This window comes from Chiloscyllium plagiosum, unplaced genomic scaffold (genome assembly GCF_037043375.1).
Source record: "Chiloscyllium plagiosum isolate Xiang-an unplaced genomic scaffold, Cpla_swu_hap1 HiC_scaffold_6, whole genome shotgun sequence".
In the NCBI taxonomy this organism is placed as follows: Eukaryota; Metazoa; Chordata; class Chondrichthyes; order Orectolobiformes; family Hemiscylliidae; genus Chiloscyllium; species Chiloscyllium plagiosum.
In genome coordinates this window covers 109,730,217-109,997,951 of record NW_028270144.1, presented here as the reverse complement: position 1 = coordinate 109,997,951, position 267,735 = coordinate 109,730,217, and the positions used below count along the sequence as shown (strand labels likewise).

Below are 267,735 nucleotides of genomic sequence, written 5' to 3'. Positions count from 1 at the left end.
AGAACGGAATTACTTCCCAGCTCACTCACTATTGCATTGACTTATCCACCCTCGCGTCCCGCATTTGACCCTAGAATGTCAGGGTTCACGTGTTAGGGTGGGGAGGGGGGTGAATGTGTTATTTATTAATGTCTCTGCATCTAGACGGGTCTGTGAGTGTCGGTTTTCATGGACTAAGATTGACCGTCTGCATTCCAGTATGAATCAGAAAAAGTGGGGCAGATAATGGTCCTTTTTAAACTAGAGAGGGGACTAAACATACAACACGCTGCAGCCTTAGAGTGTATCAGACATGAAGCATCAACACTGTTTCTCTCTTCACAGACTTCATACAAAGAGCTGAATAGCACGGAAAGAGACCCTTCGGTCCAACTCATCCATGCAGACCAGATATCCTAAATTAATCTAGTTCCATTTGCCAGCATTTGACTCATAGCCCTCTAAACCCTTCCTATTCATGTACCCATCTAGATACCTTTTAATGTTGTAATTGTACCAGGCTCCACCACTTTCTCTGGCAGTTCATTCCATACACACACCACTATCCAAGTGAACAAGTTGCCCCTTCGGTCCCTTTTATATCTTTCACCTCTCACTTTAAACCTATGCCCTCTAGTTTTGGAATCCCCCACCCCTGGTAGAAGACTTTGTCTATTTACCATATCCATGCACCTCATGATTTTAAGGACCTTTATAAAGTCACCCCCTCAGCCTCTACGCTCCAGGGAAAATAGACCCAGCCTATTCAGCCTCTCCCTAGAGCTCAAACCCTCCAACCCTGGCAACATCCTTGTAAACCTTTTCTGAACCCTTTCAAGTTTCGCAACATCCTTCCCAAAGCAGGGAGGCCACAATTGAACGCAGTATTCCAAAAGTGGCCTAACCAATGTCCTGTACAGCCACAACATGAACTCCCAACTCTTATACTCAATGGACTGACCAATAAAGGCAAGCATACCAAACACCTTCACTATCTTATCTGCCTGGGACTCCATTTTCAAGGAACTGTGAACCTGTACTCCAAGGTGTCTGTTCAGCAACAGTCCCCAGGATCTTACCCTAACCAGGCCCTGATTTGCCTTTCCAAAATGCAGCAGACTGCTGAGTTTTTCCAACACTTTCTGTTTTCTTTTATTTTAGATCTCCAGCATCTGCTTTTGTTTACATTTTTTCCTGGGATGGAGGGAACTGGAATTATCTTCATTGACCCTCGCTTTTGCTTTTGGTTATTTTAAATATTCTACTGATAAGTCAACTGGGGATGAAAGAAGATAGCATTTTGCTCACAGCCACCCCAGTGATCAGCTCCAAGAGAAGGTGAGGAGTGTTGAGAGATCAGGTGCACAGTTGGTTACATGCTGCCTCGGAGCTTGGAGCTTTCAAGCATCAACTTGTGACTGCACTAGGGTTCCTGGCACCCAAGAATGTGAAATGCTACCTGTATCCTGAGCTGGATGAGTGTTCATTGTTAATGGGAAATCTCTGGCAAGTCATTGAGCACAGTGTCCTTGTTAATTTTCCATCCGCCTTGAGGTGAAATCAGAAATATAAGTTCCCTTGCATCTACATTTGTTGGCCAGCCATCGTCCTTGGGTGAATGCAGGCTTTAAGCAGGAAAGAATGTTTTCAGTAGATTCTCCACAGTGGGCCCCAGTATGTCATTCAGACTGGCTGTCTCCTGTGTGCCACACTGTTGGGATACCTGTCTTCAGAATAAACAGTAAAACTGCCTGTTCAGGCCACACTGTCTGGAAGAGGGCTGGAAGAAGGGTTTTCAGGTTCAAGAAAACAAGGGCAATTTGAGGTGGGAAACAAATGCTAGTTTAGTCGCATGAGCAATTTTTAAAAAAAAACACTGGCTCATTTGAGGAATGGGTTGTGAGCAAATTATTTGTCAAGCTGACTTAAATAACATTTTATAATTAACACGCTTTGGGACAAACTAATGTATTTTCCTGTAAAAAATTCAGTTGTCAGGTTTGTGTTTAGAAATTGTTTTTAATAATGCATTGTAATTTTTGATTGACAGATTATAAGATGCATAGAATCCCATCAATGAGAATGCAGGCCATTTAGCCCATTGAGTCTACATCAACCCCCCTGAAGAGCATCCCATCCTATCCCCATAACCCTGCGTATTCTACAACTAATTCATCGAGCCTGCTCATCCCTGGACACAATTGGAAATTTAGCATGGCCAATCCACCTAACCTGCACATCTCTGGACAGTGGGAGGAAACCGGAGCACCCAGAGGAAACCCACACAGACATGGGGAGAATGTGCAAATTCCACAAAGCAGTCACCCAAGGCTGGAATCAAACATGGGTCCATGGCACTGTGAAGCAGCAGTGCTAACCACTGAGCCATCTTCTCACCCCTACTCCAGGTTACAGGCAGAGTCTAATCAAGCAGGAATAGAGTATAATCAGGCACAGAGACAGGACTGTTGGGAAATCAGCGGCAGTTATTTAACAATGTTAATTTCACATTATTGGCTGCCTGCACTTCTAAAGCCACAAATTATCCATCAGCATATGAAGGCTAATGGCTTGAAATTATATTATGTCATATTTACACAAATTTTCTTTCCACTTTTTATGTAATTTTAATGTGGATGAATTAATATGTTCATTAAACTAGCAATATAATTTTATGGGAACATGTTAATGAAATATATCAATCATTTTAACCCATAAACATTATAATTTCAGCAAAGCAAGGGACATTGCAGGATAACAATACACAAATAATCAAAACATAACTGAGCTAATAAGTAAGCTTCATAATAATTAATAGAAATAAATATCTCAATCAAAACAGGAAATTATATTATTTCTTTTTTTACTTTAAAGCAATTTGTTTTCTGCTAATTCTAGGACATTTTAAAGCCATTAAAAGTATGAAATGGCAGGCTGCATCATATTAGTTATCTGAACCAACAAGTACTGTCAACATTGAAACTAAAACTATAACACTTCTGTTTACCCTGTTTTCCATGGTTACTCAGTCCATTATGATCTGAACTGATGATAGTTCTGATGACTGTGATCCCAAAATAATATTTAGCTGATAGATCATATATTTATTTTATGTGGTTGTCATTCACAGAAATATAGGCTTACACAAGGTCAAATATTTCTTTTAACAATCAAATAGATGTTTATTACTCAAAAGGGAAATAATAAAATGAAACCATCCAAGCTTTCTAAATATAGAAGATAGTTTGATGGATCTTGAAACACACAGCAAAACAAAGTCTTATTTATTCCCAATTCCAGAACTGGTCAAACGTAGAAGACAGAGGGTGGTGGTGGAGGGATGCTTTTCAGACTGGAGGCCTGTGACCAGTGTTGTGTCACAAGGATCGATGCTCGATCCACCAGTTTTCATCGTTTTTATAAATGACTTGGATGTGAACATAGGAGGTATAGTTAGCAAGTTTGCAGATGACACCAAAATTGGAGGTGTAATGGATAGTGAAGAAGGTTACCTCAAAGTACAACAGGATCTTGATCAGATGGACCAATGGGCTGAGGGATGGCAGATAGAGTTTAAGTTAGATAAGTGTGAAATGTTGCATTTTGGAAAATCAGGGCAGGACTTACACATTTAATAGTAAGGTCCTGGGAAGTCTTGCTGACAAAAGAGACCTTGGAATGTAGGTTCATAATTCCTTGACAGTGGAGTCACAGGTAGATAGGATAGTGAAGAAGGTGTTTGGTATGCTTTCCTTTATTGGTCAGAGTATTGAGTACAGGAGTTGGGAGGTCATGTTGAGGCTGTACAGGACAGTGGTTAGGCCACTGCTGTAATATTGCGTGCAATTCTAGTCTCCTTCCTGTCGGAAGGATGCTGTGAAACCTGAAAGGGTTCTGAAAAGATTTGCAAGGTTGTTGCCAGGGTTGGAGGATTTAAGCTACAGGAAGAGGCTGAATAGGCTGGGGCTGTTTTCTCTGGAGTGTCGGAGACTGAGGGGTGACCTTACAGATGTTTATAAAATAATGAGGAGCATGGATAGGATAAATAGAGGAGGTCTTATCCCTGGGCTGGTGGAGTCCAGAACTAGAGGGCATAGATTTAGGATGAGAAAGATTGAAAAGGGACCTAAGGGGCAACATTTTCACACAGTGGGTGGTGCATGTTTGGAATGAGCTGCCAGAGGAAGTGGCAGAGGCTGGTACGATTACAGCATTTAAAAGGCATCTGGATGGGTATAAGAATAGGAAGGGTTTAGAGTGATCTGAGACAAAAGTTGGCAAATGGGACTAGATTAGGTTACAGTATCTGGTCGGCATGGATGAGTTGGACTAAAGGGTCTGTTTCCTGTACATGTCTATGACTCTATGACTTTACAGCATTTCGATCCTGTGAAATTTTCCTTCTATATTAATTTTTTTTTATTTGACTGAAATGCTTCTCCCCAGTTCTATCCTGTGAAAAGTAAAATCCTCTTACGTGAATACTTATGAAACTGGGGACATCCATTTTTGCAATGGATGTCTTTATGCAACAGACCAATTATAATTGCAATGGTTGCATTTTATTGATTTCCTAGTTACTTGATTGATTTATTGCCACGTGTTCCGAAGTACAGTGAAAAGCTTTGTTTACAAGCAGCACAGGCAGATCATTGTAAGCAAGGATGTACAGATCAGAGGTTGTTAAAAAGATTTAGACAGAGGCATACAGGCTATGTTGCACAGGCATGCACTAGACAAGATCAACATTAGCAAGGTCAGCATTATTTGAGGCGAGAGAGTTCATTCATCAGTCTAACAATGGTCGAGAAGAAGCTGTTCCTGAACTTGCTGGTGCATGTGTTCAAGCTTCTGTATCTTCCGCCTGACAGAAGAGGTGTAGGAGAGCATTACCAGGGTGCAATGGGTCTTTGATAATGTTGGCAGCCTTTACACAACAGCGAACTGTGTAAATAGAATCCTTGGATGGAAGGTTGGCTTCCATGAAGGTGTGGCTGTGCGCACCACTTTCTGTAATTTCTTACAGTCATGGGCAGAGCAGTTACTGTATCAGGTTGTTATGCACCCGGACAGTACGCTTTCAATAGATCTGTAGAACTTGATGAGAGTCCTTATGGACATACCAAATTTCCTGAGCCACTGGAGGAAGAAGAGGCATTGCTGTGCCTTCTTGACTGTCACATCTACATGGGAAGTCCAGGTCAGGGTGTCGATTATCATCACTCTGAGGAACCTAATGCTCTCCACCCTCTCAATCTCAATTCCATTGATGTGTTTGGGGGCCTGATTGACCACCAACTCCTTGTATTTCACTTGATTCATAAGAACTAACAGGAGTAAGCAATCAGCCCTCTCTGCCATTTAATACAAAAGTGGCTGATCTCATCTTGGTCTGAACTCCACTTTCCTGCCTGCACCTCATAACCCTTCAGCCCATTACTAATTAAAAATCTTGCTATCTCCTCCTTAAATTTGCACAATATCCCAGCAACCATTATACTCTGGAGTAGTGAATTGCACAGATTGCACAGAATTTGACAGAAGTAAGTTCTCCTCATCTCTATTTAAATCTGCTACCCCTTACTCTAAAGCTATGACATCTCGTTCTAGATTGCCCCATGTGAGAAAACATCCTTTCTACTTTGTCAATTCCCTTAGCATCTTACATGCCTCAATAGATTGCCTCTCATTCTACTAAATTCCAAACAGCATAGACCTAAACTGCTCAATCTCTTTTCATAAGACAAAGCCCTTATCACAGGAATCAATCCAGTGAACCTCCTCCAATACAACTACATCTCTTCTTAAATAAGGGGACTGAAGTTGTACTCAATACACAAGTGTGGTCGCACTAAGTCAGAGTCATACAGCACAGAAACAGACCCTTCAGTCCAATTCATCCACACCAACCAGGCATCTTAATCTGACCTAGTCCCACTTGCCAGCAGTTAGTCTGTATCACTCTGAACCCTTCCTACTCATATACCAATCCAGGTGCCCTTGTATAGTTGTAACAAAACTCCCCAACTTTTACATTCTTTTCCTTTAGTAATAAATGCTAAAATTCAATTTGCCTTCCTTTTTACCTGCTATCGCTGCATGCTAGTTTCTTGTGATTAATGCACAAGGATTCCCAGATCCCCCTGCACCAAAGCACTCGGAAATATCTCTCCATTGAGATAATATTTTGACATTCGTATCCTGAAATAAAAGACAAGACTGAATCATTTGCAATCACATTCAGCCAATGCTATGGGCCCTGACAATATAGCAGCAGTAATGCTGATGACATGTGTTTCATAATTGGCCGTAGCCCTAATCAAGTCCAAGTCCAGTACAGCTACAACATTGCATCTCTCCAGAAATATGGAAGATTATTCAGCTTTGTCCAATGAAACAGGACATCCAACACTGGGGTGGGGAGGGAATTGGTTAATTACGAGTTTGGGTGGATCTGAGCCCAAATATATTCTCAGGGAATAAATGCTGCTACTCTCATGTGCTCTAACGATACCTTCTACATTATAAGGGCCTCTTTTAAGAAATCTGTTTTTAATGTTATTCTTTATTGAACCTCAGGGATTACAGTAAATAATTAAATTTGATCTGTTGCACTGAGATGAATGGTGTACTGACAGGATATCTTGTTGAATGTTTTGATTTTAGAATAGCTACAGTTGTAGCCCACCTATCAGCTAGATGGGTCAAAAAATACAGATTATTGCAAGGTTTGTGAAGATTTGTAGCTCAGGTTGAGGTTTAAGGTGTAGGTTTGCTCGCTGGAACCTCATCCAGGACAAACATATAAATAGAAAGCAGGAGACAACAGCTTCGCTTCACATGGAGGTCGCCCCTGATGATGTTACATAGCCTGGTAATGAAACATCTGGATATCAAACCTACAGCTCAGCAAGCAAACCTACACCCTAAAGTACAGATTATGTTTGATCGTTTGTCCTAAAGAATTCCGAGAGCTTTGAAATAAACTGAGAGATCTTAGTCATGTCTTTAATTTTCATGCACTTTTAAAGAACCAAGCCTTCTATGTTCTGTTGTGTTTTACAGTACATTAGGCACAGTTTTACTTTTAGGTGAAGAAAACCTCAAATTGTCTACAAAAGGCAGATTTACAACATGGCATGTTCACGTCACATTGTAAAGTAAAAAAATACTGGTATATGCAGTGGTCAACTTATAAATACTCATACTTACGAGTGAGATCCCACAGAGGGGTGTATTAATATTAACAACCTTGCATGCAAACATTTCCTAATATGCATGAACGGCTATCTTGTGTTGACCTATGTTGTGTTCTGACTTGAACACATATTGACCTACGAACGTATTCAAGAAATGATCTTGAGAGTGCCTGTAGAGCACAGCATCTCAAAATAAATTCTCATCCAATGTTTCAAAAGATTTCATGATTGTATCCTCAAGAGAACAAATCCTCAAATACTTCAAGAGAAGTATTGCTGATTTCAGACTAAGGGAATGTCTAATTATGGGTGGTGTTGCTGCAAACAATCATATGAACATACAAAATATTAGCAGAGGCAGGTCAGTTAGCCATTCAAACCTGTTTTACCATTCGATAAGATAATGGCTGATCTGTTGTGCTTGAAATTCCACAGTCTGATCGATACTTGATCGCCTTTGATTCCTATATCCAAATGAATCTACCAACGTTTGCCTTAAAACGCTTAGTGCAATTTGTAGTAGAGCGTTCTAAAGTTCTGCAGTAAAAAAAACCTAACGAACTGTCGATGCTGCAAATTTCTGGAAAAACTCAGCATTTGTAAAAAGAAAACAGAGTTAATGTTTGGAAATTCAAATATTCTCATCTCTGTCTTTTCTTTTTAAACATCTGTAGAAGTTCTTGGTTTCTGTTTCTACATTTCTGGTCAGCTTCCTCTCATTCTCTAACTTCTGACTGCAGACTTAACCTTTTAGTCATTATCGGCCATTTTTAATATTCTGCCCAATCAGCCGGCCTGTCAATCATCTTTCCACAGTTATATGTTTTTTCTTTTAGTATGATTCTTCCCTTAACTTTTTTAGTTCACCATGGATGGTGGTTCCTCACTCTAGAAATTTTCTTTATAGTTGTGTGGGTAGACAGTACAGGAGTCTTCCACAGCCATTCCCTCTCAAACAAGTATAATCTTTTGGACACTGCTGTGGATGATGCCCTCTCAGGGAAAAGCCAGATCAGTGGCACCATGACTCTCACTGTTGTACGGAAGGGAGAGTCAAAGTGTGAGCAAGTGGTAGTGATAGGGGACTCTATAGTCAGGGGAACAAATAGGCATTCCTATGACTGCAAGCAAGACTCCAGGATGGTGTGTTGCCTCCCTGGTACCAGGCTCAGGAAGTCTCGGAGTGGGCACAGGATATTCTGAAGGGGAAGGGGAAGCCAGGGGTTGTGGTCTATATTGGTACAAATGGTATAGGCAGAAAGAGAGAGGAAGTCCTGCAAAGGGAGTTACAATAGTAATTAGTCCAATGAGAGAAGGGGACATCCTCGACACGTTACTGGGGAATGAGCCTAGCCCAGGAGATCAAATCTTCAATGGGGAGCATTTTGGGAACAGTGACCATAATCTTGTAAGATTTAAATTACTTATGGATAAAGATAATGCCAGTCCTCAAGTGACTGTACAAAACTGGGAGGAGGCTAACTGCCACAATATTAGGCAGGAGGGAGGGAATGTAGACTGGGTGCAGCTGTTTGAGGGTAAATCCACATCTGGTATGTGGGAATCTTTCAAAGGCTCATTGATTAGAGTTCAGGACCAGCATGTTCCTGTGAAAATGAAGATGGCAAGATTTGGGAACCTTGGATGGCAAGAGAAATTGAGAGCTTAATCAAAAAGAAGAAGGAGGTATACGTAAGGTTTAGGAAACTGAAGACAGACAGAACCCTCAAGGAGGACAAAAGATGTCAGGAAAGAACTCAAACAAGGAAGTAGGAGGGCAAAAGCAAGCCATGAAATGTCTTTGGCACACAGGATTAAGTAGACTCTCAAGTCGTTTAATACATGTATAGGGAGTAAGAGGGTAGCTAGGGAAGGGACGGATCCACTCAAGGACAAATGTGTGATTTTATGCATGAAGTCAGAGGAAGTGGGTGAGGTCCTTAATGAATATTTTGTATTCACAAAAGAGAAGAACATGGTGCATGGTGAGTCTTGGGAGGGGTATGTTGCTATTCTAGGGCATGTCAATATAAAAAATGAGGAGGTGTTGGGTGTTTTGAAAAGCATTAAGGTAGATAAGTCCCTAGGACCTGATGGGATCTATCCCAGTATACAGAGGGAGGCAGGTGAGGAAATCGCTTTGTATGAAAGCTTTGTAACTTCTTTAGTCACAAGAGAGGTCCCAGATGATTGGACGATAGACAACATTGTTTCTTTGTTTAAGAAGGGCAACAGGGATAACTTGGGAAACTATAGGCCAGTGATCCTTATGTCAATGGTGGGGAAATTACAGGAGAAGATTCGTAGGAATAGGATTCTTTGGGATAGACATAATATGCAGAGGTTGGGGAAAAGCATGAAATTGGCGCAAAGTAATAGAACCAATGCAAGCAGGATGGTCGAATGGCCTCCTTCGGTGCCATTTCAATTCTGTGATTGTGTGAACATGATGCTGACGTGTTTGTTTTCTCTGAATAGGAAGTTGCAGACCCTACGTTGTCCAGACACTTGCGTTTCTGTTCTGCTGCATTTGACATACTTTTCTCACCTCCTGTCTTCATTTTTTGTTTTCTCATGCTTTTCCTGGAATGTGTCTCTCCCAAGGCTCTCATTCTCTTCACGATCTGAGCTAGATTCATCTTTGTCAGTCTCTTTAGCTGCTCGGAGATCTTTCATATTCTTAGTAGTATTCTCCTCAGAAGTGTGCAGTTATTCAAAAATAAAAGTAGAAATTGCCATCAACACTTGACAGGTCAGGCAGTATCAACTGAGAATGAAGCCTCATTGGTCTCGTTAGTACAGATTTCTAGCATTTGCAATGGTTTGCAGTTTGTAAATCAAACCATTCACCTCTTTTCCTGTGAATGTAGTACTTATTTTCCTTAATTAAATCTCACAAAAAAAATGTTAGCTTATCGTGTGATGTTCAGTTCTGAGGAAGGAAACAGATCCAAACTATTAATTGTAAACCAGCCTTTCTTGTTACAGATACTCGCTGATGGGGGTATTGTTTGATTTTTCTTTATTATTAACAGTTCATGCTACCACAACTCAAATGTAGGGTGGGGAGGGAGGTATCGACCACCAGTCCCAGACGCTGACCAGCAGAAATAAAAGTGTTCAGTTGGCTGTTGAGGCTGGCCACAGGGAGTTGACCATCAATTTGCATGGGTCTCTCATGAAATGTAATGAAGTTAAGTCAGCACAGCAGCTCAATGGCTAGCACTGCTGCCTCACAGATCTAGGAACCTGGGTTCAACTTCACCCTTGGAGAAAGTGAGGACTGCAGATGCTGGAGATCAGTGCTGAAAAATGTGTTGCTGGAAAAGCCTGCCTCTTCGTCGGATATGTGGAACAGTCCACCTTCCACAGCTACACTGACACCACCCCCCACCTTTTCCTCCACTACATCGATGATTGTATCGGCGCTACCTCATGCTCCCATGAGGAGGTTGAACAGTTCATCCACTTTACTAACACCTTCCACCCTGACCTCAAATTTACCTGGACCGTCTCAGACTCCTCCCTCCCCTTCCTGGACCTCTCCATTTCTATCTCGGGCGACCGACTTAACACGGACATTTACTATAAACCGACCAACTCCCACAGTTACCTAGATTACACCTCCTCCCATCCTGCCCCCTGTAAAAACACCATCCCATATTCCCAATTCCTTCGCCTCCGCCGCATCTGCTCCCAGGAGGACCAGTTCCAATACCGAACAACCCAGATGGCCTCCTTCTTCAAAGACCGCAATTTCCCCCCAGATGTAATTGACGATGCCCTCCACCGCATCTCCACCACTTCCCGCTTCTCTGCCGTTGAGCCCCGCCCCTCCAATCGCCACCAGGACAGAACTCCACTGGTCCTCACCTACCACCCCACCAACCTCCAGATACATCGTATCATCCTTCATCATTTCCGTCACCTCCAAACAAACCCCACCACCAAGGATATATTTCTCTCCCCTCCCCTATCAGCGTTCCGGAAAGACCACTCCCTCCGCGACTACCTCGTCAGGTCCACACCCCCCACCAACCCAACTTCCAATCCCGGCACCTTCCCTTGCAACCGCAAGAAATGCAAAACTTGCGCCCACACCTCCCCCCCTCACTTCCCTCCAAGGCCCAAAGGGATCCTTCCATATCCATCACAAATTCACCTGCACCTCCACACACATCATGTACTGCATCCGCTGCACCCGATTTGGCCTCCTCTACATTGGGAAGACAGGCCGCCTACTTGTGGAACGTTTCAGAGAACACCTCTGGGACACCCAGACCAACCAATCCAACCGTCCCGTGGTGGAACACTTTAACTCCCCCTCCCACTCCGCCAAGGACATGCAGGTCTTTGGCCTCCTCCATCGCCAGACCATGGCAACACGACGCCTGGAGGAAGAGTGCCTCATCTTCCGCCTAGGAACCCTCCAACCACAAGGGATGAATGCAGATTTCTCCAGATTCCTCATTTCCCCTCCCTCCCACCTTATCTCAGTCCCAACCCTCTGACTCAGCACCGCCTTCTTGACCTGCAATCTTCTACCCATCCTCTCCGCCCCCCACCCCATCTCCGGCCTATCACCCTCACCTTAACCTCCTTCCACTATCGCATTCCCAACGCCCCTCCCCAAGTCCCTCCTCCCTACCTTTTATCTTAGCCTGCTTGGCACACCTTCCTCATTCCTGAAGAAGGGCTTATACCTAAAACGTTGATTTTCCTGCTCCTTGGATGCTGCCTGACCTGCTGCGCTTTTCCAGCAGCACATTTTTCAGTTCTTCAACTTCACCCTTGGGTGACTGTGTGGGGTCTGCACATTCTCCTTGTGTCTGCGTGGGTTTCCTCTGGGTGCTCTGGTTTCTCCCACAGTCCAAAGATATACAGGTTAGGTGGAATGGCCATGGGAAATACAGGGATAGTGTGGATGGGATGTTCTTTGGAGGGTCAGTGTGGACTCAATGGGCTGAATGGCCTGTTTCCACATTGTAGGGATTCTATGGTGTCCAAAGGCACTTCACAGGAGCATTATTAAACAACATTTGGCACCACATTACATAAGGAGTAATTTTAGACCCAGCAGAGGGTGGAGACCCTTACATGGGAATTAATTACCTCCACTGACTGAAAGGCTGGCAAGCCTGCCCGATGTTTCTCTCTGCCACTGGTAAAATTGCAATGGGCGTGAAGATGTGGTGGTGGGCGCACTGTGGCTGCTCAATTCAATAGCCCACTAGCCTTCAAACCCATTGACAAAGGAGCAGTAAACCCAGCCTTCAGTATCAGATTTTTTTTCAACATAAATTATCCCTTCAGGGGCATGTGTTCAGGGTGCTTGTTATTAGATTTGTAAGGAAACACAGAGGATATCTCAGGGGTTTCAATTAGAAGAGTGAGGAAATATTGAATGCAGTGTAGGAACCATTAAATATCAGCTAAATTGTAACTCATATGTAAAATAAGCTTTCCATAGTAGGCCAATGAATTATTTGTAATATTAATTGTTTCAGAAAGAACAAGATTGCTTTCAATTAATACTTTACATCCTGTCTACTTTAATTTTGTAAGGTTAAGTGACATTTTAGAGAAATAATACAATCTAAAAATAAACACTGTTGACATGAAGAACAATAATTTGCATTTATATTGTACCTTTTAATGCAGTGAAATGTCCAAAGGCACTTCACAGGAGCATTATTAAACAACATTTGGCACCATATCACGTAAGAAGTAATTAAGGACAGATATCCAAAAGGTCATTCAGTCTCTTAATGGAAGAGAGGCAGAGAGGTTTAAGAAGGCAATTTCGGCATGGCAAGAAAGACACATCAACACTAGCATCCTTGACCAGGCTAACATGCCCAGCATCAAGGCACTGACCACCCCCCAATCAGCCTTGATGGGTTGGGCATGTTGCCTGCATGACCGACACAGGACTCCGCAAGCAGATGCTCTCCTCCCAGCTTCGAAACAGCTGGTGAGCCTCAGGTGGACAGCGGAAGTACTTCACGGATACCTTCATGGGGTCACTAGTGGAGTGCAGCATTTCCACAGGCACCTGGGAATCACTGGCCCAAGACCATCCAAAGTGGAGGGGGAGCATCCGGAAAAATATCAAGCTCCTCAAGACTTGTCATTGGGAGAAAGCAGAATCCAAGCAGAAACTACATAAGGACCATGCTGCTACACCAATGCCCCACCCAGCCCTACCCATGACCATTTTCTGTCCCAAGGACTCATCCTGAGAGTGGAAGAGAGTCATCCTCTTCTGCGCCAAATCAAGAAATTGTGGTCAAATGACATTAAACCAGATTGTGGAAGAAAGTGAACTGAGTAAAGTTGTAAGTTATACAGTTGTGATATTCTGGGCAAGAATTATTTCGAGGAAGAATGATTTTTGATTTAACAGAGGAACTGCAAGTAGGATGGTATATTTTAGTTCAGAGGATCGAAAGAAAAAAGTTCAGAGATGGGATGATTTAAAAGCACCAATGAAAAAGGAGAAGAGCAGGAAGGAGAGACAATTCAGAGAGTTGAGCTGAAGAAGGAAACAATCACACAAAACAAAAAATAATAACATACTCAGTTTTCAACACTATTGTACTCTTGAAGAGTTAAATCATTTCATTTTAATCTGATTGTATTAATCCATCAACATATAGAGTGCCTATTGATGCTGGGTAAAAAAGACTCTTCTGATCCATTTTCTGAATATTTCTCTAGCCCATCTTCAGAATATTGCTCATGTTCCCAGGGATTTTCTAGTAGGTCTTCACAGCTAATTGAGCCTGGTCCTCTGAGAGCCAGAGACAGTTATGACATTCCATGATCCAACAGCTGGAAGGCAGAAATCATTATGATTAGTTGGTCAGCTACAACAATATGATATAATAACTACTGACTCACTAACCAACTCATTGACAAAATGAGGTGTGTAAAACTAGGTTATGAATGGGGATATGATCTGGTTGTAATTAACATGGTCTTAAGTGCACGCATTGTAATAATACCTTTGAAGTATGTAGATCCATTTTATGAAAATTCCGTCATTCAAACTAGAAATGAATTTCCCAAGGTTTGTTATAGATAGAGATGGAAGATTCAGGTTTCCCAGGAGCAGCCCCAGCATATTGAAGAGATTTTCTGTTGGGCTGCAGTCAGATCTTCAAGATCTATATATTTGATGCTGGTTCTGCAATAAGGTGTCTTAACCTTTACACCACGTAGATAAATATATAGGAGAATGCATTTCTCAGACCCTGCAGGCTTGGTCATAATCCCAAGTGTGTCTCTCATTCCAGTAGATGTCACAAATGATGTACACTATTCATTAGCAGAATAGGTCCTAGCCACTGTCCGACACTCTGCACCCCTTCCCCTCACTCCCAAGTCATTCATTCTACCATTTCAGATCATTATCATTAACCTTTATCACTTTTCTTAACTCTTTAAGGAGAGGTGATGGCCTAGTAATATTTTTGCTAGACTATTCATCCAGAGATACAATAATGTTCTGGGGTCCTGGGTTTGATTCAGGTGGTAAAATTTGAATGCAATAAAAAGAAAGATCTGGAATTAAGAGTCTAATTATGACAATGAATCCATTGTCAATTGTTGGAAAACCCCATCTGGTTCACTAATGTCTTTAGAGAAGGAAAATGCCATCCTTACTCGGTCTGGCCTACATGTGACTCCAGACCCATAGCAATGTGGTTGGGTCCTAACTGGCAGTGGACAATAAATGCAGGCCTAGCCAGTGATTGATTTGTTGTTGTCACATCCACCGAGATACAATGAAGTGTTGTTTTGCATGATTTATTGTTGTCAAGTGTACCAAGATACAGGGAGGAGTGTTGTTTTGCATGCAATGCAGGCAGACTGTACCACACAAAGTGCATCGTGGTAGCAGAATAGAGTGCAGAATACAGTGTTACAGCAGCAGAGAAGGTGCAAAGAGAGAGATCAGAGTTAACATTTGAGAGGTCCAAACAAAAGTCTGATAACAGAGGGGAAGAAGTTGTTCTTGAATCTATTTGTATATGTATTTAAATTTTTATATATTTTCTCCAATGGAAGCGGATGAAAGACAGAATAACCAGGGTGGGAGGGGATCTGATTATGTTGGTTGCTTCTCTGAGGCATCGGGGAGTATAGAAGGAGTCTATAGTTGGAAGGCTGGTTTGCAAGACGGACTGGGCTGTGTTCACGACTCTTGGCAGTCTTGGGAAGACTGGTTCCCATACCACGTTGTGATGCATTCAGATAGAATGCTTAAAATTAACTACTAACATTTTTCTCTGACCCAAACCCCCATCCCCATCACCATCCAGCCCCAAAATTTCATTTTGACTCTATTTCAGTCTGATGTGAGAAGGGTGGGATGTTGGGTGGTTCACAAAAGGCTAGTAGGAAGGCAGAATGTGGAACAGGTTGGGGGCATAATTTGACACACATGCTGGGGCACACCTGGCACCAATGAAGGGTGGATTCCAGAGGAAAGCATACCGTACCTTGAAAGATGACGAAGCTGCTAAACTGCGGAAGGTCACCTTGGCAGAGCCTGAAGAAGGTGAACCCCCTGTGAACCACTCAGCAGGAGTATGATCAGAGTAGGACACTTCAGTGTAACTTGAGTTGTAGATTGAGGTAGAAGCACAGCCGATAGAGGTGAACGAATACATAAAGCATGTCTACCATGTTTGGAGGTGTAGAAGTCCTTGAAACGTGTTTGAAACAACTTGGAATGGAAGACCTCAATGGTCATCAAATAACTCTAAAAACTCAACTCAATTATATGGTAATCCATGGCACAAAGGGACTCTATAGTAGATTTATTTACTGGTGTGCTTGAAGATGAAGCAAGTTTCATACTTGCTTGTTGAAGAACTATCATTACAGTAATCTGATCAGCAGGATGAATTGTAGAATTCAGTGGTGTCTCCTTGTAAAACTATAAGGGTGTTTGAGATATGTAGAATGAGACATAGCTGTTATGTGAAGGGCATCAGCTGTGAACACCTCTTATTAATTACAGTAATTAGCTTTGTTGTTTCATGTATTCGCATGAGTACAGTAAAATGTTTTCAAGTTGCCACTTACAGCACCATCTTAGGTACAAGTTACCTAGATACAGATTCTTAAGTACAAATTCTAATAGGAAAAATAGAAAAGTAAAGAAATAAAAAGTCCATAAGTAAATTAGAAAAATAGAAAAATAAGAGTTCAGGATAACAGTCTTTCCAACTCAGACTGTGCTGGGCTTCTCTTTGAGGCCAGGAATCCAAGACCACATTGAGGCCAAGAGTTTGAGCCGATGCTGTGGCCGGAAGTTTGAGTCAATCCTGAGGCCAGGAGTTCGAGTCCACGCTGAACCCAGGAGTTCGAGTCCATGCTGAGACGAGGAGTTTGAGTCCATGCTGAGACCGGAAGTTTGAGTCAATTCTGAGACCAGGAGTTCGAGTTCACGCTAAGACCAGGAGTTCGAGTCCACGCTAAGACAAGGAGTTCGAGTCCACGCTAAGACCAGGAGTTTGAGTCTATGCTGAGACCAGGAGTTTGAGTCCATGCTGAGGCCGGAGGTTTGAGTCCATTCTGAGGCCAGGGGTTTGAGTCCACGCAAAGACCAGGAGTTTGAGTCTATGCTGAGACCAGGAGTTTGAGTCTATGTTGAGACCAGGAGTTTGAGTCCATGCTGAGGCCGGAATTTTGAGTCCATGCTGAGGCCAGGAGTTTGAGTCCATTCTGAGGCCAGGAGTTCGAGTCCATGCTAAGACCAGGAGTTTGAATCTATGCTGAGACCAGGAGCTTGAGTCCATGCTGAGGCCGGAAGTTTGAGTCCATTCTGAGGCCAGGAGTTTGAGTACATTCTAAGACCAGGAGTTCGAGTCCACGCTAAGACCAGGAGTTTGAGTCTATGCTGAGACCAGGAATTTGAGTCCATGCTGAGGCCGGAAGTTTGAGTCCATTCTGAGGCCAGGAGTTCGAGTCCACTCAAAGACCAGGAGTTCGAGTCGAAGCTAAGACCAGGAGTTTGAGTACATTCTGAGACCAGGAATTTGAGTCCATTCTGAGACCAGGAGTTTGAGTCCATGCTGAGACCAGGAGTTCGAGTCCACGCTAAGACGAGGAGTTTGAGTCTATGCTGAGACCAGGAGTTTGAGTCCATGCTGAGGCCGGAGGTTTGAGTCCATGCTGAGGCCGGAGGTTTGAGTCCATGCTGAGGCCGGACGTTTGAGTCCATTCTGAGGCCAGGAGTTTGAGTCCACGCTAAGACCAGGAGTTTGAGTCCACGCTAAGACCAGGAGTTTGAGTCCATGCTGAGACCAGGAGTTCGAGTCCACGCTAAGACCAGGATTTTGAGTACATTCTGAGACCAGGAGTTTGAGTCTATGCTAAGACCAGGAGTTTGAGTCTATGCTGAGACCAGGAGTTTGAGTCCGTTCTGAGAACAGGAGTTCGAGTCCACGCTAAGACCAGGAGTTTGAGTCCACGCTAAGACCAGGAGTTTGAGTCTATGCTGAGACCAGGAGTTTGAGTCCATGCTGAGACCAGGAGTTTGAGTCCATGCTGAGACCAGGAGTTTGAGTCCATGCTGAGACCAGGAGTTTGAATCTATGCTGAGACCAGGAGTTTGAGTCTGTGCTGAGACCAGGAGTTTGAGTCTGTGCTGAGACCAGGAGTTTGAGTCTGTGCTGAGACCAGGAGTTTGAGTCCACGCTGAGACCAGGAGTTCGAGTCCATTGTGAGACCAGGAGTTCGAGTCCACGCTAAGACCAGGAGTTTGAGTCCACGCTAAGACCAGGAGTTTGAGTACATTCTGAGACCAGGAGTTTGCGTCCATTCTGAGACCAGGAGTCTGAGTCTATGCTGAGACCAGGAGTTTGAGTCCATACTGAGGCCGGACGTTTGAGTCCATTCTGAGGCCAGGAGTTCGAGTCCACGCTAAGACCAGGAGTTTGAGTCTATGCTGAGACCAGGAGTTTGAGTCCATGCTGAGACCAGGAGTTTGAGTCCATGCTGAGACCAGGAGTTTGAGTCTATGCTGAGACCAGGAGTTTGAGTCCATGCTGAGGTCGGACGTTTGAGTCCATTCTGAGGCCAGGAGTTCAAGTCCACGCTAAGACCAGGAGTTCAAGTCTATGCTGAGACCAGGAGTTTGAGTCCACGCTGATACCAGGAGTTCGAGTCCATGCTGAGACCAGGAGTTTGAGTCCACGCGTAGACCAGGCGTTCGAGTCCATTCTGAGACCAGGAGTTTGAGTCCACGTGTAGACCAGGAGGTCGAGTCCATTCTGAGACCAGGAGTTTGAGTCCACGCATAGACCAGGAGTTTGAGTCCATGCTGAGACCAGGAGTTCGAGTCCACGCTAAGACCAGGAGTATGAGTCTATGCAGAGGCCGGGAGTTCGAGTCCATTCTGAGACCAGGAGTTTGAGTCCACGGGTAGACCAGGAGTTCGAGTCCACTCTAAGACCAGGAGTTCGAGTCCACGCTAAGACCAGGAGTTTGAGTACATTCTGAGACCAGGAGTTTGAGTCTATGCTGAGACCAGGAGTTCGAGTCCACTCTAAGACGAGGAGTTTGAGTCTATGCTGAGACCAGGGGTTTGAGTCTATGCTGAGACCAGGAGTTTGAGTCCATGCTGAGGCCGGAGGTTTGAGTCCATGCTGAGGCCGGAAGTTTGAGTCCATTCTGAGGCCAGGAGTTTGAGTCCACGCTAAGACCAGGAGTTTGAGTCCACGCTAAGACCAGGTGTTCGAGTCCATTCTGAGACCAGGAGTTTGAGTCCACGCTAAGACCAGGAGTTCGAGTCCATTCTGAGACCAGGAGTTTGAGTCCACGCTAAGACCAGGAGTTTGAGTCCATGCTGAGACCAGGAGTTCGAGTCCACGCTAAGACCAGGATTTTGAGTACATTCTGAGACCAGGAGTTTGAGTCTATGCTAAGACCAGTAGTTTGAGTCTATGCTGAGACCAGGAGTTTGAGTCCGTTCTGAGAACAGGAGTTTGAGTCCATGCTGAGACCAGGAGTTTGAGTCCATGCTGAGGCCGGAAGTTTGAGTCCATTCTGAGGCCAGGAGTTTGAGTCCACGCTAAGACCAGGAGTTCGAGTCCACGCTAAGACCAGGAGTTTGAGTCTATGCTGAGACCAGGAGTTTGAGTCCACGCTAAGACCAGGAGTTTGAGTCCATGCTGAGACCAGGAGTTTGAGTCCATGCTGAGACCAGGAGTTTGAATCTATGCTAAGACCAGGAGTTTGAGTCTGTGCTGAGGCCGGACGTTTGAGTCCATTCTGAGGCCAGGAGTTCGAGTCCACGCTAAGACCAGGAGTTTGAGTCTATGCTGAGACCAGGAGTTTGAGACAATTCTGAGACCAGGAGTTTGAGTCCACGCTAAGACTAGGAGTTCGAGTCCATGCTGAGACCCGGAGTTTGAGTCCACGCTAAGACCAGGAGTTTGAGTATATGCTGAGACCAGGAGTTTGAGTCCACGCTAAGACCAGGAGTTCGAGTCTATGCTGAGACCAGGAGTTTGAGACCATTCTGAGGCCAGGAGTTCGAGTCCACGCTAAGACCAGGAGTTCGAGTCTATGCTGAGACCAGGAGTTTGAGACCATTCTGAGGCCAGGAGTTCGAGTCCACGTGTAGACCAGGAGTTCGAGTCCATTCTGAGACCAGGAGTTTGAGTCCACGCTAAGACTAGGAGTTCGAGTCCATGCTGAGACCCGGAGTTTGAGTCCACGCTAAGACCAGGAGTTTGAGTATATGCTGAGACCAGGAGTTCGAGTCCACGCTAAGACCAGGAGTTCGAGTCTATGCTGAGACCAGGAGTTTGAGACCATTCTGAGGCCAGGAGTTCGAGTCCACGTGTAGACCAGGAGTTCGAGTCCATTCTGAGACCAGGAGTTTGAGTCCACGCTAAGACTAGGAGTTCGAGTCCATGCTGAGACCAGGAGTTTGAGTCCACGCTAAGACCAGGAGTTTGAGTATATGCTGAGACCAGGCGTTTGAGTCCACGCTAAGACCAGGAGTTCGAGTCTATGCTGAGACCAGGAGTTTGAGTACATTCTGAGAACAGGAGTTTGAGTCTATGCTGAGACCAGGAGTTTGAGTCCAGGCTGAGGCCGGAAGTTTGAGTCCATTCTGAGGCCAGGAGTTCGAGTCCACGCTAAGACCAGGATTTCGAGTCCAGGCTGAGGCCGGAAGTTTGAATCTATGCTGAGGCCAGGAGTTCGAGTCCATTCTGAGGCCGGAAGTTTGAGTCCATGCTGAGACCAGGAGTTTGAGTCTATGCTGAGACCAGGAGTTTGAGTCCATGCTGAGGCCGGAGGTTTGAGTCCATGCTGAGGCCGGAGGTTTGAGTCCATGCTGAGGCCGGACGTTTGAGTCCATTCTGAGGCCAGGAGTTTGAGTCCACGCTAAGACCAGGAGTTTGAGTCCACGCAAAGACCAGGAGTTTGAGTCCATGCTGAGACCAGGAGTTCGAGTCCACGCTAAGACCAGGATTTTGAGTACATTCTGAGACCAGGAGTTTGAGTCTATGCTAAGACCAGGAGTTTGAGTCTATGCTGAGACCAGGAGTTTGAGTCCGTTCTGAGAACAGGAGTTCGAGTCCACGCTAAGACCAGGAGTTTGAGTCCACGCTAAGACCAGGAGTTTGAGTCTATGCTGAGACCAGGAGTTTGAGTCCATGCTGAGACCAGGAGTTTGAGTCCATGCTGAGACCAGGAGTTTGAGTCCATGCTGAGACCAGGAGTTTGAATCTATGCTGAGACCAGGAGTTTGAGTCTGTGCTGAGACCAGGAGTTTGAGTCTGTGCTGAGACCAGGAGTTTGAGTCTGTGCTGAGACCAGGAGTTTGAGTCCACGCTGAGACCAGGAGTTCGAGTCCATTGTGAGACCAGGAGTTCGAGTCCACGCTAAGACCAGGAATTTGAGTCCACGCTAAGACCAGGAGTTTGAGTACATTCTGAGACCAGGAGTTTGAGTCCATTCTGAGACCAGGAGTCTGAGTCTATGCTGAGACCAGGAGTTTGAGTCCATACTGAGGCCGGACGTTTGAGTCCATTCTGAGGCCAGGAGTTCGAGTCCACGCTAAGACCAGGAGTTCGAGTCTATGCTGAGACCAGGAGTTTGAGTCCATGCTGAGACCAGGAGTTTGAGTCCATGCTGAGACCAGGAGTTTGAGTCTATGCTGAGACCAGGAGTTTGAGTCCATGCTGAGGTCGGACGTTTGAGTCCATTCTGAGGCCAGGAGTTCGAGTCCACGCTAAGACCAGGAGTTCAAGTCTATGCTGAGACCAGGAGTTTGAGTCCACGCTGATACCAGGCGTTCGAGTCCATGCTGAGACCAGGAGTTTGAGTCCACGCGTAGACCAGGCGTTCGAGTCCATTCTGAGACCAGGAGTTTGAGTCCACGTGTAGACCAGGAGGTCGAGTCCATTCTGAGACCAGGAGTTTGAGTCCACGCATAGACCAGGAGTTTGAGTCCATGCTGAGACCAGGAGTTCGAGTCCACGCTAAGACCAGGATTTTGAGTACATTCTGAGACCAGGAGTTTGAGTCTATGCTAAGACCAGGAGTTTGAGTCTATGCTGAGACCAGGAGTTTGGGTCCATTCTGAGACCAGGAGTTTGAGTCCCTGCTGAGACCAGGAGTTTGAGTCCATGCTGAGGCCGGAAGTTTGAGTCCATTCTGAGGCCGGAGGTTTGAGTCCATGCTGAGGCCGGAAGTTTGAGTCCATTCTGAGGCCAGGAATTTGAGTCCACGCTAAGACCAGGAGTTTGAGTCCACGCTAAGACCAGGAGTTCGAGTCCATTCTGAGACCAGGAATTTGAGTCCACGCTAAGACCAGGAGTTTGAGTCCATGCTGAGACCAGGAGTTCGAGTCCATTCTGAGACCAGGAGTTTGAGTCCACGCTAAGACCAGGAGTTTGAGTCCATGCTGAGACCAGGAGTTCGAGTCCACGCTAAGACCAGGATTTTGAGTACATTCTGAGACCAGGAGTTTGAGTCTATGCTAAGACCAGTAGTTTGAGTCTATGCTGAGACCAGGAGTTTGAGTCCACGCTAAGACCAGGAGTTTGAGTCCATGCTGAGACCAGGAGTTTGAGTCCATGCTGAGACCAGGAGTTTGAATCTATGCTAAGACCAGGAGTTTGAGTCTGTGCTGAGGCCGGACGTTTGAGTCCATTCTGAGGCCAGGAGTTCGAGTCCACGCTAAGACCAGGAGTTTGAGTCTATGCTGAGACCAGGAGTTTGAGACCATTCTGAGACCAGGAGTTTGAGTCCACGCTAAGACTAGGAGTTCGAGTCCATGCTGAGACCCGGAGTTTGAGTCCACGCTAAGACCAGGAGTTCGAGTATATGCTGAGACCAGGAGTTTGAGTCCACGCTAAGACCAGGAGTTCGAGTCTATGCTGAGACCAGGAGTTTGAGACCATTCTGAGGCCAGGAGTTCGAGTCCACGCTAAGACCAGGAGTTCGAGTCTATGCTGAGACCAGGAGTTTGAGACCATTCTGAGGCCAGGAGTTCGAGTCCACGTGTAGACCAGGAGTTCGAGTCCATTCTGAGACCAGGAGTTTGAGTCCACGCTAAGACTAGGAGTTCGAGTCCATGCTGAGACCCGGAGTTTGAGTCCACGCTAAGACCAGGAGTTTGAGTATATGCTGAGACCAGGAGTTCGAGTCCACGCTAAGACCAGGAGTTCGAGTCTATGCTGAGACCAGGAGTTTGAGACCATTCTGAGGCCAGGAGTTCGAGTCCACGTGTAGACCAGGAGTTCGAGTCCATTCTGAGACCAGGAGTTTGAGTCCACGCTAAGACTAGGAGTTCGAGTCCATGCTGAGACCAGGAGTTTGAGTCCACGCTAAGACCAGGAGTTTGAGTATATGCTGAGACCAGGCGTTTGAGTCCACGCTAAGACCAGGAGTTCGAGTCTATGCTGAGACCAGGAGTTTGAGTACATTCTGAGAACAGGAGTTTGAGTCTATGCTGAGACCAGGAGTTTGAGTCCAGGCTGAGGCCGGAAGTTTGAGTCCATTCTGAGGCCAGGAGTTCGAGTCCACGCTAAGACCAGGATTTCGAGTCCAGGCTGAGGCCGGAAGTTTGAATCTATGCTGAGGCCAGGAGTTCGAGTCCATTCTGAGGCCGGAAGTTTGAGTCCATGCTGAGACCAGGAGTTTGAGTCTATGCTGAGACCAGGAGTTTGAGTCCATGCTGAGGCTGGAAGTTTGAGTCTATGCTGAGACCAGGAGTTTGAGTCCATGCTGAGACCAGGAGTTTGAGTCCATGCTGAGGCCAGAAGTTTGAGTCCATTCTGAGGCCAGGAGTTCGAGTCCACGCTAAGACCAGGAGTTCGAGTCCATGTAAGACCAGGAGTTCGAGTCCACGCTAAGACCAGGATTTTGAGTACATTCTGAGACCAGGAGTTTGAGTCTATGCTGAGACCAGGAGTTTGAGTCCATGCTGAGGCCGGAATTTTGAGTCCATTCTGAGGCCAAGAGGTTGAGTCCATGCTGAGGGCGGAAGTTTGAGTCCATTGTGAGGCCAGAAGTTTGAGTCCACGCTAAGACCAGGAGTTTGAGTACATTCTGAGAACAGGAGTTTGAGTCCACGCTAAGACCAGGAGTTTGAGTCTATGTTGAGACCAGGAGTTTGAGTCCACGCGTAGACCAGGAGTTTGGGTTTATGCTGAGACCAGGAGTTCGAGTCCATGCTGAGGCCGGAAGTTTGAGTCCAGTCTGAGGCCCGGAGTTCGAGTCCACGCTAAGACCAGGAGTTCGAGTCCAGGCTGAGGCCGGAAGTTTGAGTCCATTCTGAGGCCAGGAGTTCGAGTCCACGCTAAGACCAGGATTTCGAGTCCAGGCTGAGGCCGGAATTTTGAGTCCATTCTGAGGCCAAGAGGTTGAGTCCATGCTGAGGGCGGAAGTTTGAGTCCATTGTGAGGCCAGAAGTTTGAGTCCACGCTAAGACCAGGAGTTTGAGTACATTCTGAGAACAGGAGTTTGAGTCCACGCTAAGACCAGGAGTTTGAGTCTATGTTGAGACCAGGAGTTTGAGTCCACGCGTAGACCAGGAGTTTGGGTTTATGCTGAGACCAGGAGTTCGAGTCCATGCTGAGGCCGGAAGTTTGAGTCCAGTCTGAGGCCCGGAGTTCGAGTCCACGCTAAGACCAGGAGTTCGAGTCCAGGCTGAGGCCGGAAGTTTGAGTCCATTCTGAGGCCAGGAGTTCGAGTCCACGCTAAGACCAGGATTTCGAGTCCAGGCTGAGGCCGGAAGTTTGAATCTATGCTGAGGCCAGGAGTTCGAGTCCATTCTGAGGCCGGAAGTTTGAGTCCATGCTGAGACCAGGAGTTTGAGTCTATGCTGAGACCAGGAGTTTGAGTCCATGCTGAGGCTGGAAGTTTGAGTCTATGCTGAGACCAGGAGTTCGAGTCCATTCTGAGGCCAGGAGTTCAAGTCCATGCTGAGGCCGGAAGTTTGAGTCCATTCTGAGGCCAGGAGTTTGAGTCCACGCTGAGACCAGGAGTTTGAGTCCATTCTGAGGCCAGGAGTTCGAGTCCACGCGAAGACCAGGAGTTTGAGTCTATGCTGAGACCAGGAGTTTGAGTCCATGCTGAGGCCGGAAGTTTGAGTCCATTCTGAGGCCAGGAGTTCGAGTCCACGCTAAGACCAGGAGTTCGAGTCCACGTAAGACCAGGAGTTCGAGTCCACGCTAAGACCAGGATTTTGAGTACATTCTGAGACCAGGAGTTTGAGTCTATGCTGAGACCAGGAGTTTGAGTCCACGCTAAGACCAGGAGTTTGAGTCCATGCTGAGGCCGGAATTTTGAGTCCATGCTGAGGCCAGGAGTTTGAGTCCATTCTGAGGCCAGGAGTTCGAGTCCATGCTAAGACCAGGAGTTTGAATCTATGCTGAGACCAGGAGCTTGAGTCCATTCTGAGACCAGGAGTTTGAGTCCACGCTAAGACTAGGAGTTCGAGTCCATGCTGAGACCCGGAGTTTGAGTCCACGCTAAGACCAGGAGTTTGAGTATATGCTGAGACCAGGAGTTTGAGTCCACGCTAAGACCAGGAGTTCGAGTCTATGCTGAGACCAGGAGTTTGAGACCATTCTGAGGCCAGGAGTTCGAGTCCACGCTAAGACCAGGAGTTCGAGTCTATGCTGAGACCAGGTGTTTGAGACCATTCTGAGGCCAGGAGTTCGAGTCCACGTGTAGACCAGGAGTTCGAGTCCATTCTGAGACCAGGAGTTTGAGTCCACGCTAAGACTCGGAGTTCGAGTCCATGTTCTGACCCGGAGTTTGAGTCCACGCTAAGACCAGGAGTTTGAGTATATGCTGAGACCAGGAGTTCGAGTCCACGCTAAGACCAGGAGTTCGAGTCTATGCTGAGACCAGGAGTTTGAGACCATTCTGAGGCCAGGAGTTCGAGTCCACGTGTAGACCAGGAGTTCGAGTCCATTCTGAGACCAGGAGTTTGAGTCCACGCTAAGACTAGCAGTTCGAGTCCATGCTGAGACCAGGAGTTTGAGTCCACGCTAAGACCAGGAGTTTGAGTATATGCTGAGACCAGGCGTTTGAGTCCACGCTAAGACCAGGAGTTTGAGTCCACGCTAAGACCAGGAGTTTGAGTCCACGCTAAGACCAGGAGTTTGAGTCCACGCTAAGACCAGGAGTTTGAGTACATTCTGAGACCAGGAGTCTGAGTCCACGCTAAGACCAGGAGTTCGAGTCTATGCTGAGACCAGGAGTTTGAGTACATTCTGAGAATAGGAGTTTGAGTCTATGCTGAGACCAGGAGTTTGAGTCCAGGCTGAGGCCGGAAGTTTGAGTCCATTCTGAGGCCAGGAGTTCGAGTCCACGCTAAGACCAGGATTTCGAGTCCAGGCTGAGGCCGGAAGTTTGAATCTATGCTGAGGCCAGGAGTTCGAGTCCATTCTGAGGCCGGAAGTTTGAGTCCATGCTGAGACCAGGAGTTTGAGTCTATGCTGAGACCAGGAGTTTGAGTCCATGCTGAGGCTGGAAGTTTGAGTCTATGCTGAGACCAGGAGTTTGAGTCCATGCTGAGACCAGGAGTTTGAGTCCATGCTGAGGCCAGAAGTTTGAGTCCATTCTGAGGCCAGGAGTTCGAGTCCACGCTAAGACCAGGAGTTCGAGTCCATGTTCGACCAGGAGTTCGAGTCCACGCTAAGACCAGGATTTTGAGTACATTCTGAGACCAGGAGTTTGAGTCTATGCTGAGACCAGGAGTGTGAGTCCATGCTGAGGCCGGAATTTTGAGTCCATTCTGAGGCCAAGAGGTTGAGTCCATGCTGAGGGCGGAAGTTTGAGTCCATTGTGAGGCCAGAAGTTTGAGTCCACGCTAAGACCAGGAGTTTGAGTACATTCTGAGAACAGGAGTTTGAGTCCACGCTAAGACCAGGAGTTTGAGTCTATGTTGAGACCAGGAGTTTGAGTCCACGCGTAGACCAGGAGTTTGGGTTTATGCTGAGACCAGGAGTTCGAGTCCATGCTGAGGCTGGAAGTTTGAGTCTATGCTGAGACCAGGAGTTCGAGTCCATTCTGAGGCCAGGAGTTCAAGTCCATGCTGAGGCCGGAAGTTTGAGTCCATTCTGAGGCCAGGAGTTTGAGTCCACGCTGAGACCAGGAGTTTGAGTCCATTCTGAGGCCAGGAGTTCGAGTCCACGCGAAGACCAGGAGTTTGAGTCTATGCTGAGACCAGGAGTTTGAGTCCATGCTGAGGCCGGAAGTTTGAGTCCATTCTGAGGCCAGGAGTTCGAGTCCACGCTAAGACCAGGAGTTCGAGTCCACGTAAGACCAGGAGTTCGAGTCCACGCTAAGACCAGGATTTTGAGTACATTCTGAGACCAGGAGTTTGAGTCTATGCTGAGGCCAGGAGTTCGAGTCCATTCTGAGGCCGGAAGTTTGAGTCCATGCTGAGACCAGGAGTTTGAGTCTATGCTGAGACCAGGAGTTTGAGTCCATGCTGAGGCTGGAAGTTTGAGTCTATGCTGAGACCAGGAGTTCGAGTCCATTCTGAGGCCAGGAGTTCAAGTCCATGCTGAGGCCGGAAGTTTGAGTCCATTCTGAGGCCAGGAGTTTGAGTCCACGCTGAGACCAGGAGTTTGAGTCCATTCTGAGGCCAGGAGTTCGAGTCCACGCGAAGACCAGGAGTTTGAGTCTATGCTGAGACCAGGAGTTTGAGTCCATGCTGAGGCCGGAAGTTTGAGTCCATTCTGAGGCCAGGAGTTCGAGTCCACGCTAAGACCAGGAGTTCGAGTCCACGTAAGACCAGGAGTTCGAGTCCACGCTAAGACCAGGATTTTGAGTACATTCTGAGACCAGGAGTTTGAGTATATGCTGAGACCAGGAGTTTGAGTCCACGCTAAGACCAGGAGTTCGAGTCTATGCTGAGACCAGGAGTTTGAGACCATTCTGAGGCCAGGAGTTCGAGTCCACGCTAAGACCAGGAGTTCGAGTCTATGCTGAGACCAGGTGTTTGAGACCATTCTGAGGCCAGGAGTTCGAGTCCACGTGTAGACCAGGAGTTCGAGTCCATTCTGAGACCAGGAGTTTGAGTCCACGCTAAGACTCGGAGTTCGAGTCCATGCTGAGACCCGGAGTTTGAGTCCACGCTAAGACCAGGAGTTTGAGTATATGCTGAGACCAGGAGTTCGAGTCCACGCTAAGACCAGGAGTTCGAGTCTATGCTGAGACCAGGAGTTTGAGACCATTCTCAGGCCAGGAGTTCGAGTCCACGCTAAGACCAGGAGTTCGAGTCCATGTTCGACCAGGAGTTCGAGTCCACGCTAAGACCAGGATTTTGAGTACATTCTGAGACCAGGAGTTTGAGTCTATGCTGAGACCAGGAGTGTGAGTCCATGCTGAGGCCGGAATTTTGAGTCCATTCTGAGGCCAAGAGGTTGAGTCCATGCTGAGGGCGGAAGTTTGAGTCCATTGTGAGGCCAGAAGTTTGAGTCCACGCTAAGACCAGGAGTTTGAGTACATTCTGAGAACAGGAGTTTGAGTCCACGCTAAGACCAGGAGTTTGAGTCTATGTTGAGACCAGGAGTTTGAGTCCACGCGTAGACCAGGAGTTTGGGTTTATGCTGAGACCAGGAGTTCGAGTCCATGCTGAGGCCGGAGGTTTGAGTCCAGTCTGAGGCCCGGAGTTCGAGTCCACGCTAAGACCAGGAGTTCGAGTCCAGGCTGAGGCCGGAAGTTTGAGTCCATTCTGAGGCCAGGAGTTCGAGTCCACGCTAAGACCAGGATTTCGAGTCCAGGCTGAGGCCGGAAGTTTGAATCTATGCTGAGGCCAGGAGTTCGAGTCCATTCTGAGGCCGGAAGTTTGAGTCCATGCTGAGACCAGGAGTTTGAGTCTATGCTGAGACCAGGAGTTTGAGTCCATGCTGAGGCTGGAAGTTTGAGTCTATGCTGAGACCAGGAGTTCGAGTCCATTCTGAGGCCAGGAGTTCAAGTCCATGCTGAGGCTGGAAGTTTGAGTCCATTCTGAGGCCAGGAGTTTGAGTCCATGCTGAGACCAGGAGTTTGAGTCTATGCTGAGACCAGGAGTTTGAGTCCATGCTGAGGCCGGAAGTTTGAGTCCATTCTGAGGCCAGGAGTTCGAGTCCACGCTAAGACCAGGAGTTCGAGTCCACGTAAGACCAGGAGTTCGAGTCCACGCTAAGACCAGGATTTTGAGTACATTCTGAGACCAGGAGTTTGAGTCTATGCTGAGACCAGGAGTTTGAGTCCATGCTGAGGCCGGAAGTTTGAGTCCATTCTGAGGCCAGGAGTTGGAGTACATTCTAAGACCAGGGGTTCGAGTCCACGCTAAGACCAGGAGTTTGAGTCTATGCTGAGACCAGGAATTTGAGTCCATGCTGAGGCCGGAAGTTTGAGTCCATTCTGAGGCCAGGAGTTCGAGTCCACTCTAAGACCAGGAGTTCGAGTCCACGCTAAGACCAGGAGTTTGAGTACATTCTGAGACCAGGAATTTGAGTCCATTCTGAGACCAGGAGTTTGAGTCCATGCTGAGACCAGGAGTTCGAGTCCACGCTAAGACGAGGAGTTTGAGTCTATGCTGAGACCAGGAGTTTGAGTCCATGCTGAGGCCGGAGGTTTGAGTCCATGCTGAGGCCGGAGGTTTGAGTCCATGCTGAGGCCGGACGTTTGAGTCCATTCTGAGGCCAGGAGTTTGAGTCCACACTAAGACCAGGAGTTTGAGTCCACGCTAAGACCAGGAGTTTGAGTCCATGCTGAGACCAGGAGTTCGAGTCCACGCTAAGACCAGGATTTTGAGTACATTCTGAGACCAGGAGTTTGAGTCTATGCTAAGACCAGGAGTTTGAGTCTATGCTGAGACCAGGAGTTTGAGTCCGTTCTGAGAACAGGAGTTCGAGTCCACGCTAAGACCAGGAGTTTGAGTCCACGCTAAGACCAGGAGTTTGAGTCTATGCTGAGACCAGGAGTTTGAGTCCATGCTGAGACCAGGAGTTTGAGTCCATGCTGAGACCAGGAGTTTGAGTCCATGCTGAGACCAGGAGTTTGAATCTATGCTGAGACCAGGAGTTTGAGTCTGTGCTGAGACCAGGAGTTTGAGTCTGTGCTGAGACCAGGAGTTTGAGTCTGTGCTGAGACCAGGAGTTTGAGTCCACGCTGAGACCAGGAGTTCGAGTCCATTGTGAGACCAGGAGTTCGAGTCCACGCTAAGACCAGGAGTTTGAGTCCACGCTAAGACCAGGAGTTTGAGTACATTCTGAGACCAGGAGTTTGAGTCCATTCTGAGACCAGGAGTCTGAGTCTATGCTGAGACCAGGAGTTTGAGTCCATACTGAGGCCGGACGTTTGAGTCCATTCTGAGGCCAGGAGTTCGAGTCCACGCTAAGACCAGGAGTTCGAGTCTATGCTGAGACCAGGAGTTTGAGTCCATGCTGAGACCAGGAGTTTGAGTCCATGCTGAGACCAGGAGTTTGAGTCTATGCTGAGACCAGGAGTTTGAGTCCATGCTGAGGCCGGACGTTTGAGTCCATTCTGAGGCCAGGAGTTCGAGTCCACGCTAAGACCAGGAGTTCAAGTCTATGCTGAGACCAGGAGTTTGAGTCCACGCTGATACTAGGAGTTCGAGTCATGCTGAGACCAGGAGTTTGAGTCCACGCGTAGACCAGGCGTTCGAGTCCATTCTGAGACCAGGAGTTTGAGTCCACGTGTAGACCAGGAGGTCGAGTCCATTCTGAGACCAGGAGTTTGAGTCCATGCATAGACCAGGAGTTTGAGTCCATGCTAAGACCAGGAGTTCGAGTCCACGCTAAGACCAGGATTTTGAGTACATTCTGAGACCAGGAGTTTGAGTCTATGCTAAGACCAGGAGTTTGAGTCTATGCTGAGACCAGGAGTTTGGGTCCATTCTGAGACCAGGAGTTTGAGTCCCTGCTGAGACCAGGAGTTTGAGTCCATGCTGAGGCCGGAAGTTTGAGTCCATTCTGAGGCCAGGAGTTCGAGTCCACGCTAAGACCAGGAGTATGAGTCTATGCAGAGGCCGGGAGTTCGAGTCCATTCTGAGACCAGGAGTTTGAGTCCACGCGTAGACCAGGAGTTCGAGTCCACTCTAAGACCAGGAGTTCGAGTCCACGCTAAGACCAGGAGTTTGAGTACATTCTGAGACCAGGAGTTTGAGTCTATGTTGAGACCAGGAGTTCGAGTCCACGCTAAGACGAGGAGTTTGAGTCTATGCTGAGACCAGGGGTTTGAGTCTATGCTGAGACCAGGAGTTTGAGTCCATGCTGAGGCCGGAGGTTTGAGTCCATGCTGAGGCCGGATGTTTGAGTCCATTCTGAGGCCAGGAGTTTGAGTCCACGCTAAGACCAGGAGTTTGAGTCCACGCTAAGACCAGGAGTTCGAGTCCATTCTGAGACCAGGAGTTTGAGTCCACGCTAAGACCAGGAGTTCGAGTCCATTCTGAGACCAGGAGTTTGAGTCCACGCTAAGACCAGGATTTTGAGTCCATGCTGAGACCAGGAGTTCGAGTCCACGCTAAGACCAGGATTTTGAGTACATTCTGAGACCAGGAGTTTGAGTCTATGCTAAGACCAGTAGTTTGAGTCTATGCTGAGACCAGGAGTTTGAGTCCGTTCTGAGAACAGGAGTTTGAGTCTATGCTGAGACCAGGAGTTTGAGTCCATGCTGAGGCCGGAAGTTTGAGTCCATTCTGAGGCCAGGAGTTTGAGTCCACGCTAAGACCAGGAGTTCGAGTCCACGCTAAGACCAGGAGTTTGAGTCTATGCTGAGACCAGGAGTTTGAGTCCACGCTAAGACCAGGAGTTTGAGTCCATGCTGAGACCAGGAGTTTGAGTCCATGCTGAGACCAGGAGTTTGAGTCCATGCTGAGACCAGGAGTTTGAATCTATGCTGAGACCAGGAGTTTGAGTCTGTGCTGAGACCAGGAGTTTGAGTCTGTGCTGAGACCAGGAGTTTGAGTCCACGCTGAGACCAGGAGTTTGAGTCCACGCTGAGACCAGGAGTTCGAGTCCATTGTGAGACCAGGAGTTCGAGTCCACGCTAAGACCAGGAGTTTGAGTCCACGCTAAGACCAGGAGTTTGAGTATATGCTGAGACCAGGAGTTTGAGTCCACGCTAAGACCAGGAGTTCGAGTCTATGCTGAGACCAGGAGTTTGAGACCATTCTGAGGCCAGGAGTTCGAGTCCACGCTAAGACCAGGAGTTCGAGTCCATGCCGAGACCCGGAGTTTGAGTCCACGCTAAGACCAGGAGTTTGAGTATATGCTGAGACCAGGAGTTCGAGTCCACGCTAAGACCAGGAGTTCGAGTCTATGCTGAGACCAGGGGTTTGAGACCATTCTGAGGCCAGGAGTTCGAGTCCACGTGTAGACCAGGAGTTCGAGTCCATTCTGAGACCAGGGGTTTGAGTCCACGCTAAGACTAGGAGTTCGAGTCCACGCTAAGACCAGGAGTTTGAGTATATGCTGAGACCAGGCGTTTGAGTCCACGCTAAGACCAGGAGTTTGAGTCCATGCTGAGACCAGGAGTTTGAGTCCACGCTAAGACCAGGAGTCTGAGTCCACGCTAAGACCAGGAGTTCGAGTCTATGCTGAGACCAGGAGTTTGAGTACATTCTGAGAACAGGAGTTTGAGTCTATGCTGAGACCAGGAGTTTGAGTCCAGGCTGAGGCCGGAAGTTTGAATCTATGCTGAGGCCAGGAGTTCGAGTCCATTCTGAGGCCGGAAGTTTGAGTCCATGCTGAGACCAGGAGTTTGAGTCTATGCTTAGACCAGGAGTTTGAGTCCATGCTGAGGCTGGAAGTTTGAGTCTATGCTGAGACCAGGAGTTTGAGTCCATGCTGAGACCAGGAGTTTGAGTCCATGCTGAGGCCAGAAGTTTGAGTCCATTCTGAGGCCAGGAGTTCGAGTCCACGCTAAGACCAGGAGTTCGAGTCCATGTAAGACCAGGAGTTCGAGTCCACGCTAAGACCAGGATTTTGAGTACATTCTGAGACCAGGAGTTTGAGTCTATGCTGAGACAAGGAGTTTGAGTCCATGCTGAGGCCGGAATTTTGAGTCCATTCTGAGGCCAGGAGGTTGAGTCCATGCTGAGGGCGGAAGTTTGAGTCCATTGTGAGGCCAGAAGTTTGAGACCACGCTAAGACCAGGAGTTTGAGTACATTCTGAGAACAGGAGTTTGAGTCCACGCTAAGACCAGGAGTTTGAGTCCACGCTAAGACCAGGAGTTTGAGTCCATGCTGAGACCAGGAGTTCGAGTCCACGCTAAGACCAGGATTTTGAGTACATTCTGAGACCAGGAGTTTGAGTCTATGCTAAGACCAGGAGTTTGAGTCTATGCTGAGACCAGGAGTTTGAGTCCGTTCTGAGAACAGGAGTTCGAGTCCACGCTAAGACCAGGAGTTTGAGTCCACGCTAAGACCAGGAGTTTGAGTCTATGCTGAGACCAGGAGTTTGAGTCCATGCTGAGACCAGGAGTTTGAGTCCATGCTGAGACCAGGAGTTTGAGTCCATGCTGAGACCAGGAGTTTGAATCTATGCTGAGAGCAGGAGTTTGAGTCTGTGCTGAGACCAGGAGTTTGAGTCTGTGCTGAGACCAGGAGTTTGAGTCTGTGCTGAGACCAGGAGTTTGAGTCCACGCTGAGACCAGGAGTTCGAGTCCATTGTGAGACCAGGAGTTCGAGTCCACGCTAAGACCAGGAATTTGAGTCCACGCTAAGACCAGGAGCTTGAGTACATTCTGAGACCAGGAGTTTGAGTCCATTCTGAGACCAGGAGTCTGAGTCTATGCTGAGACCAGGAGTTTGAGTCCATACTGAGGCCGGACGTTTGAGTCCATTCTGAGGCCAGGAGTTCGAGTCCACGCTAAGACCAGGAGTTTGAGTCTATGCTGAGACCAGGAGTTTGAGTCCATGCTGAGACCAGGAGTTTGAGTCCATGCTGAGACCAGGAGTTTGAGTCTATGCTGAGACCAGGAGTTTGAGTCCATGCTGAGGTCGGACGTTTGAGTCCATTCTGAGGCCAGGAGTTCGAGTCCACGCTAAGACCAGGAGTTCAAGTCTATGCTGAGACCAGGAGTTTGAGTCCACGCTGATACCAGGCGTTCGAGTCCATGCTGAGACCAGGAGTTTGAGTCCACGCGTAGACCAGGCGTTCGAGTCCATTCTGAGACCAGGAGTTTGAGTCCACGTGTAGACCAGGAGGTCGAGTCCATTCTGAGACCAGGAGTTTGAGTCCACGCATAGACCAGGAGTTTGAGTCCATGCTGAGACCAGGAGTTCGAGTCCACGCTAAGACCAGGATTTTGAGTACATTCTGAGACCAGGAGTTTGAGTCTATGCTAAGACCAGGAGTTTGAGTCTATGCTGAGACCAGGAGTTTGGGTCCATTCTGAGACCAGGAGTTTGAGTCCCTGCTGAGACCAGGAGTTTGAGTCCATGCTGAGGCCGGAAGTTTGAGTCCATTCTGAGGCCAGGAGTTCGAGTCCACGCTAAGACCAGGAGTATGAGTCTATGCAGAGGCCGGGAGTTCGAGTCCATTCTGAGACCAGGAGTTTGAGTCCACGCGTAGACCAGGAGTTCGAGTCCACTCTAAGACCAGGGGTTCGAGTCCACGCTAAGACCAGGAGTTTGAGTACATTCTGAGACCAGGAGTTTGAGTCTATGCTGAGACCAGGAGTTCGAGTCCACGCGAAGACGAGGAGTTTGAGTCTATGCTGAGACCAGGGGTTTGAGTCTATGCTGAGACCAGGAGTTTGAGTCCATGCTGAGGCCGGAGGTTTGAGTCCATGCTGAGGCCGGAAGTTTGAGTCCATTCTGAGGCCAGGAATTTGAGTCCACGCTAAGACCAGGAGTTTGAGTCCACGCTAAGACCAGGAGTTCGAGTCCATTCTGAGACCAGGAGTTTGAGTCCACGCTAAGACCAGGAGTTCGAGTCCATTCTGAGACCAGGAGTTTGAGTCCACGCTAAGACCAGGAGTTTGAGTCCATGCTGAGACCAGGAGTTCGAGTCCACGCTAAGACCAGGATTTTGAGTACATTCTGAGACCAGGAGTTTGAGTCTATGCTAAGACCAGTAGTTTGAGTCTATGCTGAGACCAGGAGTTTGAGTCCACGCTAAGACCAGGAGTTTGAGTCCATGCTGAGACCAGGAGTTTGAGTCCATGCTGAGACCAGGAGTTTGAATCTATGCTAAGACCAGGAGTTTGAGTCTGTGCTGAGGCCGGACGTTTGAGTCCATTCTGAGGCCAGGAGTTCGAGTCCACGCTAAGACCAGGAGTTTGAGTCTATGCTGAGACCAGGAGTTTGAGACCATTCTGAGACCAGGAGTTTGAGTCCACGCTAAGACTAGGAGTTCGAGTCCATGCTGAGACCCGGAGTTTGAGTCCACGCTAAGACCAGGAGTTCGAGTATATGCTGAGACCAGGAGTTTGAGTCCACGCTAAGACCAGGAGTTCGAGTCTATGCTGAGACCAGGAGTTTGAGACCATTCTGAGGCCAGGAGTTCGAGTCCACGCTAAGACCAGGAGTTCGAGTCTATGCTGAGACCAGGAGTTTGAGACCATTCTGAGGCCAGGAGTTCGAGTCCACGTGTAGACCAGGAGTTCGAGTCCATTCTGAGACCAGGAGTTTGAGTCCACGCTAAGACTAGGAGTTCGAGTCCATGCTGAGACCCGGAGTTTGAGTCCACGCTAAGACCAGGAGTTTGAGTATATGCTGAGACCAGGAGTTCGAGTCCACGCTAAGACCAGGAGTTCGAGTCTATGCTGAGACCAGGAGTTTGAGACCATTCTGAGGCCAGGAGTTCGAGTCCACGTGTAGACCAGGAGTTCGAGTCCATTCTGAGACCAGGAGTTTGAGTCCACGCTAAGACTAGGAGTTCGAGTCCATGCTGAGACCAGGAGTTTGAGTCCACGCTAAGACCAGGAGTTTGAGTATATGCTGAGACCAGGAGTCTGAGTCCACGCTAAGACCAGGAGTTCGAGTCTATGCTGAGACCAGGAGTTTGAGTACATTCTGAGAACAGGAGTTTGAGTCTATGCTGAGACCAGGAGTTTGAGTCCAGGCTGAGGCCGGAAGTTTGAGTCCATTCTGAGGCCAGGAGTTCGAGTCCACGCTAAGACCAGGATTTCGAGTCCAGGCTGAGGCCGGAAGTTTGAATCTATGCTGAGGCCAGGAGTTCGAGTCCATTCTGAGGCCGGAAGTTTGAGTCCATGCTGAGACCAGGAGTTTGAGTCTATGCTGAGACCAGGAGTTTGAGTCCATGCTGAGGCTGGAAGTTTGAGTCTATGCTGAGACCAGGAGTTTGAGTCCATGCTGAGACCAGGAGTTTGAGTCCATGCTGAGGCCAGGAGTTCGAGTCCACGCTAAGACCAGGATTTTGAGTACATTCTGAGACCAGGAGTTTGAGTCTATGCTGAGACCAGGAGTTTGAGTCCATGCTGAGGCCGGAATTTTGAGTCCATTCTGAGGCCAAGAGGTTGAGTCCATGCTGAGGGCGGAAGTTTGAGTCCATTGTGAGGCCAGAAGTTTGAGTCCACGCTAAGACCAGGAGTTTGAGTACATTCTGAGAACAGGAGTTTGAGTCCACGCTAAGACCAGGAGTTTGAGTCTATGTTGAGACCAGGAGTTTGAGTCCACGCGTAGACCAGGAGTTTGGGTTTATGCTGAGACCAGGAGTTCGAGTCCATGCTGAGGCCGGAAGTTTGAGTCCAGTCTGAGGCCCGGAGTTCGAGTCCACGCTAAGACCAGGAGTTCGAGTCCAGGCTGAGGCCGGAAGTTTGAGTCCATTCTGAGGCCAGGAGTTCGAGTCCACGCTAAGACCAGGATTTCGAGTCCAGGCTGAGGCCGGAAGTTTGAATCTATGCTGAGGCCAGGAGTTCGAGTCCATTCTGAGGCCGGAAGTTTGAGTCCATGCTGAGACCAGGAGTTTGAGTCTATGCTGAGACCAGGAGTTTGAGTCCATGCTGAGGCTGGAAGTTTGAGTCTATGCTGAGACCAGGAGTTCGAGTCCATTCTGAGGCCAGGAGTTCAAGTCCATGCTGAGGCCGGAAGTTTGAGTCCATTCTGAGGCCAGGAGTTTGAGTCCACGCTGAGACCAGGAGTTTGAGTCCATTCTGAGGCCAGGAGTTCGAGTCCACGCGAAGACCAGGAGTTTGAGTCTATGCTGAGACCAGGAGTTTGAGTCCATGCTGAGGCCGGAAGTTTGAGTCCATTCTGAGGCCAGGAGTTCGAGTCCACGCTAAGACCAGGAGTTCGAGTCCACGTAAGACCAGGAGTTCGAGTCCACGCTAAGACCAGGATTTTGAGTACATTCTGAGACCAGGAGTTTGAGTCTATGCTGAGACCAGGAGTTTGAGTCCACGCTAAGACCAGGAGTTTGAGTCCATGCTGAGGCCGGAATTTTGAGTCCATGCTGAGGCCAGGAGTTTGAGTCCATTCTGAGGCCAGGAGTTCGAGTCCATGCTAAGACCAGGAGTTTGAATCTATGCTGAGACCAGGAGCTTGAGTCCATTCTGAGACCAGGAGTTTGAGTCCACGCTAAGACTAGGAGTTCGAGTCCATGCTGAGACCCGGAGTTTGAGTCCACGCTAAGACCAGGAGTTTGAGTATATGCTGAGACCAGGAGTTTGAGTCCACGCTAAGACCAGGAGTTCGAGTCTATGCTGAGACCAGGAGTTTGAGACCATTCTGAGGCCAGGAGTTCGAGTCCACGCTAAGACCAGGAGTTCGAGTCTATGCTGAGACCAGGAGTTTGAGACCATTCTGAGGCCAGGAGTTCGAGTCCACGTGTAGACCAGGAGTTCGAGTCCATTCTGAGACCAGGAGTTTGAGTCCACGCTAAGACTTGGAGTTCGAGTCCATGCTGAGACCCGGAGTTTGAGTCCACGCTAAGACCAGGAGTTTGAGTATATGCTGAGACCAGGAGTTCGAGTCCACGCTAAGACCAGGAGTTCGAGTCTATGCTGAGACCAGGAGTTTGAGACCATTCTGAGGCCAGGAGTTCGAGTCCACGTGTAGACCAGGAGTTCGAGTCCATTCTGAGACCAGGAGTTTGAGTCCACGCTAAGACTAGCAGTTCGAGTCCATGCTGAGACCAGGAGTTTGAGTCCACGCTAAGACCAGGAGTTTGAGTATATGCTGAGACCAGGCGTTTGAGTCCACGCTAAGACCAGGAGTTTGAGTCCATGCTGAGACCAGGAGTTTGAGTCCACGCTAAGACCAGGAGTTTGAGTCCACGCTAAGACCAGGAGTTTGAGTACATTCTGAGACCAGGAGTCTGAGTCCACGCTAAGACCAGGAGTTCGAGTCTATGCTGAGACCAGGAGTTTGAGTACATTCTGAGAATAGGAGTTTGAGTCTATGCTGAGACCAGGAGTTTGAGTCCAGGCTGAGGCCGGAAGTTTGAGTCCATTCTGAGGCCAGGAGTTCGAGTCCACGCTAAGACCAGGATTTCGAGTCCAGGCTGAGGCCGGAAGTTTGAATCTATGCTGAGGCCAGGAGTTCGAGTCCATTCTGAGGCCGGAAGTTTGAGTCCATGCTGAGACCAGGAGTTTGAGTCTATGCTGAGACCAGGAGTTTGAGTCCATGCTGAGGCTGGAAGTTTGAGTCTATGCTGAGACCAGGAGTTTGAGTCCATGCTGAGACCAGGAGTTTGAGTCCATGCTGAGGCCAGAAGTTTGAGTCCATTCTGAGGCCAGGAGTTCGAGTCCACGCTAAGACCAGGAGTTCGAGTCCATGTAAGACCAGGAGTTCGAGTCCACGCTAAGACCAGGATTTTGAGTACATTCTGAGACCAGGAGTTTGAGTCTATGCTGAGACCAGGAGTGTGAGTCCATGCTGAGGCCGGAATTTTGAGTCCATTCTGAGGCCAAGAGGTTGAGTCCATGCTGAGGGCGGAAGTTTGAGTCCATTGTGAGGCCAGAAGTTTGAGTCCACGCTAAGACCAGGAGTTTGAGTACATTCTGAGAACAGGAGTTTGAGTCCACGCTAAGACCAGGAGTTTGAGTCTATGTTGAGACCAGGAGTTTGAGTCCACGCGTAGACCAGGAGTTTGGGTTTATGCTGAGACCAGGAGTTCGAGTCCATGCTGAGGCCGGAGGTTTGAGTCCAGTCTGAGGCCCGGAGTTCGAGTCCACGCTAAGACCAGGAGTTCGAGTCCAGGCTGAGGCCGGAAGTTTGAGTCCATTCTGAGGCCAGGAGTTCGAGTCCACGCTAAGACCAGGATTTCGAGTCCAGGCTGAGGCCGGAAGTTTGAATCTATGCTGAGGCCAGGAGTTCGAGTCCATTCTGAGGCCGGAAGTTTGAGTCCATGCTGAGACCAGGAGTTTGAGTCTATGCTGAGACCAGGAGTTTGAGTCCATGCTGAGGCTGGAAGTTTGAGTCTATGCTGAGACCAGGAGTTCGAGTCCATTCTGAGGCCAGGAGTTCAAGTCCATGCTGAGGCTGGAAGTTTGAGTCCATTCTGAGGCCAGGAGTTTGAGTCCATGCTGAGACCAGGAGTTTGAGTCCATTCTGAGGCCAGGAGTTCGAGTCCACGCGAAGACCAGGAGTTTGAGTCTATGCTGAGACCAGGAGTTTGAGTCCATGCTGAGGCCGGAAGTTTGAGTCCATTCTGAGGCCAGGAGTTCGAGTCCACGCTAAGACCAGGAGTTCGAGTCCACGTAAGACCAGGAGTTCGAGTCCACGCTAAGACCAGGATTTTGAGTACATTCTGAGACCAGGAGTTTGAGTCTATGCTGAGACCAGGAGTTTGAGTCCACGCTAAGACCAGGAGTTTGAGTCCATGCTGAGGCCGGAATTTTGAGTCCATGCTGAGGCCAGGAGTTTGAGTCCATTCTGAGGCCAGGAGTTCGAGTCCATGCTAAGACCAGGAGTTTGAATCTATGCTGAGACCAGGAGCTTGAGTCCATGCTGAGGCCGGAAGTTTGAGTCCATTCTGGGGCCAGGAGTTGGAGTACATTCTAAGACCAGGGGTTCGAGTCCACGCTAAGACCAGGAGTTTGAGTCTATGCTGAGACCAGGAATTTGAGTCCATGCTGAGGCCGGAAGTTTGAGTCCATTCTGAGGCCAGGAGTTCGAGTCCACTCTAAGACCAGGAGTTCGAGTCCACGCTAAGACCAGGAGTTTGAGTACATTCTGAGACCAGGAATTTGAGTCCATTCTGAGACCAGGAGTTTGAGTCCATGCTGAGACCAGGAGTTCGAGTCCACGCTAAGACGAGGAGTTTGAGTCTATGCTGAGACCAGGAGTTTGAGTCCATGCTGAGGCCGGAGGTTTGAGTCCATGCTGAGGCCGGAGGTTTGAGTCCATGCTGAGGCCGGACGTTTGAGTCCATTCTGAGGCCAGGAGTTTGAGTCCACACTAAGACCAGGAGTTTGAGTCCACGCTAAGACCAGGAGTTTGAGTCCATGCTGAGACCAGGAGTTCGAGTCCACGCTAAGACCAGGATTTTGAGTACATTCTGAGACCAGGAGTTTGAGTCTATGCTAAGACCAGGAGTTTGAGTCTATGCTGAGACCAGGAGTTTGAGTCCGTTCTGAGAACAGGAGTTCGAGTCCACGCTAAGACCAGGAGTTTGAGTCCACGCTAAGACCAGGAGTTTGAGTCTATGCTGAGACCAGGAGTTTGAGTCCATGCTGAGACCAGGAGTTTGAGTCCATGCTGAGACCAGGAGTTTGAGTCCATGCTGAGACCAGGAGTTTGAATCTATGCTGAGACCAGGAGTTTGAGTCTGTGCTGAGACCAGGAGTTTGAGTCTGTGCTGAGACCAGGAGTTTGAGTCTGTGCTGAGACCAGGAGTTTGAGTCCACGCTGAGACCAGGAGTTTGAGTCCACGCTGAGACCAGGAGTTCGAGTCCATTGTGAGACCAGGAGTTCGAGTCCACGCTAAGACCAGGAGTTTGAGTCCACGCTAAGACCAGGAGTTTGAGTACATTCTGAGACCAGGAGTTTGAGTCCATTCTGAGACCAGGAGTCTGAGTCTATGCTGAGACCAGGAGTTTGAGTCCATACTGAGGCCGGACGTTTGAGTCCATTCTGAGGCCAGGAGTTCGAGTCCACGCTAAGACCAGGAGTTCGAGTCTATGCTGAGACCAGGAGTTTGAGTCCATGCTGAGACCAGGAGTTTGAGTCCATGCTGAGACCAGGAGTTTGAGTCTATGCTGAGACCAGGAGTTTGAGTCCATGCTGAGGCCGGACGTTTGAGTCCATTCTGAGGCCAGGAGTTCGAGTCCACGCTAAGACCAGGAGTTCAAGTCTATGCTGAGACCAGGAGTTTGAGTCCACGCTGATACTAGGAGTTCGAGTCATGCTGAGACCAGGAGTTTGAGTCCACGCGTAGACCAGGCGTTCGAGTCCATTCTGAGACCAGGAGTTTGAGTCCACGTGTAGACCAGGAGGTCGAGTCCATTCTGAGACCAGGAGTTTGAGTCCACGCATAGACCAGGAGTTTGAGTCCATGCTAAGACCAGGAGTTCGAGTCCACGCTAAGACCAGGATTTTGAGTACATTCTGAGACCAGGAGTTTGAGTCCACGCTAAGACCAGGAGTTTGAGTCTATGCTGAGACCAGGAGTTTGGGTCCATTCTGAGACCAGGAGTTTGAGTCCCTGCTGAGACCAGGAGTTTGAGTCCATGCTGAGGCCGGAAGTTTGAGTCCATTCTGAGGCCAGGAGTTCGAGTCCACGCTAAGACCAGGAGTATGAGTCTATGCAGAGGCCGGGAGTTCGAGTCCATTCTGAGACCAGGAGTTTGAGTCCACGCGTAGACCAGGAGTTCGAGTCCACTCTAAGACCAGGAGTTCGAGTCCACGCTAAGACCAGGAGTTTGAGTACATTCTGAGACCAGGAGTTTGAGTCTATGTTGAGACCAGGAGTTCGAGTCCACGCTAAGACGAGGAGTTTGAGTCTATGCTGAGACCAGGGGTTTGAGTCTATGCTGAGACCAGGAGTTTGAGTCCATGCTGAGGCCGGAGGTTTGAGTCCATGCTGAGGCCGGATGTTTGAGTCCATTCTGAGGCCAGGAGTTTGAGTCCACGCTAAGACCAGGAGTTTGAGTCCACGCTAAGACCAGGAGTTCGAGTCCATTCTGAGACCAGGAGTTTGAGTCCACGCTAAGACCAGGAGTTCGAGTCCATTCTGAGACCAGGAGTTTGAGTCCACGCTAAGACCAGGAGTTTGAGTCCATGCTGAGACCAGGAGTTCGAGTCCACGCTAAGACCAGGATTTTGAGTACATTCTGAGACCAGGAGTTTGAGTCTATGCTAAGACCAGTAGTTTGAGTCTATGCTGAGACCAGGAGTTTGAGTCCGTTCTGAGAACAGGAGTTTGAGTCTATGCTGAGACCAGGAGTTTGAGTCCATGCTGAGGCCGGAAGTTTGAGTCCATTCTGAGGCCAGGAGTTTGAGTCCACGCTAAGACCAGGAGTTCGAGTCCACGCTAAGACCAGGAGTTTGAGTCTATGCTGAGACCAGGAGTTTGAGTCCACGCTAAGACCAGGAGTTTGAGTCCATGCTGAGACCAGGAGTTTGAGTCCACGCTGAGACCAGGAGTTTGAATCTATGCTAAGACCAGGAGTTTGAGTCTGTGCTGAGGCCGGACGTTTGAGTCCATTCTGAGGCCAGGAGTTCGAGTCCACACTAAGACCAGGAGTTTGAGTCTATGCTGAGACCAGGAGTTTGAGACCATTCTGAGACCAGGAGTTTGAGTCCACGCTAAGACTAGGAGTTCGAGTCCATGCTGAGACCCGGAGTTTGAGTCCACGCTAAGACCAGGAGTTTGAGTATATGCTGAGACCAGGAGTTTGAGTCCACGCTAAGACCAGGAGTTCGAGTCTATGCTGAGACCAGGAGTTTGAGACCATTCTGAGGCCAGGAGTTCGAGTCCACGCTAAGACCAGGAGTTCGAGTCTATGCTGAGACCAGGAGTTTGAGACCATTCTGAGGCCAGGAGTTCGAGTCCACGTGTAGACCAGGAGATCGAGTCCATTCTGAGACCAGGAGTTTGAGTCCACGCTAAGACTAGGAGTTCGAGTCCATGCCGAGACCCGGAGTTTGAGTCCACGCTAAGACCAGGAGTTTGAGTATATGCTGAGACCAGGAGTTCGAGTCCACGCTAAGACCAGGAGTTCGAGTCTATGCTGAGACCAGGGGTTTGAGACCATTCTGAGGCCAGGAGTTCGAGTCCACGTGTAGACCAGGAGTTCGAGTCCATTCTGAGACCAGGGGTTTGAGTCCACGCTAAGACTAGGAGTTCGAGTCCATGCTGAGACCAGGAGTTTGAGTCCACGCTAAGACCAGGAGTTTGAGTATATGCTGAGACCAGGCGTTTGAGTCCACGCTAAGACCAGGAGTTTGAGTCCATGCTGAGACCAGGAGTTTGAGTCCACGCTAAGACCAGGAGTCTGAGTCCACGCTAAGACCAGGAGTTTGAGTCTATGCTGAGACCAGGAGTTTGAGTCCAGGCTGAGGCCGGAAGTTTGAATCTATGCTGAGGCCAGGAGTTCGAGTCCATTCTGAGGCCGGAAGTTTGAGTCCATGCTGAGACCAGGAGTTTGAGTCTATGCTGAGACCAGGAGTTTGAGTCCATGCTGAGGCTGGAAGTTTGAGTCTATGCTGAGACCAGGAGTTTGAGTCCATGCTGAGACCAGGAGTTTGAGTCCATGCTGAGGCCAGAAGTTTGAGTCCATTCTGAGGCCAGGAGTTCGAGTCCACGCTAAGACCAGGAGTTCGAGTCCATGTAAGACCAGGAGTTCGAGTCCACGCTAAGACCAGGATTTTGAGTACATTCTGAGACCAGGAGTTTGAGTCTATGCTGAGACAAGGAGTTTGAGTCCATGCTGAGGCCGGAATTTTGAGTCCATTCTGAGGCCAGGAGGTTGAGTCCATGCTGAGGGCGGAAGTTTGAGTCCATTGTGAGGCCAGAAGTTTGAGACCACGCTAAGACCAGGAGTTTGAGTACATTCTGAGAACAGGAGTTTGAGTCCACGCTAAGACCAGGAGTTTGAGTCTATGTTGAGACCAGGAGTTTGAGTCCACGCGTCGACCAGGAGTTTGGGTTTATGCTGAGACTAGGAGTTTGAGTCTATGCTGAGACCAGGAGTTCGAGTCCATGCTGAGGCCGGAAGTTTGAGTCCAGTCTGAGGCCCGGAGTTCGAGTCCACGCTAAGACCAGGAGTTCGAGTCCAGGCTGAGGCCGGAAGTTTGAGTCCATTCTGAGGCCAGGAGTTCGAGTCCACGCTAAGACCAGGATTTCGAGTCCAGGCTGAGGCCGGAAGTTTGAATCTATGCTGAGGCCAGGAGTTCGAGTCCATTCTGAGGCCGGAAGTTTGAGTCCATGCTGAGACCAGGAGTTTGAGTCTATGCTGAGACCAGGAGTTTGAGTCCATGCTGAGGCTGGAAGTTTGAGTCTATGCTGACACCAGGAGTTCGAGTCCATTCTGAGGCCAGGAGTTCAAGTCCATGCTGAGGCCGGAAGTTTGAGTCCATTCTGAGGCCAGGAGTTTGAGTCCATGCTGAGACCAGGAGTTTGAGTCCATTCTGAGGCCAGGAGTTCGAGTCCACGTGAAGACCAGGAGTTTGAGTCTATGCTGAGACCAGGAGTTTGAGTCCATGCTGAGACCAGGAGTTTGAGTCCATGCTGAGACCAGGAGTTTGAGTCCATGCTGAGGCCGGAAGTTTGAGTCCATTCTGAGGCCAGGAGTTCGAGTCCACGCTAAGACCAGGAGTTCGAGTCCACGTAAGACCTGGAGTTCGAGTCCACGCTAAGACCAGGATTTTGAGTACATTCTGAGACCAGGAGTTTGAGTCCATGCTGAGGGCGGAAGTTTGAGTCCATTGTGAGGCCAGATGTTTGAGTCCACGCTAAGACCAGGAGTTTGAGTACATTCTGAGAACAGGAGTTTGAGTCCACACTAAGACCAGGAGTTTGAGTCCAAGCGTAGACCAGGGGTTTGATTCCACGCTAAGACCAGGAGTTTGGGTTTATGTTGAGACTAGGAGATCGAGTCCACGCTAAGATCAGGAGTTTGAGTCCATGCTGAGACCAGGAGTTTGAGTCCATGCTAAGACCAGGAGTTTGAGTATATGCTAAGACCAGGAGTTTGAGTCCACGCTAAGACCAGGAGTTTGAGTCCATTCTGAGTCCAGGAGTTTGAGTCCACACTAAGACCAGGAGTTTTAGTTCATGCTGAGTCCGGGGGTACGAGTCCATTCTGAGACCAGGAGTTTGAGTCCATTCTGAGACCAGGAGTTTGAGTCTATGCTGAGACCAGAAGTTCGAGTCCATGCTGAGGCCGGGGGTTCAAGTCCACGCTGAGACCAGAAGTTTGACTCCATGCTGAGACCAGGAGTTTGAGTCCATGCTGAGGCCGGGAGTTCGAGTCCACACTAAGACCAGGAGTTTGAGTCCATTCTGAGACCAGGAGTTCGAGTCCATGCTGAGGCCGGGAGTTCGAGTCCACGCTAAGACCAGGATTTCGAGTCCAGGCTGAGGCCGGAAGTTTGAATCTATGCTGAGGCCAGGAGTTCGAGTCCATTCTGAGGCCGGAAGTTTGAGTCCATGCTGAGACCAGGAGTTTGAGTCTATGCTGAGACCACGAGTTTGAGTCCATGCTGAGGCCGGAAGTTTGAGTCCATGCTGAGGCCGGAAGTTTGAGTCCATTCTGAGGCCAGGAGTTCGAGTCCACGCTAAGACCAGGAGTTCGAGTCCATGTAAGACCAGGAGTTCGAGTCCACGCTAAGACCAGGATTTTTAGTACATTCTGAGACCAGGAGTTTGAGTCTATGCTGAGACCAGGAGTTTGAGTCCATGCTGAGGCCGGATGTTTGAGTCCATTCTGAGGCCAGGAGTTTGAGTCCATGCTGAGACCAGGAGTTTAAGTCCATTCTGAGACCAGGAGTTCGAGTCTAGGCTGAGGCCGGAAGTTCGAGTCCATGCTGAGGCCGGGGGTTCAAGTCCACGCTGAGACCAGAAGTTTGACTCCATGCTGAGACCAGGAGTTTGAGTCCATGCTGAGGCCGGGAGTTCGAGTCCACGCTAAGACCAGGAGTTTGAGTCCATTCTGAGACCAGGAGTTCGAGTCCATGCTGAGGCCGGGAGTTTGAGTCCATTGTGAGGCCAGAAGTTTGAGTCCACGCTAAGACCAGGAGTTTGAGTACATTCTGAGAACAGGAGTTTGAGTCCACGCTAAGACCAGGAGTTTGAGTCTATGTTGAGACCAGGAGTTTGAGTCCACGCGTAGACCAGGAGTTTGGGTTTATGCTGAGACCAGGAGTTCGAGTCCATGCTGAGGCCGGAGGTTTGAGTCCAGTCTGAGGCCCGGAGTTCGAGTCCACGCTAAGACCAGGAGTTCGAGTCCAGGCTGAGGCCGGAAGTTTGAGTCCATTCTGAGGCCAGGAGTTCGAGTCCACGCTAAGACCAGGATTTCGAGTCCAGGCTGAGGCCGGAAGTTTGAATCTATGCTGAGGCCAGGAGTTCGAGTCCATTCTGAGGCCGGAAGTTTGAGTCCATGCTGAGACCAGGAGTTTGAGTCCATGCTGAGGCTGGAAGTTTGAGTCTATGCTGAGACCAGGAGTTCGTGTCTATTCTGAGGCCAGGAGTTCGAGTCCATGCTGAGGCCGGAAGTTTGAGTCCATTCTGAGGCCAAGAGTTTGAGTCCATGCTGAGACCAGGAGTTTGAGTCCATGCTGAGGCCGGAATTTTGAGTCCATTCTGAGGCCAGGAGGTTGAGTCCATGCTGAGGGCGGAAGTTTGAGTCCATTGTGAGGCCAGAAGTTTGAGTCCACGCTAAGACCAGGAGTTTGAGTACATTCTGAGAACAGGAGTTTGAGTCCACGCTAAGACCAGGAGTTTGAGTCTATGTTGAGACCAGGAGTTTGAGTCCACGCGTAGACCAGGAGTTTGAGTCCACGCTAAGACCAGGAGTTTGGGTTTATGCTGAGACTAGGAGTTTGAGTCTATGCTGAGATCAGGAGTTTGAGTCCATGCTGAGGCCGGAAGATTGAGTCCAGTCTGAGGCCCGGAGTTTGAGTCCACACTAAGACCAGGAGATCGAGTCATCGCTAAGACCACGAGTTTGAGTCCATGCTGAGGCCGGAAGATTGAGTCCATTCTGAGACCAGGAGTTTGAGTCCACGCTAAGACCAGGAGTTTGAGTCCATGCTGAGACCAGGAGTTTGAGTCCATGCTAAGACCAGGAGTTTGAGTATATGCTGAGACCAGGAGTTTGAGTCCACGCTAAGACCAGGAGTTTGAGTCCATTCTGAGACCAGGAGTTTGAGTCCACACTAAGACCAGGAGTTTTAGTTCATGCTGAGTCCGGGAGTACGAGTCCATTCTGAGACCAGGAGTTTGAGTCCATTCTGAGACCAGGGGTTTGAGTCTATGCTGAGACCAGAAGTTCGAGTCCATGCTGAGGCCGGGGGTTCAAGTCCACGCTGAGACCAGAAGTTTGACTCCATGCTGAGACCAGGAGTTTGAGTCCATGCTGAGGCCGGGAGTTCGAGTCCACGCTAAGACCAGGAGTTTGAGTCCATTCTGAGACCAGGAGTTTGAGTCCATTCTGAGGCCAGGAGTTCGAGTCCACGCGAAGACCAGGAGTTTGAGTCTATGCTGAGACCAGGAGTTTGAGTCCATGCTGAGACCAGGAGTTTGAGTCCATGCTGAGGCCGGAAGTTTGAGTCCATTCTGAGGCCAGGAGTTTGAGTCCACGCTAAGACCAGGAGTTCGAGTCCACGTAAGACCAGGAGTTCGAGTCCACGCTAAGACCAGGATTTTGAGTACATTCTGAGACCAGGAGTTTGAGTCTATGCTGAGACCAGGAGTTTGAGTCCATGCTGAGGCCGGAATTTTGAGTCCATTCTGAGGCCAGGAGGTTGAGTCCATTTAGGGCGGAAGTTTGAGTCCATTGTGAGGCCAGAAGTTTGAGTCCACGCTAAGACCAGGAGTTTGAGTACATTCTGAGAACAGGAGTTTGAGTCCACGCTAAGACCAGGAGTTTGAGTCTATGTTGAGACCAGGAGTTTGAGTCCACGCGTAGACCAGGCATTTGAGTCCACGCTAAGACCAGGAGTTTGGGTTTATGCTGAGACTAGGAGTTTGAGTCTATGCTGAGATCAGGAGTTTGAGTCCATGCTGAGGCCGGAAGATTGAGTCCAGTCTGAGGCCCGGAGTTTGAGTCCACACTAAGACCAGGAGATCGAGTCCACGCTAAGACCACGAGTTTGAGTCCATGCTGAGGCCGGAAGATTGAGTCCATTCTGAGACCAGGAGTTTGAGTCCACGCTAAGACCAGGAGTTTGAGTCCATGCTGAGACCAGGAGTTTGAGTCCATGCTAAGACCAGGAGTTTGAGTATATGCTGAGACCAGGAGTTTGAGTCCACGCTAAGACCAGGAGTTTGAGTCCATTCTGAGACCAGGAGTTTGAGTCCACACTAAGACCAGGAGTTTTAGTTCATGCTGAGTCCGGGAGTACGAGTCCATTCTGAGACCAGGAGTTTGAGTCCATTCTGAGACCAGGAGTTTGAGTCTATGCTGAGACCAGAAGTTCGAGTCCATGCTGAGGCCGGGGGTTCAAGTCCACGCTGAGACCAGAAGTTTGACTCCATGCTGAGACCAGGAGTTTGAGTCCATGCTGAGGCCGGGAGTTCGAGTCCACGCTAAGACCAGGAGTTTGAGTCCATTCTGAGACCAGGAGTTCGAGTCCATGCTGAGGCCGGGAGTTCGAGTCCATGCTGAGGCCGTATGTTCGAGTCCATGCTGAGACCAGGAGTTTGAGTCCATGCTGAGACCAGGAGTTCGAGGCCACGCCGATACCAGGAGTTCGAGTCCATGCTGATGCCGTGTGTTCGAGTCCATGCTGAGACCAGGAGTTTGAGTCCATGCTGAGGCCGTGTGTTCGAGTCCATGCTGAGACCAGGAGTTTTAGTCCATGCTGAGACCAGGAGTTCGAGTCCATGCTGAGGCCGGGAGTTCGAGGCCACACTGAGACCAGGGGTTTGAGTCCACGCTGAGACTAGGAGTCCACAATGGCTTTTAACCTGGACATTTCCGATGCCACCTGAGGACAGGGAAGTAAAAACAAAAAGAAAAGAAAAAGTGAAAAGAGAGAAAGAAAAAAAGAAATAGATGGAGTGAATGATCTCTGGCTCGTGGTCCTGCTCTGCTGCCATCTTAGCCACCACCATTAAAATTCTTTTTCAGAAAGGATCACTTTCACATAATCCACTCTGGCTGCAGGAAGTACATCCAGGTGGGATGCGTTTTGAGACAAACAGAGCCGGACATCTGACTGTGAATGGTCTTGAACAGCATTGCAATGTTCTGTGGGACTACAAAGCAAAGGCACAGCTGTATCAGTGTACTCAGGGATGAACCAATGCTGGTCAAAAGAGACAACAAAGATTGTACAACAGTCATCAGTCCCTGTGTTGTGTTGATAGAGTATGGATAGATCCAGGACCTTCTCCATCAACAAACCATCAGCTGCAGTGGAACCTTCTTCCTTGTGTGCTCTATCATCAAACAGCAGGTCCCAGACTAGCATGTCATCCCTGTAACTGGCAGGAATCTTCATCAATGCATTTACAGTTTCTGACAGCAGAGGAATATTTACTTATAGTCAACTGTCCAACCAAAATGTATGAATGAAAACAATTCAATGTTGAATTTTAAAATAGACATATCACAGTTATTTAGTCTCATAAACATCTTGGATGCAAATATTGGAGGCATGGTTAGTAAGTCTGTGATGGAACCAAAATTGTTGGTGTAGTGTACAGTGAAGAAGGTTATCTAGGAGTACAGTGGGTTCTTGATCAACTAGACCAATTAACCAAAGAATGGCAGATGGAATTTAATTCAAATAAATGTGAGGTGTTGCATTTTGGTAGGGCAAACCATGGCATGACTTGACTGTCAATGGTAGGACCCTGGGGAGTGTTGTCGAACAGAGAGACCTCGGGTGCAGGTACATAGTTCCTTGAAAGTGGCGTCAGCGGTAGACAAAGTGGTGAAGAAGGCATTTGGCACACTTACCTTCATCAGTCAGAGCACTGAGTGCAGGAGTTGGGGTGTCATGTTACAACTGTACAAGATATTTGTGATACCACATACAATTCTGGTCACCTTACTCTCGGAAAGATGTTATTAAACAATAACAATTAAAGGCTGCAAAAAAAAAAATTTTCATGTTACCAAGACTGGAAGGTTTGAGTTACAAGGAGAGGCTGGATAGGCTGGGACTTTTTTCACTGGAGTGTAAGAGGTTGAGCAATGCTGTTATAGAGGTTTATGAAATCATGAGGGGTACAGATAAGATGAATAACCACAGTCTTTACCCAGGGTAGAAGAGTCCAAATTTGGATGGCACAGGTTTAAGGTGAGAGCAGAAGGATTTAAAAGGAACCTGAGGGGCAACTGTTTTACACAGAGGGGTGTGCATATATGGAATGAGCTGTCAGAGGAAGTGCTGGAGGCGGGTACAATTACAACATTTAAAAGTCATTTGGATAGGAAAGTTTCAGAGGCATGTGGGCCAAATGAAGGCAAATGGGACTAGCTCAGTTTGGGAAACCTAGCCAACATTGCCAAGTTGGGTCAAAGGGCCTGTTTCCGTTCTGTATGATGTTATGACACACATTTATACTGTGAACTCATGAAGTGTCTCACCCTTTTCCATTACAGATATGAATGTCAACTTTGGACCATTGTAGTCAAAGGAACGCCCAGGAAGGTATATTGATGAGGATGAATCGGCCAATGCAAACACAGAATTATACATGATAAAGGGCTTTTGCCAACTATATTGTCCGAAGCAGTTTGGAAAACCACTTGGCCTTTTGCACAGTGAATTAGATAGATTTTCCCATCACCAACACACTCATGCAGTTCCGCTGCAATTGACTGAAAAAAAAATCAATAGCTCAGCTTTGGGTATTGTATCCTAGAGCTAGTGACAAGGAAGCATTTAGATCGCTATTCAATCTGTTCAGCAACCAAGCAAGACCATCTTTCAGAATAGGATTTTCTTCTGATTGATATCACAGGTGATTGTTGTTCGAAGAGAGAAAGAAATCATTTCTACAACTCTTTCAAAAGGTTTTCCTGCAAAACCAGTTGTGCTGTGTTCACTTATATCAAAGAAGAAACACAAAGTAGATTTTTGGAATGTTTTTTACAACTTGCTCAGGTACACAACGGGTGAGTGGAACATTAGACAGGCCAGTCAAAAACATAATGTCGCATTGATTCTTTCTCCATTGCAGTCACTTGCAGAGTAGATAGAGTCATAGAGATGTACAGCATGGAAACAGACCCTTTGGTCCAAACCGTCCATGCCAACCAAATATCCCAACCCAATCTAGTCCCACCTGCCAGCACCCGGCCCATGTCCCTCCAAAGTCTTCCTATTCATATACCCATCCAAATGCCTCTTAAATGTTGCAATTGTACCAGCCTCCACCACATCCTCTGGCAGCTCATTCCATACACGTACCACTCTCTGTGTGAAAAAGTTCCCCTTAGGTCTCTTTTATATCTTTCCCTTCTCACCCTAAACCTATGCCCTCTGGTTCTGGACTCCCCGACCCCAGGGAAAAGACTGTCTATTTATCCTATCCATGTCCCTCAATTTTGTAAACCTCTATAAGGTCACCTCTCAGCTTCCGACGCTCCAAGGAAAACAGCCCCAGCCTATTCAGCCTCTCCCCATAGCTCAGATCCTCCAACCCTGGCAACATCCTTCTAAATCTTTTCTGAACCCTTTCAAGTTTCACAACATCTTTCCGATAGGAAGGAGACCAGACTTGCACGCAATATTCCAAAAGTGGCCTAACCAATGCCCTGTACAGCCGCAACATGACCTCCCAACTCCTGTAGGAGAAAGTGAGGACTGCAGATGCTGGAGATCAAAGCTGAAAATATGTTGCTGGAAAAGTGCAGCAGGTCAGGTAGCATCCAAGGAGCAGAAGAATCATTCCTGAAGAAGGGCTCATGCCCGAAACATCGATTCTCCTGCTCCTTGGATTATGCCTGACCTGCTGCGCATTTCCAACAACACATTTTCAGCTCCCAACTCCTGTACTCAATAGTCTGACCAATAAAGGAAAGCACACCAAATGCCTTCTTCACTATCCTATCTACCTGCGACTTCACTTTCAAGGAGCTATGAACCTGCACTCCAAGGCCTCTTTGCTCAGCAACACTCCCTAGGACCTTGCCATTGTGTATAAGTCCTGCTAAGATTTGCTTTCCCAAAATGCAGCACCTCGCATTTATCTGAATTAAACTCCATCTGCCACTTCTCAGGCCATTGGCCCATCTGGTCCAGAACTTGTAATCTGAGGTAACCCTTTTCGCTGTCCATTACACCTCCAATTTTGGTGTCATTTGCAAACTTACTAACTGTACCTCTTATGCTCGCATCCAAATCATTTATGTAAATAACAAAAACTAGAGGTCCCAGCACCGATCCTTGTGGCACTCCACTGATCACAGGCCTCCTGTCTGAAAAACAACCCTCCTCTACCACCCTCTGTCTTCTACCTTTAAGCCAGTTCTGTATCCAAACGGCTAGTTCTCCCTGTATTCCATGAGATCTAACCTTGCAAATCAGTCGCCCATGGGGAACCTTGTCGAACGCCTTACTGAAGTCCATATAGATCACACCTACTGCTCTGCCCTCATCAATCTTCTTTGTTACTTCATCAAAAAACTCAATCAAGTTTGTGAGACATGATTTCCCATGCACAAAGCTATGTTAACTATCCCGAATCAGTCCTTGCCTTTCCAAATACATGTAAAGCCTGTCCCTCAGTGATTGCCCACCACTGAGGTCAGGCTGACTGGTCTGTAGTTCCCTGGCATGTCCTTATCACCCTTCTTAAACAGTGGCACCACGTTAGCCAACCTCAAGTCTTCCGGCACCTCACCTGTGACTATCGATGATACAAATATTCAGCAAGAGGTCCAGCAATCACTTCTCTAGCTTCCCACAGAGTTCTCGGGTACACCTGATCAGGTCCTTGGGATTTATCCACCTTTAACCGTTTCAAGACATCCAGCACTTCCTCCTCTGTAATCTGGACAGTTTGCAAGGTGTCACCATCTATTTCCCTACAGTCTATATCTTCCATATCCTTTTCCACAGTAAATACTGATGCAAAATATTCATTTAGTATCTCCCCCATTTTCTGTGGCTCCACACAAAGGATAATCGTCTTTGGTGCTCCTGGTGCCGTTTTCTGCTTAGCAAGAGCACCTCTAACTGATTTTGATGTGCAGTCTCCTAGATTTTATATAAAACATGGAGAAACATGGGATTGAGGTGGATTCCCAAATGCGCTCTTGCATCTGATTTTTGCATTCACCCATCAGTGGATTTGTGGATGAAGGGGGCTTTTATAATCCAGAAGGAGGAGTGCCCATAGCCATCCTGCCTTTCTCTAATTTATAAGGGTGGTGTTGATTTTGAGAGGTCTGTCATCACAGTGCTTTAATATAGGCAGTTGACACTTTGTAGCAGTTTTTTAATAGTTTGTTGAAGTTGCTAAAAAGCAACAGTTTAGATATGACACATTATTTCATTAGACAAAGAATGTGTAGACCCATAACAGGTGAGAATGCTTCACCAATCCCAAAGTTGTTCTATAGACTGGGGGAGCAAGGTGATGATTTTAAAGTGGTGAACTGTTTGTTCCTGATTTCATGCAGTCTTTGGTGGCAGTCTTTGGTAGCAACTGTTTTTGCGCTGCCCTTGGTCTGATTGTAAGGGATCTCCCGATCATCTCCCATGAAAATGGTGGCTCATTTCCCTGGATCCTCTCGCCCATACCTATGGCTCCCACCTACCTCTGTTGATAGGCACTATTTTGGGGACTGCCATGTCAATCAACAGTCTAAACCCTCTCATGGCCATGGGCAGATACTCATAATGCCAGGATGACCATTGTCTCCTTGGCCACCTCCATTTGAAGGTTAGTTTTCATTCTTTCTGAGAATAAAACCTTCTCATTTTCCAATTCATAGTGTGGCACCTGATAAATCTTTTGTTTACCTTTGTTAAAGGCTGGTTACTACCATGAACAGTTTCATGAGGTCTCATGCTACCCAGAAAGGCTAAATGAGTTTTGAGAAGATTTGTAGCTCAGGTTGAGGTTTTGGATGTAGGTTTTCTCACTGAGCTGCAAGGTTCATTTCCAGGCATTTCATTACCTACTAGGTAATGTCTTCAATGGGCCTCAGGCAAAGCAATGCTGAAAATTCCTGCTTTCTATTTATATGTTTGGGTTTCTTTGGGTTGGTGATGTCATTTCCTGTGGTGATGTTATTTCCTGTGGTGAAGTCACTTCCTGTTCCTTTTCTCAGGGAGTTGTAGATGGGGTTTAACTCGATGTGTTTTTTGATAGAGTTCTGGTTGGAATGCCCTGTTTCTAGGAATTCTCGTGTGTGTCTTTGTTTGGCTTGTCCTAGGATGGATGTGTTGTCCCAGTCAAAGTGGTGTCCTTCCTCATCCGTATGTGAGGATACTAGTGAGAGCGGGTCATGTCTTTTTGTGGCTAGTTGGTGTTCATGTATCCTGGTGACTAGTTTGTCAAATGTAGTGTTTGTTACAGTCATTGCATGGTATTTTGTAAATGACATTAGTTTTGCTTGTTGTCTGTATAGGGTCTTTCAAATTCATTAGCTGCTGTTTTAGTGTGTTGGTGGATTTGTGGGCTACCATGATGCCAAGGGGTCTGAGTAGTCTGGCAGTCATTTCCAAGATGTCTTTGATGTAGGGGAGAGTGGCTAAGGTTTCTGGCCATATTTTGTCTGCTTGTTTGGGTTTGTTTTTTTAGATTAGATTACTTACAGTGTGGAAACAGGCCCTTCGGCCCAACAAGTCCACACCGACCCGCCGAAGCGCAACCCACCCATACCCCTACATTTACCCCTTTTAACGTAACACTACGGGCAATTTAGCATGGCCAATTCACCTGACCCGCACATCTTTGTGACTGTGGGAGGAAACCGGAGCACCCGGAGGAAACCCACGCAGACACAGGGAGAATGTGCAAACTCCACACAGTCAGCCGCCTGAGTCGGGAATTGAACCCGGGTCTCTGGTGCTGTGAGGCAGCAGTGCTAACCACTGTGCCACCGTGTTGCTGAGAAATCGGTGGACTGTGTTCATTGGGTACCCATTCTTTTTGAATACACTTTAGAGGTCATTTTTCTCACCATCAATAATACCCTGACTGGCATAAAATTCACTAAAGAGGAGGAAAACAACAACAAACTGCCATTCCTAGATGTTACAGTAGAGCAACAGCCAATGGGGGAACTTCAAACCAGCGTCTACAGGAAAACAACATATAAGGACCAAATATGGAACGACAGAAGCAATCATCCCAACACCCACAAACAAAGCTGCATCAGAACATTATTTCAATGAGCCACCACAAACTGCAGCACAAAGGAACTACGCAGAGCAGAGAAAAATCACCTATATTGTGTATTCAAAAGGAACGGGGACCCAATGAACACAGTCCACTGATTTCTCAGCAACAAACCCAAACACGCAGACAAACACGTCTAGAAACCCTAGCCACTCTCCCCTACAAAGATATCTTGGAAATGACTGCCAGACTACTCAGACCCCTTGGCATCATGGTAGCCCACAAACCCATCAACACACTAAAGCAGCAGCTAATGAACTTGAAAGAACCTATACAGACAACAGGCAAAACTTATGTAATTTACAAAATACCATGCAAGGACTGTAACAAACACTATATTGGACAAACAGGCAGAAAACTAGTCACCAGGATGCATGAACACTAACTAGCCACAAAAAGACATGACCCGCTCTAACTAGTATCCTCACATACGGATGAGGAAGGACACCACTTTGACAGGGACAACACATCCATCCTAGGACAAGCCAAATAAAGACACGTATGAGAAATTCGAGAAGCATGGCATTCCAACCAGAACTCTATCAACAAACACATCGAGTTAGACCCCATCTACCACCCCATGAGAAAAGGAACAGGAAGTGACTTCACCACAGAAAATGACATCACCAACACAAAGAAACCCAAACATATAAATATAAAGCAGGAATTTTCAGCCGTGCTTCGCCTGAGGCCCACTGAAAATGTTACCTAATAGGGTCACAAAACGTCTGGAATCTTGCAGCTCAGTGAGCAAACCTACATCCAGAAAGGTATGGAATACTAAAAAGCACAAAGGGGACCCAAATTTCCAGACTATCTTCCTTTTGAAAAGGAAATGTCCTTATTGACTTATCACAAGTAATTCTTAACTAACCTATTTTAAGGTACAAACATTTTCCACTATTTTCTTGATTATCTAAGTTAATATAATATAGGATAGAATAGAATAGAATAGAATATCTTCTAGTGTGATATGTATTCAAGTACAGAAGTACAGGAGTACCGTGAAGTTTGCAATATTCCCTCTCAAGACACCATCTTAGGTACAAAGTACCCACAAAAAAATGATCTTACTGCTGACTGCCCACGCTAGACCCCAGTCCAACTACCGTCCCTGCTTCACTGCATTCCTCCAGCCCACTCCGCTCTGGCTCTCAGCCACTCCACACACTCCAGGCCTCCAGCCTGCCCCACTCCACGCCAGTCTATGCCTCCAGTCCACTCCTCTCTGGTTCTTGGCTGTTCTGTACTGCTCCATGCCTCCAGCCTGCTCCTCTCCTGCGCCATTCCAGGGTTCTAGCATTATCCGATTCAGGTCTCTAGCCCACTCCATTCCAGGCCTCCAGCCTGCTTTGCACCACTTCAGGCCTCCAGCCCACTCCACCCCAGGCCTCCAACCTGCTCTGCAGCATTCCAGGCCTCCAGCCCTCTCCACTACAGGCTGCCAGTTGTCTCCACTCCAGGCCTTCATCCCATTCCACTCCAGGCCTGCTCTGCACCACTCCAGCCCTCCAGCCCACTCCGCTTCAGCCTTCCAGATTGCTCTGCATGACTCCAGGTCTCCAGCCCTCTCCGCTCCAGCTCTCAGCTGCTCCAAAGTAAATTTTAACATCAGAGAAGAAAAAAACTCTAAAGTCTCAAGAGAAAGAGAGAGAGAGGGAGACAAGGGGGAAATAAAGCAGACGGTTTGTTGAGCTCTGGGCTGAGGAGCCTGAACATGGCCTACTTCACTGTCGCCCCCATCTTGGAAAATGTAATAATTTATTTGCAGACAACATACTAAAGTTAGTGGAAAATTTAAGCAAGCTTTCAGCAGCTACTAAGCATAAGGCCAAAATTCTCAGCCAATGAGTCTGAATGACATTGTAGACAATATGGTTAACAGGTCTGGTTTGAGGATCTGAAGTCTGAGGTGCAGACATTACACCTCCTTAAGAAGGGAGAATGTAACCTGGACATTTTGCTCCAGCCATACCCCTCAGATCAGGTAGGAATAGGAGGGTGTGACCACGGATGAGTCAGGTATGGTAATTCAAGGAGTAACGCTGACCTCAGTCCCGACAAATACCTAATACTTATGAAGTTCTGGCAAACTAAGTGGATGAATTGGAGGGAATGAGTGACCTGACCTTAGCCTCTGGGTCAAGGAGCCTCCCATATTTGGGGGGAGTGGGGTGGGGGGCATGGAGGGAAAGAAAACAGAAATATAGCATTTTTAGGGGAAAGTATAATTAGAAGGATAGATAGTGTTCTCTGCAGTTGTGAGCATGAGTCCCAAAGGCAAAGTTGCCTGACCTGTTACAGGATTTAAGGACATCTCCCTGGGGCTGGAAAAGAACTTGGAATGGAAGGGGAGAGATCCAGTTGTTGTCATTCACATTGGTACTAATGACATTGATAGGACTGGAAAGGAAGTTCTGTTCAAACATTTTGAAAGGTTAAGAAAATATAACTAAAATACTTGAAACAAATATGGAATGACAGAAGTCTGAAATAAAAATTTAAAATGCTATACATGCATAACGCCTCAATCAGCAACTTAAAAGAGAATGATTAATATTTTGTGCATATGCAAGATTCTACAAACTGTTGTTCTTGTAGACCCATCCAGGAAAATTGGAGATAGAGTGTGATAGTCCAGAAAATCATGCTCTAGGCATATTGATTCCCAATACAGCATTTCCAGGTTGGAAATCACCATGTCAGCCATGTATAAATTGGAAATTTACACCATTCTCTGAGCTTAATCCTCCTCTCCTGAATTTTTCTTCACTTTATTAACACTCTCCTCATTCGATCTCCATCATGGATTTCCCTGATGAGTATTCTGATGACAAGTCACACCAAAAATACTAACTTATTGTCTCTTTCAAGAAATAAATAAACATCTTAAAGATAAACCTCACACAAGTTGACTTTTAAATTGTGCAGCTTTAACCCCCACAGACAAAAATGAAGGCTTATTTTGGATTATTAAAGGGTATGAAATAGAAATTGATCTGGAGGATTCCACATTGCATTGTATGTCAATTTATTGCTTTGTAATGCAAATTCTACTGGCTAGGTGTATCTTCTGAGAATCCCTACAGTGTAGAAGCAGGCCATTCAGCCCTTCAACTCCACACCGACCCTCCAAAGACCCATTCTCCTATCCTATCCCTATAACCCCACATTTCCCATGGTTAATCCATCTAACCTGCACACCCTTGGACTGTGGGAGGAAACCAGAACACCCAGAGGAAACCCAGACAGATATGGGTAGAATGTGAAGTTTGCAGTTGTCCAAGGGTGGGAGAGAACACAGGTTTCAGTCGCAGTGAGGCAGCAATACTAACCACTGAGCCGACTTATTTCATTCCAATGGCATAATTCCAACAAAAGTAATATTGTTCCTGTTTTAATATACTCGATCTTTGAAAATGCATGGCTGAAACCAAGAATGTAAAATTGACTCAGTTATCAAGTCCGTAATTCAATTCAGAAGACAAAATTACACCTCCAGCACAAAAGGGGCTATTTGAGCGCATCCATTTATTTCAGGGTTTATTTAAAATGACAGCGTAGATATTGACTTCTGGTCGTTTATTTTGCAAAAAAAAATGTAGAAAATAAATTATGCAAATTAATCCTGCCCTATAAAATAAACAATGATCATTAAAGTGGCAACACTAGCTATTGTGCTGCAAACAGTGAATTGTTTCTGTTTATGTAGCCCACTTAGTCATTTGAAGAAGATGTAGTTTATGCAAACAGTACACACCTGAAATTCCTTTTTGTATGTGGAACAGCTATTAAAGCAGGAAATTACTTTGCTCTTAGTAATGAATAACTCATTGTGAAGAGTGCAACATGCAGATTTTCATATGGACACAAATTATTGAACATTCTGCTTTAAGTTCCTGATGAAGCAGTTGCAAACATCCGATATTGTCATTTCAGATTTCCAGCATTATCTTATTCCAAATAGTTTGTCTATATTTCCCTTCTGTCAAGGGAAGGGGAAGATAATATTAATTTCTTATATATTGTTGTGACCATTAATCAAAATGATAGCTGGCATGTGTTTGATGATTCACTTTGAGTTATTTTCTGGTGACTTCTTGATGACTTTTTTGGAACTAAACTTTTCAGAATGAGTAAAAAACTGTGTACTCAAAACAATGATACCACATATTGGCTGTAGAGACTTTTGTCAAGCAAAGAGCAAACTAATGATGGAGTACTGATTGTATACTATTAATAAATGTACCCGATGTTGTATTAGTATGAGTGAATCCAAAAGGACTTTTATCTTCCAACCACAGCCCTGAAAGTCCTCCCTTATGAAGTGGTGGAATATAATTTGGATACAGTAAATGTTTGTAATTAAGATTGGTCTGTGAGGTGTTGTGGTCCACCTGCCACTGCATGCATTGGTCTCTGTAAATGAGGTCAATATTCTTTCCCTTTACTTATGACATGGAGAAGTTCCTATTTACTATAGAGGCAGAAACTGCAGACTTGATAAGGTAGATAAATGCCCTGACCATTTCATGTTGAATGGGACCGAACATGTGTTCAAGGAGCAGGCTATTAAATCCTTTGAGCTTGATCCACTATTTCATCAGACTAGATTGTAACCTCATGTGTCTGAAAACCTTTTACCCTCTTGATAACCAAGAATCTATCCACTACTGTATTTAAAATATTCAAAGACTCTTCCTCCATCCCCTTTTATGGAAGATAATTACAAAGAGTATTGACCTACCCTGAGATTTGTTTTTGTTTCATCTTCATTTTAAATGGTAGTCCCCTTACTTTTAAATGGTGACTCCTAGTCCTAGCTTGTACCACAAGAGTAAACATCCTCTCCACATCCAAACTGACCCTGTCAAGACCCTTCAGGACCTTATATGTTTCAGCAAGTCATCTCCTATTCTTCGAAGCTGCAGGAGGTACAAGCCTCTCTGTCCAACCTCTCTCCATACGACAGCCCAGCCATTCTGAATAATAGTTTGGTAGAACTCTTCTAAACTGCTTCTGACACATTGACTTCTCTCCTTAAATATGGTGTGCAGGTACTCCAGACATGGTTTCGTCAGTGCCCTCTGTAACTGAAGCATTGCCTCCCTACTTTTAAATTCAACTCTCCTTGCGATAAATGATAATATTCTATTACCTTTCCTAATTGCTTGCTGTAACTGCGTACTAGCCTTTTGTGATTCATGCACTAGGATACCCAGATTCCTCTGCATCTCAGATCTTAGCAATCTCTTGCCACTTCGATAATATTCTTTCTCATTCCTCCTGCCAAAATGAACAAAGATCAATGACCGGCATATTCTCCCTGCACATGCCAACATCCTACTCTCCGTATTCATGCATACAATTAAAGATCACTATCTTTGCAAGATTAAGAATGCCAGACTGCCAAATAGAGAGCTCTGTCATCTGCTTCAAAGACACCTGCAGATAGGATTCTGAAGTACCCTGTGACAGTAACCATCAGTACAATTAGACCTAAGAAGAGTCACACTAGACTTGAAGCATTAACTCTGCTTCTTTCTCCACAGATGCTACCAGACCTGCTGAGTTTCTCCAGCACTCTCTGTGTTAGTGCAGGATGAAACTTGGTTTCACCTCTTGACAAGTTACTGCAATGCTAAGCTCAGGGGATAAATCTGTGGAACGGCACAAAGAGCAACACTCTTCATAACCATTTTAGCAGCTAAACAGGACAGAATAGATATAGGTTGCCTGTTTCATTATTAGAGTAGTGCTGGAAAACTTCATCAGGTTTTTGCCCGAAACATCGATCTTCCTGCTCCTCGGATGCTGCCTGACTTGCTGTGCTTTTCCAGCACCACTCTAATCTTGACTCTAATCTCCAGCATCTGCAGTACCCACTTCTCCCTTTTTCGTTATGGTAAGTCAGAGAAACTCAGAAGGAGTCTTATCTGTCTGCTTCAAGCAACTGATTCAGGGTGGCATAAAACTCCATCTATTGGGCCAAATTCTATGTAGTTCTATGAATCATGACAGAATACAGCCTTTGATCTCCAAAGTGGAAAGCCTCACATTTATCCTTATTATACTGCATCTGCCATGCATTTGCCTATGCACTCAGCCTGTCAAAATCGCATTGCAACATCTCTGCATCCTCCTCATAGCTCACCCTTCCACCAAGCTTTGCGATATCTGCAAATTTTGAGATATTACATTTAGTTTCCTCATCTAAATCATTATCTTATATTGTGAATAGCTGGGGTCCTAGTACTGATCCTTGCAGACCCCACTAGTCACTAACTGCCATTCAGAAAAAGACCCATTTATTCCGACTTATTATTTCCTGTCTGCCAACCAATTTTCTATCCCTCTCAATATACTACTCTCAATCCCATGCACTTTAATTTTGCACGTTAATCTCTGATGTGAAATTTTATTAAAAGCTTCTGAAAGTCCAAATAAACTACATCCACTGCCCTCCCCCCATTAACTCTATTAGTTACATCCTCAAGGAATTCCATTAGATTTGTCAATGATTTCCCTTTTGTAAATCCAAGCTGATTGTGTTTGGTTCTTCTCCCACTGTTTTCTATAAAATTCTTATCAATGGACTCTAGCATCTTCCCCAATGCCAACATCAGGCTCACTGGTCTATAATTCCCTGTTTTCTCTCTACCTTGCTTTTTTTAAGATAGTAGGGTTACATTGGCTATCCTTCAACTTATAGGAACTGTTCCATGGTCTAAAGTCTGAAGAATCTTGGAATCATGGCTTGTCTCTCTCCCATGTTTGCTACAGATAGATCTGTTAGTGAACCTGTTAGCACCAAGCACCTGAGAGAACTAGCCTGTGAATAGAGGGGCAGATTCTCACTATTACTTTCCATTCCCTTTACAGGGGCTACTTCTTTTCTAACTGGTTGCCTCTCTGAGTGAACATCCCCAGGGAAATAGGGGATTTAAGGGGCAGATTCTTTCTCCACCTCCAAGTATTCTTACTTGGCAGTGCTTTAGTTAAGTAACAGCAGTACTGAATCTATCCTTAAAGACCATTGCAGGGCTTCACTGAGAGTGTATAATTATCGTGTGATTTTGAAATGCTATGTTGTATAATAGAGTACCAAACTCTCTCTCTATAGTGTAGGCAGCCTTGTAGAGAGATTTGCTGGTAACTGCAAGACCAAGTTCCCAATTGATTTAAACTGACAATCACACAATAAAGTCATTCTATTGCTTTTTAATCTTTTCAGTCTTAATGACTTTTCCTTTGTGGACAATCTGAATAGAACTCAAAAGTACTGAAGAATTGTACCTCTTTTTAAAATTCTACGTTTCCTTAAACAATACAATTTCATGCACAAAATGTAGGAGTTCTTTAACTATTGAACATATTGTACCTTATTTTGGGATGCTACTTTATTCATTAACCTATGTTCTTCAGAGAATAACTGTCCAGTTTTATTGTCATTGGTTTGAATTCACTTAGTCAGCAGTAATTATAATTTCTCCACAGAGGCTGGTATCTAGTTTCCCAATCACCCTTTATTAACACATGGAAAGTCCTTGACACTGATCCAGCTCCCTCAGAGCCAGCTTTCAGTATGACAGCTTAAGAGCCCCAATCAAGGAACTCATATTCTATGAAGTCCACCTGGTTGACCTTGTTACAGTCACTACAGATACCTCCAGGTTAGGATTTTGTAAATTTGGCTATTGGGATACCAGGAGCCCCTACAGCTCAGTGACCGAACTTTTTGTTTCTATGAAGGGATTTATAGACCTTGAAAGCAGTAAAAGGACAATATAGGGTTTCTAATAATCACAAGGTTGTACTTACCCTTAAAAGATGTGGACAAGTTATGATATAATTGATAACATAATCAGATGTATTAATTTGAATATGATTGGATAATATAATCATGCATACTAACCTGGAATGGTGAGAACTTAAAAATGTGTTGCTGGAAAAGCGCAGCAGGTCAGGCAGCATCCAAGGAGCAGGAGAATCGACATTTCGGGCATAAGCCCTTCTTCAGGAATCCTGAAGAAGGGCTTATGCCCGAAACGTCGATTCTCCTTCTCCCTGGATGCTGCCTGACCTGCTGCACTTTTCCAGCAACACATTTTTAAGCTCTGATCTCCAGCATCTGCAGTCCTCACTTTCTCCTGGAATGGTGAGAAAGTGTGTAAACGTTTGGTTGGAAATTTAACTGCAGAAAAAGTACAAAACCCATTGTGTTTGTGGTACAATTTAAATTGTACACCAATGTTGATGGGTACACCTCACATGCATGAAGAAAAATTCAGACAAAGACACCTGTGTCTCATTTGTTCCACAGGAGGCATTAAAGGTTTAAAATCACTCTTTCTGACCTCAGTACGTTTCACTTTCTCTACTGTGAATAAGCAACATTGTAGCCTCTTCCCGTATCACGAAGGCCTGACCCAAGTATCTGCCAGATAGCCTTTGTTGCATCTTTTCCATGCTGCTTATTCTATAGCTTGGTCACCCAGAATTACCTATTTCACTCCAGATGAAGATAAACCAAAACCCTAAAAAGACTGTACACCCCATCCTATGATACATTTTGTTCTGTGCATTATACAACCCAAGGTCTGATTTGTCTTATTTGTCTTGCACACACCATCTCGATAAGCTGCAGTGACATACCCAACTCAATTTTTTTCTAGAAAAGCGCAGCAGGTCAGGCAGCATCCAGGGAACAGGAGAATCGACATTTCGGGCATAAGCCCTTCTTCAGGAATGAGGAAAGTTTGTCCAGCAGGCTAAGATAAAAGGTAGGGAGGAGGGACTTGGGGGAGGGGCGTCGGAAATGTGATAGGTGGAAAGAGGTCAAGGTGAGGGTGATAGGTCAGACTGGGGTGGGGGCGGAGAGGTCGGGAAGAAGATCTCAGGTTAGGAAGGCGGTGCTTCCACCCCGACCTCAAATTCACCTGGACAGTCTCAGATTCCTCCCTCCCCTTCCTCGACCTTTCTATTTCTATCTCAGGCGACCGAATCAACACGGACATCTACTACAAACCGACCGACTCCCACAGCTACCTGGACTACACCTCCTCCCATCCTGCCCCCTGTAAAAACGCCATCCCATTCTCCCAATTCCTTCAACTCCGCCGCATCTGCTCCCAGGAGGACCAGTTCCAAAAACGCACAACCCAGATGGCCTCCTTCTTCAAGGACCGCAATCTCCCCCCCGACGTGGTCGACGATGCCCTCCACCGCATCTCTTCCACTTCCCGCTCCTCCGCCCTTGAACCCCGCCCCTCCAACCGCCACCAGGACAGAACCCCACTGGTCCTCACCTACCACCTCACCAATCTCCATGTACAGCGCACCATCCGCCGTCATTTCCGCCACCTCCAAACGGACCCCACCACCAAGGATATATTTCCCTCCCCTCCCCTATCAGCATTCCGTAAAGACCACTCCCTCCGTGAATCCCTCGTCAGATCCACACCCCCCACCAACCCAACCTCCACTCCCGGCACCTTCCCCTGCAACCGCAAGAGGTGCAAGACTTGCGCCCACACCTCCCCCCTCACCTCCCTCCAAGGCCCAAAGGAAACTTCCATATCCGCCACAGATTCACCTGCACCTCCACACATATCATTTATTGCATCCTCTGCACCCGATGTGGCCTCCTCTATATTGGGGAGACAGGCCGGCTACTTGCGGAGCGTTTCAGAGAACACCTCTGGGACACCCGGACCGACCAACCAACCCAACCACCCTGTAGCTCAACATTTCAATTCCCCCTCCCACTCCACCAAGGATATGCAGGTCTTTGGACTCCTCCATCGTCAGACCACAACAAAACGACGGTTGGAGGAAGAACGCCTCATCTTCCGGCTAGGAACCCTCCAACCACAAGGGATGAACTCGGATTTCACCAGTTTCCTCATTTCCCCTCCCCCCACCCTGTCTCAGTCAAATCCATCGAATTCAGCACCGCCTTCCTAACCTGCAATCTTCTTCCCGACCTCTCCGCCCCCACCCCAGTCTGACCTATCACCCTCACCTTGACCTCTTTCCACCTATCACATTTCCGACGCCCCTCCCCCAAGTCCCTCCTCCCTACCTTTTATCTTAGCCTGCTGGACAAACTTTCCTCTTTCCTGAAGAAGGGCTTATGCCCGAAACGTCGATTCTCCTGTTCCCTGGATGCTGCCTGACCTGCTGCGCTTTTCCAGCAACACATTTCCAGCTTTGATCTCCAGCATCTGCAGACCTCACTTTCTCCTCAATTTTTTTCTCCCATATTCTATATACTGGTAATTTTCAATTGCAGTTTCATTGCTTATTTTTCTTCATGAATAATACGTTTAGCACCAGTTGATAATTAATTGCATTTGAAAACAAAAATTGCTGAAACCAGAAGTGGGTCAGGCAGCATCTGTGGAGAGAGAGCAAACTCATGTTTTGAGTCTAGCTGACTCTTCATCAGAGCTCATGAGCAGTCACTGAGACTCGAAACTTGCTCTATCTCCACAGATGCTGCCTGACCTACTGTGATTTCCAGTAATTTTTGTTTTCAGTTACAGTTTCCAGCACCTGCAGTAATTTGCTCCTCAATGAATTTCATTTGCTGTTTCTCAGCCCAACGGCACAAGCCTTTCGGAAAGAGAAGTCTTTATTTTCCAATACGCATTTTCACAGAAACAATAATGGAAATGTAGAATACTCTTCTATCAGATGGATGTGGATATAGGATCAACTGACATTTTAAACAACTGAAATTAAATTGAACTGAAGCATAGGTTAACAGTGATATGTTTGAATGGTGATGAATGCCTCTTTCTTGTAGGAGTGTGCAGTTAGTCAGCATTACTGTGAAATGGACTGGGAGAAGCATGTGAGTAGAGCAGTGGTATAGAGCAACGCAAATGGAGAATAGTGAAATTGGTGAGATAGTGTTGGTGTAAGGGTGTGATAGTCCTGTCTTCAAATATCTCTAAATTGGAAAGCATCCAGGGATAGGTCAGCTGAGAATTTCTACTTTTTTCACTAATTAAAGTGCTGCAGACCATTAGTTTAAGCAAAATAAGGTAGGGATTCTGGACTGTAGTGGGAGTGTTTAGAGGTGAAAAACTTCCCGAACATAATTAGTATTCTTTTAAGGGAGTAACTGAAGATCTTAATTTAAAGGAAGGTCACATTCAGTGTCCCTGGCAGCCGTGTGTACAGAAAATGTGTCTAGCCACAGCTACTGGCTCATTGTATTTTGGAGAAGAGCTGCATGTGGACTGACTGTGGCTAACGTTATCATGGACGGCACATTCAGTGAAAAGTTACACTGTGGTGAAAAAGACTGAATAGGCATAAGGGCTGGGTGAGCAGAAGACAGGGTAAAGAAAGGCAGGTAGTGCAGAAGAACTCTGGCTGTCTGCCTGTCTAACTGATATACTATTCTGGATGCTGTTGAGGAGATGATTTCTCAAGGGATAGCAGCAGAACCAAGGTGAATGGTGCCATGGTTGGATCTGCTGTACAAAACGGGCAGGAGAAGAATGGCAGGGCTGGTGTGAAGGGAGATTTATTAGTAAGGGGAACAGCAGCCATTTCTATGGCTGCAAAAGAACCTGCAGGATAATATATTGTCTCCCCCTTAACCAGGGTTAAGGAAATTTTGGACAGGCTGCAGGGATTTGGAAAGGGTAGGCTGAACAGCCAGTGGTATAGGTATATATCAGTTTCAACATCATAGCTTATAAAAAGGGGTGAGGTCCTGCAATATGGATATAGGAGATGCAAAAGTAAATTAGATAGTAGGATCTCAAAGGTAGTAATCTCAGGATTTCTATCTGTGTCACATGCTAGAGAATGTAGAAATAAGATGTATTGGATGAATAATGGACGCAGAAATGGTATGGGGGGGGAGGAATTCAGGATTCAGGGACATTGTGACTGGGCGAGAGTAAGGACTGCAGATGCTGGAGATCAGAGTCGAGAGTGGTGCTGGAAAAGCACAGCAGGTCAGGCAGCATTCGAAGATCAGGGCTTTTGCCCGAAATGTCGATTCTCCTGCTCCTCCACACTCTTGACATTACGACTGGTCCAGCAGGTGGGGCCAATGCAAACAGGAACCAATGCATCTGGGTAGAAATGAGACCAATGTCCTTGAGATGTGTGTTGGCTAGTATTGTGGGGGTGAGTTTAAATTAGAATGGAAGAGGAATAGGAATCTGAACAGGGAAACAGAGGAAGGGGAAAGCAGGATAGAAATGGAAATAAGAAGGAAAGGTGGAAGGCAAGGAAATAAATGAGAACAAAATTCATCTGGGGCTACAGTGCAAAATAAAGCTAACAAGGTGAAAAGGACAAGTTGTGTCTTAATATATGGAGCATTTGCAATAAGGTAGTTAAAGCAAGTAGATATACACAGTTAAGATATAGTTGCAATTGTGGAGACATGGCTGCAGGATGACCAAGAATAGGAACTGAACGCCCATAGGTATTCTATGTTTAGGAAGGGAAAATAGATAAAATAGGGAAAGAAGATGGGACATTATTGATAATAAAGGAGTTTACTGTAAACTTATAATGAAAGTGAAGTTGCAGGTAGATAGGATAGTGAAGAAGGCACTTGGTATGCTTTCCTTTATTGGTCAGAGTATTGAGTACAGGAGTTGGGAGGCATGTTACAGCTGTACAGGACATTGGTTAGGCCACTGTTGGAATATTGCATGCAATTCTGGTCTCCTTCCTATCGGACAGTTGTTGTGAAGCTTGAAAGGGCTCAGAAAAGATTTACAAGGCTGTTTCCAGGTTTGGAGGATTTGAGCGATAGGGAGAGGTTGAACAGGCTGTTGGACAGTTTTCCCTGGACCGTCGGAGGCTGAGGAGTGACCTTATAGAGATTTTCAAAATTATGTGGGGCATGGATAGGATCAATAGACAAAGTCTTTTCCCTGGGGTCGGGGAGTCCAGAACTAGAGGGGATAGGTTTAGGGTGAGAGGGGAAAGATATAAAAGAGAACTAAGGGGCAACTTTTTCACGCAGAGGGTGGTACGTGTATGGAATGAGCTGTCAGAGGATGTGGTGAAGGCTGGTACAATTGCAACATTTAAGAGGCATTTGGATGGGTATATGAATAGGAAGTGTTTGGAGGGATATGAACCGGGTGCTGGCAGGTGGGACTAGATTGGGTAGGGATATCTGGTCAGCATGGATAGGTTGGACCGAAGTTCTGCTTCCATGCTGTACATCTCCATGAATCTATGAATCTATGAGTAAAAAAACTGACTGTAAACATATCTGTAATTATGTGAAGAGAAAAAAGATTAGTGAAGAAAAATATAGGTCCCTTACAGCCATGAATGAGAGAAATTATAATGGAGAACAAAAATAGCAGAAGAAGTGAATACATATTTTCCTTCTGTCTTCACAAAAGAGGTCACAAATAATTTCCCAGAAATGTTAGGGCACTAACGATCTAAACAGAGTCTAAGGAATTGAAGTAAATCACTATTCATTAAAAAAACTCTCAAGACTGATATCCCTAGTGCCTCATAATTTGTATCCCAGAGTATTAAAGGAAGTGATCCTGGAAATATTTGATGCATTCGTAGTCATGTTTCAAAATTATATAGACTCTGGAGGAGTTCTTATAGATTGGAAGGTGGAAAATGTAACCCTACTTTTTAAAAAGAGAGGGAGAAATAAATCAAAGAATTACAGATGGCTTCATTTCAGCAGTGGGAAAAATTGAAGAGTCGATCATAAAAGATAACAAATCACTTGGAAAGCATTAACAGGTTAGATGGTGTCAGCATGAGTTTGTGAAAGGTAAATAATGCTTAACTAATCTTCTGAAGTTCCTTGAGGATGTAATTAGGATAATAAATAAGAGAGAACCCGTGGGTGTGCTGTATTTTGATTTCAATAAAGCTTTTGATAAGATTCCACATAAGAAGCCTTTGGACAAAATTAAGGTGCATAGGAATTGATGTAATTGACTTGCATGGGTTGAGAAATGGTTGACTGACAGGAAACAGGGAGCGTAAATAATTGAGTCTTTTTCTGACTGGCAGGCAGTATCTAGTTGTGTATGACAGGGATCAATGAATAAGCCCCAGCTCTTCATGATACATATAAGTGAAAATATGTATTCACTTGAGGGAATCAAATGCAATATTTCCAAGTCTTCTGATGACACAAAACCAGGGTAAGATTGTGAATTGTGAAGAGAAGGCAAGAAGGGTCTAGGGTAAACTGGAATAGTTGTGTGTGCAGAGAAAAAAATACAGTATAACATGGATAAATGTAAAGTTATGCAATTGAATGATACAAGAAAAAGTACTATATGAATCATGATATATTGAGAAATGTGGATGTAGAAAAGGATCTTTGTGTCTTTGTACACCGGGTAAAAACAATGACTGCAGATGCTGGAAGCCAGATTCTGGATTAGTGGTGCTGGAAAAGCATAGCAGTTCAGACAGCATCCGAGGAGCAGTAAAATCGACGTTTCGGGCAAAAGCCCTTCATCCCTGTATTCCTGATGAAGGGCTTTTGCACGAAACATCGATTTTACTGCACCTCGGATGCTGTCTGAACTGCTGTGCTTTTCCAGCACCACTAATCCAGTCTTTGTACACCAGTTAATGGAAGTAAATAGGCAGTTGTAACAAGCAATTCAGAAGGAAAATGCTATGTATGACAATGCTATGGCTTTAAGAGGTGTATTTTCTGTTGCTTTCTTCATGAAGAGAGGTTGAGACAGTGGTACCAAGTGGTTTGTTCCAAACCGATAATGTAAACAACTTGCGAGACCTTGGGTTTTTTAAAAAGGTGGATAAATATAAGTAGCATGAATGAGTGAAGTTTAACTTTAGTTTAGCTTTCAGAAATTGTTGGGGTTTTGAAGTTGCTATACATCTCTCCTTGCTATAGCAAAGCACTTGAGTTCTCTCTCTCTACCAAAATTTTCTCTTGGTGTTCTTTCCTCCTTCCCTGGAGAAACGTTTTATGTGAGATAATCTATTTTACTGCATTTGCCTTTGCCAAGGGTATGTTTATGGGATATAACTATATTGAAATAGTTACTGTAGTTAAATAATCTATTATTCTGTTAAATTTTCCAATAGATTTAAAGTTACACCAGTTTTTCTTTCTTTTGTTCGTATTTCAATTATTGGGAAAACATAAAGTATACTATGCTTAAAGCCGAGTTGTGCAACTAATCAAATTTCATTTGGCTTTAAATAAGATAAAAGTTTGGGTCGAGGCTATCTTCTTGATATCTGCAGGGAGTTTGATCTAGTTCATAACATATTCATCCTGAGTGGCAAGTGGATTTGAGTTTGGAGTTGATGTCTTACTACAGCTGTACAGAGTCCTAATGAAACCAAACCCTAGGTATTGTGTACAGTCTCCCTACAGCAGAGTCAATATATTTGTCATGGATGGAGAGTGCAGGACAGGTTGACTTAGCTAATACCAGGAATAATAGAACTGTTGTATGAGGCCTGTATTCACTAGAGTTTAGAAGGATGAGGGAGGATCTAACTAAAGTATATAAAAGTGTAACAGGGCGAGACAGACTAAATGCAAGGATAATATTTCCTCTAGTTGCAGAGTTCTAGAACCTGGGGTCATGGTCTCAAGATAAAGAGAAGGCCATTGAAGATGAATATGAGGAAATATTTCTTGATTTGGAGGGTGGTCAACCTATGGAATACACTACCAAAGAAGGTTGTAGAGGCTGGGTCATTGAATATGTTCAATAAAGAGATTGATATATGTTTAGATCAAGCTGTATGAAAAGAAAGTGGGAATATGTTGCTGAGATAGAGGATCCTCCATGATCATGGTGAAATTGGAGCTTGATCAAGTGGGCCAAATGGTCTACTCCTGCTGTTTGTTTCTATGTTGCTGCATTGATAACCCTATTGCCATCTTATTCCTATGTAATGTCAGCTACCAAGGGTCCCAGCAGTGATCCATGAGCAATCCAGGAATCACTTTTCATTTCATGATGCAGCAAACTAGACAAAACTCATTGTTTATTTTAATGCAACCATTAAGTCACATAATTACTCATCTTCAAATCTTAACTGAGGGACCAATCTCCATTTTGGTACTGCATCAGAAGCTCTGCTGAACTCCAGATAAACCAAACCCAAGAAAGTTTCCTCCACCTCCAAATTCTTCCAATCAGGGTAAACCTAAACCTAATCGGGCTAAAAGGGGTCATGAAATAGCTTTAACTATTTAGCTTTAGGAATTAAGGAGAATCCCAAAGCCTTTTATTGTTATATAAGAAGCAAGCAGGTAACTAGAGAAAGGATTGGTCCACTAAAGGATAAGGAAGGAAGGCTGTGTGTTGAACCTGAGAGAATGGGTGAGATTCTGAATGATTACTTTGCATCAGTGTTCACTGAGGAGAGGGATATATGAATGTTGAGATTAGAGATAGAAGTTTGATTACTCTGTACTATATTGACATAAGTGGGGGAGATGCTTTGGGTAGGCTAGGGGTTATTAAAATGGACAAACCCCCAGGACCAATGGGATCTATCCCAAGTTGGTGAGGGAGGCAAGAGAGGAAATAGCTGGGGCACTGACAGATATCTTTGTGGCATCCTTAAATACAGGTGAGGTGCCGGAGGACTGGAGGGTTGCTCTTGTTGTCCCCCTGTACAAGAAGGGTAGTAGGGATATTCTGGATAACTACAGACCAGTAAGACTGACGTCAGTAGTGGGAAAGTTGCTGGACAAGGTACTGAGGGATAAAATCTATTTATATTTGGAAAAGAATGGGCTTATCAGTGATAGGCAACATGGTTTTGTGCAGGGGAGATCGTGCCTTACCAACTTAATAGAGTTCTTTGAGGAAGTGACCAAGTTGATAGATGAAGGAAGGGCTGTAGATGTCATATACATGGACTTTAGTAAGGCGCTTGATAAGGTTCCCCATGGTAAACTAATGGAGAAAGTGAAGTCACATGGTGTGCAGGGTGTTCTAGCTAGGTGGGTGAAGAACTGGTTGAGCAACAGGAGACAGAGAGTAGTAGTTGAAAGGAGTTCCTCGAAATTAAGAAAGGTGACACAGGGGTCAGTGTTGGGGCCACTGTTGTTTGTGATATACATATATGATCTGGAAAAGGGCATTGGTGATCTGATCAGCAAGTTTGCAGATGACACGAAGATTGGTGGAATATTAGAAAGCATAGGGCACTGTCAAAGAATACAGGATAATATAGATACTCAGGAGAGTTGGGCAGAGAAGTGGCAGATGGAGTTCAATCCAGGCAAATGTGAGGTGATGCATTTTGGGAAGTCTGTTTCTAGAGCAAATTATATAGTAAACGGAAAAGCCTTGGGAAAAGTTGATGGGCAGAGAGATCTGGGAGTTCAGATCCATTGTACCCTGAAGGTTGCTGCACAGGTGGATAGAGTGGTCAAGAAGGCATATGGTATGCTTGCCTTCATCGGATGGGGTATTGAGTATAAGAGCTGGCAAGTCATGTTAAAATTGTACAAGACATTAGTTCGGCCGCATTTAAAATGTTGTGTATAGTTCTGGTCACCACATTACCAAAAGGATATGGACGCTTTGGAGAGGGTGCAGAGAAGGTTTACGAGGATGTTACCTGATATCTAAGGTGCTAACTATGAAGAGAGGTTGAGTAGGTTAGGATTGTTTTCATTAGAAAAAAGGAGATTGAGGCGGGACCTGACTGAGGTCTACAAAATCATGAAGGGTATAGACAGAGTAGATAAAGATAAGCTTTTTTAATGGCTGAAGGATTCAATAAAGAGAGGTAACGCTTTCAAGGTGAGAGGTGAAACATTTAAGGGGGATATATGTGGCAAGTACTTTACACAAAGGGTGGTAGGTGCCTGGAATATGTTGCCAGCAGAGGTAGTAGAGCCAGACACAGTAGATTCATTAAAGATGCGTTTGGACAGATGCATGAGTAGGTGGGGAGCAGAGGGATACAGATGCTTAGGAATTCGGCGATAGGTTTAGACAGTGAACTTGGATCGGCTCAGGCTTGAAGGGCCGAAGGGCCTGTTCCTGGGCTGTAAATTTTCTTTGTTCTTTTTTCTTTAATAAATAGGAGCATGTTTAAACACACCTCAGACTCAAAATCAGGGTGGACCTTAAGTATTACTCCTGGGCAGTAACCACCAAGGCTTTGTAATGGATGTGGGTTGATCACATGATCATCCTCCAGCTCAGATTAAAAAAAGTTACAACAAAAGCAAAATAGCTCTTTTGTCAGCTCAAATGATTACTGAAAATAAAGCATCTACACACAGTTTAGATTTTTCTTGACTCCAATGGTTCTCAAACCACATTTTTCAAATGAGTAAATAATCACAGACATCCATCTATCCTAACCAATTTAAATTATTTTAGCATTCATGCTCATTATATGAAAGTGCAGCACATAGTATTTTAAAAATGCTTTTAGGAAATCAGGTATTTATTCACATTTGTATTTATACAGATTAGACAATCTGCAGGATGATGCAGCCAGCAACTCTGCCCTGCACAAGTAGAGACCAAACTCTGCTCCTCTGTCCTGTCTCCCCCTGTGTTCAGCCTGGACTTTAAGTGTCTCCCTATCAGCTGACACATGTCTACTGAATCCCAGTTGGAGAACTCATGCAGCTGCCCAGCAGTATTTAAATACAAATAAAAACAGAAAACACTGGAGAAACTCAGCGGATCTGGCAATATCTGCGGAGAGAGAAACTCCACAGATACTGCCAGACCTGTTGAGTTTCTCCAGCACTTCTTGCGTTTATTTCAAGTGTGTGGCACTGGCAATATTTGATTTTATTTAAATGTTGAGAAAGGCTAGGACTTATGCATGTAAGTGGCTGAACTGTTTAACTGCAGGGGCACTTTTCCGAACTGGGCAATAGGTTGATTCTTTCCTTTAAGCAGCTTGAGCAAGATAATGTCAGGACACAGAGGAAAAAAGGATAATCTCATTTCATTTCAGTCGGCAACTCGAATAGCTCCAGCTTCAAAGCAGATTACTTTCAAGATATGTTTCTTGTACCGTTGTTTATCATTTTATAAACAAAAAGATATTTTGAAAACCAAACTCAGGAATAAGGTCAGAAGCAAAGAGCAATGTGGCATGTTGGCTCAGTGGTTAGCTCTGCTGCCTCACAGGGCCAGGCACCTAGGATTGATTCCAGCCTCGAGCGACTGTCTGTGTGGAGTTTGCCCATTCTCCCAGTGTCTGTGTGGGTTTCCTCCAGGTGCTCTGGTTTCCTCCCACAATCCAAAGATGTGCAGGTCAGGTGAATTAGCCAAGGCAAATTGTCCATAGTGTTCAGGGATGTGTAGATTACTTGCATTAGTCAGGAGTAAATATAGAGTAGGGAAATGGGTCTGGGCGGGTTATTTTCTGGAGGATCGGTATGGACTTGTTGGGCTGAAGGGATTCCACACTGTAGGGATTCTATGTACAGAATTACCCAAGCTGCTGACAGGAACAAACCCATAACCGTCTAACTCGAAGGAAAGATTGCTAACCAACTGAAGAATTCCTGACACAATAGCATAAATATATTAAAACATACATAAATGTTTATTAATCTGGTTTGGTAGCCTTTCTCAGGATGAATTCTTACGATATCTCAGCATTAAATAATCAGAACTGAAAATCCTATCATGATGTATTTTTAATAATTAGCAATCCAATTCTTTGTCCAGCAACAAAGCACATTCAGCAAGTGTCCTTCAGCAAGTTAGCTTTTCTTTTCCATTATAGAGCTAGGAGTGATTTAGCAAAGGACAATATAATGCAAAAATAACCATCTGTATAGTGCTGTGTTGTCACTGTATTGTTTGAGCTTTTTGTAAATGAGCAGGCATCATAACAGTTGTTACCAGAGATGCAGTCTGTAATGAAAGATTAGCTGAATGGTATGAACTGTAAAAGAATACACCGTAGGCACAATAAATACTGCATCATTATCTGCTGTAGTGGATTTCCTCACAGGTATTGACATTAAAATACTCAAGTAATTATATTTCTTGCAAACACTGAGGTCAGGATGTAATAAATGCATTGCTGTAGATATTCTTTACTTTTTTCTTTTCTCTACCTATCTTACAACCATAACCAGGCATTTTTTCGAAAAACACATCAGAAATCAGACGATGATGTTCAGCAATGAATGCACAGATTTAAAAGTAAGGAGTTCACTTAACAATTAAAAACCTAATTATAAAACAGTGTCCAACAATACATAGTTCTATTATAAATTGCATTTACAGCTAATGCTATTATTGCATCCAGATTAATTTGGGAACAAAACAGTAAATCAGATAAATGGGATGGCAAACAGCCAGTATTATCATAATTACATTCTATTTCAATGCTTTAAGAGAATGAAGCTTCAGGCTTTAATTTTCCCTTTGTTTAAGACAAAGCCATTTCTTAGTTCACTGCAAGTGCAGGCTTTCTCAGAGATGTCTTCAGCTTACTTGGTAGAAGATTATCCACTTTGCTGTGATCAGCAATGTTGCTGTCAGATTATTTCATTCCGTTAAGTTGCTATTTGACTTCAACAAACCAGCTCCTAGAAATACACTGGGTTCAGACCATACACGTTATTTGTTACTATAAAAAGTTATTTTAAATCCCCCATTCCCCAGATGAATAATAAGAAGTGATATCCAGAACTGGTCCTCATTACTCAGATAATCTGCAATTCCTTTGTCTCTATTTTCATGCGATTTATTAGGCTTTACAAAAGCTCTCTCCGAAGATGGCAATGGTCATAATTTTTTTCAGTAAGGCAAAACCCAGGGCAATTAAAATCTGGATGAGATGTTCAAACTGGAAAAAAGGAAGAAATGAGCTTAGCAATTGGAAGAAAAATATGTTTGCTCCAATTTCAATTTGATAATAATGCCAAATTCAGGGACAACAGCTTTCATACATGTGGTTTGTTAAATTGCAATCTCATCAATGTCAAGGAAAAATAACTGGATATGAAAAGCCAAATACCATGTAATAGTGATCAATCACGAATGGAATTGACAATTGCTCGAAAAAGTGTTAGAAAAGTGAGGTGCCAGCAATGGTAGAATTATGGAGCTGTAAAGGTTCATCAAACAATGTGCAAGACTTAGCACTGGTGTCCTTATCAAAGGCAATAATTGCAAAGTTTCAACACAGCAGGCAGAAAATAGGTTTTCATTATCCCAATAACTACCAGAATTTATGAAACTATATGCATGAAAACCACATTTAATTCAACAGATGCTTTCCAGACTCTCTGTTCACAGGGTTAAAATTGGCTATTGAACCATGCATCATATTCTACACTGGTTGAGTAAATTGCTAAAATAGCTGATTAAATATTCTGTTGGAGTTTGAATAATAGGATTGTTCTGTCCCATGAGTTGCAGCAGGTGGTAGAGAACTTGACATCTCATTACAATAGGAGTTGAATGCACACGCCTTGCAGTATTATATTGGCAACAAAGAGCCTTCAATTTAGCAACACTATTCAGAGATTTATCTTTCAAAGGAGTTCTTAAATTCCTCTTCACGGACCTATGTGGCCTCACACCTCTGAATGATGTTTCTAGCTTAAAATCTCTGAAATCTATTTACTCCTCCAATGCCGCCAAGCTCTGCATCAGGCTGCTGCCCCTATTTGAGGCAAAAGTACAAATTGAGATAGTGTCAGAATGTAGGAGGTTCTAGCAGCAATAGAGAGCAGACAAGTTCATTAGATTTATCAGCATGTAGGCATTTCTGACTCAGGTCTGTAAAGTACTTCTGAAATTGTGGCAATACTCAGGATCAAAAGCCCGCAGTTTGATAACATTGGGATAATGTTTAATTTTGAAGTTTGGTTGAGTGGACAGTTCCTGCCAAAGGTAAAAACAATGACTGCAGGTGCTGGAAACCAGATTCTGGATTAGTGGTGCTGGAAGAGCACAGCAGTTCAGGCAGCATCCAAGGTCCTGCCGAAACCAACTATATTATGCTTTTTCTTGAATAATGTGTAGAAACAGTAAAATATCATGAAGATGTTCTCTACTCGATGCACTGTAAATAATTAATAACATACACGTTCATCTTCCACATCAGTTAAAATGTACAATATTGGTGGTATCACCTTGCAGTAAGTGACTCCTTGAGACTCAATGGCTGGCTGCTTTTCTAGGTGATTCCACTTTGATAGCAGGTTGTCAGAAAATGCTGCAGATTTAAAACCCACTTATTTTGCAGTCCGTGCACTTTATAATAAAAGCTGGAAATTGTTTCATTTTTCATGATTTCTTTCTTCTCCTGAGGGCAGCAGGGGACACAGATGTAACATTCTTGACAGCCTCTGCTGAAATTGCTTTTGAACTGAGGATACACAACAATGACTCAGGCTGACTTGAAAGCAGATGGAATGATGGAATTGTTGCAGTGTAGAAGAAGCCTATTGTGTTCTCCATGAGAGCACCCATAGCCCCCTCCTGCATCTTTTCCATGTAGTACAGTACATTTCTTCATATAATTGTGCAATCCCTAATATATATCGTCATTTGAATCTCACTGTCAAGCAGTGCATTTTCTAATCCTAATCATCCTAAGCATGAAAACAATTTTCCTCCTTTTCTTCACTTTGTGGTCTTCCCTCCATTTCAGGTTGGAGCCTATACAGTGGGCCAAAGTAATAACCATTAAGAATAAAACTGGGGATAATTTTTATAGTCCATTACTTCTGGATTCGTCATTAGAGAGAATTAAAAAGATCTTATCAGCATCAATACTGTTAAACTTTCTCAGAATCTTATGTGTTTCACTTGGATCACCCATCGTTCTTTTAAATTCAAATGACTATTTCTGTAAGCTCCTCGACAGTGGCAACCATGCCCAGGGATCAGCTGAGTGAGCTCTCTCTGAATTGCTTCCAGTGCAAGTGTTATCCGTCCTAAAGTAACAAAGCCAGAGGAATTGAGTTTTTTGAAAAAGTAAGAAAGAGGATTGATGAACGCAGAGCAGTAGACATGATCTATATGAACTTCAGTGAGGCATTTGACAAGGTTCCTCATGGGAGACTGGTTAGCAAGGTTAGATCACATGTAATACAGGGAGAACTGGCCATTTGAATATAGAACTGGCTCGAAGGTAGGGGACAGAGAATAGTAGTGAGCTGCTTTCTTGAACTGCTGCAGTGGGTTGACACACAATGCAGTGAGAAAAGTTGATGGCCTAATGGCATTATTGCTGGACTATTAATCCAGAAACTCAGGTAATGTTCTAGGGACCCAGTTTTGAATCCCACCATAGCTCATGGTGTAATTTGAAATAAATAAATATCTGAAATTAAGAGCCTGATGATGACCATGAAACCATTGTTGATCATCAGGAAAAATCCACCAGGTTCACTAATACCTTTTAGGGAAGAAATCTGCCATCTTTACATGCTCTGGACTACATGTGACTCCAGAGACGCAGCAATGTAGTTGACTCCTAACTGCCCTTGGGCAACTAGGGATGGACAATAAATTCTGGCCTGGCCAGTGACACCCTCATCCTGTGAATGAATAAAAGAAATCCAAATTTGTCCAAACTCTCCTTACAACTCAATGACTGCTTCTTTTCCATCGAAGCATCATCCTTGTAGATCTCTTTTGCACCCTCTCCTAAGCCTCCACATCTTTATTATTATTATTATTATTATTATTATTATGTGGCAACCAGAACTGCATGCAATATTCCAAATGTTCTAAATTGGAGGAAGGTAAATTTTGATGGTATTAGGCAAGAACTTTCAAAAGTTGATTAGAGGCAGAAATTCTCAGGTAAAGGAGCAGCTAATAAATGGGAAGCCTTCAAAAATGAGATAACGAGAGTCCAGGCACAGTGTGTTCCTGCTAGCATACAGGGAATGCTGGATAACTGGGGAAATTAAGGGTTTGGTCAAGAGAAAGAAGAAAGCATATGTCAGGTATGGACAGCAGAGATCGTTGAATCCCTAGAAGAGTATAAAGGCAGTAAGAGTAAATTAATCAGGAAATCAGTAGTGCAAAAAGGGAACATGAGATAGCTTTGGCAAAAGGGTTACGGAGAATCCAAAGTACAGATTCTATAAGTACAGAGTAACTAGGGAGAGAATAGGGGCCCTTAAGATCAGCAAGGCCTCCTATGCGTAGAACTAAAGAGATGGGGGAGATACTAAATGAGTAGTTTGCTTCAGCATTTACTGTGGAGAAGGATATGGAAAATAGCAAGCATGGGAAAATAAATAGCGACATCTTGAAAAATGTCCATATTATGGAGGAGGAGGTGCTGGATATCTTAAAATGCATAAAGGTGGATGAATCCCAGTGACCTGATCAGGTGGACCCTTGAACTCTGTGGGAAGCTAAGGAAGTGATTGCTGGGCCACTTGCTGAGTTAGCCACAGGTGAGGTGCCGGAAGACTGGAGGTTGGCTAATGTGGTGCCACTGTTTAAGAAGGGTGGTAAGGATAAACCAGGGAACATCAGTGGTCTGCCAGTTGTTGGAGGGTATTCTGAGGGACAGGATTTACATGTATTTGGAAAAGCAAGGACTGATTAGAGATAGTTAACATGGCTTTGGGTGTGCGTAGGAAATTGTGTCTCACTAACTTGATTGAGTTTTTTTTAAGAAATAATGAAGAGGATTGATGAGGGGCAGAGCGGTGGACATGATCTATATGGACTTCAGTAAGGCATTCAGCAAGGTTCCTCATGGTAGACTGGTTAAAACAGAGGTAAAAACAAGGACTGCAGATGCTGGAAACCAGATTCTGGATTAGTGGTGCTGGAAGAGCACAGCAGTTCAGGCAGCATCCAAGGAGCTTCGAAATCGACGTTTCGGGCAAAAGCCCAAGGTTGGATCACATGGAATGCAGGGAGAACCAGCCATTTGGATACAGAACTGGCTCGCAGAGAGAGGGTGCTGGTGGAGGGTTGCTTTTCAGACTGGAGGTCTGTGACCAGTGGTGTCCCACAAGGATCGGTATCCAGTCCACTGCTTTTTAGCATTTATATAAATGATTTGTATGCGAACATAGGATGTATAGTGAGTTAGCAGATGACACCAAAACTGGTGGTGTACTGGACATCCAAGAGATTACGTCAGAGTACAACAGGACCTTGATCAGTCGAGCTGGTGGGCCGAGGAGTGGCAGATGGAGTTTAATTTAGATAAATGCAATGTGCTGCATTTTGGAAAGGCAAATCAGGGCAGGATTTATACACTTAATTGTATTGCTCAACAAAGAGGCCTTGGAGTGCAGATTCATAGTTCCTTGAAAGTAAGGTCGCAGGTAGACAGGATAGTACTGAAGGCATTCAATATGCTTGCCTTTATTGGACAGTGCATTGAGCATGGGATATGGGAGGTCATGTTTGGGCTGTCCAGGACATTGGTTAGGCCACTTCTGGAATACTGCATTCAATTCTGGTCTCCTTCTTATTGGAAGGATGTTGTGAAACTTTAAAGGGGTAAAAAAAGATTTTTAAGGAGGTTGAATAGGTTGGGCCTATTTTCCCTGGAGCATCAGAGGCTGAAGGGTGACCTTATAGAACTTTCTAAAATTATGAATAGGGTGAATAGCCAATGTCTTTTCCCCAGTGTAGCAAAGTCCAAAACTAGAGGGAAAAGGTATAAGATGAGAGTGGAAAGATTTAAAAGTAACCTAAGGGGCAACTTTTTCATGCAGAGAGTGATGCATGTATGGAATGAGCTGCCAGAGGAAGTGGAGGCTGATACAATTACAACATTTACAAAGCCTCTGGCTGGGTATAGGAATAGGAAGGGTTTAGAGGGATATGGGCCAAATGCTGGCAAATGGGATTTTATCAATTTCGGATATCTGGTCAGTATGGATGAGTTAGACTGAAGGGTCTGTTTCCGTGCTGTACAGCCCTATAACCTTATGACTCTATGTAGCCTAAATAAAATCTTATATAGCTGCAACATGACTTGCCAATCTTTATACTCAATGCTCCAACCAATGATGGCAAGCATGCCATATACCTTCTTTACCATCTTATCCATTTATGTTACTACTTTCAGGGAGCAATGGACTTAAACCCCAAAATCCCTCTATATATCAATGCTTCTAAAAGTCTTGTCATTTACTGTACACTTTCCTCTTGCATTTGACATTCCAAAATGCATCACCTCACTTATCCAGATTAAACTCCAGCTGTTAGTTCTCTGCTAACTTGCCAACTTATCTGTATCCTGCGGCAACCTTCCTCACTATCCACAACTCTAAAATCATATTAATCAGACCACCTATATTTTCATCCAAATTATTTATATATATTACAAATAACAGCATTGTACTTTGCAAAATATCACTGGTCACAGACCTCCAGTCAGAAAAAATTCACAATACACTCTGACCAAGCCAAATTTATATCCAGCTTACCAACTCACCATGAATCCCATGTGACTTAATCATCTAGACCAACCTACGATGTGGATCTTGCCAAGTTTTGGTAAAGGCCATGAAAATAACATCCACTCCCTTATCCTCATCAATCACTTCCTCAAAAAATTCAACCAAATTCGTGAGTAAAGAACCACCCCCCCCCCCAGGCAAAGCCATGCTGACCGTCCCTAATAATTCCATCCTTTTCCAAATGCAAGTAAATCATGTCCCGAAGAATCTTTTCCAATAATTTCCCTGCCACCTTCAACAAAGTAAAAACATTGGCTGTTCTCCAGTCTTCTGGGACCTTGTCTGTGGTTAAACAGGATATAAATTTCTCTGTCAAGACCCTAGCAACCTCTTCCATTATCTCCCTTAATATCGTGGGATAGGTCCCATCAGGTTCTGCTGACTTATCTACCTTAATATTTTTCAAGATACACAATACAACATCCTTCTTAATATCAACATGTCCAAGAATATCACCACATCCATCAACATTGCAGATGGTACAACTGCTGCTACTCTGCATTGATGGTAGAGGGAATTGATGTTTGGGAATGTGGTACCAATCAAGTGGCTGCTTTATCTTGGATGTTGTCGAGGTTCTTGAGAGATATTAGAGCTGCACTCATCTTTGCAACAAGAATATTTTATCACACTTTTGACTTGTATCCTGTGGAAGGTAAACAGGCTTGAAAGAATTGGGAGACAAGTTACTCGTGCAGGATACCTTGTCACTGATCAGCTGTTGTAACCATGTTATTCATATAATTGTATATCAGTCTCACCTCATTCCTGTAATTCAGCCCTTTTGTTGATGTTTTGCTCTAATGTGATCCGGCGAGAAGTGGTCCTGGTAGAACCCAAACTGGGCATCAGTGAGCAGGTTATTGCTAAGTAAGTACTGCTTGTTAGCACTGTTGAAAATTATTTATATCACTTTGCTGAGTATTCGTCCAATCAAAAGTATTTGTCCTGCTTGGATTTATCCTGTTTTTTTTCTGTACAGGACATAATAAACAATTTTCCATGTTGCCTGGTCAATGCCAGTGTTCTAGTTGTATTGGAGTAGCTTGGTTAGGGATGCAGCAAATTTCAGAGAACAGGTCTTCAGTACTATTGATGGAATCTTGTCTTGCCTTTGCTGTATTCAGCTGTTTCTTGTTAGATGGTAAAGTGAATTGAATGGACCGACGACTGGCATCTGTAATGATTGCTGAAGATTGCTACAAAGGCTTCAGCCTTATTGTATAAAGTGATGGTGTTGGGCTCTTCCATAATTGAGGTTGGGGATAGTTGTGGAGTCTCCTCCTCTTGTTAGTTGTTTAACCGTCCATCACCATTCACAATTAGATGTGGCAGGACTACATAGCTTAGATCTGATCTGTTGGTTATGGAGGCTCTTAGCTCTGTCTATCACTTGCTGCCTATGCTGTTTGACATAAGAGTCATCCTGTGCTATCATTTCACTTGGTTGACACCTTATTTTCAAGTATGCCTGGCACTGCTCTTGGCATGACCACTTACACTCTTTCATTGAACTAGGATTGACCTCTGGCTTTATAGAAATGGTAGTATGGACGAAAAGCCAAGCCATGAGATCGCAGATTGTATTGGAATACAATTCTGCAGCTGATGATGGCCCACAGAGTCTCATGGCTGTCCAGACATATGTTGCTAGATCTGTTCAAAATCCATCCTATTTAATATGGAGTTAATGCTACACAACATGATGGAGTTTTTCTCAATGTTGATGTGGGACTTCGTCTTCATAGAGACTGTGTGGTGGTCACTTTTACCAATACTGTCATGGAAAGGTTGATAAGGATGAGGTCAAGTATTTTTTCCCTCTTTTTGTTTCGCTTACCATCTTCTGCAAACCCAGTCTACCAGTTGTGTCCTTTAGGACCCACCAGCCCGATCAGTAGCGCTGCTGTCGAACCACTCTTGGCAGTGAACATTGAAATCCCCCACCCAGAGCACATCTGTCCCTTGCCACCCTCAGAGCTTCTTCTGGGTATTTTTCAACATGGAAGAGTACTGATTCATCAGCTGAGGGAAGGTTTTTTTTCTCCATCTTTGATTTGATTTCATGAGACTTCATGGTGTCCAGAGTCAATGTTAAGGAATCCCAGGGCAACACCATCCTGACTGTATAAACATTATGCTATCACCGTTGGGCCTGTCCTGCCAGTGAGAAAGGACAATAGTGGTGATGGTGTCTAGGATTTTTTCAGTAAACTATGATTAGTTAAGTAACTATATGTCAGGCTGTTGCTTGACAAATCTGTAAGACAATGTAGGAAAAGATTTGCTAACCCACAATAGGACCACAAAAGCAAAATTGGCCAAATTATACCAGGACACCCAGAATTCCTCAGCAGCTCACAAGCTGGGTCAGACAGCACGCAGACAATGGAATATGCTTTAAGCTCCCAGGGACATGACAGAGTACCACAGATATCTGGATCAGTGGTGCTGGAAGAGCACAGCAATTCAGGCAGCATCCGAGGACAGGCAAAATCGACGTTTCGGGCAAAAGCCCTTGCCCGAAACGTCGATTTTGCCTGTCCTCGGATGCTGCCTGAATTGCTGTGCTCTTCCAGCACCACTGATCCAGAATCTGATTTCTAGCATCTGCAGTCATTGTTTTTAACCACAGATATCTCAAAGCCCTAAGGGCAGTTTCACAACCCAGCTATATCAAAGCCACACAAAGAGCAGGTCAGACAGAGAGACACCACAGGACAATGGAAGCACCTCACCACTTCAGAAAAGACTTTAACCCCTACCTGTGAAGATGGATGGAACCATGATACTGTCAGGATGTTGCATTGTGCGAAGGAACAGGACATTCATCCTATAAACAGTTTTCCAATTAGCACCCTTGCAACTAAATTACTCCATTTCCAAAACATTGTAGTTTCCTATTTCTTAATCAGTGTCATTTTGCAGCATTACTATAAAACTGGTCTCGTCCTCAGCTCTGGGAGGAGAAATCTGATCTATCTGTACAGACTGTCAGTTCTGTGTCAGCCGACGTCAATTTCTCTTCCAGCGATATGGCTTGCAATAAACTTTGTCAATTTCACTTTGAGCTGTGTTTTGTGATCTCTAACCTATTGGGCAAATTTCTCCGACAGACAACAATCACCAGTCTCCAAAAGATAGTGGGGAGGACTTTGCAAGGTTGAGTGGCCATTGATTTTTCCAGTGCCTAGGTCAATTCTGGGTAGTGCAATGGCTGCTTTCTTTTTTTAAGATATTGTAATGGTTTTGTACAAATGAGTAGCTTGTTTGGTCATTCCAGGGGATAATTATGTGCCTACCACATTGCTGTGAGTCTGGGCTCACACGTTTATGTCAGACCAAGTATGGAGAGCAAATTTTCTTCTCTAAAGGAAATTAATAAACCAGGTGAGCATTTACAATGTGATCGACAATTGTTTCATGGCCTTAATTGGAGTTTTAATTCCAGACTTCTCTGAATTGGTGGGTTTTTAACATGGATCACCAGAGCATTAAATCGCCTCCCCATGGCAGCACATGGTATAGCTAATTGTCAATGCTTTCACATGTTGTAAGAGATCCCAGCTAGAGATTGTTTGTGAAGCCTATTGAATAACAACAGATTGTATGACGATGTAGACTTAGCACATCATGCTGTGCTGAAATACTTTAAATAGGTGTGTTGCCTTTTGTTATGTTAAATAAGTTTTACCCAGGAAAAGTGGAACAAGCTTATTTCATTTATTGACCTTATGCAAGATTCTCTGGTTAATACAGAAGGGCTTTCATAGTTTGATTGTTTTAACTCATAGCAGCTGCCAGAGGATTGACATTTCACGGCAAGCCCATTAAAGGTCACCACGTAGAAGTGTCCTTAGCTGACAGATTGCATTTACCTTCAGAAAAAAATCTCCAGTTAATACGCTCAATCACTCGCAGTGAAGGATTAAATGAAGTGCTTATTTGTTGCACTAAATCCAGAAACCTGCTTCAGATCCTCACGTCGCACACTTACACAAATGGCTGATCAGTTAAATTTACACAATGTGTGTTGTGGAAAAAAAGTTAAAAATCACACAGCACCAGGTTATAGTCCAACAGGTTTATTTGCAAGTACAAGCTTTCAGAGTGCTGCTTCTTCACCAGGTAGTGCTCCAAAGGCTGTGCTTCCAAATAAACCTGTTGGATTATAACCTGATGTTGTGCCATTTTTACCTTTTACTTCGTTTTTACCATTTTTACCTTTGTCCACCCCAGTTCAACATCAGCTCCTCCACATCATGTTTTAGGAAATTCATTGTTCAGGAGTGAAACAATGGAGACTTGTAATGAATGGAGTGGATTATGTGCAAAGTTGGAAGGTTGGACCTGGGATAAGGGGGGGGGGGGAGGGAAAATAAGGAAACTGGTGAAATCCACAATGATGCCCTGTGGTTTGAGGGTCCAAAGACAGAAGATGAGGCGTTCTTCCTCCAGATGCCCTGGGCCTCCTCCATTGTCAAACCCTAACCGCCCAACACCTGGAGGAAGAACACCTTCTCTTCTGCCTTGGGACCCTCCAACCACAAGGGATCAATGTCGATTTCACTAGTTTCCTCGTTTCCCCTCCCCCCACCTTATCCCAGATCCAACCTTCCACCTCAGCACAGCCCTTTTGAACTGTCCTACCTGTCCACCTTTCTTCCCACCTATCTGCTCCAACCTCCTCTCTGTCCTATCACTTTCATCCTCACCTTCATCTATCACCACATTCCCAGCTACCTTCTCCCAGCCCCATCCCCCTCCTATTTATCTCTCAGCCCTCTTGGGCCACAAGCCTCATTCCTGAGGAAAGGCTTATGCTCGAAACATTGATTCTCCTACTCTTCAGATGCTGCCTGACCGGTTGTGCTTTTCTAGCACCACACTCTTCGACTCTAATCTCCAGCATTTGCAGTCCTCAGTTTCTTCAAGTGGAATCTGAGGGACATGCAAACAGTTATGATGGTGGTTTTAGCATTGAATGGCCTAACCTTTGCTTGCAGCATGCGCCTTTATGGAAGGTGTGAATGGTGTGTTTTGTAGGTGTCCTGGCATTTATATATATAGCTGCACAATGGTGTCTTTGGAACAACTGATGATAATGCATAACGGAACAGTCTTCCTTGTTCTGATCACATAGGAGTGTACATGGCCACTGAGCCAACCTTATTCCCACTACGTCTGTAGGTGTCAATCACAAAATCACAGTTCCTTGTCTATAACTTTGAAGACTTTTCTACCTCTCTATCCAAAGCCAACTTCAGCCTGTTTCAACTCCTCTCCTTGCTCATGGCTTCATAAACCCAGACTCAGCCATTTTTTTTCAATTTTAGCTCTTCTCCCAAAACATACTCTCTGTTAACTTCAAGATCTGATTTGATTTGATTTATTGTAGTCACATGTACCTAGGTTTGTTTTGCGAGTAATATAGGCAAATCATAGGGTGCTTAGACAGAGTAAGGCATACAGGGGGTATGCAAAGCAAGATCAAACTTAGCAAGATCAAGATTATTTGATGTGGAGGTGCTGGTGTTGGACTGGGGCAGACAATGTCAGAAGTCACACAAACCCAGATTATAGTCCAGCATTCAGAGTGCTGCTCCTTCGTCAGATGAAGTGTCAGAGTAGGATTCTGTGAGAAGTTGATTAGGTTAGCTTAGATTCCGTACAGTATGGAAGCAGGCCATTTGGCCCAATAAGTCCACACCGACTCTCCGGAGAGTAACCCGCCCAGACCCATTTCCCTCTGACTAATGCACCTAGCACTATGGGTAATTTAGTCAATCCACCTGACCTGCACATCTTTGGATTGTGGGAGGAAACCGGAGCACCCGGAGGAAACCCACGCAGACACAGGGAGAATGTGCAAACTCCACACAGATAGTCGCCCGAGGCTGGAATCGAACCCGGGTCCCTGGTGCTGTGAGGCAGCAGTGCTAACCACTGAGCCACCACGCAGCCCATGTTGGCTCACTCACCACAACTGAGAACCATAAAAACATAGAAAACAGGTGTAAGAGTAGGCCACCATTTGATGGCAAGCCTGCACCACCATTTGATACAATCATGGCTGATCATGCAATCTCAGTATCCCAATCCTGGCTTCTCCCCAATCCTTAGCTGCAAGGGCCATGTCCAGCTCCCTCTTGATAATATCTAATGTACTGGCCCCAACAGCTTTCGGTGGGAGAGAAGTCCATAGGTTCACAAGTCTCTGAGGGAAATTATCTTTCCTCATCTCAGTCCTGAATGGCTTACCCCTTATTCTTAGTTAAAAATCACACAACACCAGGTTATAGTCCAACAGGTTTAATTGGAAGCACACTAGCTTTCGGAGCAATGCTCCTTCATCAGGTGATTGTCCTCCGAAAGCTAGTGTGCTTCCAATTAAACCTGTTGGACTATAACCTGGTGTTGTGTGATTTTTAACTTTGTACACCCCAGTCCAACATGGGCATCTGCGAATCATGGCCCTTATTCTTAGACTGTGACCCCTAGTTCTGGACGTCCCCAACATCGAAACATTCTTCCTGCATCTAGCCTGGCCAGTCCCATCAGGATTTTATTTGTATCCATGACATCCTTTTCATTCTTCTAAATTCCAGCAAATACAAGCCCATCAGATCCAGTCTCTCCTCATATGTCAGTTTTTAATCGGACTTCCTCAATAACAAGAATATCCTTTCTTCGACTTGGAGACCAAACCTGCACAGAACACTCAAGGTGTGACCTCACCAAGGCCCTATACAACTGCAGCAAGAAATCCTCACTCCGATACTGAAATCTTCTCGCTATGAAGGAGAGCATGCCATTTAAAAAATGAAAGAATTGCAAATGCAGTATTTATGGGATGCTGTGTTTATGGGATGTTACTATATTGGAACAGTTGCTATTTAGTAGTTAAACAATTTACTATTCTATTAAGTTTGCCAATAGAGTTAAATTTATACCAGTTCTTCTTTCTTTTGTTTGTATTTTAACTGAATGGTAAGAATAAAGTGTGCTTTGCTTAAAGTCTAGTAGTGTGTCCAATCGAATATCAGCATCTGGAAATCAGAACCTTACACTTGTCTTTAAATAAGGTAAAAGTTAGGGTCTCGGCTATCTCCTATATAGCCGAGGGGATTTAGTCTGCCTCATAACAATTGTCTGTGTGAGGATCTAGGGCAAATTAAGACATAGAAACTCAATGGTCATAAGCCTTACATTTACTTGAGCCACATGCAAATTGGCAAAGAGCAAACCAGATTTGAGGTGAATATGTGGCTGAAAGACTGGTGTTGGAGAATTGGGATCTGACTTGAGGCATTGACACAAATATTGGGAAAGGCCACAGAGTTATAGAAGTCTATATCACAGACAGATGTCCTTCAGCCCATCATGGGATCTGTATCAATGGGTTTGTCTCCACTTGAATATGCTGGGGCTGGTGCTCTTGTCAACTGCAGAACCAGGGAAGCAGAGAGGATTTTAAACTGAATAGTGGGGGCAAGGAATTTAATCTGGGAACGTTTGGTGAAATAAAGAATCAAGGTCAAAGAGAAAGGATTTAGTATGGGAAATGATAAACAGACCATGACAGGAAAGGATAAAGAGTATGAATCTAAGCATCAACCAACAAGATAATACTAGAATTTACAGAGAGTAAAAGAATGAAACTAAAGGCTCTGTATCTGAACACATGTAGCATTTGAAAGAAACAGATGAATTGAGAGTGTACATAAAAATGAATGAGGATGACATGAAGCCATTACAGAGACATAGCTGTAGAATGTCATGAATGGGACTTCAATCTTGAAAAGTACAGGACATTTACGAATGAAGGAAAATCATTGGCATGTTGGGTCTTTTAATTAATGATGGTATTAGCACAATACAAAGGGATGACCCTAAGTTTAAGAAAGCAAAATGTGGAAACAGTCTGCATTAAGGAATGAGAATGATGAAGGCAAGAAATCTCTTGTAATGGTGGCAATCTGACCTCCTAATGGCAACCATAGGTTGGGGCATAGAAGAAGCTGCTGGAGTTCTTTGAGGAGGTAACGTGCTGTCGATAAAGGGGAGCCAGTGGATATACTGTACTTCGAATTCCAGAAGGTATTTGACAAGGTGCCACTGCAAAGTTTTTGCCTGAAAATAAAACCACATGGTGTCAGCGGTAACACACTGGCAAGATTGAATACAGTGAACAGGAAGCTAACAGGTATAAATGGATCTTTTACAGGTTGGGAAGATGTAATGAGTGATGTGGCACAGGTTTCAGTGATAGGTCTTCAATGTTTAGAATCAACATAAATGATTTAGATGAATGGAAGGAATGCACTGTTGCTTAATTTGCTGATGACACATAAATAGTTTGGAAAGTACATTGAGGAGCAGACACAAAGAGGTTGCAAAATACTATTGATAGGTTAAGTGAGTAGAGGCGGTAAAATATGCCAAATGGCATATATTGTTCGAAAATGTGAAATTGTTCATTTTGACAGAAAGAACAAGAAAGCATATTTCCTGTATGGTGAGACATTGCAGTGGGATCTGGGTGTTCTCATGCAATCACACAATTACAAATGGTCAGACTGCAGCCACTGCTGGCAATTAGAAAAGCTAGTTGAATTGTATCATTGAATTTGAATACAAAAGTAGGAATGTCATGCTTCAGCTATGCACAGCACTGGTGAGGATATATCTGGAATATTGTGCATAGTGTTACTTGTTATAGAAGAATATAAATATATTAGAAGCAGTCCAGAGAAGGCTTACAAGACGAATACCAGGAATGGGTAGGTTGTCTTATAAGGAAAAGTTGGACAGGTTGGACTTATTTCTGCTGGAGTTTAGCATAAGAGGAAACTTGATTGAAATATATGACTGCACAGTGGTTCAGTGGTTAGCAATGCAGCCTCCTCAAAGTGGCAGGGAATTGCAGGGTTACAGGGATAGGGTAGGGGGAGTCGGTCTGGGCGGAATGCTCTTCAGAGGGCAAAACCTTTTATTTTTATCTCAGAGGATCATGAGTCTTTTGGAACTCTCTTCATGAAAATATGCTTGAAGCAGAATCCTTGGATATTTTTAAGACGAGTAGATAGATTCCTGTTAAAGAAGGGGTTGAAAAACACAAAGGGTTATCAGGCAGGAATGTTCATTTGAGGTTACAATCAGATCAGCCATCACCTTATTGAATGGTGTAGCAGGCTGGAGGGTCTCAATGGCCTACACTTGTTTTTGATTCTTATGTTCTGAATTGTTAAACAGGATGTGAACTATATCATGCAGTTGAGGATGTGCTGATTCTCAGTATCATGTTATGAAATGAATTCTTTAACACAGTCACAGTGATGCTTCCAAGTGTGCTCACAGATTAATAGAATTGCTGAATATATGAAGATTCTTTGTTCCTGACACCATGAGGGAGGAAGGATGAAATGAGGAGGCACAGGGAAATAATAGAACGGGCCATGAATGATTAACAGGGATGGAAGGACAAAGGAACAATAATCAGATCTTTTAGGGGGATTGAGAATTACTAATGCATCGTATTTCCCAAATAGTTGGATTGATGGTGGAAGATAAAGGCTTGATAAGTCACTGGAATTTTATTCCATGCCTTCCAAGTTCTTGTAAATGAACTTCAATTTTTTACATAATTTAGGTTGAGGTATATATTTTATTCAGTGATATAAGCCATCACTGTATTTCTTATATAAAAAATAAATGCACTATTAAAATGTGAGGACTGGCTAAGAGTGAATCATTTGAGGACTATGGTTTTATTTTATTAAACAAATTACAAAACAGTTTACAACAAACAGTTACATTTACAGCTGCATACAAGAGACAGCAATTTTACAAGGGAGAGAAGCAGCAAAGCCAGGCCCCAAACCCTACCATTCGAACAGTTGATAGGGACATGAGGACAAACCTCAAATCCCAGTTTCAAAGATATAAAGAGACAACAGCAATGACAGTTGTACATTAGACAGTACTGTTACATACAAAAGTGCAGACAATACAGACTCAGCAAGCCCCCGCCCCTCCCACCTTCCGACCACTCTAAGGCAGCCCGCCCCTACCCACCTTCTGGTTCTCGGTCCACCCCATGCCCCTTCCAGTTCTCGGTCCGCCCTCTAGGACAGCCCGCCCCGGTACCCGCCCGGGGTGACAGCGGTCAGGACGGCCTACCCACCTTCCGGCTTAGGACTATGGTTTTAAACTGTCATCCATCATTTATCACTTCTCAGTGCATTGATATGGTATTGATTGGCTCAGTGGTTTAGTGCATTGATATGCTACTGTGACAGGTCCTACATAGCACCCAAACTTGCTCAAAACTTAAACTTCAAATGTACTTTATTTAATAAATGTATAATCCACAGTTAAAGATGCTATTGAAGCTTTGACTACACAAGTGAGCATATGCACAAGGCAAATTGTGGCTATGCTCATATGCAGTCCCATGCACAAGGGTCAAGTTAATCTCAAATTCTCAATCAAGTAGGTTTTGGGCAGCTGATATCATGCTCAGATTATGGATAGAAGGAATAAATAGAGAATTAATTTAGAGATGCAAGAGATAATTCAAAGGAACTAGGGACAGAAGCTATATCTAATTAGTATTAGCACTGGGTTTTGGTCTTAATGTTTTTCAGTAATTGGTCCCAGTGCATCAATAGTGACGTATATTCCAAGAGCTTGTTCTCATCTACTGATAATTCACTGTCAAAATCCTCAAAACTCCATCAACTGGAACACTAAAGATAATTTCTGTAGTATTGGAAAGGAAGTTTGAGCATCATTAGTTAAAGCTGCTTGCTTTATCTTTTCATAACTGACATCAAAGCTAAACCCTTGAGTGCAACATTTGGATGAAGGCTTGAACTTACTCTGAAGTGAGTTAATGAGTGACTCATTCCTCAAGGAAGTCTGCTCTGCTTTTTTCCTGTATCAGTTTGGAATACATTTATACGAGTCCCGCAAAATTGGCTTGTTTAGAAACCAGTTAGCACCAGCATCAGTTGTACTGTCAAGACAGTCCTACTGAATCCCAAGAGTCAGCCATTATAAAATCCCTTTCAACATGTACTGATCATGGGCAGACTCCTCTCCTTCAGAATCAGTGGATGAAATATTCAGTCCCAAGCAGCGAGTCAGAAAGTAGTTTGGTGTTCATTGTTAGTTCCTTGAAAGGATGAAATGGTTGCACATGCAGAATGGCAAAAGTATACTAGGAAGTTATTAGAAACTCAAGTGTTTGAAGATATGCTAAAGGTAATGCATAACTGTTGCTAAGCAATCACTTAATTGATATCAATGGCAAATTGTGAGCCATTCTTAGAGATACGAGGATTGCTGGGTCATGACAGGATACCATCACAATGGATAGGGTTGAGAGGTACAGTGGTAATGTCCCTACATCTGGACCAGAAGGTTCAAGTCTCTCCTGTCTTAGAGGTGTGTCCTAACATGTTCAAACAGGATTATTAAAATAACTATAATGGTAATGGAGGGTTTTTTTTTTACTTATCATCAATCTCTATGATAGTGGTGGATAAGTAGTGTAGCCTCATGTACCATCCAGATACCTTTTAAATATTGTAATTGTACCAGCCTCCACCACTTCCTCTGGCAGCTCATTCCATATGCACAACACCCTCTGTTGATAAAAGATCACCATTTAAATCTTTCCCCTCTCACCGTAAACCTATGCTCTCTAGTTTTGGAGTTCCCTACCCTGGGAAAAAAGACCTTATCTATTCACCCTATCCATGCCCCTCATGATTTTATAAAAATCTATAAGGTTATCTCTCAGCCTCCACGCTCCAGGGAAAATAGCCCAAGCCTATACAGACTCTTCTTTTCGCTCAAACCCTCCGACCCCAGCAACATCCTTGTAAATCTGTTCTAAACCCTTTCAAGTTTAGCATCTTTCCTATGGCAGGGAGATTCGGTAGCTTTGTGCTGTTTGACCTCATTTGAGTAATAATTAGCCTGTCATTCTTTCTGTTCAAGCATGTAACCTTACATTTTCTTTTTACTTGCTTAACCTGTCTACATCCCTCTGCAGCCTCTTTGTGTCATTCTCACCACTTGCCTTTTATATTTTAATATAAAAAACATTGTTTAATTGTAATTTCTTTGCTGGTTAAATTGAAGGTTTCCTTCAACAACATGGATTTGGTCTGATCAAGTTTTAGATGCAGGTATGGCGCAACAGAACAAGGAAAAAGCAAGGCGATCCCAATTTTAGTACAGCCATAACGTTTCACCCACAAATTGTCATTCCATTATTAATTCAGAATATTCAGCTGAACTCTTTGTCAATTCTAACTTGACACTAATTATAATCCACCACTAGAATTGTCTCATTTAATCAAAACATCACTCCGGTGATTTTTTTTTAGAAACACTCCTAATGAGCACTTGACAAAGACCCTTCAGTTAAAAATACAACTGACGAATTTCACATTTATTCCTTTAACAATTTAACCCTTTTCACCAAATATTTCAAAGTTTACATAACTTGCAAGGAAGGAGGCAAACAGAAAAATAAGAGTCGATAATTGTGTGTAAACTGATAATCTTTAAGAAGTACCAACATTATCTGTTAAGAAGTGTGCTTAAGACAAAAGTGCTATTAATGAATCTGGGTTGTGGGAATAAGGAAAATATGGGAGAGAGTGGGAAACATGCATCGCCTGGTGAAGGAGGTTTGGAAGAAAAATTGAGGGCAGATGATACCACCCAACGATATGCATTTAAATGTCTTTCATATGATGGAACTAAATAATAGCCCAGCATACTGAGTTAGGCCCCTCCCTTACTCGATGGGGTACCTGGATGCACTGGTGGCTGGGTTGGTGGAATGGAGGTGCTTCTGTATTGCACCCAACCTGCAAGGAGTGCAGAAATAAACAGGTCGATGTGCACTTTGGACCAACCAGAAGCTGCTTTCAATATAGCCAGCAGAAAGTAACACAGTGAAAGGAAGTCCCAACATAGCTTTCTCATGCTGGAAGTAGGTTTCACTGAGGTGCTGGCTGGCCTCTTGTGCTCGACAAGGCATCACTCCTCACATGAATATCCTTCCCAATCAATGACCTGATCCCCATCCTCTGAGGATTCCTCTTGATCAGCCATTTCCTTGGGTAGAAACACCAGCAACATTGTATCTCAATTTTGAGTCAGTCGGAGGGTTTTGTAAATATGTCTTGAGCCATGTTTGAGAAGATAGCCCCTTTCTCCTAACAACCATCCCTCTATGGCCCAAAGACCTTGGCAGGAACCTGCAATCTCTCCAGTATGTAAGATTCATGGAAGTCACTAGAATATCTGGTGCCAACCTCCAAACATTGGTAGCAATGGCCAACTAATAACATTGATGGAGTGGAAGTCATTTCTATTCTACAATGGTTGGTTGAGGGGTTGGAATACTGCACCCAGTTCTGGTCATCCATAATAGGAAGAACATTATTAATTAGGAGAGGGTTTAGAAGAGATTTACTAAGATGGAGGGTCTGCATTATAAGGAAAGGCTGGATAGGCTGAGACTTTTTTCATTGGAGCATAGAAGGTAAAGGGTGAGCTGATAGAGGTTTATAAAGTCATGAGTGGCATAGATAAGATGAATGGCAGTTGTCTTTTCCCTAGGATGGGGAATTTCAAGACCGAGGTACACTATTATTAAGGGGAAAGGAGAAAGATTTTAAAAAGACATGAGGGGAAATGTTTTTACACAGTGATTCGTGTGAGGATTGAATTTCCAGAGAAAGTTACAATGTTTAAAAGACATTTAGATAAGTGCATGAACAAAAATGTTTGGAGGGATATGGGCCAAATGCAGGCAAGTGGGACTAGTTTAGTTTGGGATTATGTTCGGCATGGACTGGTTGGACTGAAGATCTGTTTGTAGGTTAATAATAGGGTGTGCTCTCTGGGTGCAATCTATTGCACCCTGTAGTCAGAGGAAGCCATCAATAGTGAACAGTTCCACTTCCTCAGTTGCTTAACACACTTGATCACCACAAAAAGATATGAAGAGCTGTGTACTGTAGAAATTGTTATCAATTACATCCTGGCTGCATTCATGTGTCAAGGAATGGGAGATGCCATACAGATCCCCAGTTGCTCCTTGGTGTAGAGGCTTCCCCTCAGATGCATGAACCAATGATTTGTGTGGAAAATCAAAAATAGAACCACACTGTAGTGATGGTACTCCAGAGCCCTCATATCAATCATGGTGAAGCGCCATGGGCAAGGGAGACTTTGCAAGGAGGCTACTGTCATACCTGCATAAAGAGCTCTGGGTTATGCACCCTTATCCAGATGTATGTTGCAAAACTGAATGCTGCTACTACATTAGAAGGATACATTTCAAGCACATCCACAACGATAGCATCCCTTCCCAAAAAAACACATCCTTGAATTACAGACCATGTCCTTAGAGTCATAGAGTCTTTACAGCAAGGCAAGGGACCCTTTAGTTCATAAAGAGACCTTGGAGTGTTTTTTTAAAATTCATTCATGGATTAGGGCATCGCTGACTAGGCAGCATTTATTACTCACCCCTAATTGCCAGGGAACGGTTAAGAGTCAACCATATTGCTGTGGTCTGGAGTCACATGTAGGCCAGACCAGATAAGGACAGCAGATTCCTTCCTTAAAGTACATTAGTGAACCAGATGGGTCTTTACTGACAATCTACAATGGATTCATGGTCATCATGAGACACATAATTCCAGATTTTTATTGAATTCCATTCCATTATCTGCCTTGGCAGTATTCAAACCCTGTTCTCCAAAACATTACCTGGATCTCTGGATTAATAGTCTAGCAATAATATCACTCGGCCATTGCCTCCCCTTCTTCATATTTCCTCGAAAGTGCAGTCACAGTTAGGCAGGATAGTGATAAATGGGTTTGATATGCTTGCCTTTATTGGTCAAAGCATTGAGTATAGGAGTTGGGAGGTCATGTTGCAGTTGTACAGGACATTGGTTAGGCCACTCTTGGAGTACTGCATGCAATTCTGGTCTCCTGTTATAGGAAGGATGTTGTGAAGCTTGCAAGCATTCAGAAAATATTTACAAGAATGTTGCCTGGGATGAAAGGTTTGAGCTATAGGGAGAGGCTGAATAGGTTGGGGCATTTTTCCCTGGAGCATTGGAAGCTGAGGGGTGACCTTATAGAGGTTTATAAAATCATGAGGGGCATGGATAAGATAAATAGACAAAGTATTTTCCTTGGGGTATGGGAGTCCAAAACTAGAGGGCATAGGTTTAGGGTAAGAGGGGAAAGATATAAAAGAGACCTAAGAGGCAACTTTTTCATGCAGAGGCAGTACCTGTATGGAATGAGCTGCCAGAGGAAGTGGTGGAGGCTGGTACAATTATAACATTTAAAAGACATGTGTGTATGAATAGGAAGTGTTTGGAGGGATATGGGCCAAATGTTGGAAAATTGGTCTAGATTTATTTAGGATATCTGGTTGGCATAGACAGGTTGCACCAAGTGTCTATTTCTATTCTGTACAGCTAAATGATTTTATGAGTCTGTGTCTGTGCACCAAATATCCAACTATGCTAATCCCATCTTCTGGCACTTGGCCTCTAGCTTTCAAAGCTATACTGCTTCAAGTGCCCACCTAAATAGTCCTGAGAGTTCCTACCTCTGCCACCCTTTTAGGCCGTGAGCTCTAAATAAACACAACCTTCTGGGTGAAAAATAAAATTTCCCCAATCCCTTCCAACCTCTGGTCCCATCCTTTAAAACTGTGCTTCCTGGTTAATGTTCCCTCTACTAAGGGGTAAAGTTTCTCCCCTTATGTATGCATCTCCAGAGAATTTTGTAAGGATAATGTTGCCCTAGTCTTACTGGACCACAGGACTACTCTCTCATTTTGAGGTATGACTCATGGTGGTTTAAATTACGTTCCATCATGCCTCAGGCAAAGGCTGATATTGAGAAGGAGAGTCTTTCAATAGTAGCCTCAGCCAGTACAGGATTTAAACTCACACTGTTGACATCACTCTACATTACAAACCAGCCATCCAGCCAATTGACCTAACCAACCCCCAGATTAGAACTTGGCACACGTTAGTAAGATCCCTTCTCAGCCATCTCTCCTCTAAGGAAAAGTATCCAATCCTGTCTAGTCTCGTTTCACAGATGAAATGCTTTTCACAGTTGAAATGTCATAGAGTCATAGTGCTTGGAAACAGACCTTTCAGTCCAACCAGTCCATGCTGACCATAATCCAACTTTTCCAACAGTTTCCCTACCACAGATGTTAGACTCACTGACCTGTAGTTTTCTGATTTATCCCTACCACTTGCATTAATTGTCTCCAGTTCTCTGCCACCCCTCCTGTGGCCAGAGACAATTTGACTGAGAGTATGGTGTGAGAATATGGCAGCACTGAAGTCTTGCCTTCCAGTATCAGATTTGAGAATTGATACATAAACAGCAAACCCAGGTGAGACTTATATGTCTGCATTGATTGGCTTATTAGGCATGACAGTGACTAATGATACGAAGTATGTAATGGTTATGATGTGCCCCTTGACTGGGTGTGGTGACACTCTCTGACAGACCTTAGACCCCCTTCACTGCACTATGGACTGGTCTCCTTTAACTCTCTGACATGGTTGTTTGCCCCATAGATTGCCAGCACATGTTGCAGGTGTGATATTGACAGAGCATGATGCCGCATAACAACATGTCCACTCCCTTGACTGTCCAGTGCTATGAACGCTAAGTGGTTGCATACCTAAACAGCAATGCAAGCTAGAGAGGCTGGCAGCTTCCAAGTCAGCATGAAGTGAATAAGTGACGAGGTAGCTAGCAACGATGAATGTGTATAGATGCATGAGAGGCCTGTCTGTCCCAGCATGCAAAGCAAACTAGCATATGCTTTGCAAGGTTTTAGTGTCCCTGGGCTAGAAATTGAAGTCCTGAAAGGTTGAAGTGGAATGTGAGTTGGTCCAAAACCAGCCACAGCCACAGATGAAAGGCGAAGTATGAGCAAACAGGGAAGTGGTGGTGATAATGGATTTGCCGGGATGCCAATTTACTTTCTGGGTGATGGAGGATAGAATGGGAAGAAAGGATAGAATACATAGAAAGGAGGCAAGATTTAGAACTTATCATTAGGACCCCAAGGGAAAGCTCTGAGATTTTTTTTCTTCACATCAGGAATCTACTTTTCTTTCACTCTTTCTGTAATTTCCTGCCACTCCCAATACCAGGCACAGCAGTGAAAAATTCCACCCATGGTTTTCAATTGTGCATTGCTGCTAAATTCATTTCAGCCCCTCAAGTATGCAAAATACACACCCAAAGTACCAAGTGAGCTCCCACCAGGAGCAGATCAGAGAGCTCCAGAAGGAAAGCCAACACTGGTGCAGAAACAATAATCCAAATATCTCCCATTTTGTTATTGTTTCTAGGGAAAAAGGCCGGGAAGGTTTTAACACTTCGTATCTGGTACCATTAAGTGATAACATTCTGTATGGATAAACTGTAGTTGATTATTAAACAATAGTATAAAGGTTGAGGAAGAAAACTCAATGTCCTTGTATATTCTTCAATCTATCAGACCTTCAATGGCTATTGTAATACAATAGTTCACTAAAACTATAAGACAATTGATGAAGCAGATGTGCCACTGAAAGCCAACAGTAAGAGTAATGCATTTAGTATAAATTTGTAGTTCGAAATTTTTCATCAGCTTTATCACCAGTACGATCATTTGTTTTTGGACCGTTAAGAGATTGTAATACTATTGTCCTTAAGGAGCAGATGATAAATAACCTAAAAAGCTATGGATGAAGGTTGAAGTGCTGATAAATGGAAAATTAGTTTCTATTAAAAAGTATTAAGATATAGGAGCAAAATGGCTATTTGTACACATCAATCAATATCATGCCTTTGCTGTCTCCTTATTTTAGTTAAAAATCATACAACACTAGGTTATAGTCCAACAGGTTTAATTGGACTTCACTTGATGCTCCTTCATCAGGTGAAGTGTGCTTCCAATTAAACCTGTTGGACTATAACCTGGTGTTGTGTGATTTTTAACTTTGTACACCCCAGTCCAACACCAGCATCTCCGAATCATCCTTATTTTAGGAAAGCTCTCATTTCTTTGGAAGCAATTCAGGGAAGATGTACTAAGAGGACATGGAAGAATTGTCTTATGAGCAAAGACTGAACAAATTGGTACTCTACTTACTGGAGTTTAGAAAAATGAGAGGCGATCTCACTCAAATAATGATTCTGAGAGAGTTGAAAGGGCAAATGCTGAGAGGATGCTTTCCTTCACGGAAGAATCTAGGACCAGAGGGCATTGTCTCAGAATAAAGGAGTGCCAATTGGAGAGTGGGAAGAAGGGGCATTTCTTCTCTCAGGAGAGTTGAGTATCTTTGGAATTCCTTACCATAGAAAGCTGTGGTGATAGAATCTTTCTGTATATCTAAGGTTGAGATAGATGGATTCTTCTTCAGTAACGGCAGGAAAGTGGATATGTGGATGTGATCCTATCGAATTGCAGGCTGAGGCCTACTCCTGTTCCTATTTCGCATGGTCTTACGATCATTAGAAAATGGTGAAGGCAGCACCTCCTGCATTCATCACGTTTGCAACATTTGGATTTTATAGGATACCATGTCACCCAGCCCAACCTGGCTGAATAGCTGGTGACAATGAACCTGCCCACAATCCTGACCATTGCCCAGCAGTGGTGTAGCACCAGGAATAATGTTTCGTGGCTGACAGCAGTGACAACACAGGGCAGACCCCTTACACTGAGGAGCCCAGGTAATGCCAGGGTCAGGACTCTCAATGAGGTGATGGGGAGGCCAGATTCGAGAGCGAAGGTTAAAAGTTGAGGGGGGGGAGGAAATCGAGCTGAAGGGGAACTGCCTACAATGGCGTCTGCAAGTCGGTCCCAATTCCTTGCCCAACTCCTTGCTGCAGTTGCTGAGCTCCCGATTGTGATGTACTTTTCCCACTGTCAAAGTTAAAATGTCAGCGGCGGTAATGTGAGGCCATTCATTAATCACTTAAGAGCCTCCACATGCCCAGTAGTGGACAGACTGCCAGCACCTTCCCCGACAATGTAAAGTTTTGGATAAATCATGGACAGCCAGGGAGACAGAAGACAATTTGTTGGATTTAACAGTCCAGCCCTGTCTTTAAACCCACCAGCGGGGAAGAATAAAATCCAGCCCTCCCCATCTCCATTAAAGAGCTGCAAATCATTCCCTTGTAGCAGGCTTCAAGTTTAGCCCTACATTCAAGGGCATGAACGTACAGAAGAAAATTATCATCATGGATTTGAAGTTATTCAATGGGAAGACAACATGCAGGTGGCTAACTCATTTGCACAACATTTATTCACGATAAGTTTGCATTCTGGTTTAAAAAAACAAATTCTAAAAATTACCACCACAATGTTCAATAAGGTCAATAACCTAAATGATGTAAACATTGTAATAGCTGCAGCTGGTGTATTCTTCAGGATTTTACGGCTTTCTGAATGAACTGCTAGGAGCCAACACTATTCACTTCTACGTGACAGCCACTGGAGTTTACCCATGTATTGTTTTGAGCGATTCCAAGCACAGATACCAGCAGTGTATTTAAAATGAAAATAATATAATTGATCATGACATACATAAAACTCCCAACTTTGCACAAGGTCCCATGTGGACATATCTCTGAAGACGCAATTTTCATTGTGAGGGTTAATTGCAGACTACATTCAAAAAGTGGAAGGCAGTAACCGAAACTGCTGAGTGCTTAGGGGTGCTGGTTAAGAGGCTTATCTTGATGCTGTGGATTTTGACCTAGTCATAATGAAAAAGTAAGACTTTCTAGCTCCTACCATGCTACAGGAGACCATTAGTGTGCAAGTCCACAGATCCCTGTGATTTCTTTCACTGTTACTCTTTTGGGGATTGAGTTCCAGACCCCCACCATCATCTGGATTGGAAAGTCCTTCCTCAATTTCCCTCTGATCATTTGCTAATTCATATAAGGAGAAAGTGAGGTCTGCAGATGCTGGAGATCAAAGTTGAAACTTTATTGCTGGAACAGCACAGCAGGTCAGGCAGCATCCAGGGAACAGGAGATTCGACGTTTCGGGCACAGGCCGAAACATTCCTGAAGAAGGGCCTGTGCCCGAAACGTCGAATCTCCTGTTCCCTGGATGCTGCCTGACCTGCTGTGCTGTTCCAGCAATAAAGTTTCAACTAATTCATATAAATCTATACTTCCTACTTACTGACCTCCCTGCCAAGAGAAATGCATTCTTTATTTCCACTCTATCTGAGCCTCTCATAATTTTACACACTGCAATTAATTTCACTTTAGCAGCCTCTGATCCAAAGAAAATAACCCCAGCTTTTGCAACCATTCCATATAAACAAAAATCTCCGATTCTGACAACATCTTTTCCTAAGTTTCCTCTGTACCTTACAGTGCAATTTCATTATTCCTGGAATGTGGTGCTCAGAACTTTACATTAGCATTCTAGCTGTGGTCTAACTAATGGTTACTTAAGTATAACCATTCTGTCTTATATTCTATCCCTCAGCTAATAAAGGAAAGTATCCTTCTTGACCATCTGCTCTGTTGCCATGGAATTGTGATTTGCCCTCAAATATCCCATCGTACTTCCCAGCATCCTCCTCTTTATTGGGCATTTCCCTTGTTGACTTCCTAAAGACATTGCACAGGTCTTCAGACTGAAATCCACAAGCCACCTCTCTGACCACCTGACATTTGTATCTCCAAACCATAGACACCACCTTTTAGTCTGTAAGTCAGCTCGCTGAGCTTGAAGGTTTGTTTTCAGACATTTAGTCTTGACCATCAAAACCGCATGACCAATTTTTCTATCTTCTGCAAACTTCTTAAACATTTAAGTCTACACCCTATGTTTAAGTCTAAATGACAGGTTACAGCAAACAGGAAAGGACTTAGTGCTGAACTTGTGGAGCCCTTGTAGAAACAGCCTTCCATTCACAAAATTATCCATCAGCCACTACCCTTTTGCTTCCTGACAATTACCCAGTGTTGGAAACAACTTGCCGCTCTGCCCATGGATCTTACCGGTACTTACTTTTCAGATTTATCTGGTATTTGGGAATAGTAAAACTGCGAGCTACCATCAAATGTACATTACAACGCTTCGCTTCCCTCAAATTGTTAAGCAGAGGAATTTGCCCCACGTTCTTCATTATGTTTTTCTATCTTTTTTACATTCTTTTCCTATCTATTAAATTCACTTACTTTTTTGGTATCTCTTCTCTCCATGTCTCTTGTCAATTTCTGTATTGGCTATCTTTGTAAGTTTGCTGTTTCATCCTTCACCTGTCTCCTCCTTATGTTTTGCCACATGTCTGCTCAGACATCAGACATACTCTGATATCCACTGCACATCACAGTTTAGGGGAGGCAGTGTTATATTGGTAACATTACTGGATTAGTAATCCAGAATCTCAGCCTTATGATCTAAGGACGTGAATTCAAATCCCACCATGGCAGGTGGTGAAATTTGAATGCAATAAAATTGCTTCTGAAACATAAAAACTAGTCTAATGGTAGCTATTTAACCACTGTCAATTGTCATTTTAAAAAGGTCTGCTTCACTAATTTGGGAAGGAAATATGCTGTCCTTACCCTGTTTTGCCTGCAGGTAACTCCAGATCCACAGCAAAGTTGTTGACTCATAACTACCCTCTGGGCAATTCAGACAAAGCATGCCACTTGACTGTTTGTGGATGTGGTGCCAGTCACTCCCTCCATCACTGATCAGGAGCAGCAGTGTGCGCTCGCTACAAGATGCACTGCAGAAATTCTCCAAAGTTCCTTCCAAACACTCGCCCACTTCCATCTCAAAGGACAAAGGCCGCAATAACAATGGAACACTACCATCTGTAAGCACCCCTCCAATCCACTCACCATCCTGACTTGGAAATATATGCTTCACTGTCACTGCGTCAAAATCCTGGAACTCCTACCCTAAAGGCATTGTGGGTTTACCTACTACACATAGACTGCAGTAGTTCAAAATGGCAGCTCACCACCACCTTTTCAACAGCACTTAAGAATGGGCAATAAATGCGGCCCCAAGCAGTGTTGACCACATCTCATGATCAAATATGAAAAATATGCACATCAATGCTGAATTTCTCCAGTAAAGTGAACGAATAGAAAATCCCTGGATTACGACCATGGAAACAGAAAATCTCAGCCAGCGAGAATTAGTGATGTACAAAACAAGAGACACTGCTGCAGGAAGAGAAGCAGATATTTTCCTTTTATTTCTTTTCAAATGAGCAAAGTCACAGGTGATCAAGTAGCATTTCTGTTAATATTCATGTGTCAAAAATCAGCACAAAGTACAACTCGATTGCGTTAGAAACAAACAACAGATGGGAACTTCAGCCTGTGGGAACAAATTTACCAACGGCACTGAGGTTCATCTGACAAGATGACAAGAAAGAAGACAAAGTTCAAACTCGGAAAGGGAATTAAAACAAAGACCAACAATTTTCTGCGTGATTTCACTGCAGTTTTTCAATTCTTGGTCTCTCAGCAATGGGAAGTGAATTGCGTGAAAGTTATTCCAGAATTTTCAGAAATTTCAGGAAGAATTTTTTTAGCACACTTACAAAAACGACTATCTGGGCCACAGATTTCCTTTACAGTATAGGGTGCAAATATATGCAAATTGCAGCACAAGAACTGAATCACATACATTTGCAGTTGTTACCCAATACGCCTCTTGGGAATAAAGCCCAGGTTGATTGTTAAACCATAACAATTGTACACCACATGAAAGACAAAACTCCGATCAGTTCAGTCATAAGCATAAACATCACTTTAGACTGAGAAAATATTGAAGACATCAACTTATGTACCCACTTGGTTGATATTTGCACTGAAATATAATTACAACTCTTCACGGGAGGGGTTAGAATTCTTTTATATTGCAGGGTTTATATAACTTCACCATCCCTGACATACAAAGGAAAGCTTCCCAAATGTCTCCTGAGAAATGAAATGTTAACCTCTTTCTCTATCAGGAGCTGATTAATCTATTGTGTTTTGTCTTTTCCCGAAAGTGAGGAACTCCAGAACTGGAGGGCATAGGTTTAGGGTGAGAGGGGAAAGATTTAAAAGAACCTAAGGGGCAACTTCTTCATGCAGGAGGTGGTACGTGTATGGAATGAGCTGCCAGAGTAAGTGGTGGAGGCTGGTACAATTACAACATTTAAAAGGTATCTGGATGGGCATATGAATAGGAAGGGTTTAGAGGAATATGAGCCGGGTGTTGGCAGTAGGAACTAGATTGGGTTGGGTTATCTGGTCGGTAAAAACAATGACTGCAGATGCTGGAAACCAGATTCTGGATTAGTGGTGCTGGAAGAGCACAGCAATTCAGGCAGCATCCGAGGAGCAGTAAAATCAACGTTTTGGGCAAAAGCCCTTCATCAGGAATACAGGCAGAGCCTGAAGGGTGGAGAGATAAATGAGAGGAGTGTGTGGGTGGGGAGAAATAGCATAGAGTAGAATAGGTGAGTGGGGGAGGGGATGAAGGTGATAGGTCAGGGAGGGGAGGGTGGAGTGGATAGGTGGGAAAGAAGATAGGCAGGTAGGGCAGGTCATGGGGACAGTGCTGAGCTGGAAGTTTGGAACTGGGGTGAGGTGGGGGAAGGAGAAATGAGGAAACTGTTGAAGTCCACATTGATGCCCTGGGGTTGAAGTGTTCCGAGGTGGAAAACGAGGCATTCTTCCACCAGGCGTCTGGTGGTGAGGGAGCAGTCGTGAAGGAGGCCCAGGACCTCCATGTCCTCGGCAGAGTGGGAGGGGGAGTTGAAATGTTGGGCCACAGGGCGGTGTGGTTGATTGGTGCGGGTGTCCCGGAGATGTTCCCTAAAGCGGTCTGCGAGGAGGCATCCAGTCTCCCCAATGTAGAGGAGACTGCATTGGGAGCAACGGATGCAATAAATGATATTGGTGGATGTGCAGGTAAAACTTTGATGGATGTGGAAGGGTCCTTTAGGGCCTTGGATGGAGGTGAGGGAGGAGGTGTGGGCGCAGGTTTTGCAATTCCTGCAGTGGCAGGGGAAGGTGCCAGGATGGGAGGGTGGGTTGTAGGGGGGTGTGGACCTGACCAGGTAGTCTCAGAGGGAACGGTCTTTGCGGACGGCGGAAAGGGGTGGGGAGGGAAATATATGGGATGGCATTTTTGCAGGAGGTAGAGTGGGAAGAGGTGTAATCCAGGTAGCTGTGGGACTCGGTGGGTTTGTAAAAATGTTGTGTCAAGTCGGTCGTCATTAATGGACATGGAGAGGTCCAGGAAGGGGAGGGAGGTGTCAGAGCTGGTCCAGGTAAATTTAAGGTCGGGGTGGAATGTGTTGGTGAAGTTGATGAATTGCTCAACCTCCTCGCGGGAGCATGAGGTGGCGCCAATGCAGTCATCAATGTAGCGGAGGAAGAGGTGGGGGGTGGTGCCAGTGTAATTATGGAAGATCGACTGTTCTACGTAGCCAACAAAGAGACAGGCATAGCTGGGGCCCATACGGGTGCCCATGGCTACCCCTTTGGTCTGGAGGAAGTGCGGCATGGTCAGCATGGATGAGGTGGACTGAAGGGTCTATGTCCATGCTATACATCTCTATTACTCTGTGACTCTAATTTAGTATTCTCTTGTGGTCGTCATTCTCTTGTTTTCAGTCAAAATGTAGCAAATGACTCAGTGAACCCTCCACTAAGAAGCTAGATTGGGTGCTGCTCAGCTTAGGAGCTGAGTAGGGAGCTTCAGTGTGCTTTCTGTCCTATCCCAGGCCTTGACAGTGGAGTCCTGCCTTGCCAAAACAGGAACAGAATCGCGTAAGTTTGCATACCTTCCCCACCAAGCCCACCTGGGGGCCATTGCTCAAGGTATACCAAGGTCATCGAAGGATCCCAGTGATGAGAAGGTGATGGGTGAAACAATAAATGCTTAATACTTGGAAATGAGTGCAGTCGTCATATTGGAGCTCCATTTTGAAGTAGAAAACGTGGAGTGGGACCAGTATGTCTCATCCACAAGTTTTACTGTTTTTTTCTTCTGGGTAAAGAGCTTTGCTTTTGCTTCTCACAGAGTTGACATTGTAAGAAGAAAGAGCATTCCTGGGGCCAGAGGCAAAGGTAGAGTAGACAGGCAGGAGGCTGGAAGAACACAGCAAGCCAGGCAGCATCAGGAGTGGAGAAGTCGACATTTCAGGTCATAAAGAAGGGTCACACCCAAAATGTTGACTTCTCCACCTCTTGATGTTGCCTGGCTTGCTGTGCTCTTCCAGCCTCCTGCCTGTGGACTTTGGATTCCAGCATCTGCAGTTTTTTTGTCTCTAACCAGCAGGCTGGCCTTTGGAGGACCATTTTGCTCCCCTTTGTGTGCTGCTGGTTGCCCCCTAGTTGAGGCAAACAGAGGCCACCACTCACTTTCACCAACCGGGCAGGCAGGTTGCCCTGGTTCCCCACCAGGATATCCAGCCACTTTTCTCCCTCACCAGGAAAGAAGGTAACTAGGGAGGAGCTGAGTTGAGGGTCTTAATTGACTACTTAAGGCCTTAATTGATGGTGGTTAGAGAAAATCCCAATGATCCTTCACATCCAGCACTGAACTGCTGAGATGGTGAAGCAGGTGCAAACATCTTTCCAGGGTGAACTTGTCCAGTTATTTGCCCTTCTCATCAGCTCCAGGGAGGGAGACATTCTGCCATACATTTCCTTTCATTTTAGTCATTTTTCCCACTATCTTTCTTTTCCTTCAATAGAACCTGCATCCTAACCATCCCCTTTACAACTCCTGAGGAACTTCCACCAGTACCATTAGTGTGACAAACGGGTCACATGTGCTCAATGAGAAGGGTCACATTGATTTTGCTTTTTCAAGATTGAACATTCTGCCATCTTCCAAAATGGGATCAAAGCGAGAAACTGATAAAACTAACATTGCAATCCATCATCAGTGCTTGGGAGCCTCCTGCGAAGCGCTTCTTTGATGTTTCCTCCGGTGTTTATAGTGGTCTGTCCCTGCCGTTTCCGGTTGTCAGTTTCAGCTGTCCGCTGTAGTGGTTGGTATATTGGGTCCAGGTCGATGTGTTTGTTGATGGAGTTTGTGGATGAATGCCATGCCTCTAGGAATTCCCTGGCTGTTCTCTGTCTGGCTTGCCCTATGATAGTAGTGTTGTCCCAGTCGAATTCATGTTGCTTGTTGTCTGCGTGTGTGGCTACTAAGGATAGCTGGTCGTGTCGTTTCGTGGCTAGTTGATGTTCGTGTATGCGGATTGTTAGCTGTCTTCCTGTTTGTCCTATATAGTGTTTAGTGCAGTCCTTGCATGGTATTTTGTACACTACCATGTGTACAAAATACCATGCAAGGAACTGTACTAAACACTATATAGGACAAACAGGAAGACAGCTAACAATCCGCATACATGAACATCAACTAGCCACGAAACGACACGACCAGCTATCCTTAGTAGCCACACACGCAGACAACAAGCAACATGAATTCGACTGGGACAACACTACTATCATAGGGCAAGCCAGACAGAGAACAGCCAGGGAATTCCTAGAGGCATGGCATTCATCCACAAACTCCATCAACAAACACATCGACCTGGACCCAATATACCAACCACTACAGCGGACAGCTGAAACTGACAACCGGAAACGGCAGGGACAGACCACTATAAACACCGGAGGAAACATCAAAGAAGCGCTTCGCAGGAGGCTCCCAAGCACTGATGATGTCGCCTAGCCAGGGGACGAAACGTTTGCAACAAAAACTTCCAGCTCGGCGAACAGAACTACAACAACGAGCATCCGAGCTACAAATCTTCGCACAAACATTGCAATCCATTTGATTACATTTACCATCCCTATTGAGAAACCAATTATCCTGATTCTGTATGAAAGCAAAATGTACCATCATAACTATCTTCATCAATTGAGGAACTTGTCCCTTTTAGTTCAAACTCTGACCCAAAGGCCGACTGCCATTCATTATCATCATTATCTGTAGAATCCCTTTGTCTACCATGATGCTTTTTAACTCCCTTCTTCTTTGCCCTGCATCGTTCTTCCTCTGAAAATGAAGAGTCTTCTTCATGTTGTAATACTTGTTTAGGAATCGGCTTTACAAACTGCACATTGGGTCTGAAAGGAAGAGTTAAGAATGCAGTGTTAGCAAATGGAAGATATCTAACTGGTTCTAGATCTAAGCTCAACAGATCAAGAAGGACCCCTGTTTACTCCCACCTGTATTCTGGGTTAAACCATCTTAGGTCTTAGGTCAACAAAAAAAAGGGCACATTTATTCAGGTACATTCTGACGTTGGGAAGTGAAAACAGAACAAAGTTCTTTCTTTGATGACTGGTTTATTTTCTCTTTTACTGATATCAGTCATGCAACCAGTTACTCATCCTGATTTTACATAAGTTTCATTATACGCAACCTTCATGCAGAAGGAACTGAAAACACTCATGGTTTGCATGGAGTACTCAAAGAATAGCTTCTTGGGAAACAACAATAATGAGCTGCATAAGGATAGACTAGTGCAGATGACCAATAGCACAAGGAGGCTGGGTGAACAGGACTTGCTGCAATCAAGAAAATGGGTGGCCAAGTGTCAAATTATCTCAAGTTTCTCGTAAGATGGAAGGTGGGAGGCAGGCAAGGAAGGCTCTCATGTAGTCAAGTTTAGAGCTCACAAAGGCATTGCATAGGATTTCAGCAGCACAGGAGTTGGAGCAAGGTGGATTCTAGATGCTGCCAAATGTGAAAGTATGACAGCATTTTCAGGAAAATAGGAAAGGGAATTGAGATGAAGAATAAAATCCAAATTTATTGATTGCCCCTACAAATGTTAAGGAAGTCCCACCCATGCTTAAATGTTAAGCAGGGGCAATTGGAGAAGCAGGGTGAAGCTGAGCACACATGGATGGCTGGTGGTGACCCTGGGAAGGATGCTATTGTCATTGTCAAGTTGACTATCCCATTGGGCCAATTAGACAACTGGCAGCTTGGCAACCTCATTGTGTGACTGATGGAGGTGGCACAGCTGAGGCTACTGGGAGAACTTTGATGCTGCCTCAAAAGCAAGCTGGTTTTTTTTTTAAATTTGCTGTGCAAACCAGTGTGCTGAATCCCCAGAGCTATGGCAGTGGCTGTTACTCTATTAGCTGCAGAATGGCCATTAAGGTAAGACTGCTCATGACAACCCACTGGGAGGCCACCACACTTTACCTGGTGGCATGCCTTCAAGGGCTGGCAAGAGCTTGTTAATTGACCATTTTATTGGTTTAATTAGCTGCACATCTCTGATTGGCACACTGCCATGCTGCTGCCATTCCCTCCATTGGTTATACCACATGACTGCAGGAAGAGGTTGGGCTTCAGTCCCTGTGCCTCCTGATGCCATGTCAGGACACTTCCTGTTGCCCAGCAGTCTCCAGTGAGCTAGTAAAATCCTTAGTCCTCCACACTTAGTCTTCAGAATGACCATGCACCAGCCATTCCCACCAACTCTCTTATAGATGGAGATATCTGCAACAAGTAGGTTGGTGATGCAGTCGCTGGTGTGTGAGTTCTCTCACCATCTGATTAAAGCCCAATTCACAGTTTGGCACTGGACTATCTTAGCTACTGTTTTAATTATAAATACATTTCTTGCAGTGGTTTCATCCTCCCTTACAAACCTGGTCACTGTCATTATATTCCAAACATCATCCTCAGTCCCTAAGATTGAAATGTTATCCTGATCATGTTCTGTTGTTAACTTAAGCACAGTCATCATTGTAACAACTGCAGAATCTGATCTTTGTCTTTTATGAGCCCCCATTACAAAATCCAAAATGAGTGCTCACAACACACAGGCAAATCTTGCAACAACATTTTGTTTACTAGTGAGTCATGAAATGATTATTCTAACTCAGATACCAAACTTTGCCATTCCATGTTGGCTATAAAAACACTGGTTTGCTCTAAACACTGATATACAGTAAACACTTTCATCTGTTCACTGGACACACACCAACACCAAACTGCCAAATATTAATTGACATGGAATAATACTTCAAATAACATGTGTCAAAATTCTCTACTCTCTGTGTTTCCCAGTGACTATGTTATCAAGGTTATATGATCCACCCAAGCTTTGCTGATTTTTACAAAAAAAAGTGACCAGACAATATGCCCCCCACTCTCAAAACATGGTTGAATGACCTATTAATTCCTTCAGCTTCTTATCCTGTACAAATCAGCCTTTCACAGTAGAACTAAAAGATCATTGTATGCTGATCCCACAAACAGGCAAAACAGTGACTAACATGGATAGTATAAACTTCCATTTCCACACCTCCCTCTTATCATGACCCTCCATCGATGATACTTAGTTGAAACATTGGTTTGCAAATATTTGCCATCATGTTGCATTTGATCTCCATTTTGTAGAATCCCTACTGTGTGGAAGCAGGCCATTCAGCCTATTGAGTCACAATGACCCTCCAAAGAGCATTCCATCCAGACCAACCCCTCCCCTACCCACACATTTCCCCCCCCCCCGCCCCAACCTATCCCTATATTTCCCATGGCTAATCCACCTCGCCTGCACATCCCTGGACACTATATGCAATTTAGGATGGCCAATCCATCTTATTTGCACATCTTTAGACTGTGAAAAGAAACCAGAGCACCCAGAGTAAACCCACACAAGGAGAGTGTACAAACTCCATACAGACCGTCACCCAAGGGTGGAATCGAATCCGGGTCCCTGGCACTGTGAGGCAGCAGTGCTAACCACTGAGCCACTGTGCTGCCCTTTTGTCTTAAAGTTGCTGTTACAAACTTTTTTGCCCATCTGATATCACTTACTAATGAGCCAAATTGTTCTGCTGTTTAATGTTAGAAAGAGCCAACTGATTCCATTTAGCAAGCCCCAGGGATGTACTAACAAGCTATAACTCCATCAGCTTTTTCAGGGGACCTCTACGATTATGTCAGAAGAGCAGGACTTTTATCAAGGATACCTTCTTCTGCGATTGCAACATTACCTGCCTCCCCTCTATCAATAAACTCTCCGAGTAACTAGAATAGACAATAAGTATTGTCTTGCTAGTTCAAGGCTTCACATATTGAGAAAGTTTGCGATTTCTAACTACAACCATTCCTTACCTTGACAGGTACAGAAACAACTTAAAATGCAAACGAAGAATTATGACTTGTTTTATAATACATAGGTGCAAAGAATTTTGATGTACAATACTATAAAATAAAGTAATTCAATATGTACTTATATTACTGATTAATTGAAATAATTATTTAATATAAGCTATATTTTTATGGGATGATCCCGTTCTTTTATGAATACAACAAAACTGGTTCAGTGTTGAAGCTCCATTGGCTACTTCCGCTGAATCGAAACACTGAAGTAAATAACTTTATTCCAATCAACAATGGTTCAACTAACAAACTCATAAGCAACAATCCTAAACTACCAGTTGGCCAGTCCCAACAAGAACTGCGTAATGCTGCCAAACAGAATCTTCTATCTGCTCCAGAAAAGCACCTTAAATCATGTAAGTCAACCTCATTTTTATTTTGCTTTACTAAGCTGTTATCAGCTGTAATGTGTATTAATATGTTAATATAGAAAACACATCAGTTATTAATATGATACAACATTATTTCTTTTCTTGTTATTGGTTGCTCAGATATGAATGGTCCTGGCTGGACCAATATTTGTTACCCAATTCTAATTGTCCTGGATGAGGTAATGCTCAGCTGCTTTCTTGAACTCTTGCAGTCCGTGGGGTGTAGGGATATGCACAGTGTAATTCGCATGGGAATTCCAGGATCTGACCCAGTAACGATGAAAAATGGTGAATCCCAGGTCAGGGAGCCTGCTGATATCTTAGACCATAAGGCACAGGAGCAGAAATTAGCCCATTTGGCCCATCGAGTCTGCTCCACCATTTGATCATGGCTGTTCAGTTTTTCAACCCATTTTCCCGCTTTCTCCCCATAACCTTTGATCCCTTGGTGCCCTTGCATCTTCTGCTACTCTCTTTCCAGCTGATAAAGGCCCCAGATTTACAAACAGAATCAAAGTAGGCTAGGTGAGGTACTGTAGTGCATCTTGTAGATGATACACACTGATGGTGAAGGGATTGAATGTTGAAGGTGAAAGATGTGGTGCCAATTAAGCAGGCTGCTTTGTCCTGGATGGTGTGAGGCTTTTCAAATGATATTGGGCTGTACTCATCCAGACAAGTTCCATCACATGCTTGCTTTGACATGCATTGGGAGATAGGAGGCAACATAACTTCTGCAGAATTTATAGTGTCTGACCTGCTCAGTAGCCACAGTATAGCTAGCCCAGTTCAGTTTCTGATTAATGGTAATTTCAGGATGTAGATTGTGGGGGATTCGGTGATGGCAATGCCATTGAATATCATGTTTGGACTATAACCTGGTGTTGTGTGATTTTTAACTTTGTACACCCCAGTCCAACACCGGCATCTCCAAATCATTGAATATCATGAGATGGTGAGTTATGCCTTTAATTGGAGATGTTGCTAAAAGTTGTGCAATCATCACTGAACATTCCAATTCTATCTTATGATGGAAGCAAATATTTGATGAAACAGCTGAAGATGGTTGGGTCTTGGCCACTACCCTGGGGAACAGTGATGCCCTTGGACTGAGATGGCTGACTTCCAACAATCAAAACTGTCTTTCTTTGTGCAAGAAATGACTCCAACCAGCGGAGACTTTTCTACCTGATTCCCATTGACTCTAGTTTTATTAGGCTGCTTGATGCCATCATCGACCAGAAGGAGGTTTAATATTAAAGACAGTCACTCTCACATCCGGAAGTCAGCTTTAATGTCCATGTTCATGAGGTCAGGAGTTGAGTGGCCATGGTGATACCCAAATTGGACATCAGTTTATTCGTTTGCAAGTGACAGTTGATAACCCCTTCTATCACTTTGTTTACAAATGGAAAGTAGACTGATAGGGCGGTAATGGGACTTGTCCTCCTTTTTGTGTACATCACATGCCTGATGATTATTCACATTTTTGGCACAACCAATTCTGCAGCACAGCTCTTTAGTACTATTAATGGAATATTGTCAATCCTATAACCCTCGCAGTTTCCTGCCATTTCTTGATATCTCATCAAATTGAGTGAAGCAACTTGTCTGAAGAAATTTGTGATGCTTGAAACCTCAGGAGGAGACTGAGATGGATCACACAACTGGCTCTTCTGGCTGAAGTTCAAAGCAAATTTTATAGCCCTATCTTTTTCAATAATGTTTTGGACAATGGGGATATTTGTGGAGTGTTCTCCTCCTGTTAACTGTTTAATTATCCATACCATGCATGATGGATGTGCTAGTCATCCACATGAGTGGGCAGCAATAGTGACTAGCAGCAACTAGCATCTAGAACCATAGGCTAATGTTCTGGGTACATTAGTTCAAATAATACCAAGGCAGATATTCAAAGTTTTGTTCAACAGAAGAAAGAATTTTGCAATTTAAAACTTATCAATGACATTTATAAAACCAGTTTTAGGTGTAGTAAACACCCATCTGGTTTGCTAATGTCCTTCGGCCTATATGTAACTCCAGATCCATGCCAATGTGACTGATACTTAATTACTGTCCGGGTAGTTAGGGACAGACAATAAGCTCTGGCATGACCAACGGTGCCCATATCCCATGGACAAAAAGAAAACACCACGCAAAAAAATGTGTAAATTTGACACTTTTCTGTTGTTAGAGTTATACAACACGGAAACAGACCCTTCAGTCCAACTCGTCCTCACTGACCAGACATGCCGATCTAATCTAGTCCCATTTGCCAGCATTTGGCCCATATCCCTCCAAATCCTTCTTATTCATATACCCATCCAGATGCCTTTTAAATATTGTAAATGTACCCACCTCCAACACTTCTCTGGCAGCTCATTCATATATGCACCACCCTTTGCATGAAATAATTGTCCCTCAAGTTCTTTTTATATTTTTCCCCTCTCACATTAAACCTGTGTCCTCTAGTTTTGGAATCCCCCACGCTCGAAAACAAACCTTGGCTATTCACCTTATTCATGCCCTTCACGATTTTATAAACCTCGATAAAGTCACCCCTCAGCCTCCGATGCTTCCAGCAAAAAAGCCCCAGCCTATTTAACCTCTCCCTGTAATTTAAACCCTCTAGTCCCAGCAACATCCTTGTAAACCTTTTCTGCACCCACTCAATTTTAACATCTTTCCTACAAAAGGGCAACCAGAATTGCATGCAGTACTCTAAAAGTGGTCTCACCAATGTCCTGTATAATCCCAACATGAGGTCTCAACACGTACATTCGATGTTCTATCCAATGAAGGCAAGTGTGCCAAACGCCTTCTCCACGACCCTGCCTACCTGCGACTCCACTTTCAAGGATCTATGCACCTGCAACCTTAGGTCTCTTTGTTCGGCATCTGTGAACATTTAACCCTGACTGGTCAGCCAAACCTATACTATTCTTTGGTCATCCCTATTTTTTAATCCTACATAGAGGGGCTTAACATCTTTTGCCGTGATACTTCATATAAGACCATAAGAAGAAGGAGCAGAAGTAGAACATTCATCCCATAGTTTTTCCAAAATTCACTGAGACCATGACTGGTCGCATCATCCTCAATTTCCCTTTCCTACCTTGATTCTCCTCACTGATTAAAATCTGTCCAGCTCAGCCCCAAATATACTTAACAACCCAGCCTTGACAACCTTCTCTACAATACTGAATTCCACAAATTTATTTACCTCCGAGAGAATTCTTCCTCATTTCTGTTTTTGAAAGTTAAGAAAAACAGTGAATTACTAAAATATTATATAAAGACGGAATAATTAGAATAGAAGGGATAGTTGGCCAAAAACCTTTTAAATATGTTTCTTCAGATACTTAAAAAAGAGTCAATACATTAAGTGTTAATCCTAGAGAAAATAAATCTGGGAATTAGTAATGAAGAATAAAGAGATAGCTGACATATTGAAAAGACATTTTGCATCAGTCTTCATTAGACTGGATACAAGTAACATGCTGTAAGCAGCTTTAAATCAGAAATTGAAAGGGAGGAACTCAAGAAAATTACAATTACCAGGGAAGTAGTATTGAGAAGATTGTTGGAACTGCAAGTTGACAAGTTCCAAGGTCCTGATGGATTTCATCCTGAAACAGTTGGTAGTTAATTTTGCAAAACTCATTAGATTTGGGGAAGGTTCCTTTAGATTAGAAAACAGCCACTCTAACTCATTTATTTAAAAAGGGAAGGAAGCAGAAAGCAGAGAGCTACAAACCAATTAGCTTAATATCTGCTGTGGTAAGAATGTTAGAAGCTATTACTGAAGACATTATAACAGGACACTTGGAAATGCTCAAGACAATCAAGCAGAACTGATGTAGTTTTGTCAAAGAGAAATCGTATTTAACTAATTTACCAGAGTTCTTTGAATAAGTAACTTGTACAGTAGATAAAGAGCAATAAGTGGATGTACTGCAATTAAATTTCCAGAAGACGTTTGATAAGGAACCATATCAGAGGCTATTGTGGAAACAGAAGCTCATGGTTTAGAGGATAATTGTGAAGAGGACATAAAAAGGTTCGAGGAGAAAGTGAGGACTGCAGATGCTGGAGATCAGAGCTGAAAATGTGTTGCTGGAAAAGCGCAGCAGGTCAGGCAGCATCCAAGGAACAGGAGAATCGACGTTTCGGGCATAAGCCCTTCTTCAGGTTAAAAAGGTTACAATAATATATACATGTGTTTGTGAGTGGGCAAAAATCTGCCAAATGTAATACAAATTGTCCATTTTGGCAGAAAGAATAAAAAGGAAACATGTTACCTAAATGGTGAGAGGTTGCAGAGCTCTGAGATACAGAGAGATCCGGGTGCTAGTCATGAATTGCAGCAGGTTAAAATGCAGGTACGGCAAGTAATTAGAAATGCTAATAGAATGCAATGTTTATTGAAAGAGGATTTTTAAAAAGATTTCCTACAGTGTGGAAACAGGCCCTTCAGTCCAATCAGTCTACACCGACCCTCCGAAGACTAACCCACCCAGACCCATCTCCCTCTGACAAATGCACCTAACACTATAGGCAATTTAGCATGGCCAATTAACCTGACCTGGACGTCTTTGGATTGTGGGAGGAAACACACGCAGACATGGGGAGAATGTGCAAACTCCACATAGACAGTCGCCGAAGGCTGGAATCAAACCTGGGACCCTGGTGCTGTGAGGCTGAAGTGCTAACTACTGAGCCACTGTGCAAGAGTTTGGAGGTTATGCTTCAGGTATACAGGGCATTGGTGAGACTGCATTGGAGTACTGTGTACAGTACTGGTCGCCATACTTATGGAAGCAGTTTAGAGAAGGTTTACTAGACTAATACTTGGAATGAGTTGATTGCCTTCTGTGGAAAGACTGGACAGGCTAGATCTGCATCCTTTGAAGTTTAGAAAAGTTTGAGGCGACTTAATTGAAACAGATCCTGACATACTAAACATAACATAAAGATCCTGAGGGAACTTGAGCAGGTGTAGTTGGATATTTTCTCTTGTGGGAGAATCCAGAACTAGGGGTCATACTTTAAAACTAAGGAGTCACCCATTTAAGACAGAGATAAGGACTTTTTTTCTCTTTCAGAGATTTGAGTCTTTGCAAGTCCTTTCCTCAAAAGGCAGTGGATGGAGAATCTTTAAATAATTTTTTAGGCAGAAGGAGATAGATTGACTACCAAGGAGCTGAAAGATTATCAGGGATATGCAGGAATGTAGACTTGAGGTTAAAATTAGTTTGCCATGATCTTATTGCATTGAGGAGTCCAGTAGCCTCCTTAGGTTCCTTGTTCATATATTTGCATTTTCAACAGAAATCTAAAGAAAGCATTACTGTATTAATAATAGCAAACTATACTATGCATTATAACTACTAATACAAAAAGAACTTTTTTTTTATATACTGCATGTTCTGCTTTGTTTTAAAAGAAATATTAAAGCCTGCCTATTTTAATCAGCTAAGTCTACTCCAGCAGAAGTGGAACAGACTGGCGAGAGATTGTGTATGCATGTGCTAGGTTTTCATATCTTGAAGCTGCCGGCATTGTGCAGAAACTGAACAAAATAGGATAGATTCACACTGTTTAATTATTTCCCATGTACATGTGCCGATTTCAGCTCATTAGTATTCAATACTAACAGCGATCTATTTATTTAAAAGCCATTGACCTAATTTTAATGTCACAATACCAGTGTAATTTAAGTGAATTAAATAGACAAATTACTAGCACATTTGACAGCGAAATTGTAAAACTGCTGCACTGCTTTCAAAAGGAAAGATAATTAATGAGAAAGAAACATGAGACTAGTGAAGTTCAGTAAAGAGCAGGACAATGGGTGAGCAATTATAAACTAACTTCCTTGACAGATGGCTCATTGAGTTCTTGAGCTCCTTGTTGCTTTATGTTGGCTAACCACTGCAGGCTTACATGCTATTTGATTCCTACCACATCTATCCAATGTACAATAGTTCATGGCTACCAATCAGCAATGCCAATGAAAAAATCCTCCAGCTAACACAATCACCGCACCCCAGTCATTCATGAAGTTGTCCTTCGTTACAACTTCATCAGAGCTACTGAGTTTGGGCCTTGCCAAGAATAAATTAAAGAGAAATTTGGATTGAGACAAGGGGGAAATAAATGATGTTAAACAGTGGAGGCAGATGGTTATGAGGTTGAAAACTCAGCTCCGTGTCCAGAGGGACATCAATGTTGCAAACAGTGGGCTTCAACAATGGAAGACTAGCCACGGCAGTGTGTATAATCCGTGGTGAAACAAGGAAAAGACATAGGCATTCTACTTACCAATATTTACCTTCAAGACACCGCATCTCATCCAGCATCAGGTCTGCCAAGCAGGCTGGCAGCATGGGAAGAGATGACTTGAAAGAGGTCATAGAGTCATAGAGATGTACAGCATGGAAACAGACTCTTTGGTCCAACCCGTTCATGCCAACCAGATATTCCACTCAAACTAGTCCCACCTGCCAGCACCCAGCCCATATTCCTCCAAACCCTTCCTATTCATATACCCATCCAAATGCTTCTTAAATGTTGCAATTGTACCAGCCTCCACCATTTCCTCTGGCAGCTCATTCCATACACGTACCACCCTCTGTATGAAAAGGTTTCCCCGTAGGTCTCTTTTATATCTTTCCCCTCTCACTCTAAATCTATGCCCTCTAGTTCTGGACTCCCCGACCCCAGGGAAAAGACTTTGCCTATTTACCCTATCCATGCCACTCATAATTTTGTAATCCTCTATAAGGTCACCCCTCAGCCTCCGACGCTCCAGGGAAAACAACCCCAGTCTGTTCAGCCTCTCCCTAGAGCTCAAATCCTCCAACCCTGGCAACATCCTTGTAAATCTTTTCTGAACCCTTTCAAGTTTCACAGCATCTTTCTGATAGGAAGGTGACCAGAATTGCACACAATATTCCAACAGTGGCCTAACCAATGCCCTGTACAGCCACAACATGACCTCCCAATTCCTGTACTCAATACACTGACCAATAAAGGAAAGCATACCAAACGCCTTCTTCACTATCCTATCTATCTGCAACTCTACTTTCAAGCAGCTATGAACCTGCACTCTAAGGTCTCTTTGTTCAGCAACACTCCCTTGGACTTTACCATGAAGTGTATAAGTCCTGCTAAGATTTGCTTTCCCAAAACGCAGCACCTCGCATTTATCTGAAATAAACTCCATCTGCCATTTCTCAGCCCATTATTTGGGTGTCATGAGTGAACATGTAGAACCTGAAACTGTGTCTTTGAGTGGTGGCACTGAAGAGCATCATACATAGGAGTAGGAGAAGGGAGCAAGTCTTGGAAAATGTCAGTAGTGACTTTCAATAGGGTTGTTTCATTGCTACAGCAGGGATAAAAACCTGACTGGAGAGATTCAGACATGAGGCTGCACGAAGGATGACTACAAATTTGAAAAGTGACAATACAATCCAGATCTTTAGAATAAATTAACAGCTGCTGCCAGTCACCTCTGATTTTCATTAGATGGAATTGTGAAACATGACACAATAGACCTGGCATGAACAGTTTTAAATTTTGCTGAGTTATTTGGATCGAGAGAGTGTCCTTTTAGAGAGATAGGATACCCTTTGGGATGTGGTCCTAGGATTACTTTGGGAGAGATAATACTGCCCTTGTGAAAGCCAAAGATGTGCAGGTTAGGTGAATTGGCCATGCTTGGCCATGCTAAATTGCCCACGTGTTCAGGGATGTGTAGGTCAGGTGCATTAGTCAGGGGTAAATTTAGGGTAATAGGGTAGGGGAATGGATCTGGGTGGGTTACTCTTTGGAGGGTTGGTGTGGACGTGTTGGGCCACATGGCCTGTCTCCACACTGTATGGATTCTGTAGGGATTCTTTGAATTATTAAAAGTAGACCTGTGTGTCAGTATAAAGTATAGAAAGTCATTGGAACAATCAAGCTGATTACTGGCAACAGAACTGTCAAAGGACTCTGTCAAAAACAATATCAGAAGCGTCAAAACAAACTGCCAAAGGAGCTTTCAAAAGGAATGTTAAAAAAGTGTGAAAATAAATTGTCAAAATGAGGCGTCAAACTGGTAACACATTTAAAACTCCTGCCTTTATTTGGAATACTGTCTGAAGAGTTTGAAAGATCTGTCTATGGACTTTAGCTTGAGGCTTATTATTACTGAATTAGTGCTGCAAGAACAGACTTTATAACCTTCCATTATCACTGTGGAATGCTCGCAGTTCAGTTGGATTGACAGCTCCAAGTAGTTAAAGAAACCTTGAAGTGGGAGCACGAATTTCAATGCATATTTTTATAAGGATTTAAAGGAAGTTAAATGTAATGATTTATTTTTAAATCAACAGCGTTTCTCTTTTAAAAATAATTATTCAATAGACCCTTAATACCTCTATTTTATCATCACAGCATGGGTCCTGAGGTCTGCCCATGGTGGACACTGGGTGTACTGCCATGATAGGTGGAAGGGCAAAGTGTGGTGGATGGGAATATAGGCTAGCATGACTTGGGACCAATTTGGCATAGGAGCATTAAAGTCCATTGAGTTGACAAAGGGACAAAGGTTGGCATGGAGTACATGAGGGATCATGTAAATGGGTACAGGAGAATAAATTAGCATGGAGAATATGAGAGATCTTAGTTGGGCGCAAGGGCTGAGATCGAAACCCAGGGTATGAGGAACTATGTGTGTTAGGTCAGGAGCGTGAAGTACCATAGACTGACACACATGGGAACTCTTTGGGTGGCGTGATGGGCTGGAGTGCTCTTTTATGTTTTCTTTAAAAATTGAGCACAAGGCCAGAGCAGCAAGGCAGACCACCACACCCCACCCATCCCAGCATCCTTTGCTGTTGTTGCAGAATTGCCCAGCCTACTCCTGTAAAACCCAGTCATTCCTAAATGAAAACCCAAACTTCCATGGCATTTTCCCTCAGATCAGGTTGCAAAGCAGTGAACTATCCTGACCCTTCTAATATGGGAGAGAAAATTCAGGCAGAATGGCTTCAAAGACAGTACTTGTGTAATGTATTTAGGGTTGCATATTATAGAAATCCTTCTGACAGAAAAAGGAATGTTACTGAAATTCACTGGGGCAGATTATTTCTCCTTCATGGTTTGTGGGGGCTGTTAATTAGTACTCACATTGTGCGATCTATCATCTGAGCCTCTTGTATGTAATGCCTAATGGAGTTATATTGCGTCTTGCTGATTTTAATCAGTTCACCACGAAATGAATGTGCCTGCAAAAGCAAATCATAATATTGTGATTCAATTATGCCAACAAAAACACAACTCACAGCATTTCACTTGTAAGTGAATTTAAATAATACACATCTAAATACACTAGACTTTGAAATTAGATGTCTAAGCAAAAGCAGATCAAAGTAGGTTTTTGAAAATTGTTTAGAAGATTGATTCTCGTAGAGTCCCAGTTTAATGCCCACAACTTGCTTGCAATCACTTGTTTCCACAACAAAATTGATGCACAAATGTGGTCAACGTATTAACTAAGTATCTCTAATGTCTTAGAAACATAGGAACTAGAAGCAGAGTAGGCCTTCAATATGATCATGGCTGATCATCCTACTCAGTACCCTTTTCTCATTTTCTTCCCATACTCTTTGATCCTTTTAGCTATAAGAATTAAATCTAACTCGTCCTTGAAAATATTCAATGTTTTGGCCTCAACTGCTTTCTGTGGCAGAGAATTCCATGTGCTCACCATTCTCTGGGTGTAGAAATTTCTCCTCATCTCTGTCCTATGTGGCCAACTCCATATCTTTAGACTGTGATCTCTGGTTCTGGACTCCCTGGTCATCGGGAACATCCTCCCTGTATTTAACCTCTAGTCCTGTTAGAATTGTATGGGTATCTAAGCAATCCTACTTCATTCTTCTAAAACCCAGTGAATATAGTCCCAACTGATCCTATCTCTCTTCATAAGTCAGTTCTGCCATGCTAGCAATCAGTCTGGGAAACGTTTGTTGCATTCCCTCCATAACCAGAACATCCTATCTTAAGTAAGGAGACCAATATTGCACACAATACTCCAGGCATGGTCTCACCAAAGCCAATTGTAGCAAGACATCCTTGTTCCTGAACTCAAATCCTCTCACTATGAAGACCAACACACCAATTGCCTTCTTTATTGCCTGCTGCTGCTGCTGTGCAAGGACACCCAGGTCATGTTGTGCCTTCACCTTTCACGATCTATCGCAATGTAGATAATGAACTGTCTTCTTGCTTTTTGCTACCAAAATGGATAACCTCACATTTATCCACATTTGCTCATTGATTCAACTTGTCCAAATCACACTGAAACAACTCCACATTCTCTTTATAATTCACCCTCACCCATTCAGCTTTTCAACATTTGCAAATTGTCGATATTACATTTAGTTCCCTCATCTAATTCAATAATATATATTGTGAACAGTTGGGGTCTGAGCAATGAGGGTGGAGCAATGGAAAAAGCTGCCAGAGGTAATGGAGACGAGTACAATTACAACATTTAAAAGACATTTGGACATTATCATGGATAGGAAAGGTTTAGAGGGATGTGGGCCAAATGAAGGCAAATGGGACTAGATTAGTTTGAGAAACCTAGTCAGCATGGATGAATTGGAGGGTCTGTTTCTGGGCTGTACGACTCTATGATCCCTGTAATTTGTCACTCGTCCTTCATCATCTCTTGCCCGAAACGTCGATTCTCCTGCACTTCGGATGCTGCCTGACCTGCTGTACTTTTTCAGCACCACACTGTCGACTCTGATCTTCAGCATCTGCAGTCCTCACTTTCTACTACTCAGGAATGCTACTTGGAAAATGACCTATTTATTTTTTACTCTTTGTTTCCTGTCTGCCAACCCACTCTCTATCAAAGACAGTACTCTACCCACCAATCCCATGTGCTTTCATTTTACATGCTAATCTCTTGAGTGGAACCTTATTGAAAACTTTCTTAAAGTTTAAGTAAACCACATCTACTAGTTCCAAGTATTAACACTACTAGTCATACCATTGAAAAATTCCAGTAATTTTGTTAAGCATGATTTTGTGGTCAGGAGCTCCACAATCTCCAGGACTGTTACAGGGTAAAACCAGTGACATGTCCAGCTACATCATCTGAAATGCTTAGGTGAATACAAATCCCCTCATGGGGATTAGAATAAGCTTGGAAATACAGAGATCAAAGTGGTCAGATATAAGATTATTACAACATTAGCTCATATTTCAGACAGCCTGCATGAGTAGCTCAATTCATGAATTTCTATTTTCATTTCACATGACCTAATTTGAAATTGTAATGCAACAATACTGGTGGAGCTAAATTGATATTTCATATAATGCATCATCAAACTATGCCTGTGCTATGAAGTGTCATTATCTTGACATGATTATCACTAAATACAGCACACATAAACAGAGTAATTGTCTCATGAACTTAAATGCAACTTCTTCAACAGCATCCAACTCAATTTTCAGAAAAGTGTTTTACTTCAGCATTTATTGAGGGACAAAATCCATTAAGGATTTCTAAATACTTTCTATTTCTTCCACCACTTTAATTACAAAACAAAGTCAGAATATAAAGAGTTTCAGGGTTTTTATCCAGGACAGTTTATTTCAGGCGACATACCCAGTATTTATTTTTCACTTATACCTCTACGATCTACAACTGTGATTGATGGGATAGGCTCTAGTAATTCTGAATGGTTCTGATTTACGTTTTTGGAATTGTATACATGTTTGAAAGTGAATCATTCATGGAGGCATATCTCCGTGGAATAAAGATTAGATGGATTCTATAAAGATCTGCCTCTTGAGAGTAGCAGCCAGATGGTGAAGATAAAAATCAAGCATGTCATGAACAAGACATTAATTTAATTAGCTTATAAAAGAAACATGTTAAAAGTTACACTTTCATTTTCATCTTTTATTGACAGCATCTTCCAAACCCATGACCTCTAACATCTAGAAAGATAAAAGCATTGGAACACTACCACATTTAAGTTCACTTCCAAACCACACAGCACCTGATTTGGTCCAATTCCTTCACTGTTACTGGATCAAATCCTGGAACTCCCTCCCTACTCCCTTCTTGGCAGCACTGTTGGCGTGCCTACACCTCGCAGATCACATTGATTCAAGAGGCCATCTTACCACCTCCTTCACAATAAAGGAATGGGTAATAAATACTAGCCTACCAGTAATGCCCATATCCTATGAACAAATCTGCCATCAAAAGAACAATCTAAAATAATCCCAATGCCCCACTATCTTTCGGTGCTTACACAGTTTTCTCTTAACAGTCACAATAGTCTTTGGCTCAAGCATTTCTATGGCTCCAAGATAAGATATTTCTCCAGTCTCTTCCTACTCTTTTACTCACGGTTTTGAGTTGGTAGTATTATGCTATTGATTCCTCAATCAAAGAAAATGGTTGTCCCCCCCTTCACTCTATCAAAATGCTTCGCAATTTATAAAATCTAATAAATCTCTGCTAAGGCAGGAAAAGGCATTATTCTCAACCTTTGCCATATCTTCTGCTTTTGTATCATCGGTATACTTAATAATTATGTACTTTGTGGGGTGTTCATGCAGGCACTTTGAGTTGCTGTGACACCATGTCCTTTTACATGCATGGTGTAAACTGGAGCTATGATTAATGATGGGAGAGGCTCCAAAGCTCCTTTCATCATGTGGTTGACCAGGAATCTCTCCTGCTCTTAGCATCTATCATTGCCATGCATTGAAATGATTTACAAGTTCTCTGTTTGTCTGCAGCATGAAGGTGAGCTGGGAATCCTGAGCATCCAGTTCAAAGGCAGGGACACTGCTCATTCATCACAAAAATTCCAATAGCCTCTCGAGTGCAAACTCCTTATCCATGGGGTCTCTCGGCATTGGTTTCAGTGGCACCATTCCTGACCCTATTCCATTCTGAAACAGCGTGCTTTCATCCTCTTTGTTTATTGCCTCTTAGTCTGCTTTCTATTCTTCCCCCACTTAACATTTGCCTGAGTTTTTGTATTAAGCACCTTGTTCTTCAGGACAAAAAAGAATGAGGTGAAAACTCAAGTCAGTGTCAATCATAAAGCAGAGATTCTGAACAATTTTGTTTAACCTGAGACAGGGGCAAGAGAGGGGTAGAATCAAGACTAAAAAGAAATTGAGTTTCTGACAAGGGTGCTCCCAATGTTTATTTGGTTCATTTAAAATTTGATCAACAAAAACTTAAGTTACATTCACTGAAGTACTTTTAAACATTAATTAATTGAGAGGGGTAAAAACATATTTTAAATCATGTAAAGCTACTCACCTTTCTATTATTATATTTCAAAACTGTATAAAATTTGTCATCTGGTGCTGCTCTGTTTGGAGTTGCTATGACAATCCCAGGTAAATAGAAATCATTTCCAGCCTCTGAATCACTATGAACCAAAACAAAGTCTCCCATCTGGAAATTATTAAATAATATCCAATTAACCTTCGAAAATAAATCGTCATGTCATTATACAAGAAAATATAACAACTGCCATAAAATGTACAGCAAATTTAACATTATAAGACATCTTACATGCTTCACATTAAAAAAACAAAATTTCACATCAAGCTACATAATGTGGTAACCACAGATTTGTTTAAAGTATTGGGTTTAAGGAGTGACTTAATAGAGCAAGGTCTGGTGGAGAATTAGGGAGGTTTAGGAAGGGGGCATTTCAGAAATAGGGCTAGAATATAGCAAGCCGGAGATGGGTGAATTGGAATACTCAAGAGTACTGGTCATTCTGCTTTAACGTGTGTTTCATTAATGTGAATTTGCTATAACGCAACTGACAAATTGGGGACACTGTTTCTATAGCGCAAACCTTTAAAGCATGCGTTGATTGCAACACAATTCCAGCTCCATTAGTTTGAATGGGGGGCTGCTATTACACTACTTTCTTATAACATGGGATTGAGCGAGAACTGAACTACTGCGTTATAACAGAACTGACTGTAGAGATAACAAAGATATGGATGAGGGTTTCAGTAACTGCTGAGCTAAGGCAGGGCAGAAACTAAAACCTGGTATAGAGGTGGAAATAGGCAACCACATAAGGATGCAAATATTGTAGCCAGAAATACACCTTAGAACCAAATATGACATCAAGATTGCAAACAATCTAGTTCAGTTGCCAGGCACAAAGATGGAGCTGGTCACCAAGGAACTGAAAGAGGGCTGAGAACAATGGCTTTATCCTTCCCAATGTTTAACTGGAGTAAATTTCTGCTCATCCGATATTATCAAAGAGTCTGATAATTTAGCAACAGTAGATGAGTTGAGGGAGGTGGTAGTGAGCTGAAGCTGGCTACTCCCATGCCTTCCCAGAGGGGCAACATGTAAAATAGAGGAGACCAAGGATAAATCCTTGAGAATGTCAGAGGAGTGAGAAGGTAAACCACTACAGGTAACTCTCTAATGACTACAGTCCCAGTCACCGGAACAACAGTAGACATGATTTGGAGCTGCCGGTGTTGGACTGGGGTTACAAAGTTAAAAATCACACAATACCAGGTTATAGTCCAACAGGTTTAATTGGAAGCATGCTAGCTTTTACAGCGCCAGTCCTTCAGCAACCACCTGATGAAGGAACAGTGCTCTGAAAGCTAGTGCTTCCAATTAAACCTGTTGGACTATAACCTGGTTTTGGGTGATTTTTAACTTTGAACAACGGTAGAGAGCAATTGAAGGAAAATGGTGTCAAAGGTAGAAGACAGGGAAATACACATGTAACACAAAAAGGTCCTTTTTAAAGACATATCTGTGAAAAATATGGGTCTACATTAAACCTAACCATGCTAAGATGCATCAAGTGACTACCTATAAAGGGAAATCCTATTTAAAGCTCAAGTGACCAACACAAATCAGTTTTAAAAGCAAAATTAGTTCACAAATGTAAATCAGCAAAGTCAATTCAACAAAATTATTCTATTTAAAATGAAGCCAGGTTTAAGTAAAGATCTGTCTCTTTGGGATTCACAAATGGCCATTTCTTGCATGTGCAGAGTCAACTGTTGTGTAATCTAATGGGGTTTTGTCGCTTGGTTCCAGGCCAGCATAGCTTTCCCCCATGTGGCCAAGGATATAGTAGGACTGCTCAGTTTCTCTAGTCTGTCTTTTATCCTTAGCTGCCTGTAATCTTTGTTACCTAAAGAAATAAGTACATCACTTGAGATTGCTTCCAGGTAATTCTTTCTTTTGTATTTTTCTTTGTTTGTGGCAGACGGGTCAAATTTCCTGGGATTCGTTTTCAAGGAGTCCTTCAACCTGGATCTTGACCTAGCTCAAGGGTGCTGTTCAAGTTTCAGTTGTAAATATATGGCTGCTTGGGGGATTTAACATTAGTTATATATGTGTTGCTCATCCACTGCTCTGACAATGAGTTCTTCAGTTCCAGACATTTCTGTTCTTTGAAGACATGCGCATGACGTGAAAAGGCCTTTTTTAAAGATGTATCTTTGGAGTTTAGCCTGGATCTGTACTTAATTTTGAGAAAAACAAAAGTTGGGAAGTGACAAGATACAGATCTTCAAAAGAATGACTTGCATTTATGTAGCACCTTTAAAGTAAATAAATTTCCTAATGTCGCAGAAGACATATGGAAAGCAGACACAGCAAATGGGGGTGTAAACGAAATTATTTTAGATAATAAGTATGCATGTATAAATATACAAATTTCAAACAAGGCTACAGATTAAAAGAGACTGCTTCTACCCTGGATGTTCGGCAGCAACTCTCCAGAGTAAAGAATTACTTCAGGATCAATTAGTACCTTAAATAAAATCTGAATGTATAAAGATGGAAGATTATTACAAAATTAAATAACTCTGAGTTTTTTTTTCTTGAGAGATACTTTCAACAGACTAAATAAGGGATGACTGTTTTCACTAGTAGAAAAATCAGTATCAGGTAACCATAATTTCAGATAATTAACAAAAGAATCAGAAGAAAGATGTGATTTTTTTTTAATGTCCTATTACAATATTATGGTCTGGAATTCACTATCTGAAAGGATGATAGAGGTATATACAACAGGAGCTTTCATAAGGGAATTAGGTATATAATTGTAAAGGAAGAAAATAGCAAAGTCACAGGGACAAGGTGAGGCAACCTCAATAAACCTTTCAAGGAACCAACACAGACACAATGGCCATGTCGCTTCTGTCTGTGCTGTATGATTCAAAAAAAGCATTATTTTGGATAAAGGTTGAAAAAAGTCATTGAGTGGCAATGTGCTAACAAGACCAGAGTCTTTGCCAAAGTCTGGATTTAGTTGCTCCTCACTGCTGTCAGAGAAACCAAGAGCAGTTAAAGCTGTCAGTGATGTGCCCACCAAAGGTCAATCAATCAGCCCCCAGGACAGAGAGAAGGAGCTCTTAGGTTGGAAGTGAGAGGGGGTAGCTGATGCAGGCATTCAGAGGCAAAGTCAGGGGTCGATTTCTGTAACCGCTCTGCCTGACCCTTCCCAATGTAGGTTCCTTCAGTTAGGTACAGAGCACCTGATAATGAGGAAATCCCTGGGGGGCCAATAGAAAACCCAAGATGCCTTTCTGAGGTAGGCTTTGGGAGGGTGTGTGAAAGCCAATGCACCTCCCTTTTAATCCCTGAGCCACTGCATTGGGATTAAGGGTAATGTAGTCCATTAGCTCATTAATAAACCTGATGGGAACGTCAGCCCACTGCTAGTGGCCAGGAATCCCATTTTAGCTCCTTCCATCCACCAAATTAATCGAGGATGTGGGAAACGGAGGAGAAATCCCTCCTGCAATTCAGTGGGTGTGGCTGGAAAGGATGAAAGGATGCAAGAAAACCAACCTGTTCAGTCAGTTTCCTTATCCTGCTGTCGGACCTCTCGAATAATTGCAGTATTCCCTGTTTCTTTTTATTTCAGACTTCCACCATCCACAGCACTTTGTCGCACAAAGTCAGGGACCATGAAAAACAACTGAATTCCTACATCCCAGTCAGCAGGCATGATGTTTTTACTTTCTGTGCTATTTAAACCAGGAAGAAGAAGGCAGAAGAATCCACTTTCTTAAGCACTAGCTCTTGAGGCCTCTAAGACAGGCCCCAGTAGCTACCTGGTGCATGTGTGAGCCCGCACAGAGCCACCAATACCATTGAGATTGAGTTGATGTACAGCTCTCCCATCTCCAATGCATTCAGTGGTTCTTGCCCCAGTACCTGCACCCTTTACTTCAGAAGGACTTCTACAAAGGCTTCATCAGACTGTGTGCTCTGCTAATTCCCTGCTCCATGCTCCAAAATTCCCTAAAGGTTTTACTTCTCAAAGATTTCAGCCTTTAAACTAAACTACAGCTGCGAGGTTATAAATCCCATGCAGCAGTGTTAGATATTCCATACAGCAAGCTCAACCTGACTCATATTATTCCTGCCGGGAATATATAACAGGCTCAGTACCTAGAGTTTAGCCCACAAACCTTTTAAGGTGGAGGATGTATATAGGAAAACGTGAGGACTGCAGATGCTGGAGAGTCAGAGTTGATAAAGCGTTGCACTGGAAAAAGCACAGTAGGTCAGGCAGCATCTCAGAAACGAGCGGGTCGACCCTCCTTCAGGAAACATCTTACAGTCAACAATTCAAATTTAAAACTAGACATCAGTAAGACCTCTATTTTAATTTCATAGTCCACTTACTTTCAATGAGGGACAGGGTGAAGCTCCCCCAACACAAATTAAAAATCTGGTTGATGTAATCTGGGTGTCTCCTTTCATGAAGTCAATTATGGCTTTCCTTGCACCAACACACTTAGTCACAATTCCTGAGAACAGCAGAGATGTAACAAAGAAAATCTGAGGCATAATTTTCACACATTATAAACAACAGAATCATTGCATAGATTTGCAATATAACTGAAAGGGTAGGTAATCATTTTAATACTTAGTGTCACTTTGCACATGCATCATCATGCCCATTAAGTACAGATCACGGTTTTGCATTTTAATAAATGGCATCCGCACAGAGTGATATTGGCTTCAACTTCACAGTTAAATAAATAATTCAGTTGGATCTGTATCATCTTGAAGTTAATTTTTATTCCTTCATGGTCAGAGAGAGAGCCGATAAAAGCATGGGAATGCTGACACCACAATATGCGATAAGTCATTCTGAAATTCTTAAGTTATGTGCCTGTTTCTGATTTTAAGGTCAAATGTCAGAACATTAAACAGATTCCATCAGAAATCTCAGAAATACTGGAAAGCTCTATCACCATGTGGATACCTAACAGCTACATACTACAAGGACAGAATTTTAATGTTTAATAAATAATACATAGTCCATTGACATTTTGTTTCTGAAATTTCCAGAGAAATAACTGCAAATACAAGAGATAATATGTTTGCAATGTTACAATCAGATACTGATGAAAGTTCAGACAGCATATCCCCACATTGTTAAGCCTCTGGATGAGAAGGGGGAGATTGAACTTTCCATCTTTATTCAGCCACCCCCTCAGATGGTCACAACAAGATTAATTTTCAAAGTATCCCTTCCTTTATGGATACCTTGCTTCCAGTCGCAAATTAACATTTGTTTTGAAATGAGCTAAGTTAAACAGGCCTTCTTGAATTAACAATCAGAGTGAATTTACTAATTACTGGGTACACAAGTGTACTGGCAGATAAGAAGTAAGAGGCCAATTCAAAAAGATAAGCATGTTTCAGAAGAGTCTGTCTTTGAACTAGACCACAGGACGCAGGAGCAGAAGCAAATCATTCATTCCATTGAATCTGCCCTGCCATACAATACAATCATGGCTGATCTCATCCTCCTCAACTCCACTTTCTTACCTTTGCCTTATAAACCTTGATTCACCTACAGGTTAAAAATCTGTCTGTCTCAGTCTTGAATATTCTCAACCACCCAGCCTTAACAGTTGTCTGCGGTAAAGAATTCTGCACATTCACTACCTGCTAAGATGAGATTCCTGTCTACCTCTGTCTTTAAAGTGCTATCTCTTATTTTGAGATCAGACCCTCTGGTCCTAAACCCTCTCACAAAGTAAAACAACCTTTCCTCATCTACCCTGTCAGTTCCCAAAGAACCGAGTATGTTCCAATAAGGTTGGCCTCTCATTTTACTAATTCCAACAGGTACAGACCCAACCTTTCCTCATAATTTAGAGATGCCGGTGTTGGACTGGGGTGTACAAAGTTAAAAATCACACAACACCAGGTTATAGTCCAACAGGTTTAATTGGAAGCACACTAGCTTTCGGAGCATTGCTCCTTCATCAGGTGGTAGTGGAGGGCTCAATCCTAACACACAGAATTTATAGCAAAAATTTATAGTGTGATGTAACTGAAATTATACATTGAAAAATTAATTGTCTTTTAAGCCTTTCGTCTGTTAGAATACCATGATAGTTTCACTTCTTTCATGTGTAAATCACAAAACCTTTTTTAAAAAGTTGCATTCACGGGTTAGCTGATATATATATATATATATATATATATATATATGGGGGTGGTGCGTGGCGGGGTTTATGAGTGTCTGTGAGAGAGTGTGTGTATTTGTGTGTGTGAGTGTAAAGGGGTATAAGCCTGTGAGAGGATGCATGTGTGAGTGTGGGAAAATATGTATGAGTGTATGAGAAAGGGTCAGCGTTAGTCTAAGGGTCTGTAGGTGTGTGTGTGTGCGTGTGTCTATGTGCGTGCATCTGTCTGTGTCTGTGTATACTGCAATGGGGTCATCTGTAGTGTGACATGAACCCAAGGTCCCAGTTGAGGCCATCCCCATGGGTACCGAACTTGGCTATCAGCATCTGCTCGGCCACTTTTCGTTGTTGCCTGTCCCGAAGTCCACCTTGGAGGACGGTCACCCGAAGGTTCAAGGTCGAATGTCCTGAACCACTGAAGTGTTCTCCGACTGGGAGGGAACACTCCTGTCTGTTGATTGTTGTGCGGTTTCCATTCATCCATTGCCATAGCCTCTGCTTGGTCTTGCCAATGTACCATGCCTCAGGGGATCCTTGCCTGCAGCATACGAGATAATCAATGTTGCTGAGTTGTACGAGTACCTGCCATGTACATGGTGGGAGGTGTCTCCATGTGTAATGGTGGTATCCGTGTCCACACTCTGACACATCTTGCAGCATCCACCATGACAAGTTTGTATGGTGTTGTGCAGAAAGCCAGGCAGTTTGCTGTGAACAATGATCTGTTGTGGTTTGGTGGGTGTTTAGAAGTGTGCAGTGGAGGTGTGGGGAAGGTCTTGGCGAGGTGCTCATCCTCATTGATAATGTGTTGCAAGCTGTGAAGAACATGGCGCAGTTTTTCGACTCCTGGGAAGTACTGGACAACGAAGGGTACCCTGTCAGTTGCAGCTTGTGTCTGTCTCCTGAGGAGGTCATTACAGTTCCTCACTGTGGCACGTCGGAACTGGCAGTGGATGAGTTGAGCATCGTATCCTGTTCTTATGAGGGCATCCTTGAGTACTTCCAGGTGGCTGTCACGTTCCTCCTCATCTGAACAGATCCTGTGTATGCGTAGGGATTGTCCATAGGGGATGGCTGTTTTAATATGTTTCGAGTGGAAGCTGGAGAAGTGTAACATCGTGAGGTTATCTGGGGGCTTGCAGTAGAGCGTGGTGCTGAGATGCCCATTCTTGATGGAGATGTATGTGTCCAAGAATGAGACAGATAATCGAGAGTAGTCCATGGTGAATTTGATGGTGGGATGAAACTTGTTGATATCTCTGTGTAGTTGTTTCATTGACTCCTGGGTCCAGAGGAAGAAAATGTACCTCGTGTATAGTGTTGGTTGGAGGTCCTGGGTAGAGAAGAAGTCTTGTTCGAACCTGTGCATGAAAATGTTGGCATATTTGGGTGCAAATTTGGTCCCCATGGCTGTTCCATGTTCTGTATTCATGTGGTAGGTACTTATGCGACTTAGTTGTCTATCTCATACGCTGCAGGCAAGGATGCCCTGAGGCATGGTACATTGGTGAGACCAAGCAGAGACTGCAGCAATGGAGGAATGTACTCTGCACAACAATCAACAGACAAAGGTGTTCCCTCCCAGTTGGAGAACACTTCAGCATTCCGGGACATTGGACCTCAGACCTTCAAGGTGACCATCCTCCAAAGCGGACTTCAGGACAGGCAATAACGAAATGTGGCCGGGCAGAGGCTGATAGCCAAATTTGGTACCCATGAGAATGGCCTCAACTGGGACTTTGGGTTCATGTCACACTACAGGTGACCCCATTGTACCTTCCCTGATGAAGGGCTTTTGCCCGAAAGGTTGATTTTCCTGCTCCTTGGATGCTGCCTGACCTGCTGTGCTTTTCCAGCACCACTCAGACCTAAACTCTGGTTTCCAGCATCTGCAATCCTCACTTTTGCCCACTGTACTATACACACACACAGACAGACACAGACACACAGACAATCCTACACACACATATGCCATCCTCTCACAGACATATACCCCTTTACACTCACACAGATTTACACACTCTCTCACAGACTCATAACACCCCCCCACCACACACACCCACATGCACAGATTCACATATAGGTTTGTGGGGTGAATTCGTATTCGCAGAATTACATTTTACTTTGCTCAAAAACTGCCATGAATCCATGTAAGATTCTGTTAATCTGTTTTTTAGATTAGAATCAGTCTGACCATTGTGGTACAGACAGTCTCACACAGGGCACCCCACACCTTCAATGCATTATCTGGGCCAACATGACACCAATTGTTAAAGTTCACTTGGGAAGGTAACTGAAGTGTTCCCCAACTGGGAGGGACCACTCCTGTCTGTTGATTGTTGTGCGGTGCCCATTCATCTGTTGTCGCAGCAGCGAAAAGTGGCCAAGCAGAGGCTGGTAGCTAAGTTCGGTACCCATAGGGAGGGCCTCAACCGGGACCTTGGGTTCATGTCACATTACAGGTGACCACCATTGCACTATACACTATACACACACACACAGTCTCACACAGGGCACCTCACACCTTAAATGCATTATCTGGGCCGACATGACACCAATTGTTAAAGTTCACTTGAGAAGGTAACTTCTAAATGTTCTGCGATTTACACATGAAAGAACTGAAACCAACATGTTCATTCTAAAAGATGAGAGACTTAACAAACAATCCAGGTCTTTTTCTATATATAATTTCAGTTACATCACAGTGTAAACATTTTGCTATAAATTCTGTGCCTTACAATCTTATACTCCACAGCCACCTGATGAAGGAGCAGCGCTCCGAAAACTTGTGCTTCCAAGTAAATCTGTCGGTGTTGTGTGATTTCTAACAGTATATTCTTCCTTAGAAAAGGGGCCCAAAATTGTTCACAGTATTCCAGCTGTGGTCTGACTAGCTATTGGATAGTTTTCCAAGGCATCCCCATTTTCATATACTCCATTCTCTTTGAAATAAAGGCTAACATTCTACTTACCTTTCCTATTACCTGATCAACTTGTATGTTAGTGATTCAAAATAATATTTTGTGATTTATGCATAAGGACTTCCAAATCCATTTAAATAATATTTAGCTCCCGCCCTCTCAGATTTTGGAAAGGTGCAGAAGCCACAGGGTAGTAGTCATGGGCAATTTCAACTTCCCAAATATTGTTTGGAAGCTCTTTAGATCAAGTAGATTGGATGGGACGGTGTTTGTGCAGTGAGTCCAGGAAGCTTTTCTAACTCAGTATGTAGATTGTCCGACCAGAGGGGAGGCCATATTGGATTTGGTACTTGGTAATGAACCGGGACAAATGATGGGCTTGTTAGTGGGTGAGCATTTTGGTGATGGTGACCACAATTCTGTGACTTTCATCTTGGTTATGGAGAGAGATAGGTGCATGCAACAGGATAGGTTTTACAATTGGGGGAAGGGTAAATACGATGCTGTAAGACAGGATCTGAGGAGCATCAGTTGGGAGCTTAGGCTGTCAGGGAAGGATGTCGTGGAAATGTGGAACTTTTTCAAGGAACAGATACGACGTGTCCTTGATATGTATGTACCTGTCAAGCAGGAAAGAGATGGCCGTGTGAGGGAACCTTGGTTGACGAGGGAGGTTGAATGTCTTGTAAAGAGAAAGAAGGAGGCTTACATAAGGTTGAGGAAACAAGGTTCAGACAGAGCAATGGAGGGATACAGGATAGCCAGAAGGGAGCTGAAGGGATTAGGAGAGCTAAGAGAGGGCATGAAAAATCTTTGGCGGGTAGGATCAAGGATAACCCCAAGGCATTTTATGCGTATGTGAGAAACGTGAGAATGACGAGAACAAGGGTAGGTCCGATCAAGGACAGTAGTGGGAGACTGTGTATTGAGTCGGAAGAGATAGGAGAGGTCTTGAATGCGTACTTTTCTTCAGTATTTACAAATGAGAGGGACCGTATTGTTGAAGAGGAGAGTATGAAATGGACTGGTGAGCTAGAGGAGATACTTGTTAGGAAGGAAGATGTGTTGGGCATTTTGTAAAACTTGAGGATAGACAAGTCTCCCGGGCCTGACGGGATATATCCTAGGATTATGTGGGAAGCAAGAGAGGAAATTGCAGAGCCGTTGGCAATGATCTTTTCGTCTTCACTGTCAACGGGGGTGGTACCAGGGGACTGGAGAGTGGCGAATGTTGTGCCCCTGTTCAAAAAAGGGAATAGGGATAACCCCGGGAATTACAGGCCAGTTAGTCTTACTTCAGTGGTAGGCAAAGTAATGGAAAGGGTACTGAGGGATAGGATTTATGAGTATCTGAATAGACACTGCTTGACTAGGGACAGCCAGCACGGATTTGTGAGGGGTAGGTCTTGCCTTACAAGTCTTATTAAATTCTTTGAGGAGGTGACCAAGCATGTGGATGAGGGTAGAGCAGTGGATGTAGTGTACATGGACTTTAGTAAGGCATTTGATAAAGTTCCCCATGCTAGGCTCATGCGGAAAGTCAGGAGGCATGGGATAGAGGGTAATTTGGCCAGTTGGATAGAAAGCTGGCTAACCGGTCGAAGCCAGAGAGTGGTGGTAGATGGTAAATATTCAGCCTGGAGCCCAGTTACAAGTGGAGTTCCGCAGGGATCAGTTCTGGGTCCTCTGCTGTTTGTAACTTGTATTAATGACTTGGAAGAGGGAGTCGAAGGGTAAATTTGCAGATGATACGAAGATTCGTGGAGTTGTGGATAGTGAGGAGGGCTGTTGTCGGCTGCAAAGGGACTTAGATATGATGCAGAGCTGGGCTGAGGAGTGGCAGATGGAGTTCAACACTGTCAAGTGTGAGGTTGTCCATTTTGGAAGGACAAATAAGAATGTGGAATACAGGGTTAACGGTAGGGTTCTTAGTAAGGTGGAGGAGCAGAGGGATCTTGGGGTCTATGTTCATAGATCTTTGAAAGTTGCCACTCAGGTGGATAGAGCTTGTAAGAAGGCCTATGGTGTATTAGCATTCATTAGCAGAGGGATTGAATTCAAGAGTCATGAAGTGATGTTGCAGCTGTACAGGATCTTGGTTAGGCCACATTTGGAGTACTGTGTGCAGTTCTGGTCGCCTCACTAAAGGAAAGATGTGGAAGCTTTGGAGAGGGTGCAGAGAAGATTTACCAGGATGTTGCCTGGAATGGAGAATAGGTCTTACGAGGATAGGTTGAGAGTGCTAGGCCTTTTCTCATTGGAACGTTGAAGGATGAGGGGTGACTTGATAGAGGTGTATAAGATGATCAGGGGAATAGATAGAGTAGACAGTGAGAAACTTTTTCCCCCGAGTACAACAGAGTGTTACAAGGGGACATAAATTTAAGGTGAGGGGTGGAAGGAATAGGGGAGATGTCAGGGGTGGGTTCTTTACCCAGAGAGTGGTGGGGGCATGGAATGCGCTGCCTGTGGGAGTGGCAGAGTCAGAATCGTTGGTGACCTTTAAGCGGCAATTGGATAGGTACATGGATGGGTGCTTAAGCTAGGATAAATGTTCAGCACGACATCGTGGGCCGAAGGGCCTGTTCTGTGCTGTATTGTTCTATGTTCTATGCATTCTTCCTGTGAAAGTGCATAACCTCACATTTTAGCATTTTATAATACTCCATCTGCCAAATGTTTGCTCACTCTCTTAAAGTGTCTCTATAAAGTCCTTCCACAAAATCTTTATGTCACCCTCACCACTGCCCTCCCACCAATTATCTGCAAACTTGGCTAGAAGACATTCACTTCCTTCATCCAACTCATGAATATAAGTTGTAAATAATTTTGGCCCCACCACTGATCCCTGTGGCACTCCAGTAGTTACATGTTGTTATCTTGAAAATATCTCCAATATCCCAATTCTCTTTTTCTATTAGTTAGCCAACCTTCTATCTATGCTAACATACTATCCCAACATCATGAGCTCTTATCTTATTAAATAGTCTAATGTACAGTACATTATCAAACACATTCTGAAAATTCAAATATATTACATTCACTGCTTCCCTTTATCTATCCAACTTGTTACTTCCTCAAAGAATGCTAACAAACTTGTCAGGCACCATGTCCCTTCATGAAGCCATGCTGACTCTGCACACAATATGTACTTCTAAATATTCTGCTGTTATATCCTTTATAATAGAATCTAACATTTTACCAATATCAGACATTAAGCTAACTGGCTATAGTTGTCTTTTTTTGTCTCATTTTTTTAGATAAATGTGTTACATTGGCAGTCTTCCAAACCTCTGGGACCTTTTCAGAATCTAATAATTCTTGAAAGATTACTACCAGAGCATCCATTATCTCTGTAACCACTTCTTTTAATATCCTTGGATGCATCCCATCAGGTCCAGGGATGTATTAATCTTCAGCCCCACAGTTTCCCTTGCATGCTTCCTCCAATATTGTGTTCATTACCTTATCTCATTTTGCCTTTTGATTATTTAATAATTTGGAATGCTATTGGTGTCTTCTACTGTGAAAGTGGCTCCAAAGCATTTACTCAACTCCTGTGCCAATTCCTGGTATCCCATTATTTTTTTTGTTCCCAGCTTCAGTCTCGATGGTATGTCTGTAAACTTTGGCCTCTCTCTCCTTTTTATATATTTCAAGAAGCTCTTACTTTGTCTTAGTGTTACTCGTAAGTTTAGCCCCAAAGTTTACCTTCCCTCTCTATTATTTGCTCCCAAGGAGCAGATGCTTGAAAGTTGCAACTGGAGTCACATGTAAACATTGACATTACCCTTAGTTTTGCAGATTGATTGAAATTCTGTCGTCCTGATAACTTTTGACAACGATTGAATTCCAGCACACAGGGTGAGGTGAGGTGATTCCTTCCTATCCCTCTTTCTCATTTCTTCTCTGTTCCTGACACTTTTAATTCCCATGCTCCAATTTTAGTCTCTTGCTACAACCATTCTATCCATTTCATCACCTTCAGTTTGCATTTCTGAATTGCTCCCACCCCTTTTAAAATTTCAGGTTGCCTGCCTTTTGCTTGAAATTCTAAACCAACGCTCCTCACTAAATGTGTGAAGAACAAACATTTAAATCTCTAAACTAACTTCCTCCTCACTCTTTACTACTCCGCTGATTTTGACATCATCCAAGAATGATCAACCCTCCTACATTCAAGTCTAAGTTGTTTATATATACCTCCAACAGCAAGAACCCCAAACAGCTGATAGTGTGCAACTCCAGCAGGACACAGATGAGTTGATGGAGTGGGTAAATACCTGGCAAACAAGCTTCAATGTAGAGGAGTGTTAGGCTTTGGCATCAAATGCAGACATTTCTATAGAGTCACAGACATAGAGTCATAGATGTTCATAGCACAGAGAAAGGCTCTACAGCCCATGAGTCTGCACTGGGCAAAAGCAGCTACCTAACTATTCTTATCCCATTTTCCAGCACTTGGCTCATAGCCTTGTATGCCTTGGCATCGCAAGTGCACATCTAAATATTTCTTAGATGAGGATTTCTGCCTCTACCATTATTACAGGCAGTGAGTTCCAAGTTGCCACTATCCTCTGAGTGAAAAGAAATTCCTCACATCCCCTCTAAACTTCCTGCGTCTTACCTTAAATCTATGCTCCCTGGTCACTAATCCCTCCACCAAGGGCAAAAGTCTCTTCCTGTCTACACTGTCTGTGTCCCTCATAATCTTATACAGCTCAAACTTGTCACCCTCAGTCTCCTCTGCTCAAAGAAAACAATTGTATTCTGTCCAATTTTCCTTCATAACTCAAACTCTCCAGTCTAGCCTATATCCTGCTAAATCATCTCTGTACACTCTCCAATGCAATCAAATCTCTCCTATAATCTAGATTCCAGAGCTGCACACAAGACTCTAACTGTGGCACAACCATCCCTTTATACAGTTCCAGCATAACCTCCCAGCTCTTAAACTCCACACCTTGGCCAATAAAGGCACTTGTACCGTAAGTCTTCTTTGTTTGCCTGTCCTGCCACTTGAAGGGACCAGTGGACATGCACACCAAGGTGCCTCTGATCCTCAGTGCTTCCAACGGTCCTATTATTCATCAGTTATCCCTTATCTACTTGTGCTGCCCAAGTGCATCTCTTCACACTTATCTGGTTTGAATTCTATTTGCCACACATAAGCCCATGTGACCAGCCAGTCTATACTCTCCTGTAATCCAAGGTTATCCTCCTCACTCTTTACTACTCCACTGATTTTCATGTCATCCAAGAATGATCAACCCTCCTACATTCAAGTCTAAGTTGTTTATATACCACCAACAACGAGAGCCCCTAGACTCCCAAACACAGAGGGTAGTGTACAACTCCAGCAGGACACAGACGAGTTGATGGAGTGGGTAAATACCTGGCAGACAAGCTTCAATACAGAAGAGTGCAAGGTGAGGCACCCTGGCTGGAAGAGCACTGACTGAAATTGTAAGATGGGGGCACAATTCCAAAAGGGTGCAGGAGCAGAGAGACCTGGGTGTACATGTGCACAGACTTCCAAAAGTAGCAGGACAGGCAGAGAGCAGCAAATAATGCTCACAGTATCTCTAGATCCATCAATAAAGGCACAGAGCAAGGAGGCAATGCTAACACCATAGAAGACAGCAGTCAGAGCCCAGCTGGAACACCATGTACAGCTCTGGAGGTCAGCCAATAGAAAAAACATGAATGCACTACAGGGAATGCAGAAGCCATCCATGCAAACTCAAGAAAGCCTTTTGCAGTTTTTGTTTCCTCTAACATTGGTTTCCAAGTCACAATTTATCTGCACTAATTATTTCTATTGCTGTGTGGGTTCCAGTTGTGACAACAGCTCACAAGTTGTTACAATCAGACCCTGGGCCAAGTTCTCCAAACTGTTACGGCTCCAGATCGCATACCACAAATTGTTAAGTTCTTGGGTGAGGAGAGATGACCTGGCTCCATTTCTTTATTCACATACCCTCTCAATTAGTTGCAACAAAGTTAATTTTAAAAGGCCGCTCTTCTCTTGTGGAATGCTTTCTCCCAGACCTAAATCTATTTACGTTTTAAAAGGTGCCAATTTAACCAGGCTTTCTTGAATATACAAAATGAGTGAGAATATTGATTACTAAACAGGAGAAAAATACTACTGTAATACACATGCACATTGAATATAAGTTAGAGGTGAGTCAAAACAAAATCCAGATAAGTCTCTGAATTATTTGTGAAGAACAGATGGTGGAGCATTACATTGGAGGTTACCAGTAGCACTGCTGCTGTCAGGTGAACAATCACCTTTATGATCTTTAGGTTTTGCACATTGATTGAATTACTGTAATTCTGATGCTTTTCGACCATGATTCAATTCCACAATGCAGGGTGAGAGAGGAGAGAGCCCTTTGTTGTCCTGTTTCCTCTTTAACTGCTTTGCAGTACTTTGAATTACAGAGGGTCTTTACCTGCCTCACAGGGGTAACAAAGTGATAGCTCTTCAACTGTGAACTTAACAGCACATTAACACTCTGAGAGCGTTCAGTTCCACAGGCCCACTCCAGTAGAGTTGAAAGTTGCTTTTTTTAGTAGCCATCCTTGTGTTTTCTAAAAGGTAGAACACACATGTCTGCAAGGGGTGGCTTTCTGCTGAGAGGGGAGGGATATTTAGCCTCCTCAGTATCTCTTCTTGTGAAGTCTGTCCCTGTTTGAAGTAGCTCTGACAATTTACATGTGTGACATTTCATCGGCTTCACACAGGACATTGCTGACAGTCATTGAATTTAAAATGCAGCTTTTAAAATTTTCTGTGACAGACCTCCTGATTAAACCTGAAACACATTTTGGAAATAAAAGTAAAAAATGTTTATAAATACTTTGGGCTCTGGTCCATTGTCATAATAATTTAGCCCTGTAACAAAACAGTAAAACTACTGGACAAGTGCAGTCCACCAGAACCTGGCTTAACGATCGGGTGAAATGAGTTTAAATACCATTATGGCAGCTGACAGATTCAAATTCAATAATTAATGCTCATAAATAAAAGAATATAAGTAATGACTGTGAGTAATCACTGATATTCTGCAGCAAATAGCTCACCTTCTTCATAGCAATTCACCCAGACCCACCCCAGCATTTCCCATGGCTAATTCACCTAGTCTACACATTCCTGGACTCCACTGGGGCAATTCAGTATAGTCAATCTGCCTAACCTGCACAGCTTTGGACTGTGGGAGGAAACCCATACAGACACAGGGAGAACATGCAAACTCCACACAGTCAGCCACCCAAAGCTGGAATTGAACCCACGTACCTGCCGCTGTGAGGCAGCAATACCAACTACTGAGCCACCTTGCCACTCCTTGCTTGGCAAATCCTTTACACCACCTACAAGACAACGTTGGAATAGCCTAGGGTTGGCTCGATAAGTCCAGCTTCAAGAACACTCCAAAGAATTCAACAAAAGAAGACAAAATGAGTCAAGCGATGGAACCCCCAACCACCATCAAACTGATGCATCAACTATGCAGAAAGGCAACAGTATCAAGTACATGGGATCACCGCCATCTGCAAATTCCCCTTGTTGTGGGAAAAATCATCAGCCTTGGAGTCAGAGTCGGGGTTCAACGACAGAGTTTATTGTACAGGGAAATACCGGAGCTCCGGGGAGAGAAAGACCCCAACAGCACAGTGGTCAGCTGTGATTCTTCTCTCCACCCGGAGCACATGTCAAGATACTTTTATACATTTTGTAATAATAGGTTAGCGATGAGGTTATTGACTTTGTAACATGGTTTGTTTATGGTAAACATTGCAGAATCATTAATAATTTCAGTGCAGTCATTGTCAGTACCAGCGCAGCCTTTGTTAACTTCAGCACGGTTGTTGTCAGTTTCAGCGGAGACATTGTCAGTTTCAATGTCTGCGCGAAAGTCCATTGCTGTAGTAATGGGCGCTAATCACTCTTCCTGAGAATGACAATTACTGCAGCCCTGGCTATTACCACTCTGTATTGAGTCCGTATCAAAGTGTTCGCATTTCTATCAAAGGTGTTGACTGGACCCAGACACTTTGGTGGGCAGTGAACATTACTCACGTGTATTCTTAAACCCACCCGCCTTAAACTAATCAACTAGGTTGTGAGTGCATTGTGCTGGCATTCTGGTGGCCCCAGGCAGTGTCTGTATTTGCTCTGCTGTTTCTCTCCATATTGTGGTCTGGTGGCCATCTCGTGTGTCAGGTGGCCAACTTATGGCTCAGCGGCCATCTTGTGTGCTTGTGTACCTAGTGTCACCCTGCCCCATGCTATCTCCCACTTCACCCTCCATAAAATATCCCATGTTAACTTCGAAATATATCATCATTCCTTTATGGTAACTGGTTAAAATCTTGGCCTAAGGGTACTGGTATCATAACAACTACAGCAGTTCAAAGAAATGGCTCAACATCAACCTTTCAAGGGCAGTTGGAGATGAGCAATAAATGCTGGCACAGTCAGCATATCCATAACATTTCAATGAATAAAAACATTAATAATTCAGCTACAAGCGAATTATAATGCAATGAAAAATAGCAATTAAATGTGTTTAAATGTACATAAAATTATGATAAAAAGAAATGATAAAAAAGAAATAAACATAAAACTGTTGAATGTATTTAACATAATTGAACAAAATATTACCCCAAGGGATTATACATCACTTTTTAATTTCCAGATATCTTTATGTGCATCATTTTACATACAAATAGTGTTACTGAGGAACAAATATATGCTACAAATTCAAAATTCAAGCATAGTTATCTAAATTTGGCGTTGTTTCCCCACCCCATATGTTGAATAATTTTTAAAATTCCAATATTGTGTGAGGGCAAGTCACAAAGACAGTTTGTCTTTAATATCTGACTATGAGCAGTCACCATGTTTGTGTTTTCCATAAATTCTCAGTGTAACCATTATCGTCAAGTCCAATATTTAGTACCATTTCCAGCTGTTTTGAGAAAGTGGTGGTGGGTTCTGTTCTGGAGGAGGAGGCTCCAAAAAATCACCATTCTCATTCAAGGGTCAACTCAGCATATCAGAGTAAAGATAAGGCTGAAGCATTCACAACCATCCCCAGCCAGAAGTGCCAAGTGGAAGGTCCCCAGAATCACAGATGCCAGTCATTAGCCAATTTGATTCACTCCATGTAATATTAGGAAACAGTGGAGGTATTGGATACAGCCAAGAGTATGTGCCCTGATAACATTCTCCACGTGCTCCAGAACTCGCTGCACCCCCAGCCAAGCTGTTCCAGTTCTGCTAAACACTGGCATCTACCCAACAATATGAAAGATTGCACAGGTGCGTCCTGTACACAAACAGCAGGACAAGAGAGTCATTGAGTAAAAGTTGAACAGAACCAACCATACAATGTAAACTACTGTCATTACAAGAGCAGGTGAGAGCTAGGAGGTTTTCAACAAGTATCTCACCTCCTGACTCTACAACATTTATCCCCATCTATGAGGCATAATGTTCAGGTGTGTTGGAATCCTGCCTAATTGCCTGGCTGAGTGCAGCTCCAACACTCTAGAAGCTTGACATCATCCAGGACAAAGCAGCCCACTTGATTGGCACCCCATCCACAAGCATCCACTCCCTCCACCACTGATGCTTAGTAGCAGCAGAGTGTACCATCTACAAGATGCACTGCAGAAATTCACCAAGGCTCCTAAGACAGCACCTTCCAAGCCCACAATCACTTCCATCCAGAAAGACAAAGGCAACAGAATCATGGGAACACCAGCATCTGCAAGTTCCTCTCTAAGCCACTTACCATCCTGATTTGGAAATATATTGCCATTACTTCAGTGTTGCTGGGTCAAAATTCTGGAACTCCCTCCCTAATCGCATTACAGGTCCACCTACAGCAAATGGACTGCTGCAGTTCAAGGTGGCACCTCACCATCACCTTATCAAGGGCAATAAGGGATGGGCAATAATTGCTGACCTAGCTAGCGACACCCACATCCTGTGAATAAAGAAAAATAAAACTGCCACAAGCCATGATCTGATGGTGCCTCACATCAGGACATCTGTTATTTAATGGAGTGATATTGATACATGCCTACTAGGTTCACTTCAGAGAGAGATTAAGAGTTAATCATATTGATATGGAACTGCAATCCACGTGATGTAGATGTACCCACAGTGTAGATCGACAGGGAGTTCCAAGTTTTTGACCCAGTGTCAATGATGGAACAGTGATTTAGCTCCAAGTCATTATGCTATGTGAATTGGACAGAATGGTGTTCCCATGCATTTGTTCCCCTTCTTCTTTGAGGTGGTGGAGATCGTGGTTGTGGAGTGTGATTTCAAAGGAGCCTTCCTGAGTTGTTGTGCAACACATTACTGCCATTGTGCAAGGATGATGCAGTGAGTGACAATTACAGATAATGGATAAAGTGGTGAAGGTCTTCAGTGGCATTGGCAGCACATTCATCCAGACAAGTAGAGAGTACTCATCATATTCCTGACTTATGTCCTGTACATAGGGAGAGCTTAGCAAATCAGGCGACAAGTCACTTGCCACAGAATTTATAATCTTTGATCTGCTTTTGTAGCCATAGTTTTGCACTGGGGGCTATAGGACCTGATCTTTTTTTTCCATTGTTGCTGATGTCTGCTGTGGATAAGAACAGAAAACATTTTTCCCTGCTCCCCCATGCATTAGTTCCCTGTACATCTTCCACATGCCTTTCATGGCTACCCACTATATTGTGTTATTTTGAGAAGAAGGTGAAATGCTGAGAATATAGCAGTCATTTCAGTTATAGCATTTCTAAACTGCAGGGTGTTGGATCTGTATAGCTCTATGACTCTACTAATGCTATTGAAAGTAAAGTACATTATTGCTTAATGGGGATCTCTATTATTTCATTGTGATGGGGAAATACAAGCACACGTTGCAAAAGAGATGAAATACTTGAGAATATTCGGAACTGAGCTGTCATGATTTCAAGTATAAATTGGAATTTAATACTCACTGAATCACTTCAAATTATCATAAAGGTTAGGGGATGTACTTCACATTTCAACAGAAATTACTCCTCCTCCATTCCTCGCTGGCAAGAATATTTTTCAGTGTGAGTAGCTTTAATGAACAGTCTTAAGCCTCCAGTAACCTACATGGCAACCTTTAAACTTTGAAACAGATTTACGTTAGGCCTCCTGGTAATCCAAGAAAACATCTGACATCCAACTCACCTGGGTAATAAAAACCATCAACTTCTGACCTTGCAATTACCCTCTGACCTCTGAGTGCATCCAATCTTCTTCTGTCCTGTTTTGTGGCGTTCTGTACACTGGGACTATGGTTCCTGGGAACATGATGCATGCTTTCTGGCTCCTGCAGAGAATAATGTAGAAATAGAAATCCTGAGACAAAAACAAAATGGTTTTACAAAGGAATAACCTGCCATCTTTATAATTTTGTGAAAGAGATGAAATAAGCATGCCTTCAACACAACTATTTTTATCATCACATTCTCAGGTTCATAAGCCTCAGTGATAGTAGTAAATAGAACGCATACAGTGGATTTCTTGTTTGCAGTCAACTATAAAATTCATTATTGGAGGACGAGGATTAAGGGCATTCAGAAAGACATCTCCATGAATTAAAGTTATTCATAAACAAGGCCATTATCAATGTTGTACATTTACTACAGGCTTTATAGGACAATTTCACCTTATGTTACCAAATGTTTAATAGTTCAAAGTCATTTTATGTCTTCTGAATTAAACAGATAACATTCTCATTGTATATTGTGCATTGCAACTAGGAGGAACCAATGTGGCCAGAATCTAAGAAGCTGAGCCCCAAGGTCTAAGATGTAAAATGCACCAAATGGAAGTTAAAAATCACACAACACCAGGTTATAGTCCAATAGGTTTAATTGGGAGTACTAGCTTTCGGAGCGCTGCTCCTTCATCAAGTGGTTGTGGAGTGCACAATTGTAAGACACAGAGTTAGCCAGCATTAACAGGATAGAGATCCTGTACACAGACCCATACACAAGACTCTATCCAGCCGTGAGAACTGTTACATTGAGGAGTGTAGGAAGCGCATGTCATTACAGTTAAATAACTTCCCTATAGACCCTAATGACATATGGTGACCTTGGGATATCTGGCTTATATGAAGGGCCAGAGTGTATATATGTAGCAAAGCATAAAGAATAATAAGCTGATCCAAAGGTGGAGATAAAACAGAATGCCGACAGCTCTTGTAAAATGTAAGCAATGCTTATCACACTAAAGTTAAAGATGTGCCAAATAAGGACAGATTGGGAAATAAGTAATATTTGAATTAGTTGGCTTAGCAATATAAGGAAGTGAGGACTGCAGATGCTGGAGATCAGAGCTGAAAAATGTGTTGCTGGAAAAGCGCAGCAGGTCAGGCAGCATCCAAGGAACAGGAGAATCGACGTCTCGGGCATAAGCCCTTCATCAGGAATGAGGAGGGTGTGCCAAGCAGGCTAAGATAAAAGGTAGGGAGGAGAGACTTGGGGGAGGGGCGTTGGGAATGCGATAGGTAGAAGGAGGTTAAGGTGAGGGTGATAGGCCGGAGAGGGGGTGGGGGCGGAGAGGTCGGGAAGAAGATTGGAGGTCAAGAAGGCGGTGCTGAGTCCGAGGGTTGGGACTGAGATAAGGTGGGGGAGGGGAAATGAGTAAGCTGGAGAAATCTGCGTTCATCCCTTGTGGTTGGAGGGTTCCTAGGCGGAAGATGAGGCGCTCTTCCTCCAGGCGTCGTATTGCCATGGTCTGGCGATGGAGGAGCCCAGGACCTGCATGTCCTTGGCGAAGTGGGAGGGGGAGTTAAAGTGTTCAGCCATGGGGCAGTTGGGTTGGTTGGTGCGGGTGTCCCAGAGGTGTTCTCTGAAACGTTCCTCAAGTAGGCAGCCTGTCTCCCCAATGTATAGTGGGCCACATCGGGTGCAAGTAGGCGCTACCTCCAAACAGATCCCACCACCAAGGATATATTTCCCTCCACTCCCCTATCAGTGTTCCGGACAGACCACTCCCTCCGTGACTCCCTCGTCAGGTCCACACTCCCCACCAACCCAACCCCCACTCCCGGCACATTCCCCTGCAACCACAAGAAATGCAAAACTTGTGCCCACACCTCCCCCCTCACTTCCCTCCAAGGCCCCAAGGGATCCTTCCATATCCATCACAAATTCACCTGCACCTCCACACACATCATTTACTCCATCCGCTGCACCCGATGTGGCCTCCTCTACATTGGGGAGACAGGCCGCCTACTTGCAGAACATTTCAGAGAACACCTCTGGGACACCCGGACCAACCAACCCAACCGTCCTGTGGCTGAACACTTTAACTCCCCCTCACACTCCGCCAAGGACATGCAGGTCCTTGGACTCCTCCATCGCCAGACCAAAGCAACACGACGGCTGGAGGAAGAGTACCTCATCTTCCGCCTAGGAACCCTCCAACTACAAGGGATGAACACAGATTTCTCCAGCTTTCTCATTTCCCCTCCCCCCACCTTATCTCAGTCCCAACCCTCTGACTCAGCACCGCCTTCTTGACCTGCAATCTTCTTCCCGACCTCTCCGCCCCACCCCCTCTCCGGCCTATCACCCTCACCTTAACCTCCTTCCACCTATCGCATTTCCCATGCCCCTCCCCCAAGTCCCTCCTCCCTACCTTTTATCTTAGCCTGCTTGGCACACCCTCCTCATTCCTGAAGAAGGGCTTATGCCCGAAAAGTCGATTCTCCTGCTCCTTGGATGCTGCCTGACCTGCTGCGCTTTTCCAGCAACACATTGTTCAGCAATATGAGGAACAATGTGAAGAGATATTTTGATTTGTTCACGGGATGAGGGCAGTTTCTGGCTAGGCCACCATTTATTGTCCATCTCTAACTGCCCAGAGGGCATTTAAGCATCAACCACATCACTGTGGGTCTGGAGTCACATATTGGCCAGGCCAGGTGAGGATGGCAGAAGGCAAAGAAAGAAAATGTGGGAATGCAAGTAGTGAGGAGGACATAAAGAGCCAGCAGAGAGATATAGACAGGTTAAGCAAGTGGGCAAAAACTTGGCAGATGGAATATTATATGGGAAAATGTAAGGTTATGCATTTTAGTGGGAATAGAGGAGCTGAATATTATTTAAAATGAAAAAGACATGAGAAAGCTGCAGCACAAAGAGATTTCAAAGTCCCCATATATAAATCATTAAAACTATCATTTAAGTTCAGCAGGTGATAGGAAATGGAATGTAGGTCTTTATTTCTAATGGAATGGAATACAGAAATAGGAAATGCTTCTGAAACTATACCAGGCATGAATATTGTGAACAGTTTTGATCCCCTTACCTGATGAAAGATATACTAGCATTGGAGGCAGACCAGAGCAAGTTTATTAGGTGAGTCCCAGGCATTTTCTTATTAGAAGAGGTTGGGTCTATGCTTATTGGAATTTAGAAGAATGAAAGGCAACCTTATTGAATCATACGAGATCTTAGGAGACTTGACAGGATGAAAAGTTAAATGTGCTTCTGATCCCAGTCAGGTCTGCTCTGATCACAAAAGGCAGCAGAAGCCTTAAAGGAGTACAGAATGTGCAAAGGGAAACTGAAAAAGGAAATTAAAGGAGCAAAAAGGGGAATTGAAAGAATAATGGCAGGTAAAATAAAGGAAAATCCAAAGTTATTTTCCAGGCACAATAAACTAATAGGTAAGGAGGGAAAACGTATCAGCCATTAAGGACCATGGGGTAAACTGTGCGTGGAGCCGGAGGATGTAGGTAGATTTCTAAATGAATAATTTGCGTGTGTGTTCACGCAAGTGAGAGGAATAATGTGGATATAGAAATCAGGGGAAGGACTCTGATGTACTTACTCCCAATTTTAGATGTCAATTTTTCACAAGCCATCCTTCATGAAGTGAAATATTTGAAATCCTTTGAACCCAGATCAGGTTCTGTGTTAGAGTCATTGCTCAAAAATCCTGAAGAAGATTTACAAACCTTTTCTCGAACAGCCTTCTGGAGGTCCAAGGTCTGTTGTTTATATGTATAACCAGTCTGGATTTCATCTTCCAATAATGTAATATCTTCCTGAGCAATAGGCCAATCCATTCTGTCCAATGCTTGCAGTAAGGCCTCTCTGTGGTCTCCAAATGAGATTGGTTTATCACTATTGAACCTTGTCCAAAATGAATGCACACAGAAAAAAAGTAATAATCAAAATCTAAATGTGACTGCAACAAAAATACAAAAGCACAGATTTATAAAGAATATTGTTACTTACTTATCTCGCTCCTCCTGAGATAATGCTCTCCATACAATTAAATTTAGACGCCTTGCAAAAGAGAAAGAAGTGTTGAAAATTATTAACTACTAACAAATTTGGAAGCTTTTGATTTAATGTCAATTCATTAAAGGTAGCACCTTTTTGTATTTAGACGAATGAATGATACTGTTTGAAGCCCAATGTTAACTAGCTTGCAAATGCAAAATAGGTTTCTGGAAAAATAACATTTCAATAAATAATGGTGTCATAAGGTGCTGTATAAACATAAGTGTTGTTGTTGATAAATGATACATCACTGCTCAGATTCCGATGTATCCAACACTACGAAACTCACCAGTAAAGTCATCAATAAGTTACCTTCAAGCTACATTCTTGTACATGAGCATGTACAGAATAAATATTGTACACATTTCCAACACACAAGGGCGATAAACTTAGGATTAGGTGTTCCACAGCCTCACTGGGCAGAGTTTCATTAGAATGGGGGGGGATATAAAATAAGTGGGGTAGCTACAGTATCACTTTCGCACCCACTCCCAAAGTCACCATCAATACACAAGGTGGGTGGACCATGAAACTGGTAAATAAGTAATGAAGGGTGGCTTAGGTTGATGACAAGCGTATTGATCTGAAGGATACACAGTGGACACTATAATACATCTGATGTGAGTGAGCGGGCAGGAGTGAGCAGGCCATTTTTAAATGACATAGACAGTAAGATGAAGGATGGGGTGCACCTAACTGAGTGGATGCCCAGTCCTCACAGCTGAGCTCCACCGTGTGAGGCTATTTGCAAAGTTGCGCACCGTGGGTTAGCTTTGCTGCCACCACCCTCTTTTAAGGCAGAGATCTAAAGGGTTTACTTGTATGGTGTGGCAGAGGAAATCTCCTTGCTGGTCTAACCAGAAGAGTCTCTTGTTACAAACCAGATGTAGTTCACTTAGCGGCACTTTGCTGACTTTAAACCAATTAATGCTGTACCACGACTCAAATTAAATCTCCAAATTAAATTGAAAGTAGAAGGATCCATTTTTTAAAAGAGCTAATGACAAAATTAAGCACAGAATTCATCAGAGTGATAAGGAAGACAACAGGCAAAACTTAGAATTTCAGCAGAATGAGAAGAAGCTTTGGAGTTGTTCTACCCTCAGACCCCCAGCCCCAGACTTCAGTCTCTTTCTGTCTCTCTGGAGGAAGTTGTGCCCTGGGGAGCTGAATGCCTGGAAAGTCCATCTAATTGTGCTGGAGCTCCAGCACAATTAGATGGACTTTCCAAGCATTCAGCTCCCCAGGGCACAACTTCCTCCTGAGAGACAGAAAGAGACTGAAGTCTGGGGCTGGGAGTCTGAGGGTAGAACAACTCCAAAGCTTCTTCTCATTCTGCTGAAATTCTAAGTTTTGCCTGTTGTCTTCCTTATCACTCTGATGAATTCTGTGCTTAATTTTGTCATTAGCTCTTTAAAAAAATGGATCCTTCTATTTTCAATTTTATTTGAGTCGTGGTACAGCAATAAATGGATTTAAAGTCAGCAAAGTGCAGCTAAATGCTAATCTTTATCCCTTTCACACATTTCAGGTCCAGGAGTTCCTCATACAACTGAGTGAGCAGAGCAAGAAGATAGCAGAACTAAAGATAAGGAAGTGTCACCAACTTATCATTAGCAAGCAGCAACTCAGACACTGACGCCATGCATATAGGTCAGAGGTCAGAGTGGAAGAATCCAGCCACATCCAACCTGGGCAAGCATCAGGAGGATAGCACCTCCCATGAAGTAGCTTGCTGGAGAGGGAGCTCTGTCTCAGGCCATGGTGCAGAGATCATGGATGAAGACCTTAAAGGCCACCATTCACTGATGCCCAGAGAGATTCTTTTCATGTGCACTGATTGCCTATTAATGATGGAGAAGGTGAAGAGTTCATTCAATGTCTTATTACACAGCATTGAGACAATGCACTAATTTTTAAGTCACAGATACGCAGGAGACAAAAACCTGGATAACAATGCTACAAAGTAGTTGTTCAGGCTTTGGTGGAAGTCTGCGTATTACTTTCCAACCATCAGTTTGCCAGAAAGCAGTTAGAAATGGTGAAATGTAACCAAATTATTCAATAACGGAGAATGTTTTTATCTGGTTATTATGTGTAGCCAATCCAGTGGGGAAATGTCCAGTGGTCAGTATTTCTAGTTAACTCATAGTTATGCTCTAAAAGGTTACTTTTAAGCTTTTGCAAGGTATGCTGCACCAGAAGCAGAATGTTTCCATCAACGCATTTACAGTAAATGAGAACAGATGTTCCCTAAGAGCAGCGTTGTTAAACATATTACATTGCATTGAAAAATATGCAATTACATTTTAAAATGTCTAGGAATACGCAGAGTCTCATTATTTAAATAATTAGATATTAGATACACACTGCCTGATAATTATCACATTAATAGAAATGGGACTTGTCATTTTCAAAAGGCAATGTTACCAAAAAAAATGGATATACTATTTTCTCATCACAACTACATTACACCCTTCATTGCACACACTGCAATGGTTGAAGCTCATTTAAATGATACTTTACCCATCCTGCACGGGTGTAATTTTCTCAGTCAACCTTTAGATAAGAATCATAGAGATGTGCAGCACAGAAACAGACCCCTCAGTCCAACTCATCCATGCCGGCCAGTTATTCTAACCTAATGTAGTCCCATTTGCCAGCACCTGGCCCATATTGGTCCAAACCTTTCCTACTCATATACCCATTCAGATGCCTTTTAAATGCTGTAATTGTACCAGCCTCCATCACTTCCTCTGGCAGCTCATTCCAAACACACGCCACACTCTGCATGAAGAAGTTGCCCCTTAGGACCCTTTTATATCATTTTCCTCTCACCGTAAACCTATGCCCTTTAGTTCTGGACTCCCACACACCAAGGAAAAGACTGTCTATTTATCCTATCCATGCCCCTCATGATTTTATAAACCTCTATAAGGTCACCCCTCAACCTCCGACACTCCAGGGAAAACAGCCCTAGCCTGTTCAGCCTCTCCCTATAGCGCAAATCCTCCAACCCTGGCAACATCCTTGTAAATCTTTTCTGAAGCCTTTCAAATTTCACATAGGAAGGAAATGAGAATTGAACGCAATATTCCAAAAATGGCCAAACCAATGTCCTGTACAGCCGCAACATGACCTCCGAACCCAATACTCAACATTCTGACCAATAAAGGAAAGCATACCAAGTGCCTTCGTCACGATCCTATCTACCTGCAATGCTACTTTCAAGTAACTATGAACCTGCATTCCAAGGTCTCTGTTCAGCAATACTCCCGAGGACCTTACCATTAAGTGTATAAGTCTTGCTCTGATTTGCTTTTTAAAAAACTGCACCTCACATTTATCTAAATTAAACTGAATCTGCCACTCTTCAGCCCGCTCGCCCATCTCATCAAGGTCCCATTGTAGTCTGAGGTAACCTTCTTCGCTGTCCACTACACCTCCAATTTTGATATCATTTGCAAACTTACTAACAATACCTCTTATGCTCACATTCAAATCATTTATATAAATTATGACAATTAGTGGACCCAGCACTGATCATTGTGGCACACCACTGGTCACAGGCCTCCAATCTAAAAAAGCAACCCCCCACCACCGAAGGTCTTCTACCTTCTAGCCAGTTCTGTATCCAAATGGTTAGTTCTCCCTGTATTCCATGAGATCTAATCTTGGTAACCAGTTTCCCATGGGGAACATGTCGAACACCTTAATGAAGTGCATATAGATCACTTCCACTGATTTGCCCTCATCAATCCTGTTTGTTACTTATTCAAAAAACTCAACCAAGTTCGTGAGGCATGATCTCCCATGCACAAAACCATGCTGACTATCCCTAATCAGTCCTTGCCTTTCCAAATGCATGTAAATCCTGTCCCTCAGGATTCTCTCCAATACCTTGTCCACCACCGATGTCAGGCTCTATAGTTCCCTGGCTTTTCCTTACGACCTTTTTAAATAGTGGGACCACATTAACCAACCTTCAGTCTTCCAGCACCTCACCTGTGACTATCAATGATGCAAATATCTCAGCAAGGAGCCCAGCAATTGGTTTCTTAGCTTCCCACAGAGCTCTAGAGTACACCTGATCAGGTCCTGGGGATTTATCCACTTTTATCAGTTTCAAAACATCCAGAACTTCCTCCTCTGTAATATGGACATTTTTCAAGATGTCGCCATCTATTTGCCTATATTCTCTATCTTCCATGTCCTTCTCCACAATAAACACCGATGCAAAATACTCGTTTAGTATCTCACCCATCTCCTGCAGCTCCACACATGGCCTACCTTGCTGAGGAGCTCTCTTGTCTCCCTGGTTATCCTTTTGTCCTCAATGTATTTGTAAAAAACCCTTTGGATTCTCCTTAATCCTTTTTGCCAAAGCTATCTCATGTCCCCTTTTTGCCCTCCTGATTTTCCTCTTAAGTGCACTTCTACTGCCTTTATACTCTCAGGATTCACTCGATCTCTCCTGTCTATACCTGACATATGCTTCTTTGTTTTTCTTAACCAAAACCTCAATTTCTCTAGTCATCCAGCATTCCCTACACCTACCAGCCTTTCCTTTCACCCTAACAGGGATATACTGTCTCGTTATCTTATTTTTGATGGCTTCCCACTTTCCAGCTATCCCTTTACCTGTGAACATCTGCCCCCAGTCAACTTTTGAAAGTCCTTGTCTTATACTGTCCTCCAATTTAGAACTTCAACTTTTAGATCCGGTCTATCCTTTTCCATCACTATTTTAAAACAAATAGAATTACAGTCGCTGGCCCCAAAATGTTCTTCCACTGACCCCTCAGTCACCTGCCCTGCCTCAGTTCCCAAGAGTAGGTCAAGTTTTGCACCTTCTCTGGTAGGAACATCCACATACTGAATCCGAAAATTATCTTGTAGACATTTAACAAATTTCTCTCCATCTAAATCCTTAACACTATGGCAGTCCCAGTCTACATTTGGAAGATATCCTAAATAAATGTAGTCTCATTTGCCAGCACTATGTCCCATCCCTCTAAAACCTTCCTATTCATATATGCATCCAAATGCCTTTTGAATGTTGTAATTGTACCAGCCTCCACCACTTCTTCTGGCACCTCATTCCATACACCCACCATCCTCTGCATGAAAAAGTTGCCCCTTAGGTCCCTTTTAAATCTCTCCCCTCTCACCTTGAAATTTGTTTTACTTGATGGGTTACATGTGGTTACAGGATCTGCAGCTTTTATCTTGGCCTCAGGTAACTCAATGAGTGAGACTACCTCTAGCAAATGCAGCAGTCAAGTTTCAAGCTGTTCAAGAGCAGCATAGTCCATTACATTAGTTACTGGCTTGATGTAGATCATTGGAATATTAATGTGGCTCATTTCATTTCTGACTCACAAATTTAAAAATGAACGCTAGTCAACATCTTGGGGAAAAGGATCACTGGCCCTGAAACATTAACTCTGCTTTCTCTCCACAGATGCTGCCATACCTGCTGAGTTTCTCCAGCAATTGCTATTTTTGTTTTAGATTTCCATAGAATCCCTACAGTGTGGAAACAGGCCCTTGGGCCCAACCAGTCCAGACCAACCTTCTGAAGAGTAACCCACCCAGACCATTCCCCCGCTACTCTACCTTTACCCCAGACTAATGCACCTAACCTACACATCCCGGAACACTGTGAACAATTTAGCCTGGCTAATTCACCTAACCTCCGCATCTCTGGAATGTGGGAGAAAACCAGAGCACCCAGGAAGAACCCACACACACACTAGCAGAACTTGCAAGCTCCTCACGGCCAAGTCGCCTGAGGCTGGAATCAAACCTGAGTCTCTGGCACTGTGAGGCAGCAGTGCTAACCACTGAGCCACCGTGATACGTACCCCACAACCCCCACCACTCCCCCAAACTGAGCCACCGTGCCGCCCCTGCATCCATTTCCAGCATCTGCAGTTCTTTGTTTTTTTTGGGGTGGGGTTGTGATCTCTAAATGTTTGCTTTCTGTATGTGGTACTTTAACTTTCTTATGTGTTTATGACCAACTCTAGCCTCTGGTGACCGTCTGTCTGGAGTTTGCACATTCTCCCAATGTCTGCATGGGTTTTCTCCCAAAGTCCAAAGATGTATAGGTTAGGTGGATTCGATATGCTAAATTGCCCATAGTGTCTAGGGATGTGTACATTAGGTGGATCAGCAATGGTAAATGCAGGGTTACAGGAATAGGGTAAGGGGTGTGAGCCTGAATGAGCGCTCTTTTTAGAGTCTGTTTAGAGACTTGTTGGGCTGAATGGCCTGTTTCCACACTGTAGGGATTCTATGATTCTAAACATAACTATGGACTTTTTTTTTAAAAACCAAGCATTTTCTTTGTTCAATATGGCCTTTGGAAAATCTGCAAACCGCGATAATATACTTAAATCAACTTCAGTCATGTAAAGGTAGTTTGCCTGCCAGATTTCTTAACTCCACCCTTCCTGCCATATTTTAATATGCTCCCAGTAGCAAGCTAGATGCCTGCAGTCCATACTAATAATGGTCAACAGTGGGAAATTCAGCAGGGCCGGATGCTCATAATTTATGTAAACATGAGCTGTGCCATATTGAATCTTGGTGATTCAACATTAGAACTGGAAAATATCACAATCTGAGCCCAGTGTAGCTGAAATAGTGCAAGACAAGATAATGAAAAGGATTCAGAGGGAAAAAAATCATGATGACTCCAAATTTTAAATTCACAAAGTATGAAGCAAGTTAAAGGAAATTCATTGCAAAAGTTTAAATGAACCACATATCTTAACAGACAAATTTATATTACACAAATAAGTGAAATAGACAAAGGATAAATTTGAGAATAATAGAAAGCTCTGAGCTAATCATACAATAGGAATTGTCTCTTCATTTTCAATAATAGATTCCCACTTTTTAATTCATTCACACAAAGTAGCTGTTGCAAGCTCGGCCAGGATTTCTGGCCCATCTGTAACTGTCCTCATGTTATTTAGTATTACAACAACTGAAAGGTCAACAAAGAATTGGATTGACCGTCAATTCAATGAAGAATAGAGCAATCTACATGATACAATAATGTCTGACATACTCTTGCAGATACGGTCTAGAGAACAGTGAGTTGCTTGAGGTGACCTGCTCTTACCACATTCATTTTTTCACTAATTTATGGAAGGACTAACATCTCAGTAATTGATTACTTACTTTTCATAGCAATGGATAGCGTGGAGGAGTCTTTTTTTGTAGTGTTTCAGGTTCACACCCAATGGATTAATGAGTGTGATCTGCTTCTTGCAGTTGCTCACATGGGCTAATGGTAGCATCTGAATTAAAACAATATTAACAAATTTATATCAGACTGAAATACACCGAGGTACCATAGTTATTTTAAAAGCAATATCCACAGATAAAGGTTAATTCGGAAGTTTTCTTTTTAATCCACTGTCATTTCTTTCTTCACTTTTCAACAGAAAAACACATGTAGGTGTGTCCTGTGGTGATGACTTGTTAAGCTTACTACAGGTAGACAACTCTTTATCCGAAATCCCAAGATCCGAGAAGCTCCAAAATCGAAAGTTTTTTTTTGTGAAGTTTTTATCTCATTTACAAGGTTGTTTGGCATGTAACAGTTAACCCAACTCCACCCCACTCAATGCAACGTCGGTGGGCGTGGCCCAGCACTGACCGACCTTAGGAAACTGTTGGAAGTCCTAGCAGAGCGCTTTAGGGAACATCTCCGGGACACCCGCACCAATCAACCACACCGCCCCATGGCCCAAAATTTCAACTCCCCCTCCCACTCTGCTGAGGACATGGAGGTCCTGGGCCTCCTTCACCGCCGCTCCCTCACCACCAGACACCTGGAGGAAGAACGCCTCATCTTCCGCCTCGGAACACTTCAACCCCAGGGTATCAATGTGGACTTCAACAGTTTCCTCATTTCCCCTTCCCCCACCTCACCCTAGTTCCAAACCTCCAGCTCAGCACTGTCCCCATGACTTGTCTGGACTTGTCCTACCTGCCTATCTCCTTTTCCACCTATCCACTCCACCCTCTCCTCCCTGACCTATCACCTTCATCCCCTCCCCAACTCACCCATTGTACTCTATGCTACTTTCTCCCTACCCCCACTCTCCTCTAGCATATCTCTCCATGCTTCAGGCTCACTGCCTTTATTCCTGATGAAGGGCTTTTGCCCGAAATGTCGATTTCGAAGCTCCTTGGATGCTGCCTGAACTGCTGTGCTCTTCCAGCACTACTGATCCAGAATCTGGTTTCCAGCATCTGCAGTCATTATTTTTACCTCTACAGCTCTATGACATTAAATACCAAAATGTCATATCTTATTAAAGATAAGCAGACATTTCTTCAAAGGTTTTTTTTCTAACCTCCATAACCTGGCTTCTTCACAAAGGCAAGGACTAAGACTTATAAACAGCTACCAAGGTACAGAACATTTCCCAGTAACTACCTCAGTTTACCTATTTAAACCAATTCTTTGTAGTAAAGTATCTTAACATTGGTCCAAAATAGTTGGCCAGATTGAACACATTTTAGCAACTGAGTGTGAGAACAGTGTGTGAGATCGTGGAATGGACATGAGGTAAGTCACAAGAGATCAACAATGTAGAATATAATCCTCATATTTTCCTGAACAGTTCAGAAATGTAATTTAAATGAAAGAAGACAGCTCACCTCATCAAAGACTTTGGACACAATATACTTGTCTAAGATTGGGACATATTTGGAAGTTTGAGCTACAGCCGTCGGTGAAAGTGCATCCATTATGGTGAGTCTCTTTGCAAGTAAGCTATTTGTCTTCAGCCAGCAGGCTGAAGAAATATCCAGAGAGCTAGAAACAGATCAATAATGTCTCATGAGATTAAAACCATAGAGGGATAGACACTCAGAATTACTCAATACCTCCATATTCCAAATATTTTATGAAAATAGATTCATAGGCAACTGATTTGATTTGATTTGATTTGTTATTGTCACACGTACCCAGGTACAGTGAACAGCATTGTTTTGTATGCAGTACTGGCAGATCATACAACACAACGTGCATCATCAGGGTAACATAACAGAGCAAGGGATACAATGTTATGGCTGCAGAGAAGGTGCACAAAGAGCGAAATCAACATCAAATTTAAAATTTGAGAGGTCTATTCGGAAGTCTAGGAACAACGGGGATGAAGGTGTTCTTAAATATGTTGGTGTTTGAGCTTTGGTATCTCCTGCCTGAAGAAAGAGGTTGGAAGAATTTATAATCAGAGCGAGAGGTGACTTTGATGATGTTGGCTGCCTTCCCAAGGCAGCAGGAAGTATAGATGGAGTCAATGGATGGAAGGTTGGCTGAATATTGCTTGCATAAAAAATTACAGTTCAGTTAATAATTCCTTTCTAAAGCGTCCCTAAATTTGTGAGCCAATTATTTTTCTCGTAGAAGGAATAGGCAATTACTCAACTGTTATAATCTATAGAAAAACAAGTAATTTACCACCCACTCTTTCCAAGATAAATGAACTACTGGTAAAATTCCACCAAAGTTCAAGAGCATTTCTCCCCTTTCATAATGACTTAGGAAGTGCATTTTACAAGCAGAATATCACTTAAGATGGTGGATGAAAGTTTAAATCTGGAATTTCAATCATTTCTCAGAAGTGGAAATAAAAGCAATGGTGATCCAATTTGCAAAACAACGAACAATGAAAAGGGAGGGAGGTGGCTGCGGAAATAGGGGAGGCGTTGGTTGAGATCTTTCAAAAGTCACTGGAGTCAGGGAAAGTCCTGGATGATTGGAAGATCGCTGATGTAACCCCCTTGTTCAAGAAAGGATCAAGACAAAAGATGGAAAATTTTCGGCCAATTAGCCTAACCTCGGTCGTTGGTAAAATTCTAGAATTCATCATTAAGGATGAGGTTTCTAAATTCTTGGAAAAGCAAGGTCAGATTAGAACAAGTCAACATGGACTTAGTAAGGAGAGGTTGTGCCTGACAAACCTGTTGGAATTCTTTGAAGAGGTGACAAGTAGGTTAGACCAGGGAAACCCAGTGGATGTGGTCCATCGAGACTTCCAAAAGGCCTTTGATAAGGTGCCACACAGGAGGCTGCTGAGCAAGGTGAGGGCCCATGGTGTTCGAGGTGAGTTACTGGTATGGATTGAGGATTGGCTGTCTGACAGAAGGCAAAGAGTTGGGATAAAAGGTTCTTTTTCGGAATGGCAGCCGGTGACAAGTGGTGTCCCGCAGGGTTCAGTGTTGGGGCCGCAGCTGTTCACATTATATATTAATGATGTGGATGATGGGACTGGGGGCATTCTAGCAAAGTTTGCCGATGATACGAAGTTAGGTGGACAGGCAGGTAGTACTGAGGAAGTGGAAAGGCTGCAGAAGGATCTAGGAGAAAGTGAGGACTGCAGATGCTGGAGATCAGAGCTGAAAATGTGTTGCTGGAAAAGCGCAGGTCAGGCAGCATCCAAGGAGCAGGAGAATCGACGTTTCGGGCATGAACCCTTCTTCAGGAATGAGGAAAGTGTGCCAAGCAGGCTAAGATAAAAGGTAGGGAGGTGGGACTTGGGGGAGGGGCATTGGAAATGCGATAGGTGGAAGGAGGTTAAGGTGAGGGTGATAGGCCAGAGTGGGGGTGGGGGCGGAGAGATCAGAAAGAAAATTGCAGGTTAGGAAGGTGGTGCTGAGTTCGAGGGTTGGGATTGAGACGAGGTGGGGGGAGGGGAAATGAGGAAACTGGAGAAATCTGAGTTCATCCCTTGTGGTTGGAAGATGAGACACTCTTCCTCCAGCCGTCGTGTTGCTATGGTCTGGCGATGGAGGAGTCCAAGGACCTGCATGTCCTTGGTGGAGTGGGAGCGGGAGTTGACGTGTTGAGCCTCGGGGTAGTTGGGTTGGTTGGTCCGGGTGTCCCAAAGGTGTTCTCTGAAACATTCTGCAAGTAGGCGGCCTGTCTCCCCAATATAGAGGAGGCCACATCGGGTGCAGCGGATGCAGTAAATGATATGTGTGGAAGTGCAGGTGAATTTGTGGTGAATATGGAAGGATCCCTTGGGGCTTTGTAGGGAAGTATGGGGGGAGGTGTGGGTGCAAGTTTTGCATTTCTTGCAGTTGCAGGGGAAGGTGCCGGGAGTGGAGGTTGGGTTGGTGGGGAGTGTGGACCTGACGAGGGAGTCACGGAGGGAATGGTCTTTCCGGAACACCGATAGGGGAGGGGAGGGAAATATATCCGTGGTGGTGGGGTCTGTTTAGAGGTGGCGGAAATGACGAAGGATGATACGATGTATCTGGAGGTTGGTGGGGTGGTAGGTGAGGACCAGTGGGGTTCTGTCCTGGTGGCGATTGGAGGGGCGGGGCTCAAGGGCAGAGGAGCAGGAAGTGGAGGAGATGCGGTGGAGGGCATCGTCAATTACATCTGGGGGGAAATTGCGGTCTTTGAAGAAGGAGGCCATCTGGTATTGGTATTGGAACTGGTCCTCCTGGGAGCAGATGCAGCGGAGATGAAGGAATTGGGAATATGGGATGGCGTTTTTACAGGCGGCAGGGTGGGAGGAGGTGTAGTCTAAGTAGCTGTGGGAGTCGTTCGGTTTATAGTAAATGTCCGTGTTGATTCGATCGCCTGAGATAGAAATGGAGAGGTCTAGGAAAGGGAGGGAGGAGTCTGAGACGGTCCAGGTAAATTTGAAGTCGGGGTGGAAGGTGTTGGTAAAGTGGATGAACTGTTCAACCTCCTTGTGGGAGCACGAGGCAGCGCCGATACAGTCATCGATGTAGCGGAGGAAAAGGTAGGGGCTGGTGCCAGTGTAGCTGCGGAAGATGGACTGTTCCACATATCCTACAAAGAGGCAGGCATAGCTGGGGCCCATGCGGGTGCCCATGGCTACTCCTTTGGTTTGGAGGAAGTGGGAGAATTGGAAAGAGAAGTTGTTCAGAGTGAGGACCAGTTCAGTCAGTTGAAGGAGGGTGTCAGTGAAAGGGTACTGGTTGGTACGGTAGGAAAGGAAGGAGCGGAGGGCTTTGAGTCCTTCGTGATGGTGGATGGAGGTGTACAGGGACTGGATGTCCATGGTGAAGATAAGGCGTTGGGTACTGGGGAAGCAAAAATCATGGAAGAGGTGGAGGGCGTGGGTGGTGTCCCGAATGTAGGTGGGGAGTTCTTGGACTAAGGGGGACAGGACCGTGTCGAGGTATGCAGAGATGAGTTCGGTGGGGCAGGAGCAGGCTGAGACAATGGGTCAGTCGGGGCAGTCAGGTTTGTGGATTTTGGGCAGGAGGTAGAAACGGGCGGTGCGGGGTTGTGGGACTATGAGGTTGGAGGCAGTGGATGGGAGATCCCCTGAGGTGATGAGATCTAGACATTTTGGGAGAGTGGTTCAGGAAATGGCTGATGGAATTCAATGTGAGCAAATGCGAGGTCTTGCACTTTGGAAAAAAGAATACAAGCATGCACTACTTTCTAAATGGTGAGAAAATTCATAAAGTTGAAACTTTATTGCTGGAACAGCACAGCAGGTCAGGCAGCATCCAGGGAACAGGAGATTCGACGTTTCGGGCACAGGCCCTTCTTCAGGAAGAAGGGCCTGTGCCCGAAACGTCGAATCTCCTGTTCCCTGGATGCTGCCTGACCTGCTGTGCAGTTCCAGCAATAAAGTTTCAACTTTGATCTCCAGCATCTGCAGACCTCACTTTCTCCTAGAAAATTCATAAAGCCAAAGTACAAAGGGATCTGGGAGTGCTTGAGGATTCTCCAAAGGTAAACATGCAGGTTGAGTCCGTGATTAAGAAAGCGAATGCAAGGTTGTCATTTATCTCAAGAGGGTTGGAATATAAAAGCACTGTTGTGCTACTGAGACTTTATAAAGCTCTGGTAAGGCCCCATTTGGAGTACTGTGTCCAGTTTTGGTCCCCATACCTCAGGAAGGACATACTGGCACTGGAGCGTGTCCAGCGGAGATTCACACGGATGATCCCTGGAATGTAGGTCTAACATACGAGGAACGGCTGAGGATCCTGGGATTGTATTCATTGGAGTTTAGAAGATTAAGGGGAGATCTAATAGAAACTTACAAGATAATATATGGCTTGGAAAGGGTGGATGCTAGAAAATTGTTTCCGTTAGGCGAGGAGACTAGCACCCGTGGACACAGCCTTAGAGTTAGAAGGGGTAAATTCAAAACAGAAATGCGAAGACATTTCTTCAGCCAGAGAGTGGTGGGCCTGTGGAATTCATTGCTGCAGAGTGCAGTGGAGACCGGGATGCTAAATGTCTTCAAGGCAGAGATTGATAAATTCTTGATGTCACAAGGAATTAAGGGCTATGGGGAGAATGCGGGTAAGTGGAGTTGAAATGCCCATCAGCCATGATTGAATGGCGGAGTGGACTCGATGGGCCGAATGGCCTTACTTCCACTCCTATGTCTTATGGTCTTATGGAAAAGTTGCAGCTAACTCCTAAAACAAAACAATGGGAGTATTTTTGACTGAGGGTAATATTAAGTGGGGATATCAGATTATTGCAGCACTGTTTTCAAGAAGACCAATTTACAGAGTAAGTTCTGAAAAAGGGTTACTGGATCCAAAACATTAATTCCACTCTCTCTCCACAGATGCTGTCAGACCTTCTGAGGTTCTCCAGCAATTGCTGTTTTTGTTGTAGAGTAATATAGATATATTTGATTTGGTGACAGGAAATTGGAATACTTTCCCTTGGTGCTTTTACATTCCACTTCTCAGACCATCCATTAATATGCTAATTATGTGTCGAATACAATTGCTGCCCTGTTATATTTTTCTTTCAAATGTCAAGTTTTTCAGTTTTTACCTCAAATATTTTGTGCTTTTATTACTACATTAAAAACATTCAAGACATTTTGCTTCTGAAGAATTGCCAACATATTCTGCTTTCTGTTTAATATTGTTTTGAGTTTTGCACCCACCCATATCTGGTATGGCACAGTGGCTTAATGGTTAGCACTAGTACCCCACAGCACCAGGCACCCAAGTTAATTTCACCCTCAGGTGACTGTCTGTTTGGAGTCTGCATGGTTGTCCTGTGCTTGCATTGGTTTTCTCTGGGTGCTCTGCTTCCTTCCACAGTCCAAAGATGTGCAGGTTAGGTGGATTGGTCAAGCTAAATTGCCCATGGTGTTGAGGGATGTAAAGCTAAGTGGATTATCCATGGGAAGGGTAGGGTGGGGGAGGGGGCGGGTGGAGTGCTTTTCGGAGAGTCGGTGTGGAAGTGTGTAAGGACCACTGGCATGGCTAGTATGGATTGCTTATTGCCAAGTGATTTTATACAATCAATTGAATTTGTTAAGCCACTTCAGAAAGCAGTTAGCTTGCTGCTATTTTGGTATGGGATTGCAGTCACATTATTTCTGAATTGAGGTTTAATTTACTGGTCCAGTAACATTAGTCACCAGACTGAGACTTCCTCATTGCCTGATGGAAGAAAGTTATCTACTTCTTAAATAAAGGCAATGTATTGTTTTCTTAAATTTGAGATGGGTTGCACAGTGCAGTTGGACAGAAAATACCCAATGTTACGTTATTATAATAAATATTACTGAATCCATGATATGAATAATTAGTTGCGAGCAGTCTTTCTAACAACAGATAACTTTTTCATCTTACTTTTTAGCTGGTCTGCTTCCTTTTTTTGTCAAAGGTTTGCTTTCAATCAAACTGAGGCCTATAAAGAAAACCATTAAAAGGTACTTGAATAAATAAAGGTTTAGCATTTCTTAGCAATTCTCAGAAATCCCTTAACATTCCTTGCATTTTGTAACAACTGGACCCCAAATGATGTGCTCTCATTTTTTCCAGCAACCTTTGGCTTTCCGGTTTGTAGAGCATATGTGTTTTTCACTGAGTCCTAGAAAGAACATATTCTATCACAACAGTTTTGCTTTTGAGGAAAAGTCAATGGCAGGAGCCTAACAGCACAGTATGGGTCAGCAGTCAGATGAAAAGAGGAGCCAATGTGAATCAAACAGTTCTAAATAGGATCAACTTAGAGTACCTGTGCTTAATGTTATGGGGGAGGGACTAATTACTCCAATAACATAAGTTAGGTGGCTCTAAACTGCACATTCCATTGACAAGACCACTACTTGAGTACTGCTCCCCAATGTAGTAGCCAGTGCAGAAACAACAACAACAGTTTTAAAAGACAAAGGAAGCACATGGTAAGGTCAGTGCAGGGGAGAGGGAAAGAAACTGACATCACAGTGAATCTGCGCAGTTACTGCCTTTGCTGTTTGAATTCATGTATCACTAGACATCGGAGTGCGTCTGGGAAAATTAACAAACCGTGAAATTCACAACTGATCTTGAAGGAACTGTTTGGGCGAAGTTCACAGCACAGAAGCAGATAAGTTTATTGTTTTTAAGTGTGACCTACAGAACGTCTGCAGTAATGAGTAGAGTGGGTTCTTTTTTGATTATATGTTTTTTGAGATATGTCTTTTGATTAAACTTAAAATATATGCCATAACTATTAACTTAACCTGAGGCAGTGTTTTGTAGAGCAATAAGATGGTGTTATGTAGAGGAATAGGAGGGCAGCACGGTGGCTTAGTGGTTAGCACTGCTGCCTCACAGCATCAGGGTCCCGGGTTCGATTCCAGCCTCGTGTGACTGTCTGTGTGGAGTTCGCACATTCTCCCTGTGTCCGCGTGGGTGTTTCCTCTGGGTGCTCCAGTTTCCTCCCGCAGTTACAAAGATGTGCAAGTCAGGTGAATTGGCCATACTAAATTGCCCATGGTGTTCGGTGTATTTGTCAGAGGGAAATGAGTCTGGGTGGGTTACTCTTCGGAGGGTCGGTGTGGACTGATTGGGCCAAATTGCCTGTTTCCACACTGCAGGGAAACTAATCTTATTTTCTGGGTCTCTAGATTGTGAAGGAGCAAAAATGGGCTTTAGTAAAGTGATATGCGCTTCTTGTCAGGTGTGAGAGTTTAAAGAGAGTTTAAGGGTTACTGCGGATTATATCTGTAATAAATGCTGTTGTTTGCAAAGCTTATCAGAGCAAATGGATCGGTTGGAGAGACAGTTATAGGAAGGGTGGCAAGTCTCAGATATAGTCACTTCTATGGTTAATTCCAGAAAAGGTAAGAGAGGTAGGCAGCTAGTGCAGGAGCCTTCTGTGACTATCCCCATTTAAAACAAGTATGCTGTTTTGGAAAATGTAGGGGGTGATGGATTCTCAGGGGAACGTAGCACGAACAGCCAAGTTTCTGGTATTGAGACTGGCTCTAATGCAATGAGGGGTACATCGGGTTCCAAAAGATCAATTGTGTTAGGGGACTCTCTAGTCCGAAGTACAGACAGACGTTTCTGTGGCCAGCAGCGAAAAATCAGAATGGTGTGTTGCTTCCATGGTGCCAGGATCAAGGATATCTCAGAGAGGGTGCAGAATGTTCTCAAGGGGGAGAGGGGCCAGCAAGAGGTCATTGTCTACATTGGAACCAATGACATAGGAAGGGAAAAGGTTGAGATTCTGAAGGGAGATTACAGAGAGTTAGGCAGGAACTTAAAAAGGAGATCCTCAAGGGTAGTAATATCTGGATTACTCCCAGCGCTCCGAGCTAGTGAGGGCAGGAATAGGAGGATAGAGCAGATGAATGCATGGCTGAGGAGCTGGTGTATGGGAGAAGGACACACATTTTTGGGTTATTGGAATCTCTTTTGGGGTAGAAGTGACCTGTATAAGAAGGACGGTTTGCACCTAAATTGGAAGGGGACTAATATACTGGCAGGGAAATTTGCTAGAGCTGCTCAGGAGGATTTAAACTAATAAGATGGGGGGAAACCCAGGGGGATAGTGAGGAAAGAGATCAATCTGAGACTGGTACAGTTGAGAACAGAAGCGAGTCAAACAGTCAGTGACTGTTAGTTCAATGCAAGGGGACTAACAGGGAAGGCAGATGAACTCAGGGCATGGTTAGGAACATGGGACTGCAAATATATCCAGGGAAGTTATTTGGGTGGAACTGTGAAATAAGAAAGGGGTGATCACCTTATTGGGATTGTATTATAGACCCCCTAGTAGTCAGAGGAAAATTGAGAAACAAACTTGTAAGGAGATCTCAGCTATTTGTAAGAATAATAGGGTGGTTATGGTAGGGGATTTGAACTTTCCAGACATCAACTGGGACTGCCATAGTATTAAGGGTTTAGATGGAGAGGAATTTGTTAAGTGTGAACAAGAAATTTTTCTGATTCAGGAGGGTTGTTTTTCAGACTGGAGGCCTGTGACCAGTAGAGTGCCACAAGGATCGGTGCTGGGTCCTCTACTTTTTGTCATTTACATAAATAATTTGGATGCGAGCATAAGAGGTACAGTTAGTAAGTTTGCAGATGACATCAAAATTGGAGGTGTAGTGGACAGCGAAGAAGGTTACCACAGATTACAACAGGATCTGGACCAGATGGGCCAATGGGCTGAGAAGTGGCAGATGAAGTTTAATTCAGATAAATGCGAGGTGCTGCATTTTGGGAAAGCAAATCTTAGCAGGACTTATACACTTCACGGTAAGGTCCTAGGGAGTGTTGCTGAACAAAGAGACCTTGGAGTGCAGGTTCATAGCTCCTTGAAAGTGGTGTCGCAGATAGATAAGATAGTGAAGAAGGCGTTTGGTATGCTTTCCTTCATTGGTCAGAGTATTGAGTACAGGAGTTGGGAGGTCATGTTGCGGCTGTACAGGACATTGGTTAGGCCACTGTTGGAATATTGCGAGCAATTCTGGTCTCCTTCCTATTGGAAAGATGTTGTGAAATTTAAAAGGGTTCAGAAAAGATTTACAAGGATGTTGCCAGGGTTATGAGGGGCATGGAAAAGATAAGTTGAAACTTTATTGCTGGAATAGCACAGCAGGTCAGGCAGCATCCAGGGAACAGGAGATTCGACGTTTCGGGCCCATGGAAAAGATAAACAGACAAAGTCTTTTCACTGGGATAGGGGAGTCCAGAACTAGAGGGCATAGGTTTACAGTGAGAGGGGAAAGATATAAAAGGGACCTAAGGGGCAACTTTTTCATGCAGAGGGTGGTACGTGTATGGAATGAGCTGCCAGAGGAAGTGGTGGAGGCTGGTACAATTGCAATATTTAAAAGGCATTTGGATGTGTATATGAATAGGAAGGGTTTGGAGGGATATGGGCCGGGTGCTGGCAGGTGGGACTAGATTGGGTTGGGATATCTGGTCGGCATGGACGGGTTGGACTGAAGTGTCTGTTTCCATGCTGTACATCTCTACAACTCTATGACTCTAAGACCCAAAGCAGGTAATGATACCGCTGGTCAAAAGTGAGTGGAATCAACCTGAAAACTATTTGACGCATCTCACAACTTCCTCTTCCATTCAGTGAATTTTATGAATGTACAATCCTGAAAAACACATGGTAAAGGACACCAATGAAACAGCCCTTGCTAGGGTACAAAGTTAAAAATCACACAACACCAGGTTATAGTCCAACAGGTTTAATTGGAAGCACTAGCTTTCGGAGCGATGCTCCTTCATCAGGTGGTTGTGGAGTACACGATTGCAAGATACACAATTTATAGCAAAAGTTTACAGTGTGATATAACTAAAATTATACATAGAAAAATACCTTGATTGTTTGTTAAGTCTCTCATCTGTTAGAATTACCATGTTAGATTCACTTCTTTCATATGTAAATCACAAAACTTTTTTTAAAAAGTTACATTCTCAAGTGAACTTTAACAATTGGGGAGAATGCAGGTAAGTGGAGTTGAAATGCTCATCAGCCATTATTGAATGGCGGAGTGGACTCGATGGGCCGAATGGCCTTACTTCCGCTCCTATGTCTTATGGTCTTAATTGGTGTCAGCCCAGATAATGTATTGAAGGTGTTCGCCCCTTGTGTGCTGTTCTCAGTGCCTTAATGTTTAAACTGATTCTAATCTAAAAAAATGAATTAACAGAATCTTACATGGATTTATGCAGTTTTTGAGCAAAGTACAATGTAAGTCTGCAAGTACAAATTCACCCCACAAACGCATATGTGTCTGTGTGCATGTGGATTTGTGTGTGTGTGTGTAAGTGTGTGTGTGTGTGTTTGTGTACTTTGGGGTGGGGGTTGCTAGGGTAAACATGTTGACTATGTCAGTACTCATCAAGGAAAAACCAGATTCGCTGGCTTGGATATGTGCCCAGGGTATGCCAAACCTGGAGGTAGCCTGCTTCAAAAGACCAGCAAGGCTTCCAAAGCTCTGATTGAGGAATGCAGTCAGAAGGGACATGAAAGCCCTCAACCACGACAAGTGGGAAATCTAGCTGATGACTGATGCAAATGGGAATACCAACTGGTTGCAGGTTTTTGTCCCCATGCCAACATGTGCTTTCAGAAGCTCCAAAGCAGAACCTAATCTGGCCATCAGGGCAGAGATCATCCTAAACCCCCAGCAAGGTACAACTGCATGTGTGTGGGACCGCTGCTAGCTTCTGTGTTTCCAGAATCAGTGGGTCCAGCTATTGACAGAACTGCAACAGATGGTGTGATCTGCTATGGAGCTGGGTAAATAACACAGTGGGTGAAGTGATTGGGTTTGAGAAATGGGATGATGTAATTGGGTATGAGAGAAACACATGCAAGAAATCTGTGCAGTAAACCAGCTAGCATGAGGTGAGAGAGTTTATTGTATGGGCTTTCACAAATGTAACAGAGCCTGATGTACCTCTGAAAGACATGCATTATGGTATTTCGTCTTAAGTTTTAATGAACAGTGTTATAAAGAAGGCTAAGTCTGAAGACCATTCTTGTTCTTGCTTCCTCTGTAACCAGTCTGTCTTGAATCCAAACTCATGGATGTGCACATAAACTGCACAATAAAATCATCACTCAAAAATTTAATCTCTCAATCAATAGGCAAAAGAAAAATAGTTTATTTGGCCATTACCAAATTATTGAGGTAAAAACAAAGACTGCAGATGCTGGAAACCAGAGTCTAGATTAGAGTGGTGCTGGAAAAGCACAGCAGGTCAGGCAGCATCCGAGGAGCAGGAAAATCCTGCTCCTCGGATGCTGCCTGACCTGCTGTGCTTTTCCAGCAACACATTTTTCAGCTCTGATCTCCAGCATCTGCAGTCCTCACTTTCTGCTAATTACCAAATTATTGCCCATTGTTATAAATTTTCAAACTGTAAGTGGAATACAGATAATAGTCTGAGATGCCAGCAAAACCAAAGTTGAAGCAGGACCTACCTTTCAGAACTTTCATTTCCTTGTTGTGGTTATTTACGAACAGCTCCTTGTTTTCTGGAAGCAGCCACTCATCCACCAGATTCTCATCAATTTTAACACCATTGCTCAAACTCCGGAGTAAGCTGGACTTGGTATGAGCTGTTAATGGGAACAGTGATATTATCATATTACTGTTACAATTTCAACATTTTCCTTTTATTGTTTAATGTCTGAAACAGTTCAATACTTTTTAACTGCATAAATCTCATTAAGAGTACAAGGTTGTGGCCCTTTGAATGTATGTTTTTCATATGGAGAACATAATACACTCCCAGTACAAAATGACATGTGTAACTCCCGAACATACCACCTTATACTTCAATCCTACACTTCATAACAGCACCAATATGATACCAGTAATGTTTACAGAATCATAGATTAATTACATCACAGAGGAAGGCCATTCAGTCTATTCAGTCTCAACCAGCTCTTTGAAATCAGCGTTTTATTTATCGTCATTCATTCACCATCCGTTTCTCATAACACGACACATTGTTATTTTTTATAATAACATCTAATTCCCTTTTGAATACATCAATGGAGCCTGCCGCCACCTTAATCTCAGGGAATGCATTATAGGTGCTAACTAATCACTGCCATCAAAAAGCTTTCTCTTATAAGATCTTCACTTATTTTTATCTCCCACTTTAGTCTTCTCTTAACTGAGGAAGGTCCTAACTTCTCCAATCTTTCCCGAGAACGATTCTCATAAAAAAACATCTTTTACACTCTCACCAGTGCCATCATATCATTCGTGATGAGGGGCTTATGCCCGAAACATCAACTCTCCTGCTTCCCGGATGTTGCCTGACCTGCTGTGCTTTTCCAGCACCACACTTTTCGATTCTGACTCTCCAGCGTCTGTAATCCTCACTTTCTCCATCACATCATTCCTAAAGTGTGATGCCCAGGACTGAACTCAATACTGCAAATGACAATGAACTAGTGTCTTATTAATGTTCCACATAACCTCCTTGCTTTTGTGCTTCATGCAGCTATGAATAAATACTGCATGCTTTATTAACTGGTCTCTCAACTGTCCTGTAGCTTTATTAATCTATGCACACATACTCCCAGGTATATCTGCTTCTGAAACTCTTTAGAATTTTACGTCCAGTGGGATGCTACGATCAGACACATAGTCCCCTCCCCTCCTTTATCAGCATTGCGCTGGGACCAATCCCTCTGGTACACTCCTTCTTATTCCCAACGCCTCCCCACACTCATATGGCACCTTCCCATGCAATCACAAAAGGAGTAAGAGTTGCCCATTTACCTCCTCCCTCCTTACTATCCAAGACCCCGGATATACCTTCCAGGTAAAGCAGTGATTTATCCGCACTTCACTCCATCTAGTCAACTGTATTTGCTGCTCACAGCATGGTCTCCTCCACATTGGGAGACAAAACGCGGAGTAGGCGACTGCTTTGTAGAACACCTATATTCAGACCACAAAAGTGACCCAGAGAAACCTGTAGCCTGCTGCTCCAACAGTCCACCGTATTCCCTGGCTAACATTTCTGTCTCACGCCTGCTGCAGTGTTCCAGTGAGCCTCAGCACAAGCTCAAAGAACAACATCTCATTTTCCGATTGTGACCCTGCAGCCTCTGGGACTCAACATCAAGTTCAATAACTTTTCAGCTCACATTATCACTTATTTAGCTTCTCTTCTGTCCTGGCCTGCCATACGTAAACCCCTCATTTACCTCTCCCTTTCATATCTCTCTGGGCTCTGTCTCCACATATCTGCTCACCTCTCCCTCCACCACTCCCCAGCCTTGCCTTCAGTATCAATGCCAGTGTTTCCTCACTGCCATTGGTTCTTATGAAGAGCTACCAAACTCAAAACGTTAACTCTGCTTTCTTGCTACAGATGCTGCCAGACCTGCTGAGTTTTGCCATCAATTTCTGTTTCGAATACCATCCTAGATTTTAAATTTCTCCATGGTCTCCCTCACCCCTCTGAGATATCTCAAATCTTGGCCTCTCTAACGTTCCCAAATGTAACTGTTCTGCCAGCATCTTCAACCGCTTGGTCCCTCAGCCCTGGAATGTCTCTAGCTGTGAGCACCCTCCTCCTTTAACACAGTCGTTAAAGTCAACCAAGCTTTTAGTCATCTGATCTGGTTTTTCCTTTGCTGCCCAACTGTCATATTTTATTTTAATAATTCCCTGCAAAGCATCTCAGGGCTTTTCATTATATTATAGATGTGCAAGTACAAGATTGTTGATTAAATAAATCCTGGAAAATCAGTGAAAGGTGGAATAATGGCCAGTTTCCCTTACCAGCATGTAGAGCTTTCTTCCTTTGTAGTTCTTTTGATCTCTTGCCACTATCTGCGCTATAAACATGGTACCGATCCCTGTGGTTTCGATGTGTAGCTGGTGTCCAGTCCGCAGCTGATTTGGGTCTCAAAAGTGCCTTAGCATTTAGAGAATGTCGCTGAGATGTATCGTCACTCCCGGTTCGATCATCAGCATTGATACTGCAAGGATGAAGGCAGAATAGTTTTTAAAAGCACTTTTTCTGGCTGAAATGACTGTGAAATGTGTCATGCCATGATACTGTTTATTAGCTCAACCAAAATCATCAGGGGGTAACATTAAACTGACACGCAAGCCAGTTCTTTTTATAGTTATGTGATGCTTCAATGCTATCCATGCAGTTTGCAATCCTGTGCAATGTTGGATTTGAGGGTGTCTCGGAATCAGTCACTTGATGCATTGTTTCTGCAAATGTTTGCATGATTTTCAGAACTTTTTGAACTCTGGTCATTATCAAAGGATAGATCAGAATACTTTCTAGATGTTATGAAATTAAATACAATAAATATTTTTAGATTTCTGTCTATTTCGATTTCCGTTTTATTGTCACATGTACTCAAGTATGGGGTACAAGAGTACAGTGAAAGCTGTACAACCACACACAATGCCATTTTAGATACAAAACACCAAGATACGAAATCATAGTTACACAAATATTGCGTGCAATTCTGGTCTCCTTCCTATTGGAAAGATGTTGTGAAACTTCAAAGGGTTCAGAAAAGATTTACAAGGATGTTGCCAGGGTTGGAGGATTTCAGTATAGGGAGAGGCTGAACAGATTAGGGCTGTTTTCTCTAGAGCGTCGGAGGCTGAGGGGTGACCTTATAGAGGTTTATAAAATTATATGGGGCATGGATAGTATAAATAGACAAAGTCATTTTCCTGGGGTCGGGGAGTCCAGAACTAGAGGGCATAGGCTTAGGGTGAGAGGGGAAAATCTAAACGAGACCTAAGGGGCAACTTTTTCACACAGAGGTTGGTATGTTATGGAATGAACTGCCAGAGGAAGTGGTAGAGGCTGGTACAATTGCAACGTTTGGATGGGTATATGAATAGAAAGAGTTTGGAGAGATATGGACCGGGTGCTGGCAAGTGGGACTAGATTGGGTTGGGATATCTGGTCGGCATGGACAGGTTGGACCGAAGGGTCTTTTTCCATGCTGTGCATCTCTATGACTCTATGAGTTAAAAGGTTCAGCACTGCAGTGTTCTTTGTATAAAAAAAAGAAATAAAGTTAAAATGTCAAACATTATAGTCCTTTCTTATGCCATGGGCCTGCAGTTGTTCTAAGCTGTGCTTTCCAATGAGAGCTCGTTCTCCCCCCATGCTGGGCATACTTTCATCCACATTGGGCTGAGAATTGCCCAAGCACACCAGACTTCACCATCACTCACAAGGCTTCAGCCCTGACCGCCAACGCTGCCATTCCTCATGGCCAGATGTCCAAAGAGATATGGGTGTTTGCGTGCCGAAATCTTTAAAATATCACGAAACACATTCAGAAAATGTTCAAGAAAGCTAATGGAACGCTGGTCTTCATGTCTAGAGGACTGGCGTACAAGGATACAGAAGTTATGTTGCAGTTTTATAAAAGTCCCCATGGAGTACTGTGAGTAGATGTGGGCACCACACCTTAGGAAGGATATATTGACCTTGGAGGGAGTACAACAAATTTTGTCTGCTTTCTCTAGAATTCAGAAAGTCCAGGGGTGATCTGATGAAAATCTCCAAGATATTAACAGGAACGTCGGGGTAGATAATGCTAAACTATTCCCACTGGTTGGGGATTCTAGAACTAGTGAACATAGTCTGAGAATTAGGGCCAGACCATTCAAGAGGGATGCTAGGAAATACTCCCACACAAATCAGGCAGTAAATGTTTAGAACTCTCTTCAACAGAAAGCAGTACATGCTGGATTACACGTTAATTTTATATCTGGGATAGATAAATATTTGTTCGGTAAAGGTATAGATCAATATGGGCCAAATGCAGATATATGGAAGCAGGCCACAGATCAGCCATGAACTCACTGAATGGTGGAACAGGCTAGAGGGGCTGAACAGCCTACTCCTGTTCCTATTGTAATACATGGAACCTGAAATAACTCAACAAAGTCAACCTTTATTTACATGTGGACAGTTGTTGACACTGATCCAGCTCCCTCAGAGCCAGTTCTCAGAGGGAACAGAACCCTCTGACACGCTTGTTTGTCTCTGTCAGCCAGGGCTCTCTGACTGGACTAGATTAAAACCCCAGTCAGGGTACTCAGATTCTATGCTGTCCAGCTGACTGATCTCCTTGCAATCATTATAAAATCACAGTAATAAAGACAGCAGTGCAATGATCCACAAACAAAAATGGCATAAACAACTGCATACTGGGAATCTACCAAACAGATTATGATGCAAGATTAATCTGCCTCTGTTAAATACAATGCAGCCTGCTCATTAAGATGATTTGCTGTAAGTCACTGTCTACAAAATAGACAATTGCAAATGGTCCAAGATCATTACTTACTAGCACCCTGTAAGTCTCACCTGTATCTCTTAAACGAAGAGAGATTGTACCTTCTAGAGATGATGATGTTAGTTGTGTGTTAATTATGTTAAGCTACACAGGTGAAATGATTAATGTGTACCTTGAATACACATGAAAACACAAGGCTAGCAGGTAACAAGCAGACATACCTAATGCTGAATTCTGTGAAAAAGCCCACTATCAAGGAAAGTATCAGTGTCTTATTTCCTACTTCACCAACTGGCTTGGGATTGAATAAACCAGCAGAGACCAGTGGAAGTACTGTAATGTACAAAGACAGTCATCATGGGAGAGACGGGGAGAACATGCGCCAAAATGTTGGATGTTGCACGAGAATCCTTAGTGGGGGAGGTAAAAATAAGAAGATCTGTCCCATCTGTCACATCAGCAGAAGAGGGTGAACTTGTGGGAATGGGAGGCCCTCCACACATGCTCAAAAGGAAGTAGGAACAGATAGCTGCAGAGGTTAACGTCAGGTCAAGTCCAGAGGATCCAAGAAATTTGATGACTTCAAAAGGTAGCCGAGCTACAGAAGACACTTTTAATTGTTATATCCTATCAACGTATTATTAATTTCAGACACTGCTCAATTCAACATACCCCCATCACCTACCAATCAACTATCGCTATTGTATCAGGACTCAGACTTTAATTCATACCTTCACTTCAATCTCACGCATTTAGAACTGCTGTAAGACTCACACTCACATTATTCACCTTGTGCACACAGCAGTTATAAGTTCCATCTGAGGATTTGCACCATCTGTTCAGTTGATTGACTATGATCAGTCAACATTCATAAATATTACAGCTTAAAAAGAATAGAGTAGCTGTGTATTAACAGACAGTGCCACATATGGTGGGCTGCAGATTCACTTCTATCCTTGTTTATTTCTGTTTTTGGCTCTTTTGCCAGGAACAGAATTAATACATGTCACATTCTTTATTGGACAACTGGTTTAAGAAGTCCCTCCAGTAGCTATATTATTTTAAACTGGATGTAAGTTTGCTCATTTAGCTGGAAAGTTTGCTTTCAGACATTTCATCACCATACTAGGTAACATCATCAGTGAGCCTCCAGTGAAGCACTGGTGTTATGGCTTACTTTTTATTTATGTGTTTAGGTTTCCTTGGGTTGATGATGTCATTTCCTGTGGTGATATCATTTCCTATTCTTTTTCTCAGGGTGTGATAAATGAGATCCAAGTCAATGTATTCGTTGATAGAGTTCGAGTTGGAATGCAATGCTTCTAGGATTTCTCATGTGGCTTATCCTAGGATGTCCCAGTCGAAGTGGTTTCCTCCTCATCTGTATGTAAAGATACTAGTGAGAGTGGGTCATGTCTTTTTTTGTCTAGTTGTGTGCAAACTTCATGTGCAAATGAGCAAACTCACATCCAGAATCTCAACCTGAGCTACAAATCTTCTCCAAACTCGCTAATTATTTTAAACAACTTGAATGCTTGCAGCAAACTGTTTAGACCAGTTGCAGACTCAGTAATGCAGTCTTTTGTTGGTACATCCATGATTTCAACTTGAAACCTCCAAACTTAAAGAAAAATCATACAATTTCTCAACAATAGGTGGCAGGTCAGATTGTTAGATAAAATATTTTGAAATAAAGCAAAGACTGAACAAAAAAATAACAAACAGGGAAAAGTTAGTATCTGAGAGAAAGCTCGCTAGAAATAGAAAAACTAAGAATTTCTTCAGATTTTGATAAGGCTAAGCTAACAAAGCTAACAGGCTCAAGGGGCTGGATGACTTACTCCTGTCCTGAAGTGAGTGTGGGAGAAAGGGAGGTGGAGAATTAATAATGAAAAATAAGGAGATTGCAGATATATTGAACAACATCTTTCACTGGTCTTCACTATAGAGTACACAAGTCACAGCCCAGAAATAGCTACAGATCAGAAGATGAAGAGAGGGAGGAACTCAAGAAAATTACAGTCACCGGGAAATGATACTGAGTAAACTGATGGAGCTGATGGCTGGCAACTCCCTGTGTTTTGGTGAATTTCATTCTAGGGTCTTAAAAGAAGTGGCTAAACAGATAGTTGATTTATTGGTTTTAATTTTCTAAAATTTCCTAGATTCAGAGAAGGTCCTGTTAAATTGGAAAGTGGCAAATGTAAATGTTTTATTCAATATGGGAAAGAAACAGGAAGCTGAAATTACATTCCAGTTAGCTTAGGCCTAGTCCAAGGGAAGATGTTAGATGCTATTATTAAAGACACTTCATTCAGTAGAAATCATATTTAACCAATTTGTTAGAGTTTAATTTCGAGGAAGTAACATGTGTGGGTAAAACCAGTGGACATATACTACTCAGATTTCTAGAGTATTTGAAAGGTACCACATCAAAGGTTATTGTGGGAAAATAAAAACTCATGGTGTTGAGGTAACATACTGATAATAAGAGAAGATTGGCTAGCTAACTGTAAGCTGAGAGTAGTCATAAATAGGTCTTTTACTGTTTGGCAAGACATAACAAATCACATGTCACAAGGCCTCAACCTTTTACAATTTATGTACAATTATTTGGATGAAGAAACCCATATCCCATGAGCGAGTAAAATAAAACATTTTTGCCATTTTCATAATATATTATGAGTTTTAGAAACGTCACTCTGTAATCCTAGGATTTGGAGTACTGTGTCCAGTTTTGGTCCCCACACCTCAAGAAGGACATACTGGCACCGGAGCGTGTCCAGCGGAGATTCACACTGATGATCCCTGGAATGGTAGATCTAACATATGAGGAACGGCTGAGCATCCTGGGATTGTATTCATTGGAGTTTAGAAGATTAAGGGGAGATCTAATAGAAACTTGCAAGATAATACATGGCTTGGAGAGGGTGGACGCTGGAAAATTGTTTCCGTTAGGCGAGGAGACTAGCACCCGGGGACACAGCCTTAGAATTAGAGGGGGTAAATTCAGAACAGAAATGCGGAGACATTTCTTCAGCCAGAGAGTGGTGGGCCTGTGGAATTCACTGCTGCAGAGTGCAGTGGAGGCTGGGACGCTAAATGTCTTCAAGGCAGAGATTGATGAATTCTTGATGTCACAAGGAATTAAGGGCTACGGGGAGAATGCGGGTAAGTGGAGTTGGAATGCCCATCAGCTATGATTGTATGGCGGAATGGACTCAATGGGCCGAATGGCCTTACGTCCGCTCCTATGTCTTATGGTCTTAATCATACAACGTCACCAAGGGATATTTTTTATTAATGAACTAATGAAGGGAAGCAAAATAACTAAAGTGTAGTAAAAAATATTCTGAAGCAGGATAAATTATATCCACGAGCATAAAACAAAGAATTGCAGATGCTGGAATTGTGAAAGAAAAACAGAAATTGCTGAAGAAACTCAGCAGGTTTGGCAGCATCTGTGGAGAGAGAGTTAATATTTTAAACAGAAGGAACAGGAACTGAAAAAGGGTTACTGGACTTGAAATGTTAACTCCGGGGAACTTATCTCGATTCTCAAAGGTCCACGTCACACAAAGCACAGCTGTGACAAAGATTGATGTCGGGATTTTGAACTTACTCGTGTTTTAGACTGGTTTCTTCCCCGTTGTAATACCAGTCCAGCATTACACATTCAGCATACAGCTTTTCTACCTTCTCCAAATCATTTCTCCCCTTCTCCATTTCTTTCTTCAAAAGGCAAATATCTTCACTCTGAACAAATTCAAATTAATTCAGTTAATTAAAACAAGGACCACTGTTGATTAAAGAAAATTCAGATTTATTATAAAAGGCAGAGATTGGATTAAACAAGCACTTTGATTTGCCATTCGTTATAATTAAACACAAAAACGTACCTACTTGAATAACAATCCCACCGATTATAAAAACATGATCTATCTCATTCTCCTTCTTATATACTTGTGCATAACAACTAGTCTGAATTTCTATGGACATACCTTAATAGAAAATAATAAGCATAATAACAGAACTTGGGTCGTTTAGAGAGCAACTCGGAGATAGTGAGGATTGCAAATTCTGGAGAAGTCAGACTCGATCAAGTGTAGCACTGGCAAAAGCACAGCAGGTCAGGCAGCATCTCAGGAGCAAGAGAGTCGGTGGGTGGGGCATAACCCAATGGATCTGCTCTGCTTTTTCCAGCACTACACTTTATTGATTCATTTAGACAGCAATTTCTACAAATAAATAAAAGTCCTCTGTCTCATTTCTGAATATATAGATGCAAATTAATTACCAGAATAGATCACTCGTTACCTTACTCAAAGTTACAGCAATGAGAGTGCAACATTAAGGAAAACAAAGCAAAATAACAAACAGTACTACTTTAGAAATGTTAGAATGAAGGTGACAGCCGATACATAGCCTTTGGGATTCTGGTTCCAAAGCCTCCTTTAAGCTCTTTCTAACAGGTTTCTGATGATAAATCTCTATTTTGTGTTTTGTATTTTATTTCTTTGAAAAGATTGACTTATCTTTAACATATTAAATCTTGCCAATGGCAGGACCTTGGAGATTTCCTAGAATGAAGGAAATGGTAATGTCCGTGGCAGGCCCCAACAGTTTAACACAATCTTTTCATAGCTCACTTCACTGAGGGCTGAAGAAAGTCATAGCAGGAGAATGAAACTCCAGTTTCATTCTTTTCCTTCTGGCTCCTGGCCTATCATTGTGTGAATATTTGAATGCCCTCTGAAATGGCCCCAGCGAGCCACTCAGTTCAAGAAGCAACTAGGCCTGGGCAATAAACGCTGGCCCAGCCAGTAACACCCACATTCCATGAATGAATGAGGGAAAGGTCACTCGACTGGAATGTGAGATGGAAACTTCTCACTGCAGTGAGGATGTTGGCATTGGGACAGGAAGTGAGCGATACTTCTGCTGGGCAAGGGGGTTGACATGGCAGAACCCTGCAACAATCTGCCAATTAGATATCCATCAGTAAGGAGCACAGCCAATTTGTGCAGCAGAGGAGGAGGGCAGGAATCTGTCACCTGTTACAATCCACACGTCTATCCTGAGCCTTCCCATTATCCATTACCTCTCTCCAATTGACACTGTCCACCCAGAAACATTATAACCTCCCCTAAAGTAAAGGGCTTTTGCCCGAAACGTCGATTTTACTGCTCCTCGGATGCTGCCTGAACTGCTGTGCTCTTCCAGCACCACTAATCCAGAATCTGGTTTCCAGCATCTGCAGTCATTGTTTTTAACCTACGTCCCTCTTCCTTTACATTTTCCTGCACCCTTTCCGTTCCTACCTGCTTCAGACCAGCCTCCCTCTTTACTTTCCTCCGTGCCTCAGATATCTCCATCCATGCCTTCTTCCTTCCCTGGTCAGCCATGCACTGATATATTTTGCCTAATGTCCTCACCTCAACTGTGGATTGTCACAGATCTAACAACGCTCCCCAAAGCTGAAAAGACAGCTGTTTGTCACTTGACCTCCAGCTACGGACAATGTACTGAGAAGTTGCGGATGGAGTTTAATTCAAATAAATGCGAGGTGCTGTATTTTGGGAAAGCAAATCTTAGCAGGGCTTATACACTTAACAGTAAGGTCCTAGGGAGTGTTGCTGAACAAAGAGACCTTGAAGTGCAGGTTCATGGCTCCTTAAAAGTGGAGTCGCAGATAGGTAAGATAGTGAAGAAGGCGTTTGGTATGCTTTCCTTTATTGGTCAGAGTATTGAGTACAGGAGTTGGGAGGTCATGTTGCGGCTATACAGGACATTGGTTAGGCCACTGTTGGAATATTGTGTGCAATTCTGGTCTCCTTCCTATTGGAAAGATGTTGTGAAACGTGAAAGGGTTCGGAAAAGATTTACAAGGATGTTGCCAGGGTTGGAGAATTTGAGCTATAGAGAAAGGCTGAACAGGCTGGGGCTGTTTTCCCTGGAGCGTCAGAGGCTGAGAGGTGACCTTTTAGTGGTTTACAAAATTATGAGAGGCATGGATAGGATAAATAGACAAAGTCTTTTCCCTGGGGTCAGTAAGTCTAGAACTAGAGGGCATAGGTTTAGGGTGAGAGGGGAAAAGTATAAAAGAGACCTAAGGGACAACCTTTTCACGCAGAGTGGTACATGTATGGAATGAGCTGCCAGAGGATGTGGCGGAGGCTGGTACAATTGCAACATTTAAGAGGCATTTGGATGGGTGTATGAATAGGAAGCGTTTGGAGGGATATGGGCCGGGTGCTGGCAGGTGGGACTAGATTGAGTTAGGATATCTGGTCGGCATGGACGAGTTGGACCGAAGGGTGTGTTTCCATGCTGTACATCTCTATGACTCTAGTACAGAGACCTCGTCTGTTGCGCAATAGAAATGTGCAATCAATTCTGGCGAGATGGCTTTTTAATTTACATGTGTGAGGTACGAATGTGTAGATTTCCCGAAGCTTCCCAAAGCTTGAGCCACCATCAAACTCTGAGAAATGGTCATTGCCGCTTCATCAGACCATTACGAAGTTGATTTGTGGCCTCCTACACAATTCAGTTCCCCTGCCCCCTACCTGCAGATACCCACTCCAGGAGCAGAGCGAGATTTTCTCTGAACTCTCTCTGTCTCGCTATCCACAGAAGCTGCTGAGTTTGTTTTGTTATTCTAGGTTGCCAGCTTCCATGGTATTTTGCTTCAGATTCATCCATTCCTGTGAAGCACCTTTCAGTATTTAATGCCAATAAATATGAGTTATTAAATATAAAATTACAGAGGTATCAAAACGCATTTGACACTCTTGCTACAGAGTTTCCCAAGGATTTGAATTATTCTTCATTTCGAGTGTTGAAAACTCCCTACCTGAAATGGCGGAGGGTTAGAAGGCACTGTCATATCACTGCTATAGCAATGGAACCGTCCACCTGTATTCGCGGAAAGCTCAAATAGAAACTCATTGGCTTCAACATCATTGCAGTTAAATGAAATGCAATGGATAGGGACAAGGCAGACGAGCTGTACCTGAGCAATAATGGTTTTCGGAGGCTGTATTTGATAACAAAACATAAAGCAAAATTAACCATTAAGTTAAGTAACCTGTTAAAACAAAAGTGCTACCTTAACTTGAGAATCCTCTATTCGAGGGAGGAGCAAGTCAGTTACTGTGCATCTACTAGTGTTCAAACAGTATGCTATTTAACTGAACAAGCATGCATAACTCTTGGCTTTAAATATGACATTGGCTAGGATTCTGTCAGGCCGACTGGGTCTCATCTCATGGTCAAGAAACCAATGGGGAGAGTTCTATGGGGAAGGTCAATGGATTCAAGCTTTCAGGCACTTAATTGGTCACCATTGGATCTTCTCTGTGCTTTGATGTCCCCAGTGATAGATGACGCACTCATTGAGAGATGCCAGCCAATCAGAGAACACCACCTGCTCATTACCGTCTCTTCAAGGGGAGTCTGCTGGAAGTGATGAACCTGCCCGAGGACCTGGTTCATTCCCCCTCCCACACAAAGTAAAGGTGAATATGGGAGCTGGGTTGAGAGGGATGTGCTTGTGGAGTGGGGGGGGGGGGGGGGGGGGTCATGGGTGGGAGGGGCTGGTCAACCACCACAAGCAAGGGAGTACCCTTTCCTCTTCCTGTCCCTTTCCCTCAATCAGGCACTGTGCATCTGAGGTCAAAAGATCCTGCTTCCTCTCCTGCTACTGAGAGCTGCTGTCAGGAATTGTGGGCCACCTTCCAAGGATAAGGGATAGCCACAGGCCTCCAGATAATTTCTAATCAACTGGTTCAAAGTTTCCTTGCACTGAGATTGAATCCAGGCCTCCCGGGCCAGAGGTAGAGACACTGCCACTGCACAAAAAGAGCAGTGAGCCAAGCAGCTCTATACAATGGAAGTCAACTGGCTTCAATATTGAGCCTGGTTGACAACCTGCTGCTATAGGCTGGAAATCTCTCATCAGCCCTTTCTGCTCTTTGACCCAGTCTGCCGCCAAGAGATTGATGAGGTCAGACTCCTTTGCAGGAAAAGCACCAGATCTGGTGAGAAGGCTCAGGTGCTGTTGAGATTAGATTAGATTACTTACAGATTAGATTACTTACAGGGTGGAAACAGGCCCTTCGGCCCAACAAGTCCACACTGACCCGCCGAAGCGCAACCCACCCATACCCCTACCCCTACATTTACCCCTTTAACCTAACACTATGGGCAATTTAGCGTGGCCAATTCACCTGACCCTGCACATCTTTGGACTGTGGGAGGAAACCGGAGCACCCGGAGGAAACCCACGCAGACACGGGGAGAACGTGCAAACTCCACACAGTCAGTCGCCTGAGTCGGGAATTGAACCCGGGTCTATGGCGCTGTGAGGCAGCAGTGCTAACCACTGTGCCACCGTGCCGCCCATAACAGATGGAACAGACCTTTATTAAAATTATTTAATCCCCTCTCTGTGTTTGTCTAGAGCATCTCTAGAGAAAAACACAAGTGAGGCAAAATCTTTTCATTCAGAAGATTGAGAGCCTTTGGGACTCTCTTCCTCAACATGTGCTGGAAGCAGATTCTTCTGGTATTTTTAAGGCCAAGGTGGGTAGATCATTGTTGAGCAAAGGGGGTTGAAAGGTTTTCAGGGGCAGCAGGGAATGTGGACTTAAGGTTACAATCAGATCCGCCAATGAATGGCCATCACCTGCTCCACATTCACATGTTCACAACTGACCCTTGAACCCTTTTAATACAGTCTCGTTTTCACAACATAATTATGCCCCAGAAACGGCTGCGTCATCCTTGCCTTCTTATTTCTAACTTCTTTAGGGTCAAGATTCTGGATACCCAGGTCAGCCATATCACGGCAAGGGTGGGGGGGGGGCACAACAGATGCTCGGTGTTGCCACGGGGTTCCATCTCAAATCCCAAGATGATCCGTTAAATACTGGAACCAGGCAGTGGGCTGCAGGGCAGAGGTGACAGAAATGTTTGGTCCAGCACCCAGCCAAAGAACTGGAGAGGCACCAGGCCAGAAAGAGTTTTGTCGTGCACCATATTTGTGAGATAGTCTTGGGGTAGATGCTCCATTACCAGCCTGCACCACTCCATAAGACCTGGAGGGTTTTCCAACGTTCCAATTCATTAAAATGTTCTTCCTCGCACATTGGGTAAGAATGTTACACAGTCTCTTCCCGTGTTCCCCCAGAGAGGGTAAAGTTGGTAGTCACTGAAGAAGAAATACCAGGTCCACTTTGACTTCAATTCCCAGGATTTCCTTCAGCTCTCTTACCATGGCACTCCAGTATCTCTGGTTCTTACAACATGACCAAAAGCAGTGTGTAAGAGTGCCTATACTAATTTTACATTTGGAGATTCTCCTCTCTTGAACGTAGCTAGCCTCTCTGGTGCCATAGGAGCCCTGTGTAAAATCTTCAATTGCATGGCCTGCGCTTTGTTATATATTGAGATTTTCTTTACATTTTCCCATATATTTTCCCATATTTCCAATGAAATATCCTCTCCTTGATCCCGATTACAAGTCTTAGAGTCTCTCCGCATCTCCTAAGGCATGTCCTTTCTGTAAATGATACAAAACACAAACTGAAGGAGCGCCCATGCACCAGGCCAATGCTGTGCATCCATTCCACCACCCTTGATTTCAACATCTAAATACACTGGCGCATGCTCCGACATAGTTATATTCCCAGTTTTGCACGCCAACGTTCTGTCCAAACAAACCAATGGCATAAGGAACATGTCAATTTGCTTGTGGCACTTGTGTGGGTTGGAATAAAAAGTAAAGTCTCTTCCATTAGGGTGGAGATGCCTCCCCACATCCACTAATCCCAAATCCTCACACAAGTCCACCAACTGTCTGGATTGCGAAGGTGTACCTGCCAGGCCCCTTGGCACTCTGCCTACCCCAGGATCCATTAGGCACTCCCCAAGACTCATTAATTTAGCAACTGCATCAATTAGAAATTTAAGAGGGTTCACTGGTGGACAATAAACATTGAAGATGCCATACTCTTCTCCATGTATTAGAGCTTTAAGAATGAAGAACCATCCATGTTCATCCTTAATTTGCTCAGTTACCTGGAATGGGAGGTTCCTTCTTACCAGTATAGCCACTCCTCTACACTTGGAGTGAAAGGAGGAGAAGAATACCTTAACATAACCCCCCTGCTGTAGTTTCAGATGTTCCTTACCAGTTAAATGCGTCTCCTGCAGCAGGGCGATGTCAACCCTTTCCTTCCTAAGGCCTGACAGCACTTTCTTTCTTTTAATGGGGAAATGGCTCCCTTTTACATTTCAAGTGCACCACCTGAACAAATCACTAGCCATGTCATCCAGGGCAGCCCATGGTTTCCCAAGAGGAGGAAGCTTATCTGAGGTGCGGCGAGTGAAAAAGACATTAACTCTATAAAGTCTAAAAACTTTCCTATAAAAGTTACAACTAAAAAACTAACCATTACATTTAACTTTATCAAACACCCAAATAAAGCCTAATTCACTAGAGACCTCCCCCTTGCCCATAGAGGGCAATCTTACCAATGCTTGCTACCATCCTTGCTCCTTCCAACAGATCGCGCCCCAGTCCCAGGCAATACACAGATAAAGAAAACAAATTATTTACATTTTGAGAGTTAATAATGGACGCCCACCCTCCCCCCTCCACACCTCTTCTCCATCCATCTTAACCACAGGTATAGCCACCCCCAATCCAAAAACAAAAGGACCGCAGCAAAAGAAAACCCCAGACAATAACCAACTGACCAAAATGGTAAATAAATCAGGTTTTACAACAAGGCAGTACAAAATCTATAAAACCGATAACCACGAAAAGGGGAGAAAGAAGAAAGAAGGGGCAGAACAAGTAAAGAAAAACTGTATCATTGTCTGTAATGGTGCCCCTTCCCCCTCCCCCCGCACTCCCAATCCGAGTCCTTTATTTCAAAGAGTTCACAAAGTCCTTTGCCTTTTCTGCTGAATCAAAATTATGTATCGTCCCTTCGTGAGCGAAATGCAACACCACCGGATACCTCAAGGAATATTGAATGTTCAGATCCCTTAATTTTCCCTTAACTTCATCAAATGCCTTTCTCTTATTAATTATGACTCCTGAGAAGTCTTGAAAAAACATTGTTCTTCAGCCTTTGTATGTTAAAGCCTGTGGATCTCTTCCCAGTCTCCTTGCTGTTTCAATCACTAACTGATTTTCTTTATAGTGCTGGAGTCACAGGTGCATGGACCTGCGCATTGCGATCCGGTAGGCCCACTCCACACTCACCAGGCCCAACTCCAACCCCAGGAACTTTGGGAGCCACTTCTCCAAGAAACCAACAAGGGTCCTCGCCTTCCTCACTCTCCGGGAAACCCACAAGCCATAAGTTTTTCTTCTACTGCTGTTTTCTAGGTCGTCCACTTGTTCCTGAAGGACCTGAACCTGGTCTTCCAGCATTTGGATTCCCTCCTCCCGAGACCTCCCCCACATTCTCCAATGCCGCGGTCCTCTGCTCCACTGCTTCTACTCTTCAATCTAATGTTTAAATCTCCTGTTCATGCTTTTTCAGCATAGCAGATATTGGCTCCATCGCTGCTTCAATCCTTCCTCGGAGTTCAGTGAACTCTGAGAGTAAATGCTGCTGCCCCATTAAATCCAAAGGGGCCATGGGTAGGGGCACCCCCGATGCAGTAGGGGAGCGCCCTGCTTGCTGTACTCCTTTTGCCCCTTTTCTTTTATTCACCTTCATCCTGATCTTAGAGCTGTCAAATCACAATACTAGCTGCTCCAGATGTTCAGTAGCTTTTTATTGTTGATTTTTCTCCTGGGGCTGGTAAAGGTCCACTTTGGAAGGGGATATGGCACAGAGCCCAGCACAGCAGACCACTCAGACTGAGAGCTTGGATCTATGCTTTGCTATTCAATGCAATCATGACTGATCTGATAATCCTCCACTGCACTTTGCTACTGTTCATTTAATGCTATGCCAACTTGTCTGGTTAATCATGGTTATTTATTCACTTCCAAGAATCCTTCTTCCTCACTGGACTATGTCTTTGCTGTGAGCAATGAATGATTTTCTTAAACACCCGCCACTGTTCCTCGACTGTCTTTTAGTTTAGCACAGTTGTTTCAGACCCAAGTTTCTCCCTCTCAAACTGAATGCTAAATTCTACCACATTATGGTCATTGTTTCCCAGAGGATCTTTCATTCTGGCATCATTTATTAAACCTGCTTCATGACTCATCACCAGATCCAAAACAGCCTGATCCCTGTCTGGATCCATAAAATATCACTCAAGGCATGGCTTCTGGACAAACATCTACATGGAATCAAGACCCTTTACTACCGGAGCATAAATAAAAGGAAATCCTGCTGAGATGAAAAGGAGGCCACATCTTGGGTACAATGTGCAGTTTGTTATCCAAAAAAAGGAGCTATTTGCTGTTAAAGTACTACAATGGCAGACCAGTTTCCAGGGATAAGAGGACTTGAGTACTACAGGCCAATATCCTCTGGAGTTTAGAGGAATGACAGGTGATTTTACTGAAATGCATAACATCTTTAAATGTTGTGACATATTAAGAGGCTGTTTTTATTGGTTGGAGAGTTGAGAACTGGGAATCATGGTCTCAGAATAAGACAACAAATGTTCAGGAATGGGATGAAGGGAAATGTCTTCACTCAGAAGGTTATGAATTCTCTACCACAGAGCTGTGAATGTACTCACTCGGTCAGTAAGTATCAATTCAGTAGAAAGATTGATGGATTTTTGGGCAGTAAAGAGATCAAAGGATGTGGGGATAGGTTGTATAGTGGAATTGACATAGACATTTAGTCATGATCTAATGAAACAGATTTTGCCTTTCAGAACAAATAGTCAAAACTAGAACAGGACGATCAGAGCTTAAAATTGCAAACTCATGAGGAACTGCAAGCTATTTTTCAGTCAAACTTTCTCTTACTGACATTTGATATTCTCAAATGAAGATGAGTGACACTCAACTGGAATTCCCAGAAAAGAGTAACATTGTGAAAGGCTTGTGAACATACGAAGTAGAAGCAGCAGCAGGCCATTCAGTCTCTCTAGCTTGCTGTGCCATTCAACAGGATCATGACTGATCTGTTTGTGTTTTGAAGTCCACATTTCCAATAGCCCAGATAACCTTTGATTCCCTTGCCCTTACAAGGAACTATCTACTAATGCCTTAGAAGTATTCAATGATCCCATCTCCACTGCCTTCTGAGACAGAGAGTTCCAAAGTTGCAAGACCTAAGAAAGAAAAACATTCTCCCTCATCTCTATCCTCAAAGGACAACCCCTAATTTTACAACAGTATTCCCCCTAGCTCTCCACTCACCTGACAAGAGGAAACATCCTTTCCACATCCACCTTGTCAAGACCATTCTGTGTCTTGCACATTTCCTCTCATTCTTCCAAACTCCAGTGAAATTATAAAAACAAAGTCACTATTCTTGAGGCGACATTGACACCTTCAGATTTTATTCAATGAATAGGATGTTGGGTTTGTTCTTGTACAGCACTATACCTGGTCAGGTCTTCCATCGGTGAGGAGATAAACAGCTTGAGTCCCACCATCAGCAAGAGCAAGTCGTATTGCTCCCAAAGTATTTGTGGAACCCCCGACCTGTAGAGAAATACAGCATTCCTCAATCTGAGTGTCTCAGAAAGCAATTGAAATTTGACAATATCACAACCATATTAATCCAAATGAGGCACGACTCAGAGATCTTTCCAGTGCCATGTTCTAACTTTGTCGTTGGTGAAGCAAAATCACCAAGTTACCTGCACTTTCCACTTAAGTTATTTCAACAAAGTTGGAGCCACTTCTTGATTAAACCCATATGTATGCAGAAGCACCAAATGAATGCATCCCCAAGGTGGCAGCACTGAGATGGAGAATTCACTATTCTAAAATGTTAGTGCAGTCACATCTAAACTATAGCTTGTGGGTTTTATTCAGACTGTAAACAGGGCCACAAGGGCCAAGCAACTCAATTCCCTTTCCATTTTTCTTTAAAAAAGATTGTGTGATCTTGCGTTAGGCTGAGTTAGCTTGTTTCAGACTGAACATCAATTATACAACATGTCAGATAAGGCACAAGGGAAGATAATCTGAGAACCTGACGATTGGTATTCAGCATCACCAGCTGGAACACACACACGTGTGGAAGTCAGCTGAGATTAGGGTCAAGCGAACTGACTGCTAGCAGCCACCATACGACCAATTAGTCAGAACTTGTGGAATGGCCTTCAATGAAAGTCAGCGCTTTCACGAGAGGGAGGGAGAAAAATGGATTCTAGACATTTCAAAATTAAAGCCATATTTACCTTTCAGCTAAAATAAAAATGAACACTACAACAATCATGGGAGCAATTTCAGTTCGCTAACTGCAAAGTGTGCTTGCTGATGCTACCTTATTGATCCTTTCAAATAATTCTAAAACTGATGGGTCAATCCTCTATAAAAGCACACAAAATATCATATAACAAAAACACATCCAGTCTGCCAGACTGATCATACACTTTGCACAGTTCAAAGCTAATTGCATGATCACATGATAGTTACTGTCTGGCCATCATCCAATAAAAAAAAGCAATAAAACATAAATAAAATGTTGTCATCCACAATATTAATGAAGGAACAATTGAAAAATGCTTCATTAATGAAGAGTAAGCATTTTAATCTTTATACAACTTCAAACCCAGAATCTGTGTACTTTGTCTACGGCAGTCTAAGCTATATGGTAATAGCCAGTTGCTAAGTAATAAATACCACATGTTGAATATAACATCTCCAATGTAATCAAGAATAAGTGTAGACAATTATCTGTGAATTAATTAGGAAAATATCATAGAATTCAAATTTTTCAAACAACTGTAACAATCCGAAGTACAAAAGGTATGGGGCACAAGTTAGGCTAATATAAACAGCACTGGCTCAAATAAAAATGTGAAGAATCAGAACTGGACAGTTCTCTTCACGTAGTCATAGGGTCATAGAAATGTACAGCATGGAAACAGACCTTTCGGTCCAACTTATCCATGCTGCCCATATATATCCCTACCCAATCCAGTCCCACCTGCCAGCACCCGGCCCATGTCCCTCCAAACCCTTCCTATTCATATACCCATCCAGATGCCATTTAAATATTGCAATTGTACCAGCCTCCACCATAGCCTCTGGCAGCTCATTCCATACATGTACCACGCTCTGCGTGAAAAACTTGCCCCTTAGGTCTCTTTTATATCTTTCCCCTCTCACCCTAATCCTATGCCTTCTAGTTCTGTACTCCCCACCCGAGGGAAAAGACTTTGTCTATTTATCCTATCCGTGCCCCTCATGATTTTATAAATCTCTATAATGTCACCCCTCAACCTCCGACGCTCCAGGGAAAACAGCCCCAGCCTATTCAACCTCTCCCTATAGCTCAAATCCTCCAACCCTGGCAACATCAAAATGTTAATATCTGAATTCAAGTCACTCATCACTAGCTGTGACACAAAGCTCTCTATCCTATTTAACTGGAAGCGTGAACAGGGATTTAGAAGCAAATCATTTAATACAATAGCAAATCACTCAATCCAGGCTACTCTCACACTGCCTCTCAGTGGTTGGTTCAAGATTGGCATAGAAACAGTCATAACCAAAGGGAGGAAAGTGGCCTGCTCAGAGACAAAAGAGCAGAGATTTCAGAACAGAACAGTTCTCAACTGCAACTAGGGCGGCACGGTGGCACAGTGGTTAGCACTGCTGCCTCACAGCGCCAGAGATCCGGGTTCAATTCCCGCCTCAGGCGACTGACTGTGTGGAGTTTGCACATTCTCCCCGTGTCTGCGTGGGTTTCCTCCGGGTGCTCCGGTTTCCTCCCACGGCACCAAAGATGTGCAGGTCAGGTGAATTGGCCATGCTAAATTGCCCGTAGTGTTAGGTAAGGGGTAAATGTAGGGGTATGGGTGGGTTGCGCTTCGGCGGGTCGGTGTGGACTTGTTGGGCTGAAGGGCCTGTTTCCACACTGTAAGTAATCTAATCTAATCTATGTGTGGCCCAGGTATTGGAGGTCACACGCCTGGAAAATATTTCTTTCCAAAATTATTTTAATTCTAACTACTAATCTCAAGAGACAAGTGGTAAGCCTTCTAGAAACAGCTAAGGAAGTATTTAAATTGTTATGTGTGTGTGTGGGATTTGTTCTGCACTAACAATAAACACATGAGATAGTCCATTATGGTACACATCACTTCTCAACACCAAAGTCCCGAATGTGCTGAGGCCCACAAAGTAAACATGGAATTATAGAATTGTTACAGTGTGGAGACCTTTCAGCCCATCAGTCTATAATAGCTTGCCAAATGAGTATTATGGCTTTGCAGTATTCCCTTGTCCTTTTCCTATACCCCTGCACATCATTTCCATTCATATAACCATCTAATGCCCTCCTGATGGTCTCAATTGAACCTTCCTCCACCACACTTCCAGGCAGTGCATTTCAGATTTGAACCATTCAGTGCTTGAAAACATTTTTCCTTCCTTTTCATTTCTTTCATTTTCCTAATTGCTTTAAACCTATGCCTTCCTGTTCTCAATCCTTTTATGAGTTGGAACAGTTTCTCCCTATCAACTCTGCCCAAATCCCTCAAGGTTTTGAAAAATTTTGTCTTAGCATTTTCCTCTCCAACTTCTTCAAGATATCCTCATAACTGAAATTTCTTATTATTGGACATATTCTTGTGAATCTCTTCTGCACACTCTCCATTTCATTCACATCCACTCTATAATGTGGTACCCAGAACCGTACACAGAATAGTCCAGCTGAGGTCCAACTGGCGTCTTATACAAGTTCAGCATAATCTCTTCAATTTACTATATGCCTCTATTAATAAAACCTATGATATTATCTGTTTTATAAACTGTTCTCTACACCTTTAGTGAATTATATATGCATACAACTAGGACCCTTTTCTCCTGCACCACCTCTATTTTACATTCGCTCTCCATATTCTTTCTACCAAAATTAATCAGTTCACACTTATCTAAGTTGAACTTCATCTGCCTCCTATCTGGCAACTCCACTAATCTGTCAACTTCCTTTGAAGATCTACACCATCCTCCTCATAGTTTGCAGGGCTTTCAAGTTTTCTATCATCCACAACTTTGACTGCACACCAAGATTTAAATCATTAAATATATCAAAAAAGGCAAGTGTCCCAATATCGATCACTGAGGATCTCTACTACAAACCTTCCTCCCACCCAAAAAATATCCATGAACAATTACTTTCTATTTCCCATAACTCAGCAAACTTTGTATCCACATTACTGTTGTCCTTTGTATTCCATGATCTCTAACTTTGCTGATAAATTTGTTATGTAGCACTGGATTGAATACCTTCTAGAAGTTCATGTGCACCATACTATTAGCATTACCCTTATCATTTCTCTCTGTTACTGCTTCAAAATACTCCAGAAAGTTAGTTATATGTGACTTCCTCTTAACAAATCTTTGCTGCTTTTCCCCATTAACCCACACTTGTATGTAACTATTAATTCTCTTCTGTTTCTTTAAGATTCTACGTCATTGAAATTAAACTGGTTGACATGAATAAAAGGAAACAGCTGTAGATACTGGAATCTCCAATATATAAACAGAAAATGCAGAAGAAACTCAGCAGGTTTGGCTGCATTTGAAGACAGAGAAAGAGTTCATGTTTTCTAGTTTGATATGACTCCCCAATAGAATAAGCACCCACTCTTTTGATTGATTGATTGTCACGTGTACCAAAGTACAATGAAAAGCTTTGTTTTATGAGCAGTACAGGCAGATCATAGTAAGCAAGGATGTACAGATCAAAAAGACTTAGACAGAGGCATATAGGTTACATTGCACAAGGTATACACTAGACAAGATCAACGTTAGCAAGATCAGCACTATTTGAGGCTAGAGAATCCATTCATCAGTCTAATAATGGCCGGGAAGAAGCTGTTCCTGGATCTGCTGGTGCATGTGTTCAAGCTTCTATATCCTCTGCCTGACAGAAGATGTTGTAGGAGATCACATTGGGGTGTGATGGGTCTTTGATGATGTTGGCAGGTCCTGGGCACAGCAGTTGCCATACCAGACCATTATGCAATCAGACAGTATGCTATCAATAGCGCATCTGTGGAAGTTGGTGAGGGTCCTTTTGGGCTTTTAATAAGGTGAACGTTTAACATTTTTGTAAATATGTTTACCTGGAGGCCTTTAACCCAAGACCATGCCTTTTCCAGATTATCTTCATTTACTTCTGCCAGCTTCTCCTGCCAAGGATCAGCTCTGGAGCCAAACTTTACAAAATTGAATTTGGTCTTGTGTCGAAGTTGTTCCTGAAAAAAAAACTATTTCAGTAAATATGTTTCAGAGGACACACAGCCATGTTATTTTACACCTCAGCACATTGGAGACATGATGGTTCCATCCAATTCTTCATGGATTGGGAGCTCCAGACTCATATTCCAACCTCAGCAGATATTTACACTCAGTGCTTCCAACATTACGAATCAAGGACCTGTCCCACAAATCCCTGGGACTGAAAGTTTTGTTGGCAGAAACATGAAATAGCTGTTCCAGTGTTCACAACCAGCTTTACACCCTTAAAGGAAATCAAGCAGAATATAAAAGGAGGTGCTGAATCTGGGACATCCAGGTCAAATTTCAGTCTCAGGGATTTGTGGGACCCCAAAAGCAGACAGGCACAATGGACTGAAAGGCTTTTTTTTTTAGCTAAGTGCCCACTGTAATAGGGTTTGGGAGTGTTTCTCACTGTGCCTTACCAAACTCAAGTTATTAAACACCGCAAAGGCATCCCTCTCTTCCAATTCTATCCTCAACTTACCAAGAGCATTCCCCAGAACAACTCAGCACTGCCAGGATTTCCCAGACCTAATCAGCATCTGTGACACCGGTACAACCTTTAAAAGGCCATTTGTGCATCCAAGCAAGCACTGTCACTCCGATCTGATCTCCAACCGCAGTAACACTGCTTACTCACTCACACCGAACATCACCCAATCTGCACCAATAGTAATAGCTGTGTCAAGCACTTTAACCTCCCGTAGTACATCTCACAAGTTCTAGAGGGAAAACAGCCCACAGTGGACTGAAAGAGTCAAGAATGGTGGTGAGCTGCCCAATGTTCAGATCTGCATCCCATTATGTGAAGATGACCCTGATTCTCAACACCATAGTGGCTTTCTGACCACATCCAAGCCCCTAAACTGATTTCAGAGGCTGCCCCTGACCGACCATGCTGGGAGCCCCCCTGACAGGAGGCTATCTCCATTGAATTGACTGAGGACTGCTAACAGCGCTGAAAATGTGTTGCTGGAAAAGCGCAGCAGGTCAGGCAGCATCCAAGGAGCAGGAGAATCGACGTTTCGGGCATGAGCCCTTTTCCTCATTCCTGAAGAAGGGCTCATGCCCGAAACATCGATTCTCCTGCTCCTTGGATGCTGCCTGACCTGCTGTGCTTTTCCAGCAACACATTTTCAGCTCTGATCTCCAGCATCTGCAGTCCTCACTTTCTCCTTGAGACTGCTAATAACCAATGACAAGCTTTTGTCACTGTGCTAAATGACATGGCATTACATCAGTATTGTGAGTCTGATGGTTGTGGCTGAGGGGGCAAAGCACACAAAGTCAAAACCCCAAGGCAATATAAGGCAGCATGCAGTAGGGATAAAGGTAGGCTCAACTGAATGAGCGCTATGACAGCCTGGAGAATGCAGCCTGGTCCTGGCCATGAGCTGGGGATGAGTCCCTGAGTGCACAATCTCCTTGCTGAAGCGTTACAATGAGTGCTACAATATACAGCCCAAGGTGCATCACTGACGTTGAGAAATATCCTGTAAATACGGTTCTTAGATGTTGGTACATCTCAGGTGCCAATGTCCATGGACATGGGACACTTGTGATTGCTGCGCACGGAGATGTTGGTTGTTGGTATCCAACATGGAGGTCCTTTGGAGCAAATGTCATGCTGACATCGTCAGATACCTGCTCTGACTTCCATGTCAAGAATTCTCCACGTCTAGCTTGTTTGGCACATATGATAAGATAGGAAGCTCAATGTTAATAAGGTGAGCTGTAGCATTAATAAGGATTTTAACAAGTTAAAGTCTCCCTTAATCGAAACTTCACAATGACAAACTTGCCTCACAGCTCAGCATACAAAATACAGGGTGTCCCTTCTGATGACAAGTCCTCACTGGACTTGTCTTGTGATTCTGCCACAATCTAGTGATGACCCACATCGCTCAGGTCCCTGTAAGATTCTGCTTATAGATAATAGAAGGCACATCCACCACACTCTGGGATAGTGAATTCCACAGATTCACGACCCTTTAAGAGAATTAATTTCTTCTCATCTTGGTTTTAAGTCTGCTACCTCTTATCTTAGAACTCTGATGTCTTGTTCTAGAGTGCCCCTCATGTGGAAATATCTTTTCTATGACTGCTTTGTCAATCCCCTTTTAGCTTTCCTCTCATTCTTCAAAGTTTCAGAGAGAATCGGCATAAACTGCTCAATCTTTCTTCACAAGAGAAACACATCATCTCAGGAATCAATCCAGTGAACTTCCTCAGAACAGACTCCAATGCAACTACATCCCTTCTCAAGTAAGGGGACCAAAACTGTACACATTACTCCAGGTATGGTCTCATTAATGGAAGAATCGACGTTTCGGGCATAAGCCCTTCTTCAGGAATTCCTGAAGAAGGGCTTATGCCCGAAACGTCGATTCTCCTGTTCCCTGGATGCTGCCTGACCTGCTGCGCTTTTCCAGCAACACATTTTCAGCTCTGATCTCCAGCATCTGCAGACCTCACTTTCTCCTCAATGGTCTCATTAATACCTTGCACAGTTGCAGCAACACTTCCCTACTTTTATACGCTATCCCTTTAGCAATAAATGCGAAAATTCCAAAGGTTCATGTGCTTGGACTAAGTTATTCCACCAGTGTTGGGTTAGAACATTTCTTTTATATCATGCACAGCACATTCGCTCTTTATATTGTAAACAACAGCCTTATATTGGAGTGATAACTAATGTGGAGCTTCTCTCAAATGTCCTCCAGAAATTGGCTGAACAAATTCAATTTTCATGACAACACAGCCTTAATGGACTAGAACTAGTAATTAGTAAAGTGATTTGTTGCAAGTGATTTGACACAAATCCCCTTCGAAGCTGGAACCTTCAACGTCCCAAGGGCGATTGAATGGAAAACTGTTGATCGGGCAGCACGTCTCACTGTATTAAATTAACATTTAGAGGATTTGTCATGAAATATTACATTGGACCAAATCATTGAACTAATAATATGTAGCTAATTTTAAAAAAAATGCTTCTTAACATAGAAATAAAATATAACAAAAGCCAGAACTTTGAAGTAATAAACCTGCATGAGTTGATAGATCTTTCTTTGCACCATCTCCATTTTATCTTCCATGGATTGAGAGGTGTCAATTAGGATGTAAATCTGATCCTCAATTATAGTCCCAAAGAGCACCCTACTCCCCTGCTGAAGCCAGTCAATTCTATGAACAAAGAACAAAACCAGAAGAGTAATTCAGTACAAATGAACTTTACAATCTATGACGTGTTCCATTATTTATTTAGGTGCAATGATGAACAGAGTTTGTCCATACAGTTCTGGATACAAAGACTATCGAGTATCTATTACAAGTGCTGTTGACATTGATAGATGCATTCATCTTTGACACCTTGAAAGATCTCTGCAAAAACTGGAATCAACTTGTATACCAAGTGTACAGCCAGTGTGGGTGAAAACGGTCATCATTTTGAATGGTTCAGTTAGCCATAGCAACTTCCCTTTTTATTGAAGCAGACTATCCCAGGTATGTGCTGCAGTGGGGAGGAAGCCAAATTTGACAATGTTTAAGAGCCCCTAGACAGTTCTGTACCTAGTGGTGCAGAAATAGATCACATAGGCCAATGGACATAGGTCTAAAAAAAAATTAGGTCACATGAAAACACAAACTGCAAGAAAATGTATAAGCAAAAACAAGCCAGGAAACTATAGACCAGTTAGCCTGACATCAGTGGTGGTCAAGTTGTTGGGAGGGAATCCTGAGGGACAGGATGTACATGTATTTGGAAAAGCAAGGACTGATCAGAGATAGTCAACAGGACTTATACATTTAATGGTAAGGTCCTAGGGAGTGTTGCTGAACAAAGAGACCTTGGAGTGCAGGTTCATAGGTCCTTGAAAGTAGAGTCACCGGTAGATAGAATAGTGAAGAAGGCATTTGGTATGATTTCCTTTATTGGCCTTGTGCATGGGAAATCATGTCTCACAAACTTGATTGAGTTTTTTTGAAAACGTAACAAAGAGAATTGATGAGGGCAGAGCGGTTGACATTATCTATATGGACTTCATTAAGGCGTTTGACAAGGTTGCCCATGGGAGACTGGTTAGCAAGGTTAGTTCTCATGGAATACAGGGAGAACTAGCCATTTGGATACAGAACTGGCTTGAAGGTTGAAGACAGGTGGTGGTGGAGTGTTGTTTTTCAAATTGGAGGCCTGCAACCAGTGGAGTGCCACAAGGATCAGTGCTGGGTCCATTACTTTTCATCATTTATATAAATGATTCGAATGTGACCAAAGAGGTATAGTTGTACGTTTACAGATGACACCAAAATTTGAGGTGCAGTGAACAGCAAAGAAGGATACCTCAGATTACAATGGGATCTTGATCAGATGGGCCAATGGGATGAGGAGTGGCAGATGGAGTTTAATTTTGGGAAAGCAACTCTTAACAGGACTTATACAATTAATAGTAAGAACTTAAGGAGTGTTGCTGAACAAAGAGACCTTGGAGTGCAGGTCCATAGCTCGTTGAAAGTAGAGTTACAGATAGATAGGATAGTGAAGAAGGCATTTGGTATGCTTTCCTTTATTGGTCAGAGTATTGGGAGGTCATGTTGCGGCTGTACAGGACATTGGTTAGGCCACTGTTTGAATATTGCCTGCAATTCTGGTCTCCTTACTATCGGAAAGATGTTGTGAAACTTAGAAGGCTTCAAAAAGGATTTACAAGGGTGTTGCCAGGGTTGGAGGATTTGAGCTATAAAGAGAGGTTGAAGAGACTACGACTGTTTTCCCTGGAGCGTCGGAGGCTGAGGTGTGACCTTACAAAGATTTATAAAATCATGAGGAGCGTGGATAAACAAAGTCTTTTCCCTGGGATGGGAGAGTCCAGAACTAGATGGCATAGGTTTAGGGTGAGACGGGAAAGATATAGAGAGCTATGGGGCAACCTTTTCATGCAGAGGGTGATGCGTGTGTGGAATGTGCTGCCAGAGGAAGTGGTGGAGGCTGGTACAATTGCAACATTTAAGAGACATTTGGATGGGTATATGAATAGGAAGGGTTTGGAGGGATATGGGCCAGATGCTGGCAGGGTTGGGATATCTGCTGGAATGGACAAGTTGGACTGAAGGGTCTGTTTCCATGCTGTACATCTCTATGACTCTATGACTCTAAGTGATGGCTAGAGTACGGAATGAGATCTAAGATGATCTTTGATTTGGTTTTAAGCAGCCAACTCAACAAATATTAATTGAATAAATTGGGAGGATAAAGGTGCTCAGAACAAGAAAAGAAATAAAGCTTTTCATATTTGAATTATTATTTTTTCATTCTTAACATCTATCAATCCTTAACTTAATTCGAGTGTGTACTTAAAGCCCTGGACTAATAACCCAAAAGCTGAAAATGTGTTGCTGGAAAAGCGCAGCAGGTCAGGCAGCATCCAAGGAAGAGGAGAATCGATGTTTCGGACATAAGCCCTTCTTCAGGAATGAGGAAAGTGAGTCCAGCAGGCTAAGATAAAAGGTAGGGAATAGGGACTTGGGGGAGGGGCGTTGGAAATGTGATAGGTGGAGGGAGGTCAAGGTGAGGGTGATAGGCCGGAGTGGGGTGGGGGCAGAGAGGTCAGGAAGAAGATTGCAGATTAGGAAGGCGGTGCTGAGTTCGAGGGATTTGACTGAGACAAGGTGGGGGGAGGGGAAATGAGGAAACTGGAGAAATCTGAGTTCATCCCTTGAGGTTGGAGGGTTCCCAGGCAGAAGATGAGGCGCTCTTCCTCCAACCGTCGTGTTGCCATGGTCTGGCGATGGAGGAGTCCAAGGACCTGCATGTCCTTGGTGGAGTGGGGGGGGGAGTTAAAGTGTTGGGCTACGGGGTGGTTGGGTTGGTTGGTCCGGGTGTCCCAGAGGTGTTCTCTGAAACGTTCCGCAAGTAGGCGGCCTGTCTCCCCAATATAGAGGAGGCCACATCGGACCCAATATACCGGCCACTGCAACAGACAGCTGGAACTGACAACCGGAAGCGGCAGAGACAAACCACTATAAATGCCCGAGGAAACATCACAGAAGCGCTTCACAGGAGGCTCCCAAGCACTGAGGATGTCACCTAGACAGGGGACAAAATGTCTGCAACACAAATTCCCAGCTCAGCGAACAGATTCTGCTTTTATGGACAGGACATACTGCTGTCAAACTGATGCCAATGCTGTAGTTGCATTGGAACAATGTGGGTAGGGGCATGGCTAGGTCCGCAATTCAAGTTTTCAGTATGACCATCAGACATTTTCCAGTTAGCACTGCGCATCACTTTTCCCTTTCCCCATTGATAGTTTCCTGTTCAAATGGAAGTTTTAAGATAAATCTTCAATCAGTACAGTGTTAGTGGAATAAAGACATAACACCCATAGCGACATGACATTCTTTGACTGGTCTGACAGTCTTCAGATTCAGTGCTTTACTGAACTAAAGGAATGACCTCAATTCACAGTCGTCAGTGAGATGTTGCCTAGTATTGATAGCACTGTTTTCAGCCTCTCAGGCTCCATGTTTGGGAATTCCTTCCTCCCTTTCTATACTCTTTAAGATCTTCTTTAAATCCTGCCTCTTTGACCAAGCCTGAAGTCACATATCCTAATGTCTTTATTTGGCTTCCATCCATTATACAGCTCCTCGGGCCATTGTTGATGTTATTGTTTTAATGGCATGAGCATCAGTCGTATTAGATTCTTGAGCAGTAGGCAAATCAACAATGATGTGGAAAAGACAGGAAAGTGGATGTGAGGAATGTCTGATCATTCATGATCCTATTGAATGGCATAGCAGCTCGAGGGGCCGAATGGCCTACTCCTACTGCTTGCTGGCATGGGCTGTGGGAGACGATTGTGCTTTTGTTGCCAAGTATCCAACAATCAGCACTTCCTAAGGCAGGAAGTTGAGCCATGGGCTTGTTAATGACAGATTTATCATCAAGAAGATGGGAGGTGGAGTTTACATGATCTTGAAGTTGAATGTATTACAGATGGAAACAAAATGTTTAGAAAGCTAGACTAATATATGGATGCTTCAAGTTTGACGATAGGAAGAAGGAGATGGTGGTGTAGTGGTAAAGTCACAAGACTAGCAATGCAAAATCCAGACCAGTGGTCTGATTCGATTTGATTTATTTTATTGTCACATGTTTTTCATTACAAAATACAGTGAAAAGTTTTATATGGTGTCGCCACACTATACGGGGACACAGGTTCAAATTTCACTATAATGGCGAGCAGAATTCAAATTCAGTTATCAAGTCTGAAGTAGAAAACTAGTCTCAGTAACAGTGATATGGAAACCATCGCGTTTTCAAAATCCATTTGGCCCTTTGTGGAAGGAAATCTTTCATCCTTAACTGATCTGGCCTACAAGTGACCCCAAACCGACAGCAATGAGGCTGACCGAAAAGGCTGAGCATTTAGGTTCAAGGGCAACTAGGGATGGGAAAGTAATATTGGTCTTGTCAGTGATGCCCAGATCACATGAAAGACTGATTTTTAGTATGAGGCTGTTGACATGGAATGGGGTGAAAGGAGTGAATGCACCACGTGATTACTTGCTGAGGAAGCAATAAAATTTCATAAAAAGGAGGAACCTTCGAATGTAAAAGAGGGTTTAATGGGTGGGAGGGGTGAATGCGAAATGAGAGGGAGGGAGACATTACGAAGGTGCTCTTCAGAGAACACTGTGGCATAAAGAGAGAAAATTAACAAAACAAAATTAGCAAGTAGTGAGAAAATCCCCTTTAAACTGACTTGTGCAGAATGGGCAAGAAAACACCAAAACCAACGATAAGTTTGAGTGAAGTACAAGAATGAAATTTGCAAAAATGAATCAACAACTAGCCAATTTTTTATGAACTAAAACTCAGATTGTGGTGAATAGGGAGAAACGGTTTAACATACAGATGATGGTGACTGACAGCCCAGTATAACATTTATAGGCCACTCCCCCAGCCGAAAGTCTGCAGAAAAGGCTGGCTGACTGCCAAAGAAAAATTTCAAGGCCTGTTCCCAGTTGGGAATCTGTGGATGAAGCTTAGCAAGCAGCCTCCGTGAAATGTGAAAGACTCTTTCTGACGGGTATCCTCAGGGCAAGGGTCAGTTGATAGCCCCCAGAAAATTAAATCTCAACTACATATTGTTTTTTTCCACTGTCACTGGATCTAAATACCTGTGCTTCCAGCAGAATCTCGTTGAGGTATCTAGGGTCTCACTTGCTGACCACTACTACTGCCCTCCCTCGCTAACCCCCCCAACCCCCACTGCCTCTTTTTTTGTGAATGCCAAACTCAACTACAAGTCAACCAGCAGCTGCAACGCCAGCAGTTGCCATTCAAGTATTAAGACTTTGGGAGAGTGGGCAGAGGTCTCAACTCCTGACAACTGCCGGCCAACCAGCAGCTGGCAGCTCTAGTGCTCAACAGAGCCAAAAAGGTGGAGAGGGCTGTGGCAGCTGCTGGAATGACAGACTGCAGAGTACCACAAGTGCACAGTCACCTAGGTCACAGGTAAGTGATGTGTCTGTGTGTGTTCTATTCCAGAAAGCCACTTAGTAAAGGATAGGACTGAAGCCAATTGTTTATGTGTAATTAGAGATTTGCTGGTGCAGGAATGATGGGCCAAAAGGCCTCCTCCTGCTCTGCAATAATTTTCCTTTACAAGCATACACCTAAGCTGATCACCAGTTTCAGTACGCATTATATCCAATTCAAAACTGCAACACTGACATTAAGCACAGCATCTGAAATATCCTCATCCAATACCAGGTCCAGGTTTCAAACTTACCTCCTTTGGATCTGGTCCAATGCAGTCTTCATTCTCTGTTTGTACTGTTTGCGTTTCTCTGCAGTTATGTAAACATGCATTACAGAGCCGTTCTTCCATCGAGTGTGTGCAAAGCGGCCACAGTATTTGGCGTTCACCAGTTTCACTCTAGTTTCCTGTTCAAATGGAAGTTTTAAAATAAATCTTCAATCAGTACTGTGTTAGTGGAATGAAGACATAACACCCATAGTGACATGACTGGTCTGACAGTCTTCAGACTCAGTGCTTTACTGTACCAAAGGAATGACCTTAGTTCACAGTCATCAGTGAAATGGAGCCAAGCATTTTTGCAGCTTCCCCATCAGGTCTCAACTATAGTTTAAAATATTGATAGGTGAAGCTTTATGACAATGATCAGCAGAAATAAAAGATAAGTTAAATTTGATTTTTATCTAATGAAATCATTTTAACAGTTAAAATGGGGAAAAAAAATCTAATAGTAAATATCTGATCACTGTCTCATCTCCCATTGCCAGTGTTAAACCAAGTTTCAAGCCAACTAACAATTCCATTTCTGAATGTGTAACACTGGAGGAAAACCAGGGAGAAATAAAGGCAAGGTCACCATAGTCCTACTCTTGTTAGAGAGTGGTGATGGTTTAACCTGAGGGCTACCACATCTCAGGGAAAGGTTGAGAAGGAGAATCCTTCAATGATAACCTCAGCCAGTGCAGGAATTGAACTCATACTATAGGCATCAACCCCACATTGCAAGCTGGCCATCAATAACTCCAAGGCAAAATCAGCACAAGACTGGCACTGCAGGACAAGACACTCCCCCTTTCTATGACACTTACTGCCAAAGTTCAGGAGTTATATGAGTTAAAGGTCCCAAAACCCATCTGTTAGCAACTGAGGAAAGGTGTGAAATGTTAAGTGAGATGGGTAGGATGCCAGGTGGATAGGCACGGAGGGTAATGTGGCAGGTAAATAAGGGGATAGAGTGCCAGGTGGGTGAGGTGAGTAGATTGTCAGGTAAGTGAGTGAGTGTTTATGAAGGGTTGGGGATAGAGGGGTACAGGAGGGTGGGGCAGGTGTGTCTGGGGGGAGGGCGTCCAGTGTGTTGAGGCCATGGGTTTGTCAGGTCGAGTTGGGTGTCAGAGGTGATGCTGTTAGATTGAGTCAGAGAGTGTCAACTCCAATGGGAAGGGAGAGTGTTGAGTTGAGTCAGGTAGGGGTGTGATAACTCATGGGTAAGTCTTGGTTCTGGTAGATTGGTGAATGGTGTCACATCATGGGTAGGGGGTGGGGTCATAGAGTCCGGAACTTTGGGGGCAATGTGCCAGTCAACTCTGGGGATATCAGTGAGTGGGCATTAGTGCTCATTTTAATAGCTATCCAGGAATTAGATTAGGTTTCTAATCCTCTGACGCTAACTATTAAACTGAATTGAGTCATAACTGTGGGAGGTGCGGTAGTAGTTTGGCGCACCGACCTTTACACCGCTGAGGCCAAACGCCAGCTCGCAGATACCTCCTCCTACTGCCCCCTTGACCATGACCCCACCTCCCACCACCAAACCATCATCTCCCAGACCATCCATGACCTCATCACCTCAGGGGATCTCCCATCCACCACCTCTAACCTCATTGTCCCACAACCCCGCACCACCCGTTTCTACCTCCTGCCCAAAATCCACAAACCTGACTACCCCGGCCGACCCATTGTCTCAGCCTGCTCCTGCCCAACCGAACTAATCTCTGTATACCTCGACACGGTCCTGTCCCCCTTAGTCCAAGAACTCCCCACCTACGTCCGGGACACCACCCATGCCCTCCACCTCCTCCATGAGTTTCGCTTCCCCGGTCCCCAACGCCTTATCTTCACCATGGACATCCAGTCCCTTTACACCTCCATCCCCCATCACGAAGGACTCAAAGCCCTCCACTTCTTCCTTTCCCGCCGTACCAACCAGTACCCTTCCACTGACACCCTCCTTCGACTGACTGAACTGGTCCTCTCCCTGTACAACTTCTCTTTCCAATCCTCCCACTTCCTCCAAACCAAAGGAGTAGCCATGGGCACCCGCATGGGCCCCAGCTATGCCTGCCTCTTCGTAGGATATGTGGAACAGTCCATCTTCCACAACTACACTGGCCCCACCCCCCACCTTTTCCTCCGCTACATCGATGACTGTATCGGCGCGGCCTCGTGCTCCCACGAGGAGGTTGAACAGTTCATCCACTTCACCAATACCTTCCACCCCGACCTCAAATTCACCTGGACAGTCTCAGATTCCTCCCTCCCCTTCCTAGACCTCTCTATTTCTATCTCGAGTGACCGAATCAACACGGACATCTACTACAAACCGACCGACTCCCACAGCTACCTTGACTACACCTCCTCCCACCCTGCCCCCTGTAAAACGCCATCCCATTCTCCCAATTCCTTCGTCTCCGCCGCATCTGCTCCCAGGAGGACCAGTTCCAAAACCATACAACCCAGATGGCCTCCTTCTTCAAGGACCGCAATTTCCCCCCCGACGTGGTCGACGATGCCCTCCACCGTATCTCTTCCACTTCCCGCTCCTCCGCCCTTGAGCCCCGCCCCTCCAACCACCACCAGGACAGAACCCCACTGGTCCTCACCTACCACCCCACCAATCTCCACATACAGCGTATCATCCACCGTCATTTCCGCCACCTCCAAACGGACCCCACCACCAGGGATATATTTCCCTCCCCTCCCCTATCAGCGTTCCGTAAAGACCATTCCCTCCGTGACTCCCTCGTCAGATCCACACCCCCCACCAACCCAACCTCCACTCCCGGCACCTTCCCCTGCAACCGCAGGAGGTGTAAGACTTGCGCCCACACCTCCCCCCTCACTTCCCTCCAAGGCCCCAAAGGAAACTTCCATATCTGCCAGAAATTCACCTGCATCTCCACAAACATCATCTATTGCATCCGCTGCACCCGATGTGGCCTCCTCTATATTGGGGAGACAGGCCGCCTACTTGCGGAGCGCTTCAGAGAACACCTCTGGGACACCCGGACCAACCAACCCAACCACCCTGTGGCCCAACACTTCAACTCCCCCTCCCACTCCACCAAGGATATGCAGGTCTTTGGACTCCTCCACCGCCAGACCACAACAACACAACGGTTGGAGGAAGAGCGCCTCATCTTCCGCCTGGGAACCCTCCAACCACAAGGGATGAACTCGATTTCACCAGTTTCCTCATTTCCCCTCCCCCCACCTTGTCTCAGTCAAATCCATCGAATTCAGCACCACCCTCCTAACCTACAATCTTCTTCCTGACCTCTCCGCCCCCACCCCACTCCGGCCTATCACCCTCACCTTGATCTCTTTCCACCTATCACATTTGCAACGCCCCTCCCCCAAGTCCCTCCTCCCTACCTTTTATCTTAGCCTGCTGAACAAACTTTCCTCATTCCTGATGAAGGGCTTATGCCCGAAACGTCGATTCTCCTGTTCCTTGGATGCTGCCTGACCTGCTGTGCTTTACCAGCAACACATTTTCAGCTCATAACTGTGTGAGCACTGTGACTTTAGGAAACATTTTCCAAGGGCTTCAGACACAGGAGAATCACCTATCAGAAAATTCAATTTGTCAAGCAACTCACAGAAAGTCAGCAGTGTCTGAGATCTCCACACAATCCCAATGCGTAACTTTCAGTCTACACTGCCTCAAAGGCTATCTGGCCATCGGAATATCTGGGCCAGAGGGTTGCTCGCCACCTTTACTGAATTACATATGAACTTCAGGCCTAACCAAACAGTGCAAAAGCTGAAGGAGGACGTGTCAATCTGCTTGACTCTGGAGGCAGGTTTTAACTCTGAGCATACCCCTTCATCACTGCTGCAAAGTGGAAGGTAATTTGCTTAACCTTAAATTCATCAAAGAAACATGTCCTTTACTTGCACACATTAAAGGCAAGGTGTCCATCCCAAAATGTGGAAAAAAGGAATTGCTGACTTCTTACAGTGATCAAGGAGAAAAATGCATTGTCATATTGGCCTGATAGTGGTTCCTCTCCTACTCATTGTGCCCAGGTCCTCATTCTGAACTGTGCCCATTGTTCTTTAACCATACTCATTACAGGAGATTTATCAAAACCCAGACAAAAGTGAATTACACAAGTGATACTCGATCCCAGGAAACATCTACAATGTGCTCTGAATTGATTTTACTATATATATAAACTGAATATGTATAGCTACTCCTCTCCTATGTTTCAAAATGCCTCCATCAAACACTAAGGAGGACGGCATTTTATCCTTGAGAGGGTAGAAAACATCTGCAGAAGAAGTTGCAGGGGAGCAGGCCCAGCTGAATTGCACATGCAGAGAGCGGGCATAGATGTAATAGGCCAAAAGGCCCAATGAAGTAATGTAATCATTCTGGAACTTTCATGATATCCTAACTCAACATTTGTAGCATCTGATTTGAAATTTTGGACAATTTGGATCACTAGAGGGCAGTATAACACTGGTTTACTCCACCAGCTTGTGAACTACTCGATGGTGGTTGTGTGCATCAATTCAAAAGAAATTAAAGGCCCTGCATTTATATAGCACCTTTCATGACAACTGGATGTCTCAAAGAACCTTACAACCAATGAAGTACTTTTGAAGTATCATTCTTGTTGTTATGCAGGAAATGATGCGTACATTCAAACAGAAATGTATAAAGCTAAAGGATCTTAGTACTAATGGCGAAAGTTGCTAATGTAAAATTAAAATGAAAAATCAGGATGTTGCTTGAACAAGAGCAGTTTTACACTCTTTGGTTAAGCCACACTTAAGAGTATTGCAGGTCGGCACATTACAGGAAAGATGTGACGGCGTTGGAGAGTGTGCAGAAGAGGCTTACCAAGATGCTGCCTGGATTAGAGGGTATGGGCTATATTGGAGAGGCTATAAAAATCCAAGTTGTTTTTTCCAGAGGGGAAGAGACTGAGGGAAGACTTGATAGAAATCTATACAATTACAAAGTTAAAAATCATTTAACACCAGGTTATAGTCCAACAGGTTTATTTGGAAGCATGAGCTTTCAGAGCAAAACCACCTGCTCAAGGAGCTTTCAAATAAACCTGTTGGACTATAACCTGGTGTTGTGTGATTTTTAACTTTGTACACCCCAGTCCAACACTGGCACGTCCAAATTATAGAATTATAAAATAGGGTTGATGATCAGAACTTTTTTTCCCCAGAGTTGACATGTCTAATACTAGGGGGCATGTATTTAAGGTGAGAGAGGGAAAGTTCAAAGGAGATGTGCGGAACAAGTTTTTCACCCGGTCTGGAATGAGCTGCCGTGGTGGTGGAGGACGCAGCTATGATAAGGGTGTTCCAGGAACTTCTGGATAAGCATATGAATATTGCAAAAAAATGGAGGGATATGGACCAAAGGCAGGTAGAAGGGATTAGTTTAATTTAACATCATGTTTGGCACATCAACATGGGCCGATGGGCCCATTCCTATGCTGTCCTGTTCTATGTTCTGAGAGCTAGTGCAGGTCTACAAGTACAGGAAAAACAGCCCAATGATTCTGGGTGTGACTTAAGATTAAGGAAGAAAGGCTATGGATGATCTTAATGGTACAGCATGCAAGACCGACCAGATGTGTATTAGAGTTGCAAATCCAGATACAACAAAGTCCTGAATAAAAGTTTCAGCAGCAGATGAGCTGATACTGCGGCAAGTCCAGGAAACTCTTATGGAGGTGGAAACAGGCAATCTCAATGATGGTAAGATATGAAGTTGAAAGACGACCTCAGATCAAGTATGAACTAAGATTGAAAGCAGACTGGTTTAACCTCGGACTGTTGCCAGAAATGGCATCGGTAGCTTGTTTGGAGTGTGGATTGAAAACAATGTCTTCAGTTTTCCCAAAATAGAGCGGAAGGAAACGTTTGTTGCTCTTGTGCTGGATGTCAGATAAGCAGTCTGATAACTAAGTGGAAAAGTCAAGCGAGGTGGCAATGAGATCGAGTTGGCTGTTATTAGCCTACACTTGAAAACTAATTCCGTGTTTCCTGATTGTGTTGCAGAGAGGCCATGGGAGCTAGGAGGATGCCAAGGAGTGATTTTTAGGGGACACCAACGATAACACTGCAAGAGGAGGAAGAGAATCCTTTGCAAGTAATTCTCTGGCTACAATGAGGCGGGTAAGAATGGAACCGGGGAAGCAGCTGCATATCAATGGAGTGGCAACCGAGGAGGATGCTGGGCTCAAACGCGCAAAAAGCTGCAGACAGCTGGAGAAAAACAAGGAGAGAAAGTTTCCCTCGGTCACAGTCACAAAGGATATTATGTTAGATTTTGTTAAGAACTGATGCAGTACTCTATCAAGGGTGCAAACTGATTGGAGGGAAGTAAACACGAGTTTTGAGAAAGATACGAACAGATTATAACAATTTTTAAAAGATCTAAAATTACATTTCCAGTAATTAATGGAAACTTTGACTTCAATCTACATTGCAATTAACTGCTTTTAAATTAATTTTGAAGTATCACTTACTGCATCAGTCTGCAGGTTTTCATTCACAGGCTTCCCTTTTATATCCACTACACCATCAGAATGTCGAAAAGCACAATCCGCAAGGGCATCGTAGAAAGATAATCTCCGCACCTTCAATCCATACTTTTCAAGCCATTTCTTTGAAGTTATGCAGTCCTCTGAGTTTGTCTGTGTCACTGGCTGATAATCAGAGACTTTTTGTTGCAAAAAGGTGAAACAAGACAACAAAGTTATGAGGTCAATTCAGATCACCCGGCAAGAGTTGTCGTTTTACTTAGTATATCCTCACACCCTTATCTCTTCTTGGAGAATGGTGTGGAATGTTGGAATGAGTTACAAGCTAGAGGACAACCTGCTGGACTATATCATGAACATCCCTTGCATAACAATCAAGTCCTTGAGTCTAGTTGGCCATCCAAGACTACCAACTAGCAACCAAGACACTACCAACCGAGACACAAAAAACTTCACAAAGGTTGATGGTGACTTCAAAGTTGGAAGATCCACCATGTTAATTCTGAGTGGCAAAACAAACATGAAGAGCCAAATGGCCTACTCTGTGAGATGATGTCACTGGGCTGGTAATTCACAGCCCTAGGCTAATAGTTCCATATCAAATTTCATCATGCCAATATAATTTACAGTCAATTAATAAATTTGGAATATAAAGTTAGTCAAAGGAATGGTGACCATAAATTGAATCTTAACCACATGCAGGTTGTGTTGAGTTTTTTTTAATGGTTTTCACCATGAGGCCTAGCAAGGTTTTGAGCCATTTCTTATCAAACCCGCTCCATTAGCTACTCCATCCCTCATCCCATCTGAGCCCCATCTTAGCATGCACCCATTCCGGAACAACTCACCAGTCACTGGATATCCTGGAATTGACTAAAATCCTTTGGAGCAGCACCATCTTTAACAGCCTACTGTCCACACAGGGGAAGTGTGGAGCTGCCGGGCATGGTTGCTGACATTTTCCATGGGCAAGGCTGACAAGTGGAAATTACTGACCCACTATTTGGGCAGAGACCTGGAGTTCTTACTGGAAGGGCTAATGGACAGTTGGGGTGTGTCTTCTCCCAAAACCAGGAGTGCAGGCCATGACACCAGAGCATGCCAGTCTCAGCCATTTGGCGGAATGCCCAGCATGATAGGAAGGGGACCTTCTCCATTCTGCCAGCATTAATGCCACTAGCTTCTCTCCAACAGCACACACTCAGCCTACAACAACTAAAACAGAAATTGATGGAAATGCTCAGCAGGCCTGGCAGCATCCGTGGAGAGAAATCAGACTTAACGTTTCAGGTCCAGTGGCCCTTCCTCAGAACCCGACCCAAAGCGTCAACTCTGATTTCTGTCCACAGGTGCTGCCAAACCTATTGAGTTTTTCCAGCAATTTCTGTTATCATTTCTGACTTACAGCATCTGCAGTCTTTTTGGTTTGGTATCACACTCAGTCTTTCTCTGCTACTGAACCCACCTCCCAACACGGCTCAATTTAGTACTGTCACAACCTTCTCCATCATCTTCCCTCACTCACTCACTCAGACCCACCACAATCCCTGACACCATTAACCCTGCATGCCCTCTGTACTGCCTCATCACTCAGTCATAACACCCCTGCGTCTGAACCAAGATTAATAGCTGTGCCACCCACTTTCCCCCACCTCAATTCATTGCAGGAGGAAAGCAGCCCAAAATAGGGCAGAAAGAATCGAGATGGATTTTGAGCTGCCCGAAATGTAGCTCCTAGCCCGTTACGTGGAGGCCATCCTGACTCTGACCACTCTGACCAAGCAGCTGAAGAACCATGTCCAAATGCCTGGATGGGTAGTGGAATTGCTCTTCAGCAGGACACCCTGAGTGACTTGACTAAGGCTGGGTGACAACCATGAGAGGGTTTCTGCCTTCGTACCTGCACTAATTGGCAGGGCAAGACAGAAGTGATGTGAGCCTAGTATCTCTGACTGAAAGGGAAAGTATGAAAAGGTATGGCAATGCTGTGAGCATCTGGTGACTTCCATGTCGAGAATTAGATTAGATTAGATTAGATTACTTACAGTGTGGAAACAGGCCCTTCGGCCCAACAAGTCCACACCGACCCGCCGAAGCGCAACCCACCCATACCCCTACATTTACCCCTTTAACCTAACACTACGGGCAATTTAGCACGGCCAATTCACCTGACCCGCAAATTTTTTGGATTGTGGGAGGAAACCGGAGCACCCGGAGGAAACCCACGCAGACACGGGGAGAATGTGCAAACTCCACACAGTCAGTCGCCTGAGTCAGGAATTGAACCCGGGTCTCTGGCACTGTGAGGCAGCAGTGCTAACCACTGTGCCACCGTGCCGCCCAAAGAGGGGAATCAGGAGGGCAATAAGGAGACATGAGATAGTTTTGCTTGTCTTGCTAGTTTTGCTTGTCTGGCTAGTTTGGTAGGACAGGAAGCTGAATCTAACAAGGTTACTTGGGCTGGTAATAAGGTATGTTTAACAAACTGTAATCCTCCTTAATTAGCAACTTGCTGCTGCCTAGCGAGCAGCTTTGCAAAGGCCTAAGAGACAGACTTCACAGGACTTCTCGTGTCATTCTGCCACAAATTACACGGTGGCCCACATCACTCAGGCCCCTAACCCCTTTTTGTTCCATATGGGGGTATATGGTAGTGTAGTGGTAGTGTCACTGGACTGGCAATCCAGAAAGTTAGGCTAATACTTTGGGGGCATAGGTTTAACTCCCAACTCAGGGGAAAAAAGCTTATGACTACAGTATTAATAATTTATTATAGGGATTAGATAAAAAAATTTCAACTAATTATATATTACCAGTAACCTTAGCCTGCAGATACAGTTACATTTTGCCTTCAGAATCTGTTGAATTTATTTAGCCAGTGACACTTCCATCCTTGAATTCCACATGGTAAAGAGTGTTCTTTCTACTTGAATTTACAATTTACGCAGTGGGCTTGCCAATGAACACAGAGCAGTTTGTTGATATTAAATGGAGTCATGACAACCATCCTTTCAAAGCCACCTTCACAGTTAGATACAAAATGCTAACAGCTCATCAACGTCTGTGAAAGTTATAGCAATCTGAGCCAGCTACACATTACTGTGGTGACAATGAGGGACTTCAATTCTCCTAACATGGAGTGGGAGTATAGCATCACAAAGGCCAAAATTGGGTAGAAATTTCTCAAATATGTGGAAGAGAATTTTGCTGAATCAATATGTTTCCAGTCCAACAATGAAGGAGAAAATGCTGGATCTAGTTCTGTTGTGATGAATTATTTACAGAATCCCTACAGTGTGTGGAAACAGGCCCTTCAGCTCAACAAGTCCACACCGACCCTCCGAAGAATAACCCACTCAGACCCATTCCCCAATATTTACCCTTAACCAATTTAGCACAGCTAATTCACCTAACCAGCACATCTTTGGATTGTGGGAGGAAACTAGAGAACCCAGAGGAAACCCACGCAGACATAGGGAGAATGTGCAAACACCACACAGACAGTCACTCAAGGCTGGAATTGAACCTGAGTCCCTGGTGCTGTGAGGTAGCAGTACTAAGCACTGAGCCACCGTGGTCACCCCAAATTATCTTGAATACAGCATGATTCAGAGTTGGAGCAATTAGAAACCAGAGAATAAAATGTCCTTAGAATAACAATATCAAAGGAAAAATGAAATGCAGAAATACTCAGCTGCAAGTTTCAATGAGGTGAAAAAGTGTATGGGCCATTTGAAATGGAATTAAAGACCAGAAGTTATTGAGGAATGGGGACATTCAAAGAGAAAATATTTTGGGTTAAAGATTAGGCACATTACCATGGAGAACAAAATGAAATTAAGTAAAAAGTAAAATAAAAGGAAGGGCTTCCTAGATGACTAAAGATTAAAAGTAAACAAAGAGAGGAGGCTGAAATAAAAGTAAAATACTGTGGATGCTGGAGATCTAAATTTAAAACAGAAAGTGCTACAGAAACTCAATAGGTCTGGCAGCATCTGTGAAGAGTCAATATCTCATGCCCAATAATTCTTCCTCAGAACTGCAAGCTTTAGGGATGTTGACTTTGTTTCTCTCTTCACAGATGCTCCCCAACCTGCTGATTTTTTTCTGGTATTTTCTGTGTTTATTATTTAAAAAAAGGCTTGTGCCAGGTTGATAAGTGAGTAATGTGTGCAAAGTCACATGCACAACAGATGTTCAGTAACCACACGGAATCCTTGGCTTTTTAAATAGGCAGAGTACACAAAAGCAAAGATATGTTGATGAACGCAAAGAAGACGCTGGTTAGGCCTCAACTGAAATACTGCAGCCGATTCATGGCACTGCACTTTAGGAAGGGTGTCAAAGTCCTGAAGAAGTTGCAGAGGACAATTGTTAGAATGAATGGAAGGTTTCAGTTATGTGCAAAAACTAGTGAAACTGGGGCTGTTCTCCATACGGCAGAGAAGGCTATTTGGATATTTGACAATGCTGCTCAAAGTCGTGAGTGATTTTGATCAAATAAATGACAAGAAACTATTTCCATGTCGTAGAAGGAAAGATAACCACAGCACACAGATTGAAGGTAATTGGTACACAAAAAAGGTGACAGGAAGGAAAACAGATCTGTACAGTGAATAGTTATGATCTTGAATGTACTGACTGAGAAAGTTATGAAAGCAGATCTAGTAATATCCTTCAATGAATCCAACAGATCGGTGTGGTATGTCTAGTCTGGGGGTGTAAAACGTTTGCATCTTTTCTACTTTGTGCACTAATTTGCTTCTCATTTTCAGCCCGTACCACTGACGAACAATCAAGCAAAACAGTGAGCCAAACGTGTAAGTCTCTCCCTGTCAGTAAACAGTGTGTCCATCAGCAAGTACCCAGCTGTGCTTCCTTATGGCAACAGGTAGAAACTGGATCCTTTACAGCCCCTAGTTAAAGCTTCAGAGGAACCTGGAGGAGGTTTAATTCCCAGACCTGCAGTGTGCAGGCCCATTGACAGTCATGTGCTCTGGCACTTGTGAACCAAACTCCCAACAAATGCAGAATAGCTCCACCATCCTGTGGATACCAGAGTTAGACCATAAGACATGAGAGCAGAAATAAAGCCATTCAGCCCATCGAGTCTACTCTGCCATTTAATCATGCTAATAAGTTTCTCAACCTCATGTCCCGCTTTGTCCCCGTGACCCTTGATCCCCTTAATACTCAAGGACCTATCTATCCCAGTCTTAAATATACTAAGTGACCTGGCCTCCACAGCCTTCTGTGGCAATGAATTCCATAGATTCACCACCTCTGGCTGAAGAAGTCTCTCTTTATCTCCGTTCTAAAAGATTTTCCCTTTACTTAAGGCTGTGCCCTCAGGTCCTCGTTAGTTAAAGGTTTCAGGAGTAAACGCTCACAAAAAGTCTTGAGTGGAGCCAAAATGTTGCCTGATATCTAAATGTGTTATACCAGAACTGCATGTGCCTCCCTTTCACTGACTCTCTGTTTAGATTTTCATCATCCTCTGTGATATAAAGAAAAAAATGACACAGTGTGATTTGGCACCTATCTATCAGTTTCCTCAGTATGGCTTGGGTCTGTCTTTCGGAGCATTCGTTAATGTTAGTGACTGTGAGAGCATGAGTTGAGGTTCACCTGCGTTTATAAATCCATTCATTCCTGTTGTTGACTGAATGAGCCACAAATGGATCCAGCACTTCCATCTGCTTTTGCTTTTTTTCTCCCCTTTTCTTTAAAGTTTTGTCTTTTACTTTTTATCTCAGTTGCAACAGCGTTGACGACAGCATTAGTGAGTCCGGGCCCTGCACAGAAAGGCCCAGGGAGCGGCAAGGCAAGAAGGTAGTGTCCAGCAGCAGTAACACCAGGGCGAGGTGGACACAGCTCCAGCGAGTGAGGAGCAGCTCCCAGTCTTCTTCCCCTGGTCCAGACTCGCAGGCTGAGCCAAGGCTCCGGGTGTACAGCAAGGCCTGGCGACCGACAGTGGAGGCTGTGAAGGACCCTGCTGCACCGGTGTCAGCACCAATATCTTTCATATGATTTCAGTGAAAATGTGACTGAAAATATTAAATGCTTGTTCAGTTTTAAAGTTACATTATTTAAATATTGTTATAAGCATTTCCCTATGTTGGCCTCAGAAGTATCGATTACTGGAATGCAAAGAGAAGATGATCAGCGGTCTTCTGTTGGCGGGTGAAGAAAATGCCCAAATTGAGAAAGTGAAAATTAGACTATGTTTAATGAGGCATTGCGAGTATAAAGAGACAACCTGTTCCCTGGCCTCTGCCACAGCCAATCTTTCAGTTATTAGAACATGTAGACACAGCGCAGGTTTAATCAAACACTGGTTATTTTCTCTAATACAAGTTCATCTTGCTTTTCAGACTGGATAAAAATCTCCTTTCCAAACAACCCACAGAAAACCAGGAACTGGATTAATTAGACCCTGCCACTCAATGGTACAGAATTCTGCCATCGATTTATGTTGCAATACCCATTGCTCCAATGTCTACGCTATGTTAAAGTGACACTGCTACCTCACAGCGCCAGGGACCCAGGTTTGATTCCAGCCTCGTGTGACTGTCATTGTGGAGTTTGCACATTCTCCCTGCGTCTGTGTGGGTGTGGTCCAGTTTCTTCCCACAGGCCAGGTGAATTGGCCATTCTAAATTGCTCATAGTGTGAGGTGCATTAGTCAGACGGAAATGGGTCTGGGTGGATTACTCTTTGGAGGGTCAGTGTGGACTTGTTGGGCTGAAGGGCCTGTTTCCACACTGTAGGGAATCTAACCTAATATATATTTTGAAGGTGTGACCATTAAATGACATACCTGCATTAAACACAGACTGAGGGGCTTCCATTAAGAGGGTGTGAACTTCTGCCAATGTGCTCTTAGCCTCCTCTATTTCGTTCCAGATAAGGAACACATCTTCTCTGACCCCAGCCCCTGAAAACATATAAAGGTACATGAGTTATACTTGTTCACTTGTACCAGAATGTTACGCCCAACCTTATAGCTCAGACAAGGTTTACAAAAGTTTGTTAATATGCAAATAACACAATGTAAGAATCTTAGCTCCGTGTTTTAAGATATACTTTAAATCTGAGAACAAGCCAAAACTGAACCTGAAGCTTTGTATTCCACATGAGTTAACACTAGGGTCTGCTTGCAAATAGCCAACATGGGGTCAGTCATTGAGCACTTTAAGTATTTGGAAGAATCAAATAGCATTCAAACAAATAGCATTTTCATATGAATCTTGACATTGGGGTCCCCGTTCATTTAAATAACTGTTAATGTCAGGTTCATTGCTTCAATAAAATGTATTGTGGGTTACAATGTCTGTTTAGGCTTGTATCATTTAGTTTAAGCCATGACAATTAAGTGAATATTCATTAACAATTAAAGCATCATACAGCAACATAATACAACAATCAGATCATTTCAATAAGGCATTTGTACATAAACTACACTATGTATGTACAGCCATTTGGGAATGAAATTAAAAAGTAAAAAAGCTTGGAATCAGGATATGACAAAGTATACTCCTCCAATCAAGAAACAACCAACTAACACAGCCTCCATATTCAATTTCTCTTTTTTTGTCACACCCCTTCCAGGCATATCCTCAAAATGGAACTAAAAAACATCTACAAACTCATTTGGAGATCCTTTTTAATTTCCAGGAGCTCAAATTAAAATAACCAGAAGTACAGTTTTCTCCTTTAATCCAGATACAATATTAGGTTATTTCATTAAAGGTTATTTAAGTAAAAAGTGATAAAGCTATTAGATAAAATGCAAATACAAAGATTTCAAGAAAGTGAGGTGCTGGGTTATGTTTGAAGTTGAAAATGTGACGAGATTCCACTATTGTTAAAGGCAGGGATTTTTGAAGAGTATCTTCCTGAAGTAAAGGGGTTGAAAATCCGAAATCAGATTCAGCAGTAGTAATGGCTTTATTGAATTGAATAGTGGGAATTACTCTCATAAGTGAACTGAGCAGAAGCCTTGGAGTGAGTGAGGCTAATTTCTTCCACTGTTGTAGGCTGTGGCTCATGGTAGCCTGGTGCAGTACATCACTCCTGCATACCCTCCTACCCCTGTCCGCCTGTTGAGAAGCAGTGATTGCTTTGAGCTGTTACTGTCATTACCTCTGCACAAATAGTTCCTCCCAACAGATTTCATACTGTTCAAAATCGAAAATGGCTGCTACGCCAAACCTTGTCAATAGTGGTTCCGCATGAGGAGTTGGCTTAGCGTAGACTTGGGGAACAAGCGCATCCATTGTCTTTTCGTTGAGGTATTTAACTTTTGAACTGTTTTAGCTTGGATGGCTCTTGTTCTGTCAGGTTTTGGTAAGCCGGGAAAAGTTACTTAAAGCTCTGAAAAACCATTTCTGTTTATGCTTTGGAATGTTTGTTGAATTTCAGACAGTATCATGACTTCACCGTGTAATCTCAATAATGGTAGTAACCTAACTGCTGGGGGCCATTTCATGATGTTTACTGTGCCCTATTTAAAGACAGATTCACTTTTCTTTACAAAATGTATGAAATTGGCTTTTTCCTTATCTGTTCTTGGGACATAGGTGTTGCTGTCCATTCATTGCCCATGACTAATGGAGAAGTTGCCAGTCTAAGCTGCCTTCTTGTAACCACATGATGCTGACAATGTCTGGCCCCTGCTGGGCCATTTCAGGGGGCAGTTCAGAGTCAGTCACATCCCTGTGTTTCTGGAGTCACACGAAGGCCAGGCTAGGGAAGGATGGCAAAATTCCTTCCCAAAAAGATATCAGTGAACCAGATCAATTTTCACAGCAATGAAAGTAGTTATACTCACCATTCCTGAGGCAAATGTTACATGCCAGATTAATTAATTTAAATTTATTTGTAGTCAGACCTCTGCACCGTGAGCCTGGTCCTCTGGATCACAAGTCCAGTGGCTTTCCCACTACGTCACTTGGATAAAGAACTTTAACACAGGGCAAGCCTTTGTGCTGTCACTTAAACAGTCAACCTCTCCACTAACTTGGGGATTTATGTTTGATTTCCAAATCAGGGTCAAGAACTCAAATCCCAGATTTTTTTTGGTCCCCAAACCAAGATTGCATCTGCATCACTTCTCTGATGCCACCTTCAAATGTAAATTACCTAAAAGTGCTGGAGGAAAGTTGGTGCTACCGTTTACCCAGGAGGTGGGAGCTGCCTGCAGAGCACAAGCTGTTGGGGCCTGTTGCTGCCTTGCAGAGGAGACAAGTCAATGCCTCTATAGATCAGCAGCCTCAACGCACATGAAAATTGCCAAATGTAAGTTAATTCACATGATCTGGTGCCAAATCCTCAAGATCCTAAATGATTTGGATGTGAGCATAAGAGGTATAGTTAGTAAATTTGCAGATGACACCAAAATTGGAGGTGAAGTGGATAGAGAAGGAGGTTACCTCAGATCTTGATCAGATGGGCCAATGATCTGAGAAGTAGCAGATGGAGTTTAATTTAGATAAATGTGAGGTGCTGCATTTTGGGAAAGCAAATCTTTGCAGGACTTATACATTTAATGGTAAGGTCCTAGAGTGTGTTGCTGAACAAAGAGACCTTGGAGTGCAGATGCATAGCTCCTTGTAAGTGGAGTCGCAGGTAGATAGGATAGAGAAGAAGGCATTTGGTATGCTTTCCTTTATTGGTCAGAGTATTGAGTACAGGAGTTGGGAGGTCACGTTGCAGCTGTACAGGACATTGGTCAGGCCATTTTTGGAATATTGCATGCAACTCTCGTCTCCTTCCTATCGGAAAGATGTTGTGAAACTTGAAAGGTTTAGAAAAGATTTACAAGGATGTTGCCAGGGTTGGAGGATTTGAGCTATAAGGAGAGATTGAATAAGCTGGGACTGTTTTCCCTGGAACGTCCGAGGCTGAGGGGTGACCTCATAGAGGTTTATAAAATCATGAGGGGTGTGGATAGGATCCTCGGATTTTGTCTGTCCTCGGATGCTGCCTGAACTGCTGTGCTCTTCCAGCACCACTAATCCAGAATCTGGTTTCCAGCATCTGCAGTCATTGTTTTTACCTTCTAAATAGACAAAGTAGTTTCCTTGGGGTGGGGGAGTCCAGAACTAGAGGGTATAGGTTTAGGATGAGATGGGAAAGATATAAAAGAGACCTAAGGGGAAACTTTTTCACGCAGAAGATGGTATGTGTATGGAATGAGCTGCCAGAGGATGTGGTGGAGGCTAGTACAATTGCAACAATTACAAGGCATCTGGATGGGTATATGAATAGGAAGGGTTTGGAGGGATATGGGCCGGGTGCTGACAGGTGGGACTAGATTGGGTTGGGATATCTGGTCGGCATGGAAGAGTTGGACCGAAGGGTCTGTTTCTGTGATGTACCTCTCTATGATTCTCCCTTAAAACAATTTCAGCATTAAAAAGTACACCTTTAACTGTTGCTTGCACTGAACCTGGTAGCAATGCTCTAATGTGCAACAAACTATTTAGCTTCCATGATTTCCAAATTGAACTTCACTTTTGTGTCCTCCATGCCTCATAGCAGCTGCCATTACTTGAAGCTGAGTTGGTCCCCAACCCATTCTCTCTTTGAAAGCTGTATTCTGGAAAAGGCACAGGAAGTGTTAAGCTTTGGGAAAGCAAGTTTCAAATTATGTCTTCCCCACCTACATCTAACAAGATCCAGCCTCTTATGCTTTAAACACACTTAAACTAACTTAAAAATCATACAACACCAGGTTATAGTCCAACAGGTTTATTTGGAAGTACAGGCTTTCAGAGCACTGCACCTTCAACTGGTAGCTAGTGCGGCAGGATCATAGGGCACAGAATTTCATACAACTGATAACAAACCTAGATTGCTGTTAAGTTTTTCATCTTTTAGAATGGGCTGTAGATTTCGTTTCATTAATTTGCAAATCCCAGAACTTCTTTCAAGTCACATTCCCAAGATAACTTAACTTACTATAAAAAAAGTGACATCACAGCTCAGATAATACATTAAAGGTGCAAAGTTAGAGTGTGTATGTATTCCAATCTTGAGTCAGACTGGTTCTATTTCCAAAGTAGGAATTTACAAAATGTCACATGTATTGACTGCCTACAGATTGTGTGCTTTTTGATCTGCGAATACAATTCTGCAAATGCAAGTTCACCCTACAGATTTATGTATGTGTGCATGCACATGAGGAAGAGAAACAGTGAGAGAGTGTACGTGTGTGCATGTGGGAGAGAGTGTGAGGGTGTGTGTGTGTGTGTGTGTGTGTGTGAGAGTGTGTATGTTCTTGGTTGGCAGTGTGTATGAGTGTGATGGAGTGCATGCCTGTGAGAGAGTATGCACCTGGGTGTGAGTGTAAGGTGTGTGTGTATGAGAGAGGGTCTGCATGAGTTTTGAGTATGTGAGAGGAAATAGAACCAGTCTGTCTCAAGATTGGAATACATACACACTCTAATTTTACACCTTTAATGCATTGTCTGAGCTGCAATGTCACCTTTTTTTGTAATACCTTAAGTTTTCTCGGGAATGTGACTTGAAAGAAATTCTGGGATTTACAAATCAATGAACTGAAACCTGCAACCCATTCTAAAAGATGAAAAACTAAACAGTAATCTAGGTTTGTTCAATATTTCATATCAGCTGTATGACACTGTGATCTTTTCCTTAAATTCTGTGCCCTATGATCCTGCCGCACTAGCTACTTGACGAAGGCGCAGTGCTCTGAAAGCCTATAGTTCCAAATAAACCTGTTGGACTATAACCTGGTGTATGATTTTTAAGTTAGTTTAAGTGTGTTTAAAGCATAAGAAGCTGGATCTTGTTAGTATATGGGCTTGACTGTGAGAGTGTATAGTGCAGTGCGGTCACCTGTTGAGTGACATAAACCCAAGGTCCTGGTTGAGGCCATCCTCAAGGGTATCGAACTTAGCTATCAGCCTCTGTTCGGCCACTCTGCGTTGTTGCATATCCTGAAGCCTGCCGTGGAGGATGGTCATGTGAAGATCCAAGGCTGTCCTCCAAGATAGTCAGGCAGTTTAGTTTTTGAATTTTTCCCAAACATTTAAGATTAAGATCAGTGTATACCAGTGTCTCTCTGTAGCTGTGACAACCACTTTAAAATGTTTAACAGCCAGTAGCAATCCCAAATTTTCATATGCCATTATGAGGTATCTTTTTCAGTGTTGATTTAGTTTTTTTTGGAAAATTATCCTCCAGGCTTTTCTATTCCTAATTAATCTTCTTGTGATAGGACTGCACCTATCTCCAAATCACGAGCACCAGCCGTTACCTTAAAGGGCTCCGTGAAATTTGCAGCTTGATTAGTTGCTTGATCGAGAATGCTTTCAACTTCTGAGAAGATGCCTGGCGTTCCCTGAAACAGAATACCTTGGCTTTCGTTTCGTGGCAAATCAGTGAGTGGAGTAGTGAAATTTGACATTTGACACAAATAAGTGATAGAAAGCCCACATCCTCAAAACAAACTCATGTTTTTCCATTTAGTTTTAGGGGCAGGGAACTTCACTAATGCCTATACTTTTGCAGTTCTTGACCACACTTGTCCCTCAATTTGGCCAACATAGGTCATTTGCACCTTTGTAAATTCACATTTGACAAGATTTATCACCAAATCTTCAATGTATAATTTCAGTTACATCACACTGCAAATTTTTGCTATAAATTCTGTGTTACGATCGAGCCCTCCACAATCACCTGATGAAGGAGTGTCGCTCCGAAAGCTAGTGTGCTTCCAATTAAATCTGTTGGACTATAACCTGGTGTTGTGTGTTTTTTATTTTGGAAAGAAAATTGACACTGTCAACCCTATCACTGTCAACAATCTTCCCCGAGTGAGGAACTGTGTAGGAATTGACCTTCATTACTACTTTGATCTTTCTGTGGTTTAAACAGTAATTGATTAAACCATCAGGGTTGGGCATCAGTTAACTGGGGAATTCCAGCTGCTTTGGCTGGGTTCAATTAGGCAGTTTTCCAATATGAGGAGGTGATGAATTAGTGGAGCTGTCACTGGACATACTATCCAGTAACCAGATAATGTGCTGGGAACCCAGGTTTGAATCTCACCATGGCAGGTGATAGGACATAAATTCAATTCAAACAGAAATCTGGAATTTAGAGTCTGATAATGAGCATTGTTGAAATAAAAACCATCTGAAGGTAAATACTTTCCTTGCCTGGTCTGGCCTACATGTGACTCCAGACCCACAGCAATGTGGTTGACTCTTAATTGCCTTCTGGGAAATTGGAGATGAGCAATAAATGCTGGCCCTAGCCAGAGATACCAACTGGTGCATGCCCTAAAAAGAATAATGTGCTAAATCCACTAACTATTGAGCATTTGTAGTACCTCCTCCTGTTGTATGTATTGGATTTCTGCCTTTACCTGATTCTGTTTCTCTGGACCTAGACATAAGGATACTGTTTAATAGGAGAGAATTGTCCTACATTCATATCGTATATGGCTAGTTGTAACTAAGTCGTACACCTTGTTACAGACTTAAATTCAATAAGACATTTGGTAGGTCTTTTCACTTTTCTGCTTCTTAGAATTAAAGAATGATGTTGAACTGCCCTAACAGTTCAGTGTTAGCTAATTGGATACTGTGTGGTTCGATGTGGGAATTATCTTGGTCTCTTCTGCCTCATCCTCACTATCCCTTTGTTATGGACTAGGCCAGACCATTCAAACCATTCTTAAGCAGGCAGCTCAGACCATAACTTTGCAATTTGTTTCAGTAAGTGTACAGTGAAAATTACCCGGATTAAGTTAGCTAGGTTAATTACTAGATTTTAAAATAGACAAGACTTTATTCACAAAATTACACAATGAAATACAAACAGAATAAAGAATCCCTACAGAACTCAACCTATCCAACTAGACTTAATTATGCTGTCCCGAACATACACAACAGTCCCAATAAGCGACTCCCTTTAAAAAGCAGTATAAATGGAACACATGCTTACAGGTTAGGTTGAAGGACAGAAAAGAGAGAGAGAGAGAGAGTTTCCACACAGCACCCTGCTGAACTTCCAACCAGTTCCAGACTGAACTAAAACTGCTCAGCTCAGCTAGAGAGCAGACCACTCCCCTTTCATTATACAAGTCACTTCTAAAACATGACTACTTTGGCCTGAAGTCTCTTCTGTTTACATAAGAAACAAAAAGCCTCCCAAAATCCGTTTCATCTCTGTACCAAACTAGACTAATCGAAGCCCAGCCTGGTTTATTGCCCCTCTGAAAAAAAGTCAAGGACAGCATCTCCTTGAGCCAAGTAATAGCTTTTAGAAAAAAAAGGAACTAGCTTTGTGACACCTTTCATCTTCCACTGTTCACGCTCCTTGACATACCTGTACCTGCTTATGCAATTCCCAGCAGTGGTATTGCTTAAACATATTCACAGTCAATTCTTCTTCTAATGATTTGGAGTGCAAGTCAATTAATTTATTTTACCAATTCTTTCCATTACCCTACGCGGGCCCCTGAACCATGCTTTAACCAGTTCACTTTTCAAAGCTGCAACACTTGATGGAAATGTTTGGGGTTTCATATGCTTGTCCACCAATTGTTTCATGTTTATAATGCTTCAATGCACTCTTGTCCTACTTTACAAGCTTCTGAGTGTATTCCCAGAGCACAGATACTTAGTCTAACATAAAGGATTAATCCTCCTGTCCTAAAAAATTCTTGTATTGAGGTTTCAGAGGACCTATAATTTCAGGTCCATAAACCAATTCAAAAGGACTAAAACTGGTAGACTCATTCTTTCACCTCAATCACAAGGATATTAATGGCAGTATGATTTTGAAATTTTGATACTACCTTCCTAAACCTCAATTTGGAGAAGCCGGTGTTGGACTGGAGTGGACAAAGTTTAAAATCACACAACACCAGATTATAGTCCAACAGGTTTATTTCGGACTGCTGCTCCTTCATCGGGTGATTGTGAAGCAGGATCATAATCACAGTATTTATAAATTCTGTGTCTTATGGCCCTGCTTCACAACCACCTGATGAAGACGTAGAGCTTCGAAACCTAGTGCCTCCAAATAAACCTGTTGGACTATAACCTGATGTTGTGTGATTTTTAACTTTCTTAATCTCAACATATATCCCTTTTGTACCCATTCAACTGGGGGTTTTGTGAACAGAATCAAAGGTTGCCTTGTAATTTAGGCATGTAGCTACCATTACCAGGGACAAATTTCAGACCATAGGCAGAGATCACCCTTCAGTAATTTCCTGGACTATTGGTATAGCTGAAGCCAAGACATTTCTTCAAAAGTACAATTAGTTAGTGCACTTTGATATTGTTGCAGAAATTCAAACTTAACCAAAGAGCTGATGTAGGACTGAACTTGGGAGTCAAGGCTATACTCAAGAAAGGCAAGACTGAGACAGTCAAGTTCAGATGCACAGCTGATTTCTTTATCACCGAGCAGAGGTCTTCCATCATGTTTCTGTCGATGTGTGTCTTGGGATTGACGTTCATGTCAACGATGGATAAGTCCAGGTCCAAGAATGGCATTGCTTCAGGAAGGTTAAGTGACTGCTCATAACATGTTTCCCAGCTTTGCAAGATTCCTTCTTAATTTCTGCCCGCACCTCCATGTAAATGCTAAGAATAAAATCCATCTGATGTGCACGTGTTTAATAAATAAAAGGTTTGGAAACTGAATCATAAATGTATGAAGCAGGAAGATGAATGAGGCACCAGAGTAGTGAACTTGGGATTAATAGCACCACCTTTTTGGACAGTAAACATACACTCCACTTTGAAGGTCTGAGGGCATGAACACTTTTGTTTTATTAATTCTTGGGAGGTGGGCATTGCATTAAACATGTGTTCAACAGCAGAAAGGATCTCTACCCCAACACCTATTGTTTCTATATATCAACATCTGGCAGGTTAGATGCTGTTTCATTTCTTCCAGTTGTTGCTGTAATTCCACAAATGCTGAAAATGTGTTGCTGGAAAACTGAAGGAGGGCTTATGCCCGAAACGTCGATTCTCCTGTTCCTTGGATGCTGCCTGACCTGCTGCGCTTTTCCAGCAACACATTTTCAGCTCTGATCTCCAGCATCTGCAGCCCTCACTTTCTCTCGTAATTCCACAAATGTTTAAAGATACAGTGTCTTTAAGGAGTGATGTGGCAGGTGCTTGAGTACTTGTTGCTATTATATGCGCTGCAATGCCAAACACGACCAGCTTACAGTTGGAATAGTTTGCTGCCACCTCCCCTTTCCTTGACTGGATCCAAAGGCACAGTTAGTGGCAACGTAGCACATTTATATAAAGGATTTGGAGATGAATATAAAAGGCATGGTTAGTAAGTTTGCAAATGACACAAAAATTGGTGGTATAGTCAATAGTGAAGAAGGTTATCTAAGATTACAAAGGCATCTTTCTCAATTGGGCTAATGGTCTCAGAGGTGGCTGATGGTGTTTAACTTGGATAAATGCAAGAAATTGCATTTTGATAAAACAAACAAGGGCAAGGCTTATACAATTAATGGTAGAGCCCTGGGAAATGTCATGGGACTGAAAGACCTAGGGATTTAGGAACATAATTCTTTTAAATTTGCGTCACAGGTAGACAGGGTGGTTAAGAAGGTCTTTAGCATACTTGCCTTCATTGCTCAGACCTTTGAGTACAGGAGTTGGGACATCATGTTGAAATTGTACAGGATCTCTTCTGGAGTACAGTGTGCAGTTCTGGTTGCCTTGCTAAAGGAAGGATATTATTAAATTGGAAAGCGTTTAGAAAAGATTTACCAGGATGTTGTCAGGAATGGCAAGTTTGAGTTATAAAAATAGGCTGGGTAGTCTGGGACTTTTTTGACTGGAGCATGGGAGGTTGAGGGAGGTTTATGAAATCATGAGGGGCATAGATAAGGTGAACAGCAATGGTCTTTTTTAATGGTGGCGGACTTCAAATGGGGGAATATTTTGGGATGAGAGAAAGAAGTTGTATAAAGGACATGAGGGGCAACTTGTTTTTACACTGGGAGTGGCACATGTGTGGAATGAACTGCAAGAGAAAGTGGTGGATGTGGGTAAAGTTGCAACATTTAAAAGTCATTTGGATAAGTACATAAAGAGGAAAGGTTTGGAGAGGTACGGGCCAAAAGCATGCAGGTGGAACTAGTTTTGTTTGGGAATATGGTTGACCTAGACTAGTTGCACTGAAGCATCTGTTTCTGTGCTGTCTGACTCAACTCTGTGACTTTATGGAATACCAACAAGTACTCAAACACCTGTCACACTACTCCCTCTCGACGCTGCATCTTTAAACAAACAATGGAAAGCATAAGGTGAGTTTGTGAAGTTAATGCAACATTAATGTCTTTATGTTAAAATGGGAGACAAAATCAGATAACCACTGGTCGGTCTGTTATTGAGAAATGTTAGAGTCTATTATAATGAAGGCAAGAGCAGAAAATTTAGAAATGCATAATCTAATAAGCAGAGTCAGCATGGATTCATGAAGGGGAAATTAGTCCTGACAAATTTACTAGAATTGTTGAGGAGGTAACAAGCAAGATAGAAAAAGGGGAACCAGTAGGTATAATATTTTTGGATTTTTAGGAAGTATTTCATAAGTACCACACATTAGATGACTTAATAATATAGGATCCCATAGTTTGGAGGTAGTACATGAGCATGGATAGAGGATTAGTTAACTCATAGAAGACAGAGAGCTGGGATAAAGAGGGCATTCTCAAGAAAGCAATCTGTAACTAGTGAAGTAGCTGAGGGATCAGTATCAATATTTTACAATTATTTGTAAAATATATCAATGATTGGGATGAGGAAAGTGAATGTACAATAAACTTTGTTTTAACCAGCACCTCATTTTAACCAGCAACGTATCAATTGGGCTAATGGTCTCAGGGGTGGCTGATGGAGTTTAACTTGGATAAATGCAAGATATTGCATTTTGATAAAACAAACAAGGGCAAGGATTATACAATTAATGGTAGAGCCTTAGGAAATGTCATGAAACAGAAAGACCTAGGGATTTAGGAACATAATTGTTTAAAATTTGCGTCAAAGGTAGACAGGGTGGTTAAGAAGGTCTTTAGCATACTTGCCTTCATTGCTCAGACCTTTGAGTACAGGAGTTGGGACGTCATGTTGAAGTTGTACAGGGTCTCTTCTGGAGCACCGTGTGCAGTTCTGGTTGCCTTGCTATAGGAAGGATATTATGAAATTGGAGAGGGTTCAGAAAAGATTTACCAGGATATTGCCAGGAATGGAAAGGTTATAAAAATAGGTTGGATAGTCTGGGACTTTTTTGACTGGAGTGTGGGAGGTTGAGGGAGGTTTATAAAATCTTGTGGGACATAGGTAAGGTGAAAAGCAACGGTCTTTTTACTATGGTGGGGGACTTGAAAGAGGGGTTTAAATAGGGACATTCTTGATAAACTGGCAATAAATATATATTTCAAATACCACGATGTCCAGGTATTGATGCATAAATAAAGTATAATAGCATTGTGTATACTCCCTGTATTACATTCCTATTACTTACTATGTGGTTTTACATTCATTGTAGGAGGTGTGTTGATGTTTTTACATAGATATTTTTGAGGGAGGTTGATGTCTTGAAGCTTTGTTTGGTCAGGGTTTACTGTGGTTAGTTACACCTCTTGATTATCCGGAATATTTGATCAACCAACTCACTCCTGTTCCCATGGGTGCCGGTTAATAAAGAGTTTGCTGTGCTATAACGAAGTTTGAGGATAACACAATAATAGGTGGAAAGGCCAGTAGTATAGATGACACTAAGAGTCTGAAGAGAGTTATGGATGGGCTAGGTGAGTGGGCAAACACTTGGCAAGGGAAATATGAGGTTTTGCACTTTGGCAGGGAGAACAGAGGTTGTATATTACTTAACTGGAGAAAGACTATAGAAGGTTATAGAAAAGAGGGATTGTGAGTCCATATCCAGGTTCAGTGAGTAACAGGGAAGACAAATGGAATGTTGGCCTTTATTTCAAAGGAAATGGAATATAAAAGTTGGAAGGTTTTGCTAAACCTGCATAAGGCACTATTAAGACCACAGCTGGAATACTGTGAACAGTTTTGGGCCCCTTATCAAAGAAAAGATATATGGCATTGGAGGCAGTCCTTGGAAGGTTAACTGGGCTAATACCAGGTATGGAGGGACTGTCTTATGAGTAGACTGGACCTGTGCTTACTGTAATATAAAAGAATGAGAAGTGACTTTATTGAAGCATACAAGATTCTGACAGGACTTGATAGGATAGGTGCTGAGAGGATGTTTCCCCTTGCAGGAGGGTCCAGGACCAGAGGGCACAATCTCAGAGTAAGGGGATGACACATTTAAGACAGAGATGAGGAGGAATTTCTTCTCTCAGAGGGTAGTAAATCTGTAGAATTCTTTACCCACTGAATGCAGTTCAGGCAGGGTCATTAACTATATTCAAGTCTGAAATAGATTTAAAATCAATAACGGAATAAAGGGCTATGGGGAAAAAGCAGGAAAGTGAAGTTAAGGATTATCAGGATGACCTCATTGAATGGTGGAGCAAACTCAGTGGGCTGAATGGCCTAATTCTGCTCCTATGTTTTATGGTCTTATGAACTACTTATTTACAGTGATGTATGAAAACCTATAGAAAGGGCTCTTGCCTTTAAAAAGATGTAGGTTATTACATAAAATAATCAGAAACAAGTTACACTAGTTAGACATTGTTACTAAAGCTATTGGGAGACTTATGGATATATGTCTTCCCTCTACAAGACCATTGACTATTCTGCCTTTCTCACCCAAGTCCTTATTACATCATCAGACTGGATGATGTTTAATACAATCTTCAACATGAACTTCTCAGAATAATTGCCTTAGACAAACACTGCTCACTGGAAGGTGTCTATACAAAACAGTTCCCCCAAGCATAGATGTGCCAGAAGCCATTCCCTTGGAATATAACATAACTTGGAGAATATATAAGGCCATACATAGCAGGACATACTGTTGGAAGACGGAGGAAGAAGTAGGGAAACGATTTCAGCAGGTTGCCATATCCATCATTGGAGAGTAAATGCTGTCATCCTGAGAAAGGGCAGCACCTTCACGCTCCAAAGGACTGCTGTCAGTCCCCAGGAGCAGCATTTGTCAATCTATTGAAGGACGGATTGCTTGAATGTTGTGACATCCTGCAGAACTGAGGATTATCAGGTCAGTCATGATCTTATTGAATGGAAGAGCTGACTAAATGGACTGAAGAGCTTATTTTTGCTCCCATGTCTTATGACCTTAAATCTCTTTGCAACTGCAGCTAGGAAGACAGGAGTCTAAACTTCCATGGCAATATGTGGCTCTTACTGCAGTCAGACTCTGGTTTCCACAGCTGCACTCAGACACGAGTTAACTCCTGCTTGTGCAAAGCAGCTCCAATATCTACAATCAAATTAGTGCATCATAACTGGTTCCAAAAGGGTGCAAACAAAGCTGACCATTCTAGAAACTCTGTGCTGAAAACAATGGGCTCCAAGCTCCATGGAAAGGCCTGTGCCAAGTTACTGACAGACCTACATGGTTCTCATCACTCATCATAGGCTATCTGTCAGGCTCCCAATGCACCAATCACTTTACTCCACGTACCAGGTGAGATGATGACCTAGTGGTATTCTTGCTGGGCTGTTAATCCAGAGACCCAGGTAATGACCCAAGGACCTGGATTCAAACCCGCCACAGCAGTTGATGGAATTTGGACTCAAAGTAAATCTGGGATTAAGAGTCTTCTTATGACCATGAATCGATTGCCATAAAAACCCTTTTGATTTACTAATGTCCTTTAGGAAAGAGAACTGCTGTCCTTAATTGGCTTGGCATACATGTGACTCCAGACCTGCAGTAATGCAGCTGACTCAACTGCCGCCTGGGTCAATTAGGGATGAGCAATAAATGTTAGTCTAGCCAGTGATACCCTCATCACTTGAATGAATAAAAGAAATGCCCAGCAATGTTCTCCTACATGCTGTCCTTTCCAACCTGAGTCCCTTGTAGGGGAACTCAAGTACAGTCAAGTGCTATCTGCACCTCCACTCATGTCTAATATTTCACTGTGTGCAAACAATAGTAAAATCAAGTGATGCCTTTTCTCTTTATCATCACAGTCTTTTTGCCTTTGCTTCACTGCTTGGCCAAGTTCACTTTTTGGGGTATCTGAAAGATAAAAGGCACCAGGTAATCCAGGGAGGGAGGAAGGGATGGGAGGCTGATGATTGTGTAGGGCGTATGTAACAGTGGTACATAGTTATACCATGTGCATTAGAAGAGAGGGTGTGATGAGGGGGTTAGTGAGATGTGAGATGGTGGATTAGTTCAGAGGATCCTAACATATTCAATAGGTTAATTCTCACAAAGGACCACAGGCTCAGCAATGACTGTCCCAATAATGCGCTTTGCCCTCTATCCCCCATGCCTGTTGTCTCAGATTATGTGCCAACTGTCCCAAAAGAGTGAAAGGAGTGTATCAGTGAGTGTGGTACAAATTCCTAGGACGGTGTAGCTGTCATGGCTGAGTAGTTGGTATTGTGTGCAAGCTGTAAGCTGTTGGTGTGTGAGACTTGAGCTAAGTGCTCTAAGCAGGAGTGAAGCATATGAATGCCAGGTACAAATGTAGGGCATTGCTGATCAGTAGGTGATGGGGGCACGATAATTTGAACAGAGCCTCTGTTTTCCTTTTGTTATTCATTCATGAGATGGAGGTGTCGCTGACAAGGCCAGTATTTATTGCTCATCCCTAACTGCACAACTGTAAGAGTCAGATATGGGCCTGACTGGTTAGGGAGGACAGATTTCCTTCCCTGAAGGACATTAGTGAAGCAGATGGAGTTTTTTGCAGAAGTCGACTGTATCGACCATAGTCAAGCTTTTTATTCCAGATTTTTAAAATTCAATTCTAATCTGCCATTCAGGCGAAATAACCACACAGAGGCCAGTATCCCATCACAAAAGCACCCTTCATTTACATGTGTACAGTACATGAACTCTGACCAGCTAGCACAGAGCCAGTCCCTAAAGTCAGGAGATTCTCTGAGAATCCTGTTTACATCTGTCAGCCAGGGTTCCCTAATTGGCCCAGGTAAACAGCCCCAATCAGGGAACTCTAACCCAACAAGATCCACCTGGCCAACCTCGTTCCAATCACTACATTAGGGTTTGATCCCCAGAACATTAGCCTGGACTAATGGATTGCTGAACAAAGCTTTAACTAGCCACTAACTATACTGGGGCTTTGCTCAGGTATCCAGAAACTAGCAGTACAGTGAGCACTGGCTGGATATTGAAGCTGACATGTTAGCTGTGTTGCATACAATGGCCACAGGCCAATCACAGTTGGTTTGGCTCCCTAGATATGTAAAATGTCACACTTAGAAGGCAAAATAACATTGAATGTATTTTCTTCATTTTGCCAAGTAAAAACGATCAAATAACTAGAAATCAGGTCCCCCTAATTTATACTTATGGCTATCTTTTCCCTGACATTCAAGAACAAGTGAGTAGACTTGCAGAGGATATCATTCCTGTCTTCAGACGTACTAACCTGGTGACAAACCTCCAATCAGTTTCCTTGGGGTCTTTGGGGCCTCGGTATCTCTGTCTTTCATGTCATTGGTGGAAACAGTTTCATCTTCGTCACATTCACTGATTGGTGCAAATGCATGAAATCTGCCAGGATACAGTCACATGACAATTTACAAAGGGCACAGACTGAGACTAGTACCACAACATTAAGCATTTGAGAACCTTCTTAGATGGTTTTCAAAAGTAGCGAACTAAGCAATAAACTAGAAATAGGGCCACATAAAGTGTGAATTAGATGATTAAATTAATCTTAAACTGACTCAAAGCCTTCCTCAGTGATGACTCAGAGTCACTGCAGTTCAGGAGGGAGGCCATTCAACTGAACATGGTAGTGTATTTAGAGTAAAAGCAAAGTAGTATAAATGCTGGAGATCCGAAATAAAAACAGGAAGTGTTGGAGAAACTCAGCAGGTCTGACAGCATACATGGAGAGAGTCCAATATGAGTCAAATATCAAACTCAAGATGTTCACTCTGCTTCCCTCTCCCCAGAAGCTTCCAGATCTGTTGAGTTTCTCCAGCATTTTCAGTTTTCATTCCACATAATTAATGACTGTTTTCCTCATTCGTGCTGATTAGCAATTCAACGATAATTGCATTCCCAGTACATCTGGTAATAGCTCCATAAAGCTTTCCAAGTAGTTAATTCAGACATGTCAGTCCCTGGTTAGTGCTCATTTAACTGGTAGAAGTAAGAGGGCTTGTGTGATGCTTTCTCAGTGCATCTCAGTAAGAGAGAGAAAAATAATTGTTCCCAGCCTTGGTTACTAATTAATGACTCCTGAATGAGAAGTGTGCACTTGTTGAGATTTGTCAGAAAAAGGCTTTGTTATTTTCTTTCATTAATTTGTTTGTTGACAACAGCCGTCATTGCTTCTGTTTGAATACTAGTCACTTGGATGGGATTTAGGAAGGAAATCAGTTGAAACAGCCTTCCTGAAGTTGGAAAACAGGCTCAAGGAGCCAACATCAGTTCCTACACTTGCTTCTTCCTAATCTTAATTAGTGCCAATTTCCACAGGCATTGTTCAGGAGAGTAGGAGAAATCGGTGAGTTAAAGAAAATGCCTCACAAATTGCTTTAATTCGCTCATGATAAAATCAGAAGAACATCAGGACTATGTGGAAATCTTCATGAATTTGGGGCAGTGCTGTGGCTCAGTGGTGAGCACAGCTGCCTCATGGTGTCAGAGATCAGGGTGTGATTCCAGCCTTGGTGACTGACTCTGTGGAGTCTGCACGTTCTCCCCATGTCTGCATGGGTTTCGGTCCAGTGCTCCAGTTTCCTCCTACAGCCAAAAGATGTGCAAGTTAGATGAATTGGTTGTGCTGCAATGCCCATAGTGTCCAGGGATATGCAGGCTTGGGGGGTTTGCCATGGTAAATGCATGGGTTATGGGGATACAATAGAATGCCCTTCAGACAGTTGGTGCAGACTCAATGGGCTGAATGGCCTCTTTCCACACGATAAGGATTCTATGAGTTGTACAGATGAACAGCCCAAGTGGTTAATTCATTGTGGAACCCCCTCCTGTAATCTGATATTCAAAAACCAGCAATTAGCACTACTTCAACAAGACACAAAAGGTTTGTAGGGAAACAGGTGATGGTTGTTGATTGATGTTTAATTGAAGGGCTAAGAGTGCTTGTGTCTCTTTAGTAATGTTCCTGTCTGAGGCAGGAGATCCTGGTTCAACTCACACCTGCTTCAAATGTGGATAATAACATCTCTGAACAGAATGATTAAATAAAATCTATGTAAAGAGTTAACAGGAGGCCTGAGTTCAAGACCTACCTGCTCCAAAAGAGTGTAATATAATCTCTGAAGAGGTCGGTTTGGGGGGGGGGTGGTCCAATGGTCAGCACTGCTAGCTCCCAGTGCCAGGGACCCAGGTTTGATTCTACCCTTGGGTGACCGTCTGTATGGAGTTTGCACGTGCTCCTCGTGTCTGTGTGGGTTTCCTCTTGTGCAGGTTAAGTGAATTGGCTATGCTAAATTGCCCGTAGTGCATTAGTCAGAGGGAAATGGGTTTGGCTGGATTGCTCTTCAGAGGGTTGGTGTGGACTTGGGCTACAGGGCCTGTTTCCATACTGTAGGGAACCTAATCTAATGTAAAAACCATGGATTAAACAAAGGGCTAACATTTAGGGCGGGCGGGGTGATAGTAAGAGAGCTGTTCAACTGGAATTCAATACACTTTCTGCACAAATATTAGTTTCTGTGTATTTTCTCATCAACCTGTTCAGAAATGTTAAGACACACTTCTGGAGCAAGTGAGACTTGAATCCTGGCTCAGAGATAGGGAGATTACCATTGCACCATCACAGTCTTCATCTCATTGATTCTATATGAGGTACCCCGTTAGAATCCATTAATAACTGTAGCAAAGGTTTATTGCCTAAAGCTAGAGATTGAGAACTGTGACTTTTCTTTTTATCAACTAAAGATTGATCGGGCATATTATGTAGCAACCAACAGGTCACCATCACTGACTAGACAACCTGACTTCTCACATGTCTATTAGCTCACTTAGAGTCAACAAGCAAGCTTAGATGAGTTTCTCGACCTACTGCAGGCCTCAATACTAATGTCCCTGGTCAGTGGAAGCATCCAATCAAAGGCTGATAGTTCCTGATTCCCAATGACCATCCGGTGAGACCTAATTCTTGGGGGATTCTGCAGTAAGAAGGTAAAATTTATTTTATCGTCTTGTCATGGGGTGGAGGTAAGATGGGGCAACTGGAAGTCCCTATCCCTAACCCAAACCCAAGACATGGACTGTTTTGGCTTCTCGGTCAGGGAACTAGCTACCTTTCACAGCCTTTGGGAGGCAAGCAAGTGGAGAGTTGGCCATTTGAAGCCCTTAAGTGGCCATTATTTAAGCACTTCGACAGTCCCCAATGGATCTTCCCACCCAACTTTTAACTGATGCAGTGGCAAGAAAGAATTTGAAGGGGAATGACTGGAAGCAAGCATCAAGTATTAGGGTATGATTTAAATTGTTTGTTGAATTGTCCTAAAGAGTTGAACATGGAAAGACTCTGAGTGTTAACTAAAAATAGACTTTCTGAAAAAAACAAAACCTGTTTTGAACAGACATCAGAAGACTTAAAATTTCAGCAAAAACATTAATTTGCAGCAGTGTTTGTGGCTCAATATTGCATTCAACATATTGGTTATTGTTAAGCCCATTTCATACCTGGAAAATGGGTTCAACAATATTGAATTTAGCTCCCAACAGTTTATATTTTGGCACAATAGCCATGTGGAAGGTATTTTCTGACATATATTCAGAGTTGTTGCTGTTATAATGAAGAGTTTTTATATGGGATGAGCTGGTGGCGAGTTATCATATATAAAATTATTCATCTTCTTTTTCAACATTGCTGAAAACAAAGGAACTTTTCATCTTCCTTCTCTGAGAAAAGAGCAGGAGACACCAAAACATTCCCAAAAGATGGGAAATGTTCATCCTGGAGTTCAGTTACTAGTGGTGTGCCGCAAGGACCTGTTTTAGGGCCACTGCTGTTTGCCATTTTTATAAATGACCTGGAGGAGGGTGTAGAAGGATCGGTTAGTAAATTTGCAGATGATACTAAGGTCAGTGGAGTTGTGGATAGTGCTGAAGGATGTTGCAAGTTACAGGGGGACATAGATAAGCTGCAGAGCTGGGCTGAGAGATGGTAAATGGAGTTTAAGGCTGAAAAATGTGAGGTGATTCACTTTGGAAGGAGTAACAGGAATACAGAGTACTGGGCAAATGGTAAGATTCCTGGTAGTATAGATGAGCGAGATCTCGGTCCATGTGCATAGATCCCTGAAAGATGCCCAGGGTGATTGAGTTGTTAAGAAGGCATACGGTGTTTTAGCTTTTATTAGTAAAGGGATTGCGTTTCTGAGCCAGGAGGTCATGTTACAGCTGTACAAACTCATGCGGCCGCACTTGGAGTATTGCGTGCAGGTCTGGTTGCCGCATTATAGGAAGTATATGCAAGTATTGGAAAGGGTGCAGAAGAGATTTACCAGGATGTTGCCTGGTATGGAGGGAAGGTCTTCTGAGGAAAGGTTGATGGACTTGAGGCTGTTTTAGTTTGAGAGAAGGTTGAGAAGTGACTTAAGAGATATACAAGATGATCAGAGGATTAGATGGGGTGGACAGTGAGTGCCTTTTTCCTCAGATGATGATGGCTAGCACAAGGGGACATAGCTTTAAATTGAGGGATGATAGATATAGGACAGATGTCAGAGGTAGGTTCTTTACTCAGAGTAGTAAGAGCATGGAACACTCTGCCTGAAATAGTAGTATACATGCCAACATTAAGGGCATTTAAATGGTCATTGGATAAACATATGGATTATAATGGAATAGTGTATGTTGGATGGGCTTCAGACTGGTTTCACAGGTTGGCATAACATAGAGTGCTGAATGGTCTGTACTGCGCTGTAATATTCTATGTTCTTTATTGAACAAGTTGGGGTGTCCCAATGTTGTAATTTGCAACTGTGAAATAACCAGACTTGTGTTAGGTTTTTAAAGGACGTTTTTAAAAATTCTTTTGGGGTGTGGACTTAAAAATGGGAAAAAATACTGCTTTAAATCAGAAGAGGATGTAAGAAGATGTTGCAGATTTTTTTTTAAAAATGAGTTACTGGAACTCATTCTTTGTTGCAATCCAGGGTGATCTCATTCAAGCAGAGGGAGGAGGATGTTGGACAACTCAGATCCATGAGTGTGTGTCCTGAGGTTGCATTATCCTATGACACTTTTGATTTTTTTTTAAACCAGGTCCAGTCGTGTGTGTTCAGGAGTATGTAACATAGCAAAACTTCTTGACTGGGTAGCTGCAGCTTTGTGTTGACAATACAACCTGTGAAGGAGACAACATTCTCTCTCTCTCTCTCTCTCTCTCTCTCTCTCTCTCTCTCTCTCAAATTCCATTCTTGAAAGAAAAAAAAGGATTAAAAAAAACACCTTCAAGGATGAATCTTCAAGTAGTGAATAAAAAGTTGAGAATCAGTGTGTCCATAACCTCATTCAGAGTTAAAAGGAATCAGAAGGCAGCTTAAGAACATTTTATCGACACCTGGTAATCCACACAGGTGCCAGAACTGTTTCATTGACTGTTCTTTCCCCATCTGTAATATTTGTGCCTTGTCTTCTCTCTTTGTGTGTCTGTAAGCGTGTGAGAAATCTTTCTGAAATTGAGTTGAATTGATAGATAGTTATAAGTTAATAATTTGTGCTCCTTATTATTCGATTGGTTGTAACCAATCTGCTTTCAATAAATAGCTGATTTTTTTTTTGTTCAAATGGCAGAAATGTTTTCAAAATAGTAATATGACTATTAACCAATGGCCTTTTGAGCTTTTTCCTTCCATAAAAGTTACAATTTTTCATCTGCTGAATAAACGAAGAAAAACTCTCAATGACACAATTACCATTTCACATTTTAAAATAAACATATGATGGGATTATGTATAGATTAATAGCAACTAAACTGTTGACCAAAGGCAAAATTTACAGACAGCACATCAAGGTAATTACTCAGAAATATCAGACCTAAAGTGAATAATACCTGGATTTGCCAGTCATCTTAAGTGAGAATTTCATTTGTCACTCATATCATATTTCAAATTGGCTTTGATGTAAATACATATCAGCAATTTTGTTTAATTTCATGATGTGGAGGTGCCAGTGTCCGACTTGGTGTTATGACTTCTGACCTTGTCCACCCAAGTTATAGTCCAACAGTTTATTTGAAACCAAAAGCTTTTGGAACACTGCTCCTTTGTCAGGTGGTTTTTAGGTGCAGGAGCAGCACTCTGAAAGCTTGTGATTTCAAATAAACCTGTTGGGCCACAATCTTGTGGCATATAACTTCTCACCTTGTTTAATTTCATGACACTAGTTAGATGATAGCTATTTTGCATCAGTAGTCAACACATTTCGCTGAGAGATTATTTGTCTGTCTGTTTGTCTGTTGTTGTTGCTGTAATATACTATGATACTCAATCCTTCACCAAGCTTCTCATTTTAAAACCAGAAAACAAAATACAAACCTGATACCTGGTCATGTCTGCTGTTTAGGTACACAGAGTAAGCTGTGATTCAGGTAACTATGTGGCAGATAATCATGGGGAACACTAAAATCATATGATATAGGAGCAGAAGTAGGCCATTCAGCCATTCAAATCTGCTTTGCCTTTTGATCATGGGTTGGTACATTTTAAATTAGTTTCCCTACAATGTGAAAACAGACCCTTCAGCCCAACCAGTCCACAGTGACCCTCTGAAGAGCGACCCTCTGAAGAGCAACCCACCCAGTCCCATTTCCCTCTGCCTAATGCAGCTAACACTACGGGCAATTTAGTGTGGCTAATTCACCTGACCTGCACATCTTTGGATTGTGGGAGGAAACTGGAGCACCCGGAGGAAACCCATGCAGACACGGGGAGAATGTGTAAACTCCACACAGACAGTCATCTGAGGCTGGAATCAAACCTGGGTCCCTGGCACTCTGAGGCAGCAGTGCTAACCACTGAGCCACCATGCTCAGTGGTTCTCAACTCCATTTTCCTGCCTTCTCCCTGTAACCTTTAATCCCCATACTAATCAAGAACCTATCTATCACTGTTTTAATATACTCAATGACTTAGCCTTCACAGCCTTATGTGGCAATGGGTTACAAAACTTTATTACCCTCTGGCTGAAGACATTTCTCCTCATCTCACTTGTAAAGTATTATTCTTTGACTCTGAGGCTGTGCCCTCGGGTCCTAGCCTCTCCTACTCATAGAAACATCTTCCACCACCACATCCACTCTATCCAGGCCTCTCAGTATCCCACCTTCATCTTTCTAAACTCCATCGAGTACAGACCCAGAGTCCTCAACCACTCCTCGTCTGACAAGCCCTACATCCCCAGCATCATTCTTTTGAACCTCTTTACTACTCCTCCTTCAAATTTTCCATTTGCTCCTCAATCAGCAACTTACAAAGCTTCACTAACAATCAATTTGGAAACGCTCATATACCAGAATGTTCCAGCATACCAAGGGCACCAATAAGAGGAAAATGGAAAGAGTAAGAAACATTGAGACTGAGAAATTAGGAGAAGGAGTAGCCCATTCAGTCCATTACGTCTGTTCCACCATTCAACATGCTTATGGCTAATCATCCAACTCAGTCCCTTGTTCCTGCTTTGTCTCGAAATCCTTTGATCCCTTTAGCCCTACATCTGCAGTTACAATTTATATCAACTACACTTATTCATACTATGCATCATCTCAGAAAAGAAATTACAGTTTGTTCTACAGTTTAGCCTATAACTCTGAAAATTCATGGGCAATTGTTGGGGTGGCACGGTTGCTCAGTGGTTAGCACTGCTGCCTCACAGCACTAGGGACTCAGGTCCAATTCTCGCCTCGGGCGACTGTCTGGGTAGAGTTTGCACGTTCTCCCTGTGTCTATGTGGGCTTCCACCGGGTGCTCCAGTTTCCTCCCACAATCCAAAGATGTGCAGGTTAGGTGGATTGGCCAGGCTAAACTGCCCAGAGTGTTCAGGGATGCTTAAGTTAGGTGCATTAGTCAGGTGTAAAGATAGGATAGGGGAATGTGTCTGGGTAGGTTACTCTTCAAAGGGTCGGAATGGACTTGTTGGGCTGAAGGGCCTGTTCCTATTATTTACACACAATAGAATATAAAGGTAGATTGCAAGTGAAAGGAAATGAATTTTCAGAAACCAACACCTTTACTTAAGGTAGAACATTGAATACGTTAAATTCAGAATTCTGGAGCTACACAATCTTCTATAAAGCATTCAAGTTATCAGTGTATGACATTTAACATATAAAAATAAATCAAAAATGAGGTTTCCTGAAATCCAGGAAGTGTCATGTAGAATTTATCCATTGTTTCAAGTGTTATTTATGTCGTACCTTCCTGCAGTTAAATGAGCCAAATCTTTCAGGAACTGAATTGTGCCTTCCTCCTTGGCATTGAATGATACAGAGTGGACTGGGCATGGGCTCGTAGCCAACTTCCGTCGCAAAAGCTCTCTCATCGCCTCAGGACCATCACCAGCAGTGAAAAAGTAAACTGCATCAATCTGCAGGAAGAAAAATAGAAATATTGTATAGAATTCGTAAAATAAAACATAGGGAAACAACAGCATAACTATTGCAGGGAAAGTCCAATGCTATCATGATAAAACACTTTCAACTGAAGAAAAATGATTATTTCATTGTTCTGTTAACGCATTTTCTCAATTATTTACTGACTTTGAATAAAAATGACTTATTTGATTAAAATTACCTCAATTATTTAAATCCATAGCATCACAATACAGAAATACATATCAAAGAATTAATGAAAGAAAATTCTAAAAATTGGAGTCTGCTAACCTTATTTTCAATGCATGTTCCCAGTATGCGAAGCCATATGCCAAATGTATTGACTGTAATGAGGTCAGCCAGGTGGACCTCATAGAATATGAGTTCCCTGACTGGGGCTTTTAATATGGTCAAATCAGGGAGCCCTGGCTGACAGATATAAACAGGAGTGTCAGAGATTCTGTTCGCTCTGAGAGCTGGCTCATGATGGAGCTGGATCAATGCTGAGGACTTTGCATGTGTAAATGGAAGGTAACTTGATGACAGGATACCGGCCTTGGTGGAGTTATTTCTGTGACGACAATAGAAAAGTACGGTCCAGAAGAAATTCTCTCACAACACTCATCTTTGAGTTGGGTTAAACATTTCTGGCCTCATGCCATTACTAGGGAAGCTTGACTCGTTCAATCCTGCCTTCAAAAACTGGGCCCAGTAGGTGGAAAGAATACATTCCTTTATCCAGGCAAATGGCATTGGGGTAGATGAAAAGAAATAAGTAGTTCACCTGACAGCTCATGGACCCACAGCATTTTCTGTTATTAGGAGCCTAACTTTGTCTGAGGTACCAGATACTAAAACCTTGCAAGAGTTGATGTCTTTAGTTAAGGAATATTACATCACTGTGCCTCCTCTAGTTGTGAGACGCTATTGGCTTTACTTGGCAATTCAAGAACCAGGGAATCTATATCAGGAATCTCTATGATGAGATTGAGAATAATGGCAGAGGCATGTGACTTTAGTTTAATCATTATGAGATGCAGAGAGACTGTTTGGTATGTGCGATTAATGATGTAACCGTGCAAAGGCTCTTATTTGCTTAAGCCTAATTGGAATTCAAACCGGCACTGCAACATGCTTTCTCAATGGAAAATGCAACAAATAGAGCATAAGAGCAGGATATGACGATGGAAGTGGACAGCCTCACCAGGCCAACTGAGTTGGGGGAACACCACTTCAGTGAAGGCAATTGCATAGCACTCTAGGTCAGCCGACAGCAAAACCCCTAAACAATGCCAAGCCTCAGCCAAATGATTAATATTTTCTTCAGGATCCGGACTGGCAAGCTGTTTTAGTTACTGTGGGTATGCTCACTCAAGACAGAAAAAGAATCTCACTAGACCTAAACAGAGTAAGAGAACCCACCGTCTGGGAGGCCAAGTCGTTAATATGGATCTCCCACATTGAGCCACCTCCCACTGGCAGATACACCACCACTGCTACCACTGCTGGAAATGTCTGTAATGGTTTTAAATTTTCTGGACACACATCCAGTTACAGCTGACAATATCAGACTTTAGACGCAGAAAGATCCAGTCCTGGCAAAACTGAAACAGCTAGTGGTGATGGGGGAAAAAATAAAGAGTCATCTCAACCAGAACAGAAATCTTTGTAGACCCTGATAGACCAGATCACAGTTGAGGATGGCATATTATTATGGGGAACAAGAGTGATTGTTCCGAACACAGGTCACCACCACATAGTGGCTGAACACCTCTGGATCATTCAGGAGTCTCCAAAACGAAGATGTTGGTGACCAGGACTGGATGCAGACAAGGACAAATATCACTGCCAACTGCTCCCTGACATTCATAGGGATGGTCGGGTAAACCCTGGACTCGATTACGTGTCGACTATGCAGGTTTTTTCATGGGCTCAATGTTCTTACTCAAAGTAGCGGGACGTACATATGGTTCATTCATCAAACAGAGGAACAAAGATAGAAAAACTGCATGCATCTTTTGCAATACATGGACTCCTGGAAGTGTTAGTCACAGATAACGGGCCATCGTTTACGAGCAGGGAGTTTCACTATTTCCTAAATTTGAATGGTATTTGACGTGGTAAGGACAGCTCCATACCATCCATCATCCAACTGTCTGACAGAAAGAGCAAACAAACTTAGAAGCCAGGCTTAAAGAAACAGCCTGCAGCATCACTAGATACCAAGCTGTCCCGGATCCCATTTGATTGTAGGACCACCCCTCATGTAACTACAGGGGTAGCTCCAGCAGAGTTGCTAATGGGGAGAAGATTCCACACCAGGTCAAACCTGATCTGCCTGAGCCTGGGGAAGGAGAGTGAAATGGCATCAGGAATGCCAGTGTAAGACACAAAACTCCACTAAGCAAGAGAGAGAATTTACTTCAGGGGATGAAGTTTGGTGTAGGAACCACAGGAATGGGCCTGCATGGGTAAGAGGCCTAGTTGACGTGAGATCAGGTCCAGTGATGTACAAAGTTCGGGTAAGTGCGACAGTACTGAACATGCACATGGACGATACAAAAGCTGTAAACTCACAAATAGTGCGGAAGCAAAATATGTCCAGATCCTTGATAGCCTTTTTGACTGTTTCAGGACCCATGGGTTCTCCTTCTTCATCAAACATTGAAGAGAACTCGGAATCTGAGATGGACACAGTGAACGTCACCAACTCGACACCTTTGCCACTTGAAGAAGAGAATGACTTTCTTCCGAGACACTCCAGGCGCTAGAGGCAAAGTACTGTGTGCTACACGCAGACGGTATCCAAGGCAGAGTTTAGATTAGATTACTTACAGTGTGGAAACAGGCCCTTCGGCCCAACAAGTCCACACCGACCCACCGAAGCGTAACCCACCCAGACCCATTCCCCTACATTTACCCCTTCACCTAACACTACGGGCAATTTAGCATGGCCAATTCGCCTAACCTGCACATTTTTTTTTTGGATTGTGGGAGGAAACCGGAGCGCCCGGAGGAAACCCATGCAGACACGGGCAGAATGTGCAAACTCCACACAGTCAGTCGCCTCAGGCAGGAATTGAACCCGGGTCTCTGGCGCTGTGAGGCAACAGTGCTAACCACTGTGCCACCGTGCCGCCCACAGTTGGTGGAACTTGGCCCAGAGCTAAAACGGCCCAGGAGGAGTTTCAAAAAAAAGAACCGACCTATGTCCTCGGACTTGGCGGGAGTGATATAGTGACTGTGATGAGGTCAAACAGATGAACCTCGTGGAATAGGAGCTCCCTGATTGGGGCTGGTAATCTGATCTGAACAGGGAGTCCTAGATGATAGATACAAACAGGAGAGTCAGGCATTCTGAGAGCTGGCTCTGAGGAAGTTGGTTCAGTATCAAGGACTTCTCACATTTAAATAAAGTATGGCTTGGTGATGGGATAGCAGCCTCTGTGGAGTTATTTCACCAAGAACAGTAATTCGTAAAATCTGCTTCACTCTGTCCAGAACGATTTTGTCCTGTACAATTTTGCTCATGTATTTTATTCTAATCATCGTTATAAAGTTAACCATGGGTCTTTTTCAATTTATCATCATCACTGGTAGCAGACATAAATGTCCAAAGTCTAAGAAATCATGCTTTTTTATGCTTTTACAGTTCAGATTTGTGATAAAATTGACTTTTTCCAAGACTTAAATGAAATTCTCGAATATCACTGAACATTCACTTATGCTGTGAAATGTCTTATAAATTGTCATTTGATAGTGTCTACTGGTATAATTCTAATGCTAAGTGAGCCAAGTCTTACAGTATTATCGCTTGTCGCTTGTAACACAGCCTCCACCGAACTTGTCTTGCTAGTAGTTGGCATTTGGTGAAGATTCATTATCCAATCAATTGCTGAGCCTATTGTCTGTGCAGTAACAGGTACAGCTTTCTCCTGCCATACAACCATTTCATCAGCTGCCCTACAGATCATGAGCAACAAAATTACATTGATTAACCATCATGTTAATTCAGTGCCACCATATGTTAGGCACGTACAAGGGATTAAATATATTTCATGTCCCTCAACTATGAACACTTTTTTATTGTGCTTCCAGACATTATCTGAACCCAATCATCCATCCTCACCCATCCTCGGTTAAAATCAGGGTCCACAGTTTTGTAGGTTCCTCAGATGTAAACAATGTTTGTGTTCAAGTATCTCTATTACACTTTAGGTATTTGTAGCACCAACCAGTTGTTTCAAACATCAGATGACTGCTTTTAAAAATAATCAGAAGCCTTCTGCCTTATTTGCCTTCTACATGGTACTGCTCATCCATTTCTACCTCTTGTTGCTTCCTTCAGTAACTCTGCTTCCTTTTAAAATTCATTTCGGATCAAGCATCAATAGAAGAGGAGTAGGCATTACAGAACCTTAAACTTGCTTGGCCAATCAATATCTTTTTGTTTGATCTACTGGAAAAGGAATTTAAATACTAATGGTTTTTGAAGAGAAAAATTCCCTCTTCCTGCCAGCTTTAAGTAGGTGATCCCTTATTTTGAAACCATGTCTAGTTCTAGATTCATCCAGAAGGGGAAGCATTCTCTCAGCAGTTATCCTGTCAAACGTCCTTAAAACACATATTTTAATAAGTTTACTTCTCATTCTTCTGAACTCCAATGAGTATAGTCACCATCTGCTTAAACTTTCCTCACAAAACAAACCACTCATTATTTTAATCAGTCTAGTTAACCATCTCTGACACTGTCCCCAGTGCAAATATGTCCCTCAAGTGAAGTTTATCAGTTTGTAATAGGGATGACGGCCGACATGCAAAGCTGCAAAATTCATGTTACCAAATTGTCCTTTATTATGAAGTAAAGCAATGTCCGTAAATGTGTGCTACATCACAAAGCAATGAATTGGGTCGATTGCCAGGAAAGCAACAGTCCCTCTCCATCTGGGCAAAACAAATAGAAATTCATAAATGAAACCACGTGCATACACCGTAACAGACCATGAATGTAAACCAGTTAAACGTTTCATTTGGTAGCACATTTGCAACTCAGTAAGAAGCTTGTAGGTTTAAACCCACTGCAGTCTGAGCTGACATTTAAGTGCATCGCTGAAGGGGAGCCATGCTTTGTGGGTTTCTTTGAACGCGACATTAAACTGAGCCTTCATCCGCCTCTTCAGCCAGAAATAGATATTCAAAGGAAACAGTCACTTCCAGTGTCTCATCACTATCCCTCCCTCAAACAAAGTAACTAGGTGACTCAACTCATTTACTGTGCATGGGACCTTGCTGCTTTCCTGTTTCGTAGTCAGGTATTTCAAAGGAATGTTTTGCATGAAAATACTTGTTCCTAAGATATAACAAAACATGATATGTGTAAGCCTTGCTTTTATTTTCTGTCAAACATAGAGAACACAGTTTAATAGTTTGCTTTACAATTTAATGTAACTGCAGTTTAGTAACCTGGCTGCAAATGACTAATTATTGCACTATAATAAACAAAAAACTCATAATGGAGAAAACATACTATACTTAACAACGACAAATAGACACCAACAAATTTAATGAATACTTAACAAACAAGACAAAAATATCCCAAAACAAAAACAAACAGCAAACCATAGTCACACAGTAAACACTCTGACACAATTATATACAAACTTTATTAATGATCCCATTTCAACATCACAGAAGTATTAATGTTTGTGTAGAAGCTATTTTCAAGTCTGGGTTGTTATTTTCTAGTCATCAGCAATTGTTAAAAATTGTCTAAAATAAACTGAACTTGCGTTGTCTTTTTTTATGCCAATCTCCTTAAATCTGTGCCTTATGGTAGTTGATCCTTCAGCCGCTGCCAAGTTTCTCTTTACTTGCTTGTTCTAAACCATTAGAGTCATAGAAACACAAATGTAAAGCACGCAAAAAGACACTTCAGTCCAACTTGTCCATGCTGACTAGATATCCTAAATTAATCTAGTCCTATTTGCCAGCACTTGGCACTTGCCACCACTCTTCAATTCATGTACCCATCCAGATGCCTTTTAAATGCTGTAATTGTATCAGCCTCCACCACTTCCTCTTGCAGCTTATTCAATACATGCACTACCCTTTGCATGAAAAAGGTGCCCCTTAGGTCCCTATTGTTAAGTGATTTTAAACACATTCGCTGTTTCTGCTCTCAGGGCAACAAACCCAACTTCCCCAGTCGAGCCATGCAACTGCAATTTCTCAATCCTGGAATCATTCCAGTATACTTGTTTTGTCCCCACCCCAAAGCTGGTCTTCCTAAACTCTGAAGCCAGACTTGTACTCTGTCTCCACTGTGTTGAAATCAGTGTTGTATAAAGCTTTAGCAAAACTTCCTGTTTATTGTAGCTATGTCATTTTTTATAAAGCCTAGAATCTCATAATATATATATTAACTGTTTAGTTAATCTACCCTGCCACTTTCAAAAATTACGACACAGGCATGGCCAAGTCTCTCTTTTCTACAGTGGGGTAGCACAATGGCTCAGTGGTTAGCACTGCAGCCTCACAGCACTAGGTACCTGAGTTTGATTCCAGCCTCGGGCGACTGTCTGTGTGGTGTTTGCACATTTGCCCTGAGTCTGCGTGGGTTTCCTCTGGGTGATCCGGCTTCCTCCCACAACCCAAAGATGTGCAGGTTAGGTGAATTGGCCATGCTAAATTGCCCATAGTGTTAGGTGCATTAGTCGGGGAAAAGTAGAGAAATAAGGTCTGGGTGGGTTACTCTTCAGAGGGTCGGTGTGGTCTTGCTGGGCGACACTGCGGGAATTCTAAGATTCTTAATATTGTACCATTTAGTATGTTTTTTCTCCATTCTTAATACTACCCTCACTAAAATAAATAAACATCAACAAAAATGTAATGAATACTTTACAGGCATTACATTAAGACAAAAGAATCTTAAAACAAAAGCAAGAAGCAAACCAATGACTCGCCTTGAACATTCTAACTCAAATGATACACAGAGGGTGTTGTACTCACTGTAATTAACCCATGGCGAAATGGAATCTGGTGTTAAAGTTTGGGCTAATGCTGTTTTTAAACACCGTGGAACATATTATATCAAGTCACATCATCTCACACTTTTACATAAGAACAAGGAGCAGGAGTTGGTATTTAATACAATTGTGGCTGACCTTATCTTGGCCTCAACTCCATTTTCCTTTCTGCTATTCAATCCATTACTAATTAAAAATCTCAGCAGGTCAGGCAGCATCAAAGGAGAAGAAGAATCGACATTTCGGTCATAAGCCCTTCTTCAGGAATCCTGAAGAAGGGCTTATGCCCGAAATGTCGATTCTCCTTCTCCTTTGATGCTGCCTGACCTGCTGCGCTTTTCCAGCAACACATTTTTAAGCTCTGATCTCCAGCATCTGCAGTCCTCACTTTCTCCTAATTAAAAATCTGTCTATCTCCTCCTTAGATTTACTCAATGTCCCAGCATCCACCTCCATGCCAACATCTGGGAGAGTCCTTGCATGCTTTATTTTTGTTACTGTCTTATCCTTATCAGACCAGGAAATCCTGATGCTTCAAAACACAGTACTCCTTGCCTTGCCAGCAACTGCTTATTGCATGAGCACGTTTTGGAAACAGTTATGTTCTCCAAACTCAAGTTCTATTCTGACAGAAAGTAATGTTTAAAGTGCAGTGGAGCAGGTGATTAATCCATGCAGTCTCTGCAGGTTATCAAAAGAGCTAGTGATTATATGTTTTATATGTTGCTGTTACAAATCTAGAAACTTGTATAAAATCATCTTATACACCTCTATCAAGTCACCCCTAAACCTTCTTTTCTCCAATGAAAACAACCCCAAGTGCCTCAGCCTTTCCTCATACGATCTTTCTACCATACCAGGCAACATCCTGGTAAACCTCCTCTGCACCCGTTCCAGTGCCTCCACATCCTTTGACTGCAGATTCTTTGAGAAGGTGACTAAGGAGGTGGACGAGGGGAAAGCAGTAGATGTGGTGTATATGGATTTTAGTAAGGCATTTGATAAGGTTCCCCATGGTAGACTACTGCAAAAAATACAGAGGTATGGCATTGAGGGTGAGTTGGAGGTTTGGATTAGGAGTTGGCTGGCTGGAAGAAGACAGAGGGTAGTAGTTGATGGCAAAGGTTAATCTTGGAGTGCCGTCACTAGCGGTGTTCCGCAAGGATCTGTTTTGGGACCATTGCTGTTTGTCATTTTTATAAATGACCTGGAGGAGGGGTTAGAAGGTTGGGTGAGCAAGTTTGCGGATGATACGAAAGTCGGAGGAGTTGTAGACAGTGAGGAAGGATGTGGCAGGTTACAGCGGGATATAGATAAGCTGCAGAACTGGGCAGAAAGGTGGCAAATGGAGTTCAATGTAGCTAAGTGTGAGGTGATTCACTTTGGTAAGAGTAATAAAAAGATGGGGTACTGGGCTAACGGTCGGATACTTGGTAGTGTAGATGAGCAGAGGGATCTTGGTGTCCATGTACAAAAATCTTTGAAAGTTGCCACCCAGGTAAATAGTGCGGTGAAGAAGGCATATGGTGTACTGGCTTTTATTGGTAGAGGAATTGAGTTCCGCAGTACTGAGGTCATGTTGCAGTTGTATAAGACTCTGGTGCGGCCGCATCTGGAGTATTGTGTGCAGTTTTGGTCGCCATACTATAGGAAGGATGTGGAGGCACTGGAACGGGTGCAGAGGAGGTTTACCAGGATGTTGCCTGGTATGGTAGAAAGATCATATGAGGAAAGGCTGAGGCACTTGGGGTTGTTTTCATTGGAGAAAAGAAGGTTTAGGGGTGACTTGATAGAGGTGTATAAGATGATTAGGGGTTTAGATAGGGTCGACAGTGAGAATCTATTTCCTCGTATGGAGTCAGCTATTACAAGGGGGCATAGCTTTAAATTAAGGGGGGGTAGGTATAGGACAGATGTTAGGGGTAGGTTCTTTACTCAGCGAGTCGTGAGTTCATGGAATGCCTTGCCAGTAGCAGTGGTGGACTCTCCCTCATTATGGGCATTTAAGCGGCCATTGGATAGGCATATGGAGGATAGTAGGCTAGTCTAGGTTAGATGGGCTTGGATCGGCGCAACATCGAGGGCCGAAGGGCCTGTACTGCGCTGTATTCTTCTATGTTCTATGTTCTATGTTCTATGACTAACAATGGGTGATCACATGAATGCCCAGTATAAGAATATGAGCGACTTATATACAAGTCCTGCTTTAGAAATGAAAGTTTTTAATTCCTGTTCCATTAAATTAAAGTCCATACATTTTTCTTCATAAAATAATTATTCTTGAGATAAAGAGTCACATTTATTACGTATGTACTAACATATCCACATTGTTTGCATCAGCACAGACATAGTACGCCAACATTATAACCACAATGTCCAGGGTAATTTTGCAACCCAATGAAAATTGCACACATCCTAGTGACCTTCAGAAAAAATCTCCATGTTACAGCAGAGTCATTTTTTCTCAGTGTTAAGGTTAATAATAAATGCTGCATTTTATTTAGATGATTGGCAGAATAATTTCTTGCTGTTTTTCAGATTCATGAATGGAGATCATTTAAACGATCTAAATTCAACATTGCACCCGTAGGGTTTATGTGCTAAATAAATTTTAGTATAATTCTACATAGATCATTCCCTTCTTAATTTGCAATTGAGCACTTAGAAAATGGATTAACAGGTTTTAACAGGGACTTGGGGGCTGGAACATGTGTTAATCACACTTCTATAAGTTAACCGAACTGACTTACTTGGAAATAAACTGAAGTTAATGGAAAAGTTGAAAATATTTTGTCTTCTTTCACCAGCTCAGGTTTCATTGAATTCACTGTAAAAATGACTGTGCTACTTTTAGGAAGATGGTCAATAAGTCTGAATAAAATTCTGACTTTAAAAGGATAGATCAAGAGACCTTTGCCACAACAATTCCTTTCACCTCCGAATTTCACAAGTATTAGTATTGCTGGCCAGACATACCCAGGATTCGCCCTCATTTGATTTCTGTTTCCCTCCACCAGTGAAGATGCAAACACCTCAATGGGTCCAGTATCACAGACTGACGAATGGGATATGGTGAGGGGCACATGACCCATATACAGAGACTGGAAGATCGGGACAGCACTGGGGAGTTCTTTTGGAGTATATAGGACACTCAGCCCTACTGGACACAGATTCTAAACTCAAGGGCCATCCACACAGAGGGAACCTGTGACAGAGCACTGGACAATGCCTGGGCATGTGTCAGAACGTATAGACATAATGCCCACCCTTGCTTCAAAAATGGAGGAGTCTATCTCTACCATGAGTGCCATTATGTCTCGGGCATTTGCACTGGTGAACATCTCCAGTGAGAAAACAGCCATCCTCATGGAGAATCAGATGTGCCAAGTCACCAAGTCCACAATCATCCACCTGAATGGCCTGGACACACTCGCTGCCAGTTTACAGAGAGTCAAACAAAGCCACCAACTTTTGGATGAACACACTAACGTGTAAGAAAGTGACTTGCAGCTGTCTGCTAGCAGCAAGATGCAGATAATCCAGGAAAGGGAGAATTGACCAAAGGCTTGTGGTAGTTTTTAGTCTTTCCAAAGCACACCCACATTTCATCCCTTGCCATGATGTAATTCCTAACGTAGCTCTCCTCAGTACCATTGATAGGGGGTCCTGACTTTCATCATTCGCCAGGTCCTCTGAGATCTCCAAGGGGACAATTTACCTGAAGGTGCAAACACCTGGAGTGGACTTGGTTGGCACAGGATGTCGGAGTCATGGCAACTTTCAGAAGTTTTGCAAGCAGATGTACAATGGTCATAGACAATCCACATAAGGTGAAGGACTGAAATCTGTTCCAGTTGGTGTACACTGCAGGATGATCTGACAAAGAAGTCAATGATGTTCTAAACTTGTGGAAATCCAGGGAGGAGCTATCTTTATCTGACTGGCATCATCAATGCACATTTTTGGGCAGCCATGACAGGCATGGCATTAGTGAGTTGGAAGATTTGCTAAGTGTGAGATCGTGTGCACAAGAAAATTTTCAGTACGTGGATGTACCTACAAGAGAAGGTGCAAAGCTTGACCTACTCTTGGGAAATAAGGCAGGGCAGGTGACTGAGGTGTCAGTGGGGGAGCACTTTGGGGCCAGCGACCATAATTCTATTAGACTTAAAATAGTGATGGAAAAGGATAGACCAGATCTAAAAGTTGAAGTTCTAAATTGAAGAAAAGCCAGTTTTGATGGTATTAGACAAGAACTTCCAAAAGCTGATTGGAGGCAGATGTTCGCAGGTAAAGGGACAGCTGGAAAATGGAAAGCCTTCAGAAATGAGATAACAAGAATCCAGAGAAAGTTAGGGTGAAATGAAAGGTTGGCAGGTATAGGGAATGCTGGAGGACTAAAGAAGTTGAGTGTATGGTTAGAATCCTTAGAATAGTATAAAGGCAGTAGGAGTATATTTAAGAAGGAAATCAGGAGGGCAAAAAGGGGACATGAGATAGCTTTGGCAAATAGAATTAAGGAGAATTCAAAGCGTTTTATAAATACATTAAGCACAAAAGGGTAACTAGGGAGAGAATAGGGCCCGTCAAAGAATAGCAAGGCGGCCTTTGTGTGGAGCTGCAGGAAATGGGGGAGATACTAAACGAGTATTTTACATCAGTATTTACTGTGGAAAAGGATATGGAAGATATAGAATGTAGGGAAATAGATGGTGACACCAACAAAAATGTCTATATTACAGAGGAGGAAGTGCTGGATGTCTTGAAACACAGAAAGGTGGATAAGTCCCCAGGACCTGATCAGGTGTACCCAAGAACTCTGAGGGGTGACCTTCTAGAGGTTTACAAAATTATGAGGGGCATGGATAGGATAAATAGACAAAGTCTTTTCCCTGGGGTCAGGGAGTCCAGAACTGGAGGGCATAGGTTTAGGGTGAGAGGGGAAAGATATAAAAGAGACCCATGGGGCAACTTTTTCACACAGAGGGTGGTACATGTATGGAATGAGCTGCCAAAGGAAGTGGTGGAGGCTGTACAATTGCAGCATTTAAAAGGCATTTGGATGGTTATATGAACAGGAAGGGTTTGAAGGGATATGGGCCAGGTGCTGGCAGGTGGGACTAGATTGGGTTAGGATAACTGGTCGGCATGGACGGGTTGGACCGAAGGGTCTTTTTCCATGCTGTACATCTCTATGACTCTATGGTATGTAAAAGGAGACAGAGATGAAGAAATTCAGGCGACCGGTAATTTTGATAGCACTGGCCACTTGTCCCTCTTAGAAGGCCACCTTGTTGTAACAGGCTGTAGGCGTCAGTGACAAGCTGCTGCAAGAGCCAAAGCCGCCTGAGAGAGGCACCATTGCTCAGTCACTGCTCAGTCATATTGAAGAAGTTTATCCTTATTCCATTGTCCTCCTTGGAGCTGCAGTTCAGTGTTCCTCCCGTCTGTCATGTGGCTACCAAGAGAATAACTGTTGCTGTTAATGGTGTCCCTACCTCTGGGGCAAAAGCTCCAGGTTCAAGTCCCACCTGCACCAGATAAGTTTCATAACATGCCTGAACAGGCTGATTAAAAATGTCTACAAGACTAGTCTGTGCAACCTTCTATAATAATTTAGCCTGTGGCCATGCTAGTCATAAAATGCCCGATCTTGTCTGGTCTCAGAAGCTAATCAGACTCACGCCGAGTTAATACTTCGACGGAAAACTGTCTAGGAATACCAGAGGCATTTGACTTTGGGGTTCATGGGGTGCAGGGATTCTCTGGGCGAGAATGTCCTGGTTCAAATCCTAACTGTCCTGAACATGAAATTCATATAAATATATAAGATAATAGTGCAAAAATAAAAACTAAAATAACTAGGAAGTTAATTTGACAGTTAATTGCTGCTAAACATATTTACGTATCGGATCTGATACACCTTGAACAGGGTTTCCTACTTGCTTCTGAATGCACCATGTTAAGTGCAAAGGAAAACAGGTTCCAAACGTGCTGCCATTTTCATGGCTTCCCTCACTGCACCTGGCATGGACTAAAGTTACCAAATTCAATTCCATCCAATATTCCAGCAGATGCCGAACCAATGATTTGATTATTTGGCCACTTTGTTTTTATAATATGTAAAATATTATGCAGTGGATGCTGGTCTATTCCTGTTCCTATTTTCTATGTCTACATTTCCATGATTGGGCAGAATCCAGTTCAACGTTTTGTGGTAATGTTTTCCTCATGAGGAATAACAACCTGGTTTATTTGGAAATAAAACTGTGTGTTCTATTACGCATGAAGTTTAAAGACAATGCTCGCCATTCAAGTCAGTGCAAATTCAATAGTCAAACAAAAAATGGCCATCAATGCAGAATGTCAAAACTATCAGCTTGAGTAAATGGCATGCTTTACCTGATAAGATTAATTTTCCCAATCAGTGCTGCCTGTTCCTGGAGAACCATGCAAAGGGCATCGAGAGAAAGCTGAAACAGCCTCTGAGGCATGGGGGCAAAGTCTAAGACGATGACTATGCAATGTTCCTGTATTACACCAAAAAACTGTTTACTCCCACTGGTCAGCCACTCCAATCGTCGTTGGAAGCATCGTATTGCCAAAGTGAGAGCGACAGCAAACTGCTGAAGCTGTTCCTTACTGGCTGTTAGCTGTAAAACAGAAGGCAAGCTCATGGCAATATTTGTCAACGTGTCTCGCAATATTTGAAATTAAGCCATTTGACTCCTCTGTAAAAAATTGCATTAAATCAATGAAATGCAATATATGTTAAGATTGTTCAAATTAAATTTGCATTAGTCTCTCATCTTAGCTATAACCTTTGTACTGCTAGTGCGGGTACAGGACAGTATGAATGTATGTACCAATGATGCTGTTTATATCTAGCGCTGACATTTTCATTACTTACTTCATAAGATCAATTTAATCACTTCTTCCAAAAGTTTGTACAAATGCATTTCAAAGAGGTTTGTCGGGATTTATTTGGAGAAAGTGGGTGGAGAAGAAAGAATAACTCATTTCATTTTTCTGCCAAGATGAAGAGTCCAATACTTAACTTCAATGTCAGTATAATACTCCAACTTACAGCGCTGTAGTATCAATTCCATCCAAGCTGCTAAATATTGTCTTTGGTTCACAGCCCTGGTTTAATGAAAGATGTACTGCAACTTCAGCCAAAAAACAGGAACACGTTGACAGTTAAGAATGATGACACAGCTTTAAAGTATAGAAATGCTTATTTCAATACTCAGTCGCAATAGAAAAAACTCCAAAACTGTGCCAAAGTATAAGCTCCAGCTCAGATCCCAACTGCAGTATTCTTGTTCTCAAAGGTAGAAGGTTACATCTGTTTCCAGCATTGGAACAGGTCCATGACCTCTGCTTTCAAGCAGAGTTAATGTCACAGCTCTGAAGATAAGATAAAATTGTCACCAACTATTATGTGACAGAGTTATTCCTCAAGTGCAAACCACTGGCTCCTCATATCGGCAGACGTTTCATGAAAAGAATGGTTTGCACATGATGGATGCTTATGGTAATATTTGGCTATAGAAACACTGTTGCATGCTGCAGTGATCATTGTCAAAGACCCAGCCATTTGCTTCTTTTGTGTGACAGTCAAACAATAAATATTAGGTTCTGGATCAGTGGTGCTGGAAGAGCACAGCAATTCAGGCAGCATCCGAGGAGCAGTGAAATCGACGTTTCGGGCAAAAGCCTTTCATCAGGAATAAAGGCAGAGTGCCTGAAGCGTGGAGAGATAAGCTAGAGGAGGGTGGGTTGGGGAGAAAGTAGCATAGAGTACAATAGGTGAGTGGGGGAGGGGATGAAGGTGATAGGTCAGGGAGGAGGGTGGAGTGGATAGGTGGAAAAGGAGATAGGCAGGTAGGACAAGTCCATAAGACCATAAGACATAGGAGTGGAAGTAAGGCCATTCGGCCCATCAAGTCCACTCCGCCATTCAATCATGGCTGATGCGCATTTCAGCTCCACTTACCAGCGTTCTCCCCGTAGCCCTTAATTCCTCGAGACAACAAGAATCTATCAATCTCGGCCTTGAAGACATTTAGCGTCCCGGCTTCCACTGCACTCCGTGGCAATGAATTCCACAGGCCCACCACTCTCTGGCTGAAGAAATGCCTCCGCATTTCTGTTCTGAAATGACCCCCTCTAATTCTAAGGCTGTGTCCACGGGTCCTAGTCTCCTCGTTTAACTGAAACAATTTCCTAGCATCCACCTTTTCCAAGCCATGTATTATTTTGTACGCCTCTATTAAGTCTCCCCTTAATCTTCTAAACTCCAACGAATACAATCCCAGTATCCTCAGCCGTTCCTCATATGTTAGACCTGTCATTCCAGGGATCATCCGTGTGAATCTCCGCTGGACACGTTCCAGTGCCAGTATGTCCTTCCTGAGGTGTGGGGACCAAAACTGGACACAGTACTCCAAATGGGGCCTAACCAGAGCTTTATAAAGTCTTAGTAGTACATCTCTGCTTTTATATTCCAACCCTCTTGAGATAAGAGACAACATTGCATTCGCTTTCTTAATCACGGACTCAACCTGCATGTTTACCTTTAGAGAATCCTGGACTAGCACTCCCAGATCCCTTTGTGCTTTGGCTTTATTAATTTTCTCACCATTTAGAAAGTAGTCTATGCTTTTATTCTTTTTGCCAAAGTGCAAGACCTCGCACTTGCTCACGTTAAATTCCATCAGCCATTTCCTGGACCACTCTCCCAACCTGTCAGGATCCTTCTGCAGCCTCCCCACTTCCTCAGTACTACCTGCCTGTCCACCTAACTTCGTATCATCGGCAAACTTCGCGAGAATGCCCCCGGTTCCCTCATCCAAATCGTTAATATATAATGCGAACAGCTGTGGCCCCAGCACCGAACCCTGCGGGACACCGCTCGTCACCGGCTGCCATTCTGAAAAAGAACCTTTTATCCCAACTCTCTGCCTTCTGTTAGACAGCCAATCCTCAATCCATCCCAGCAGCTCACCTCGAACACCATGGGCCCTCACCTTGCTCAGCAGCCTCCCGTGTGGCACCTTATCAAAGGCCTTTTGAAAGTCTAGATAGACCACATCCACTGGGTTTCCCTGGTCTAACCTACTTGTTACCTCTTCAAAAAATTCCAACAGGTTTGTCAGGCATGACCTCCCTTTACAAAATCCATGTTGACTTGTTCTAATCAGACTCTGCTCTTCCAAGAATTTAGAAACCTCATCCTTAATGATGGATTCTAGAATTTTACCAACAACCGAGGTTAAGCTGATTGGCCTATAATTTTCCATCTTTTGCCTTGATCCTTTCTTGAACAAGGGGGTTACAACAGCCATCTTCCAATCATCCGGGACCTTTCCTGACTCCAGTGACTCTTGAAAGATCTCAACCAATGCCTCTGCTATTTCCTCAGCCACCTCTCTCAGAACTCTAGGGTGTATCCCATCGGGGCCAGGAGATTTATCAATTTTAAGACTTTTTAACTTTTCTAGCACTATCTCTTTCGTAATGGCAACCATACTCAACTCAGCCCCGTGACACCCTTTAATTTTTGGGATATTACTCATGTCTTCCACTGTGAAGACTGACGCAAAGTACTTGTTAAGTTCTCCTGCTATTTCCTTATCTCCCATCACTTGGCTTCCTGCATCAGTTTGAAGTGGCCCAATGTCTACTTTTGCCTGTCGTTTGTTTCTTATGTACTGAAAGAAACTTTTACTATTATTTCTAATATTACTGGCTAGCCTACCTTCATATTTGATCCTCTCCTTTCTTATTACACTCTTTGTTATCCTCTGTTTGCTTTTGTATCCCTCCCAATCTTCTGATTTCCCACTGTTCTTAGCCACTTTATAGGATCTCTCTTTTTCTTTAATACATTTCCTGACTTCTTTTGTCAGCCAAGGTTGTCTAATCCCTCCCCGGTTAATCTTTCTTTTCTTGGGAATGAACCTCTGTACAGTGTCCTCAATTATATCTACAAACTCCTGCCATTTTTGCTCTACTGTCTTCCCGGTTAGCCTCTGCTTCCAGTCTATTTTAGTCAGTTCCTCTCTCATGCCCTCATAATTACCTTTATTCAACTGTAACACCATTACATCCGATTTTGCCTTCTCCCTTTCAAACTGCAGACTGAACTCTATCATATTATGGTCGCTACTTCCTAAGTCCGGACAAGTCATGGGGACAGTGCTGAGCTGGAAGTTTGGAACTAGGGTGAAGTGGGGGGAAGGGGAAATGAGGAAACTGCTGAAGTCCACATTGATGCCCTGGGGTTGAAGTGTTCTGAGGCGGAAGATGAGGCATTCCTCCTCCAGGCGTCTGGTGGTGAGGGAGCGGCGGTGAAGGAGGCCCAGGACTTCCATGTCCTCGGCACCACCCCCACCCTCCTCTAGCTTATCTCTCCACGCTTCAGGCTCTCTGCATTTATTCCTGATGAAGGGCTTTTGCCCGAAACGTCGATTTCACTGCTCCTTGGATGCTGCCTGAACTGCTGTGCTCTTCCAGCACCACTAATCCAGAATCTGGTTTCCAGCATCTGCAGTCATTGTTTTTACCTAATACATATTAGGTAACTGCCTCTTGAACAAGAACAAGTGTTTGGATTCATCGTCTCAACTTTTGAACAGCTTCAGAATCAAGAAGCCTTTCACCCTGAAAGTGCTAGCAACTGTTTAATAGCTATTCAATCTGAGAAATTAAATGTAAGATCACGAGGGGCATAGATAAGGTATTTTCCTTAGGGTAGGGGACTTCAAAACTAGAGGATAGATTTTTAAGATGAGAGGAGGGAGATTTGAAATGGACTCCAGGGGCAATGTTTTCACGCAGTGGGTTGTTCGTACATGGAATGAACTGCTGGAGGAATTGGTAGATACGGATACAATTACAACATTTGGACAGGTGCATGAATAGGAAGGGCCAAACACAGGCAAATGGTTCTAGTTTAATTTGGGAAACTTGGTCAGCATGGACAAATTGGACTGAAGGGTCTGTTTATGCGCTGTATGACTCTAAACTTCTATGACTCTGGATATAATTCTCTCTCCATAGATGTTACCTGACCTGCTGAGTATTTATAGCACTTGATTATTACTTGTAATAAATAGCATTATATGCATATAAAAGAAGAAAAGTAAACACACAGATTATTAAAGAAAATAGCTCAGCTTCCTGCACTATTCGCATACTTACATTGTAAATCCTACCATCTTTTCTCACATATTGCTGGAACAAGCCTTCACCATAACATGATGACACGGGCTTCTGCAATCCATAATCAAATTCTGTAAGATAAAATCGACATAAATTAGCAAGATAAAACGATTTGAAAGTTTTTGCCAGAGTCGAAGGTTAATGGATCTCTACAAAACTGCAGCAAACTCTTAAGGGGGACACTTTCAGAATAATGCACTAATTTTTTTTGATGCATTTTTTCTCAAGCCAAGACATTTCAAAGTTACCACATTGAACAAATGTACACAGAACATTAAGTAATATTTTACAGGAATTATATGTCCATCTTTATATATGTCCAACTGTTTAAGCTGAAGATATGCCATGGCATAATAGAACATAATTATTATGTCTGCAAGCTCAAGTAGCTTAGAACAAAAAGATATTAAGACAAATTTTGAGAGGATCTTTAGCTCAGATAGAGGTTCTGGATGTAAGTTTGCTCGCTGAGCTAGAAGGTTCATTTTCAGACGTTTCGTCATCATACTAGGTAACATCAGTGAGCCTCTGGTGAAGCACTGGTGTTAGTGATCCACTTTCTATTTATGTGTTTAGGTTTCCTTGGGTTGGTGATGGCATTTCCTGTGGTAATGCATTTGCTGTTCTTTTTCTCAGAGGGTGGAAAATGTGGTCCAAGTCGATATGTTTGTTGATACAGTCCCGGTTGGAATGCCATGCTTCTAGGAATTCTCATGCATTCCTCTGTTTGGCTTGTCCTAGGATGGATGTGTTGTCCCAGTTGAAGTGATGTCCTTCCTCATCTATATGTAAGGATACTAGAGAGAGTAGGTCATGTCCTTTTGTGGCTAGTTGATGTTCATTATTCCTGGTGTCTAGTTGCAAGAACTTGCAAGAACTGTAACAAACACTACATTGGACAAACAGGCAGAAAACTAACCACCAGGAAATGACATCACCAGAGGCTCACTGATGATGTAACCTAGTATGGTGACGAAATGTCTGAAAACAAACCTTGCAGCTCAGCAAGCAAACTTACATCCAGATATCAAGACTGAAATATACCATGGTTCATATACCGAAATTAATTTCATATCTAACTGCTTTATTTAAAATGTATTTTTAGCTATTTTATTTTTTTATTTATTCCACACAAATTTGATAATATATTATGTTAATTTACAACAATGGGGATCTAGATATTTCATTTCGTGGTAAAGGAGTAACACTCACTGGTAACCTTGGAAAAACTCCTTCAGTGAGTCAAATTGCTCTATTCTGTCACAACTTTGAATTTGGCAACAGCAAAGTCATCAAACAAGATGAACAGCCAATCAGAGTTGAAAATTCTCAAAAACAACAAAGCAAGAAGTTAAAAAGCACAAATTATAATTCACACGTGAAGCATTACATAAAAAGAGAAATAAGATTATTACAGAGACATAGGCTTAAGAAAATAGGGAAGGTACCAAGCTATTAAAGAAAATTCCAATTATTTTTAAAATAATGGAATTTTAGATATTCTTCTGCAGAACAGAAAATAAGTTTCACAGGACCAAAACAGCTATTCATCAGTGAATATGACTGTTAATAATTCAGTTGCACCTCATTTAAAAGGGATTAACATCTTCAACAGCTTTTACACAAAAAATAATGAAAACATATTGAAGTTCACATCAATTCACTGATTCAGCATCAAATGCATCTACAAAGAACACTGTCAGAAGAGGTCAGCCACATTCCCACAATTTCGAGTCATGGAGTCACAGAGCTGTACAGCACAGAAACAGACCCTTTACTCCAACTCGTCCACGCCAACCAAATATCCTAAATTAATCTAGTCTCATTTGCCAGCATTTGGTCCATATCCCTCTAAACCCTTCCTCCTCATATACCAATCCAGATGCCTTTTAAATATTGTAATTGTACCAGCCTTCACCACTTCCTCTGGCAGCTCATTCCATGCATGTACCATCCTCTGCATGAAAAAGTTGTCCCCAGGTCCATTTAAATGTTTCCCCTCTCTCCTTAAACCTACACCCTCAGGTTTTGGACTCTGCTACCCTGGGGAAAAGACCTTGGCTATTCACCCTATCTATGCCCCTCATGATTTTATAAACTTCTATAAGATCACCCTTCAGTCTCTGAGGCACTGGGGAAAACAGGCCCAGCCTATTCAGGCTCTCCATCTAACTTAAACCCTCCAACCCTGGAAACATCCATGTGAATCTTTTCTGAACCCTTTCATGTTTCACAACATCGTCCCTATAGCAGGGAGAACAGAATTGAACACAGCATTCCAAAAGTGGCCTAACCAATGTCCTACACAGCCACAACATGACCTCCCAACTCCGATATTCAATGCACTGACAAATAAAGGCAAGATACCATACGCTTCTTCACTATTCTGTCTACCTGCAACTCCACTTTCAAGGAACTACGAGTCTGCACTCCAACATCTCTTTGTTCAGCAGCACTCCCCAGGATCTCACCATTAAGTGTATAAGTCCTGCCCTGATTTGCTTTCTAAAATGCAGGCCCCTCACATTTATCTAGATTAAACTCCATCTGCCAAGCCTCAGCCCACTGGCCCATCTGATCAAGATCCCGTTGTACTCTGAGGTACCCTTCTTCACTGTCCAGTGCACCTCCAATTTTTGCTGTCATCTGCAAACTTACTAACCATACCTTCTATGTTCACATCCAATTTAAATGTAACATCTACATAAGGTCATGAATTCCTTCTTTGTGTTTTCATATGACTGCCACTCCAATTCTTGAACCACAAATCTTTGAGCACATGGGAGCAGGATGTCCCACAAGGTAGTAGGAACCAGGGTGAAGGATTTCCTTTCATTTTCTGTTGCTGCTCTGCCTCATCATTAAGAAATATTGATTCAGAAGTATCGGCCCTTAATGGACAAGTTTTTGCCATTCTGAATAAACCTCCTCCAGTCATTAATGTATATGCTGCCACAATTCAGACAGAGTATCAGATTGTCTCTGAGACATTTATTTTCTATTCTCTGGAATGTTGACCAATTCACAGTTAAGAAAATTGAATCTGGTGGTGAAGACAATTTTCAACCATCGTCTTCAGTCCATCATAGCTGATTTCTCTGGAGTTCCACCGAAATGTTTGGCTTCAAGAAGGATGCTAGCTTTTCAAGAGGTAAATGGCTGGCTAATGGAGATGCTCACTACATTCCAGAGTCTCTCCTTCAATATGTGTGTGTTTGTTTGTGGGGGGAACGGGGACAGTGTGAGTGGAGTGGAACATTTAGCTGACTGTGTGTGAGAGATGATATTGGAGTTTTGTTTTGGCAACATTTAAGAATAGGCAATACTGCTTCTACGCAGAATTGAAGAGGTCAAGGATGACAAACAAATCTGGTGCAGAGTTGAGTGTGTGTTGCTGGAAAAGCACAGTAGGTCAGGCAGCATCTGAGGAGCAGGAAAATCAACGTTTTGGCCTGGATACCTTCATCAGGAAGGTGCAGAGGCAAATATGATACTGCAGTTATCTGCATACTGGACATCATGTAAGGCTGTGATACTCAGCTTAGTTTTGGCATGGAGGCAATTAAGATTAAAGAGATTTTTATCTAAATGGTGTCTCCTGTTGACACAACAGTGTGATGAGATGAAAGGTCACCGGCATATATGTTGTAAATAATAAGGGAGGTGATAATGCAGTTTTGCTTGACTCTGATCCAAATTTTGAATGGGTCTGGTTCTGATCTCCATTTGAGATCTTGCAGTCATATCATCACAAAGCAATCACAAGACTTTATGAAAAAAATATTTCATGCAATGCAGGCCTTACTGATTAAGTCAGTATTTATTGTCCATCTGTAATTGCTCTTGAGAAGGTGATGGTGAGCTGACTTCTTAAAATACTGCAAACTTTGATGTATAGGGTCACCCATGGTGTTGTTAAGGTGAGAGGGCCAGGATTTTGGCCCAGTGGTGATAAAGGAATGGCAACATAGAACCATGTCAGGATAGTGTGTGGTTTGAAGGAAAATTTGTAGGTCATGCTGCTCTCATGTATATGCAGCTCGAGGTGGTAAAGGTCACAGATTTGAAAGGTGCTATTGGAGGAACCTTGGGAAGCTGCAGCAGTGCATCTTGTAATGGTATACAATTCTGCCACTATATTTTTGTGGTAGAGGGGTGTTAGATTGATGTCTGTGTTGGGGAAGGGATTAGAATTGATCATTGAACAGATCATACTTAGTAAACCTCAAGATAATCAGCAAGTGTTCAGCATTACTTTATTAAAGGGAAATCATTTTTAAATCAATTTATTGGATAAAGGGGAAACTGTAAATGTACTGAGGCTTTCCAGAAGGCATTCAACAAGATTCAGCATGAATGGTTATCGCATAGAATTGATGCTCATGCCATACAGGGTAACATATTACCACCGATAAAAATTGCCTGGCTGTCAAAAGATAGTAAGTATGCATAAGTGGGTAATTTGCTGATGGTAGGATGCGATGCACAGAGTCCCACACGGATCTATTCTAAGGCTTCATCTTTTTACAACTTGCATCAATGATTAACATGAGGGGAGTGAAGGCATGATAGCTAAGCTTTCTGTTGGGCAGCGGACAGAAGATGGATCCAGGTAAATAAAGAGAGGCTGAGTGAGTGAGCAAAAATCTGGCTGATGAAAAATAATATGGGAAAATGTCCAGTTGTTTACTTTGGCAGGAAAAGTAAAAATGCAGTGCATTGCTTACATAGACAACATCTGCAGAATGATGAGATGCAGGAGAATCTAGATATTCCAGTGCATGAGTCACAAAGTGTACAGATGCAGCAAGTAATTAAGGAGGTGTATGCTATCCCTCATTATATAAAGGATTGAACACAAAAACAAAGGTGTTGTGCTTCACTTACATAGATATTGGTGAGACCACATCTTAAATACTGGGTCCAATATTGGTCATATTTAAGGAAGGATGTAAATGTATTGGAAGCAGTTCATAGAAGGTTTACTAGAATGACACTTGCTGAGTGGGTTGTCTTATGAGCATAAGTTGGACAGACTGGGTTGTTTCCAAGAGTGACTTGACTGAAGTTATAAGATCAGAATGATCTTGACGAGGTGGATATGGAGAGGATGTTTCCACTTGTGGGTGAGTGCAGAACCATGGGGCATTATGCTAAAATTAGGGGTTTCCATTTTGGGATGGTGATGAAGAAAATGTTTTCTCCTAGATGACCCAGGAACTCCTCTAACCAAATGCCCTTGACGTAGAAGGGTTTGATGGGCAGAAGATGTACCTTCTCTTAACATGCCCTTGAAATTTTAGGCTGTAGTTAATCTTAGTGGAAACACAAAAGAACTGTGCTGTGCCATAAATACCTGACAGCAAGCTACATATACACCCAATCTCCACACTCTTCAGCTCCAAGAAAAATATGTACTCTATTTTCTTTCAATTCTAAGAAAGATAAAGAGTATATGCAAAAGAGATAGAAATACTTTTAAAGCAGACATCATGCCATCAGCTAATTCCACACATCAAAAACTTCACTCAGAGGCTGCACACATCCATACCCTTCATTCTTTAACATGACATGACAGATAAATGACCAAATAATTGGTATACAAAATGTGCTAATGTAATTCTATGAGAAATTCAATAAATGTTACCTTCTCTATGTTTAAATCCAATCTGTGACAAGATCTGAGACAGGGTCAACCTGTTTCTCTTGAGTCCATGTAGCTGAAGCCATTTTGATGATGAAACGAGAGTCTGCACGTTAAGTTCAAAAAGTGAATTCTTCTCCTGTGCTTTCACCATTTTTAACTGCTTGTTTGTCCTTATTAAAATATATGTAAATTAATCTCTGTTGACTGGGTTCTGTTTCAAATCAAACATTACATCTGCCAACAGAACATATTTCAATTAATGATTTATAAATATGGCAACTACATAAAAATTCCAACCTTTAGAAATCATAGAGTCACAGAGATGTACGGTATAGAAACAGACCTTTTGATCCAACTTGTCCATGCTGACCAGATATCCCAACCCAATCTAGTCCCATTTGCCAACACTTGGCCCATGTTGTCTAAAGCCTTCTTATTCATGTACCCATCCAGATGCCTTTTAAATGCTGTAATTGTACCAAGCCTCCACCACTTCCTCTGACAGCTCATTCCATACATGCACCACCCTCTGCGTGAAAATGTTGCCAGTTAGGTATTTTTTATATCTTTCCGCTCTCATGCTAAATCTGTGTCCTCTAGTTCTAGACTTCCCCAGCCCAGGGAATGTACTTTGTCAATTTATTCTGTGTGAAAAAATTGCCCCTTAGGTTCCCTTCTCACCCTAAACCTATGCTCTCTAGTTCTGGACTCCCCCACCCCAGGGAAAAGACCTTGTCTATTTATTGTATACAGGGCCCTCATGCTTTTATAAACCTCTATGAGGTCACCCCTCAGCCTCCAATGTTCCAGGAAAAAGAGCCTCAGCCTATTCAGTCTTTCTCTATAGCTCAAATCCTCCAACCCTGGCAACATCCTTGTACATCTTTTCTGAACCCTTTCAAGTTTCACAACATTTTTACAACTGGAAGTAGACCAGAATTGCACGCAGTATTCTTGTGAACTGAACTTAAACCAAACTAGTAGCCCCAATCATTTGGTTTTCTGTGTGTCATGTACTCATGCTGTAAACATTTCATCAATTAATATCACAGGCATTTGGCTGGGCACTTACAAAGTCACATGTTTTCTTGGAAATTATGCATTAATCACTTTTCCAAATGATTTTCTGATTTCCTAAAAAGAAAATTACTTTTGCAGAACCATGATAATAATATATTATACACCTTTATTATGGAACCTTGGGGCTTATCCAGGTAAAACCTTTCAGAGATGGCTGCAACCAGCAAATGAGTTCCAAACCAGGACATAGAGTCATAGAGATATACAGCACGGAAACAGACCCTTCGGTCCAACTCATCCATGCCAACCTGATATCCCAACCCAATCTAGTCCCACTTACCAGTGCCCGGCCCATATCCTTCCAAACCCCTCCTATTCATATACCCATCCAAATGCCTTTTAAATGTTGTCATTGTACCAGCCTCCACCACTTCTTCTGGCAGCTCATTCCATACACGTACCACCCTCTGTGTGAAAAAATTGCCCCTTAGGTCTTTTTTATATCTTTCCACTCTCATCCTAAATCTGTGTCCTCTAGTTCCAGACTTCCCCAGCCCAGGGAAAGTACTTTGTCTATTATTCTATCAATGCCTCTCATTTTATAAACTTCTGTAAGGTCACCCCTAAGCCTCTGACACTGCTGGGAAAACAACCTCAGTCTATTTAACCTCTCCCTATAGCTCAAATCCTCCAACCTTGGCAACATCCTCTTAGTACTTTTCCGAAACCTTTCAAGTTTCACAACATCCTTCCGATAGGAAGGAGACCAGAATTGCACACAATATTCCAAAAGTAGCCTAATCAATGTCCTATTCAACCGCAACATGACCTCCCAACTCCTGTACTCTGACCAATAAAGGAAAGCATACCAATACTTTCTTCACTATCCTATCTACCTGCGACTCTACTTTCAAGGAGCTATGAACCTGCATTACAAGGTCTCTTTATTCAGCAACACTCCCTAGAACCAGACATAGTTAAAAATCACACAACACCAGGCTATAGTCCAACAGGTTTAATTGGAAGCACACTAGCTTTCGGAGCGACGCTCCTTCATCAATTAAACCTATTGGACTATAACTTGGTGTTGTGTGATTTTTAACTTTGAACAACCCAGTCCAACACCGGCATCTCCAAATTACCAGATATGTTCAACTAGAGAGTAGCAGTGAAAAATGGAAAGAAATATATCCACCGATCGCACCTTCTTCATTAAGCAATATAAATGATGTGCCTTGATTAAAATATGGTGCTCAAGTGCAAGTTATATTGCCGGTCACAAGGAAATGTTCTTAGTCCTGTGAATTCCTCCATTTTATAGAACTCACCATCCCTGTTTGCAAGTGTGCAAGTTGACTGCAAACATTTTTACTATTTTTTTCCCAAATTTATGACTGAAATAACTACACTTAATAGTTGTGGAGGTTAAGGTGCAGGGTAAAATATAACCCCAACTCAATCTTGTTTTTCAATTCTCCACACATCTGATATGAGTGGCAGCGGAAAGACCGGCATTTATTGTCCATCCTTAGTAGTTCTTCAAAAGAAGTTGAGTTGTTTGCTTGAACCACTGCAGTGATCTAGTGATGGTATTCCTACAAGCTGTTAAGTGGGGAGCTCCAGGATTAAAAACAAACAACAATGAAGGAATGTAGCAACATGTAATAATCATACAAATAATGAAACATTCGGTAATATGAATCAGCTTATTTTGTATTTGACCCACAACACAGCAATTAGAATATGTAATGTAGCAGTGATCACAATAAAATCAAAGCAATTTATTTGCATTTTAATTCCAAAATGAAGCTTAACCAAATTTATGTTTTTAAGCATCAGGCTTCACAACTTACATTGCTTCACTTTATAAATTAGTCCATTTTCAGATTTGGGAGATATAAATATTTCAAGCATATTGAGGTAGTCTTGCTCGTCAGATTTGAGCAGGTGTTTGTTAGCCACATATTATATCTGAGACTCTAAACTTAAACTTTGATTTTTACCTCAGCTGTGTATTTATTTTGATGGAAAGAGAAGAGACACCACAGCAGATCAGACGATGTATGACCATGTTACAACTTAGTAAAATAAGGGGAGCCACAGCCTGGGAATACCATTACCAGTAAAACTACACACCATCCTGATTTTGGAACTGTATTGCAGTTCCTTCAGTTTAATTGGTTCAAAATGCTGGAACTCCCTTCCTAACAGCACTGTGGGTGTATCCAAACCATAAAGACTGCAATACAATAGCTCACTATTTCAAGGGCAATTAGAGATGAGTAATGAATGTTTGGCATTAATGACATCACTCCCATGAAGGAAGAAACAAATTTAAATCCCAAGCCATGATTTGGGATAAATACTCACCCAACACTGACAGCAACTTTGACCTAACTGGCTGAGAAAGATTGGACTCAACAAGCAGGAGGCCATACTCTGGTATCTACAGGGAATGAACCTGGAGCTAAGGAAAAGGACAGCATCTCAAGGCTTGGAGATTTACACAGTCAGAAGAGCGGAAAGTTCAAATATTTCTTGTAATTCACAAAATGTACTGCAGGAAACATTTAAAAGTTTTGAAAGCTAGGCTCTGGGGCTCTGGACCCAGTAGTGTTTTGGACTTTGGTTGTCGATTATCTAGTGGAGTTTGTTTATTATCTCTTCTCGCCTCTGCCTTCTTGAACCCCCACATTCAAGTGATGGAGGTACTCCCACATTGCAAGTTCCAGGATCATAACCTGGTGGCAATGAAGGAAGACATCTCCTTCATCTCCTGATGCTGTGTAACTTGAAAAGTAAACTGCAGGCGGTGGTATTTCTTACCTTTCTAAGTCAGGGCTTCCCAAAGTTGAAGTTGCAAGCTTAAACTTTGGCACCATGAGGCCTAAGGCAGCAATGGCTAACAATACCTCCTTCCCTGCCCTCAACCTCTGCTCTAATCGATTTTCTCCTCATCTACACCCCTATCCTACCGAGGGGTCGCGACGTTTTATTCTTTTGCCAGGTTAGACTTAAAGTCAGCAAACTGTAAGCCAATGCTTTCCATCAAAATCCCAACGTGGGGGAAAAAAAAGACAGGGAAACAAATAGTTTATTTTTTCATGCACTGTTGCTAGAGAGAGAGAGAGAAATATTAGTACCACTGGGTCTATCCCTAACAAAAACAAATAGAATTGCAAACTTGCCTTTCCTCTGTTTCTGCTTTGAGGCGTTGTCAACAGCCAC

At 43.3% G+C, this 267,735-nt stretch overlaps 1 protein-coding gene and 1 long non-coding RNA gene across 2 annotated transcripts; one reads left to right on the top strand and one right to left on the bottom strand.

Annotated features, from left to right (window-relative positions):
* Positions 1–108,181: 108,181 nt before the first annotated feature.
* Positions 108,182–263,638, bottom strand: LOC122551170 (von Willebrand factor A domain-containing protein 3B-like). Its single transcript, XM_043692794.2, has 26 exons — positions 263,488–263,638; positions 257,820–257,911; positions 253,014–253,264; positions 243,390–243,549; positions 239,413–239,582; positions 231,436–231,560; positions 215,659–215,775; positions 208,824–209,017; positions 202,297–202,451; positions 196,543–196,681; positions 193,342–193,473; positions 188,639–188,737; positions 181,952–182,134; positions 178,718–178,851; positions 172,589–172,788; positions 170,263–170,400; positions 164,670–164,727; positions 158,721–158,877; positions 157,230–157,348; positions 149,988–150,038; positions 149,705–149,882; positions 145,918–146,059; positions 129,956–130,080; positions 125,573–125,710; positions 121,393–121,490; positions 108,182–108,777 (listed from the first exon to the last, which is right to left on the bottom strand). Exons 1-26 carry the CDS (start codon positions 263,636–263,638, stop codon positions 108,516–108,518), a joined length of 3,768 nt encoding a protein of 1,255 aa, XP_043548729.2. The 3' UTR covers positions 108,182–108,515.
* LOC148149838 (uncharacterized) lies at positions 217,959–224,685 on the top strand. Its single transcript, XR_015757370.1, has 3 exons — positions 217,959–218,138; positions 221,086–221,248; positions 224,172–224,685. It is a non-coding gene; the product is annotated as an uncharacterized LOC148149838 (long non-coding RNA).
* Positions 263,639–267,735: the final 4,097 nt, after the last annotated feature.

Excerpts from the sequence above, each read along its gene's own strand:
- LOC122551170 (XM_043692794.2), bottom strand. The coding sequence starts at position 263,638 with ATGGTGAAAGCACAGGAGAAGAATTCACTTTTTGAACTTAACGTGCAG. Across the intron at positions 164,728-170,262 it reads GGAAATGAAAGTTCTGAAAG|GCCTCAGTTTGATTGAAAGC; the intron begins GTAGGTCCTGCT and ends TTTTCTTTATAG. Across the intron at positions 157,349-158,720 it reads TGTCCAAAGTCTTTGATGAG|ATGCTACCATTAGCCCATGT; the intron begins GTGAGCTGTCTT and ends GTTTTAATTCAG.